Genomic DNA, 272,875 nt, shown 5'->3' with positions numbered 1-272,875 from the left:
TGGACAGCACAGCAATTTGTTGGCGTAGCAGATTGACCTCGTTCTCTCTGGTTCCTTCCTGCCTCCTGAGCTCTTCCAATTCTTCTTTGAGCCTCAGGATTTCATCAGCTTGAGCCTTGTCTTGTTCAATACGCAACACTTCTTTCACTATGTACTCCTGCCCTCCTTCTCTCTTCTCATGCTCCAGAACACGCAGCCTGATTTTAAGGGCCTCCAGCTCATCCTGGAGCACCTGGTTCTTTCGCTGCTCTTCTGCTAGGTTTTGCTGCAGTTTGTGGAAGCTCTCCTCCAGCTGGGGGTCAGGCACTTTCTTCACCAGTTCCTTCTTAACTATCGTTTCTTGGGGCTTCTGGTTTTGCAGGTGGACAATGTTGTTCTGAATGGCTTTGATCTCGGCTTCCAGCTGTTGCCGACGCTGCGTCTCATCCTCCAGCTCTTTCTTCAACTTCCAGACTTCTTCCATAGGCCTTCCAGACTTCTTGGTCTGGATAAATTCTTGTGTTACTTGAACATCTGGTTGCTGTTGTTGGGAAAAAAAGTGCGTAGTTAACATTACCAAATGATCATACTCAGTGCTTATTTTCAGTGCCTCCTGTAACAAAACCACAGGAGGATGTTAATCTGGGTTAAGGGAGGCTGCCTACTGCCAACACTGAACAGAGCACGTTGGCAAACAGGCTTCTCCTGAACTGCTCTCTGGATTTCCAGCCTGAAAAATGCTCTTGGTGATGCCAGTTGTTGTCAGAGCAAAGCTTTTAGCCATGAGGGACACAAATTCTGGCCTGGGCTGGGCAAAAAGGAAGTGTTAAAAATGACATGGAGCTTCTGAGGATGAGGGGAATATACCGGTGTGGGAACTGGAAAATGCAGAGGTCGTGTGCCCAATTCCCGGCAAACTGATTGACGAGTCTGCAGGCTAATGGGCTTTTGGGGCAGGAAATGCCAGCTACATTTGTTTCCGGTTCAACTTGTAATAGCAAAAGAACGTGCATATCATGTACACAAATATTCTTTCAGGATCACACTGCCACAGCCTGTTGCAGCTGTGTCGTATCCATCTACCAGCTGCAAGCAGAGATCCAAACTGATAGCTGCAGCACGCTGACCCTCCCGAGCCTCCCCGCGTGCAGCACGTGCTGGCGGGCCCTCAGTTACCTGCCGCAGGAGGTTCTGAGCAAATTCCAGGTTCTGCAGCCTCTGTTTATTCACAGCATTTACTTCGGTGAACTTGGCTGCCAGAACAGCTTCCTGCAAGAAAAAGATGCATTCAGCGACGCTGGAGCCAGAGGTGTTTGGTCAAGACTTGCTGAACAGAAACAATGGCCAGGCCCTAAAGCAATAACGCTGGGTGCTTTCCTAAAACCTTCCTACCAGTTTTGGGGGAGGACGGGTGGTTCTTGTGCATGCTTACAGTAATCTCACCTCCTTAGACTGCATGTTTCCTACTCAAGACTTGCAAAAAGGGATGCAACCGAGGAAGTACCAGGTGGACACTTCTGGCTGCCTGCCTCGATAGGCAGGATAGTTTGAGATGAGTTTTACACAAACAGGTCCAGTATAAATAGGTGGCTCATGGCCTGCCCTCTCCATAAGTATTTATTTCTAGGATGCTGTCTGTGGCAGTGAAATCTCACTCCCTGGCTTAAAGTCTTGAGAGGAGAAATGTTTTCAGTATTTTGGCTTGTGGGAAAAGGAAGCGCTTCCTTTCAGAAAGGAAATGCTAAGTCTGGTGTTTTCCCTCCATCATTCTGGCCATCCCATCCCCAAAAATCAATGGCCTCAGAATGATGAAAAATTCCTTCCTCCCCTAATCTTCTGCCCTCCCCTGCAGTCCCCTCTGGGGCCGAGGCTGCTGACTGTGAAATAATTGTTTGCAAAATCCCTGTTGGTCCTAGAAAGCTGTCATCTGTTTAAGCTCTCTGTAGGCTACTGCTTATTTACCTCCTCTTTTACTTTTGCGGCTGGAGACTGGAGCCTGGGCTTCTTGCTTGTGTACCCGTTCCGTCCGTTCTCTAGGTCGAGGATGGACCGTAGCTTCTCCGCTTCCAGCTCATAGTCCTGCAGGAAAAGGTTCCCAGGAGAAAGGTGAGATTACTGAGTCCCCTTCGCAAGTGGATCCCTCCTGGACCCTGACTTTCAGGACTTCCTTCCGCCTCCCGTGGCCCAGGGTTTGGGTGAGTTGCTGAGGGCGGTGGGACCTGGAGTGCTTTGGCAGAACGTCCTGGCAGGGTGTGAGGCGGGTGCTGCCTGTCCTACAGCCCAGTGACCGGAGCTGTGTGCCCAGACTTGCCAGGTACCGCACCAATAGTGGGCGTGGAGTGGAAACCCTCCTTTCACAGGCAGCAAATGCTGGCTTACGGCCATGCCGTCTCAGTGTTAGAGCACACATCACCTGGGTTTAGCTCCTCAGCTGTTTGGGCAAGGCTTCATAGCCCTTCTTTAGGCAGCTCTTTGTAGGATGTGAAGAATTCTCCTGCTGGAAGAATTGCAGATCTTACCTTCACTGCCTGCTGGTATTGCTGAGCTGTGGCGGAGACCTTCTGCACCTCCTGTTCCTTGCTTGCGATGTCACCGAGGAGCGCCTAGGATGCGTGGAGATGCATGTCAGAGGAAATGCCAAACCCAAAAGCTGTGTTCAGCCTTTGTGAGGGTTGCCATTGGAGTTACAACACTGAGAATTGCAACCTCCTAGAGCTGCTTTGCTACATACAAACAAGTCACAGATAGGAGAACAGGACCTTATAGTATAAAAATAGGTAAAGTCAGCAGGTCTGTACATTTTTCCATTTTATGTGCAGAAGCTGTCTAAATCTATTAATTATCTTTTTGTGTTCCTTTTCCTCTCCCCCATGTAGCCCAGGGCTCTTGTGAAGAATTACCACTTGGTTCTTCAGCTTCACTTCCACTTGCTGGATGTTGTCCGTCTCCTGCGGCTCGTAGTTAGGTATGTTGCAAAGGAACTGGTTGATCTTGTCATAGTTGGTGCGGTACTTGGAATAGGCACTCTTTGCTTTCTGTAGGGTCTGCGTTCTGTAGGGGAAATCAGCTGAATGTCAGTACTATCACATCTGTTGTCTTCTGCAAACACCTCTTAACCAGGCCCTGCTTCCCCTTCCCCTGTTCCCTGAAGACACTGATTTGAGCCAGTTGTTCTCCACCCCACTCTTCTGCAGGAATTGGTGCCACCAGGTTGGTATAAAAGTAAGCAGAAATCAAAGGAGAAAGGAGTCACGGGGCAAGTGCAGGGAGAATGAGGAGGATGCTGAATGCTGGGTGTAAGCCTTTAGTGGGATAAGAAGGTACAAGATGTGACGTGATCCGGGCAGAGGCAGATGTGGGTGGATGGCGGCTCGTGCACTCTTACTGTACCCACGCAGTGGCCAATGCAGTTGCTCTCGCCGAAGTCCCCATCTCTGTTGCAAGAGCACTTCATCCTAGAGGCTTCCCACACCTACCCAGCCAGTGCATGTCAGGAACCTCTATTGCTTCCTCCTTAGTCCTCCCTGGAAGCACTTCTGCAACTGCTCATTCCTAGACTGTGTTATGCCTCTTCCAGATCCTGGTCTACTGTAAATATCCCAGCTCTCTAGGCTGGTCCAGTTCTAGCTAGATGCTGTCTTGGAGTCTTACCTGTGGTCAATTTGTTTGCTGAGGTTGTTGAAGCGCTGGTTGAGTTTGTAGAGCTCTGCTTCCTGCCGCTCGATGTCAGGGCAGTGCTCTTGGAATTTACTGGCCAGGGTGTTGGAGCACGTCTTTGTCCTTAGCAAGTTCTGCTCTGCTTCATTAAGCAGGAACCTTTTGGATTGGAGCTCGGAGCCCATGGCCTGTGGAAAAAGCAGGAGAGAGAAATTCTCCAGAGCTGCACAAGTGCCAGACTTTCATCACTGCTCCCCCTTGACTCAAGCTGTTGCGCTGGAGCTGCAGATGATGCTAAGGACTGGCTGAGCTGCAGCAGTGCTGCAAGTTCTGGAGAAAAGCAAGTTAGAGCTGAACTGTAAGCAGAGCCACCTGGTAAACCAGCTGGGGAGAAGTGAGCTCTCTCTCCCTTCTCTGTTAATCTTTAGAAGTAAGCATACTGTGTGTGAAATGTTTGGTGCTCCTCCTGCAAGCCCCCCGGGTTACCCCGTGCCTGCAGGTGCAGCAGCTCCGGAAGGAGCTGTGAAAGCTCTTGCATGCCAGTCTAAACACAGGACCTTGATGAAAAAGTTGAAGAAGGATGTGAAATTGTGGCCCAGTTCTTGGCCTTCCTAGCAGAAGGATTGCCGGTTTTGGTTGGCAGGTTTTCTTTTCCAAGATAACTGTTCCCAGTATGCTGACAGGTCCAGCCCTCTTCTGTACCAGGCCTCTGCATTGCTTTTCCCAGACCACCGTATCTTTTGCTTCTCTGCTCAAATCAGAAATACTCAACTGGCATTTGCTTTCTGGTTTGGGGATGGGAATGGTTTGTGTTTAAGGTCTCTGCACAGTTTCCTCTCCTCCCATGAGAGCACCTGCTGAGCTACACCTGGCAGGAAACCCAAGGAGAGGCTGCCTCTGCTCGGCTGTGGGCATCGCTGCAGTCAGGTGAGGTCCCAGCTGGGGGAGCCTGTCCCTTCACCAGCTGCTTCACGTTTGCGACTGGAGCAGCAACTCCCACAGCTCTCCGAAGGTGTTTCTGTATGGGGAGCACATCAATAGGGTAGAAAACTGGCTGGAGATAGCACTCACCAGCAGCTCTTCATTCTTGCGATCTATCACACGCACATCCTCTGGCACAGTGTCATCTGTCACCAGCTTGTTCTCATACGTGGACAGCAGGTCTCGGCCTTGCTGGAGGCTCTTCTCGAGGTGTGTGGCCACCTCAACTCTGTATGGACACAAGAGCAAAGGTACTGAAGCACACCTGCACCCATTTCCTGCAGCACGCCAGGCTCAGGCCATGACTTACTTCTCCTGGGCGGCGCTGAGCAGCTGGACCACGCGCTCGTACTTCTTGGTGGTGTTCTCCACCTTGTTCTTGACCAAGGTGGCGCTGCCAGTGTTCGGCACTGATTCAATGAAGACCTCGCACTCCTGGATCTTCCTCATTTTCTCTGGTTCAATGCGACGGACCTCATTGGTAATGTTCTGCAGGAGGAAAATAAAATCTTTGTAGCCACTGAACCAGGACCTGGTGGCTACAGCAGAAACTGGCTGACCTGCAGCCATGTGGTGCAAGAAGGGAGGGCAGGGCTGAGGCGTGCATTTGGTGGCCGGTGCCCTTCAGCCCATGGGGAACAAGAGGATATTCTCTATCCAAGTTTGTATCCAGCTCTGTTGGGGCAAGCTCGCTAGCACTTAGGAAGTGCTGGCACAAGGAAGCTCTGGCTGGGGGGGGAGGCTGGTTCACAGCAGCTCCAGCTCTGCTGGAAACATGCTGAGCTCGTCTGGACCCCTGGGCTCTGTGCCCTGAAGGATGACTTCTCGCCTGGACATCAAAGCGCTGCAGGCAGTTGAAGCAATTTGCTTTCACTTGTGGCGGCACTTGGATTTTGACACAGCCCTTGGCAGGTGATGTAACCAGGAACCGAATTTCCTCCCTAAAACAAGGGAGGTTTGTGGCACGGAGCCTGGCCTAATTAGGGGTCAGGAGGAGAGGAAGGGAGCAGGACGTTACAGCACTGGAGCCTAGCGGGGCAGGTGCTGAGCTGCGCACAAGGAGAAGCAGTGCCCTGGAGCTTAAGTGTTTGGGTTTTGTTTCTTCCTTAGCTGCTGGTGGTGGCGGCACTGCTCCATGCCCTCATCCTCCAGGAGCTCTTACAGCACCCAGCACACTGAGGACCACCACGGAGACCCCTGGGGGGGGCCCTGGCCTTGGGAGCAGGGTCCCTGTGCAGCACCACCTGCCTGCTTCATACCTTCAGGTCCTTGGAGCGCTCGGTGCTGTCCTGCACAGCCCGACTCTGTTCCAGCGGCGGGCGGAGGTTTGCCGTGATTGCTTTCTCCAGCTTGTCCAGGTCGCTGTGTACTTTCTCCAGCCCTGCCAGGAGCTGGCGGCCCTGAACTGATGCAGCATCTGGGTGAGGAGAGGGGAGCAGGTTAGAGCCAGCTCAGTCCCACCAGTAAGGACAAAACCCCATGTCCTCCTCGGCTCCTTGCCCGCTGTGACCACAACCTGGCTGCTCGAGCCCCACACGTGTCCTAGTGCTGCCTGGGGCCCCTGAACAGGTGGGAAGCTGTCAGTGATGTCCTCTCACCACAACCAAGCAGCAGCTCAACGCTTCGGCCATGGGCGTGAACCAGCCACCAGCAAGAGCCCAAGGGAGCATGACCCAAGCCCTGGACTGAGCTGCCCCATTCCTGTGGGGTCTCCATCCCTGCAGGTATTTGGGATGTGCGGAGGGGGCACTAAGGGATATGGTTTATACATCAGACTCAGGAGGTCAGGTTCATGGTTGGACTTGGTCTTGAAGGTCTTTTCCAACCTTGATGTTGCTATAAGTCTGTGGTTCATCATCTCCTGGGTAGGGGGGGCACGTATGTCACAGCATGGTGGGGTTGTTGGTTGAGGGGACAAGGCAGAGCCACCCCCTTTTAGCGCCTGGGGAGGGACGAGCCAAAGGCTGCCCGGGCAGAGCCGCACCTCCGATGCTGTCGGCCTTCAGCCCCTCGTAGCGCTGCTGGAGGATGTTCTTGCAGTTGGCGGTCTTCTCCTTCACGCTCACGTAGCTGTCAGCAATTCTGCGAAACGGGACAGCACAGGGCCGGGGTCAGAGCCGGCCCCTTGCTCCCCAGGACCCATCCTGGCCGTGGAGGTGGGGGTGAAGCCCAGCCAGGGGGGTCTCTGCAGCCTGATGCCTGGTGGCAGGGGGGGCAGGCGAGGTGCCTGCCTGCACCCCTCGCTCCTGTGAGTACTTCCCAAAGGAACGGGCAGGCTCCCCCCCCTCTTAATGCCCCCCTGAGGAGGGGAATGTGGATGGAGGGAGGGGGAGGGCTGAGGCTGTGGTGGCAGCAGGAGGATCTGGCATGGCTGAGCTGCACGTACTGGTCTGCCAGCGCTACCGCCTCTGCGTCCGGAGGGGGGATCATGAAGCAGACACCCGGGGCGCTGATGGCATCTCCAGTGCTGTCTGTCACCTCCCAGACGTCCCCGCTGTTCTTCTGCAGGGTGTAGTGGGCTCCGCGGGTTATCTGGCCCTAGGGGACAGGAACGGGCAGCGGCCACAGGTCAGGATGTGCCTCCCGCCCCCCTCCACCTGCGGCGCCACCCAGCATCTGCCCCATGCAGAAAACTCATGCCCCGCTGCTCCCTCCCTGCAGCGCCCAGCTCTGAGCCGTGCCTCTGCTTGCACCAGGGCAGGGAGGAGGCACGGGCAGCTGAGTCAGCCCATGCTGCTCCCCAGTGCTGTGTCCCCTTGCTTCACCCCGACTGGCCCGTCTGCGGGGACAGCACCTGTGGGCGTTGGGGACGTGGATGTGCCCCGACTGCACCAGAGGGACGGGGCTGGGAGTGAATTTGGTCAGAAACATGCCTGCATGTCGTCACTGTCCCAGCGTGGGAATGTGATGGAGCTGAGCTGTCGCAATACCAGGGAGGGTGTGTGACAGGCACCGTGGCTGTGCATTCCCCAGGCCCCATCCCGCACCGCTCCTCCCCAGCTGCACAACCTGCTCGCCTTGTCCCCGCAGAGCCCGTTCCTTCGCCGGGTGTCACCTCTGTCCCCGGTACCCCCGAGGAGCCCCCGGGCCCTGGCGGGACGGTACCTGCTCGCCCTCGTACTCGCACAGAGCCTCCACGGGGACGGGCTGCGGCGGCGGCTGCCGACGGTGCCGCAGGGGTAGGACGTGCTGGCTGCGCTCCTGCAGTGACCGCACCACGGCATCGTACTTGTCCAAGGCCTTCTCCTGGTCCTGGCATGGGGGAATGACCAAAGAAACTTGGGAAGGAGCGAGAGGGACAAGCTTCTGTGCCCTCCCAGCTGGGCAAGAGCTCATACCGTGGCACAGCAACCACGGCTGCTGGGCCCTGCAGCTGCTGTGGTCCTGGGCCGAGCATGTCCCTGTCCCCCTCCCCTGCTTTTAGGGCCAGGCTGAGGACGGGGGCTGTGTTTGCATGGTCACCGTGCCATGGCACCAGCCACAGGCATCCCCTGATTGTGTAGTCCATGGATAGTCCCATCCCCAGCAATTAGCTCTAATTAGCCCCTTGGAAAGGCTGTGCAGGGGTTGCTCTGTGGCTGGCTGTGCAGGGGGGTGTCCTGCAGCAGGGCTGGGCTGGGGGGGTGGGAGGAGAAGGCAGCTCCCAGGAGGGGCTCCCGGCACCCCGGGATGTGCTGCAGCACGGACGGGTCCCGGTTGGTGACCCCACGGCCCAGCTCACCACAGCACAGCTCATCCCACCACCTCCTCCAGCAGCGGGTCTAATTATGCTCCCGCCCTTAGTGAGCACTGGCTTAATGAGAGAACAAATAAAAACCAGCCCAGCGAGCAATTACGTTGCTGTGGGAGAGGCAATCTCTAGCTCAAGGGGGAGGAAGAGCTGGGCGCAGGGAGGCAGCAGCAAGGGCTGGGTGCCTGCCCCGGCAGGGCCAGCACCCGTGGGTGCCGTAGGGATGCTCCAGCTCCCCCCAGTCCTGCCTCCACCAGTACTCACATCCAGCTCCCTGAGCAGCGACTCAAGCTGGTATCTGTCCTTGAACTCGGGGCTGTATTTTTGGTCCAGGTCTGTATCTACCTTCTTCAAGAGCTCCTGGGCGTCCTTCGCATCTTTCTGAAACTGTCGAAAGGTGAAATCCCTGGTGAAATCCCCGGAGAATCCCTCCCCTGCTGGAGCAGAGGCGCAGCCCAGTGCTGCCCACAGCAGGAACAGCCCCAGCCAGGCAGCGTGGGCAGCAAAAACCTCACAAGCGCATGGAGAAGGATGAGGCGTTGCTATCTGCGATAGCGGAGCTACGGAAAGACTGCTGCAGGGAAAAATAATCGGGCAGCCTGCTTTTTGCATTGTTCAATGCACCTTTCCCTGCCCTCCCCACCTTTCATTTGGGTTTCAGGAGGACAGGGTCGCGCTGTCCCCAGTGCCAGCGCAGAGGGGTGGGCAGAGCCCAGCCCTTCCCCACGCGAACCCCCCCCACGGGGGGCTTCTTCCAGCGGGGGCTGAGCGGGCGCCCACGAGAGGCACTGCCTGGGCTGGGCACCCCGCTTCCACCTTGGCAGGAGCCTCGTCACGTCCTCAACCCGCCCAGGCTGTGGGAGAGGAATCCGGCCCGACCTGCTCCCCGCGGAGCCTCCCCGGCTGCCAGATGCGATTTATCGGGCAGCCATCTGTCTGCAGCGCCGGGCCCTCGCGCGCGCTCCCCGCGGGCAGCGCTGCGTGCGCTGCAGGTGCAGGTCCCACCCGGAGCCCTTCCGCTCCCGGGGGGCGGCGAGGTGGCAAAAGTTGGAAATTAGGGGAAATTTCTCCTCGGAAAGGGTGGGGAGGTGTTGGGACGGGTTGCCCAGGGAGGTGGTGGAGTCACCATCCCTGGGGGTGTTAAGGAAAGGCTGGACGTGGTGCTTAGGGACGTGGTCTAGTGGGTGATGGTGGTAGGGGGGTGGTTGGACCAGATGATCTTGGAGGGCTTTTCCCACCTTAATGATCCTATGAAAAGGGGGTGGCAGGAGCCTTGCTGCAAGCCCCGACAGAGCAGAGCTGTGTGTGCACAAGGGTGCTGGCAGCAGGCAGTGGCGGTGGAGCAAGTCGCGCTTTGGCCAAGCAATTACTGCACTGGCAGTTGGGACTTGCACGTGGTGCGCTGGCATCTCTCTGGCCCGGCGGTGCCTCATGGCCCCCTTGGCTCTGGTACCTTGTGGAAGTCCTCCATGAACTTCAGGTGGCTCTCCTCGCAGATCAGGAAGTTGAGGTACTCCTTCCAGTCGGCGTGGACCGCCTCGATGTGTGCCTGTAACACCGTGCCACGTCAGTGCTGGGAGGGCGACAGCAGCCCTGTGCTGGCCAAAAGCAGCAGCACCCACCCCGAGCAACCAGACCCTGAGGGACTGTGAGCCCCCCCCCCTGCGAGGCTCCTGGCTCAGAGCTGGGGCAGCAATACCATAAAGCTAGCCCAAAGCTGGGGTGTTGTGATGGGACTGTGGGGAACGAGGCGGCAAGTCCCGTGGCCTGACGTCCACCTTGCCGTTGGAGGTGGAATGTGACAACGCAATTTGTCCCTTGAGGCTGGCCCAGGACAATCGCCAGAGGAATGGGGAGGATGGGAAGAGCTACTGGGGTTTCTCCCCACTCCCCCAGACCCCACTCACACACGTGCAGGTGACTTCCCGCTTGGCACCCTGGCCTTGGCACAAGGTCCCACACTGGAGTGCCCCAAGAGGCCGGGAGGCCGGGGTCAGCCCCAGCGCTCACCTCGATGGCGTTCTTCCCGGGGTGGTTCTGGGCCAGCAGCTGGTCTCCGTCCGCGTGCAGCTTGTTGATGGCCTCCTCCTTCTCCTCCAGCTTCCGGTGGATGAAGTTCTAGAAGGAGAGAGGCGGGGTGCCGGTTGATGCCCACACAAGCAGAAGGTTGGACGTGGTGTTTAGGGACATGGTCTAGCGGGTGATAGTGGTGGTAGGGGGGTGGTTGGACCATCTTGGAGGGCTTTTCCAACCTCAGTGATTTTATGATTCTAAGGGGACCCTGGGTGAATCCTATGGCTTGGCAGTGAGGGCCTGAACAAGACCAAAAGCACGGTGTTCCCGTACCGCAGCTTTCATTTTTTTTCAGCTTTCATTGAAGATGAGATTTTTGCCAAGCTAACAGTGAGCTGAAGGAGAGAATCATGACAACTCAGTGCTGAAATTACCAGTTCCTTCCACCCATTTTAAGTTTTGATTATGGCTTGTGTCTGACAACTTGTTTGCCTGGAGAACGATCTGCTCTGGGAGGCCAGGAAGTGTTTGTCACTAAGTGAATTCTTCTGGCAGTGCCATGATGTGCAAGAGACATCCACTCTTTTGTGTAAGAACTCATAATGCATTCCCCCATCACCCACCACAGGTGTGTAATGTATGTTCTATATCACAGAATTACTTAAATACATAAATATTTGCGTGTGCAAAATTCAGACGCGCACATGCACAGGCATTTTTGAATAGACAAATAGATGCTGTGAGTAAACACCTTAGCTAACAGAATACAGATTAGGGGATAGAATTTAATTTTCAGTATTTTCCCCTAGGAGTGACGTTAATAAGTGTTACCTCTCGTAAAGGCAGAGAAGATTTGGAGAAGAAACTAAATATTATTCAGTGAAAGGGAAAATGAGTAAGTAGGCCGTACAGTGATTACACTGCCGGGTTCCCTCTCTGCTTTATTTCTGGCAGGAGGCAAGGACCAGCATTACTGCTCTATCACCTGGAGGTCTCCAAGTGCTTCCTGATGGAGTGGGGAAACTGAGGCAGAAGGGGCTGGCGCGAGCGTGCACCCACCTCGTACTGGCGGCGCCGGCTTGGGTAGTCCAGGTTGTGGTCGCTCCAGTCGTAGTGCGTCCGGTCCTTCGCCTGCTGATCCAGCCAGTAGAGCTTGTTGGTGCAGCGCTGCATGTAGTCCTGCAGCGCGTTCAGGTCCTGCTGCCGCTGCTGCGAGCTGGCCTGGGAGGGTGAGGGGGGAGCTGAGCCCCGTGCTCCGTCCCGCTCCCCACCCCGCAGCGCGGCTGCGAGGGGCTCGTCCCCCCCCCAGCCCCCCGTCCCAGGGGTCTCCTACCAGCAGCTTCTGGTACTTGGCTTGGAGGTCGCTCGTGTATTCCTGGTAACGGGAGGAGAAAGGCGACAGTCGGGAGGGTGGTTGAGGAAGAGTGGTTGAGGGATGGGGACGGGGATTTTATGGCCTTTGCCTCCTCGTTAAGCTAGGGCTGGTGCAGGATGCTCAGCTCCGAGGTCAGGAGGAAGGCTGGGCACCCACCCAACCTGGGCCAGGTTTGGGAGCTGCCTGTCCCCCCCCTACCCCGACACGGCACGGCCGAGCTGACCTTGATGCCTTCCTTGGTGACGTGCGGGCCGATGGCCATGACCTCGTTGTGGAAGATGTTGTGCTCTTCTACCTGGCTGTTGACCAGTGGCAGGTCAGTCCCGAAGCCCTTGCCACATAGCGCGTCCTGCGGCACACAAGGGGGGGAGGAAATTAATGACAGGACAACGGGGCATGGTGGCCATGAGCTGGCAGGCTCCTCTTGGCCACCAGAGGTTGGACAGGAGTGGTGCTGGGCTCGGACAGGCTCTGCTGGCTCGTGCTGAGGGATGCAGAGGCTGGCATGGGCTGCGCTCCCCCATCCCGGCACCACAAGCTGGATTTGGGGATTTGAGAGGCGGAGGTGATGCAGCAGTGCTGCTGGGAACCACCGTGTGCCACGGACCAAAGCAGGTGGAGGCTGGGGGGTGGCAAGGCAGGGGAGAGGCCGAGCCTCCAGCATGTGGAGGAGAAGGCAGGGGGGGACCCAGCAGCAGCCTTCCCGTGACCGCAGGGCAGTTACTGAGAAGCCAGCAGCATGTGGTAGCAGGATGGGAGCCAACAGGCACACATTGGGGCAGAAGTGCAGCCTGGGTGGCAGGGGAAGCTTTTCCACAGCCGGGCGTTGGAGCACGCTGCCCAGGGACAGAGCGCAGTCTCCACCCGTGGATGGAGAACAGCAGAGGTTTGCCCAAGCTCGCCCAGAAGCGACAGCCTGGTGGGCTCCTGCGTGGCCACGCCACCCCCGGAGCTTGTCCTCGCTCGGCCCAGATGCCAGCAGTGGCACTGCCTCGAGCACCGTCCCCAGGCAGGGGCACTGGTGTCCCCCTCGGTACCTGTTTCTCCTCGATCACCGTGGACCAGTTGACCTGGGGCTCAATGTGCTGCAGGCAGAAGTTGTAGATCTGGTCGTGCTTCACGCGTAAGTTTGCCACTCGTTCCTTCAGCTGCCGGATGCTGCGGGAAGGGAAGGACGAGGTAGGATGCAGCACGTGGGCACGGACCGGACCGGCCATTAGCTGGAGGTCGTCCCCTCCCGGCCCCGGCAGAGGCAGCGCCTTGGGGACCTCGGCCATGTAACTGGGCTGGGCAGGCATTGAGCAACGAGCTGGGGAGCGAGAGGGCAAAGGCTCCGCGTGCCCGTCCCCTGCCAAGGCTCTCAGCAACACCTCCAGCTCGGGGCTGGGGGCAGATGTCGCCCCAACGTGCTTTGCCCAGCGCTTTATGCATGGCTGGTGAGCAGCGGTTCCGGCTCGATAGGTGCCTGAGGACAGCCGCAGGGTGGGCGCAGGGGGCTGCTGCCAGTCCGAGCCCCCGGAAAGGGCTGTGCTCCCTCCCGCGGTACTCACTCTTCTGTGATCATGTCCCCCTGGGGGTGCTTCATGTGCCTGGCGATGGCCGCGTCCCCGTCCAGCACGTAGAGCAGCTTGTCCGACTCGGTGAGCTTCTGAGCCGTGAGCTCCTTGTACTGAGCTAGCTGGCAGGCCTTGATCTTGTGCAAGTCCTGGGCAGGCGGAGAGGGGGGAGAAACGATCACAAAGGGGACAGCAGCAGCATCCAGCCCGCCGTGCGGTGGGTGCCAGTCACGGTCCGTCCCCCCCACTGCTGCTGGGCCGCAGCACTGGGCAGGCTGGCTGGGGGGCAGGAGGAAATTTCGGGTCCCTTCTGCCACCCCCGAGGGGGGTCCGCGTGCTTGGAGGAGCCTGTGGGCACGGGGCCGTGGCTCGTACTCACATTCTGCATTCGGGAGTCGGTCTCCACGATGTTTTTCTCCACCTGGTCAGCATTTTTCTGCAGGCGCTCTATGAGCTCGGTCAGCTCTTTGCTGGAGATGCTGGGGAGGAAGAAGAGAGGGAGAGGAGCTCGTCGCCCCGTGGGGGGCTGCTCTCGGCACGCCGTGGCCCTGCCACATGGCCGGGGGCCAGCCGAGCCCGCCCGGCACTGCAGCTGCGCGTGACTCACTGCTGCCTTTCGAACACTTTCCAAAACACTCCGAAACGCCGCCGCTCTGCCAGGAGGGGGGCGGTGGCTGGGGCCTTCCCAGCGCGGTGGCGATGGGAGCGATGCCGCTGCCAAGCCCGACCCTCCCTTGGCACGAGGTGCAGAAGGGCCGCTCGCAGCGCAGGGCTCGGCTGCGCGCCGTCCCCGCTCGCTTTGCCCCAGCACCCCCAGCCCCTGCCGCCCCCTCCGCACGGCGTTTGCCCTCCCCAGCACTCGTACGGAGCGCTCTGCCTGCAGCAGCCCTGCCTCCCTCCGGAGACATCTGCTCTGCAAAGAGGTGCACAGAATTTAGACCAAATAAAAGGGGATGGGGCGGCGCGGGCCACATGTGCGCTTGGGCACTTTGCCTCCTGCTAGGCAGGGTTTCTCCTTCCCTCCTCCGCTTGCCCAGGGTGACGGGGGTGCCAGCCTCTCCCCGGCAGGGTGCGGAGCCAGCCGCCTGCTCTGCTTCACATCAGCAAGGGATTGCACGGGGCCAGCCAACTATTCCCAGCAGGGACGGCTGAGCTGGAGCAAATGCTCCTGCTAACGCACGGAACGCCCCGTGCCACAGCGTTTGCATTGCCGTGGTTATTTTAAACATTTCATCTCCTCTGTCACTTGGGCTGCATTATCGCTGCGTGCCAAGAAGCTGCGAGGTCCCGGCTGGCTTCACACCCCGCCGGCAGAGCAATGGCACTTGGGGCCGAAGCACCGCAGCATCTCCCCCGCAGAGCTGCTGGCATCACGCCGCACGGCCCCGTGGGGCTGGGCCAGCGATCATCCCCAGCACCAGCACCGGGTTTTGTGCTCCCACGTGCTGGCGGAGCCCGCAGCTGGCTGCATCCCGGCCGTGCCCGCTTTGCTGCGTGGACCGAAGCCATCGCCGGAGCCTTGGCTCGCTCCGATCCCAATCATTTATCGAGTGGGGATAATGAGCCTTAATGACCTCATTACATGGTGGCAGAATTAATCGTTATATGGCACTTGGAAATGCTAATTGCTGTTACAGCTGCTGGTAGGCAGGCCCCGTGGCTCCTGCACAAGCTGCTCCCCGGGGGGCAGCGGGACGGGGTCCAGGCGCGAGCGGCACTATCGGCGGGTCGCAGCATCCCGGCTGCGTGGGGGCTCCTGCAGCAGCCCCTGGTCCCTCCTGGGGGCTTGGCCACCCCAGCACAGCGTGGGCAGCCAGTTCCTGGGGAGGGCTTCGTGGTGGCTTCCCCGGACACGTGCCTGTGGGAACAGCACAGGGTCCTCGGGGGCCACGCATGGTCGTGGCGGGGATACTCGGGTGCTCGCAGCTCGCTGCCCTTCCGATGTGGTGCTGGGGAAGAAGAGCTTGGCCAGCCGGGTCTGGCCAAATTTCTCCCAGCACTGGTGCTGAGTTTCGGGACAGGTGCCTGCCACACGTCCTGCCTTTTTCAATAGGAAAAAAAAAAAAAAAGCCCCAGGCTTGTTCCTCCCCACCTGAAGCCCTGCCCCTGCAGGCTGGTGGTGTTTGACAGATCCACGGAAGCTTGCGCTTCCCCGAGAAGCTCTGGTGTGGGCAGGGTTTGCGCTGATATTTCTTTTTATAGAAGCTGCATCACCAGAATGGCGCTGAGTGGGGTGGTGGCTTGTGTCTGTCACTGCTGCCTGCCAGGGCGAGCGTTGGCTTCTGCTGCCGGATCCCGGCTCGCCCCGTGCTGGCAGCTTGGCCGTGCAGTGGCTGGTACAGTCCCCGTGTCTTTGAACGAGCCCAGGGATGAATCTTTGGGGTTTGAGTGGATTGATAGTATGGATGGAAAAGCCATCCCAAACGACTGAAGAGGCTCGGAGCTTTTCTAGTTCTGGTTTTGATTGTGCTGAAGAAGCTTCCAAAATGTATGAAGGAAATAAAAGTTAAGCAAGGGCTGGCTTGGGATCCGTGGCAATGCTGCACATCAGCCGTGGCTTTCCAAGCTGCTGCTGGTGATCTGGTGACTGCAGAGCCCAGCCTTCGTGCTTGCTCGGAGGGCTCTGCATCAGCAAAGCCCATCTCCTGCATCGGGACCCAGCGAGCAGCTGTCAGCCTTCGGCTGGGCACCAGCTCCGCCAGGAGCATCCTCACGGCCCCGCTGGGACAGCTGGCATGGGGCTGATGCGTCGGGGTGAGGATGTGCCCTGTTTTCCTGTGCCAGGGCGGATGGTTTGCCCAATAATCCAGAAATTGCTGCTGAAGTATACAGGTGCAGTGCTTGAGCAGGGTTGGCAGGGAAGAGGAAACGCGGAGAGGCTCCGCAGCGCTTGCTTGCAGCGAGCAGGAACGCGCTCTGGTGCGACGCAGGCATCGCTCTGGTGGGACGCGGGCATCACTCTGCTCTCCAAGCCTCACCTGTCCTGGTGCAGGCAGCAGGAGAAGTTTGCTGTCTCCACCTTGTGCGAAAGCCTGGCAGGGCTGGCACCTGCTGGGGCTTTGGGATGAGGAAAGGTGATAGAAACCTCCCAGGGGACCTGGCCCAGGTGCCCGGGACCTGGGCATGGCAAGGAGCCTGCAGAGGAAAAGGTGAGGCAAAGCCCAAATAGTGAGGGCTTTGTTCTGAAAAAGGAGAGAAAAAAAAAAAAGAAGAAAAAAAAAAGAAAATCCCTGGACAAACTGGCTTTGCCATTTCTGAAGAACTTTAACATTTCCAAGGACTTTTCTGGTCACAAAGGAAAAAATGATAGCATTCATGAAAAGCTGTGTTTGACAAAAGCCCTGTTGCTGTTTCAGAGAGGCCGCGGGATGGCCTGGCCGGGGCGAAGGAGCGGGGATGATTCCAGGACGAGGGGAGGGTTTGCTCCGGATTTCTCGCAGCTGGGGAGCGGGGAGGAGGCAGCTGCTCCGTGCTCGAGCATCTGTTGATGAAACATATCAGCGCACGCTTTGGAGCCGTTCTCTTGCTCTTCAGGGAGAGGAGATGTTTTTGCTGTGGCTCACCAGGCTTGGGAGGATTCCAGCTTCACTGAGAGCTGCCTGGAGGTGCTCGGTGTTCCCCTGCAGTGCCAGGGGAAAGAGTCCAAAGACTCCTCTGGGGTGCGTGAGCATCCCGCGGAGCAAGGGCCCTCCCTCTCCCCAGCTTTTCAGAGCGATACGGTGATTGTTTTGAGGAGGCAAAAACTTGGCTGCTGAAAACTTCTCCCAGGGAGGCTGCATTGAGGGGAACTGGTTTCCAAGACCAGATTCTAGCCTGGACCATCACTACCCACCACCCCCTACCAACACATTCAGCCTCTCGCCCTGCCAGCACGTTCCTGAGCCTTGCAGCCCACCACGAAACACCGTCTGCATTTGCTTTTCAGGGCTGTAACTCGGCTCACCAATTCCCGGTTGTTTTAGAGGGCTCAAGGTCCGCCTGCCAAACCCCAACTGAGGTGCTCGAGCAAAAGCTCGTGCACCCGCTCAGGTCTCTGACTTGTGCCGAAATTTGCACCTCCTTCCCCTAGCAGTGATGTGACCCCTGTCGATTTTTTTCCCTCTCCACCTACCAGGCTGTGCCTTTGCTTGGAGCTGCTTGGAGCAAACCCCCCCGAGGCGCGGGGGCCTGGACGTGGGCAGGGTGACAGCTGGCCTGCTGGTCCCTTTGGCTTCTCCGAGTGTTTCCTTATTCAAACGAGGAGGGGAGCTCACCCACACCCCTAATTAAGGGTGTTCAGAAGGACATTTCGTGGAGTTTCAACTGCGCTGGGTGAACGTGGTCCGCGGGAGAGCTCCCGTTTGTGGCGACAGCTTGCCCGTAGGTCAGACACGTCCCGCTGCTTCCTGCGGCCCCTGCTCCCCTGGGGGCTCTGCTGGGAAACCCTCCCAGCCTCCGCAGCAGGCTGCAGCTGCCCCTGGCAGCCCCCCGTGTGTAGTGTCCCCTCCTCAATGCCCCTGGGCCGCTTACGGCTGCCTTGGCACGGGATCGTGGTGGAGCAGAGGACAAAGGGGCCGGGCTTCAGCTAGCGTAACTCTGGTTTGGGAGAGATTGGAATCTGGTACAAAGCTAGGAGCAGCGCGCACACGTCAGGGCATAGCTGGACAGCAGGGCTGCCAGGCTTAGCCCAGCTTGTTGCTATTATGTTTATCTTCCCTTGAATTAATGGCGATATATTATTGTAATGTGCATGGAAATTAAAGCAAAAATAGGCCAGGCGATGGCGAGGCTCGCTGCGCTATAAATACAGAGCAGCTCCCTGACTCACCGGTTGTCTATTCATTACTGCTGACTCCAGCCCTGCAAAACAGCCTCCAGAAATCGGTGTCAGCCCCGCAGCCAGGGCCTCCGCCGAGCCTCCAGCGCCGGCCCCGAGGTAGGGCCGGGCCGAGCAGGAGAGCGCTGGGTCTCCTGCACCACTGCTGGCAGCGGGTGGGATCCCTGCGGGCAGCAGGGCGAGCTCCCACAGCTGCCCCGTGTTTTGCGCTTCCCGAGCTCTTCACGAAAGAGAGGAGCCCACCTCCTGGTTTCAGAGCGTGGGAAGGGTACCGGGGAGGGTGTTTGGCAGGGTTTCCCCATACGTCTGTATCCTGCCTTCCTAGGGGCACAGGACTACCCCATCGGCACCACCGCTTGGTTAGCGCTCGGCTCCTCCGAGCACCACTTACCCAGAAAAATGCTTTTTTATCTATCTACAGAAGTAAATTACGTGCTGCACCCCCAGCCCTGCCTCTCCTGGCACATCCAGCCCCGGCAGCTGGATCTCTCACAAGGCTCCTGGGGATGGTGACCTTGCCTCCCGTCTCTTTTTGGAGGGATGGAGAGGGGATGGGGATGTTTCTGTGCAGAGACTTGGGCCCTGGTCCTGTCCACTTGTGCACTGGGAAGGCAGAACCATGGAAAATGTGGGCTGAGGAGCATCATCTGCAAACAGCCGGTGAGGGAAGGGTGCTGGGTGCTGGGAGCCGGGTGCTGGGAGCCGGGTGCTGGGGACGTGCTCCAGGAGCAGTGGGTGCTGCCGAGGCCGGGCACACCAGGGAGCCCGGCTCACCCTGCGCACCCCAAATCATCTTTGCCTCTCCGTGGCTCTGCAGGGTTTAATGCCACTTCTGCCCCTTCCACGTCCCGGCTGGGGAAGCCACGGGGCCGGGGACAGCAGCTCCTGGCCGGGGTGCAACCCGCTGCGGGAGGTGCTAGGTTAGCGCCGTGCTACCCCCGCGGTGCTTCGGGGGCTCGGTCCCTTGCCCTGGTGCTCAGCTCCCTCCCACCGCGCAGCCCCTCTCCGAAGCACGGGACGAGGCTGGACGGCGCACACGGTGTTGAAATGCCTGTTCCTGTTTGCACAGCCTGGCGTTCGGCTGCTGTTAGCAGCACTGCCTGGTTCTCCCAGCAGCACGGGCGGGCGCTGGCGGGGAGCCTGGCAGCGCCTGGAGCACAGGCCGGGGCGGCGGGAGCTGCTCCTCTCCCACTGCCTTCTCCTGCAAGTGGTTCAACCGGTCCGACGCCGGCTTCCCCATCGCGGGGATGTTTCCCCACAGCGGGGAGTGTTCCCCGGACTCCCAGGTGTTTGTAAACTCCAACGCAGGAATTAACAAATTGGGGATAATGGGCGCAGCCCCCCCCCCCCCCCCCCAGTGTGCGTGGACACGCGGGAAGCACAGTCCGGCTGCAGGGAGGGAGGTGGCCCCGGCCCCAGCACCGTGCTGCTTCCCCGGCTGGCACAATCCAGCCCTAAACACAAGGTTTCGTTCTGGCCCACAGCCTCCAGGGCGGGCGGCCTCCCGAGCCCGAACCTCCGTAGCACCCGGCCACGGGCACCGACCCCGGCTGGCAGCTGGGGACCCCAGGGCGCAGCCGCCAGCCCAGGGGTGGGGACGGTGGGGCAGGTGCCCACGTCCATCCCCTCCCGGCACCGCGACGCTGCTCAGGGTCCCAAGCCATCGGCCCAGGCACGGCGCTTCTCCCCGCCGAGCCCTCCGCTGCCAGCGCGCAGACGCAGCAGGGCGTTCGCACCTTCCTCCGGCGATGGGATCGCTGGGGCTGGGGCCACCGGGGAGGCTCGGGGCCGCCCCTCTCCTCCTGGGAGGGGGTACCTGGCAACCCCTGAGCCAGCCTGGCCCCAGAGAGGGGACCTGTGCGGTCCCCTGGGCTCCCAGGCCAGGGCAGCACCGTCCCCTCCGGGGACCCCTCCTCGGTGCGGGGAGGAACAGGGAGGCTGCTGTTCTGCACCGAACCCCAAAAACACCTTTTGTATCGATCCCAACATCAAATCGATCCCAAGAAGCTCTTTGGGAAAACGTCCCCTCCGCCCCAGCGCGCGGTGGATCGCACAGCCCGGGGGGCGGCCGTGCCTCCTCATGGGGAGGAGAGCCTCCCTTTTATTCCTTTTATTTTTTTCCCCCCATTTTAACTGCGTCCTTCCGACGGGCACGTCCAGCCCCGCTCCTTTTTATGCCCGGCACAACCGATACTTGTCCCCTCGCCAGCCCGAAGTGCTGATGGAAAGAGGAGGGCCGGAGCCATCGCCCCTCGGACGACCCAGCGGCGAACACCAACCTCGGCGCCCCGACGGCCCCGACCCCCAACCCGGGCTCTCAGCACCCCCCGGGGCCGCCCAGCTCGGCCCCGGCAGCCCGGTGGCGGGGCAGGGGAGGGGGCTCAGGGGGTCGCTCACCTCTTTTTCTGCACCGAGGGGCTGTACTTCCCTTTGTTGCGCTTCCTGAAGAGCGAGTGCATCGCGTCCCCGGCCGGCGCCGCCGCCGCCGCGCTCCGCCAGCTCTGGGCCCGCTGCCGCCGGGAGGCTCTGCGCCGGGACGGCGGCGGGAGGCGGGGCGGAGGCTGGGGGCTGGAGGCTGGAGGCTGGAGGGAGGCTGGAGGGAGGCTGGAGGCTGCCTCCTGCCCCCCCGGGGCGGCGGGCGAGGGGCACGGCCGGGGCCGGCCCGGGGCGGGGCGGGGCGGGGGCTCCCCGCCGGCAGCTCGCAGCCGTCGCCCCTCGCCCCGTCACCGCGGTCCCCTCCCCCGGGGGGCCTCCCCGGCTTTCCCCTAGCCCCCCCCCCCCCCCCCTTCCCCCCGAAGGCCTCAGGGAGGGCACCCCCGGCTCGCAGCCTCCCTTCGCGGCGGGGTTCTCCGGCCTCTGAGCATCCTCGTGGCCTCCGCGCCGTGTCCCTGTGCTGGGGGCAGGCTGCGGGTGGGGTCGCAGAGAGCGGGGCCGAGGGGCACAATCTCCCCCCTCGCCCCGCTGGCCGCCTTTCCGTCTATGCAGCCCCTGCTTCCCTCCCCACTGGTGGGCTGCGGATGGAGGCTGGGACTCACCACCCCCAGCACCGCCGCGTGCTGCGGTTCTCGGGGCGCACCGGGGCCGGCGGCTGCGCCGAGCGGGGCCGTGGGTGCCCTGGGCCAGCGCACCCTTCCCGAGGGCTGTGCCCACGCAGCGGGCACGAGGGCGGTGGGGTGGCTGCCCCCGGCCACCCAAGAGGTTTTGCTCACCCACCCGCGGGTGCACAGCAGCCAGCAATTAGGAGCGGCTCTGGCCTTTTTATCCCGGGATTTTGTGCCCATGTGGGATTAAAGGGCTGAATACGTCCTTGTAGCTTCCCCACCAGCCCCAAATCCTCTGCTGATTTTCTTTCTGGGGGCACGTCAGTGCATGCTGTGACCTGTTGATCCCGATCCCCCGCTCACATCACGTCACTCAGCTGCGGGGCCACTCGCTCTGGCAGAGCCCAGAGCCTCCGCTCGCCCTCCTGGCACACGAGGAGCCCCTGCACGGCTCTGGGTTTGCCCACCTGGGCTGGGTGTTGGCGGTGACAGCACGAGGCAAGTGCGTGAGCATGAGGCTGGGGGGCGGCCGGACTGCACTGGGGTGAGGATGGGGCAGGTGGATGCTCCCCAAATCCCTGGGGGATGGGGTTTGAGGGTGCTGGGCTGCGGTGCCTTGTGATGAGCTGCGTGGGGTCTCTGCAGGTGGGGACACCACCACTGCCCGGGCCCCTGGCGGAGTCTGGATCGTGCTGGCTGTGTCCTTCCTCCCCCTCCTCCTCCTCCTCCTCCTGGGAGAGGTGCCAGGCTGTGGGGCCGAAAACAGGCCTGGAGAAGGACCTACCTGCACCAAGGAGCAGATCAGGTTTTCCCTATTTATTTTTAATTTTTAATATTTTGGGGGGATTTGCCAAGTGCTGCCTGTGGTTCGTTCAGAGGCTGGGACCATCTCCGTGCCCAGCCAGGCAGTGCCCAGGTCCCCTGCCCCAGGTCCCACCCTGAACCAAGGGGGAGGAGAGGTGGCAGTCACCCAGTCCTCCAGCTTGTATTTAACCACATGAAGTCCTGCCTGCCTTTATTTGCTCTAGAAATGCTTTCTGGTGCTCGTGCTTTTTGACATTATGCGGCAATGCATCCACGCGGGGAGCAGTCGCTCCTCTCCCAGCTCTCCCCTGCCAGCCACGAGCCCCCCGGAGACCTCTTGGTCTTAAACCAAGGGCATCCTTAAACCACGAGGGCTCCTACACCTTCAGCAGAGCCAGGGGAAATGCCTTTGCCTACCGGAGGGTTTTTGCCCTGCGTCTCCTCCTCACCTCCTGCGCCAGCTCCGCAGCGCTAATCCTCCTAATCTCCCCACATCTCTGGCGTGGCTCATTTTTGTGTGCGAATGCCCTTGAGAGCCGCAAAATTGCAGCTGCTCGGTGAAACGGCGGGCGGCGAGAAACTCCGCCGGAGTGGAAAGCTGGGGCTTGTGTAAACTGCCCCGGTGTTTCGCCTTCATGCTGGCTCGGGATCAGAGGTGCTGCACAAAGCCGCACCGCACGGCGCGTGGGGGGGATGGGCTCCCAGCCCACTGCTCTGCCTGCCCTCTGCCTGCGCCGCTCACCTGGGCTCGGCAGAGCTGAGCTTCACGTGAGACCCGCGGTTTGGGGTGCTCGCAGCTCTAGCAATCATTTCTGATGCCTTGGACCAAGCTCTGCCAGCAGGGACACACGACGCGCCTGCTGCTTTGCCCGCTCCACGCTGCCTCCGGACGGTGCCGGGCGCAGCACGAGCTGCCCAAGCACAGCACCCCCAGTGCCGAGGTTTCATCCCCAAGAGGCTTTTCGCCCATCAAAACGCAGCGTTTGTTTTGCAAACGAGCCTTTCTGCTGCTTTGCTGATGCACTGGCCCCCGCTGAGCCCCGTGCCCCACCAGCTCCCAGTGCCAGCCCCAGTGTTAGGAGCAGGTGACACCAGTAGGACAAAACTGGAGCTGGTGATGCCAAAGGGGGGCACCGGGGATGTGCTCACACTCGGGAAGGCTTTGGTGCTCCCCGGGGTCCTGGTGAGAGCCAAAGGCAGAACAAGGAAAATCCCCCAAAGCCCCTTGAGCATCGAGGAGCTGGGGACAGGGCTTGGTCCCCGCCGCGCCGCGGGGCAGGTTGAAACGCGCAGCGAGCGCCTCGGTGGGGGCAGCGGCGTGGCGCTATTGACTTAACCGGGGTGAGAAGCTCCTGAGCCACCGCCGCGGGAGGGGAGCGGGAGAGGAGCACGTTTTGTGCAATGCGATTGCATTTTTTGGCAAGCCCTTTTCCGGAGCGGCTCCCACGCCCTGCCGAGCCCTCGCCTCTCCACCCTGCGCCGTGCCCAGCACCGCCAGCCCTGGATGAGGGTGCGGGGTGGGCACCAGCCCCCCGAAATTGGGGCTTGGTTGGGACAGGCGGCTCCTGGCTGCCTCTGTCTGGTCCCCTGCTGACACACTAGTGCCAGGGCTGCCCGTCCCACTGCATCCCACCCCATTTCATCCCGTCCTGCCCCATCCCATGCAAGCACATCCGTGGGTAATTTGGGAAAGGATTGGGTCTCAGGGGGTTCAAGCCAGCAGCGAAGCATAGTGGCAGTGTCTTCTCCCTCCCTGTGCACCCCAAAAGTCTCTGTGGCCCCAGCACGCCCTGAGGTGCTGAGGCATTTCAGGGACCCAGCTCCCCCACAGAGTTGCTCAGCCCTGGGGGGCTTTTCGGTGGTGTTTCCCAATTCAGAGTTTTCTCCGAGGCTGAAGTACTTCGCTTAGGATGAGGAGGTAGGGGCCAAAATATTTGGAAATTTCTTCCAAAGGCTGAGGCACTCGGTGGAACAAAACAAAAATTTGGACCAGCCAAAAACCTAATTTATTTTCTGGGTGGAAATTTTTGACAGCCCTGCTCGGAGGAGCCAGCCGAGCCATTTTGTGTCTTTGGGGTTGCAGGGAGTTCCCGTGCGGGGTTGCAGGGCACCGGGACACCTCCGTGCTGCTGCTTCCTCCTGCCGGCTCCCACCTGGGCAGGAATGCGGCCGGTCCCGTTCCTCACTGGCCCAGCATGGGGCGAAACCTCGCTCAGCCCCCTTGGAGGCTGCTTTTGCTCCGAAATCGCTCCCCAGCCCGGCTGCTCTGAGCCTCCCACGGGGCTCGCGGCCCCGATCTGATGTGGTGCCCGCAGGAGCAAGCTCGGGGATTTATCAAGCTGCAAGAAGCAAATAAAATGAAACAAGTGCATCGCTCCCGTGTGAAGCAAAGCTCCTGCCCTGGCAGCGTGGGTGGTGGTGGGAAGTGGCTTCTTCTGGTTTGAGCCAAAGTGTCACCACGAGAGTTAAATATTGAACAAACATGAATCAAAAGCGAACGCTATCAGCCAAGAAAAACAAAGCAGCGTGTGTAGCTGTGGCTCTGACTCATTTGGCTTGAAAATGCAGCAGGGAATAAATTACATTTGTCTCTTCCTCGCCCTCTCGGAAAGGAGCAAGGGACCCACCTTGTCACCCGAGCACTCTGGGGTGGTGGCTTTGGGTGCAGGGGGACCAGAGGGTGCTGGTGCCACCTGTGCCAGGCACCAAATGGGCTCTGAGGAGGGGTTGGGGGCTTCTGCACTGGGCTGTAGCCTGAGGGGGATGCATGAGGACAGGGGTTGGGAAATGACTCCGTGTGTGGGGACCCTCGTGTCCCCTCTGTGTGGTGCTGCAGCCCCGGACCCCAGGAGTGAGCCCTGTGCCTCTGAGCCCTGCAGAAGATGCTGGAAAGGTCAGGCCTTTGATGTAAAAGCTGGGAATTTCCGGGGTGTAATGTTTGCATCTGTGCAAATATGCACACGGGGTGCACCCACGAGCAGCTGCCTCTGATGGGCGAGGGAGGTAATGCTCAGCTTCCGCCACGGAGGAAGCGCTCGGCGGACGGGGCAGGGCAGCACCTTGCTCCCCGGCACGTTTTGGGGGGGCCGTGGGTGGGATGCATCCATGGGGCACCCCTGCGGGCACCCTGCGAGGAGGCAGGTGGAAGTGCTGCCCCGGGACACCGGGTGCCTTGGACCACTGGCACCAGGGCAGGACCTCAGTGGCGTCGCCGTCCCCACGGCCTCTGGGTGCTGCCCGTCCCGGGGGGGGTGACACTGCCTTTGACAATCCCGACGGGCGAGCTGGGGAGGCCAGCCCTGCCCCAAGCGGCCGCAGCACCCCGACACCCGCTGTGCCCGCCCGCCGAACCGCGCTCCGAGCGGTTTCGGCAAACCCTGCTGCCATCGCCCATCCCCTCCCAGCTGCAGGAACCGGTCCCGTGGAGCAGGCCCGGCACCGCCCGGCCCCGAATTGCGACAGCCCTGGGAGCGGCCGCTCGCCCCATGCCCCGCCTGGGGTCCCCGGGCTGGGGAGGTCGAGGACCTCAGGCGAACCTTGGGGTGTCCCGATGGTGGCACGGCTGTTCCCTGGGTGCCCACCGCTCCCCACACTGGTTTGTAGGGTCAGTGTCCATCTGTCTGCCCGCTGCACGTGGGGCTGTGTGAGGCTTGGAGCAAAGCCCGACTTGGCTGTGCGGCTGGTGGCAAGGGGACTGTCCCCGTGATGTCCCTGCCAGCACAAGGGGGCTGTCCCCAGGATGTCCCTGCCAGCTTGGGGAAGCGTTGCAGAGGGATGGCCCTGGGCAGGGTGGGAAATCCCAGGGCAGGTCTCAAGCATTGCCAGGCTGGGTTGGCAGTGAGCAGCCCAGAAGAAGACAATTCTTTGCACTTCTCATGGCCTGGCATGGTTTTTATTTTTTATTTTTTTTTTTACCAAAAGCTTCTCCCTCCATCTCCCGGCTGCAGGCTCTGGGCCAGTGTCAGGGTGACACCACATCCCGCTGGGGACACTGCATGCCGGGCAGAGACACAGGGCACGGGGCTCATCTCGGTGCCAGGCGTGGTGCCTCTCACCCAGAAACTTTGGGGAGGTTTCCTCTGTGGGTGTAACCCAGGGCACCCCACTGACCTCCCGCCCACGAGGGTGACGTGGTGACAAAGCCCCGGCGGTGGCGGCTGTCCTGGGCGGGGGATGCACCCTGCCAGAGCACCTGTCACTGAGCCGGGAGCTGTCAGGCAAGAAGGCTTTTGGCTCGGGCACATCCTGCACAGTCACTCGAAAAGGATGCTGAGCGGGACAAGCCTTTAATTCGCCGTCTTCTTCCGGGCTGCTTCGATAGCGCCCGAGAGCAGCACCCGCAGGCTCTCCCCAGGCGCGGGCGCATCGCAGGGACCAGCGGCTGCGTTTCCCAGCCCCGGGACTCGCCTGCTCCCGGCCCACGCTGCCCCGGGCTGGGCTGGCTGCACCTCCCTGCTGGAGGGAGAGGAGCAAAATACCTGCATGAGCATCAGGCGGCACGGGGATTCTCATTTGGGTCTTCTCTGCCTCCCTGAACGTGGTGAGGGAAGGCTGTCCGTCTGTCCTGCTGTCTGTCCGTCCGACCTGCAGCACAGCGCAGCTCCCACCTGCCCACTTCGGCTCTCTCCCAGGACTTTCCTTCCAGTCCCAGGGGGTTTGCTTCCTCAGTTACAACCTGCCAACCTTTAACAGGGGGAAAAAACATGCAACAATTGTGCCCTGAATAATATAGGTATTGTTATTTTATTTTTTTTCGGCAGTGCCTGGGAAGGAGGTGCTGGGCGCACACATCTGCGGCCCAGCCCTAATGCAGCTCAGGGATGCCTACAATCGGCTTTAAGGAGCTCGGCGCGCTGGGCACCATGTGAAACACCGGGTGCCGGCAGTGTAATTACAACGATGGCGCAGCCAAGTGTGCAGCGAAGGGGGGAGCGAACTGGGGGGGGCAGCAAAATGCATCCTGCCCGGCTTCTGCAGCGCAGGGCTCCTGGCACCCACCCTGTGCTTATGCTGCACATGGAGATGCTCGCCGTGCCATACTATGCCAAACCACGGCGTGCCATGCTAGACCATGTCAAACCATGCCGTGCCACGCTGCTCATGCCATACCATGCCATGCCATGCTGTGCCACGCCGTGCCATGCCGTGCTGTGCCATGCCGCGCTGTGCCACGCCGTGCCATGCCATGCCTTGCCGTGCCATGCCGTGCCGTGCCATACCGCGCTGTGCCACGCCGTGCCGTGCTGAGCACCTCAGACCCTGGGGAGCCTCTGGGTGGGCTCAGAGCTGCTGGGATCAGCAGCAGCTGTGGGCAGGGGAGCGGGAGGCATCAGCGGGGTTTAGCAGGGGGGAGCCGGCAGAGGGGCGATCACATGGCCGCCCGCCTGGGATTAGATGTGGCCGGCGGCAGCTGGGAGCCGTGCCGAGCGCCCGGCCGCCGGCGCTCTGAGCCCATGGCCCCGGGCAGCGGGAGCCGGCAGCGGCAGCCCTAGGGCCCCGGATGATGTCCTACCTGCAGCCCCCTGGCCGCGACCTGGAGCACTTCGATGGGCTTTCCCTCATTTACTGGTAAGCACAGGGCCGCGCTCGTTGGCTCGTTGGTCTTAGGGAGTGGCGTTAAGGCCACGCAGGGATGCGCTCCGCGACCTCGTGGCTTTTTAGGGTTTAATTCCATTTATTTTGGTGGTGGGAGCCCCTCTCCAGAGGGCAGAGGGTTGCGGGGGGACCCTGAAGCCATGGGGCTAGGGCAGGACCAGAACCTCAGCACCCAAGGGTGACGCTGCCCCTAGGCACCCAGCAGCCAGCACCAGGTGAGGCCGGCACCAGTGAGGGCGGGGAGGGGATTTATTTTGCATGCAGCAGCTGGGGGGGGAGCACCTGGGGCTGTTTGCAGATGCTGTGGATGCTCTTGCTCCTGTTGCAGCCCCAGCGCTGGGGTTTCCCATCCAGATTCTTCCTCTCTGTACCTGTGGTGCCGAGCTCGGAGGGAGCGTGTCCGTCCCGTGCTGCTCCGTGGGGCAGGTCAGCACCGGTGGCACAGGCAGGGCAGGGCTGGGGGTGGCAGCGACAGCCCCAAATGTTGGGTGGAGGGGGCAGAGCTGCAGTGCTCCCCCTCCAGCCCTCCAAGGAAAGGGGCAGGGGCGCCGGGCAGGCGGCAGGTGCAGGATCTGAGCCTGGTGCTGGGCTGGGTGCGGGGGCCGGGAGGTGGCGGCTGCAGATGTCTATGTAGGGCAGCCTGGAGCCAGCGGGAGCGCCGCCGCAGCCAGGGCCAGGGTTCAGATCGTGCGGCTTTAGCCGATTAACTGGGGGGTCAGTGGGCCGGATCCAGACCAGCAGGGACTCGCCGGGCTCTTGGGGCCACCCCGAGCTTCTGTGCAGGCTTCCCAGGCTGGTCGAGCCCAGGTGTCCCCCATGGGGATGGAGAGCCTGCAGGCACCTGGGACCGTGGATGTTTCTGGGGCACGAGCCGTCTCCTGCTGAAGGAGGTTATTGAGGTGAGGGATGAGAGGTGCTGGGGGTGCATGGGATGGCAGCACCCCGTGGGGGACGTGGGTGGGCTGGTGAGGGCAGCGCCTTGGGGTGATGGCTCCTTCTCCCCCAGGAGGCTCTGTGGGGCACTGTGCAGGAGCTGATGCTTCCCTGCTGCTTTTGGGTGTAGAAAAGGCAGAATCCGTTGCTGGTTGGAAGGTGGTAACACGGGACGGGCTTGACCTTGCAGGGCAAGTCTGGGGGAGCGCTGCCGCCTTGGTGCCACCCCTGGGTTCAGAGGGAATGGGGCTGCAGTGGGGTGGGGAGCTCGGGGCAGCACAGCTCCCCCCTCCCACAGCACCCCCGGCTCTGTGGGACATCTGGGCCCACCAAGATCAAAATTATTTTAATTTGACTTTCTACAATCAAAAGCTGTCTTTTACACAAGAAATCTGCTCGTGCATTGGGGTCTGGGTCCAAACCTTCCCCAGCTTCGTGCCCCTGGCCGTGGGGAGCTGTGCGTGGGGCCGGACCCTGCGCGCGACGGGCTCCGGCTGCGTGGGGCCGGCGCCGGGCTGTCAGGCTCTGCAGCGAGCAGATGGCGGGGAGATAACACCTCCCCAGCCCACCGATAAATATGGCCGCTGATTAAAAGATTAATTTTGCAGAGTTTGGAATAGGGATTTGATAAACATGGTGTGGCGGTGGGACGTCAGCCGGCGCGGTGACGGCCCCGGCAGCTCCTCTCTCAGCTCCCTGACCTGGTGCTGATGCTGCCGGCATCTCCCACTTGTCTTTGTTCCTCCAGGGGATGCGAGGGGCTGTAAGCGAGCCTTGCTAAAGGGTTTTTGTGCCGGATCAGGTTTTGTGTTTGACCACAGGGATGCTTGAGGATGGAGCCAAGCCCTGTGCAAGCTGCTGTTGGCAGCAGGGAGCTGCCAGGGCTGCATCTCCACCAGCGCCTGTCGCAATCCAGGTGCGGTGGCATGACCCGCACAAGGGGAATCTCTTCCCAAAGGCTTTGCTTTCCCATCTCTCAGCAGCCAGCTGCTTCCCTCCCCTCTTTATTTCTCTCTTCTTCCTTGGGGGTGCGTTGGGGTTCACTGGGGGTGTGTTGGGGTTCACTTGGGCTGGTTTCCTACCGTCCTTCCCCAATTCATTTCCCTCTCCTCCACGCCAGGGGGGCAGTGGCAGTGCTCCACCGCCTGCTCGGCCACCAGCATCCTTCCCCTGCTAATAACTTTATAACCAGCCCAATCCTGTGACCGAGGGGATTTAGCAAGGCAGGGAGGCTCGTAATCCCGTTAACCCTTTGCAGGTCCCGTTCGCCTGCTGTGGAGTGGCTGAAGGGTTCCTGCCGGCCTCCGCTTTGCCTTCCAGCTAAAGCTTGGGCAAACCTGGGGGGTGGTTCTTCCTCTGATGAAATTCAGTGCGTTGAGATGCAGCAGGGCTCGTGATTTCCCGTGAGCATGTGGGTTTGGGGCGGTGAGCCGGTCCTCAAGCACAGGCTGTGCTTTGCAGCACAAATCCCCGTGCTCCCATCCAGGCGAGCGGCCCATCCTTGTCCCGTGGGTGGTGAGGAAGAGGAAGGAAGGAAGGCAGGCTGCCACACCTGCCGCAGTGACAGCGGGGTGAGCTCGCTGGAGCCCCGCGGCATGCACCCCGCTGGCTGGCCGGTGCCTGCGGGCCGGAGCAGGTGCCGGGAGGCCCCGACACAAACATCTTCCCCAGGAAGCTTCGCCAGACCAGGCGGGACCTGGCTGCTGCCTGGAACGGCCTCTCCCTAATTGCTGCAGGACGCGGTAATTAGAGAGACCTTTTTGCCCTTCCCTCCACCGAAGCGCTTTGAAGCAGCACGGGGAGAGCTGTGTGGCCATGGGGGGAGCTCTGCCCGTGATCGAGTCCTTCTGGCCTCTCCAGGCCTGCAAACCCCCCGCCGGGTGGGAGCCCAGGGGACGTTCTCCTTGTCAGCTGGAGCCAAGCCCAGGGCCTGTCCTCCCGGCGGTGCCTGGCTGCAGCCGCACCTCGGGCAGCATCAGCGCAGGGGGCTGCCTGCGGGCACACGTGCTCGGGGAGAGGAGCGTCCCCCCGAAATGCCCAACCTGCGCTGGCTTGCTGCTTGTCTTCAGGTGGGATCAGCTCCCTCTAGAAGCCCCTGTCCATCAGGGAGAGTTCTCCGAGATGAATCCCTCGTGCTGAAAAGAAACCCACTGGCCAAGAAGGGTGCGGACGAGTGGGGTGAAGTTCAGGGGAGGGTGGCAGAAGCAGCTGAAGACCTGAGAAGCTGGGCTAGCAGGGGAGCTGCCCCTCCATCCCCCCTCGGTCTGGGGGCTGGTGCTGGCTATATTCCCCTGGGGGACAGGGGGTTTTCCTCCTTGAAGGCTGAGGCAATGCATCCTGCCTGGGCTTAAGGCTCTTCCTTCTGCAGGCAGAGGGATCAAGCAGTGAAATGTCCTCGGTTTTAGGAACTGCTTGCTTCGCCATCTCTGGACAAACAAGCAGGCTTTGATTCCGACAGGGATGGGCTTGGTGAACGGCGACCCAGCACCACTGGGCTGGGCACAGGGCTGTGATGGAAGCAGGAGCTGCCCCCAGCAGCCCCCCGGGACCACCTCCCTGCCCTGTGCCCTGGGGCAGGGGATGGAGGAGCCCTGGGGTCTGCCGGGCAATGGGATGGAGAGGTTGGTGTGAAACCTGGGCTTGGGGAGCTGTGTCACCACGCCGAGCTGGCGGCAGCCCTCTGGCATCCTCCCCGTGCTGGTGGGTGGCTGGGAGCTGTGTGGTGCCGCACGGGGGGCTGCAGGTCCCTGGGGCAGTGGGAGCTGTCACTGCCCTCCCACTGCGCTGTGGGGTCACCGCAGCCCCGGCTGGGACGTTGCATGGATGCCACCGTGTGGGTCCTGCCATTGAGGAAATCCTTCACCCTTTTGGTCGCGAGCATGTCTTTGTGGAATGCTGCAGCTCCAAAAGCACCCCCAGCTTCTTCCCAGTCTGCTGCTTTAGAGCACTGGGATTTTTAGCTGCTGGTTGGATCTCGGACTGCCTGGGGCCATGCTGGGGCACCCAGCAGGGAGGCTCCTGGTTTGGGGGGGGGGGGCACCCGGCACCGGGGGCTGCTTGCAGCTGGGGAGGTTGGGTGCTTCTCCACCAGTAACTTTGGCAGCGTGTTTCTGTTCAGGCTTGTCTGTGAACATCCCTGATTTCTTTGAGTTTGCTCGGAACAGCTCCAGGGGCAATATTTATGAAAATGGCGTGGGCGATGCTGTGACTATGGGCAGCGTGCTATTGCTTCTCAACTTTACAGCAGCTGATTATCTCCTTTTTGTTTGATTTGTTATCACCACTTTGTAGCCGATCCTGTAAGCAACACGGTTGTTGTCTAATCAGATGCAAGCTCCTCTTCAGCCCACGCTAATGTTGTTTTGTCATGAAACAAATGTTGGATCTTCATTAAGCAAGAGCCTGATAGCACCTCCTCTGGGGAGCTGCCCAAGCATCCCTCGCTCCCACGGTGGCTCCTGGGCTTGGTGGGATGCGGATCCCACCACGGGCTGCCCTCTCCCATGTCAGACCTTCTTACTGCTGCCTCCTGGAGACCAAAGCCCTTGGACTTCGCTGCTGCTGAAGGACGGCCTTCTGCCTCTCTTTAATTCCCACCTCTTTAATTCCCACCCACACAAACCTGCTTGGATCCCGTCCCTCTGCTAAGCCCTGCAGCGAGGCTCCCTGCTGGCTCGGTGACCTGTCCCCAGGTCTGGCACCTTTGTGCCCTCTCCTTGTCCTGTCCCCAGGCTGACCTGGCCGCAGGACGGGGTGGCTGCAGCCCAGGTTTGGGGTGCCACCACCCACATCCCGCTCCCTTCTGCCCCTCCTGCCACCTCGCGTCCTCCGGGTGCTCGCGCTGGGCAGGGAAGGGAGGAGGCAGAAGGGAGAAATGTAGAAGGGTCTCAGTGCCCGTGTGCTGCTTTTCCAGAAGGTCCTCAAAATGCAGAGGAGAGGTGGATAACAAATAGCAGAGGATGGCATCTGCTCATGATTTTCCAGTAGATGGAAAAGAAATTCTGACTGGTTTTGTTGCATCCCCAACCAACGCCTTCCATCTTGCAGATCCTAACGGTGCTTTCTGCAGCGACATGGCTGAAATCTGCCCTGGGCAGCAGAGGGAGACCCTCGAGGCAGCTCGTTCCCCTCTGGCAGCATGCTGCTGGGCCAGGGGCAGGGAGGGTTGCATTACTGATATTTAGGAAAAAATCCAAGGACTTTAAAACTTAAAATGTGCTGTCAAGAAAACTGAGGATGGAGAGAAGCAGAAGAGAGTGAGCATCCTTCCCATAGAGCCTGCAGGCCTTCATGAAGGGACCCAAAAGGTCTGCCTTGAAAGTCGAGGAGCTGGTGACATCAAAGCCTGGAAGCCCAGAGGTGCTGGGTCCCTGTAGGCGCTGTTCTCTTGTAGTCTGGGCAGGAGGGGCAAGGAGAGGCTTGCATGATGAGGACAAGCTGCTTCTGCTGATCATTGCGCTTGTTGCAGCGATCCTCCTCCGCTCTTTTTTTTTTTTTTTTTTTTTTTTTTTCCTGATGCCTTGGAGAAGGTGTGAGGGCTGGAGGCATTGGGGAAGGTGCAGGGCGCAGCCAGCCCCCGCTTCGTGTCCTTGTCCCCGCAGGAGGTGGCGGCACTGCCTGGGACAGGGCTCTCGCAGCTGAGGCTGTGTCCTGTGCTTCTCCCCAGCCTTCCCCATCGTCACCTGTTAGAAAAATGCATCAGGAACGTGCCTGACTTGTGCTGGGTTTTGCCCTCGGTGTTTTTTGTCTTGTGGCCCTGCTCTAAGACTTATTCTTGCTTCCACTCTGCTTCAGCCACTCCCGCTTTTACATGCAAGCATTAATTAAAGTTGATGGATATATCTTCACTCAACTTCGGATATTATTATTATTTATTTTTTTTAGCAAAAAGCTTTTATATAGCAATAATCAATGCCACCAAAACTCACTTTTTCTAGCAGGAGACTAAAATGTGGATGTTAAGCACACATTTATAGGCTGTCTGGCCCTGAGATGTTGGTTTGTACTGAATTCATGCTCCTTCCATTCAGCCGCTTATTGAGAAATGTGAATTCTTCCTGGGACCAGAAGCTTGGGCTGTTCTGGGACACTCAGCTGGGTCCGAGCTGAGGGAAGAGCTTGAGCGTGTGGTGCGTCCCCTTTGCCAGCGGGGTGTTTGCCTTCAGCACCAGTGATACGGAGCAGGATTGGGACCGTTGGGCACGCTGTACATGGCTTATAAATCTTTCCTGAATGGGAGCGAAAGTCTTAAACTAAAAAACTTCTGAAGCTATTCTGTTGTGATTTAGGGCTGACTTCTCCTCTGGATAGGGCAGACGTTAACCGGCAGGAGCAGCACCAGAGTCTGGTGATTTTCTCAGCACCAGCCTGTTTTGGAGGAAGCGAGGGCCTGAGGGTTTGGAGATAAAACCGAGCGCTGGTCTTCTCCTGGTTGGGCTGCAGCTCATTGCGGTGCCCAGCCCAGCTGGTACGGTGCTTCGGGAAGGAGGGGGGTGGCTTTGGGTGCCGCTGGTGGCACTGGGCAGGCTGGTGACGGCTGCTGAAGGATTTGGTCGTGAAGCTGCTGAGCGTCCCAGCCTCAAACACGTGCACACACAGGGGTCTGCTCAGCGCTGCAGACACTGCCCCCAGTGCTTATGGCACCCCTTTGCCTCGTCAGCATTTAGTCCAACTCAGACTGTGAGCCAAAGGGTTAATTTTGTGAATCAGTTCGTTAGAGAAGTCGCAAAAGACCTCCTAAGGCTGCACAAAACAAGGTGCACGTTGAGTTAGCGGGGTTTGGAAGCAGTCTCGTACTCAGACAGGAGGGCCACCGGCGCCCACCGTTGGTGTCACCTCAGGAGGGCGGCAGGTCTGGGGCTGCTCAGGCACCAGCTGCGCTGCCAAAAAGTCCTGCATGGGGCAGGCACCGTATTGGGGTGCTGCTGGGCCCCCAGGAGCTGTGTACTGGTGTGGGACAGCTCCCCATGGACGGGGAACGGGCCTGGATGCAGGGCGGCAGTGCTGCAAGGAGCTGAATTCCCGTGTCTGCCCTGCCACAAAACCTGGCTGTCCTAGGCCGAGTGCTTTAGGGTCAGAGACAGGCACGGAGACCTTAGTGGGATGGGTGGGCTGGTGCCTTTCTGAGCAGCAGGGTGGGAGGAGACCCCCATGGAGCCCACCCTTGGGTGCTCTGTACCCTGGGCCAGGTCTGAGGGGTGATGTGGGGGCATCGCCATGCCGCTGGGCAGCCCCGTGGGGCTCCCAGTCCCTGGCCCTAGGGCAGACTGGGAAACAGCACCGTGCTTCGGCCCCTCTGCTCCTGGTCCCTCTGGCTGAAGCCTTTACACAGGTGTGGGGTGAGCACCTTGCCCTGGAGGGGTGCCTGTGAGCAAATACGTGTTGCCAGATGTGGCTGTGTTTGGTGTCCAGTAGGCATTCTTTAGCTGCAAGAGCAGAACTTGGATAAAGAAATTAAATTTCTAGAGTGCTTCAGCAACCAAAGGCCTACTCTGAATTTTTAATGTTTCACATGAACTCCCCAAGATGGAAGTAATTTAAAAAACAAAAATAAAACAGCAGTTAAAACACAGGAAAGCCTTTCACCGTTGTCATTGTTCTGCAAGTTCACTGACCTTGCCCAGCAAGGCAGCACGCAGCCCTAGGGAGGGCTCCTGCCCATCGGATTCATCCTCGTGTGTGGGAGAAGTAACATCCAACAGCACTGGGTCCAAACAAACATTTGGCAAAGAGTCTGCAGCCCTAAACAAACACATCTGTATCGGGTCCACGGCTGAGCTGGACTGATGTGCACTGATGTTCAGTTAACGAGGTCTGGTCCAATTAACGAGGCTGGCCAGGAGCGTGCAGAGATGCTGTAGGGCAGCGTGGAGAAGACCCCATTAATGGAGGTGTGCTGTCCCAGGGGTGCGGGGTGTGTGCTGTCCCACCAGCCCTGGAACTCATGGGCCAGGAGGACACGTTCCCATGTCCCACCTTTGGGGTGACCCCGCTGTGGCTGGGGGGCACAAGAGGAAATGGGGCAGAAGAGGCTGTTTAAGGACAGGTCCTGCTTCTGACCTCCTGATGGCCAGCGGAACAGCTCAACTCGCCTCGCGTTAAGTAGGAAATGCTGTGGGCTGGAAAAGATGCAAAAGGAAAAAAAAAAACAAAAAAAAAAAACAACTAAACCCCTGAGTGCTACAGTCTGTTATTGCTTCCAAAGCTTCGCTACGGATTTTAAGTCTTTAGGGATGCCAAGGATGCGTGTCCTGCGCTGATCGCTGCCTTTCATCCCTGGAGGGAGTGTTCCCAGAAGAGGAACAATAGGATGTATCCAAACAATGATCCCATTGTTTTAATTCTGTGTGGGGAGCCCTGCTGGGGGGCTGGGGTGGCTCGCTGCCCCTGTGCTCAGGAAGGCGCTCGCAATGGGCAGCGTTGGCTCTGCTTGGCTTGCATAAGCTTTAATCTAAAGTTGGAGATGTTTTTAGCTGATCTGTGTTAATGTTGGGTGGAATTAACATGCATACGGGGCGACCACGTGACCCCTGCCCTCCCCGTTTCGCGTCGTTTTAACGGATTCCTGCCAAATCGAGGCGGCCGGGCTGGGCTGCCGCCGCCAGCAAGATGCCTGCCGTCTCCGTGCTCTACAAGGGAGCCATCATCATCAGCAGGTGACGGCACGTAGAGGGCCGGGGTGGGGACGTGGGGGGGGTCCCGGGCTTCTCCCAGCACGGGGCTGGGGCTCGTGGGACGGAGGACAAGGTTTGGTGGCACCGGTAGGCACCCGCTTCACTGCCACCTCTACCCTCGCCCTGCCTTTCAGCCCGGTTTGCGCTGTTTCTCTTTGCTCGTGGCAGAGTTTTCTTGAGATTCACGCTGAAAATCCCACAGGGTGGCTGGAGCAGGGCTGGGCTGGCTCCCTGGGAATCCCAAACACCATTTTCTGGCAGAGCAATGGGGCCGTATGTCTGTCTTGTCTCCTGAACAGGTGAAACGTGGGGATATCGAGGGGGTTGGTTTTTAACGTGGATAAAAAGCTTCCAGCCCAAGCTGCAGAGGTGGGCGTTACTGCCCATGGTTGGATGTTGTGAGTGGTGTTTTGTACGGCTGGTAAGAGCAGTCTGTGAGGTTCTGTCCCTTTTTGCTGGGCTCGGAGGAATGCGTTGTGCTCTGCTTCGTCATCCCTCCTCAGCTGCACCCGGTGAAGATCTGGGACCCGATTTTGGTTCAGAAACTCTTTTTCCTCTTGCAAATTAAATTCCAGAATGAGGAGTGTTTTCGGAGACCCCCTGTCTGTCTCCGGGCTTGTCGTGCCAAGGTCTTCTGGTCCTCCTGGGACGACCCCATGGAGGAGGAGCCTCTGGAGTGGGGCTTCCCTGAAGCTGGGTTTCATTAAACCAGATTTAAAAACCGATAGAAGGGAGTGGGGGGAGACTGGCATAGAGCAGCTGGGACGTGACTTTGTGTGGGGGAAGCGAAGGTTTGAGTTGCTCTCTTGCCCGCTTTGGGAGAAGCTCCCACCCTCAGCCTGGGGGGCAGAGACTTGGGGCCAGGCCGTAGATCCCCAGATCTCCTGGCGGGATGGAGACGTGGAAAAATGGTCCCTGCCTCCCCGTGGGCCACCCCGCATGTGTTACAGACCACTATGAGCGGATGTCACCTGGTTTTCTTCATTATGGGCTGTGTGTGTCTGTGAAACGGGTTTATTCCCGGGACATTGGTCCTAGCCCTGATCTCACTTCCACCCAGCTGGACAGCTGTCCGGCCCTGTTAATCTGGGGTAATGAATCGCAGGCAGGTCCTTCAGCTTTGCTGGGTGGGGAGGATGATGTCCAGCACCGCACATATTCTCTCGGTTATCTGTATAAACCCTGAGGGAGCAGCAGGGGGGATGCTTTTTGCCAGGGTGCGCTTAACGTGCAGCCCTGACTCTCAGCCTGAGCCTCCAGGTAGTCCTGCAGGGCCGGAGGCTGCGCTGGCACACACGTGGACAGCTCATTGTCATCACCCATTTAAGAAAGATGCCTCTCCTCTCTCCCCCAGGACACTCATGGGACCGTACGGGATGGATCGAACCATGCATTGCTTTGACTTCTACGACTGTGCCAATGGGCTGGGTGAGTCCTGAGCCCCCTGACGCCCACGTCGGGGGAAGTTCCAGCATCCCGCACATCCCCAGTATCCCTGCCCTGATTTGTCCTCTGTCTGAAGTCTGATTTCTCATGGAAATACCAGTTCTGGTGTCTGCCTGTGCTGAGCATCTGATAGCACCTTTCACAGCTGGGGGGTTCAAATAAGGTCAAAATCCCAATTAATTCCTGTTGGTGATGAGCAGCTGCAGTGCTGAGGGCTGCACAGGAACCTGGAGCTGGGGCTGAGCAGGATGGAGGGGAAGGCTTTTCGCAGCTTTCTGCAGATCTTGCTGACTTCTCCAGCTTAATAAAACAAATCCTGTACATTTCCCAAGCCCGTGCTGGTGCCCTGGCCCCCAGGAAGCCCCTGCCAGGTGCTGCAGCCTTCCTGGGGGCTGGGCTATACGAGGGCAGGTGGGATCCAATCGGAAACCCTGGCCCAGAGTAAGAGCACAAGCACCGAGTGAGTCAGCCAGCCTTCATAGGGCACCAGACATCAAAGCACAGAGAGAAGGGTCATAACCATCCGAACGTGAGAAATAGCCCTGGGCTCCTAACACTGAGCCCCAGAGGATCCCGCATGGCACCTCCTTCCACCTCTGTGCATCCAGCAGCAGGAGTGCTGGTGCTCTCTCGGTCAAGTGTTCCCCCCGGAGCTGCAGCCTGGCTCCCTGTTTGCCTGCGTTAGGATTTCTCAGCACCCACCACGCCATATCCCCCGTAAGTTTAATTTGCAAGTGGAGGCAATTGTCCTGCAGAGCAGCTGAGGGCCCCTGGGTGACCATCTGGGGGCCTGTCCCAGGAATTCCTCCTCCCCAGAGAAACAAGTTCAGCTTTCCTGGCACCACTCGTTAATTAGCGGCTGTTCCCAGCTCTTTGCTAACGGGGCTTCCTGCTGCAGTTCGCTGGCTCTCTTCTCCTGATCACCCACTCGTGAGGCTCATGGGAACTTGAGGAAGCTCCTTTGCTCGCTGAATATTTTAATCTCAGGCAGTAGTTGTGGTTGAGTTGATGGGATTTTAGCTGTGGGGTTAGATTAGCTCATTAAGGACTGGTCACAGACCCCCATGAGCTGCTCTGCTGGGTCCCCGCACAGCTCCTCTCCAGCAGCTGGTGGCTGAGGGGCTCTGCAGGGTCTCTCAGACCTCTGCTGGGTCTTGAACCATGCTGCAGGAAGGCATAATGATGTGGGTTTTATAATGCCACCAGCAGCTAGCTCCATCCTCTCTTGAGAGCCTTGAGACACCCAAGAGGAGCAGCCGTGCTCCAGCAGCACCCCTCTGCTGGACCAGCACGGAGAGTGGCTTGCAGGAGCCCTGCATCTGCTGTAGGTTTAGCTGCTCAGAACACATTTTGGAAAAGAGGCTCCTCTGTGAGCACCTGTCTGGTGCCAGCGTCTTCCACCCAGCTCCGGGTGTTTTGCAGGGCAGAATCAGTCTGCTCGGGGCCGGTGAGGCAGGTCAGCGTTTGGCCCTGGGTCTGCCGCTCCGTGGCTTGGTGTGGAAACCCACAAGTGGACCTGGGCAGGAGTTCAAAGGGGTTACCTGGTGGCTCCCAGAACAGAGCTTGGAATTAAAGAGCAGCTGTCAAAGGGAAGTGCTGATGAAGGAGTGTTTCTCAGAAACGCCAAGATCCCATTATCTTGACCTTCATCTTCTTAGGACAGGGCAGAGAGCGATTCACCTGCAATCTGTCCCTTCCTCCTGACAGAGAGAGCTGGCTGGGGCTGCGGGATCAACAGAGGGATTACGGGAAATGTAATTGAACATTGCTGGCTTAGGCGCAAAGCGGGCAGCCTCGCTGCGTGCAGACCGCTGGGACCGTGGCACCGTGCTGGGGGGGACGGCATCCCCCCACAAGGCGAATTTCAGTGTGAGGGTGGTGGAGCCGGGAGGAGGAGGGTTTGGGATCAGAGCCTGCGCTGCCTGCATGCCCGGCGCCCCGGGAGCTGTGGGGATGATGGCATTTGGGCTAAACAACCAGATTAGCCAGGAGACCCCTGACCCGTGGTGCAGAGCTGCCCGGCGAGCCGGGAGCAGGTGAGATTATAGGGCTGAGAAGTTGAGAACTGTGACACTGGCATTAGCAGGAACAGGATTAGATGTAGCAGGGAAGCTCAAGGGTCTTGGGGAAACTTACAGTATCGCTAGGAATCCAAAGAAAACTCCGTCTTGGTTGATGCAAATCGCGTTCCCACATGGAATTTCCCTGTAAACCTTTATTCTGCAAAAGAGAAATGAGTGGAGACATCAGCATCAGCACCAGGACCTCTGCCAGAAAGGAAAGATTAAAGAGAGGGATCCAAAATAGGCTAGATTATCTGGCCCTAAGTATGACTTAATAAGCATTATACCGGGACTTTGATGCTGTGATAATTAAAGAGCCGTTATTTACCTAAACTGGGTCCCAGATATAAATTCAATTGAAATAGGCATTTTTAAAATAGGAAGGCTGCCAGGAACGCTACCCGAGCTGTAGAACCCCCAGACAAAACCCCAAGGAGAAGCAGACAGCGGTGCCCAGCGGCACGCCTGCTCCGGACTGCAGCACACTGCCGGAGCCTGTACCCCCGTGGGCACCAGCAGGGGACGGGGGACAGGGCAGTGTTGTCACCCACGGTCCCACTGCCCCACACCACCTCTGCGCCTGGGGGGACTCCCGGTGCAAGCGGCAGCACCCCCCGGGATTGCCAACAGGGGAGAGAAAAAGCTCGTTGGTTTTCTCCCCCCCGTCAAAGTTTGAGTGTGGCTGGGAGTGATGCTGTGAGTAATCGCTGATTTTAATAACAAGATCGGATTTTCTCCTGACATTGTTGGGGATAAAGGAGGATTTGTAGATACTTCGGCTATATTAAGCCATTATTACAATTGATGTGCGGACACAAAAGGGAAATGAGTCATTATTCATTTGATGCCCAGGAGCCCGTCGCCGACAGACGTCACGGTGCTGTAGGGTGCTGTCCCTGCTGGGCCACCCCTGAGGTGCAGACCTTCGAGGGATGTGCCTGACCCACGCCATCACTGCCGACCCCTTCACGCACTGGGGGAGCCACTTGGGCTTTGCCTTGTGCAGTGCCTGTGCTCGTGGTGCAGGGCCCCCGGGCCCTCCCGCTGCGATCCTGCTCCCCGGGGGCTCTCCGCACCCACCTCGGTGAGTGCTGGTGTGGGTGGGTGTCACACCTGGGGGTCGGCACCTCCACCGAGGGGCTTGGTGACAGCCACCAGCTCCGCTTGTCCTCCACTTTAGCCGCAGGACTCGCTTTGAGGCAGCCCAAAGAGGGACAAGTTTGGGGCAAAATTTGAAGTTTCAGTGAATCTTTAAAAAAATGCAATGGAGATTAATGCCAGTGCTGTTTCCTGCCATGAGCTCCTGGTGCTCTCAGCTCCTCCCTGATGCACAGGGGCTGTATGTTTTAATGCATCAAGCCCAGGGAATAAACACCAGCACTCCAACAGGGCTGGGGTTTTGTGCCTGGGAGGAGCAATTGGCGTGTATGTGGCTGAAAAGAAAAAATACAACAACCCAGTATTAATTACAATTTTAACACGAGGCACCTTGAGAGATGAGGCCTTTCCCTAGGGATAGCTGAAAACCACAAGGGTCCTTAGCGCAGGGCTTAGGTTATATTGGAAAGGGAGCAGTGGATGGAGATCGTGCCACTGTCCCCAGTGGTCCTGAGCCAGGGCCAGCCCTGGGGCACGTCCCCAGTGCGGTGCCAACTGTCCTCAGCCTGCCCTCCCAGCCACAGCAGCAAAATGACCGACTGGCGGGTCCCGGGAGAGATTTGTTAATTAAAGCCAGGCTTTTTAATCCTTCTGTCTGCAGCCTGCATCCTCGAAGTGGGATTTAATGACAGCGGGCAAATAAGTCTCTCGCGCCTTTTCCCAGCCAGCTTACGCACGGCAGCAGGGACACAGCCGTGTGGTGCCAGCCCTTGGTGAAGGCACCCGCGGGGTTTGGGGAGCAGCAGGGCACCAAAGGGCATCCCTGCCTCTGAGCTGCTCAAATGGTGCTCAGAAGTGGCCGCTCCGGGGGATGCAGTGGAGCATCACCTTGCCACAACAACATCTAATGGGTCTCATCATGGCAGCTGAGGCATCCCCAGCAGAATTGCCTCGTTTCCCAGCAGGGATCGATTTAAGTGCAAACGATGATTTTTTTTTTGGTTGTGGGAAGACAGTTGCTCCTTGCCTGTGCATTCCCCAAAGCTTGTTCTCCGCCGCTGTAACACAGAATAGGTGCTATCAGATGTTTCTGGCCTCTGTGCTGCGTCAGCAGCCTCATCCTGTTTCTGCCGCGGGTGCAGCACAGGAGGTACGCAAGACCTGCCACAAAAGAGGTTTACAACAAGCCTTAGATCCAAAATCTGCCTGGTTCGTGCCTTTGTGCCACGGGCGTTTCTCCTCCCCCAGGTATTAAGGTGATCGGCGGCATCAAGGAGCTCACCGGAGAAGAATATGGAGTTTATGTCAAGAGGATCCTGCCTGGGGGTGTTGCTTATGCTGACGGTGAGTGAAATGTGGAGGGGGATCACCAGAAAAGCCGGAAGACGGGGTACTTCCATACATTGCTTTTGGGGGCACTTAGGTGTTTCCTCCCAGATTTTCCATCAGTGGGGCTGGTTTTTACTGTGATAATCACTGTAACGACGAAGGGCCGCATTGCCCCTGGGCTCCACAGCACTTAGAGGATTGCTTTGTGGCTTTAAGCCCAGCTCCATCCCTGCTACACAAAGAGCTCGCTCCGCTCTGCTGCCTGCAGCAGCCGCACGGGATCGCGTGCAGCCCCAAAGGGACTTATCAGCAGGCATTCGGCAAGGGTCCACAGAGCTCACCTTCTGGAACTGAAGCCTTTTTTTTTTTTTTTTTTTCTTCCAAATGTTACAACATCATTTTTCCACCTGATGAAGAAAAAATAAATCCAGAACAGGTGGAACCACTCGTGGTTTTTCCTACCTGACCTCAAATTGAATGAAGCAAAAGTTTTATGGCATTTCTGTGTTTACTTTCACAAATTCCTATAGCACAGGAGGCCTCTGATGTTGGCAGAGCTTGTTCAGGGACGTGGTAGATACTTCATCTATGGACATCTTGAAAAACAGGTCTGATGAGCATCTCAGAACAACCTATGCATATTTCATCCTGTCTCTGGGCAAAGGCAGGAACAGCCCAACCTCTCCAAGTCCCTCCAAGCTGTATTTTCTGCAGTTTTTATCCATTAGTTTTCTTTTCTAGGGCGCCTGCAGCCAGGAGACCAGATCCTGGAGGTCAATGGAGATTCCCTAATTGGGGTTACCAGCGAGAGGTACCGTATCCGGACGGAAATCTCGCATTCCTCTCGGTTTTGTATAATTCTGTGAAGTGGTTTGGGCTGCAGGTTGAACGGAGGATACTTGGGTGTTGCTTCGTCTGTGCTCTGGTGCAAACAAAGGGTTTCTGCATCCAGCACTGTTTGCAAGGGCCAACATGGGAATTATCGATGAGAAGTTTCTCTCTGAAAACAGAGCAGCGAACCCACCTGTATTTGTGAGAAACCTTCACTTTTAAACGTGGCGCTACGCCTTGCATCGCCACACAGTGTGCTTAGGCTGCATGGGGCCGCCCCACAGCCATCCAGCCCAGTAATGGTCCCCACCCCAAAAAAAGCCCCTTGGCTGCAGACAGGGCAGCCCCGGCTGTGGCTCACTGACCAGTATGACATGAGCTTTGGCACATGGCGGAGCCACACTGTGCCCCGGCGTTGACACGTAGTGGTCCTTGTCCTGCAGGGCCGTGGACATCCTGAGGACGGCATCAGCCACCAGCCACATGCGCCTTCTTATAGCCCGTGACGATGACGCCAGGTAAGGCTTCTCACACCGGGAAGGGTGGTGGTCGTGGTGGCACTCGTTGGCACCTCTACAACCGGACGGCGTTTGAGCTGACCGGGCTCAAAGCCCACGGTGGAGACAGACGTGGCCGAGGGTCTTTGGCCTAGGGTGGCACAGGCATGGGAAGGCTCCTTCAGCACTGCTGCGTGGTGTTGAGTTGCCTATGGCTTATCACGTCCTACATAAAGCTCTGGATGAAGATGTGCAGCGACAGCAGGATCTTCCCTTTCTTTTCCAGCTAGATGGGTGATAAGGTCTCCTTCAAGCTGCCTTATATGGCATCTTATGGATTTCTTCCTCCTAGGGAAGATGGGCGGTTGCTCCCTGTAAGGTCTTGCTTTCTTTAGAGGTGGTTGGAGGCATTGAAAGGAGACGGAAAGTGTTCAGTTTGGTCATGGCTGGAGTTAGCTGTGGGACAATGATGTTCTCACAGGAGAAGGCAGGGATGTGGAAGCTAAGGTATGGGATTAGATGCTCCCATCCCCAGGGAGGCTCGCTGCAATGTGCTGGAGCACCCCTCCTCCTTTGACTAGAAGCACACCTCTGGAAAGCTGAGGTGCACCAAGAACCACTGAAATGAGAGTGGGTGAAGCTCAGGCGCCGTGGTGGGCGGGAGGGCTGGTGGTGCGAGGCTTGGTGCTGCCGTGGGTGGCTGCAGATCGTGCGGTCACTTGCTCAATGTACCTGCATCCCGTTAGGGTCAGGGCTGATGGTTTCGTTTCTTATCCACCAACAGCTGTGGAGCGTCACTGCCTTAGCGGGCTGGTGAGAGTTCTGTAATGACAGGGATGAGGCTCATTTTAACGCAGTAACATTCTGGTGGAAGAAGTATTTGGTATTAATGATGCTTTTTACCTACCTGTATTGTGCTCTTCAAGTGGAAATTGCACCTCAAATTATTATATTAGCTGCGAGTCCCTCGGCAGCTGCCGAGAAAGTTCTGGGTGAAGCCAGCAGGTCGCCCAGCTTTGGCATGAGGAAGGACACGCAGCTCGCTGCTCGCCTGGCGTCCTGCCTTCACCCGTGTCTGCCTGCTCCAAGCTGCTCAGGCACCTCCACCTCGCCTCCCCACATTTTAAACTGCAACAGATGGTTTTTAAAATATCTGCACGCGTGCCTTTGGCTGCGGCTGTGGCTCACGTGCATCCGTCGGCAGCCCCTAGCCTCCCTGCAAGGCAGCACAGAACCTGACCGGGGACCAGCAGACCTTCCGCAATTTGCTTGGCCTCCATTTGCTTATCTGTTAAATCTGCGAAAGGTTACCTGGAGGGACAGTGGGGAAGTAATGAGTTTATTATTATTATTATTTTTAAGATTTGCAGAGATCTTACTTACACAATCTTCTCGCAGCCTTTAATACATGAATACATATTTCCAGGATGAAGGGCTGTGGAAAAAGAAGGAAGGATTTTTCTGATCCTACTTTTTTTTTTTTTTCCTTCCCTTATGTTTGTCTTTATTTTATGATGCCAGACCATCTTTCCAGTAGGTGGGTGAGCAGACAGCCCCCTGCCCAGGGGGCTGGGCACGATCCAGCCTCCTGGCAGCTGTTTGCACGCAGGTTTTCTGCACGAGCCCTGTGCGGACGAGGCACGCTGGGGGAGGAAAGGCGATGGCTCTGGGTTTGGAAGAAGATTCACCCTGCCTGCCAATTTTCCCAATGACTCAGCTGAGTAGCATTTTGTTGTGGTTGCCCTTGGGTGAATCTGACTTATAAAGGCTATTATTTGTCCCTGATGTTAATTATAGGCCCCAATTACCTGCGCTGTTAATGGAACTCAGTCCTGGCATGTATAAGATGCATGCTTTCAGCCTGGCACATCAGACATGCTGCAGAGCGCTGCAGTAATGCTAGGGCTTAAAGCAGAAAGTTCAGATTCAGAGCTGGACACGCTGGGCTTGGAAGATGGTTGGATCCGATTTCATCTGTGTTCATCTTTGGCTAATGAGGATAATTTTATTGCATACGTGTAATTATTGTTTATTCATTCTCAGCCTGAAAGTCACAATAGTGCCTTGTTTCCATGGGCTGCGCAGATATTGTCCTGGTCTTTCAGGTTTGTCGCTGTGAGAAAGCCTGCCTGCGCTGCACCTCCTCGCACTCGCAACGTATTTAGCATTTTATCACGCATCTGTGCATGGCACGCACAGTCATCTTGTCAAAACCGGGCTGTTGCATTAATCATACATCTACACGTACAATCATTGCAACATTACCAATTAATAATCCTGCACCCAAAGAAGTTAAGGAAGGTTGGCTGTGTGCAAGCACACAGCTGATATGCAGGAAGAGGCAGTTCCTGAAGCTGTTGCCCAGCCTGGTGCTAATGCAAGGCAATCCCTTCATCCTGCCAGCCAAGCAATGCTGCTGTGTCACTTCGGGTGACATCTGTGGGCCACCACAGATAGGAACCAGCTTCAGCACCTGCTTTGTTCCAGCACTGACTCCTGCAGGCCTGGTGTCCCAGGGTCTTTAGCTGCTCCTGGAGGGAAAACACGGACCCGTTCACCCCAGAGCTGTGATGCACGCATGCAGGTTGCTGCTTCCCAGGCATTTATGGCAAAGCCCGGCCCAGCAGCAGTGTTGGCGTGCACGGGAGGGATGGGCTCAGGCTCCATGCCTGCAGCCACCACTGTGGAGTGTCGCCCACCCAGGAGCTGTAAATGATGCATCTGCTGTGGGCTGGGTGTGAGAAAATCGGCCTCTGCCGCGCTTGCTGCTTGCATCAGGCTTGCAGTGCTTGGGCTTCGGGGTTCCCGCTGCCCTGCAGGCTTTGTTTATTGAGGCACACTATTAATTCATCCGGTGTCACAGGCTCCTCTCTCCCCAGCCGCGGTGCAGGGCTGAGGTTTCCAGACGCGGTGCTGTCGCATAACCTTTGATGTCAGACTTGCCCTTTGTTCTCCCCAAGAACAAAAGGGCAGGACAAAAGGTATTATGAGATAAAACAACAATATTTTGCAGGAAGATTGACCCCCTCCTACTGCTTAATCTGTAGCAAAGTCGGCCACAGCTGGCTGCTGCTGGCAAGCCCCATTATCTGACCCCACACCGCAGGGCTGAGCTCTGCTGCAGGATGCTCCAGCCCTCACATTGCTTTACTTTAATGAAAAAGAGCTGGAGAAGGGATTGTCAAGATGAACTTTCTGCCTTATACAGCCCTGTGACTTTTTCCTTTCCTTCCTTTCCTTTCCTTTCCTTTCCTTTCCTTTCCTTTCCTTTCCTTTCCTCCTTTCCTTTCCTTTCCTTTCCTTTCCTTTCCTTTCCTTTCCTTTCCTTTCCTTTCCTTTCCTTTCCTTTCCTTTCCTTTCCTTTCCTTTCCTTTCCTTTCCTTTCCTTTCCTTTCCTTTCCTTTCCTTTCCTTTCCTTTCCTTTCCTTTCCTTTCCTTTCCTTTCCTTTCCTTTCCTTTCCTTTCCTTTCCTTTCCTTTCCTTTCCCTTTCCTTTCCTTTCCTTTCCTTTCCTTTCCTTTCCTTTTCCTTTCCTTTCCTTTCCTTTCCTTTCCTTTCCTTTCCTTTCCTTTCCTCCTTTCCTTTCCCTTTCCTTTCCTTTCCTTCCTTTCCTTTCTGAAATAAAGCTGGGCATTTTAGACCTGCAGGGACCTGAGGATCCAGAATATTTTAATAAGGGACAAATTTTAAATATTAAAGGATGACTTCTGAAGTCTCTTAGCGTCCGAAAGCAGAAAGCAAAGCTTGTTAGCATTCTTCCAGTGCACTTGTTCATTAATCAGTAACGTTTGGGCATCACCTGCCCATTCGCAAATTCCTTCAAATACAACACTGAGCACAAAATTAATTCTTGGGAGATTCACACCAGAAAGTGTCTTGCTTGCTGCTGGATAAGCTTCAAGTTAGTCATGTGTTTATGTCCTCAGCAGAATTGTTGCTTGCAGTATTGACCAGCAAAGCAGGAGCCAGAAGGGCAGTGTGTGATGCAGGTCATCACCCTGTCCCTCGCCAAGCAGCCGGGGCGCGCAACAAACAATGATGAACGCCGCCTCGCTTTGTGGATGACCTTAACACTCAAAATAAACAACAACAAAGAATGCCCAAGCCTTGCCTGCCCTTGCTTGGTAGCAAAAGGTTTGACAGCATGGGTTGGTGATTGGGGGCTGCATTGTTTAGCAGGGTTAAAGAACACAGGAGCTGCTGGACTAGTTGCATTTGCATTGACTAAGAATTTTTTAGCCATTGTTTTAAGTTCATAACCTGTTCCATGCTCTGACGAATTATTATCTGTGGAAAATGTAACAATAGATGACCACAGAAACACCCAGCCCAAAACAAAAACCCAGCTGCGGATGGCTAGGTAATCACTGGAAATAACGTATTAGCTTCCAGCAAGTCAGCCCTGCCATTGTGATAGGTCATGGAGGGATAACTCCATCACCACGTGAGTTACCAGTGAAATGGGAGTCTGAATGACCTGTAGAAATTTCACTGGCAAATTGGGAAAATTCTGCTAAGAGTCATCCAAGTCTTAACCCAAGGAAACCACGGGACAGGAAACTGCATCCTATTGCTATAGGATCTTTCTAAGCTTCATTTTTTTCAGTGCTCAGACATATTTCAGTGCCTAGTGCTATGAAGCTGCCAGCTGGAATAGCTTTGTGGATGGTGGGGTTTTTGAACAAAGCTGTTGCCTTTTTTTAAGGACATAGGTTTAGTTGATAGAGACAACAATGTCAATGCAAAATATTTGGATTCACCAAGGCATTCCACTAAGTGTTGTGTGATACTTGGATTTAAAATTAGCATTAAATCGAATGAATAAGGCATACATTTGATGGCAATATTAGATAAAGCAGGCATAATTCTTTGAAGTTAGTTAATGAGCTGGTTGCAAATGGGAAGACGTAAATTACTGAGAGCACTTCCAGCAGGAACCCAAGGAGCTGATGATTCACTCATCATTTAATATTGTTGACTCTAATCTAGCCAATAACATATAACATCTGTCCCAGTAAAGTATGCAGATGACACAATGTCTGCTGGTGTGCAGTAGCAGACTCCTCAGTGAGGAAACTGCTGCGGCTGGTTTCCTGCAGGTTTGTCTTGGGCTTGACCGACTGTCAAGCGTGAGAGCTAGCCCTCGTAGCCAGGCTTTTCATGTGGCTGTGGCATCAACAGGGCACCTTCCCATGGGGATTCCCGCCTGTCTTCAAAGTGGACAGCTAATGTTGCCGCTGCCACAGAAGCAGCAATTTCAGGGTCTCTCCTGTAATGACACCTGTAAGAAATTAGTCATCCCTGGGACTTCTTTCTCTGCCCGAAGGTTGGCTTGATCTGGAAGCATTGGGTTATGAAGGGAGAGGGCTGCACATATGCAGAGGAATGGTAGCTGCGTTGCCCGAAGAGCCAGCATGGCAGGGATGGGCGCGTGAGGCCGGTGCTTGACCGTGGCATCCCTTTCCGTGCCTCCTCATCCAAACGGATGTGAGAGGCTCACAGCAGCTCAAAGAAGGATTACAGAAATGATGCAGGAGCTGGTAAACATGGCTAATGGTGGTTCTTAATGGCTTAAGAACTCAGCATGTTTCACTTGGTGAGGAAGGTCGTGAAGCAACACCTCTTGTGTGCGAGTGGTTACGGCTCAGGGAGGACTAAACACCTCTGGGTAGTTACACGGTAATCAAACTCAACCTGGGAGCAAAGCATTAATGAAAGCTCCTGAGCATCACGGCAGCTTCCAGATGTTGTGGATGTGGCTCCTTTGCCGTGAGGCAATATATGAAGCAGGGGGGTTACCTCAAGACAGAGGGATAATGCTAAATGTTTGTGGGCCACTGTTCCCACCCTCTTCTGTGCTGGCGTGGCCTCGCTTTGAGTCCTGAATGCAGGTTTGGGCACCACAATATCAGAAGTACATAAAATTGTTAGAGACTGAGCAAATGAGGGCTACAAAGATGGTGAAGAGTCTAGAGAGGAAGGCATATAAGGAGCAGCTGATGTCCCTTGGTTTGCTCAGCCCAGAGCAGAGCAGGCCGAGGGGAGGCCTCATGGCGGCCTGCAGCTCCCTCACGAGGGGAGCGGAGGGGCAGGCGCTGAGCTCTGCTCTCTGGGGACAGCGACAGGACCCGAGGGAACGGCATGGAGCTGGGACAGGGGAGGGTCAGGCTGGGTGTTAGGGAAAGGTTCTGCACCCAGAGGTGGTCGGGCACTGGGACGGGCTGCCCAGGCTGTGGTCATGGCACCAGCCATGCTGGAGTTCAAGAAGTGTTTGGACAGTGCTGTCAGCCATCGGGTCTGTTTTTTTTGGGTGGTCCTGTGTGGAGCCAGGAGTCGGACTCAATGATCCTTGTGTGTCCCTTCCAACTTGGGATATTCTGTGATTCCTCCCTGTACTTGAATTTACTAAGAAGCCCCTCTGCTCTTGGTATCTGTAAACTTAGCGTGTATCTGCTGGTTCAGCATCTTCAGCCATGAGATTGATCGTTGACCTTAAGCCTTGCACAACCTCTTGAGATTGCAGGGTTCAGGCAAGAGAAAGCTCCTGTCTGCTCCCCATTGCTGGAGGGAGCCAGTCCTACAGACTCAGTAGTAAGTCACTGCCATCAGGGCACTGCTGTCACACAGTGGGGTGGGGAATGGTTTTGAACAGCAGCTGCTGACCATCCCATGTTTTTCTTTCCAGGAGAGAGTTCTCAGAGCTGCTGGAGAAGTTTGGCTCCCAGAGCAACACTGGCTCTGCACGGAGCTCACCGGTCCTGCATGGCAGCAGTGAGTACTGGTCACTGGTGGTGGTGCTCGGGGAAAACCGAAACCCCCTTTATCCCTCTGCCAAGAGAGTGTTCTTTATCCCAGTGTTATTTTGAAGGAGTTCTGATTTGATTTGGTTCAGGTTGAAAGAAGTGATGTCCTGCTCTTTTTTGCAAGCATTGAGTGCATCCCCAGGCATGGAGCAGCCAGCACGGCTGGTAGTGCCTGAACAGAGCGAGGCAGTGAGCCAGCATCCACCTTTATTTAGAGAGAATTGAGCTGGGGCCAGAACTGACTTCCAGATACCGAGACTCCACTTTAACATGCAGGGCTGTCAGCAATACCCATCTCTGCAGATGCAGCTTTCTACAGTGCATTTCAAAGCATTTCAACTATCATTCATTTGATGATCATTATTTTCATTTGCAAAAGGGAAATGCTTAGTGAGACACAGCAAGGTTAACCTAAGCCAGATACCAGAATGTCAAAGCATGTGTGCAGGGGGAAAGACGGTGTCTCTCTGGGTTGGCATCCCAGAAAGCTGCCAGCCCTCCCCCTGTGGCAGAGATACATAGGGCTGGCAGAGGGGTGGCAATCTCATTCTGGATGTGTGCTGAGGATGCTGATGGTGTCCTCTCCACGAATTACATGCTGTTGCCTTTCCCACATGGTTTTTCCCCCAAACGCTAGGAAGCTGGTGACAGCTGTTGAAGGCAGAGCAGAGTGGGAGGATGGTGCTGGAGTGTGCATGCTCTCTGGACTGACTCTGACCTTGCTGTTCAGGTCGATACCTGGAAAGCACGTCCTCAGGCTCCTCCTCGCGCTCCCAGAGCCCGCTGCTGCTGAGCCCGGCCAGCTCCCACGGCCCCTTCATCGGCAACCCAGCGCACACGCCGCACACGCAGTACGTACAGCCGTGCCGGCCAGGCCCCCTTGTGCCGCGGTGTCGTGCCCCAGGAACTGCTGAGACCTGCCCTCAGCAGCCAGCAAGGCAAGGTGCCTGTCGCGCTTTGTCAAAGGCTTGTATCCACCGGGTTTGGTGAGCAGCTAGTAGCCAATTGTTGGGCCCTTTCTGTGCTTGGCTTCCGAATTTTTGTTCTTCATAAAGCAGGGGGTGCCCCTCTAGAATGTGTCCTCTTTAAGGTGTTTGCGTGTGCGGCAAAAAGCGAGGTGTTCCAGACCACTGGTCTGCCAGGAAGATGTCACCAAATGTCTTAACACTGTCTTAGGGAGAAAAACAGTGAATACTGGTTTGAAGGACTGCTTTGTTCATCCTTACCTCTTCTATACCACGGCATCACCACAATGGCTCACTGTTAATGTGTCCGCTCTAGAGTGTCCCCTGTGTGTCCTCATCACAGCGGCAGTTTGCATGTTCCTGGCAAACCCGCCCCCCAAGAGCTGAAATCTCCCCCTCTGGGACAGTCGGTGCGTGCGGGCGGTGGTCAGCCACGCAGCTGCTCCTCTCCCTGCCCTCTGCAACGCGGGCTTCCCACCAGCTGCAGGGACAGTGCCCCCCACCTCCACAGACCACACCACAAGCCGGGTGCCTTTGCGAGGTTACTGGTGCCACCAGAAGGTGACTCAGGAGCACGTTTCCCGTTGCCCTTTGCGTTGGTGTGAGCCGTGGCTGCCTGCAGACACCATGTCTCATGAAGTATGTGTTTTCATGTGGTCATCCAGCCCTTTCATATTTCACAGGGTCAGAGGTTTGGGCAGGCAGAGCTTGTTTTCCACAGAGTCTCGTCTCCAGGGTGCGCGGGGTTGCCCTTTGCAAGAGGGACGACGTGAAGGGTGTTAACGGCACTGGAGCTGGGACCATTCATCCCCAGGGCCCACAGCTTCTCTTCCTTTGCCAGTGTAAACAAGCCAAGTCTCTGCTAAAGAGAATCAGGCCTCACTGCAGAACCAGTAAATCCTCTTGCTAAATATCAGCTCTTTATTAGGGATTTGCAGAGGACAAATATTTGGCACCAGAGCTTTAAGCTGCTTGCACAGAGTGAGAGACCCTTACGGAGGAGAGGCCAGCTCATCTCCTTGGCAGCTGGTTTGGATAAACCAGACATCCTCGCTCCATGGTTAACCCCCTCCGGTGGGGTCCATATTTCTGTTTTTTAATAAGCCTGAGATGCACGGTGCATTAATGCGTGGCCTGTTGTCGGTGTGGCGGGCATGGGCAGCACACTGCTCTTTCACTGGGGTGCTGAGTGCTGGGGATGGCACTGCTGAGCAGCGCGGGGCGGCTCTGTGCCGGAGATGCCCAGGAATGTCTTTGTGTCTGAAGCTAACAGCCGACACACAGCGGACCAGAAACCATGGATCGCTTGGTGAGTGGCTGCTGTGGAGATAAACTGAAAAGGAGAGATGCCACCTGCACCCGGCTCATAACGAGGAAAAGGCTTAATGACCTTCAGACACAACCGAATCCTTCCCAAATGCCTCCCTGGTGCGGTGCCGCCTAGTCGCTCCCCCAGCCCGCAGGGTGTCAGTGAAATCCCTGTGCCCACAAACTCTTCCTGTAAGTGCCAGCTCTCCCTCCCTGCACAGAGTCGCGTGCCGTCGCCATCTCGGTGCCCTGCTGGGTCCTGCTCAGCAGGCAGCTCCTTGGGGCAGGCTCCGATTTCCTCGCTCTTGCCCCATTGTCAGCATGGCCTTGGCTGGGTGAGGCATTTGTGCCACTGCCATAAAAGTAGATCTCAGTGTGGTAGTTATTGTTATAAAGATGTTTACAGGGTTGATTCTCAGGGCATCTTGCAAGGTTTTGAGTCCAAACCCTGGCTGAGATGTACAGTCAGCTGTGTACCCTGAGCTTCACTTTGACTTTTGCTATTGGCTATTTAATGGTTGACCAATCTGTAAATTGCTCTCTGGTGATTTAGGCTGGGTTTGGAATGATAACTACATCAGTCCTTTTTGTGCTTTTGGTTGTAGAGACAAGGATGCCAAATATATACTAGCTAAGACTTCAGTTTCTTCTTTCTTATTTCCTAAATGAAAACAAGTATTCCCCAGCATTTGGGATTAAGCAAGCCAATTATCTTCCTAATGACAAACAATGTCTGCTACGAAACTGTAGTCCTCACCTCCTCCTTCCCAGGTTGGGTGGAAGAAGATATGCAGAGACAAAAAAGACTAGGAGAAATTAGGAAGATCATACAGGGAAGGAAAATCAAGGAGAGATTGCTCAGAGATATGGGAAAATAAACCAGGTTACCTCGAGTCACCTGCTAACATCTCTCCCTTGCAGCTACTCCACTGAATCAGGAATCCAGAGCATTTCTATAGCAAAGTCCTCTGGCTTAGGGCTGACAGTCAGTGGTGGATCCAACAGACCTGATGGTCCCATGGTTTACATTCAAGAGCTTATGCCAGACGGTGACTGTTACAAGGTAAGTCAGTGGAGAAACCCCCAGTGACTTTGCAATGGGGACTTCTCCTAGAAGTTGTAGCTCTTCCGAAGCAGCTTTTCTAATAGATGAATAATGCATTATATGGACTAATGAAGATTTTTGTTGCAGGAGAAGGTGCTGGGCAGAGGGATATTCATTTCCAGTGCTCTGACTTTCTCCCTCTTTGTTTAGGATGGTCGGCTCCGACCTGGTGACCAACTAGTTGCTATCAATAGAGATTCCCTGGTGGGCAGCACACTTGAAGAGGCCAGAAAAATCATTACAAAAGCCAAATTCAGGTAGGCGTGTAGTGTATTTCCTGTCATCATCACAGTGATGTTGAATCTTAGGCAGAAACCCTTTGTGTCATACCAAAGTTTGGCTTCAGGAAGCATGAGGCATATTAGTTTTGAATGGCGCTTTGAGATGGCTGTGATACGAGGAAATGTTGAATGCCTGGATCATCCTGAAGTGTAATGCAGACCTTCACACTGTCTTCACATACATCCCCTATCACTGCCTAGCAGAGTTCCACAAAAGAGCTGAAGTCCAAACAAGCAACCCAGCTGGTGGTGATCCAGCCATGCTGGTGCAGGTTCCATGGCCTTAAGGGAGATTGTCCTGGAGAAAGAACCGTGGACATGAACATTTTGCAAATTTAAGTTATACTTTCTTGGTTAATCAATTGTCCTGTATTTATTGTTCATTTAAGACACGAGGGAAACACAGAAGTGGCCTTTATTCCTGGACGGGGACGGTTACATCCCGGACTGTCAGTTCATAACAACATTCCATCGCCACCGCCAAAGGCTGTGGGAAATGGTCTGACTTCCTGCAGACTGAAGGTCCACGTGAGGTCCCCAGAGGTAGGCTGAAATTCATGTCTAAGACCACAGACATCAGTCTTGTGATCTTTCTTTGATCAGAAAACTCTGTTTTAGGGACCCCATAGTCTTTCTGGGCTGTGGAAAGTCTGTAGTGTTGATGAATGTAGCCTCATTTTACGGCCAGGTATTTTAAATCTGAAATACTGTTTCTTCTGTCTTGGGTTTGAGACAGCGAAGAATCGGTGGAGGTAAATGACAGGAGTTTCATCTCCAGGGCCTGCATTCAGATGTTTCAGACGTTTCAGGTTAAAAAAAAATATCTGTGGATAGCAACCTGCATCTCATTCAACACAGCCATAGGGCTGGAAGGGATCGCAGGAGTCGGTTTGATCTAGTCTCCTACCCAAAGGCAGGAATGACTCTTTGTTCTTAAAGACCTCTGATGAGGATGAATCCGCAGCATTCCTGAGCAGCCCGTGTCTGTTCCTCACCAGCCTAATGATAAGACAGGCTCATTCTTCCTGTGTAGCCTAGCTCTATGTTGTGTTTGCAGAGGCGAGGGCTTGAGCTGTGCGTGGTGAGACAGGATTTAACCACACAACTCCCACAATAATTTAGGCCTGTGATTGGGTTTCGTGCCTTTGTCATTCCTTTCCTGGATTGCTGCAATGCCTGGTGTGTGTTCTGCCCTTTTCCCCATAAGCTTCCATAAGACAAGGCTGGATGGAGTTTCCTTTTGTACAAGCACCATTCCCAAAAGGTTTTTCTTTCCAGGCCCTGTGTAGACACAGACTTGCAGGAATGGCAAGTACATGTTGCCTTTGGGTGTGCCAGGCTGCAGACACATTTATGAAAGTCAGCCTTACCCTATACATATATAGGCTACTCATATGTATGTGAGTAGTATGGAGAGATTGTTCATCATCCAGCAGAAAGGTGTGTTTGTGTAGTGCTGTGTACCTATACGAAATCACACAGCTGACTGAAATTAATTTTTTCCTTTCCTCACTTTGTTGTTGAAAAATTGAACTTCTATTGAGGTCAGGGCTCCACATCAGGGAAAGCATGTTTAGGTTCCCATGTTACCCATCCGTCTGCCCTCAGCACCAGCTCCGTACCTCTCTTTCTGAGATTCCAGCTATGGATGCACTGTCTCAGTGGGCTCAGCTTATCTACACTCTTTTCCCCTCTTACTTGTGCTTCAGCCCGTGACCTGGTACTTAAGAAAGGGTGGGCACCCATCTCTGCTTCCAGTCGTTCTCATTCTGACAATGAGGTGTTTTTCGGTAAATAACTCAACTGGCCATGGTCAGAACCAGGAACTCACTGGTGTTTTGGATACAGAGGTTTAGAGAGGGCCTCTACGGATAGAGCTCACAAAGTCAAACTCACCCGAGCTCTCAGAGTAACAGTGAACTCAGGTTTTCTGTCTGCCAGATATCTGGAGCTGGCTCAGGGACAGACCTGCACCCAGAGCTGCGGGAAGTCCCTCGAGAGCCTCTTTTGGCCTGTCCCTAAGCCAGGACGGGGACATGGGGTGCTCTTGCTTCCTGCGGGCCAGTTGGGTTGCTCTCTCCTGATCTCCTGTGCTCTGCTCTATATTTACACCAACAGTTTCTGCTTAGATTCTGTGCCCTTTTGTCTTCTTTTTCTAGAATAGACATGAAAATCATTTTCCTGTGCCTTCTTTGTCACCAGACATTTGCCCACCAGAGCTTACTGTCTCAGGTAAGAGTCTTGCTAGTGGTTCTGTCTGTGTAGGTGGCCAACACAGCTTTGGCTCCTCAGTGCTGAGGATGCTGAAATTAATTTTGATCAGTATTTATACTGCTGTAGTGGAATCTAATGGTGCGATTATGACATTCAACCCACTGGGAGAGAGGGAAGGTGGTTTACTCAGCAGCTAATAATTATGTCTATGTTGGTTTGTACATAATAGCAAAATTCTTTACTAAGGTATTTGGAGGACTGGAAATAGGAAACAGCACTTTTCCCATGCTCAGTGTGTAGTTCATTTGCAGCAGCAGCTTTGTCCACGTGCAAAGATCCGGTGAGACTCACATCCAGCAGGTCTTCTTGTGGGTAACGTTCCCGTCTGCTGGGAACGAGGGGTCCTTGGAGACACAGTATGGAAAATAGTGAGTTCCTGATAGCTGTACTGTACATGGCAGCCCCGGGCATTGTACAGGCATTAAGGTTGTTCTCAGTTGTTCAAACTGGAAAATTGTTTATAGGTGTCATTGCTTCTGCCTGGAGGATCTTCCTTACCATGTCAGCGAGTCCCCAGCGTGCCTTGGTTTCAGGGAGGCTTTTAGGTGGCCACCACCGACAGCCAGAGCTCCCAGTGATGGGCCCTGAGCCACTGAGGCAATATAGCAATGACCTAATTGCTTCCTGACTTAGCTGAGGGATTTTATTACACTTTTTTTTTGGTTGTTGTTTTAATGTGAGATGCTGGGGAGGCTTTGTGTCGGTGTTGTCATCCATGAAAGCAGACAGCCGGCTTTGAAAGAGCAGCAGCCAGGCTTGGAGCCTGGGCCAGGGACTGCCTGCTGGTGGGTGCCCAGCGGATGCCCTGGATATCCGCGTGCACAGAGCTGACAGCAGAGCCTCGTGGAGCTAATCCTGATTAGCCATGCACTGAAGGGTAACAGCTCTGCCCTTGAACGTGGGGAGCGAAGTGTTGGTGGCCAATGCAGCAGCCCCATTTATTACCTCTTCCTGCTTCCCAGCTGCTGGCATTAGCAGAGCGGATGAATGCCAGGATTAGGAGGATTACGCGTTTGCAGCACCTCGCTGCTGCTCGCCGTGCTCCTGCCCGGCAGCTGAGGAGGGTGAGAGGTGCTGGGGTGGGCCAGAGGCGGGCTCATTCAGCAGGACTGGGGTTCCCAGGCTGTAGAGCAGAACCCAGGCAGGGGAAAGGAGTTGATCCTTGGGCCAGTCCTGTGCCACTGGCACAAAGAGTTTGTGGATTGTGCTCGGCTGGTGGCTGCTGGGTGAGCAGAGCTGTCCCGTACCTCCAGAGCCAGCCCTTTTCCCAGGGCACGGCACGGATCGTTATGGACATCACTTAATTGTGGGTTTCCTCCAGGGATGGAGGAGCACAAGTGCCAGGGCATGGCACTGGGAGTTGCGCTCTGCACCGCCGAGCTCTGAGGGCAGTGACAGCAAGGAGGAGCCAGCTGTCAGCAGCTCGTTCTTCCCCTCTTGTAACAGCTTTCAGCCCATGCGGCAGCTGCCCTTCCTCCTCTCATCAAAACCCTGCAGTTGCTCTGGTTGCAGGCTCCCTCTGTGCCTCGCAGTGCACGCAGCTCCTACCCCAATAATTTGCCCCAGCGACTGGGGAGAAGGGTTCAAGGCTTTTTGCAGTCTCAGGGAGGGAAGAAGTCTTGCACCAATGTTTTTTCCACATTGCTCTTAATGCTTCAGTTCTCTATTCCACGGGTGTTGTGAAAGGCCAAGGCTGTATTTTATAAGATGTTGGTACTTGGCTTTCAGTTTTGCTCAATCAGTTAGAGTAGACAGGATAGAAGCAGATTTATGTTTTCTTTTAAATAGATCACCTTAAGTATGGACCCCAAGACCCCAAAAACCTTGTGACTGGAAATTTCTGCAGTGGCCTTTTGGCAGCCCTGGGTCCCCAGGTGAAACACCCTGTTTTAAGCCACGAGGAAGCCCAGTTTCAGCATGGGTTTGTCATTCCCCCAGTGTCCAGTCCTTTCCATGGTGGCCTGGTTTGGGCTTCCAGGAGTGGATTTTAAAAAATCCCGCTCTTTGATTTTGCTCTGCCGCACAGAAATATATTTTACGCAGATATATTCTGCCCCAAATTGTCCTTAGCAGGCACCTCTTTCCTCTATGCAAGTACTCGTCCGTTAACATTTCCTCCTGGCTTTTCAGCGCCCACTTCGGCCCCCAGCCAGGGGGTGGCTGCAGGCAGCAAGCCCAGAGTAGCGCTGGACCCCCACATCCGCCTCAAGGACGGCAAGTTGGAGCTGGTGAGTGGCCTCTTCTCCGTCCCTCCCCCAGGGTGCAGTCTCCTTGCCTTGTTTTTGCCGCGGAAGAGCTGCGGGGCCAACGAGGAAGGCCAGGAGGAGGGAACTGGGGAGCAATGCGCAGCGTGCTCACCAGATGAAGGACCTGGGCGGCTGTGCGCCAGCAGGGGTGGCTGTCTGTTGGGATGTGACAGCCCCTGCTGTGGCTGTGCCCCCACAAAGAGACTGGGACCCCCGGGGGTCTCGCTGGTGGAGCAGCACCTGCAGGCAGCCCGGGGTGCTGGGTCCCGCTGGAGGCCTGAGCCGGGAGCAGGCCGAGACCTTTCCATTTGCCCCAGCGGCTCATTGGGGTGTGGGAGGACTGCGCCAGGTATTAGCATTGGGGTCACTGGGTCACTTGCTTTCTGGAGGGATTATAAAGTGCAAAACTGAATAGAAATAGTCCAAGAGAATCAGCCCGGCTGTTCGCACAGAATAAAGCTACTGCACTTGCTCAGTGCTCTAATCTGCGCGTGGTGTCCTACGCCGAGCAGGGCCTGCTGCCGCCCAGTTCCTCGCCGCGAGGCCAGCGGGGCTGTGCTGGGGACAGCAGGAGCTCCGGCGTGCGGTGCCCTGAGCGCCGACTTCCCTCCGGGCATCACGCTGCTCACGCACTGCAGTTACTTCATCTAATCGTTGAGACAGAGGCATCGCAGCTGAGACCAAGCTGTGTTTGTTACCAAGTCTCGACTCTTCAGCTGAGTTTGCTGGAGGATGCGTCCAGCCTCAGAAACTCCGAAGGGACAACAGGGTGTAGCGAAACACCCCCACCGTGGCTCGAGGGGCGTTTGGGGGAATCACGGCTCCTCTCAGCCACCCCTGGGTGCTGCAGGCGGCTCAGAAGCCCCGGGGGCTGCACCGTGTACGTGCGGAGCTGGGGGGGGGCAGCAGCCCCCCGGCCCCCTGGGTCTGCTCTCGCTGCCGGGGGACCTCGGGCAGAGGGGAGGCCGAAGGCGGCCGCAGCGCTGGGCTCCGGGCAGGGCTTCCAGCTTGTGGAGGAAAATTCACCGCCAGGGCACCGTCCGAGGGCGGGAGCGGAGCTGCCCAGTTGCTCACCCAAAACCCCGGTGAAAGGCAGGGCGCCCGCAGGGGGCCGCGCTCCCCGCCCTGGCTGTGGGGTGCGTGGACCTCCCCCCCCCCCCCCCCGGGGTGCTGCGGGCTTTTGGGGGGCGCGGGGGAACGCCCCGGCCACGGCCCGATGCGGGGCACAGGCGGGCGGCTGCTGCCACCCTGCGGCACCTGCCGCGCTCGCCTCCTCCTCGCCAAGCAGCACACGAGCTTGCAAGTTTTCTCCTAAACCTTCCCTTCCCTTCCCTTCCCTTCCCTTCCCTTCCCTTCCCTTCCCTTCCCTTCCCTTCCCTTCCCTTCCCTTCCCTTCCCTTCCCTTCCCTTCCCTTCCCTTCCCTTCCCTTCCCTTCCCTTCCCTTCCCTTCCCTTCCCTTCCCTTCCCTTCCCTTCCCTTCCCTTCCCAATTTAAGCTTGCATTTTCTGCCACGGGTGTAAAACCAGCTCCTCTTCAGTGGGAGGAGGGTGGGCGCTCGCCATCCCCTTCTAGGGGACTCCAGCGCTGGGAGCAGGCACCACTGCGGGCCTGGGTCGGGGGCGACACGGCCGGGACGGAGGCAGGGGGACCCCTGCGAGGGGGAGCTGCGGGCTCAGCCTACGGCAGCAGGGAGAAAGAGCTCTAGCTTTAGCTTTGGCCCATTCCCAGGTTCTCTGCTGAGCCTGACGTTGTCTTTTAAAGCCTTTTCCTTGCTGCCGCTGGCACCAAGTGGCGTTTGCACAGGTTTAGCCACTTCTGTGCAGTGCCCAGGGGCTGAGCTGATAAGTATCAGAAGTCAGCGCATCATGCGTAATAAGAGAGCAAAAGGTGCAGCGAGAGACAAAATGTTTGAATGTCTCCCGTTGCCGCAGGAAATACTCCGTGAATAGCTTTTATCTCCTCAGTCCCAAGCACAGTTCCTGGGCAGAAAGCAGAGAGGCCGAGCTCCTGGCAGCTGAGCATTGCTGCAGCTCCACAGGCTTTGATAAAGCTCCTGCCCATTTGTAATAGCTGCAAATCTGTTTGCCACCTGTACAAAAAGTTCTTGGAGGGCCACGAACGTGTCCCTGGCTTCAGGAACAGGCATTTCTGTGCAGGTGTGGGAAATGAGAGCCTGGAAGTCCAGCCCAAGCCTGCTCCTCCAGGAGGTGATGCCTGGAGAGTTGCTTCCAGGAGAAAGCGTTGCTTTCTACTTCACAGAAGTGCTTTCCCAGCGGTGTTTTTCATGCAGTTATTTTTATTAAACATTCATTGTTCCTGCTGCAGGTTCTGCAGTACCTCGGTTTGGAGGTTACCGAGGAGAAGAAGAGGCAGTTGCGGCAAACTTTGACCACGGACTCGCAGGGGACGGTGGCCTATGGAGGTGAGCAGGCAGCTGCCAGCAGGCTCTTAGCTTTTGTGCAGCTTTGCTGATGGCTGAGAGAGGAGGCAGGCACCTGCTGAAAGGCAGCAGCTTGGCCAGAAGCTCCCTGCTGGGCACTGCTCACAAGCAGTTAGGAGAAGTCACAAACACCTCGATGCCTCCTCCCATCCTCGGCGCAGGCTGCGTGTGTCCCACGCGGCCCCTCGCACCGGGCTCTCCTCCACACAAAACAAATCCTGATGTTCAGACCTGCCCATTTAATACCCCCCCGCAGTGCTGAAGCCATTGATTTGGATTGTTTTGTTTGAATCAAAAACACGAGAAATGCCAGCAGGCAGGTGGGTGACATGGGTCAGAGAAATGGTGCTTGGGACTGAAATTTTAGAACTCTGAGAACCACCGTGAAAACTGCAGGTATGTGGGGGAGGGGTCGTCTTTTGGTTGTTTGTTGTTTGTTTTGTTATTTAGAAGTACAATTTTTTTCCAATTTGACATTTTTTCACTATTAAAAAAAAAAAACACAACAGTCTGGTAAAGGTTATCAGCAACTTAGCAGTAATGGCCTTAAAGTAAAAGAGGATAGATTTAGATTAGATAATTAGGAAGAAATTCTTTCCTATGAGGGTGGTGAGGCACTGGCCCAGGCTGCCCAGAAAAGCTCTGGGTGCCCCATCCCTGGCAGTGCCCAAGGCCAGGCTGGATGGGGCGTTGAGTGACCTGGTCTGGTGGGAGGGGTCCCTGCCCATGGCAGGGGGTTGGAACCAGATGGGCTTTAAGGTCCCTTCCCACCCAAACCATTCTGTGATTCTGTCATTCTATGAACTTATTTGAGTTTGCTAGGACCATCAAAGAACTGAGAGAAGATTCGTTGGTATCTCTAAACTTGCTCTGCCTGCCAGTTGGGATTTCCCTAAACCTATGACATTTTCTCCCCCAAAAGCAGTGCTTTTCTCTCCCCTCCCTGCAAAAGCCACCTCTTTCTCGCAGATCTCCTCCAAGCGCTCAGGGACGTGATGCAGGACGAGCTGGATGAGGCCGGCCTGGATTCCAGCTCTGTGCTCTTCACCCAGCATGAGGTGGCCAGTCTGCTGGACACGTCGGCGTTTCACTCCCCAGTGAGTCGGGCTGGCGCTCAGGCGGCCCTGGCTGCACCATCCCCGGGGGAAGCAGATTTTTGTGGGGCTGTGCAGGGGCGGCTGTGCAGGGTCGCTTAGAACACTACTTTTCTTGATACATAAATACATGGGATTGTAAGGGAAAAGCTGTATTCTCACGTTCTGATTGTTCTTGAGTTATACAAAGAAGGGAGAAGGATCCCTTAATCATTCTTATTATAGGAAATTATGTAAAAGAGTCCTCTGTTTTAATAAAGCAACAACACCACCTATGGGGTGATGTGAAGGAAACAGCCTATGTCACTCAGAGTGATGCAGGTGAATTAGCCATAATTAATCAATCCCAACTAATTTCACTTGGCTCAAAATGAAAATTCACTGTAGCACAGCTGTTCCAGCTATGTCAGGGATCAGAGGCAGAAATTCTGGTGGGTGAGGGGAGGGAATCCTTCAGCTGAATTATTCAGTGTGCCTTTCAATCCTAAAAACGCCAACACCTTTTCCAAGATTAATAGTTATTGGGTATGGAAAGCAGTACACCTGCGATCTAGCCCCATGGTTTTGGTAGCGCACGAGTGGTACTTAACGCTGCCTTCTGTCCTGCAGACCCTCGACTCGCTCAGCTGCAACGGCAGCGAGGAGCTGGAGCAGCTGCAGCTGGAGATGACGGACCTGCGGCAAGAAGTCCGACGGCTAAAGGTGGAGCCTGTCCTCCCAGCAGACCCCTCAACTGGTGCCTTCTGCTGGCACTCTCTGGTCGTATGGGAGGGCTGTGGGGTGGCCTGTCCTTACTGAGGGGTCTCCTCTGTACCAAGCAGGCTCCCACCCACTCCTCTCCTTACCTCCAGCTTTCTCTCAAGCTCAAATGAAAGCTTATAACTTAAAGAGTATGCAGCCACTATTTTTTTTTTACATTGAGGAAGTACATTTAAAGCTGTGACACCTTGTAATGCAAATAATTCAAGCCCATGGCTCATAGAAGCACCTTGCTGCACAGCTGCCAGCATCGTGGCTGCGTGCAGCGGGGACCCCGCGCGCATGCAGGTCGCAGCCCACCAAGTGCGGTAACAGGGCAACAGCACATATGGCTGCTGCTGTCTGTATTGCTCTGGGGATAGGAGCTAAAAGAGCAGGGCATCTTCTAGAGGATGTCCTGTTGCTTGTTGCTTCTAATCTGGTGACAATATTTTCCCTAGTCTCTCCTGAAGGAGGTGGAAAACAGTAAGAAGTCAATGGAAGATGAGCTTCAGCGGCTGAACCAGGTTAGTGGAGAGCTGGTTGCTGGATGTGTCTCATGATGTTGGTGTTACTTCAACACCCTCAGGCTGTCCCTGACCTGGGAAGGCTGAGCTGTGGGGGCTCTTCCTGCCTGCGTCCCAGCCTCCACTAGGACAGGGGCTGCCAGGGTGGGTTTGGTGCTTCGTGGCCAAGGGGGATGCAGTGCATTCACCACAACTTCTCGCTGCTTCCAGAAAGCCCTGGGCTTCCTCTCCGAGAACCGAACGCTGCACAGCAAGCTGCAGATGGCTGAGGTTGTGCAGAGACAGGCTCACAGCGCAGAGCAGGACTACGAGGAAGTGATCCACTTGCTGGAAGCCGAAATTGCAGAACTGAAGATGCAGCTGGCAGGGAAGAAAGCAAAACATGTGGCCGAAATAGAGGTAATGCAACCCCTGAGTCTGGGAATAAAAGACCAGTGGGAGGGGAAAAAGCCTACCCTGCTGACCCTTCTTCTGGGGGTTCTATCCCCTTCTCCATTTAAAGGAGAAAATGACCATAGCATATACGTTATTTGTCATATATGACAACAAGGCCAGCACAGTCTTTGGGTGTGTGTTATAATTTGTACGATTACCACCGCCATTCCAAGAGGACTGTGGTTTTCTGCTTGTAGAAAATGCCATAAGCTGATGTTGCCAAAAGCCGAGGCTGGAGTTTCATCATCTCATTTCTGTTCCTCTCTGGCCCCATCTCAGGAGGACATCCTGGAACTGAAAAGACAGTTGTCCCTGGCTGACGGCCAGTTACGGAAATCAGAAGTCTCACGGAAGCGCCTGGAGATCTGCAATAGGAAACTGCTCCTGTTTGTGCAGGTGACGTGCTCAGCTGCCTCTGGTGCTGGTGGCAGTGCTGTGGCCTCTTACCTTAACAGGGATTTTGCAAGTCCAACTAATTTCCTGGTCCCTAAGCAAGAAATTTATTTATTTTTATTCCTTCTCATTCTAACAAGGCACTGTCTGTTGGTTAGGAGAAACCGGGGAACAAGCTCATGCATGTTCCTTTACCCATCAGCCATGTAAATGGCATGGTGCAGTTTTTGCCCTGTGGCTCCGCTGTCCCCAGCACGCACCGATTCTTCCCTGCTGCTCCGGGAACTTCTCTGGACATGACAGTCGAAATCATGCATTTTGTCCTTCCCTTTGCATGGCTGGCCAGTTGCTTCTCTGCACAGCCAATGTGAACTCGAGGAGTGGTTTTGCTCTTTCAGTGCTTTCCCCCCCCTAGATTTCCTGCAAAATCACATATATAATTGCTTTAGCCTTTTAATTGTCTGTTCTTCCACTTCATTGCCTGTACAAAGCTTGTGTAGTTAAAAGTTGTGTAGCTTGTGGCCAGCATGGGAAGCACTAGGATTCTGGTATCTGCTTCAGCTACTAGTAACCTGTCCCAGGAGATCTTGAGATCAATAGAAAACAGTGGAGAGAAAGGAAGTGTAGATTCTGTGCCCCCTGCCTCAGAGAAGGAAGAATTAAAATGCCTCTAGACCTGCAGCACTAGGTGTGTACACTGGGGTGTATGCAGTCTGGGGCTGGACTTTGCAAATGGATTTGGCTAGGTCCCAGGGGCAAACATCACAGGATTTTGGCTACTGGGATAAAATGTCTTCCTTTTATACATCCCTCAGTAGTGATTGAGCATTCACTAACCATAATGAGAAATTACATGTGCAAGTACAATCCAGAAACCATGGACTTGCTGAAATGTAGCCTGCAAAACTATTCTTTGGAAGAGTATTTTTATGGTGCATTTGGTATACTTTAACATTGGTATTAAAATGCATAATTCAGATGTGTCTGTATATTTGCATAGGCTGTGAATGTTGCCTGTATTGCAAAAGGCCTTGAGATATTCACTTCAAGGGCAATGAATAAACAGAAGCTGATTACTGTCATATTAAATCTGATCAGCAGCAAAAATCCATGAGGTTTGTTCTCAGGAATTATTCATTCCTACAAGTTTGAAACCTTTTTCCCCCCCCCCCCTTTTTTTTTTCTTTTATGGCAGAACGTTCACAAGGTCTTGAGCACACCCAGTCACTTACCAGATGAGAAAAGGTAGGAGATGGCTTCTGGGAGCTGCAAACATTTCCTTTTCTGACCTTTCTCAGGGGAAGGTGATTCACACATAACCTTGCCTGGAGTTTCTAAAAATACTGTCACTTTGGGAATGAAACTGTTGGGAAAAGATGATCAGGATGCTACAGGTCCATTGGTATTTGGGAACATTTCACCTCCATTTCAGGCTTTTCTGGGGAATGAGTAGGTGAAACACTCCTTTGATTAAGCTGCTCTTGTTAGCAGAGCCCCTAAGCAAGCTGTTTCAAAGAAGCAGAGTTGTGACTCACCTGCTTTTCCGACTAGAAGTCAGTCTTTGGCTTTAGGACCATGGCCTTGTCTGTCAGCAGTTATAGAAACTAATAGTGTAAGCAAAGAACTAACATGACTCTTAACTGCATGAATGGTTACAGAAATGAAGTTAAGGATTTTGGACTCCCCTTCAAGCTATCTCCTATCACTTGAAAAAACTGTATCAGAACTCTGTTATGAGAACTCTGGTGGTATTTTGTTTGTTTTTGTAAATTTGATCAATTTGTTGAAAAGTCACAGTCTTTTTGATAATGCAATGCCTCTTCAAAAAATGCTGATTTTTAAGAATGATGGTAGCAGAAAACAATTTTTTTTAATAGTTAGGTTTCCAAGATGGTTATTTCTGTGATAATGAAGGAAAAATATTTTTGAAGAATTCTAAAAATAAATAGAAATTCTAAAAACAAACAAAAAGCTTTGATAGTACATCGTATATTTCTAACACAACAATGCAAGTGTGCCTAAAATAGACTCTTCTGTGATGCCGTGAGATCGAGATGCAGTTCTCCTCTGAATGCACAGAATTTACATAGAGTATCCCTCAGAAGAATCTGGCCAGGATTTTCAATGACCGTTCCATGATAGAAGTATTGATGGCACTTTCCATATTTATAAGAGTCAACAGTGAAACAGAAGAGGATAAAACAGACGCAGTCTCAGATACATCTCTTCCATCTTCAGATCTTGTTGACCTCTTGCTGTCAGAAGCTAAAGAACTGCTAGCACCAATCCTCTCCAACAAGGACGGTAAGCGCTAAGCTAACTAGAGAAACCTGAATCCAAGCAAGTCTGAAGGATGCTTGCTTAGTGTTATTTACAGCTTCCACCACCCTCCGTACTTGTTTGCTATAGCAGCTAAGCCTCCCATGGATATACCTGTTTCTCCCATGCTGAGATGTACCCATATGACTCGTAGTTGAATCTGACAAGTAGACTCATGGTGTAAGGAGTCAAAGCGCTAGAGGAAAGGCATTTACCCAGGAGAAACTAAGAGGAATGGTTTTAAAGAATCACAGAAATGCTATGAAAGGGACTGCTGGACAACAGTAGTCAGATCTTCTGCTCCCTGTAGGACCATCATCCGCACTAGATCAGATTGGCAGTGTTTTTCAGCCAGCTGCATCTTGAAAGCCTCCAAGGATGGAGATCCACAGCCTCTCTGGATAGTGTGTTCCCGAGCTGCATTATGCTCCATGTAGAAACAGATTTTCCTAACGTCTAGTCTGAACTGCCCAAGGTGTGATCTGTGGCTGTTGCCCCCAGTTATATTGTCTGTCACTGCCAGCAAGAGTTTGGCTCCAACGTCTTTGTAATTGCCCTTGCAGTAGGAGTGGGTGCTGCAAGACTGCCTTTCAGCCTCTCCTTTGCCAGGCTAAATAAGCCTAGCTCCCTCAGCCCTCCCCAAGCTCCCCTTGCAGGTTATGAGCCCTAGGGCTGCCTTTGCTGGCCCTCATCCAGCTTCTTAATAGCTTTGAACTGGGGATCCAAACCTGCATTCACCATCCAGGTACAAGAGCAGCAACACTGAGCAGAGGGGCATGGTAATCCCCCCGTTTCCTTGGCGTGCAAACCCATCAGCCTAGGCAGCCTCCCACGCCCATGGCTGTGGATGGGAGGAAATCGGGCACATAGCATCCATGCAAGTATGAATAACCTCCCAGCCTGGGATTCTCAGTTTATTCTGTGAGCCATAAGTATTTCTTGCAGCAGTTATTCGACCCCGCTTGTCTCTTTCTGTGCAAAAGAAGAGCTTATCTTCTCCTCCTTCTCATCATAGGGTGAGCGTACAGCCCCAAATATGTGCCCAGCCTTTACTCTTTGATGCTGTTCATCACCCAGACATACTGTCGTGGCCTTTCCTGCGCTGCAGTCCAGCGTTTCCCCTTCTCAGAGCACAAGACACAAGGAAAATAATTGTAGCCTATGAGGATTACACCTAATAGATGAATGTGTCAGCATTTCCAGTGTGCTTGCATCATTTAAATGTGTGTTATCATAATGTAGCTGTGATATTTGCACTGGGTGTGTTTTCTAACCCTTCACTTGGTTGTGTGCTTACATTTGCAGCTTCGCCATGTGACAGGGACCAGTGCCTGCCTGCTGAAGGAATCCCAAATTACAAGGAGTAGGTGTCAAAACTGTCTTGCTCTGTAATTTTGACACAATAAGAATTCCTGTTTGTTTTTTTTTTTTAATCAAATTTTTTGCTTGACAACTTTTAACCAGATAATCTAGTAGAAGCCTCCAGATGGTCATGTCAGAGAAAGAAGTCATTTCCTAGACAGCAAGAGCCTTCCTGCCCAGCACAATGAAGTACAGTGTGAATTCGTGGATCTTTGTTTTGTTTTCTAAAGTGTGATTTTTTTTTTCTTCAGGCCAGATGGGAATTTATGGTTCTGTGGCTTGTCTAACTGGCACTTTTCAAGACCACTGTGTTCTCAGCATGGGAAAAATCCTCAATGAATGTGTTAGACTTTTATGTCATGGTGTTAAGATGCCATGAGGTCCAAGCACAGGAGAGTGAGACAAACATGGCTCTGTTTGGGTCTCCAGTCTTCTAAGATTTTTTCTGAAACCTCTTAAGTGAATTGTGTTTAACAGAGCCATGCCCTGAAAATACCTGCTGAAGGAGTACTCTTTTGAGACCTGACCACTGCCTTAGCTGACCGCCTTAACTGAACCTTAGAATCTGCAAGCAGGGTTTGTTAGCTACAAAGCAGACATTTGCAAGCCTTCATTTCAAGTCAGGAAAAGCATTTTCAGGCAAAACAGATGGCCAGTACAATCAAAGAGCCATGCGAGATCCATGGCCGCCTCTTTTCTCTACTCAATGACGAGTCTTGTCTTCATGTTATCTCCTGTATCCCTCCCCCAGTTTACAAAAAGCATACGTTTTTGTTTCAGCCATCTTCATCAGAAGACCACGTGGCCCCCCCCTCCGAGCCAGAACAAGGCTGACCAGCTGCAGTCACTGAGTCCCACCAAGGAGCTGCCTGAGAAGCCGACATAAATCTCCCGTGACCTGCTCGTGCTCAGAACTGCGACCGCTCGTAACGCGGCTGCTGCGCTGGGACATGGCAAGGACACAAAATGGGTGCTTCAGCTTCCAGGCAAACCAGACAGAGAAACAAGCTTTCTAACGCAAGACTGATTCTTCCTGACTAACCGCCCAAGACTTTTTCAGCATCTTCCCCTGCGCGTCTACCTCTGAGCTATTGTACAAGGCTATTTGCTCTTGGTTTTGCAGCTTTATAGAAAAAAATATTCTCAAGAGGTTACACAGGCCTGGATTTCACTGGCAGCCTTTTAGAGCTTGGATCCTGGGTAGTAAAAGGAGCATGGACTTTACCCAAGGGACTCAGATTCCTCTTGCTATTTCGTATGACAAACCAAAGTACATTTAGTGACTGTAATCAAAGCAGCTTAATCTGTAGTGTCCTCGCTGTCTTGGGATAGGTACTTCTCTTTTCATTCTTCTTGTATAGCTTATCCCAGCTGCAATGCTTGAAATGGAAAGCACCATCCCAGCTAGCTGCTGGAGACGGCTGCGTGCTACCAGTGCCCACGTTCTGCCGAACAGCAAGCGCTCCCCGCAGCGCCGGAGAGGACATAGCGAACATACTTCAGTAACAGCCCGAGGCATCACTTGGAAATTAGATACCTACGATGCAAGCTTGTATGTGGTTAGCAAAGAATGCGGTAGAGATCTGAAGCAAACACAAGGTCTGGCAAATAAAATGATAACACTGCTCGCAAGGTGTTGGCTTTCTGAGCTGGGTTCTGATTGCAGTCATTGTGTCCAGCGCCTCTAAGCAGAATACCCATTTCTAACTCCCTCTTATTCTGGCAGCTCACAGCAAAGTGCATTTAGAAGTTCCAGGAAAATGGGATGCATTCTAGCTCTTACACAGGACTCTTTACAATTATTTCAGCTTTCCTTTGTGGGAGTTCAAGGCATGTGGGTCCTTTATAGCCTAAATAGTTAATATCTACTATACTCTTATCGCTGCACTGCTAAAACATTACCTGTGTGATGGAATCTCACAGTCACATAACTAACTAGTCTGAAATTTTGGTCAAATTTGATATAATAGCTCATGATTTATTAAATCTTTTGAAGAAATGCTTCAGAAAATAAATTATAGGACTTCTTTTAAAAGCGAACATAATTCTTTGGACCATTCACAAGAATATTCCCAGGAAGGAGATGTTTTTAAAGGATATGAATCTTTTGGGGATAGCCTGTGGTTAATAGCTTGTTCCCCAGTGTTCTTTTTCAGTGGAACGGTAGCGATTACTGGTGTTACCTGTGGGTTCAGCCCCTACGGCCTTGTTCTCATCCCGTGTTGTACAGGTAGGGCAAAGCTGCAAGAAGACAGGTAAGAGGTGCACAGAGCCAAACCCAGTCTCACCAGTTTGGTCTATCCTGTCTCTGGAAAAGCATTGCCAGTTCCCCTGGGGTTTGTGTGGCAGATACTGATCTGCTGATAGCAACGTCTTCAAAAGCTGCAAAAGTTTGGCTGGAGGCTCCACTCCAGGGCGATGTCTGCAGCCACTGCTCACCATGCTTGCCAGAGCACAGCACAAACAAGATTTTCGGAAGTAGCAGGTCTTCAGCTGTGTTGTGTCATTACATATACCCAACAGCACCTGAGAAACCTAGTGGGAAAGAAGCAAGTTATGGGAAAAACAGTTATTTAGGCCTAACCTTAGTTTTGTGGAACTCAACGGGAGTTTTGCTACTGATCCCAATGATCATGGCATTTTCTCAAAATATAAATATTGAGCTGAGGGCTGGAACAGCCCAGCCCAGTGGGAACAATCCTGTCCCAGCAGGGATCAGTTTTGTGGTCCGAAAGAGAATGTACTTGATGCTCCTTCCATAGTCAAGTGATTCATGTTTTAATCGCCCAAGAAAGAAGATTTTGTATAAAATTTTTGTGCTGGGTTGTGGCCTTGCAGAGGCAAGCCTGACCAAGCCCAAACATAATGCAGTTGATGCTCACACGTGGCAAAGATTGGGAACAGTGTGATGACTGACCCATGGCCACTGTATTTTGTATATCTTCAGCTGTCTGCGAGCAAAAGAGCTGTGAAGATATTAACCTTTTACAAAGCCCAGATAATCCTGTGTCCGCAGCTTACTGGCAATCTCTTTGGAAAAGAAGTCACCCGTGTTCCTATCGGCTACTAGAGATCCTGGCATCGAGTGTGCTTTGCAAAGCAGCCATACTGTTTAGCTGGTTTCCATTATTTTCTTTGAACTTATCACGTTCTTTTTGCCATAGCTTCAAGCACAGAAATCTTTCCAAACTCCTATTAATAGCGTTGTTGCTAATTGCTACCTTTTCAGAGAAATGTTGAAAGCTAAGATGTGACGAGAGCTGTGCTCCTGGAGGTGATGCTGATTTCGGTGACCCAGAATAACAAACCTGTGTCATGCTTTACTCCTAGGCAAGTGGGATCAGGCAGAACTCAGCAAGCAGTGGGGTGACACCTCTTCGCAGAGCTACCAAGAGGCAAAAAGGAAACGTGTAAAGGAACAAAGCACAGAAAGGGAAGTCACAGAATATGTCATTTAAACAGGATTCATCTTATTTATACAGGACTTGCCTGGTACTCTTAGAAAGCTGAATTCTTTCTTCATTTGCAATATTATAGCTTGCTTGTAAGGTTCTGCAGATCTGCTGCAGTCACAGCATGCTGTATTTGTGGAAGAGGACCCCAGTATGTCCAAACAGTGAGGAGGAGGAGGAGTATTGATAAAAATGATTCCTGCATGGTATCAGATCTTACTGAGTGGTTAAAATGTAAACTGGCAAGTATTTTATAAGCCACTAGGGGAAATGCAAGCCGTCCCTCTACATAGACATAACAGACTGCGTTCAATACACTGCAAGTGTATAAACTCATAAAGATGGACCTAAAGAATATCAGCAGCGTCAGCTGTTAACCTGGAAGCTCTGGGTGTTAAATATCCCTGATGTGATGGTTTTATTTTGCATTTTTCTTATGTTAAGCAGAAGTTCAGTTCTTACCCATGGGTGGGCCAGCGGTTGGGAGCCCTTGTTCCCTAATGAAATGGACAGTCAGATCTAGTTTGGGTTTATTTTAACAGCTGCAGGAAAAGGGGAGGTTGGGCAGCTGGCCACCTAGGCACTATCTTGAAAGGTGAATGTAGCTGAGAGCCATTAGTACACCGTTTATCTGCAGTCTGATGGGTAAGGTAACTGAATCTGCTGTAAGATGTGCTGGACTGGAGCTCATTAGATCTCCTGTTTCATCTCTGCCAGTGATCTCTGCCACCTCACTGCGTGACCTTGGGCAGCACATTTCATCTCAGTTTTGCACCAGACAAAAATGGGGCTGGCAGCATCAGCTTATGTGAGTGGCATAAGGAAGGCAAAGCCCTACGGACCCACAGAATATGGGGCTTGGCCCTGTGGCACAAAAGGATCTGGAAACTGGTGTGGTATGATGTCCTGCTGATCTGCGCTTTTAGTGAAGAAAGCCTCAAGATGTTAACTTCTGCTGACTCTGAAAACAACAGACCCAACTTCTGCTTGGTTTTTGTGAAACAGAGCTAGGCTAAGTGCTAAAAGACGTCTCTGTGGAGATGTGCTTCTCACGGCAGGGTGAAGGCTGGCCCCGAGCACCGCTGGGGAGGCTGGTGTGGTGGCGCCCAGCGCTGGAGGCTGCAGAGCCTCCTCTTTCACTCCACCCAGTGACAGGGGCTGGACAGAAGCCCAGTTCTAGAGAGGGGAGATGCACTTCCACGGTGCTTTAAATATGGCTCTAAAAAACAGGTGAACTTTGCTGCTGAATTTTTAAAGAGACACTTTAATGTTTAAACAATGCTGATTTTCTAAGGGCTGTTAAGCACATGTGAATGAGGGCTGGAAAGCGACTTAGTGCGCCAGTGCAGAAAGGGCTGGGCTGTCTGTGATATGCTACTTTTTCATGATCTTTCTCCTGCACCTAACCTGCGGTCTAAGCCAGCCCCTCCCAGACAGACCACTGCCATAAACCTCCTTTGCAGCTCCTTCAGAGATCAGCTGCTTTTGTAATAAAGTAAACAGGAATAACAATAACATGAAGAATCCCTGCAAATTCTTTTCCTCACGCAATGCACCTCCTCGTTTGAATTTCTGCTGAGTTTTTTTTTCAACTTACTCCCACAGATGAGGCAGGAAAGTTTAGAGGAAGAGAGAATTTGCAGTGAAAAGCCCTTGGTAGTGGCAGAAGTGGAGGCTGAACGGTATCTACAGACCAGACGTCCTTCCTGGGGGACATTCTTATTTCTAACCGCAGAGACTGGCAGGGCTGGGCTGCTAGAGGGTGAGAACTTCTATCTGAGCAGCTCCCATGAGAAATATTGAGGGCTGAATGCCAGCCCTTGAGGCAGACAGCCCATCCCTGCAGGTAAAAGGGTGGCAAGCTGGGATGCGGAGGCTTCGGGGCACTTAGGAATGCCAACAGAGATTTGCCTCTATGCTGGAAGAAAAGTAGCCTACCAAATCTGCAAAATGCCAAGGTGACCTTCTGGTGCCAGGAGACAAACACACGTTGGAAAAACGGAATTCTAGTTAAGGCTGCCCAGCAGGGGAGAGGGCAGGAAGTTACTCTCCAAAACCTTGACCTGTTTTTATGGCTAGAACATACATGCCATGCTATTAAGCTACGAAGTAGCAATGGGTTGGTGTGTTGTAGAAAGAGGGTGGAAATAGTAGAGTTTTTTTTGTTTGATTGCTTGGTTGTGTTTTTTTTTTCCCTCTGTTTTCTCTAAGGAAATTTGACAGTGATAGAGGTGGAAGAGGAATACCATTTCTCTGAAAATGTGACATCCTGAATGCGAAAGCATTTTATGACAGCATAAAGTGAAGGTAGATGTCACAGGTCTTGGATAACTTTATAAAGTTATCCAAGACTTTTGTGGCTTTCAATGCCCAGACCTTCTGCACAGACCCCTAGGAGATGCTGGCTGCTCTGGCTGCAGCTTTCAGAGCGTTCTGCCATTTGAGGGCTCTGCGGGATCTTTGTTTACAGAGCAGCGTCAGGCTGGTCTCCTCGGTTTGAGACAGTAGAATGCTTCAGGAAACATTACTGATCAGAAATAGGTCTGCAGCTTCCTGAAATGCCTGCCCAGATAAGGGGATGCTCTACAGCTAGAAGTGATAAGGAGGCAGGAAAAGAAACATGTGACAAGATGTTTTTAGTAACATCTGCAAAGTGTCAGCTGGTCCCTTGGGAGATCTTGAAAGGAGGTTTCTGAAGGTGCAAAGCATTCCCGGGCTGGTCTCCCACATCCTCTCCTCCACCACTTCTTGGTGCCCTGCACTCCTGCCCCAGGACCATGTGCCTGCTCAGCAGCTGCTGCTGCCACCCCAGTGTGGCACCGAGTTGGAAGGGACACACAGGGATCGAGTCCAACTCCTGGCTCCACACAGGACCACCCAAAAACCAGACCCGATGTGTGAGAGCATTGTCCAAATGCTTCTTGAACTCCAGCGGGCCTGGTGCCGTGACCATGGGCTTGGGGAGCCTGTCCCAGTGCCCGATCACGCTCTGGGTGCAGAACCTTTCCCTAACCCCCATCCTGACCCTCCCCTGTCCCAGCTCCATGCCGTCCCCTCGGGTCCTGTCGCTGTCCCCAGAGAGCAGAGCTCAGCGCCTGCCCTTCTGCTCCCCTCGTGAGGGAGCTGCAGGCCGCCATGAGGCCTCCCCTCGGCCTGCTCTGCTCTGGGCTGAGCAAACCAAGGGACATCAGCTGCCCCTCACAGGTCTTCCTCTCTAGACCCTTCACCATCTTTGTAGCCCTCCTTTGGACACTCTGTAACAGTTTTACATCCCTCTCACATCATGGTGCCCAAACCTGCATGCAGTGCTCGAGGTGAGGCTGCACCAGGCAGAGCAGAGTGGGACGAGCACCCCCTCTGCCTGCTAGCTGTGCAGTGCCTGAGGCACCCCAGTACGTGGTGCCCCTCACCGTGTGCTCTGCAGCAGGGGGAGAGCGCAGCTTCCCCAAGGTTCATGGCAAAACGTCTCCTCGTGTGCAATGACTGAGGAAAAGAAGCTCGGAGGTGGGAATGGAGCCCACGGGCACTTGGCTGACCGCCACTTAACTCAGGGCGAAACCAGCTATGGGAACGTTAGCTCTGAGCGCGTAGCCCTGCGTCGTGAGGCACGCTACAAATCCACCCCCACACAGCGCCGTGAAGTTACGGCCCGCGGCGCGCAGCCGGTGACCTCGGCTCAGGGCAGGCTCCCGTGCGCACACCCCTCCTGAGGGACCGTACAGCCCCGAGCCTTATGAGGCACGGGGGGGAAGAGAAAACCGGGGCCACCCGCCCTGTCCCCAAGCGCTCCCTCAGCGACCCCCACGGCGCCTGAGGTAACACCGCGAGGGGCGGGGCCGAACGGGCGGGGCCGAACGGGCGGGGCCGAACGGGCGGGGCCGAACGGGCGGGGCCGAACGGGCGGGGCCGAACGGGCGGGGCCGAACGGGCGGGGCCGCGCGCAGCACAATGGACAGCGCTCTGCGGCGCCGCGCGGCGGGGCGGGGCCGGGGGCCGGGCCGTGACGGGGAGGCGGGGGCTGGGGCACGGCCGCGCTCGGTCCCTCGGTTGTGGTGTCGGGGGGGGGGGCCGCCGGGCCCGGCTGCCGCTGTCTCGCGGGGAACCCGGTGCCGGCGCCGGGCAAGGAGCGGGGCCGCAGCCGCCTTCGGGTGGAAGGCAGCCCCATACCCGCCCGCCCCGCCCCGGGGCCGCCGCAAGATGCCGGCCCTGCCCCGGCCGCCTCGCGCCTCCCGCCCGGCCCGGCCCGGCCCCGCCGCCTGCCCGCCCCCCCGGGTCCCCGGAGCCGCCCCGAGGGGCGCAGCGCCGCCGCCGCGCAGCCCCGCCCGGGGCCGGGAGGCCGCCGCCAGCCGGGGCCGGTAGCGCTGCGGGCAGCGCCGGGACGCAGCCGCCGGTACCGCCGGTAAGCGGGGGTGATCCGGGGCGGCCGCTGCGCCGGAACGCGGCGGCCCGAGGGCGGGGGGAGGCTCGCGGGTGCCCCGCGAAGGGAACTTTGTTGGGCGGCCGGGGGCCGGCCTCGGGGGCGGCTGACCGGCACCCGCCCGCTGCTGGGCTGCGGGGCACGGGCGGTTCTCCGTGAGACCCGCTAGGAAGGACGCGGTGGAGGTGTGGAGGTGCTGGGCTCGAAGCTGATCTGGTGCGTGCGTGGAGGAAACGGCCAACTTCACAGCGCTCCGAGAGCAGAGTGCCTTACGCCGTTCCCTTTGCTTCTTCCCTTCCCGGCCGAAGATGCTGCTCCTTGTGCTGTGAGCAACGTGCGGATGCTCTTTGGATGCTTGCGTTGCTTGTGCTTGGCTGTAGCCCCTGAGAGGGCTCCGGGCTCCCCTGCGAGGGGCGCAGGCTGCTGGCTCGCAGCCCTCGTGCTGCTTCGCCCCGGCAGCGTGCACGCTCCTCGGGGGTGAGCGGGGGCAGGAGGGTGAGGTCCTGTCTGAGGAGGTGCCGGCTTCTAAAAGGCAGCGAAAGCGTACCGCTGCGCCGCTCCGTTTTCAGCTTCCCTGCATCAAGCTGTAAAGGACAGAGCTTATTCTTATGTGAAGGAGCTCTAATAAATATCCTGCAGCTCGGTACCGTCTTGTGTCACAGACGCTGTGATACGAGGTGCTGTGACAGCACCTACCGAAGCGAAAGGCCGTCAAGGCACAGGAGGTGTCACGCACACCTTCCTCGCAATGTTGCTCTAGAAGGTGGGGTAAAAGGCTACAGCCCCACCGAGTCCCACTTCCCTAACCGTAAATGTCAACTTAGCTGGGTGCTGCGGCTGCCTTTCACATGTCGGAATACAATTTGAGGAAGTCTGGAACCCTTGCTATTTTCAGTAGGGTTTTGTCAACGCAAACAAACAAAACCCTCAACAACAACGACAAAACCAACACAAAACAAAACAAAAAACAACCGCAACAACCCTACTCAGTTGTGCTCCTCCATCTGAAAAGAAGCCACCATGGGTGGGAGAAGTTTAATAAAGTCCCTGGCTGCCGGGTTTCACCATCCAACAGGCAGTCCTAATGTGGAAGGAGCTGAATGTGGAAGGAGGACTTCGTAGTAGCCTTGGTGGGAAGCAGGGGTCAGGGGCTTTGATTCAGGGCTTTATGTATATTTAATACATAAACGCAGTTTCTCATTTCCAACCAACCATCTGGCCATACTCTGTCAAGTATGCCTCCCCGACAAATAATAGAATAAAAGTTAAGCATATGGAAAATCCCTCAGGTGCATAGTGGATGATCCTAAATAAAGTGGAAGCACGTAGCTCATGGCACTGCCTCTCCTCCCTCAGCTGTGTGTGTTGTGGTGTGTGTTCCCCTTGGGAGCCCTCCCGGTCTTCGGGCTCAGCTAACTCGTAGCGATGGCTTTGCGTGCTATGTTAAAAACTCACCTTTTCTCCGAAATGCTGCCGCAGTTACAGCAGGGAAATGCGTGTGCAGTCAGGGGCTGTGTCCTTCCCTTCCGTGCCTTCCTTCCCCTGGTGCAGTGCCAGCTGGTGCATCTCAAGCTTATAATTAACTCGCTGCCTTCTAGGGTTTGGTTCATCTGTGAATTGCTGCATGGGCTGTAGCGAAAGGGGCATGTGGGCCAGCTGGACTCTGCGGGGAGCCCCAGGCTGTCGAGTCCCCGTGCTGCTGGCGTTGCTGTCACAGTGTCACGGGATGCTCTGTGAAGTGGGGTCACTGCCGCTGTCCTACGTGACCAGGTGTGCAATATCTGAAGGACTTGTAGTGTCTAACTGAGGTGGGTGAAGGTGGGTTAGATGTGTTGTCTCAGTGCGTTGACTGCTCCAGCCTGAGTTCTTCAAACTGTGCTGGGCTCGGCTGGCTGAGACCGTGGTCTTCCTTGGTGCTGCCCAGTGCGTGGCACAGGTCTGCCTCTAGGTGTGGACTGACGGTTAGAAGTGATGGAGCTGCGGTTCAGGGAGTCACTGCTCTTTATCCGAGCCACGTTTCCTAATAGTGCTTTTAGCCAGATGTAAATACAGAACAGGTAGCCTGGGCTGCTTGGGAGGCTGGAGTGGCAGGATGGACATTTAAGGAGCAGATGTATTCTGTAGTTGCATAGCTGCTTTTTGGCCTTCTCTACAAGGTGGTTGAACGTACCTGCTCATCATTTCAGTGAAGTACTCAAAATGACTTTTAAAACATGTCTTCCTTTCAGATCTAAAAGCTCTAGGAAGATGCATGTCTTTAGCAAGTCTGACTCAGCTACCCACTGGCAGCATCTGAAAATCTTATGTCATTTTCACTGCTAATCATCTACCTGTATCCCTGTGCACAGGGTGGCTAACTTCCACATTTTCACATTTATTTTTTTTTCCTCCAGGAGTTATAGCTAGGGTCCCTCCTGCTTTGAGAAGCAAAATGACTGTCTCACAACTCTGTATTGAGGAGAGAGGATAGGAGGTCTGCCAGTGCACCTTTCCCAAGGTATGGAAGGCTTCTAGGGCAGGCATGAGTTATCAGCTGTCTTTGTTCCATTGGTTTTTTGGGTGTAATTTTTGCTGACCCGTTTGCTCAGACCTCCCTCGGCTGGAGAAGCGTGGGGCTGTAAACCTGTGGCAGTCCGGTATTGCAGCTGCTGGCTGCTGGAGGAACAGCATGGTCCAAGCAGCATGGCTAAGGCTGTGCAAGTACAGCTTGTGCCACCCCACTGGTCCGCTGCTGGCGACTCCGCTTCCAGGCTGAGGGTGGCTCTGGGCTGTTCTGAGGCTTTCTCCTGCCCCGCTCTCTGACCCCTTCCTGCAGTGGTGCCGGAGTTCCCAGTTTAGCAGGCGAGGTCAGAACGGGGAGCGAGACGACAGCTAAATACCTGTGACAAGGCTTCTCTTGCTATATTTGCACTTACTCAGAAGGTTCCCGCACAGCGTAGGTATCGCGCTTACATAATCATATTACAGCGTTGCGTTACAAGGTGCCCCGTGCCTCTCTTGGCTCGGGTATCTGATACGTGATAGCAGCCCGGGCTTCCTGGGTGTTTGCTTGCCCCTGCTCCGCTCGCTTCAGTTGGAGGTGGATGCTCTGCTGATGCTTTCTCTCTGCATTTACTTGTTCTGCGCGGACCGGCGTTTGGTATTGGTAAGACTCCCAGAGACCCAGCGAGTCCCAGTCGTTGCTGCTTGGGTAACGCAATCCTCTGCAGAGTAACTGTCCGGTTGCGAGACCCTGCTTCTACAAACATTCCCCACTCTCAGGTACCCAAACTTTTTTAAAGCCTCTTTTCCCTTTCTCCCTTGCTTAACGCTTAGATTTTTGTGTGTAATAGCATTTTGTAGCAGTCTTACTGGAGGAGAATCTACTGTCATTTGCCTTTTAAGTCATATTTCACCTCCGTTTTTTGGCTTTAAATGTCAGGGATAAGTTGTCTTATGCTCGGACTGTCGAGTTCAGTGCCACGCTGCGTCATGTTGCCAAGGGCTGTGTCTGCTCAGCAGTGGAATTTGAGTGGGGTGGAAGCGGCACAGCGTCTCAAACCAGCTGTCCGGCCTCTTGCGTTTTGGATTTTGTAGATGGCATTAATGGGAGCAGTGGAAGGGACCCTAAAGGAGTTGCAGAAAGCAGCCTAATAGGTTATTTGTAATGGCTTATGTACTTCCTTGAGATGCTTGTTACTGATGCATATTTGAGGGTTAAAACCCCAGCAGAAGAGTATGAGGGAGGAATCCTGATGAGAACAGTGAGGGGTGGCTAGGAGAAATGAAATGCCGAGAACTGAATTGTTTCTGTGCATGCAGTTATTGCCTTGGTTCAGCTGGAAGCAGTGGGCATCCAGGCAGTGGGATGTGATTGCCAGCTTAGCGTCAGGCGTGTTCTCTAAGCATGCTGTTTCCTTTTCCTTTCTCTTAGCGGGTTAAAACAGCTGAATGCTACTTTGTGCATAAAAGCATTTAAAATGCCAAGATACGGGAAGCCGTGGAAACTTTCAACAAAAGGGATTTTGCGTAATGATATCAAACATAATGCGGGAAAGGGGGAGAAAAATTGCCATTTAAGCTTTTGAAAGGCCCTGAAGAGAGGCTTCCTTCCCCAGAGCACAACTGATCTCGGCTTTGCACCTCTGGTTTGTGCTTTAGTTATCTGGAGTTTTGTTTGCCGAAGTTGAATTCACTGCAGTAGTGCTGGGAAGCAGCAAAGGACGCTGCTGCCCATGGGACGCAGCGCTGGGGCTGCAGAGACCTGCCTTTTGTTTTTCTGTCTGCCACCGACCTGCAAAGTGAGGCTGGGCAGCCCATCTACCTAGTGTGTCTCCTCCTCCTGCTTGTAGGAGAGTTAAGGTTTCTCATACGGTCCGTTTGTGCAAGTTGCTGCAACGTGTTATGGTGTTTGATGTGAGGGATCTGAAATTTTCCCATTTTATTTGTGTTACAGGTGTGTGGTAAAAATGGTGCAGAAGTACCAGTCCCCAGTTCGAGTCTACAAATATCCTTTTGAGCTCGTCATGGCAGTGAGTAACGCTCAGCACTTTTACTTCTCCAGCTGTTACGGGCTGCAAGCTCAGGCCAGTGGGAGGTGGGGAACTGCAGTCTTGGCCAGCGTATCCTCGTGGCAACATTATGGGGGTACATTGTGGGAACAGAGGCTTAGTTCTCAGTCTTTTGTCCCTTCTTATTTTTCCATGAATAAGAATTATTTTTATAGAGATTTTTTTATATAGATTCTTATTTTTCATGAAAAAATAAGAATCTGTATCTCAGTATTTTAATAGAAACGGTTTAGTCACTGGAAAAATAAAAAATAAAAACTCAACTCTATTGTAATTACTCTTTCACACAGAAGGAAAAAGTGACGATGTTCAGGTAGACGGGGTCAGTTTGTTGCCAGATACCTTTGCATTATCACCAAATGCTATTCTGTTTAGAATCTCTCTAGTTCTGAACCCACTCAGTATCATAGGATTTATGTATCTAAGAAATCCATTCTAAATCAATGAGTTTCCTAATCTGATTTAAAAACTAGAAATCTTTGGAAAAGGTCTTCCATATTGTTCTTCCCTGTTCACCTCATTGAAATGTTGGGAGAGATCTCCAAGTTTTGTGATTTCCAGAAGGGGCTTGAGGACTGTAGTTTTCTAGTTGGTTGTACAGAAAGCTAACGTGACCATGGCAGCTTCCTTTGGTAAGATTTTAGTGACATTTAAATTTTTGGACTTTTCTACTGTTCTTTAGTTTGTGAGTCAAATATACTTCAGAAAGGTTTCTCCTTGCATTTCAAGGGCTGCACTGAGCATGGATCCCTGAGCCTTAGTATTTGACACTTTTTTTCTTCCCTGCTGAGCAAGGATACCAGTTTTCTTTGGTCTTCTAGGAATCCCGTGTTGAAGAGAGGAAGGTATAGCCTGTAGGTAGCTGAAATCATTCCCGTGAATGGAGAGGAAAGCCTGGTGTAATACACTGTGTTCCTTTTGACAGCGTTGCCTCTTTTGGGTTCCTGGGAAATAAGTGCAATAAGATTTCTTCTATCCAAAACAGTCTCTAGTCTTCAAATTCAGTAGTTAAAACTGGAAGAGAGATTCTTTGCTTGGTCCTAAGCGTGCATAACGTATCCCAAAGGCAGCAGCTGTTCCTCAGCTGGGACCAGGTGCCGTTCACCTTGATGATACCTGGTTATCAAAGTAAATGCTTCCTTTCTGACAGGTGGGCTCCCACACCACAGTTTTCCCACTTTTTTCTCTTTCCAGTCCTGTCCAAGTTTGCCGTGTCTGCTAGCAGCTCTGCCAGCCACACGCTATAGAGGTGCTGCAGCTGGGGCTGATGTTTGTGTTAGTGAAACTATTCCGGCTGTGCCTTTTGCTCTCCCAGTGCATTCTGTGTTAGAATAAGATACCAGCACTTGTTACGGAGATGCTGGTAGACTGTGCTCTGTGCATACCTCTCCGTGTACTCTGTGCATACTCTCCGTGTTCTCACTGTCCGTCTTAGTAGGATAACCCTAACACCAGATGCCCCTCAATAGATTGGCTGCTAATACAGGAGGGCTGTCTCTAGACAAATCCTTTGTAAGCTTGTTAGCAAAATGCCAGGGTTTGATGGGTTTATTTTTCAAGTGGTTTAGTTTTATTTGCTCCCAGTTTTTCAGCATGACAGAATTTAAAATTCCCTCAGATTTCAAAGCTGGGATTGTAAATGTCATCCTTGAGGAGTGCAGAAACTCTAATTCCTGTCACCTTAGCAAAGTTATTAGTTGTCTCTATAAAGATTAAGTTACTTGTCCAAGGTCACCCAAAGGACTGTGGTAGTGTAGGATACTGAGTATAGACCCCTTAGTCCCACTCTAATCTCCTGTGACAATCACGTGTCTGCAGCAGGATCTGCTTTATTATGCAGACTGGCATTATAAAGACTCTAAAGAGTGGTTAAATCTAGTGGCAGTCCACACTGGCTGAACTGGATGCAGCCTTCGTTATCGTATTAGATGTGTTTGGATGGAGTCCTCCCTTTGTGTGGAGGCAGTGCAGATTTCAGAGCTGTCAGGTGCTAGCTGTCAGTTGCTGGAAGTTTTGCAGGGAGTGTGGGCGTGCAGTGAAGCTGTTTTGCTCCTCAGCACATGGCATCGCTGTTAATCTGCCTCACCATAAATCTGACAGCAGCTTCCTCAGTGCTGGGAACCTTATATTCAGCTGCTTTCATCTTTTCCCCTCAAATGCTTCCTGCGAACCTTTGGAGTGCTGTGCTGTCATAATGTGGTTAATGGCAAGAGAGCAAAGATCGTGTGGGTAAACTCAACTCACCTCCTTATTTTATGGGTCCCCGTGCACTCTTCAGCCTGATGGTGCTTGTGCTTGATCTGTGTAAAGGAAGGGTCGTACTTCTGGTGGTCTGCACAGGGTGCGTTGTGAGTTAAGTAGTGTTTGTTAGGAAAAGCGTTCTTCCCCTAGAGCCTCTGATGTTGGGGCACCGCTGTAGTAAACAGCCTGCATGTGCTTCGTTAGTTGTGAGGCTCTGAGAAATAAGGTGGTTGTAGCCAAATGATTCATTGCATCCTGCCCTTAAAACGCATAGCATTTCCCATGCCTTTTGTTGAGCCCTGCCATCAGGAACATGATTTATCTTGCTGGGGCTTGTTCAGGGTGCACGTATGTGCAGCTCGTCCTCTAGACAGCGTGGGGCTGTGCATGACAGAAGAGCCAGTGCTTTTACTTGTTAATACCTGTGTTATTGTGTATCTCTGGATAATTGGCTATGGATTTACGGTCTGCTGGTTACTAACGCTTCTGCAGCTTGCATTTGGGCATTTGCAGGCAGCAGATTTGACACATCTCCCAAGTCCTTCAGACTGCATTCCCCTTCTTGCTATCTTTGCCAGTCTTGTGCATCTGAGAAAATAAAGAGGAATCAGCCTAGTGAGTCTCCCGGTCATTCAGGAGTTTTGAACCTTTTTTTCTTCCTCTTACTGGAAGAGTCTTCCCTTCTTAAACAAAGGATGATCCTTTCACACCTGCCCACATTCACAGAAGTCATTTTCATGTGCTTTGTTCCTAATCTGCACTTGCTTTAAAGGATCACAAGCACTGTGTTCTTCAAATTATAACCAGTGCCTGACATCTTCATCCTTTATACTTGAAAACCTTGACTCATGATATGTTTTGTTAGCTTGTCATGTTTTTCATTTCCATTTTCTCTTTTTTTTCCCCCTATTGTTTCTCATTTTAAATGGAGCTGTTCTGTCAAAAGGGCTGTCCACACGTCTTTGGACTTGATCTTGTCTTATCTTCAATTAGATCAGCAGGCTTGAATTTGCATGTTTCCCAGATTTCATTTTAGAGCCAGAAAAATCCCTAAGTGTAACACACTTTGTTTTCTTGGGGCAGTAGTTGTAATTTTAATGTTAAATATTTAATACTAGAATTTTATAAAGAGGGAAAGATCCAAAAGGAGAAGTATTTCTGCCATATAGCTCATGAGTGTTAACTTAATCTGGATGATGCAAATTGTTGTGAGCCCTCGCTGACGTGTGGAGATGAGTTTGATTTGTTTGAGCAAGTCTAAAATGCGTAGTTGTACAGGAAACAAGGCTGAGAGAGAGATTGCATTTCTCATATTATTTATTGCCAATGAATTATTAGGTCAGGTAAGGTAGTCTTAGCTTAAGACTCTGAAAACTGTATGATTTTTTTCTTATTAATTTTAATATTGCACTCAGCCCATTACACTGCTGGTTTTGAATACTTTGTAGCATACCCTAATTTTGCTTAGGATAGTTCCTAATGCTACAGATCTGAAATACCTGCCCACTCTTACGTGGTCTCTTGCACTCGATGTATAGTTTGAATTGCCACAATAGTGCTGTAAATGGCAAGCTTCACGACAGCACTTCTGTCAATTATTTGTTCCTCTTGCCTCATCTATGATGCACTTCATATTCGGGCTGTGATTTCTGCTCAGAGCGAGGGCTCTTTCTGCACAGCAGTTTGCCAAGGGAACAGTGCAAGATGCAGGTCCTGGAAAGGTAATGTTCTGTTGGCAGATTTTACAGCCTCAACCGAATCACACTTCTATCACTTCACTATCTCAGATTCTATCTTTTCTGTGAAATGAAAGCTCTGCAAAACACAGAACGCTCCTAGGTTAAAGACTGGGTTTATTTAAAAGCTAAAAGGCTGTATGTATGTATATATGTGGGTGTACGCGTGTAATCTGACATTCACGCTTAAAGAATACAGGATATCAGCTTTGTGTTTACAACCTTTGAGTAGTTTATTACTTTTACCGAAAATGTCATGGTTTTGAAAAGACGGAACGAAGATCGCGTTTGGAAGCTGGCAGTAGCATCTGCTCTCGTTGCACGTACCAGTTGTGGTCTGTGCTTAGGACCAAACTGCTCTTGAGCCCCATGGTGTGAGTCAGTGCTCCTTTCTGCATGGCCTCGTTTCTTGGGGTTGCCATGGCACGTGTGGACACATGAGCAGCTGAGAACCTGCTCTGGAAAACGTGCTCATGGACAGCAGTGGTGTGTTTATCCCGCAGGTTGAGTGGTGCTCTTCCATCTAGGGCTCATCTGCTGCTGTCTCCAACAAAGCTGCGTGCAGACAGTCTTGCTGATATTCACTGGGTCTGGCAGGGGTCCTTGCTCTTGCCCCCAAATAATCCACCAGCAGTTCAGCCTTGTCCACACTGGCTACCTGCAGGTTGGCAAAGCTGCTTTGCAGCCACTGAAGCTTTGCTCATTTGCGCCAGCTGAAGGTCCGGCCCACGGTAAAGTGCAAGAGTCAAACATCCAGTATAACTAAAAATACAATGCATCATTCTTTATTTCATTTTCTGGTATTCTTTTGTGCCAGCAGCGATGGGAGGCTTGTATACGCAGCCTAACTGAAAGCAGCTCCTTGCTATTTTAGCTGTCAGGATTAAGGGTGGGAGGGGAAACTCTGAGTGTTGTACAAGTGATCTAGCTGTTAAGGTCCTGATGGCCACAGTTCCTTTCCATACACCTTTTTGAAATTATTTTTATTTGTACCTTTTCAGTATGAACCTGCATGGTATTACAGATGCTAGATCTTTTAGTAGCTTTATGTAATGACTGCTCTCTTGTTGCATTTAGCACACTGTGTGTATAAAGAGATGGTTTAAATCCTGATACGTTGGCCATGCTCTGCTCTCTAATGCTGCAGTGTCTTAAAGGGTTCAATATTTCACTGACTGATGCTGTGATTCTCTTGCAGCAGAGCCTCTAAGCCTTTATTGTGCCAGGTAGACACCACAATGTGGCCCAAACAGCTTGCAGTACACGTTGGTTACCAGTATAACGTACAAGCAGAATGATGTCTCGCAAGAATCATGTTAGTTCTGAAGGTTTGTTTAGTGTGACAAGTTCAATGTGTGTCTTCGCAGCCCATCCGGGTCTCAGAAAGGCTGCTGCCATCTCTGCCACATCAGATGTGCAGACTGGCTGTCAACTACAGTGCAATGTCTTACAGTGCCTGCAGCGCAGATGCACCACAGAATACACTGGGATTTCCTATGTATTTAATTGTAATTACAGACTCCCCATCTGGAGCTCCAAGACACTGTCATTAATCTAGCAACACCACAGGCTGATTTAAATAAAGAAAAGTAGAATCTTAACCAAAATCTTTGATGCCAGTTCGTAGCCTCCGCTTTCAAGCGTGAACTCTGGAAAAAGAAGAGCGCTTGCTGCAGGGAGAGCAGAGTGGCTTCTGGCAGCTGGCATCCCTCTGAAGCCACGGCGATGGTGCAGCTGATCAGAGGGCTGTGCAGAGTAGCTGCAAAGATTGGAGGGGAGCTCTAGGCACAGCATCCGTGAGAGTGCCTGCAATGGCCTGCTACCCACTGTGTCCTTGGGTAGCTGCGGATAACACGTGGTAGAGCTTTGCAGTCTGTAGCCCGAGTGCCCAGTGCTCGAAGGCTCCTTTGAATCTGCTGACGTAGATAATGACGCAGATTTCAGATAGTGTTGGAAATAGTATTTCTGGCTGATGGTACCCTAGAGATCGAGAAACGTGCAAGGGGGGAAATATTTTAAAATAGTTGTTTTTCGATGCCCAGTCCCTGTCGTATATGCCATGAAAAGTCGCGACAGCCATCTGAGCAGTCAGTAAGAAATGGATACTTCCCTCTCAAGCTGAATGCACTCGCCGTAGCAGGATTGTTGGGTATATAACATCTGCCTATTGAGTGCAGGCAAAATCATCTTCAGATCTGGATGGTCCGTCTCCAACTATGGTCCATGCCAATGCTTTAAGGGAAGGCAGTTTCCCCTGTCTTTTTTTGGCTGTGTTCTGAAGGTAGGTTTGTTGTGACTGTCAGGAGTTACTGGGTTAACATTTTATGTGCTTACAGAGGATCTAGTGTTGACTCAAGACACGATGCTTCAGTGTGACTTGATGGTTTGAAGCCATGCTGTCAAGATGCACTATAAATATCCCCTCATCTTACTGCTGAGAAGCGTTTGGCAAAAGAATTCTGAAAGTAATGATTCCTGTGTCAGCTGGGACGATTCTTCACAGCTGTATTCATTTGTTCAGTCCCTGTGCCCTGCCACCACCTCCTCCTGTTATTAAGCAGGCTGAGAGTGAGCAATAGTCAGGCTGACTTAAAGAGCTGACATTTCTCTTGAGATGATGGTGTGGGACATTTCCCCTCGAGCAAGTTGTTTGTTTGGTGAATGCTGTATGCCACAGCTGCTGGAAGCGGGTGGAAGAAGAGCTTATTTGGATTTCTGGAGAGCTGCTGGCAACATCCGTGTACCCTGGCCTGCTTAGTGTGTGTTGAGGGGGTCACACAAGTCCCTTTGATAGATCTGCACTGCCAGTGCTAAGGCTCTGTTTGCTTGGTAAGGATGGCACAGGAATGGATGGTGCTGGCACCATGTGTGGGTTTGGAGAGAAGACTTAAAGTAATTCGATCATTCAAGGAATCTGTACAGGGTAGTCCCTGTTTTGTTTAATCACCTTCTCCTGCTGCAACGTGGAGGCTTATTGCCTTGAAGGAGGATGAGTAGTTTCTCAGGCTTAATTTGATGAGCGCAGTCTGTAAACTAAGCTGTAGTTCAATGGCACTGCAGCATAGCACAAGGGGACAGCACAGCTAGAGGTGTCACCACTGTCTTGTATTACAGCAGCATCAAGAAGACCCTTCTGTCTTCTACTGAATATATAAGTACAGAAGTTAAAACTCTTGAGCAGGGACTAAAATAGGTGAGAAAATTTAGAACTGTTAAATCAACTGTTAAATCCCAGCCAGCATGGATTTTTTTTAAACTGTTAAGCATGATGACCTGTCCAAGTTTGACTCTGAATTATGGCTGATATATGTAAATTCTTACAGCAGCTTCTGGCAACAACAGAGTGCCCTGCCAGCCATTAGGCATTGCTTTGCGAGCCAGCCTTTTTGATTTGGGGTGATTCACTGAGCAGCGTGCGTGTGATGTAACACTTGATTGTTCTGCTTTGCTCTTTAAGGTGTTAGTCACCCGAGATGTCTGCTTCCTTGCCTTCCTAGCTCAGTCTATCTGTCTCTTTCCACAATGGGCTATGGCAAACGTGTCCAGCCAGCTAGCAAGAATTCCTGGATAAGGCGTTGCTTCCATGGCTGTTTGTAAAGGCCAGTGCACTGTGCTCTTTGTGACTTGAAGTGCACCATCACCAACCTTCTTCCCTGGTAAGCAGAGGAGAACACTATCGCAGAATAGCAATGGGATATTGTTCCTCCTCAGACAGGAGGTTGGGCACGGTGGTAATTTCCCGAGCGAGCTTTGTGCAGCTGCAACGTGTGTCCTGGTTTCGGTAGGTTTGCCATGTCACTCGGTTGTGTCTGTATTGTAATGGACAGCTGCTGCTCCCTGAATTGTTTCTTTCAGCAAAATCTGAAGAAATGAGGCAAACTATTGGCTGTAGTCCAGGGAAACAGAACACTGGGCCAATGTTCATAGCCTGGGTAACTGTGGTCCAGTGGACTTCTGGCAAATTTCTTTCTTTCTAGCAAAATTGTTTTCTATCAGCCCCAAAAGATTTTTATGCTACTTTGCAGATGTTCTACACCTCTTTAAAGGGAAGTTCCCTTTCCCCTGACTTCAGCACATTTCTGTACCCCAAATATCCGTTTGATCCCCCCAGCTGTTTCTATGTGTTGTGGGATTTTTCTGCTGCCTGTAGCTCGCAAGAAGCATGTATCTGTTCTAGGGATTAAGAAGCAAATGGATTATTGTCTGGTGAATACATATGCAGACCCTTTGTTTTCCTTCCAGCACTTAGGCTAAGTAGTAGGACGGTTTGTTGGATGAAATGATTGCTTTTTCTACTAGAAGGCAATAATCTGAAAATACCTGAATCTGGAGAGAGATATTTATGTACCATTAGAGCTGCTCAAGAGATAGTACAAATTAGAAGTGACAAGGGGTCTTATCTTGCTCTTGGCATTTCTTTTCGAAAGGATGGTAGTCTGGACACCTGTAGATCAAAACTTGATGTTGCATCTTCTCCTCTTTCCCCATTCATGTGAACATAGATGCACATTTTCTTACTTTATCCTGGCAAACTGTACACGGCTGTAACATGATGTTAAGGAACCTCAATAATACAAATGTAAACCCTGGTCGTGAAAGTTTGAAGTGTTAGGCCTTAGTGCAAGGAGGAAATCTTTTACTTGTAACCTATTCATTTGGTATTGACTGTGGCAGGTTCTGTCTTCATCAGGTGGGTAACAGCTTAGTTCCTTCATGCATTCTATACAACATAATTTTCCCCAGTAGCTGAGGTTTTATACTCCTGAAGATCCCTCTTGAATTCAGCTTGGCCTACAAGAGTCATCCTGTGGTTTTTCCAATTCTGTGCTCTTGCCTGAATCTGAAAGATATCCCTGAAGCTGTCACTAAGGAGTCCCACCAGTATTTAAAAAAATAAAATAAAAAAGACAGCCATTTAGCCAGTTTAGAGCACCAGTTATCAAGTAGAAGATGCACATCTTCCTGCCAACTGCTGTTCCAACATAACTTGATATGTTCCTGTATGATTTTGTGGACAGCAGCGTTTAGCATGCAAGCTTTTTGCTTACTCTGCTAAAGGCTCTGCCTGCTGATAGGGAGGAACCAAACCAGTCACCTCTTTGGTGTGTATGGCTGAGAAGCCTGAACAGTCACAGCTCTTAGGGGTGCCTGGTGTGGGGGGAAAGTCAGAGCTTTGTATACACCCTGGTCCTGACTTCCTGTGTAATCCACCTCAGTTTTCTTTCGTGAACTAAGAGGATAACGTTCCCTTTGGGATATTACGGTAAGAAACCAGATCTAACAACAGCTGCGTGGTTCTGGAGCACATTGGAGCTGCTCTGGACCTAGCAGGCTCTGGGCTGGAAGAAACTAGAAGGAGCCTGTTGGTGTGCAGGAGAGCTTGTTTTCTGAGGTGTTTCGTTTCATGCAGTAATTCAGTGCTTGGACTTCCTGTTGTTTTTGATTCCTAAGGCTTCTGTTATATAATTGATTTCAAGGTCACTTGCTAAAAGGTTGTTGAAACTTGCAGAGGAGAAACAGCAGTAGCACTTATGAAAGATCTAACCCTCTGGCTATGTGCTGTAGTGCTCTGGATCACAAAGGAAACAGCAGTGATATAGCCATTGCCAATCTACTGGAGATTAAACCGGAGAGGGGAGCAGCAGCACTTGCACTGTTGATATGTCTAACACCTTGGTGCTAGGAAGGTGGAGGACCTGCTCTGGAGGAGGGGATTAGTCAAGTGAAGTCCAGAATGGAAATTTCCCCTTCTCTCTGTGGTGGTGAGGCTTTAGAATGTTGTTTTTTGGTTTTAATGCTTGTATTCACGTATAACTTGTTCGCATTTGGCATCCAGCTGACCTTCAGGGCAGTCTCTTCACAGATGCCTTTTTTTTTTTTTTGTACTGGTTATTGAGTACTTGCCCAACACTTCAGGACGCTTAAGTGCGACTTCTTTGGGTTGTCCTCAGAGATTCTCTTCTCATGACAAAAACTATGAAGGTGATTTTTGTCTGCCACATCAGTGGTCCCATAATATGAGAGTTCAAACAGATCCCAAATTCCTTTGCTGTACCAAGCTCTCTCGTGAAATTTAATGATGTGTAATTTCAGTCTGATGAAGGTGACTACAATGGTTTAAATGACACTTGTACGTTGGTTGGATTATATATATAGCCTACTACGGAAGAGCAGCGTTGCACTGTTTTTGCAACAATCCTGCAAGAAAACTGGGAGAAAACAGCTTGATTTACAGTAGGACATCAGTGGGCCTGATCCACCAGCTCTTGTGAAATGGTTGTTTCAGGGATTAGGAGAGTGCCCTAATCTGAACCTGTAAGAAAAGAATTAGTGTAAACTGGGATGTTGAGAGAGTTTGCTTGGATTACCAGGTGCGTGCTGTGCTCTGGCTTGCCTAAACACCTCCTGCAGCTGTGCTTGTGGATTTTCTTCAGTCCAGTCTGGTGTGGAGTCAACAGAAGAGAGTGATTGTGCTAGAAAAGGAGCCCAAGTCAGGATTCAGGCTGAAGTGCTGGCTTGACTGGGTGGGAGGATTTGCAGGAGGCACGCAAAATGTTCACTAGTTCTGCCTGTCAACGCTAATCCCAGAAGGATTTAGAGGGCAGGGAATGGCTTCACTGAGCCTTTTTTAATATATACATGCTGCTGTTCAAGACTTCAGTCATCAGGGTGGCTGTCTTAAAGAAATATAGTGGGCATGTACTTAGGAAAAAGTAGTGGCACAATACTGCTGTGATTCCCTCAGCAAAGAAGGGAGAGACAAGTTACAGCTTTTATATACAAGTCAGCACAGAGTTACAGCAGCAAGGAGGCAAGAGCACGCACGGGCAGCTCAGCAGCTGAGGTATTAAAGCAAGCTAATAATAAGTCTTCTGTGCCTTTCTGTCGTTCACCTCGCAGCCTGCACAACTGTGGAGGAGGAGAAAATAACGACCAGTTCTGGTACTGGCCAGAAAAAAAATTAAGATATTTCTATGTCTTTGATTTCCCTCGACTTGTCTGCTGGAGCAGAAACATGCTGTTGTGTATAGATGCTGATTTTGCTGAGAAGATGCTGGGTGCCAGAGATGGAGTGCTTTCCTGGTAGCTCGCTCTCTTCAGTGGTGAAAGATTCAGCATGTTAAGTGTAAGTTTTGTGACCGAAGCATGGTGCTTCAGCTGTCCTTCACGTGATCTCAGGCATCTTTGGCCTGTTGTATTTTTAGAGTTGTTGTTGTGCAAAGAAGATTAGGAAAGGACTTACTATCAATGTGTAAAGGGGATTCGTTCTCAAATATGGATATGGTCTACCTATGCAGGTGATGGGTTTGCACTGTTAACTTAGTTATATCACCAGGGCTTGGCATAGATGTCTGTTCCCTGACCTTTTTTCATTCTCCAGGTGTTGTTCAGCTGAGACAGTGACTGACTGCACTGTGTTAATAGTTGGTCTGATTTTGGTTTTGCTGGATTTAATGACTGTTTACTGGGAAGCTTGCCTCCAGCTGGATCAAGTGTGTACTTGGTGGAGGAAGCGACAGCTGTGTGTTGAGAATCAGTGGCCTCATCTTTGAAACAGAACCAGAGGTGCCTGGATTCAAAGGTGTTGTTTGGAGCTTCCAATTTGCCATAATGGTCTTTCAGTGGCAAGGAGGCACTCGTAGCCCTGTATTCTCGGTGAAACTGCTACAGTGAGGTCTTTGGAGGTTATCCATGCTTGGTTTGCTGTCCTAGTGGGAAAACATCTCTTGGTTCTCTGCAGACTCCTTCCCACGTGTCTGTGGCACAGCCACAGCCCTGAAAGAGGGGAGGAAGAGAAGCTGAGATCACCATACTTGAGCCTTTCTTCCAATCCAGCTGCTTTGCGTTTCTAAAATTTGTGAGAAATCTGGAGTATCTGGGGCAAGGAAACCTTGGCCAGCCTTACTACTGACCTGCAGGAATGGGTGGTGCTGGCCCAGCCTTTGTTTCTTAGGGTTATTGCCGCACCACCCCGTGGCACCCGTGTGCCCGCAGCCGCCAGCTGAGGTGGAGAGGAGCTGGGCTGCGGATGGAGGTGGTAGGCCCTGCGGACAGGAAGAGGGCTCTCCTGGGTAGCCAGACAGTCCTGAACCCTTCCCACGTCAGCTCCTGGTGCTCGAGGTGTTTTCTAGCCTCTGCACTAGCTGCTGTTCCCAAAATTATGGGGTTAACTGGGGCCGCGTCCTCATAGGCTGAGGTTTTCAGCAACGCTTCTTTAAGGGCACGCGTAAGGAGGTTTCAGTTCCAGTCACTGAAAACGAGTTGCCAAATGTTCTGGTATCCCAGTGGCCTACAAAAGCGTTTACAGCTTTCACTGTATGAATATTGAGACTCTAGTGATGAAAAATGGGTCGTCTGGGCGGCATGAAGAGACTCTCACTTTGCATGCTAGAAAAGATTAACAAGGGAAAAGAGGGTAAAGACTCTGACCTTGAGACAGCAAGTGTGTGGAGGATGGGGAGTTGGGAGAGGGCATGCAGAAGTACAAGTAGGAAGTATTAATTTGGCCTGAGCAGATCAATGTGCTGGTGACTGCGGGCACTGGGGAGCAGGTGATAAGGGGTGCGCCTTTCTGACCCATGAGGGAAGGGCAGAACACCAGGAGCAGATAGCTGGAAGCATCCTTTGGCAGGGCCCGGCATCCATCTTGTCCATCTGAATTTCCATCATAACCAGTTAAGCTCCTTAGAGCACAGGGTTTGCTTTCATTGTATGGAGCCAGTTGGACTGGTGTTGGAAACAGTCACTTGCTATGGGAAGTTTTATATTCACCTAAAGAGCTTTCATCCTTCTGGAGATCAGAAGGGAAAAGCACTGGTGGAGGTCTCACAGATGCGGGGAAAGATCTTTGGCAGATATGGCGAAGGAAGCAGAACGTTACTTGGTGTATTAGAGAGGATGTTTTAAATACATATGTACTTTGTTTATGGCCAGAACTTCAGCTAGTATTTTGCTTGTACTTTTATCATGATCGGGTAATCTGAAATAACTTCTGTTCTGTTCAGAGATCTAGGATCAGAAGACGTGGAATGTGTCCTTAAGTGCCTGAGCTATTTTAAGAGCAGGTATTATTCCCAGCACCAGGGTACATGAATGCATACTGGGGCAATCAGCCTTTCAGAGTGCTGTGGTAATAGAGAATGCAGCCACCCCAGAGTGTGCCCATTGTGTTCTCTGTGTGCTGACAACTGAGCCAACCTCAATTATTATCACATTAATGCTTTTTTCGTGTATGGTAGATAAAAATATAAATACTCATGAGAAAATTACATGCTGTATAACACAGTTGCATCTTACACAAGGTGGGAAGATGGCAGCAGTTCATAGAAGTTATTCCATCGTCTGTGGAATGATCAAAGATCTTAGGACCAAAACGATGCAGCTCTGTTGATAATGCCATGGAAAGAGACCACAGGTTCTCCTCCAGTCACAGCTGTAGCTGAATCCTGGGCTTCCTGTACAGCTTCTACCAGTATTGCTTGAATCCTACATTTAGGATAGCAGCTCAATAGGCAAGGCATTTTTCCTAAATCAAAGGAAAATGTTCCATCCTGCAAAAATCTTGCCGTGTAAGGAGATTCCCAAGCAGAGTGAAGTTGGGAAAGAGGAGGAACAATAGGTAACATTTATGCCAGTTAACTTCATTTGCCTCAAGTGCGATAGAAAAATGGATTTTTTGCTAGAGCTGTTAAAGAACCTTTGGATAAAAGGTTTCAGATGGATGTGAGTCAATTAAATCAAGGAGGGTTTCAGAACCAGGAACAGAATTACTTTGGAAATGGATAGATGAAGGCAACTGAGTAGCCCATAATTGGTGTTCTTACCCTTGGTAGTTTGGAGCTGCTAGAACCATTAAACAAAACACGTCACATTTTTAGGGCACAGGAGTATTAAATATTTTAAATAGCTTCTTCATACAGGCAATATATCTGACTTGAATTTTGTCATCTCTGGGTCTTTAACTAGCAGAAATCAGCATAGTTGGCCTTGCTTATGACAGCTGAAGATTTGGTTCCTAATGTTCAAGTTAGGATTCCCTTCCCACTACCTTTTAACAACAGGCTTTTATTTCCACTTCATTTGTGAAAGAAATGTTAAGATGTGCTTAGCTGGATGACTGACACAAGTGGGTGCCAGCTTTGTTTATACGTGTTTTGATTTAACTTCCCTCCCTTTTTCTCAGGGAAGAAAGCCGTCTGTTTGTTGGACTCTTACTGCAAGGGAATTAAGTAATTCAGAGAGAGTTAAAGTTTATCTGGCCAGGAGATGAAACTTGCACGGTTTTCACTTCCAGGCATATGAAAAGCGCTTTCCTACATGTCCAGAGATTCCAGTCTTCCTAGGGAGTGAAATCCTGCATGAATCCAGGAGTGACGATGGAGCTATACATATCATTGAACGGAGCTGCAAACTGAATGTGGATGCTCCCAGGCTGCTAAAGAAGGCAAGTTAAACATAAGGGGTGGAGATGTTGTTAGCTGGCTCAGATCATTACTGATTCCTAAGGCTGCCCTTTCTCTCCATTTTTTAAAATATATTTGGTTCTTCATCCTTCTCAGATTGCAGGCGTGGAGTATGTTTTCTTCATACAGAAGAACACCGTGAACTGGAAAGAGCGGACTCTCCGCATTGAAGCCCACAATGAGACTTTTGCCAACCGTGTTGTCGTCCTTGAGACGTGCAGCTACTCAGTAAGTGCCTTTTTTCTGTTTGCCTGTGAAGAAAGTGTTAAAAGTCATGTGCTAAGGTACAGGGTGAAGTTGTTTGAGTGAATTTGAACACTGGACTGTAACACTACAGTTAGATACTGGAAGGCTGCTGGGTTTTAGAGAGCTTCTTCCAGTGCTTTTGTGGGGCTTGAGAAACTTCATAAAATTGACTGACTCTGTGGTTGGAGTGTTAAGCTCTAGAGTGAGAGTAGAAAAGATGGCTGGTGCTTCAGAATTGACAGTGTTCCCTGAGTTTTTCGGCTTGAAATTCAGTTTGCTAAAAGCATCTGGAGCTTGGGCATATATTTAGATCTGGATGTTTAGGAGGAAACCTAAATTGCCAGAGAAGTCTGGTAATTAACTTTTTGCCAGCAAGTAAGTCAAAGTTTTAGCATCTCATCGTGATCTTCGTGCTCTAAATTTTTGGGTAAATGTCTTGAGCCTTATTTGTGGCCTGGGATGTCTTGCTTTATGGCTGTATCTTCAGCAACAGTGTGTCATTTCATCCTAATTGTGCTATTAGGGATCAGTCACCATTAAATAGCTTCACCTGTTTCTGGAAGCAATCAGATAGTGGTTTTTGTTCCCTAAACAAAAGGCCAGATCCTGTTACTTACCTGCCCTTTTGGCAACTGGGTAACAGCTCAGCTTCTTGGGAGTAAGCAAAACTTGAAAGTAGCTTGTATTTCAAGCAAGACAAATAATTTAAAAGTTATTCCCATTTTGGATGGAGGGGAAGGTCCTGAGCCAGAGATCAGTTGGTGGCCACGTGGGGTTTCCCAAAAATGACAGGAAATCAAACTTCCATCATTATGAAAGGCGCTGACAGTTCTGAAACACTGCCAGGTCAACTCAGGAATTGCTCAGACACTGTCACACTTGCTGATTTTGGCTGTGTTGCCTCCGGCTTGAGTCCCTCGGAAGGAAACGTTAACAGCTGGGCTTTGAGGGGAGTGCTTTCCTGGAACAGAGCAGGAGCTAGCTGTCTGCATCCTCAAGATGGTTCTCTGCTCTATTTTTACCAGTTCCCTTTTCCCTGCCAGAATGCACCGGAAGCAGGTTTATTCTCATCTTTCCTTTTCTGTAATGCTCTCTGAAGCAACTTGTAGAAATTTGATCCTTCTCTTGCAGCTGCTTAGTATTTTTCTCTGGAGGATTTGTCCTTTATAGAGCTCACTGTATATTTGTGAGTGGACTGGATTATTTTTTTTGTGCCAGTTTGTGAACAGCAGCATCTACAGAGAATAGAGTCCCCTCAGAAAAGGGTTAAGTTTAGAAGAGGAAGAGGTTTTGTAGGTTGTAACCATATGTAGGGTAACCCAGGGGAAGGTGGACATTGAACTGACAGTGGGAAAACTCCCAGGTCTGCCATGCATGTTTTGGGGAGGAATACTGACTTTCAGTGGCTGAGTTCCCTGTCCAAAAGCAGAAAATATAAATATTTATACATATATATAAATATATTTAGCTGTTTTAGTAGAGCTTCTGCTAGTAATGTTACTGTTCAGGTGTGCTGGTTTTTAAGCTTGTTTTCCTTGTGCGGGTGAAGACCACTTCTCTAACCACAAAAGTTCACATGTCCAGTTCATGACCCGTTTCTGTTATGCTGGAAGAATTAGTCTGACTGTTAAATGTGGGTGTGTCAGTGCCTTGTAGGAAGCTTCTTCTGCCCCCTCCCTCCGTAGCTCTGGAGATTAAACAGCTTATTCATTACCGGAGCAAGGGCCCTGCCATAATGTGAGGTACCTGCTGCCACCCAACCCTGTGTATGTCTTTGGGCTTAGGTTCACCCTGAGAATGAGGAATGGACTTGCTTTGAACAGTCTGCATCTCTCGACATCAAGTCATTTTTTGGCTTTGAAAGCACAGTGGAAAAAATTGCCATGAAACAGTACACTTCAAACATCAAGCGGGTAAGATGGGCTTCCTTTTGTGCTATTAGAAAAAAAAATCAAACGCCTGCTCTGTGTGCCTCAGTTTTCTTTTCTGTAAAATAGGCCTGCTGTAGTTTTATATCCTCGCTTATGTCTCAGAAATTGCTCAGTAGAACAAACAAAGAAAAAAACAGTGTGTGGTGAGCAAAAACAATCTGTTCACTGAAATGTTTCTGTGCAGGAGAAGGAGCAGGCTGTGCCAGAGGAGGATTGCAGTGGATGCTGTGGTGCCAGGCTCCTCAGACACTGAGGACACTGTTCTCATGCAGGAAGAGAAAGTTCTGGGTAGAAGTCAGCACCCTGCCTCTCCAGTGTCTTGTGGGAGAGGCACTTTCTTCTGGTGGCTGTTTCCCCTGGGCTGCAGAGGGGCAGTGTGGCTGGCTGATAGGTAGTAGGAAAACAGGATAAAAATGTCATAAAGGTGGTTGCATCCACAGCATTGCAATGCGCCTGGCCATTGCTGTAATTCACTGCTTGTACAGTGCTTTCGTGCTGAAATTTCTCCAACAGGTTCATGCAGGTGGGAGGAGATGACTCTTTCCATTCTGTTTAACAGCATTAGTCATCTATACTGAGGAAGACCCTGCTGCACCTTGCTGGTTTGGAGGAGATGGGGCGTTTTCCCTAATGTGAGCTTTTCCCCTTTCAGGGCAAGGAAGTGATTGAACATTACCTGAAGGAGCTGATCTCTCAAGGGGTCACATTCATCCCTCGCTGGACACCTCCTGCTGTGTGCGGACAGGCGGCTGAGCAAGCACCAGCAGTTGGACACGATGCTGATGCTGTGCCCGTCGAGGCTGGGGCTCGGGAAACTACCAAAGAGCAAACTGGCAGCTCCTGCCCTCCAGCAGAGGCTGTCAGCCCCGATGGTATGCAGTGTCCAGGCAGTAGCAGCTGCTGGCGATCTAAATGCCTCGAGCATCACTGACTAATGAGTTTATTTTTATTTTCTTGGCATGAGACTTTTCTTCTCGGTTGCTGGTGGGGAGGAGAGAAAGTTATTTCCTTTCTTCAAGAAAATAACAAACAATTGAGTTGTTTTTTTTCCCCCTCCCAGACTGAAAAGCCAAGAAAAACTATATAGGCAGTATGGGTATTTTCTGAGTTCAGAAAAAAAATCAGTTTGGTCTGATCTTGAAAACACTTTGTACTTTAAACTGGAGAAACTTAAAGATATTGTGAGTACAGTGTAAGTGAATTTATAGTTAAATACTTTGGCTGTTTCAAAATGAATGTTTTACAGGGTTGGTTTGGTTGTTTTTCTCCCCATATTAATCCAAGACAAATGCATGGAATGATATTGCGTAACGCATTTCTCACCCAAAATGTCTGAATCAAACTTTATCGCCAGATCAACACACAAAAAGATATCTTCTAGACTAAAGAAGGTTCTTCTCTGACAGAAAAAGGAGAGGCCTTTTGATTTAGATTGGTGATATTGGAAATAGTTATTTCTCAGAAGCAGACGGCACTTCTTTAGCTGAAGGTAACTCAGGGAAAAAGCTTGGCATTTGGAACCTTCCGGGGCTCTAGTCTCACTGGGCCTTCTCTTGTGACTTCTCTCTATTGGAATTCATCCGTAAACAGGATACAAATCCATAGGGAAGCTGAGTACAAGAAATGCTTCTGTGCTTTGAGATTAAAGTTAATCTAAGAGTGGCAGATCCTGTCTAGCAGAAGAGGAGCGTAGCTCTATTTCTGCTTTAATCACTTCACGAACTTGAATATACTTCCCTGGGTCTGCTCCTCAGCTTGCTAGCTCTGTGGATTCTGTGGGGGTGTAGCACTTACCAAGTATAATTTCTGTATTATCAGTCAGAAGCAGCGTATCCTGTGGGTGTCCAGTCCTTTTTCTGCACTTAATGGTATCTGCCGAAAAAAGAACAAAACCAAAAAATCCTGCATGAGGCAGAGCTAGCTCAGAGGTCCTCCTCCCAGCCCTTCTCATGTGCTTGCATGCCTCCAACACATCCACTGGCCTGTGCTGCTCCCTTTTGGGTGCCATGTTGTCCTTCCTGGCATCTGCACATACAAGCCTTGGACAGCACATCTGTGGCTATCTCTGAATGTTAGCAGGCTCAAAGCCCTTGTCCTTTGTCTCTCTGAGCTGGAGGAACCTTGAGCTGCTGGTACGCACGGGGCATCCTCGTGCCAAAAACCATCCTTGCTGTTGGAAATGTTAATATTATTCTCCCTTTCCCTCTGGTGTCCATAAGCAGAATAACATTTCAATTTTCAGATAGCTGCCTTTTAGCCTCTTGTCGTTGAAATTGTGAGTGAGATCTTTAGGACATGAGGAGATTTAAGTACCCAGGCCTTGGAGTGTTTAATGAGATGAGTGCCAGAGCTCACAATATTTCTTTAAAAGCTCCTGCTGGAGTAGTCAGGGTTGAATGAAATCAGTGTTCTGAGAGACAAGTGGAGCGATCTGGCTTTGATTCCTCACATGCTGTCTGTGTCCGTATGCCCTAATCACCATGAGACTCGCTTGCTTGCTTCCCTCAGGCAGCTAAAATGAGGGCATTCGTGCTTTTCCGGTGCAAGTCATAAGCAACCTGATGTGTAGAAATAACTGCCTATCTCCTTTCTGGCTATGCCAAGTCTCCTCTGAATTGCTCTTTTTTCTTTCTCCAGCTGACAAATTGGATGCTGATTACATTGAGCGATATCTGGGCCAGCTGACTCCAATGCAAGAGAGTTGCTTGATCCGTCTTCGTCAGTGGCTTCAAGAAACGCACAAAGGCAAGGTGGGTGGATAGTGCAGAGAGCACACCTTTGGAAGCCTGAATGCAGTTGTTCTTATAGCTTGTTTTGCCTTCAAGGCCTACAGTAAAACTCAGGGTCATGGATAATCCGTGTGTTGAGACTTGACTGTTTTGGCAAGGTTGGGTAAAAGGCCAGGGGTGGAGAACAGCCTGTGTGATCTCGCGGCAGGATCCAGCCACATCATGAACTACAGCTGCAGTGCTGTCAGTACTGGAAAGGCTGCACTGTGGTATCAGAGCACAGTGGCACAGCCGTGTATCTAGAGTAGGCATTGATCAGGGCTTGGTTGTCCAGACCGACCGGTGTGGGTGCATTGCATTTCCCAGGCCCTGCAGGGTGGGGTGGGAGATGTGGCTAGCTGCGCTGATCGTGCAGCCCCTCTCCCTTCGTCTTCAGATGCTGATCAGTGAGGCAGTCGGTAACACCTAGCTCTGTTACTGCCTCAGTAGTGTGCTCTGCGTGTTGTATCAGGCAGGTTGTATCAGCTTGTACAGCCTGGGGCTGAATTCTTCTGAGCAGAATTCGTTCTGATCTTGTTTTAATCTCCTTTATCAAAATGTACGATTTCAAAACCACACGGAATTCAGGACGCAGAGACCATCTCACCTTGTGGTGTGAGGTATGTTGTGTAAGCCTCTAAAACAGAGGAGCTGAGGTCACTGGATTGAGGTGTGTACAGCTAGAGTTGGCCAGCTAGTATAGGTGAAAACGTGTTTTTCCCGGAAAAAAGCAGCATGACTACTGTAGGCTAGATGCATCTCTGCTGCTGCTGTGATGTTCAGCAACTGCTTGGGCTCCTCTCAATCAATGGGGAGTCCCTGTATTGGGCAAGACAATAAGGGGCATGTGGCTGAGAAAAGAAAAGACCTGGAGCAGCTTAAATGTCTTTGGAGGGGTGTAACCACAGATTTACTGATGCAGAGAGATCAGGTGGTAAGGGAGAAAGGACCAAGAATAGCAACAGACAGAGTAATTGGGTGGGCAGAGTAGATAATGAGCCTATAGAAAAAGGGGAAAAGAGGAGAAAGATAGTTGGAGCAAGTGATCCCCCTTGAAAATGGAGTACAGCTAGATGAGATTTCAGTAGTAATAGCTTCCTGGCCTAGAGGATAACTACTCAGTCAGTCACACAGAATGGCTTAGGTGCCACTCTGCATTCATGGGCTTCGGAAGACTTTATTTTTTTTTTAATTGTCCTTTCCAAGAGAAGCAATTGTTTACAAGGAGCTTTGCCAGCCCTTTCTGAATGCTTTGCTGTGTCTTTCTCAAAGCAGAGAGAGCGTATCTCATCTGAGTATGGGGAATTTAAGCATGATTTTAAGGCCCTGTTATCTTTTGAAAAGACTCCTGCCTATCACCCATGTAGAAAATTAGGAAAAAAAAAAAAAAGTTGTTACTGAATCCAGTGTGCCACAAAGTCCCTTTGTGTGAGCGTGCTTATGGGTTTTGTTGGTACCTGTGAATGGAAAAACAGTTTAACCAAAAGACAGCAGACTGAAGAGAAGAACAGTTGAGGTAGGGTGTGAAAGTCTCTGACAGTCTCCAGGGACTAGCAATGCTGTTCAGTCTGTGAGAGCTGATACATTCAGAACACCAAGCACCCGTCAAATCTGTGTAAGGCCACTGGTATATGCCAACATCAACAGCAGGTTGTATAACTTGGGCCATGTCCAGGAGAGTGGTGGTTGCTATCATCAGACAAAGACTATGGGAATGAATGTATAGATATGTATGCGTATATATACACACACACAGTGGAACAAAGGACCCCTTGGAGGACTGCAACAAGCAGACACAAAACAAAGGGCAGGGATCCCCAGGCATAGCTGTGCTCTGAAATATAGGACACGTTTTTTCAGGTCTACAGTGACCTGTCTAGTAAAACAGCATGGACTTCTGTGTGATTGGTAGGAGATATCTCAGCTATTGGGTATCCAGCTGAAAATGAGCCGTAGATGGGAGCAAGACTGTGAGACTTTATCCATGCCTGTGATCTAAAAGGGTCTCGGTTTCAAATGGACGAAGCATGTTCTAAATGTTTGCCTGTTCTGTGGGTGTTTTTTTCCCCTCTTAGAGGCTGGGGAATGGAAGCTGGAAAAGGTAAAGCGACAGCATGTGAGTAAAGTGAAACAATAGCCTCTTGGGGTGCTTGGAGCACCGTGAGCTGCACAAGCTCTTGTTCCTCCTGACAGCTGCTTGTTGAGCTAGGTACCTCGGCAAGGTACAGCTGATTGCTGAGTGCTCTTTGTGACAGCCGGCAGCTGCCTGTACCCTTTGTGTAGGTTTTGTGAGCTCTGTTCCCCACAAGGTCTTGAACAAGTGGGAAGGATGCTGCTGGCTATTTATACTTAAATCCCCTTCCTGCTCACCTGTGTGCTTTTCTTAAATCACAGGTTGCCTGTCAGAATAATACAGAATCAGGAGCTCGTCCCACACCACTTGCATTTTCTCTGGAGAGGCTGTTATCATGCTGTAACATCCTGGTTTTTTAATTCGGAGCAGAGATGTCCTTAGTGCTCTACCAAAAAATCTATTTGTAGATATCCTGTTTCTTGGAACCTGTCTATTCTTATTTTTGTCCTCTTCTGTCTTTCTATTTCACTATCCGGATCCTTGTTCCTTCCAATAATCAGATTTATCATTGCTCTAAAAAAAAATCTGAGTATTTGAAGACAGTCTTCAAATGGTGTTAAAAGTGCAGTTACTTAAAGCTATTAATGAATAGCTTTGCACTATATAGATCAGTATGTGCAAATTTGCTAGTAAGTAGAACAACAGGCTGAAATTAAAACTTTGTTTTCTTGCAGGTTGGTGTTGCTGCTTTGGTTGGACAAAGATAATTAAGAGACTAATTCTATCATGAGTAGACTAAGTCCCCTCAGAGATCCCTACCTCTGGTCCATAAGTGCTGAATTTGCCTCTTACCTGTAGTTATGTGCAGTCCAGGTTTGAAAACCATTGAAAGTAAGAAACCTGTGTAACAGCCAACCCTTCTCCCTCCTCTTACAGGATATGCAGGACTGTTACAAAAGGGTTTTTGTCTGTTGTCTTTTGAGTAATGGCTTTCTCTGAACAGCAGAAATGCTAATGTCAATTATCCAAGGAAAATTCTGCTGTCTTTAGTTTTACTATGATGCAGAAAATTTGGGGGATGTTCTTCTAAATACATCTGAGATCCTATTTGGAAAAGCTGCTCTTTTCCTCTAAATGACATACAAATGCAGTTTTGCAAAGTGTTTGAAATAGAGCATTGTGTTGAACAGCATTAATCATAGAATCATTCAAATTGGAAAAGACCGCTTAAGACTGCCTAGTGCAACCTCTGACCTAGTACTGACAAGTCCACCGCTGAGCTCCCGTCTCCTCTTCAGGTGCTTCTAGGCTTGGCTCTAGGCTGCCTGAGCTCTACCCACCTTTGTACGGAATCAATTCATAGTAACCCTTGCAGCTTCATATCAGCCTTTGAAACACTGCTGGCAGCTTTGCTTTCTTCTTTGCTCTCTGTTTTCATGAGCCTGTCAGTGAACAAACAAAAGAGCTTTGACTCCTGAACGCACGCTTTTTTGTGTTACAGCAGGGCTCAGATGGCTGGCATTGTGCTAAGCACAGTACAGACGCTCCGGAGACTATTCTAGCCCTACAGAACTTAAATTTTTAATGGAAACTTGATGTAGCAAATGAGGCCAGACACTTTTGGGGGAGTTGGGGTGAAGGGACTGAGAAGAGGAATCAACAGTACATGCAACTAGAATCCAGCTGTTTTGACACCTGACAAGCTTTTAGTCCCATTTGCCAATTTTCTGAGATCCATTAGTTATTGTTATACTACCTACTACCTAGTGTTACTGCCTGGTTTTCTTTTGGTTTTCAGCTAAGGGAAAAAGATAGGGGATTTGGAAGGAGGTTGGAATAATCCCTTCTACAGCTGTGGTTTGGGAAGGGTTTTGTGCCTGTGGTGCTAGAATTACTGACCAAATGTGTTGGGATGAGTAACTGAGCGGGGGTGTACTGTGACTTTGGGTGATTTGTTTCTTTTGGTAAGAGTTAGTGCAATGGGATGGGGTGAGCCTGTGGAAGGACTCGAAAGCTTTTTTTGTTCAAACAACACCAGCAGCAAAGCAGAGGAGAGGCCTGAAATGTGGTGCTAGTGGGTGATCGCTAGGAGACTGTACAGTGGTGACCCACCTCCAAACAGCACGTGCTTAACTTGGTTATTGTGTTACCTACAAATGCTTTTCATCCTTTGCTAATTTGCCCCACAGGAAGGTAAGCTTGTAGCTGTATTACTTTCATTCAGTGTTTTGTTTGTCCTTGTGGACAGGTAGCTCAGGGAAACTTTAGCCAGCCCAGAGTTTGCTTGGGCTTCTGGCCATCAGCTCGCTTAGTGCAGGGGATTCTCACAGGCTGTGTGTGTGCATGTGCAATGCTCTGATAAATTAATAAGCCCATCTCTCTCAAAGGGACATGAATTCTATGATTCTACGAATTAGTCACTGCTTTCATGCTCCTATCACTATCTGCTGCACTGAGTTGGATTCGGGAGGGAGAAGGAAAGTATGTTTGATCTGTATCTTAAAACTGGTGCATGCTCTGCAGGCTTCTCTGCAGGCTTCATAGAGCAGTGGTACAAGTCCTGATCCTTACAATTTCTCTTTTCTCTCAGATCCCCAAAGATGAACATATCCTTCGATTTCTACGGGCTCGTGACTTCAACATTGACAAAGCTCGAGAAATGCTCTGTCAGTCGCTGTCTTGGAGAAAGCAATACCAGGTGGATTACATCCTACAGTCCTGGAGGCCCCCAGCCCTCCTAGATGAATACTACACCGGAGGATGGCATTATCAAGACAGAGGTTAGAAGCTACCACTTACACTGATTCTACAGTGTAGCTTGCATTATAAGACCTTATAAGTAGCCTGTCTGTTTTTGGAGAAGATTGTATTGATGCTTTAAACATTAATAAAGGAGTTCTAACATCTGTAAATAGCCATTCGCTATTGTTGTAGTTACCTTATTTTCTCTGCACAAATCAGGCAGACTAGAACCAGTGCAAAGCAGCATCTCCTTGATAGGATGGCCTTTGGATGTGATTTTTATCCTGTTCAAATATTTAATGTGGCATTTGTGAAAGGTACTAGAGTGACAGTCTGGGAGACTACAGTACATGGCTCTGTCTGCAGTAGAAGCTTCTCCTCCTGTGCTTGATGTGAGGGCAGATTCTAGCTCTAGACAGTCTGACTGTGTTGCTCTTTGCCTCACTAAATTAAGAATACCAAAGACCAAACAGTGTCTTATCACTCGGGACACTCTCTGCCTAGTCAATGGTCCTAGCAGCCCATTAAACAGTTTCTCTCGCAGGCACGTGACACATCCCTGCTCACAACAGGCATGTTAGGATAATCACTTGCATACCGCTTTTCTGCATGCACTGAAGAACTTTACATCTCTGGGCATTTCAAGTTCAGTTATTGTTTTTAAACCCTTACGTTTGTTTTGAAGATGGACGACCGCTTTACATCCTTCGTCTTGGCCAGATGGACACAAAGGGTTTGGTGAAAGCCCTGGGAGAAGAATCACTGTTGCGACATGTAAGATCTACATTAATTTCTCACTTGAGGAACTGTATTTCCCTTGGGGTCTCTAGAAGTCTTGCTGTAGTGCAGCAGCTATCTACCTGCTTGACAGACGTGATCACTGTGTTCTGTGGCTGACAAACCAAAGTTATACCTTTGGCTTAGTGTCTTTGGCATGGCCTAGCTTCTCCGTCTTCCTGCAGAGACAGACATGAAGTTTTTGTAATCATACAAATGGGCCAGAAGGATGTTCTCTGATAATTTGCAGTTCCACAGTAAGCTTTCCATGGCCATTTTCCATGCAGCTCAGTTAATAACATTTGATCTTGAGGCTCTTATACTTCACAGTAGATTTTCAACATCTCTACCTTGTACGTCCAGCATAACTTTTCAGTAGAGAAGCTTTTCTTTTTCTTCCAAACACAGAGACTTCCTGTTTTGCACACTGTAAGTTCTCAAACTGGTATATTTCTGGGCTGTGTATTTTTAAAGGTTTTTGGGTTTCTCCTGGTTCCTCAGTCACACTAAGGCTAATCCCAGTCTATCCTGTCTTTAATTTCAGGTTTTGTCAATTAATGAGGAAGGACAAAAGAGGTGTGAGGAAAACACCAACCTATTTGGCCGCCCCATCACGTTAGTATAGTCAGTTTTCTTGTATCCTTACTGAGTTGGAATGAACGTAGTGAGGATAATGTTATGTGAAGGTTTTAGATGATGTTCTTAGATTTAAACTGCAGAGAGCAGTGTTGTGCGTGTCTTACAGGCTGGTCTTGTTTGGGCTTTGGGGTATCTTGTATAGCAGACTTAAATGCAGATAAATTCTACAGCTTCATATGAAAACAAGTATTGCTCCTTCCTTGTTTTTTTTTTTTCTGTCCCCCTTCAGATGAAGTTAACTTTGCTATTGTAGTGCTTTTAATCCAGAACCTTAAAATATACTTTTTAATATTTATTTTTTTTTAGCAATGTGTCTCTATACCTTCACTCTCTTCCTCACTGATAGCTTTTACTCTTACCTTCAGGGTTGAACGTCTGTTTTATCTTTTTTTTTGGATCCAGTGTACTGAAAGCTCACTGGATTCAGGCTGTCTGCTGCCTGAGTAGAGATCTACTCTTTACTGGAACTGCTTGTTTCCCTCATTTAACCTATGAGGGAAATCTCAAAAAAAAGACCTCAATGGCCTTTAGATCTTGCTGCAGCCATGATGTTACTGAAAAGTTTTGTGGCTCTTAAGCTGAGCAGCCACTGTGAAAGAGAGATTCTGACTGGTCTTTTTCTTCACGTTTATTTAGATCCTGGACATGTCTGGTGGACTTGGAAGGGCTAAATATGCGGCATCTCTGGCGGCCTGGAGTTAAGGCCCTGCTTCGAATCATTGAGGTTGTAGAGGACAACTACCCCGAAACTCTGGGCAGACTCCTGATAGTGCGAGCACCCAGGGTCTTTCCTGTACTCTGGACTCTGGTGGGTGAAATCTAGACTGCAGGATCATAAGCAGTTGTACACGTACAAATAACTCAATCATCCAGTCATTGTAAGTTCTGCTTATTCAAAGGGTTAGGGAGTGAAAAGCTTCCAGGCAGCTTGTACCTGATCTTTTGAAGAGGCCACAGCTTTGCTACAGAGCAGGCTGTGTATTTGATCCTATGGTTGTCATTCTACCAGGGCAGGACTTGGGACCCAAACTGTTCATCCTGGTGCAGCAGTGGTAACCTGTGGTGGGTGGGTTTTCATGTTCATGGGAAAAGATGATTTTTTTTAATGTCATGCTGGAGGATACTGAAGAGAAAAGTCATGAATATGGTTCTTCCTAGCGCTTGCTGACAGTTATAGCAATGTAAGAATGTGCTTGATAAATTTCTTGTGAGGTTAGTGTGTTAGGTGGTGACTGCAAACTTATTTTATCTGAAGTAGAAAATGTCAGGGGATATAGCATTTTATTTGTTATCCCTTACTTTGGGAGAGCACTTCAGAGTTGCAGAGCTCTACCCTGCTGCTGGCCTGCATTCCTGCTGATGAGGTCTTCCAGTCTTCTAGTTTGTATCTCAACATTACCTCTAACTTCACTTGGTGACAGTGATGTCCTCTGTCTACTTATTCCAGGTCAGTCCCTTTATCAATGAGAACACAAGGCAGAAGTTCCTTATTTACAGTGGGAATAACTACCAGGGTCCGGGAGGGCTGGTAGATTACGTGGACAAAGAGGTGATCCCAGACTTCCTGGGAGGAGACTGCATGGTGAGTTTTCCTCAAATCCACTCCTCCTACACACACACCCCACCAGCCTCCTGCTTCCTTCTGAAAAACAGTTGAATTTCTGTTCTGGTTGGGGGTACCACTGCTCTGGTAACCACAAACCACTGTACAGGTAACTTGTGCACAGGAGTCTTCACCCTGAAATGATGATGTTGCCCTAGATAGGAGAACCATAGGTCAGCTTCTCTGAGTTTTTCAATTTCTCTAAGACTGATTAGAGAAATGGTCATAGTTCAGGAAAAACTTAGCCTTACTGTGAAACCTTATACGAAGTTAAGGTGCCTATCCTCAGTGTCCGACAGCTGGCAAGAGTTCAGATGACTCAGTACTTTACTAGTGGATTAATATGAACCCTCTTATTTGTGTCTCTCACTCTTCTAGTGTACTGTTCCAGAAGGCGGGCTTGTTCCTAAGTCACTTTATCAAACAGATGAAGAGCCAGAAAATGCAGATCACATCCGGTTATGGACAGAAACTATCTATCATTCTGCGAGCGTCCTCAGAGGAGCTCCACATGAGGTACAAACCTTTGTAGGGAAAAAGCATGTTTGTAGAGCAGGGAGGAAGATGCTGACTGCCATCTGAATGCCTGACTTTTTACAACGTGCTTGTTGTATTTCCTTTTTAGATAGTCGTGGAGATTTTGGAAGGGGAGTCTGTGATCACTTGGGACTTTGACATCCTGAAGGGAGATGTGGTGTTCAGCCTCTTTCACTCCAAACGAGCTCCTGAAACAAGTCATAAAGAAGCCGCGTTACCAAGTACCTCTACTGCTGGGGACAATGTGCAGCTCATTGATAAGACGTGGGTCCTTGGTGTGGATTACAGTCGTATGGAATCTCCACTGGTTTGTCGGGAAGGAGAGAGCATCCAGGTCAGATGTGTTTGGGCCCTGGCATGGATCTTACAATCCTAGCATGCTCCAAAACGATCTGGTGGTGGGGAGGGGAAGGAATCGATGGGATGGGAAATCATGTCTAGTTTGGAAGCAGTTGCTCTGGTAATCATTCTCTGAATTCCCTGTGAAAATGACTGCTACGGCAGTTCTAGTTTAGACTGAGCCATTGGAAGGAGATTCCATAATCTGATAAAAAGCTAATTGAAGATAACATTAAAAAAAAAAAAAAGAAAAAGAAAAAAAACACCTAAGATTACAGAGCTGTGGCTGAGGCACGTAAAATGAGTTGAATGATGTATATTTCTCCAAGCCGTCAGCTCAGTAGTTCCTTCTGACTCTTGTCAAGTCATTCAGTTATTTCATAAGATGCCTGGTAATCACTTGGGAGTACTCTTTTATTTCCAGGGATCTCATGTGACTCGCTGGCCCGGCTTTTACATTCTCCAGTGGAAAATGCATGGTCCTCTGCCCTGTTCTGGCACTAGCCTCCCTCGGGTGGATGATGTTCTTGCCTCTCTGCAAGTTTCCAGTCACAAGTGCAAGCTTATATATTACTATGAAGTGCTTGCATCCAAGGACTTCAGGTAGGTTTCCTTGTGTGTGTTACTATACAGCTTGCAATAGAGAAGCCGTATGAGAGGACTGAGTGTGACTTTAAACATGCAGATACCAATGACCTCTACAGGGTGCATATTTCATTGATAAGAAGTTAGATGGACACAAACTTGGTGGTATTATGTGGAAAGAGGAGTCTCCTTAATGCAGTGGGTAATAAGGTTTTTCTTTTGTAGCAGGTTCCTCTTTGCTGGATGTCTGGCCGCTGGCTGGATCTCCACCAGTGGAATTTGTGCTTCAGTTCTTGGTTACAGCTACCTGAAGTGAGGGAGGTGTTTGGCTGATGAACTTTTTGATGTTAGCTGGGAACATTCTGAGAAGTTACTTTTTGAGTAACTTAACTATTTCATTCATATTTCGTTTGGCATTTGACAAAGATTTCATTTGGCATTTGACAAAGATGTCTATTGTGACTTGAAGTGTGCTTTCTCAATAAGTGTGTACATCAACCTCTGCAGGATAGCCTCTAGCCTCCTTTAATGCAAAAAGTACTTCTCAAATCAGCCAGTAATTTGAATACTTCACAAGTACTTTCCTAGGAGCCAGAAAAAGGGTTAGGTAGACCAGGCTTGCAGGTGGGCAGGTGCTGACCTTGAGAATGTGGCCTGGCCAGACCCTGTTGACTCAGAGTAGCACCAAATTCCTGACTCTAGTCACTCAAACCTGTTCCTCCTTGCCCTTCCTGCATAAAATGTGTTGGAAACAGTCCGCAGTCACAGCTGTGGTGACTTGAGGCTGCGTTGGCAGGGACTGAAGACAAAGACTGAATGGTGCTGGAGCTGCGACTCTGGTGCTTAGCAGGCTGGAGGTCCCAGGTTAGCTGCAGTGGCTGCATTCACTGAGCTATGCTGTGTTTGGAACACTCTCTGGTTTTCCTTTCTGCTCAGCAACTGTGTATGCAGCCCTACGGAGAGACCAGATGCATTGTACTCCGAGGTTTACTGCAAGAGGGAAGTTGTAATACCTGTAGCTAGCAAAAAGATGTCTGTGATAACTTTTCCTTGTGACACAGAGGAAGGAACCTTGAGATTCGTACAGACCACAGTGAAAATGATGGGACAAAAAATAAAATACTTCTGTAAGCATTATAGAGAGTAGGTTGATCTCCTGTCAGATGTATAAAGTTATCCATGAAATAGCTGCCTGTTTCATGTTTCACATCTATTTTGTCCTGTCCCAGGGGATCCATGTCAAGCCTGGAATCTTGCAACAGCGGGTTTTCCCAGCTGAGTGGAGCCACGACATCTTCCAACCAGTCCCAGAGCAGCTCCCATCTTTCCAGATAGCAAGGACGAGGCTACACCACAAGGAAAAATCACTCAGGGCTTCTTGGCTGCCCCAGAGCTGCTCTGTGCACCAAACCAAAGAGCCTGCAGGGGCTGAGCCTTGAGGCAGTCGTTCGTGTGATCACAGGCAGCAGCTGCTGGACAGCGAGTGACTTCTGGGAGCTGTTCTCGACAAAGACTTAGCACTCAAATGGCAGGTGTAGTACTTCTGTATCAGATGCCTACTTCTCCAGTAGTCTTTTTCATAGATCGTGTTTTTGGATGAATGTCAGTTTGCATGAATCCATGTTACTATGAACTCTAAAGGGCTCTTTCCAATCAGTCCTTTTCCTGTGTGTGGCAGAGGAGACTGATGTTGCCTTATCTGATTGATCTGTAGGACTAGATTATTCACGTGTAGCAAAATTAATCCAGTTTTCTGGGTGCCCAGGGTAGCGCTTACCCATCAGAAAGTAAAGTGGGCATTTCAGGTGCAGGGACTTGAAGCAAACTGTAAATACCTTAATACAAATAGGATATTTTAGAAACTAGTTCCAGGTCAAACCTAAAACCTCTTCCGACCTGACAGGATGCTATTAGGAAATGTGTTGGGTTTTTTTAACCCACTGAGACACAAAAATCAAAACTGTTTTCTAGAAAGTATAGGCAGAGAACCTGCCTCAAGTAAGCAGCATCTTTCTTAAAGATAGACTATTTATCCTTCCTCCTCAGGTTTACAAGCAATAATAGGTAGATCTGACCCATCTCATCAAAGTAGATGGGAACTGAATCAAATTATAAAGGGCTAAGAAAAGCAATATTTTATTTCCTGAAGGCACAAAGTTTTATGGCAGTATTAAAGAAGTCTTTATAATGTGAGCTAACTTGAAAACTTCAGAAAAAAAGCATGTATGTATTTAAGCACTTACTGAAACATATTTATTCAAATAATAGCTTATTTTAAGTTAATTTTTAACTTATTTATAATTTGAAAAATGAGTATTTATTAAATCCAGTCACTTTTTTTTAGTGAGACAAACTCCATTTTAGAAAGGAATAACTGATTGTCTTCACTCCCAAGAATCTTTCTACTTCTAATTTTTGTGACTGCCGGATATTCTTGTGTAAAGGGCTGTATCATACATCGCACTAGGGATAAGGGCTGTGTGTCATCTTTTCCTGCAAGGTCAAGTTAGAGTCCAAAGCTTTTGGGGCTCTACATGGATGTTTCCCAGGATTAAGAAGTGATTATTACATTACATTTACGAGTTGTGAGAAGATGGTGCATCTTCATGACATTCATGACATGCCAAAACTACCGTGTTTGTCAGAAATCTCCATTGATTGTGCTAGAGAACAGACACACAGAAAAGGTGCTGGCGATTGATTTATCGGGGCAGGTAGCAGAGAAGTTGTGTTTTTGTTTAGGCAGGAAAAAAAAATAGGTGTCAAATACTGAGTTGCACTTCGGCGATATTTGCAATTAGCAGACACGCGGGACTTGTGATGCAGACCGATGTCTGCTCGAGGATCCAGCAGTGCTGTGCGGAGACCCCATTGCTACCAGCTGGAGGTGACTGCTGCACGGATCGCTCAGGCTGGCCTGAACTACATGAGTGTCCAGTTCCAACACTGGGCAACAGTGCAGATGGTTCTGGGGTTGGGGCAGGATTGAAGCACAACTTGCAGTGGAGGTGTAGTTTCTTTGCCAGCACAGCTATTCAGGTATCCATGGCCATGCTACTCAGTACAATCCTGTCTCTTTTCCCTTCTCACCAAGCTTATATTAAGGTTGATAAATGTGTGCAGGTAAGGAAAACATATATGTAAAGTAATTCCTTCTAATCCTGCTTCTTTATTTAATTGCTGATTTTGAAGCACCAGGCACTGAAAAAGGAGAAAAGCATCCCAAATAATTGGAACAAAAGATGAAGTTGACGTGCTTATGTAAGTTGCCTTTTTTTTTTTTTTTAAAAAGGAACAGAACTGAGGAAATTAGTCCCCCACCTTGTATCTCAGTGTGAGAGCAGAACAGGTAACTTAGTTATGCAGGCCCTAGGAAAGTTCTGATTTCAGGGAATTCCCCAGTTGTTCTGTAGACTTTACCATTTCTCCCAGGTGATTCAATTTTTGCTTTTTCAGTATACTTGTAGTCTAACACGAAGAGGGAGAAGTACTACCTTTGCTCTGGAAAATCAAGAGTCCTGGAATTAAAATGCATGTGTCTATCCTTAATGTAAAATCCTGCAGAAATAATTAGTTCTGGTGCTAGAAATGCAGTTTCAAACTGGTTCCTAAAGCATCATGAACAAACCCAGCCCTTCCTTCCCTGGGCTGTTCCAGGATTTCATCTTTTCATGGCTTGATTCTTACTTAATTTGGTCACATGCCATGGTGGTAACATTCCTGTTTCTGGTGTTTCCACTGGTTTCCTCTGATTAAGAATCTTTCCCATTGCACTGGGTTCTCGTAATTTTAAAACACGGCGTATGCTGTTCTCCTCCCACCAGTGAAAGGTTTGGGTGCTGAACGCTTGCCGGGGAGGCATCTGGAACTTGGTGCATTCTGGCAGGTCTCTGAATGAGCCAGGAAGAGATGAGGGGCTGGTCCTGCAGAGAGCTCCCTCCTGTGGTTCTGTGGACACAAGAAATAGCTTTTCCTCATTTGGTAGTATTGCTCCTGTCCCACAAGAAATTGCTGCACAAATCTGCTTGGGAAGCAGTTTGTGATCTCTCCCTTGTCAATTTCAAGCAAAATTGCCTGGATTATTTCACTTACCAATTTACTTAGCTAAAAAATGAAATAATCCAATATGGATTTTTTCCTTTTTTTTCCCCCTGAATGTTGACATAACATCCAGGCTGTAGTTCCCTTCCTTCTGTTATGGCTACTGTGCTGTGTTTTTGTTTTTTAAACTGGCTTTGTGAATTGCAGATACAAGAGAAGCAGAATTTTTCTAAAACTCATTTTTCTTCTAAAAAAAAGAAAGAAAGACAAAAAAAAAAAAAACAGCAGGCTTTAGAAAGTAAGACGTTCTGTTTTCTTCACAGCAGTCTCTCGTGAGTTGAGACCAAGAGGAGTTCTGGGTTCTGTTCCCAGTGGCTCCTTGTAAATCTCATGAGCCAGGACCCTGAAAGTGGGCTCCAGGTTTGGGCACTGAGCTGGAGGTGCAGCAAGGACCCCCTGCTCCTCAGCAGCACCCCTGCAGCTGTTCTTCAGTGTAGTCGGCTTGGGCTGTGCTCAGGTAATGAGGTGGGTGCTTAACAATTAACTCCTCAGTAAATGAGGGCTTTCCCCTGTTTCAGATATTCCATACACAGAACATAATGCCTACCTCAGAGAGCTCTTGCCATGCGTAACGTGTGATACAAGATCTCAAGAGAAACGGCGCTGTAGTTGATGTTGGCACGCAGTGCTGTGCCATCGTTTACAACTAAATATGGCCATATGTGAAACCTCTATTCTTAGCAATTTCTACAGGCTTGCCCTGCCCTGCTGTTTACTAGCTTCTGTCCCAGTAGGACTAAGGACAGACAGAGCACATAGATAGGCGCACACTAAAGACGGACATCATTGTTTTTCAGGGCAAAGCTGAAATACAGTGACTGAGGCATTTTGGCTAAACATTTTGGTGTGTTTCAGGTAGCTCGGTCTTGTGAAAGGACTGCGGGAGACTCTAGTCCGCAGGATGCAAAAGCAGCATTGCTGGCTTCTTTACCACTTTGTGCGTGCCAAGTGTGAGGCTGAAAACTGGCACGCCACATGCTTTTACATTGTCAGCAGGAAGGCACATAGTGCAGGTCCATGTTATTTCATGGCTTCCTGAGCCCTTGCTTTTGGGTGGCAGAGAGTAATCCTGATTGCCCCGAGGAAACTGAGTTACTGCAGTCATTTTGGCTGCACAGGTGTGTTTGCTGCAGTTTCAGACGCAGCCTTATTCATGTCAGAATTGTGGCTAGCCAGTTTGGTTGTATCACATTTTTCAATAACGGGGGAAAAATCAGCTTAATAAGAATTTATAAATCCAGATTTAACTAAATAACTGAAATACCGTTGAGTTTTGCATTCTTTGGTCAGCTCTTTATAATAAATGGTACAACCCTCTGGTTCATGGTTTGAGCTTTGGAGAAGGCCTGAATTATTTTTGACATCTTTGGTTCCTTCACTGAAGATTTTGAAAATGCCATAACCTAGTCATCTTAAATCTGTAACACTTAGAGCAGCTCAGAACTGGTAGGGACTGGTGAGCCCAACTTGACCATTCAGCTCAGGTGTGAAAGGTGTTGGGTATTGATGCAGTAGCAAATTCCAGCTTGTTAGAGGCAGAGAAATCTGGTTTCAAAATGTATTTTACTAGCTCATACTTCTGTAACATCTGAAGTGTTTCTACTGTGAGCCAAACAATGGAAGAAGCTGAGCTATTAGACTCTAAAGACTAAAATTGACATGCATTTGTCAGACTCCTGCATGCTATTAGCTTTAACATTCTTCCAGCACTCGATTGTGATGATTCTTATACCTAATTATTTCTCTTTTGGAAGGCTAAATTGGTATTGTGTGACATGCATTGGCTTTTAATGACATTGACATCCACTTCCAAGCTATTAGCTACATAGAAATTAAATGGGCATTAACATTCTTAGCAAGCAGTGTCTTCCTTTCTCTCCCCTGTACCTGTCTGTTTTTATGTACTGAGGTCCTGATTTTTCTCAGCCAACAAAGAAGCATTCTTGAAGAGCACAGTAGCAAAATGCAGAGTGCTTTGTAATGTGTTACTTGACAACAAATCTGATACTAAAAATGTACTTAGTTATCGTGTTTGTAGGTTCTGGTAGAAGCTGTACATTTCTGTATGTTGGAAATTAAAAAAAAATCTCTAAAGAACACGTCTAATTATTTGATGAAATTCAACTCTTCAAATCTGAGGTAAATTCTGAAAATTTTAGCACATGTGCTACTCTACTTAAGTACCCACAGAAACAAAGGTAAGTCTTGCTTGTATCCAGTTATTTTTAATTTTTAAATAACTAAAATGTTTTTTAGTTTTTCCTGTAGAACCACCATTTGTTGTTTATGGTTATACCACAAAGTAGGCCAGTACACATAATCCTGCAACATAGATAGATATTGAAAATGAAGAGGGCTTCATGGCTTTGCATGGCCTACTGAGATTAACTGGGAAAGGATCGTTTCTGCCTTCTGAGCTGAGCATCAAGAATTCCAGTTTCAGGCAATTATTACTAATTGACTTTATTCAAGTGGCAAATTGTCTTCTGTAAATAAAAAAATAATAGAATCTTCAGTTTACAGGTTGATTTGATGCCAGCAGTGGCACAAAAATTCATATTCTTTGCTTGAAGAGATAAAAATAGAGTGCTTAAAAACATCCAGGCTCAGACAGGCTTTAAAAACCCAATTTGCAGCATTAAAGTAGCATGTTAAAGGCTAGTTTCCCCTCACATGGAAGCAAACTCATATTAATTCAGTGTGCAATTATGTGTTCAAATAAAAACATCCAGTTTCCAGCTGAGATGTTCAGGATCTTGGGTTGCTTGAAGTACCGATCACGGTCCCAGCCCCTGCTGGCTGCCATCCCCTGAGGAGGGAAAGGCAGTTCTGGCAGCAAGAAGCAAGGCTGCTGTAGGGACTGTACCGCTGGCCCAGGGCAGCCTGGCGGTAGGAAAGCACACGCTGAACGGGCTGGAGTAGGGCGAGCCCAGTCCACAGCTCAGGAGTGTCTTGCTCGGGCTGCTGCCTCCTCTTCTTCTCCCCAGGTGAGAGCTTGAGACTGTGGTACCTCACCGGCTGGGCCATGCAGCCGAGCAGAGCACGCTGCTCCTGGGAGGTAGGAGAGAACACAGGAATGAGGCTTTTCAACCAGCATTGACTCATGTTGCTACACCATAAGAATCTACTGAAAATTCAGTGCTTGTGAAGCACCTGTTAGACTAGTCCTAGGACCAGGGATTCAGTAAGAAAACGCTCTGGCCCTGCAGTCAGCATAGGGCAGGTAAGAAAGTCAGGTGCAAGAAAGCCACAGCCCTGTCTGTGTGTCAGCCTTTGAGCCTACCACTGGGGCCAGGAAGAAGAATGCCGTGGTTTTACCATGTGCTGCACCTGTTTTAACATTTTAAAACAATTTTTCATTTTTTGATGAAAGTCTGAGCTTAGAAGGGAAGTGCAGACAGTTACAGACCAAATAAGCCTTAAGCCTATCTTTATGCTAGAGGCAACATGCATTTCATCTTGCATCTTAAAGATACTTACAGACTACATCACTCTGTGAGAAAGGACCTTTCTGAAGTACCCTTGGCTTTACTTCTGCTGCAGCTGTGGAATTGCCTTGTGTGTGTGGAGGCCAGCCTGCTGCTTGCACCCTGCATCCGCTGATGGCAGCTAGGGACCCCAAACCCCAGATGCAATCCCATTCGCTCCAGCCAGAGCGGCTGGGGAAGGGAGTTCTCAGCAGGACTGGGCGAGAAGCAAGGGTGTTCCTTAAACAAAAGCGTCTTGGGTTTGTCAGCAGTTTTACACTCTAGGTCTAGTCAGTCTGTAACAGTCAGTGCTGACTCGCAGGACGAAATGCAGAGTAACATACCTCTTCTTTTCTCATCTGGGACTCTAAAGGAGTGTCTGAATTTATTCCTGAGTATCTTCAGTCTCACAGGCAGCAGATGTGGAGGTATGACTGGCTTCTCCATTCATCTCCATCAGGGGGTGATAGAGATAATCACCACTTTTACGTTGCCTCTCTGATCTGGCCTTGAGAAAGAAGCCTATGTTTCCCATGGTGCTAATCACAAGAAGCAGAGCCAAGACAGAGGTCATGGACATCCAGGTTCTTCTATCAGATAAAAGAAAAATCCACATAAGCAACATCTCCTGACCCACCCTCACATGCTCCCCGTGTGCAAGTGATTTCTCAAGGTTTGTACTCTCTTCTCTGTCATCTCAAGCTTATGGTTGTGCTCTCAGGCAGGTGAGAACAGGCTCTGTGCAAGGCTCTGACAGGCTGCTATGGCAGCCAGAGCTGATGGGTGGTTTTGGCTTTGCCCTCAGTTAGTGCATGACCAAAGTGCCTGCAGAGGGGCTGTAGCTTCAGTAATACTACCAAAGCCGGGCTCTGGTGGTGGGTCTGTCCCGGTCCTTTTGCTGGACATACAGTGCATCAGTGGGAGAGGAAAGGTGGTGGTTTGTGCAAGCTGCTGAGGACTAGGCTCAGCTCATGACCTGTCACCGATGGTGGCTTCAGCTCAGCACTTGTCTTACAACTAGGTTTTGTCGCTTTGCCTCACATTACTCTGTGTGTATACTCGTGACCAGTATTACACACTTACTCTGACAGAGAGAATTTTTCTTTGCTCTTTCCCTTATTCTGGGAAGCCAAACACTGCCCAGCTGGAAAACAAAGAGGGAAGAAAGTTAGTGAGGGGTTAAAATTGCAGTGAACAAGGGTAAGCTTAGCTAAGATAACAGAAATTCAAGCCTGTTGACTAAGCAAACAGAATATTATGTGCCAAAGATGCTCTTCCAACTACTTAAAAAAATAATAATCCACCCCAATGCACTCAGAGGTACCTTTGTTTAGCTGGTCCTGTATTGCCAAATCGTAGGTGATGTTACAGCTGCCCGTCTCCCGGTTGCAGGGACACGCGTGTTCACATGCACAGAGCTGCTGGCAGTTTGGCCCATACCAGCCCATGGGGCATGCTAGGAAATGGATCACAAAGAAGCTGGTTATTATCAGAGCTCTGCGTGCTCAGAACTCACCCAGTCTGTCACCCTGCAGCTCCCCCTTAGCCCCCAGCTCAGTTGTGCCTGTCTCACCAGCTGAGTGCCAGGAAAGAGGGACACACTCGCAGCTGTAAGAGAGGCTCAGCCCCTGCATATAGCTGATGAGGTAGTCATGGTGCCTCTGGCACCACAGCGGGCTCCAGCATTGTTGCTTTCAATGCATTTTTCGCCCTGCCACCGTTGAGCTACTGGCCTGCTCTTTGGCTCATAAGCAAAGGTGGCGGGGGGGCAGTGGCCAATTCCTAAAGGGAAGGAGGTACTTCTGTCTGAGCACAGGCATCCAGCAGGCTCTTTAGTTGTGCTGAATAGTCAGCTTCAAAGCCCCCATGTTTCCTGCAGCCTGACAAAGCTGGTCTACCTCCCCACTCCGCATTCTCCATCAGCCTGGAAGCACTGAACTCAAAGTTAACTACTGTTATTTTGCTTACTTCTAGGAGGAGGTTTTTGTAAAATAGGGATCAGGCTAGCTGAGTGTTCTTAGGCTGAGAACAAAGCATCACTGAAGTAACTGTGCACGCAAGTTTACACCCACGCTGTAATTAACTTGTCCTGTCAGCAGAGCAGGCTGTTCAGGCAGATAGGCAGGAGCCTCCAGTACTTCAGAAAAATTGCAGTTACACAACCGAGCATGTTGCCAGCTCAGTTATCACCAGCACGTGCACAGCTGGAATTCCAAGGCCAGAAGCCAGAAGGGCCCTTTGGAGCCTTTCACAGTCACTGACTTGGATCACCCGAAGCGTGACCTGCAGGCAGGGCCTGGTGCAGCACCTTCAAGGGAAAGGCATGCGGGTATTTGTTTTCTATAGACACACAAAAAAAAAGCAACACAGCTTTTCTGGGCAGAGACTCAAGGTATCTCCAGTTTTCTAATGATAAAGAAAATGTCTCCTCTCTCCTCTCTGTTCCTTTTCTTTTTAGTCAATTCAGGTGGGACAGGCGAGCCCTTAAGAGCTGGCAGGTTATGCTCCAGCTGTGAAGCTGAGGCCTAATACTGTTCAGCAGAGCTCACACTTAAGATGCCTACATGAGGTGGCTCAAATATGACAAAAAAAGCCTCTCCCCAGCCCAGGCTGTTTTCCAGAGCAGCCCTTACCGCGCTCACAGCTGGTGCCATAGTATCCAGCTGGGCAGGAGCAGGCTCCGTGCACAGGGTCGCACGAGCCACCGTTCTGGCACTGGCATTTCTGGGTGCAAGCATCCCCGTAGAAACCGCTTGCACAAGCTGCAGGAGACAAGCAGAGATGGCATCAGGCTTTGTCACAAACACGTGCAGTCTCACCCCATGTTATACCCCAGAGCATTCACTGGCCCAGGATGTTGATGGCTGCTCAGAAAAAAGTCTGTGCCTTGACCAAGGAGCAGCATGTCTCACCCACGGACCATGACTCCAAGTGGCAGGAAAAGGGCAGTTTGCAAAGGGCTTCACACCAACCCGACCTCGAGAGTCTCAGGCTGCAGTTAAGCTCACGCTGACAAAAAAAGAGAGCATGCTGTAGCCTTGCCCTTTGCTACTCCCTCTTGGAAAAGAGTATTGGGAGACCTCCCCCCTGCTGCAGCCAGCCAGCCCACGAGGAAGCAGTTCGGGCTGTCCTCTTGATGACTACAAAGAATTAGAGTGGAGTAGAAATCAGCATTACCTTCACTGCAGTTGCTGCCAACCCAGCCAGCATCACACAGGCATCCAGCTGTGCAAATATACACAAACAGACATTAACAACAACACAGAAATGCTTAGAAATTGCAGGAACTCAAAATTAGGAGCCTCTGCTTCTTGGGGTGGCCTCTTAACTTGAGATCAGGCTGCCTCTGCCAGGGAACCCACAGACGAGGAATCCTGAACTCACAAAGAGGTCAGGTACAAAAACCCCACCCATTACACCTGCCCCACACAGCAGTTCCCAAGACACCTCCTGCTTGATTGGATTTTGAGTTATTAACTCTGGGTCAGCTATTGGCAACACCTGCACCCAGTGAGCTCTACCCGGTCATTTCACTGGTTCAAACTGGGCTGTGAGTTAAACCAGGGAGGTACAAAAGAAATGGAAAAACTGGAGTAAGCTGGTATAGAAGAGCAAAAGCTGAGGGTCGTGTGTTACAGCGGTTGCTGGTTTCAAGACCAGTTTACAGAAGAGTAGCAATTGCACTTGCAAAACCTGTGATGCGGGGTAACTAAGTAGGGGGAAAAAAGGAACCACAAAGGGAGGGGGCAGAACTCAGCTGCATTATTTGTCATGCAGTGTAATACACTGCCCTTTCCAACACCTCATTTACAAAGAAAACCAGGAGCACAAGCCTAGGGGCCAAAAAGGGAATCTGAGAGATGGAGTTTGAAGTGAAGCCCTATTACAGCTCTAGCTTCCAAATCTGAGTCCTAGCTTGGCAGTGCTGCTGTTCCCTAAGGCAGTATGTTCTGACCGCCTCCACCCCTGGAGGGAAGGGGAAGAACAGCTTCGTGCACCAGAAGGTACGACCAGGGCTGAGGCACAGAGCCCCTCCTGGCTTGCAAAGGGGGGCATCAGCACCTGCGGCACCAGAAGCCTGGGCACCAAAACACGGGCAGCCTCGGCTGGGAGGGAAGCAGCTGCTGCTGGTGGCAAATGGCATCAGCTGCAACCCTTCAGCCCACGATGGGAAAGGACTCTGGCACCGGCCAGGACCACACGCTGTGACACAGAGCGTGGTGCCTCTGCACGTGACACCTGTACTACAGCGAGCTGCACTGCTCTGACCAGGTGAGCGATTCACCCCCGTCCCCCCGAGTGCCACCCAGGGGCACCTCCTGTTGCAGCACAGTGACTCACAGTCCGTGCAGGTGCCGTGCAGGCTGCAGTTGGAAGGGCCGCAGTCCAGCACGTCACAGGCTGGGCCTCTCCAGAAGTCCCCAGCGCAGCGGCACTCCCCTTGCACGCAGTCCCCGTGACCGCTGCAGTCTGCGGGCTCACAGGTGGGCTCGTGGATGCACATGATGGTCGAGATGCTCCGAGGGCAACGCCACATGTTGTCAAAGGTGCTGGGGACAGAAAATGGGTCCCATAAGGTGTGCAAGCATTTTGCTGCTCCCAGCCCTACATTAAACCGGTTGGTAACAACCACAGATTTTCATCCCGATTCACACTGACAAAGGAGAATGTCAATAATGGAAAAATATAAAGTTAGATTTGAGTCAGCGTTTTACCGAAGTATTAACTCCTATTGGACAGGAGTCATTTCAAATACAGAATTACAAAAAAGCGACGTGCAAGCAAAGTCTCCCTGTAAGCAGTCCTTGCTTTCCTAACTTTTGTGTTCAGTATGCCTTTATTAGAACATTATTGCCTTTGATGTAAGGGACATCACTGCAGTAATAGCAACACTTGGCTTTTAGCTGCCAGACGGCAAACAGAATTTTCAATCAATCACTTCATGTTTGCAGTCAGAAACAGCTGAAAACCTAAATCTAACATAAATTATTCTTTAGGTACCCTGACTTGAGGCAGAGCAAGGTCTCCAGGTCAGTGTTTCTCTTCCATAAATAATACGCTGTTGACAGATCTCTGCAAATTTGGGTGAACATGCAACTGCGAATTCTTCAGTCAAGAGCTGCTTTCATACCCAGTTCCTACACGAGGCCACTCCATCGCCTCAAACAGCTTTGCTGCATGTCTGAAAACAGCTAAACTTTAATCCCAGATGACTAAGTGGAAAATACAGGTAGTTACTAATTGCTTTAAATTTAGAGTCACTCTCCCCGAGAACCTGCCACTTGCCTTTACGCTGTGAACTCCTAGCAATGCTAGGACTGACTCCCCAGCAGACCAGAGGGATGGGACTGAGCTCTGCACGCTAACGGGAGCTGCGCAGTTTCCTGTGCAGTCCTGGCACATGCAGCCAGCACCTACCAGTGCTCTGAAGGGTAGCTTGCGAGGGTCCCATTTAGGACCAGTGTTGCGGACCCTCCACCATCCAGGTTGATCGCATTGATGATTCCCTGCTGCTTCAGAAAGTCAGCCATTTCCCAGAGGTTGAGCCTGCAAAAGCAAACGGTTGTCACTGTTCGTTCACGCCATCCGACTTGGATGGCACTGCTGTGCCAGAAGCTCGGCCCCTCTCCTCAGCAGCTCTCCCATCCCACGTATGCTGACTCGCTGCCTGAAGGCTGCCGTAGCACCCTGTGGCTCTGCCGTTCTAGCACCACAAACCACCAGGCAGTGCCTTCAAACGACCTCTTCAATTCTGCAGGTCTCTGCCTTAGAACACGTTAGTGGCAGCTGCAGAGTCCCTCCAGCTCTAGTGACAGAATTCCAAGACTGAACTTGCACCTCCCCTGAGGGCTCACCCCAGCCCTGGCCTTACCCTCTGGATTCTGTCTGTCCATCCACGTGAACCAAGACCAGCTGCCCTTGGCTGTCGTGTCCAACTGCAGTCCTGGCTGATATCACATTGATGAACTTCTCAAAGGTTCCTGTGCGGGAGAGGAAATAATTCATCCACCAGCTGGCTGACGGGACTGGCTGTTTAGACGCATCTGCCTGCAAAACAGCTCCCAGCAAAGGGCATAGCTAAACTGAAACACAGTGAGAACAGAGCCCAGGTTCCTCTTGTTTATCCAAGCTATCTAGGAATAACATGCCTAGAAGCACTCTAGTCAGGTTTCCGTCTGGCACAGGGACAAAGGAAGGGGACACAGAAGCCCTCAGTTTTCATGTCCTACAGGAGGCACCTGCTTTGAGTTTCTCCGGACAAGCATTAACACCAAACGTGCTACCACTTCTCACAGTCCTTAGCAAATCCTCTTCGACAGCACTGAACAGGCCAGCACAGCCCCGCCTTGCAGAGTGCCGCACTCGTACCGCACCTGCCACACACTTGGGTAAAGCAGCGCAGAAAAAATGTTGCCCTCGTAAGTGAGTAGCAAATACTGCAACCAGACAACAGTTCCCCGAGCTCCCACCACCTTCCAACAGCCTCACCAGGACAATCTCTGCCCAGGCTGAAGCTTTACGGTATTTACCTGTGGATTGAGTTTCATCACACTCAGCCGTCTGACTCTGACCGACGTACACTTCCCCGTCTCTCAGGAGCCAAACCACTCCGCTCACAAGCTGAACAAAAGGGTTTGCTTGGTCCAGAACATCTTCCTCGGACAGGTAACTAGGAAAGAGAGCAGGAGGAGCTAGCCCCAGTCACGGCAGTGTCACATAAAGCTGCTTCTGCTGCTGCCAGAGGGCTCCGGAGGCAGAGAAAGGGAAAAGGCGGCTGAGTGGATGTTAGCTACGTTCAAAACGAGCAGCCAAGCAGTGCAAAGCGTCCCTTCGGCAGCTCTCTAGTGGTACAAAGCCACCGTCAGTGACCTGACTGCCCCAGGCCGCTGCGCACAACACAGCTCCTGCCACCAACGTGGTCAGCAGACCCGAGGCAGGATAACAAGGGCAGAAAGCATCCGGCAGAACACAAGGGCAGAGCCACTGGCAAGTCCCCAGGGGTCTGCGGGAGCACCCCTAACAGCTCGCTGCCTGTCGGCTTCCGTTCTGCGCTACCCTGACACCGAACAGCTTTAGAAGGGGGTTTCAGAAACAGCACCCAGCTGCCTGCAGCGGCACTGGGGGACGCTACCTGCCCCCTGCATCTGGGAAAGATTCCTTTGCTCTTCCAGGCAGCAAAACCTTCCACCGAACAGTCAGGCAGCAGGAAGGACTGCTCGGCTACCACTGCCGTGCTCAGGCAACTCGTGTCACTGGGACGCTTCCCAAGGGACAGTCTTCTCTCAAAAATTAGGGTGCTGAGCCACACCTGGTTCATCAAAATCTGACGCTGGTTGGTGTTTGCAGCCCGGGGGACAGCTGCAAAGGCTTGAGCTGAGCAGCTGTACTTTCATTGTAAGCTCCGACAGCTTTTGATTTAAAACTAATTGCTGCACATGTCCCAGACATGTCCTGTGGGAGCTGGACGCTTACCTTTTAGTGTTTCAGTGTGCATGACTGTAGCCGAATAAAGCATCCCGTTTTGTAAAAAAGTGAAACTGAAAATACCTGAATAGAAAACATGCAGAAAGAAATCCCTTCAGTGCTAGGAAGTGAATCCAAAAGGAACACAGCTGATCGAACTGCACGCCACCGCGAGCATGGGCTAGCCAACCGTCGGCTTTTAAAGCCTGCGGTTACCTAACCCCAGTCTAAGTGGTGGAGGTAACGTCTCTGCTAGGCTGGGGGTTACAGCGTGCCCAGCGCACTGTCCTGATCACAGCACGGTGTGAGAGGGTCAGGTGGGGACTACTTCCCACTGCCCTGACAGTCCAAATTACTCATACCGCAACTATCCCTAGCGTTGCATTTTGGAGACTGCGAAGACAGTGGAGCAAACAGCTCACACACACAAGCCTCACTCTCAGGAGCCACGAGATGCCGCAGCTGGTGCAGTGGGGAGCTGGAAGCTCCCTGGGAGCAGCACGCGTGGGCAGACGCAGGGACACCACAGGGTGCAGCTGCAGCACCAACCAGCCCCGGCACAGCAGCACCTGGATTCACTCTGAGCTGCGGAGGGAGAACGCAACGCTCCAGTCTCAGGCCGTGGGGACACCGGGTGCCTCTCCCTGTCCTGGCGTGGACTGGTTGAGAAGCTGTGCTGCCAGGACAAGGAGCTACACGAGGAGGTCAGCACACTGCACAGCAGCTGGGATGATAAAAGAGAGATGGACAGACAACAACCTGCAGAAACTGAAGCCTCGATGCCACTAGGAGCACCCAGAATCTGCTCACCGGGCTGGCAAACCCTGCGCTGATGAAGGCTGGAAGACTCAGCGCTGGCACAAGGAGGGAGCGAGCTCTTCCTCCTCCCACAGATCTGCACCTACGGAGCAGGGTCAGTGCCCTACAGCAGGAGAGGGGCTGGGAGCTCTGTGAAGCCAAGCCTAAGTGGTAGCACAGCTGCTACTGGCAACAGGAATGTGGCTTTTACAACAACAGAACCCTCTCTGAGCACTGACAGGCAGAGATGGCATCCACCTGACCAAGTGAGGCAACAGTTGCTTTTGTAAAGAGGCTGGCCAGCCTGGTGAGGAGAGCCTTAAACCAGGAACGATGCCGCGAGATGATAGCCCAATCAAGTGAGGAAGTGATAGATCAGGTTGGCAATGGCTGCAGTCTGACATGGACAAAAGACCTTATAAGAACAAAAAAAACAAACAAAAAAGCCTGAAGGGGATCTAAACCATATGCACACAAAGAAGGAAGTGCCCAGAGGACTCACATGGGAAGTTTTCACCCCTTTCCTGGGGAATCAGAACGGGTGCCTATGTGAAACTGCTATATGCACAAAATGGGGAATTAGAGGCCAGTGCAGCTGCAGGGCTCTAACTTCATTGGGATCATGGAGACTGTGGGATAGCGTGACTGGAACGCTGGATACCGGCTTCTCAGGATAAGACTGAACCCAGGGAAGGCAGCGGAAGTGGGGCGCAGCAACCCTTCACAGGAGAGAGCAGCAGGAACGCCTGGAGCTCTGCCTAGGCACTGAGCACAAGCTAGCAGAGACCTTAGGGTGAGACCTTACAGGTTAGGATTAGAGCACCAGCAGAGTGACAGGGGTGATGTCGTGGTGGGTGCCCGCCTCATCCTGCCCGATCAGCAAATGGTGGATGAGGCCTTCTTCAGACAACTGGGAGAAGCTTCGTGTTCACAGGCCCTGGTGCTCGTATGGGACTTTAACTACCCTGGTACCTGCAGGAAGGGCAACGCAGCGGAATACAGGCAGTCCACGAGACGTCAGGATTTCCACTGAACAATAAGACACATTTTTACTGTGAAGAGTAGTCACACACAGGAACAGGTTTGTCCCCATCATTGGAGATGTCCCAAACCCCACTGGACGCAGCCCCGAGCAAGCTGCAGGAGCTGACCCTGCTCCAAGCAGGGTGCTGGGTGCGGCACCTCCAGGGCTCCCCCCCAGCCCAGCGGTTCCATGCCGCAGCCAGGGCAGTTGCACTCTGCCGCTGTCTCCTCTGCAGGGAGGACGGAGCCCTCTCCCCTTCTGCCATAACCAAGTGTGCCAAGCTGGGAGAGGAGGTGAGGAACCCCAGGCAGCTAGAGGGCATCAGAGTGACTCACCCAGCTTATCTTAGGAGAGGAAGCCAACGGGTTCAACGGGAGCTCAGCGGGTTCCAGGTAGGACATCCCTACCTTCAGAGAGCACAGCACCATCATGATTTCCCGTTCTGTGATAACGCTCTAACCATGAGAGGCCACGGAGGCAGTGCCTGGGCAGTGCTTCCCGCCCGAGCGATCCCTACCAGCCTGCAGGCCGCCAGCCACCCCCCGTTCTCACCCGAACACCATGGTGCCGTCCTTCCGGATGCCGAACTGGGCGTTCTGCAGGCCGCGGGCGTTCCTCACCAGCCTCCCATCGCTCACGACGTTCCCCAGGCACTCGCCGGTCTCCATGTCGAAGTAGCCGCCGTTCTGGGCCACCAGGCACTTGCCCAGCCTCGCCGTCTCCTCCACGGGGGCTCTGCGGCGAGCCCGGCAGCCGCCCGCGCCGCCGGGCTCCAGCACGGAGAGGGTCCTGCGGGGGTTCCTCACGAAGGTGAAGTGGCCGTAGACCACCCTGCGGCCGTCGCCCACCGAGGGGACGTAGGAGACGAAGGTCCTGGTGGTGGCCAGGGGCAGGCCCGTGCTGCCGTCGCCGGGCCATGCCTCGTGCGTCACGTTGCCGTGCTGCAGGGGCTGGCAGTCCCGCACGTCGCGGTGGTGGTGCCGAGGGCCGTGCCGGCCGGGGGGGTACGGCTGCAGCAGGCGGGGGCCGGGGGCAGCCCTGCAACGACAGCACCGGGGCGTTACGGGGCGCACGGCCCCGGAGCCGAGGCTCCGCCGCTTCCCCCTCCTCCTCCTCCTCCTCCCGGCCCCGGAGCGCAGCGGGGCCGCCACTCACCCGGCGCCGAGCGCCGCCTGCAGCCAGCCCAGCGCCGCCAGCGCCGCCGCCGCCAGCGCCCGGCCCAGCGCCCGCCGCCGCCCGCGATCCCCGCCCGCGGCCCCCGCCGCCACGGCGGCCGCCATCTTCGGGGGGCGCTCGGCGGCAGCGCGGCCCCTGGCGGCCGGAGGCCCCGCGGCCGGCCCCGGGGACGGCGGTGCCGCGGGAGGGCGGCCGCGAGCCCCGGCTCTGCGGCGGGGTGGGAAGGGGCAGAAATGCCGCGGGAGAAGCCGAGGGAAGGTGGCGGGAGGCCCCCGCAGAGCACCCGGTGGTTGGGTCTTCGCTCCTGCGGGTCGTGCGGAGCTAACGTTTGTTCCCGGCACCGTGTGGCATCTCCTGGGTTCGTGGCCAGCACCGCGAGCCTGGCGTTAAACCCCTGAGCGTCCCCCTGCACACGGCTCTGGTGGGGCCGCACCTCGAGTGCTGTGCTCGGTTTTGGGCCCCTCACCACAAGAAGGCCTCGCAGCGTGCCCAGAGGAGGGCAGTGCGGCTGGTGCAGGGTCTGTAACACAAGTCCTGTGAGGAGCGGCTGAGGGAACTGGGGGTGTTTGGTCTGGAGAAGAGGAGGCTTGGGGTAACCTTACCGTGCTCCGCGACCACCACAAAGGAGGCTGCAGCAGGGTGGGGGTCGGTCTCTTCTCCCAAGCAGCAAGCAATAAGATAAGAGGAAATGGCCTCAAGTTTCACCAAGGGAGTTTTAGGTGGGATATTAAGAAAAAATCCTTCACCGAAAGGGTTGTGAGATTGGAACAGGCTGCACGGGGAAGTGCTTGAGTCACCATCCCTGGAAGTATTCAAAAGATACATAGATTTGGTGCTTAGGGACATGGTCTAGCAGTAGACTTGGCAGTGCTAGGTTAATGGTTGGACTTGATGACCTTGGAGGTCTTTTCAACCTAAATCCTTGGTTGGATAAATGGTTGGATTTGATGACCTTGGAGGTCTTTTCAACCTAATGCCATCCTGTGTAACATGTTCCAGGTGATCCTGCTCGGCAGGGGGTTGGAGTAGATGATCTTCACATGTCCCTTCCAACCTCAGTCATTCTGTGATTCTGTGGTTCTGTAAACGATTCTGTGATTCTGTAAACGATTCTATGATTCTGTGATTCTATGATTCTTGACACAGCTCTAACAATGATTTTTCATCTTGCCTTGGCAAGATAAAACAGCAAATGTTTCTCTCTGGAGGCTTCTGTCTGGTCTTGGCATCTGCGTTTCCATCAGAAAAGAGGGATCAGCGAACTAAAAGTAGCTGAAAATTGTTTGTAACGTACATGTGTTAGAACCCGGTGGGATGCAGATGTTGAAGGCATTTGGTGCTGTTGTGGCTTAACCCTGGTAGGCAGCTGAGCCCCACACATCCACTCGCTTGCTCTTCCCCAGTGGGATGGCAGAGAGAATCAGAAGGGTAAAAGTGAGAAAACTCATAGTTTGAGATAAAGACAGTTTAATTGGTAAAGGGAAAGCTGTGCACGCAAGCAGAGCAAATTAAGGAAATCATTCACTACTCCCCATCGGCAGGCAGATGTTTAGCCATTTCCAGGAAAGCAGGGCTCATCATGCATAACATTACTTGGGAAGACAAATCCCATAACCCCAAACGTCCGCCCCCCCCTCCCTTCCTCTTTCTTTCCCTCCAGCTTTCATTGCTGAACATGATGCCATATGGTAGGGAACATCCCTTTGGTCAGCCTGGATCAGCTGTCCTTCCTTGTCTGCATCCCCTCCCAGCTGCTTGTGCACCCCCAGCCTCCTCGCTGGCAGGGCAGTGCGGAAAGCACAGAAGTCTTTGTGTAAGCACTGCTCTGCAGCAGCTAGAGCATGGCTACGTTATCACCACTATTTTAATCAAATCCAAAACGTAGCACCATACTAGCTGCTATGAAGAAAATTATCTCGACTAAAACCAGGGCAGGTACCTGGCAGGATTGGGACTTGAGACAGCAAAGTTAGAGACGTCACAGAAATATCCAGGATATTAATTCAGATTCAGTGAAGTTGAAGATCTCCTTAAAATTCAGTAGAATTTGATCTATGGAAAAATGTGTGTATTTAATGGTAAAGCACTGCTCTCTGGGATACCTGAAAACTTAACAAGAAAACACACACAGTGGTCAACTATCCAGTGTTACCATAATTAAAAACCAGCTCCCAAGGTTTTGTATTGCAAGACAAGATTGTGATTTGAAGGGTTAATTCTATTTCACTACAAACTGAGCACCAGTACTGCTCAAGGACCGATCGCCTCGCTCTGCACGTGGCCTTCCTGTTGACGGTCTGCAGCGCGCCGTTAATGTCAGCAGCAGTAGTAGTACAGGAACCCTCCGAGCGATCCTACTGCAACAGCTGTGTAATGGGAGGAACATCCATCTGTGGAGAAAGTCGTTGAACAAGGCTACATGGCTTGCATAGGTGATGAACTGTACTGATTTTAAAACCATATACATTTGGAAGGCTACAGTAAAGCTTAGTCAGGGAAATCAAACGTCGAACTGCGAGTCAGAACTTCAGTTGGATTTTATAGCCACTTTGCCCCATGATTTGTGTGTGACCCTGTGCTCAGCGTTTGACCTCAAATAAAATACTCTGTGCTATACTGTACCCAGCTGCTGAGATAAGAGTAATCCTATTTTTCTACCTAGCAGGAATATTGTGAATCTTTACTTTGATAGACACTGAAGGAAAAAAAAAAAAAAAAACAAGAAAAAAAAACTATACTATATATAAAAGAAAATATTTTATTTCATGGTATGAATCTGTAGCACAGTAGTTGATATCCCTGTGTGCAAGACTTCTGGATTCTTTCCAAGGATCAGAAATGTGGGCAGCCAGATAGATTAATACTGGAGTTGCCACATGAAACGAAAATATGAGGATTTTAAGATTTCTGAATTTCCCGTGCACTGGGCATACTACCACAGAAATCAGGGAGACATTTGACTCATTTTGTGTATGATAATGAACACTAGCTCTCTGCCTACTTCAAGTGTTTTATTTTACAAATGCCTTATTAATTGTGCCTTTCAGGAGCCCTTTTTTTGTGCATCTGTGTGTGTAAGACTAGACGGATTCATGGTAAAATGATAATATTGGTGAACTGGTGACTGTGAAATTTAACCAACTTTGCTCACAAATTACAAAATGGCCTTGGTGTTTTTAAGTACAGGTTTGTAGGACCCTGAGTGCAGCAATAGGTCCTAGCTGTCCTGACCAGCCTTGCCAGGGGCCTTCACCCATACCCTTTACCCATGGACCTAGAAGCCTCATTTACACTCAGGTGAGACAGGGAACAAGGTAAAGGATGTTGATTTTGCAGGTTTTTGCTAACACAGCTGTATGTTGTGTATCACCCACAAGGGCAGGGCTGAGGCAGGGAGTACAAGGACAGGACGACTCTGAAGATAAGGGAAGAAAAGACTCCATGCACACAAATAATAGAACCAGCAAGAATTGGCTTGGAATGCTGAAGTCTGCAAAAGAAAGGAAGGGTCAGAAGTTTAGCAGTGAGGAAGACTTCTGGCCTTCATCAAAAGACCACCAGAGCACACTGGATGACCACCTGAGGACTCCAGTACGCAACTGAATAGGGGCGGGAACCTATGTTAATGATTCTTCTGAGACCTAATGAATATGCAAGAGACTTACGGGGGAAGTGAGATGAATATGCATATATCCCATTAATATAAGCACACTGGAAGTAACCCTTGGTGTGTAGGTTAGGCGGAACGATCCCCCGCACACGCGGCGCCATAATAAAGAATACCTGCTTAATAACTTTGGTTATTGAGTTTTCACTGCATCACAGGCCTGGCCTTCAATTATTTTCTGAACTAAGTTGCAGATGTGTGTGTTTCCAGTTGTGGTCCTATTAGTGGTCCTATTATTTACTTATTAGATTTCTTGGATTGACCTGTGCCTTGTTACCTTGCTTGTGGCTGATGATTACTGGGCTGCCAATAGGACCTGCTGCCACCACGCTGCTCTGCTCACCCAGCTAGGGTTGCTGTGGGACTGCGTGCTGTAGGTAAGACCATTGCCTGGCCTATTGCTGCTTGCCATCCCTTAGGAACAGCTGACTCTTATTCCCTGTCTTTGTAATTCAGAGTATTTTTTCCAGGCCTGTTATAGGCTCTGATTATGGTGGCTTATTCAGTACAGGCACAAATTGCAGTTTTCATTCTGTGTTCATGCTGTGATATCTGCCTACAAGCTGTCATTTAAGAGTAGGATTCTTCCCTGACAAAAATCTTGGACTACCTCAGGATAATTTTTCCTGTTAATGGAAACATCTGTAACACCTTCTTTCTGCACACATTCTTAGGGAAAAAAGAAAGTCACTTGCACATTTAAAAAAAGGGAGTTAGAGTTACCTTGGGAACAACTGCGTGTTATTGAATAGCTTGTGCACAGCTATTCAGCAGCAACTGGAACAAAGCTTTTCAAAAAATACACCTTTCTTTTAAATACCTGTAAACATCTTTTCCCGTCTCTTAACTCTCCTTAGCAGCTTCTTTTGGTCTTCTGTTCCAGCAGAGTATTCAAAATCTTTACCTGGAGAGAGAAGAGTGTGGTGTGTAAGGTTTTTTTCCTTGTTTTTTTTTTTGTTTATTTTTTAAAAGGAAATACAGGGAAATGGATTGCCCTTCAATGCTGAGAGCACTGTCATTTGCAGTGAAGAAGACTTATTAACACCTCTGTTTCTGAAGTTTCTGTTTTCGTGAAGCAGAGGCACTGGCCTTACTTTACAGCTCACCAAACAGTCTTCCACTGAGGAAACATACTACAGATAGATTAAGGTTCTGGCAAACTATATGTCCAGGCACATTCTTTGTGCTGAAGCCCATGCAGCATTTGTGAAAGATTTTGTACGTAGGAAAAACACTAATAGTTGTTCTTCTTCCAGTGGAGGTGGGGGGGAAGGGGGCACCCTTTGAGCTGTCAGTAAGACCTTAGAGAACTACTATAAGAGAGCTCTGTGATTGGCCATGCACATCTTACACACTGAGACAAGGCACCACAACACCTCACTCCTGTAGGGTAAGGCTTACTCACTGGGTTCCCCAAAGCATCCTTCCTTAGGCTTCTGCCAACTGAGAATCTTCTCCAGCCATCTGAGTTTGTAGAAGTCAGAGAAACCAGACATGCCACAGAGCAAAACTAGGGGAAATCAAATGGCACAGAAAACCACAGCTGTTTTTGTCATTACTGCTTCACATGCTTGATCTCCAGCAAGAAACATGCCCATAAAGCTTAATTAAAATCATGCCATGTTAATCCTAAAAATCGTTGTTAACAACAGAGTTAGGCAAATAAATTCCAAGTTTGGAAATAATGTCCATTAAAGTATAGTTAATGTAACTAAACTATAAACTTTACTTTATACATCTTAATTTTGGATAAAAATTTAGCTTGTAAAATTAAAGATAAATATTTGAGGCTGAAGTTTTAAATGTTTTATAACTGATTAATGTACCAAATCTTTCTTCACTTTTCTTCGATGACTCATTGCTACTGAAGAAAAAGCTTACCTTTCCTTATTTCACAATAACATTTACAACATTGTTAACTGAGAAGAGATTACGTACTGTTTTCCATGAAGAGGTCTCGAGAAGAAGACTCAAATCCATTGCTTTCGATCTGCAAGTTTATTTTCATCATGCTAGCACAGAAAATATTCTTGTAATACTGGGTCCTCAGGAACAGATGATCAGAGCATCCTTTCTAGACACAGAAAAAACTTGACTATTGCACTGCATTTTGTTTTTTTTTCCCCTCTAATTTGGATTAGGGAAGAGAGGCTCTAAGAGTTGTGAACTGCAATTGGAAATCTTATATTGGATTCAAATATTTTGTGACAACTCAGATGTTATTTTTTTAGCAGGATGCATCTTCATGGACTATAGGACCCCTACAGCATCGTGTGTCCCGCTTTGAGTGAATGTCCAGCCTTGAGTGAATGGAAAAGAATATCGTTATATGGTACCTACACAGCAAGTAGGGACCCTCATCGGCAATCTGTTTCAAGACTAATAATTTGTGAAATAGTGTTTTCAAACAGCTTGTTTGGTTATCTCTCAGTAGAGTTGTCCCAATAGACATATTGCCTGGTGGCTAAGCACAGGTTAGGTACCAGTCACCAACAGCGCGGTACTTGTAACATGTTGCATGGATAAGGTGCATGTTATCCTTTGCGGCTGGAATGTCTGTTCTGCAGATTTGTGATGAAGCACATACATGAAATATTGGTGTTAATCAGGAGGGAAAGGAGTGGCCTTACAAACAAGTTGAGAAGCTGGGGAAAACATGACCAATAAAATCATAAATATGTTCCTAGGTGTTTTAGGTACATTGCTACAGTTCAGGGTATTTGTGAGTGGAATCAAAAAAACACAGAGCCTTTGCTCTGTCTAAACTAGGTTTAGAAATTGTGTTTGGAGAAACCTGTCCTAGCCTCTCATCCCTCAGTTCTATCTTTCTTCATCTTCCTTTCAGTGCAGCCCCTGCTGCTGCTTCTTTCTCTTTTACTCCAACCTGTTTTCAGTCAGAAAAGGTCATTTCTAAGTTCTTGTTTGTCTCCTTTGATGGACACTTGGCAGAATCATAACTCTCTCTGTCACAACTTAAGTGCTTTCCCAGGATATTCAAATCCATTGGAATGATCAGTTGCCACCTAGACAAAGGGCAGCAAGCTAGTTCTTGCGGAGCCTTCCACCTTCCTCCATATTTTTTCCCAGGCACACCACTGACCAAATTTCCCTGCACCGCCTTCATTCACCCAGTTCTCACAAGATTACAGCTTTACCTCCACCAAGAATTTCTTTACCTCTCACAAGCTCCTGTACCCTTCAGGTGAATTTGATTATATTACTATAAAGAAAATATTGTCCTTTTTTGACGTACTGCCACTTCTGTCTTTCCTCTTTACTTCTAGATGAGGGCAAGTAAATAGTCTTTGAACTTTGTTTTCCTTTGAAATCCAAACCACCAGATTTGCACTCACATACTTACCTAATACAGGTATTGAGAAAGCGCCTCTAGCAAAGCTTTACTGTTCCTCCTTGTTATCTCTAACATCCCACCACACAATCTACTGTGTTATACTGCTTTCTTTTCCATGTATAATATTGACTGTCATGGTTAATAAATCTTGTATGATAAAACTTTTCACTTACCATATCAGCAAACATGAAGTAGAAAAGCTGATGGGACAAGGAGTAACCCGAGCAACCAAGTTGAGTCATTATGTTCCTACAGGCACTTGTGACAACGCAGGACTTGCCATTCTCTTTCCTGTTTAAGGATAGCAACACAGATGGAGTTGAGGAGTCTGATAAAGGAAGGCCTATTCCTGCTCTGTACAATTGCAGGGCGCAGTAACTTTCCTCTCCTGCTTGCCAGCAGACAATAGAAAAGTCTTATAAAACAGTGGCAGTAAGAAAGGATCCACCGATATCACAGAAACATACCATGTTCCTAGCAAATATGTATAGCACATGTCACTTGTTTTCTCTGTAAAACACTTGGAACTACCAAATGAAGTATAGGCCAGCAAGGTATCAGTTTGGTTCCATGAATGAGGAAAGACCCAGAAATGTGGTCCTAAAATTGGCGCAAATTCTGAAAGCAAATCAAAGAAGAAAGCCTGTAATTAGTGGTATAGTCAAGGGAGATCTCAGGCCCTGCCTGATTTCTTAAGTTTGTCTACACCCAAAGGTACCCTTGCATGCATCTGCACATTGCCTCTCTGTGGCTTTCAGAGCTGAACACCCCTACTGTGCAGACCTGCCTTTAGTGCTTTTCTCCAAACCACCCAAAAAATCAGCAGCAGAATCGTTACTTCCAAGAATTAGTATTTGTGTTTCCATTTGGGCTCACTAGCCATTCCTTTCGAAGTACTCTCAGGAGGGATACCAAACTCTAAGTAAACTCTTTCTTTTCATTAACTCTGGCATCTTTGTCGTTTCATAGGTCACTGCATAAAGGCAAAACACTGCAATATGAATACCTTGAGCTTGAATGAGAACTATTTTTCTTTAATGCCATCCATACTTCTTATTTTTACCTTTGAAATATTTGGGATCATTCTGCGCTAGAGAATATGTTGCTTTTTCAATCAGAGAAGACAACTTCTTCACAACACTTTCAACTCGGGTACGCTGAGCAAGTAATTCATGTTCTGAAGGCCACTTTTCTAGGGCTCCTTTCAAATAGCCTGCAGAAACAAAAATTCATTTTGTATACTACCATAAATTCTCAGCCCATTCTTCTTTTTTTCCCCTTCCTTTTTAAAGTAGTTTTGCTGCTTCCCCTGGTGACAGCCATTCTCCTCACAGCCACCATTTTTTAAAACAAGGTTTACCCTGGAACCTAGTAAGTAATCCAATGTACTAGACTATATTATACCTAAGTAGTGTCTCTTCTGACGTGGTTAGTAGGTATCTTACTGCAGAGCATTATGCTACTGCAATTAGAAGCCAAACTATTATTTTATATATGAAGAAACAAGGACGAAAAGAAAGCTATGAAATATGTTTAGTGTGTACTCTATAAGAGAGTATGTTAAGATGTTGCAGAGGTAGTCAGGCTTTCCTGTAGCCCTCTTTTTTTTTTTCCTTCCTTTGAAGAGTGGCTGCTAATCCAGTGATGCTCCAGCAATGTTCAAACTGTTCTGACACAGAGGGGACTGCTGAGCCCAGAGACGAGAAGGCTGGGGAGGGGGTGGCTCTTCCATGCGTACAGTTATCTGAAGGGAGGGTACACAGAGGACAGAACCAGGTTCCCGGTGACATACTCAAAAAGCCCTGGACACGGTCCTGGGCAGCCTGCTGTAGGTGGCCCTGCTTGAGCAGGGATTTGGGAAGGTGACCTCCAGAGGTCCATTCCAATCTCAACTGCTCTGTGAAATGGATAACATCCATATGGAGAAAATAAAAAATAAATAAATAAATTAAAAGACAGACTTCTCAAATGTCAAAGAAGCCCTCTATATTGCCCAAGGGTTTGCTCACACTTCTACAGGCAAAGACTGTTTAATGAGATATAAGGTGGCAGATAATTATTGTTCTTGTTACATGTGCTTACTGTCCTCTGTGCTTCTGTGAGTTTGGCAGACTGTTTACAGCGATTTGGTGGTGCATTCTCTTAGCCCTTTAATTTCTGTGGCTGTCTGGCTATGGATCTGTTTGCACTCCAAACTTACGTTTGTGATATCATGTAACTACCTTTTCTGTCTGCTTTATGAAGAAGAATATCTAATCCAAAGATCAGATCTTGACCCCTTCTGGAGGTGACTGGAATTTACGCAGAGATAAAGTAGCCACGTAGCCAGGTTACCACCTACCTCCAAGTTCCTCCAGTGCACTGGAAAATGTGGATGTGGCTTAGGGACTGCTTTGCCCTTTTGCCTTCTCTGCTGCACCCACACTTTGGGTAAGGCAGGTGTCAAAGAAGGTGGATGCTGAGAACACCAAGTTCTGATCCCAAACTAGGGAACGGCCCCTTTGGAAGAAGGCAGCATTGCTGCTGGAAGTAGTATGGAGCATGCACAAGTTGACTGCACCTTTTATTAGCCCTAAAATTTGTGTGTAGAGGCAACTCTTATCCAGATTGGTTTGGATCCCACAGGGGAATATAATATCAAGTATTAACAAATAGTTTTAAATATTCTTCTTACAGCTTATTGCATTCCTCCCAAACCAGAGATAACCCAGGAGAGTCCTCTTAAAAACAAGAAGAATCAAGGTTTCCTTCTAAGGCATACTTCTGATGCAAATAACAGCTGGATCACTACTACTGTCATTGCATTTAAGGAGCTGAATCTTTAAAACAGGGTAAAAAATGAATTTAAAAATTAATATATATATATATCATGCTACTAGCAGTCAAATCTGCCTAATGTAAAGACTGAAGTCAAGAAAGCTGGTATCAGCTTAGTTCCTAAAAAAAAAAAAAAAAAGCCAGACTGTCACAATACCTTGCAAAACATGAAATCCCAGCACTGCATCTAAATTGATGTCCTGATACCGACTCTCCATGAAGACAGTCACTTTCTCAAGGGCAGAAATGACAGAGCTCCTCACATTAGGCTCAGTTTTCAAGAAGCTGGCCTTGGAGAGAAAAATCAGCAAGAAGAAAGTATACAGCATATCTACTCTGCTCAAAGAGGTTGTGTAACTTCTAAATCAATATCCCTTGCTCACAGCAGGTCCTGCTGTGTGTGATGGAATACTTTCCCTTAACAGTTTAACCACAGGTATGCCGCTGTGTTCTCACAGAAAGCTTGATTGTCGTCTTCAATGCTAGCAAATGTCTTGTGCCTTTAAATGTCAGCCAATGCACTTGGCAGTACAACTCCGCAGATCAAATCCAGTTCTTTCATCCTTGGCTTCGGTAAAATTGTTGTAGCTGCCATCAGAAGAGGGAGCTCTTGCTCATCTGTAGAGGTAAAGGGAGGTAAAAGACCGTCCATCTGCAATTAAAAAATAGAACTTTTGAAGTGTGCACAGCGTTCTTGAAGAAAGTGCTGAGAAATCATTTATTTAGAGCACTTTTACAGCGGAGGCTGTGTGCATGTGCGCTGAACCCACTGTGGCGATCAGACTGCTGAAGGGCACGGTGAGATACAGGCTGCCTGCCATCACCTCAGCTCCCTGTGAGGGAGCGACCAGCCCACTAAGGCCGTTTCTTTGCCACTGCACCTGGGATAAGGGTGGAAAGGGGAGTCTGCGTGTCTGGAAATGAAGGGCTGCAGAGACAAAGGGCCTTACTGTATGTTACCGCCTGCTATGAGCCCTGACCAGTAAATACATTAAGTGCATTTATCACATATCTAGGGTTAATGTGTTTTGATAGACACAGCTGAAGGAAACGCTGTGCTAACTTTGTGCTGCTTCACAAGATATTACATATGTTAAATGAAGCAAATTATCCAAGTTCAGCAGGTTTCTAAGCAAAATCTGATTTTAAATTATTTTTTTGGAAAGGAATTTATTTTGGAGGGATGGTGTAAAGGGGCCATCAGAAAGCTGTGGGTGGTGTGGCCTGCAGGTAGCCGGGACCCAGGCTGCCCTCAGCAGAGCTGCAGTGCTGCCGGTTCCCCACACCTGACGAAACTGCTCCAGATGAAGGAGAAGTGTGACAGAACACACAGAGCGCTGGGACCGAAAACCGAGGAGCTGCTGCTGTTCTCATTAAATGAGGACACTTGTGGACACTGAGTGGGCACGCTTGGACGTATCACAGAATCATAAAGGTTGGAAAAGACTTCCAAGATCATCTGGTCCAACCATCCCCCTACCACCACTGTCACCGACTAAACCATGTCCCTAAGCACCACGTCCAACCTTTCCTTGAACACCCCCAGGTGACTCCCCCACCTCCCTGGGCAACCCGTCCCAATGCCTGACTGCTCTTTCTGAGCAGAAATGTCTCCTCATTTCCAACCTGAACCTCCCCTGGCACAACTTGAGGCCATTCCCTCTAGTCCTGTCACCAGTTAGTTATCTGTGAGAAGAGGCCAACCCCAGCTCCCCACACCTTCCTTTCAGGTAGTTGCAGAGAGCAATGAGGTCTCCCCTGAGTTTCCTCTTCTCCAGACCAAACACCCCCAGTTCTCTCAGCTGCTCCTCACAGGACTTGTGCTCCAGGCCCTTCACCAGCTTCGTAGCCCTTCTCTGGACACACTCCAGGGCCTCGATGTCCTTCGTGTTCTGAGGGGCCCAGAACTGAACACAGCGCTCGAGGTGCGGCCTCCCCAGAGCAGAGTACAGGGGGACGATCACGTCCCTGGCCCTGCTGGCTGCACTACTCCTGACACAAGCCAGGATAACACTGGCCTTCTTGGCCACCTGGGCACACTGCCGGCTCATGTTCAGGTGAGTGTCGACCAACACCCCCAGATCCTTCTCCTCTGCACAGCTTTCATGGCGTTGTTGTGACCAAAGTGCAGGACCCAGCGCTTAGCCGTGTTGAACCTCATCCCACTGGCCTTTGCCTCGTGCCGTGAGGCTCCGCACCCCTCTGCGCGACACGAAGCCAGCCACGAGGTGAACCCGGGCGCAAACCGCCCGCCCCACGGCTCCCTCAGCCCGCGCCCTCCGCACCGCCCGGGGGCGCGCTGCCCGCCGGCGGGGCCTCAAGATGGCGGCGGGCGGCGGGGCGCTGGGCGCTATCGGGGCCGCGCTGGTGCTGGCGGCGGCCGCGGCGCTGTGGTGGCGGCGGCGGCAGCGGCGGGCGGGCGGCGGCGAGGGCCGGGTGTGCGTGGCGGTGCTGGGCGACCTGGGCCGCAGCCCGCGGATGCAGTACCACGCGCTCTCGCTGGCCCGGCACGGCCGCGGCGTCTCGCTGCTGGGCTACCTCCGTGAGTCAGGGCGGGGGGCGGCCGGGGCCGGGGTCGGGGGGCGCTGCCGGCGGGGTCGCGGCTCTCACCGTCCGTCCTTTGCCGCAGAGACCCGGCCGCACGGCGACGTGCTGGGCAGCGGCGAGATCCGCGTCGTGCCGCTCTCGGACCTGCGGTGGCTGCGAGGTGGGTGCGGGCCGGGGGCGCGGGGGGCGCGGGGGGCGCGGGGTAAAGGGAGCGGAGCGGGGCTGCTCGGGGTGCTGGTGGTCAGGGCGCGGGGAGGAGGGGAAGGGGGGCAAAAACCGGCCCTGAGGGGCCTCCCTGCGGGCCTCGAGCCCCTGGGGGCCGGGGTAAGGCTGTGTGGTGCTGGCTTGGGTCGAGCTGGGGGTCGTGGGTTTTATGTCTTGCTCACGGTTTTGTGTGTTTGTTCATCCGCGTGTACTGCGATTTTTCTTCTAGATAAAAAGTAAAATGGGGACTTGGGGGTGTTGTGGTGTTTCTGTGACATCAGGTTTCTGTTTTTACGAAATGCCACTACTTTAAAACTTCCCGATGGCTGGCTCTGTGTGGCACGCACATTTACGTGTGCAGAGCTGGAGTGTTCTCACACGTTCTCTGTCCTTTTGCAGTTGGCCCAAAGATTTTCCAGTATGTTGTAAAAGTCATTGCTCAGGCAATACAGCTGCTGTACACAATGCTGAAAATGGATCGACCATCCTATATTCTTCTTCAGGTATGCTTTCTGTGTGTAATTAATTTTAATAGTATTACATTACAGAATGTTTTTACCAGTCTCAGACATTGCTCTAATTATTTGAGAGCTAAAATTGGCTTAATCCATGATATAAACCTATATAAAAACTGCTTATTTCATTCTAGACTTCTTTCTCTGTTAACTCACGTTTGTTCTTCCTGTTAATTTTTGAGCTTTTGAATTTCAGTGGCATGTAAAGAATAAATCTTAACAGAAATACTTGTATGTGCTTTGGATGGGAATTTTGACCCAGATCCGACAGTAAAATTTGAAGTGCCTGCCAACCTTCATAGGAGAAACTGGCAGTTCTGTAGTTGGCGAATACAAAATCGTCCCCGTTCATTAAGATCCTTTTAAACAATGTTATTTCAGTCATTTGATTTTCTTTTTCTCGTTATTGCTAAGTGTTTATCACTTGACCATAGTCTTACCCTGTTTTTACTTATTTAACAGAATCCTCCAGGTTTACCTAGTATAGCTGTTGCCTGGGTAGCGTGTCTTGTCTGGAGAAGCAAACTGATAATTGATTGGCACAACTATGGATATACCATAATGAGTCTGAATCATGGAAGAAATCACCCACTAGTACGCATTGCAAAATGGTTTGTACAGAAATTTCTCCTATTTACAAGTTATGAACCTTCCTAGAGCTCAGAAGGATGGAAAGCAGAAAGAAGAATATAATTAGCAAAGGGCTATTTCCATCAAGAAGTTACTACATTTCAGGAAGCATGTTATTTAAAATGCCTTTGTTAAACACATAGGAAGGTGGTGGTAGGTGGTATACTGTAAAATACACTAAAAATTCCGTCTAGGTAAATTTATTCTATAAAAATGATGTACGCGGTTTAAAGGAATTAGGTTGTTCTCTAAAGTAATTTGTGAGTAGCTTTTAAAAATGCTTTTATTTTCTGTTTTGTACTTTCAGTGTTAAGGTTAGGAAGTATTCTGCCTGCTGTATGTACATTATATACACAGGGCAGAGTGCAAAGGATACGCTTTGTAAGAAGCCTAGACTGTAACAAAAAAAGCAAATTTATGTTCATTTTAGGTGAAATATGGTATCCCAATGCAATGCAAACTCTCGTGCCTTTGACAAGTGAGCTACTTAGAAATAGGAGAATAAAGTAATTAGAAACCTATCTTAAAGTAGGTGTGTGAATGTTATAGGAACTAAAAGATTTTCTCACATGGTTTAAACCTGTTCCTTTTGTTCTCGTTTGAAGTAGTCAGGTTGCACATGCAAACTTTTGATCTTATTGCAGTGACTTTGTCTAGTGTTGTGGGTTTTTTTTATTCTCTAACACTACTTTACACCCCAGCTCATCTTTAAAGGTGGTTCTGTTTCTTACTCAATCTAATTGGTTACCTACAGGTAACAGCTTTAAAAGCTTTCCATTGTTGTGTTCTTAGGTCTTAGAGGATAAGGAAGTCTTGCTGTATCCCTTCTCATAAACTGTTATTGTTTCGGTATAACAGCACAAGGAGTCAATATATAATTGTTAGTTAAACTTCAGTTATTGGGTGGTGGTTGAGTTTCTCTTGGTTTTGTTTGGCTTTTAATGAGCATTGGCACTGGAGAGTGCCAGTGTATTTGGCTGTATGGGGTTGCCTTAGGTTCTAACTAAGATTTAATTTTTGTCAGGTATGAGAAGCTTTTTGGACGTTTGTCGGACTATAACTTGTGTGTCACTAACGCAATGAAAGAAGATCTCTGGGTGAATTGCAAAATAAAGTAAGTGAAATACCTCTACCATTATTAAGTGCATACTCAAAGTGAAATGAAAGCACATAATTGTGAATCTGGATTTAGAGTAATCTTAACAAAAGCAACTATGCCAGTTCATCACCACTGTAACCCATTAGTCAGTTTTGTTATAAGCTAATGGAGTGTGGGTATTGAACAGTCTTCATTAGCCTTCGTAATTAACACCTCATGGTCTAGAAGGTGGCAGTCTAGATGTTATGGAAGACTTGCTGCTGCACTGCCTATGAAATAAAAAAAACGCAAACATCACTGTATTTGCTAACAGTTAGTCAACCCTGCAGATTTTTCTTTTGCAATCACAGGGCTTTAAAATCAAAAGGAAAAGGTGTTTTTTAGGGAAAACTTAATTTATAAGTTTAAAAATCAGGACAACGATGTCTGTAGATTTTTATGGTTGTGTTACATCCCTTGAATACACATATAAGAAAGGGACCCTTTTCTTACAGTAGATCAAGCTTGGTCTATTCCAGCAAACTTCAGGAATACAGAAACTTGAGTTGAATCATCATTTTATTGTAATCCGCTTTCTGCATTATATTGTTGTAGCCTGTCACTCTTTACTGCGTGCATTTTGTTAAATCTGGTTTTTTTATTTAACTTGTGAATTTATTTCATTACAGGGCAGTAACGCTGTATGACAGGCCAGCTTCTTATTTTAAGGAAACACCATTAGAGCTTCAACATCAGTTGTACATGAAACTTGCAAAAGACTATGGACCATTTAAAGCACAGCATATGTAAGTAAAGCATGCAATTACCCCGTGTCATTCAGTCAAGAACTGGCATTTAGTCCCCAGAAATACCTTTGGATGGGATCACAAGTTTCTGAACAGCAGCAGACAGTGGTCTTTGCATGCGTTCAGCCAGTAGCAGATGCTGTGCAAGTTTGCTTAATTGTTGCTGGAGAGGCCAGAATAAGTGAAATCATTGAAGGGTGATATCATGTTGCTTGATGTTTGAAATTAGTGGGTTTTGTTTGTTTAAAGAAAAAGTTGGTGTAAATTCTGAGGAAATAAGTAATATAATACATGAAGGGTGAAAGCAGTTGTCTAGTTCCCACTGAACTGGATGACAGTGATCGGATGCTTCATTAATGGCATTAATTTAGTAATTGCTGTAATAATAAACTCCCCATTCATTTATTGTGGAGGGTTTTCAAAGTCTTGCTCTATAAATATTAAGCATTCTTCTCTGGCTGTGTGCAGGATGTTTGCTATAGTAGATAGCCCAACAGGCAGTTAGTTTACCAAACTAATGCCTGAAAGTGGAGGGGAGAATCATACTGTATGGCATTTTCTTTTTGGATCTGCGCACCATTGAATGTAAAGGTTCCAATTTTAATTGAATAAGAGCATTGTTGGCCACCATGCTTTGGATATATTTGGGACAGAGCTGGAAAGAGAGACTGTTTTCCTAACGTTTTAAGGAAAACACTGTTAGAAGATAGAAATGTGCTTATAATAGTGGTGTCATTAGGCTCATGGTAGTAATAGGAAAGATGCAAAACAGTCTTCCTTATGATCAGGTATGTCTCTGCAAATCAGTACAGTAATGGTTATTTCCAGAGAAATTGAGTAGCAAGTCTCAGAGTTTAGAAACTCACGTCAGTTAAGCATAGCATTTCCTTCTGTGTTTGTAGACTGTGTTTGTGTAGTCCATATTCAGAAAATTCTGTTTACGTAGTACAGAGTCTGTCAGTTCGAATGCTGAGAGGTCTGCCTTTACAGAAATGGATAAAAGAAACGGACATGTGGTAAAAACCAGAGGACGGCCAGCTCTTCTCATCAGCAGCACAAGCTGGACAGGTTTGTAAACAGATTATTTTTAATATTTCATTACCTCCTAACAAAAGATATAACTAGGGCTCTTTATGCTTCCCCACACTTGAAACTTGACATGTTATACAGGCATGTTTGCATCGTGAGTGGCAAATTTTTCTTCATTTGTCTGGAAGAATTTAAAGACAAGTTGTACATGATATACCTCAGTGGCTAAAAATTTAAAAAAAAAAAAAAAAAAAAAGATTTCCCACTACTTTTTTATTTTTCATTCCAGACATAGTATCTTGTTTGGTGGTGTAAAATGGATTAAAAACCTAAAATTTGTACTTCTTTAGTTCTGATAACATCTGTTATGTAATTTTCTCACTTTCCATTTTTTTTTTCTATATGAGAAAGGGAAAAGAGAGGTGAAACAAATCAATTGCTAGTAACCATGGGCAGAATTGTCTGTACCTTTGAATTAACAGAGCAATTTCTGCTTTTAAAAATTTCTGGTTTCAAAAACTAGAGAATTAATGTGGTATATAGCACATCCTCAAAAGAGAGTCCATTGGTGGCTTGTTGGCCATGTTGCCAGTAAGGAGAGCAAGTAAGTTTTGTATATGGTTGTGGACTTTTATTTATGAAAGTAATTACAGCAGATTTTTAGTAGGAAGAGCTTGTGCCATACTGAAATCATTCAAGTAAAGGTGAGGAAAATCTTCATTGTTATTTACATTTAGTAATTTGTTACCAATGCTAAAAACATGAATATCACTAATAAAGCCTTTTCTTTCAGAGGATGAAGACTTTTCAGTCCTTTTAAGAGCTTTAGAAGGTAGGTACTAAGGAATTCATCTCATCTATTCCAAGGGGAATGGTTGTATGCTGGACAGTTATGAGGGGTTTCTCTAAAGAACAGTGCCTCCCTATTCAAATGAAAATGCAGGCATATTTGATTAATTTGCAGTGCTTTAAGAGTAGGAGTTGAAATACAGAAGTGAAACATCTGGATTCAACTGGAGTAGTTGTTGGGGAGAATTATATTTCTCTTGGTAAATTGCAGTTCTATTTTCTAAGCTATGAGTACTCTCCATAGGTATCTGATAATAGGAAAGAAGGGAATATGCATTGTCTATTTAAGAACTACAGCTGCAGTTTCTAGATAAATTGAAACAACCGGTATGGTGTAGTCAAAGAAATGTTCTATGAATAGTACATTTTAAACATATCATAATTTATTTCTATAGAAATTTGTCAATTTTAATATTTGTAAATTTACTGCTATTTCACTAGGTATATGTTTATAAAGAAATTACTTGAAGTAGGAAGCTAAATGATTCATACACCATGACCGTTCTTAAATCAGTCCATTTATTTGTCAATTCTGAACAGTTTTTTATCTTTTCCAGATTATGAGCAGTATATCAATGAGGGAATCAAGCTTCCAGCTTTAGTATGTGTGATAACAGGTAATAGTTTATTCACGTTATAATTCTTTCTTTTCTGCTAATAGAGATGACTTCATTTTCACTTTTCTAGTATGCTGACTCTTCTATGATGATGAAGAGAGAGGAGGAGAATTGTTTTTGTCTGATTATAAATCAGAGCAGTTGGATTCTTATAGCAGTGTAATCATGGCACATCTTTAAAGAGGAGAAGCTCTCAGCCTGGCTGTCTAGCACAGCTCTGCGTTATGCAATGTTCAAAATAATTTAATCTCAACATTCTGAGCACTGAGATGCTGCAGCCAAAGAAACATAAAGGTGCATGTCTGGAGCCTTTCAAGCAGAAAAGTTCTCTTAAGGCAGGAGGAAACCTACTCATCAAACATCTTTTTGTAAAACAGTATGCGCAGAATGAATGCCGGTTGGTTAACTTTCTCATTAATAGCAGACTAAATCTTAGTGTGATTTTTAAAGAGCAAATTTGTATTTTTGGGTTGTCTTAGTGCTGTAAAGAAAATGCAGGTCAAGACTGGGCAACACTGACAGTAGGCTCCTTTAAATACCAAGTTAAGAGAGGAAGTGTAGGTTCACCTTGTTTTCAGTGGGACTTAATCTCTGGGGTGATCATGGTTGGTATATTCTGACATGTCTGAGGCAGCAGGACTTTGTCATCTGCACAGCAGGTTGCACAGACAGCACTTTATTTTCAATCATCCTGATAAAATCATTATTATATTTTTTTTTCTGTGTGTGTTTTAAACAGGCAAAGGGCCACTAAAAGAATACTATAATGGACTGATAAAGAAATTGCACTTCAAACATATCCAGATCTGTACACCCTGGCTTGAAGCTGAGGATTACCCTCTTTTGCTTGGTAAACAGAGGATTATGAAATAGATTTGATAATGGGTGAAAAACAATTTAGCAGAGTTGTGAATAGCTGATAGACATTATGTGCAGGAGATAGCAGAATGTAGTAAGCAAATGAACTTGCTGGTTACTGATGATATATACGTGTATACCACTCGTGTTTTTGACTTAGACAAGCAAAATTGCTAATTTCTTTAACTGCATTTTTCACTCTTATCCCAAGAAATAGGCATAATACTTGCATTGCTTTTTCAGTCTGTTATTCGTACTTTTCTTCTATGCTGAAATACAGCTTGCTTGTTTGTGTTCCAGTTTACAGGGCAGGTCAGTACCTGATACCCTAAGCTTTTGGCTGAGCACCCAAAAAAAATCTGAAATTCTAAATGAACATGTCTTGGAATAGTGTTCCCTCAGCATGTCCATTGTATTAGCATGAAGTATGAGTAAGCGTAGTACAGTAGCCAGCTACGCTTTCAAGTCGATCTACTTTTCTTCGTTTTTCAAACCTGCCAATTTATGTGGCTGTAAAACATGGTGTTTATAGGGTAATTTTTAAGTAATGAATATAATGTCTATCAAATAGCATTGCAATTTCTCTGTCTTGAAATCACTTGAATTGGAAGAAGTCACTAGTGAGCGATGCAGCATATCCTGTTTGAATTGGTAGAGTTTTCCTCTGCACTTACCCATTCTTAGCAGATTAAGAGACAGAAAGGCTGTTTTCAGGTATGTGAGGATGTAAAATTCCCTTTAATTTAATATGCACTTGCTTGGTATGTTTCTAAAGCCGGGCTAATTTTAGTAAATATATAGTTTAGTCTGTGTGTGTGTGTGTGTATATATATATATAGCGTGTGAATATATATGTGTATACACGTTTTCTGCAAGCTTGAAATTGAGTCAGTCGGATAGTATTGAAAATAGCTTATGTTTAGCTCATATCACCCAAAGAAATACATGCATAGAAGGGTTCACAATAAGACTAGAAGAGATGCTTTCAGAGAATTTAGGCTCTTGTGTGTTTCATTTGCTTTTCAGGCTCAGCAGATTTGGGTGTGTGTCTCCATAAATCATCCAGTGGTTTGGATTTACCTATGAAGGTGGTAGATATGTTTGGCTGTTGTTTACCTGTATGTGCAATATATTTTGAATGGTAAGAGCTTGCTTATTCTGATACAATTTAATAGCTCATATAAAACACTATTCTAACAAGCCAAGAGTTTACTAGCTTCTGCATGTATCAGATGAGATTCCAGTACTATGTGATAACAACTTACTTTTAATTCAATAAGACAAACTTCAGAAGTCAAGGTTGTTTTATTTAAGGTTGACTAAAAATTAACACCAGTTTTTACAATCTTTGGAGCATTTATTGCAACCAGCTGCCTCAAAAAAAATAATTGCCCTGTAATCCTTTGTTTCTGTATGCTTCATTTAAAAAAAATCATTCTGCATAGACATGTCTCTCTTCTGTGAAAGGGTGAATGTATGCAGTCCGCCTTACAATTTACAGTCCTTCAATTAAAGGTGTATTCACTGTGGAGATCTCATGTACAGATTTTCCTTGTGGGTTATAGTAGAGTGTTGCCCTGATTTGCGATGTATGCAGAGATCAGTGGCACAATGACAAAGTGAGGGACCTACTGTAACGGTAAACCTAGATAGTATGACATGGAGGGAACAATCTTTAAATTAAACTTTTATAACTGCCGTTTGTTCCATTTTGTCAGGAATGTAATGTTCATACCTAGACAGCTAGGTTCTTAATGTTTAAGGCATAGCCATGTCTCTTCAGATACACTGTGCAACTTTTTAAATGTATACGTCCCACTCACTGTTCTTTTTTTTCCTTCATGTTTTTTTTTCTATTACTTTTGTACACAGTTTACATGAACTTGTGAAACATGATGAAAATGGTCTGATATTCAGGGATTCAAATGAACTTGCAGAACAACTGAAGGTAAAGTCTTGACAGATTTTTCTTTTCCGCTAGCTTTAACCACAAAGGTGTTACCATGTAAGCTACCTTTTCGTGTGATAATCCTCTGTGTATTTTGCATTCTCAGAGGATACTTCTTTGCCTGGTGGATCTTATTGGCCATATTTCTATTTGAATACGGATATTACTGGCCACATTTCTATTTGAATACAAATCTGAAGTTGGCAAGACCATGCTAAATATTGTGATATTAAACTGTTCAGAGGGTCATGCCAGAGGGTTACCCTTGAGAAACTAGAATTAATCCAAAATATAACATGATACTTTTCTGTTTTTTTTTCTGTTTGTTTGTTTTCTTCTTAAACTAACAGATGCTTTTCCTGGAATTTCCCACACTGGAAGGCAAACTCCACGATTTCAGAAAAAACCTTTGTGCATCCAAGCAGCTGCGTTGGGATGAGAGTTGGGACCAGACTGTTCTTCCCTTGTTTATGCAGAGTGAATGACTTTTTGTGGGGAGAGGAGGGTGTCCAAAAAGCTAACACATTCCTGGAGTTGCATAGATGTGACAATCAGTGAATAAACACTCTGTATTATCTGTGGTTACAATTTTTAATTGCTTCGTCTCGGGGCCTGTTTTGATGCACCTTTTCTTTTACAATTGGAGCTTCTTGTGTAGTAAGAATAGTGCTGCAGGTGCAGTTGAGGTTATTTGTTGTCTGTAAGTCTTGGGAGAAAACGTGGTTCCCATGCTGAAGAGGTTGATCCTTGCCATCTGCCTTTTCTTCTTGTATTATTTGGGATGAATGTGGGAGGTTTAGGTGCTCTAGGAACTTCTGTAAAATCTGTTTAACTGGGCTGCTTGTAGGTTACTTTTAGCTGAAAGTACTTCAATACATATACAAATTATACCAGTTATACCTACTGTACAATAAACACTTGAGTAGGTGATTATTTTTCTGCAAGGGGGAGATATTTTTAGTTTAAATTTTTTTTTGAATTGAGGATACATTTTTTTTGTTGTTTTTTATATGATTAATGTTCTTGGATAGTCTTCCGTAGGCAAGTACTGACTATACCCTTGTATGTTTTTATGAAGATGGAAAACAACTTTGAAATTAGGTAGTTCTTTTTACAGTGTGTGCAAGAGTAAAAAGGCGCAGCCACTGGTATGTGACAGCTTTATTGAACACTTAAGAGGGAAATTCACCTTTCAGTGAATGTTGTCCTCATACATTGAAGTAAATGTATCCATTTACCTTGAGAAAGAACGTAAAATTTATCCCTAGAATAGAATAGAAAAGATATTTAAAGTATGCAATAATCTAGTAAAAGAAATGGAAGTCAAGAGAAAGCAACACATTTGATTCCGCTTCAGGACTAATACTGTCCAGTGGCAAAATGCGTAATGGATTATGAGAAGTTTCAAAGAAGGCAAGCTAAATTCTTCATGCTTGCAGCGTACCACTACAGACAGTGATTCTTTTTGTGTCTTCTAACCAATCTGAGGGGTTGACTTCTTCATAACTAACTATAAAAGTGATAGGCCCTATGTGAGAGAAATGTAAATCAAGTACTGACTTTTGTCATCACTGCAGAGTAAAGATGCACCTGATCTACAGTAGAATCGATTACCTCTTCCTGCAGCATCACATAAGCCCCTGACACTATCTGCAATTACTGTAGGTATCACTCAAACTGTTTTAAGATGACCCACATAGCAAGCATGCAAATGCATAAAAAAAAAATCAGTTACAACTGGCTTTAGTATTAAAAAACATTTATTACTTTAAGACATTGTTCTGCTCCCTTGTCAGTATGAGATACTCATCTCATGTATTTACAAATCAAAATATGTTTGAACAAATTGTTGAGCTCCAATCTACAGAATCAAAGTGCATTATGATTAGGGCTTTTTTTATTTCTACAGCTTGAGCTACACAGATACTTCTAGGAGGCATCTCCTTTCTTGCATGCATGCTGGCAACTGCAGAAAGAAATGTAGCTCACTTTGACAGCAATCTGTGCATAGAAGTGTATCCTCGGTGCGTGCCTCTCTTGTATGTTTCTGGAATTCAAGGTAGCCTTGTTGCAAGGATGAGATAGCACTTGCTGGTCTGAAAACTACTTGTGTTGTATCTACCAAATCTATATAAATAGTTGCAGAATAGTTATGTTTGACTGAGTATCATAGAGAAAAATACTGTTGCTGTGGGCTGGAATAATCTGCCATCCAATCCCAACTTTATCTGCAAAGAGAAACATCGGGAATCATATTTATGCTTAGTGAAATGAAGAGCAAAAGTTGCATGTGAAGTTCTGCAAGGAGATCTTAGCGTGCTGGTAAAGCAAGCTACAGGCAAATGCTTGAGCATGTATTTTTTAAAGTTAACAGGTATGCTTGTGCTGTGCATTCAGCATTTCGTTAATTAGCCAATGGCTGTAGGCCAGCTGTACAGCTAGTAGGCTGCAAAAGATGGACTTCTGAAGCGTATGAAGAAAAAAACATCCTTTCCCCTTTTATTTAAAGTTCTAGCTTTTTTAACCCTCAAAGAACAGTTAAGATGAAAGAATTTTAGGCTGCATCTGAAACATCATCACAGTGACAGTGCAGCATAGATGTTTTTCCTCCTTCAAGCTTAACCTTTACAATTTTTCCTATTGCCACCAAACTTGCAATTCATCTCAAGTTGACACTCCTAACAACTGAGAATTGTGATAGGATGTAGCAAGAAGCTAAAGCCTAATTTCCTGACCAAATCCATTTGGAAGGGTTATTGCTCTTGGATACAAGAATCCTGTTATTGGTCAGTACCCTTTGCAAGGAAAAAAAAAAAGTTCATCTCTACTACAGGTAAGTAATTGGGAAAGAAGCCAAAATTATTGATACAGTTGATGAAAAAGGTACCTACCTAGTTCAGCCTGGAACAGATGATACGTGTCTGGATTACGAATTGTGAAAGCAATATAGACCTCAGGAGGTTTTCCATCTGCTCTGAAAGTTGAGAGTTTTTGTAGCATACCGATAAGGCTTAAAGTTATCTCTGGATCATATACCACATCTGCAAAAAAAGGGCAATGTTCAATATTTATTAAGAATTGTTGAGCAAGAAGCAGAAATAAAGCTATAAAGTATTTACTTACGGAAGAATGCCTCTATCGAGGGATTACAAGTTTCCAAGAAGAGATTTTAGAAAACATAGTATTTTATGTGCTATGTCAAATTGCCCTCATCTCCATTATTGGTCCAAAATCACTAAAGATCATTGCTCCTTTTTGTAATGGATTGTCAGATCCTGTGTTTAAGTCTGTGTTCAGGGACACAGCAAAAAAGTTGAGCATTGGTACTGTTACAACTGTCCTTAGCAGGACAAAACCATGTTGTTAGAAGTCTGTATTTCAGAGGCTGAGTGGAAAAGTCTTGATTTCAGCTGCAGCACTTTTTATTCTGAGTAATTTCCCTCAAGTAGAAATACTGATGAAAGGTGGAAAACCTGACCATTAAGAGCTGCAAAAGATCAGCCTTCTTGGTGCTGTGAGTTTGAAAGTTGTCAGTTGTGTTCAGAACTGATATTTAGTAGGTGGCTGTTTACTACACAGTAACGTCGAGACACGTGTACCAGTTAACGCATGATGCAACATAGCAGAAGCATGTCCTGTAGTACCAGCAAATAGTAGATATGTGTAATTCACCCTCTGTTTTGAATCGCCTCGCCTTCATGAATCTAAATCAGGCTGTTCTGTGCATTCTGTCAACAGTAGGTCTGGGTTTAAGTTAACATACATGCAGTGACTTCATTTTATAGAACTCACGTATGTAATGTATCGCATGTGATGCCTTACAAAGAATTGTAATCAAGATGACAATTACCATTTCTTTACCTGAATTCTTAGGTGAGTTTTGCTTTGCAAAACCCCTAAGCTGGGGAGTAAAATCGTGTAGTTACAGCTCCAAAATTCACTATTGCTATATTTTCCATTAATAGGCTTTTATAAACTCCCTCAAGATTTGAATATAAGCAAGTTCCAAAAAAGTAGTGTGTTTTTTTTTAATATTATCCCTCATGAGAAGGATAATGCTTCCAGTTAAAATGGACGAGGGTCTCAAGGGTGGCAGATTTATGATCTGTTTCTGGATTTAAAAAATACAGAAAAGAAAAATAATTTGCTCTTCAGTATTCGGTAAACAACTGTTGAATAGCTGAAAAAGACAAAGTGGTGAAATGAACTGGGAGATGTTTCTCCAGACACAGTAACCAAAGTAGGGTTGACTGAGCCCTGCAAACAAATACCTTTGTTTCTGTTACCTATTTATTCCTGCACGATGCCATACAGTCGGGCATAATCAGAAGTGAAAAGTACCTGCTGCAATGATGACGTCTGGTTGCAGATCCAACAGTTGTTTTTCTGTAACTGAGCCCCAGTCAAGCTCTGCAACAATTAGTTTCGGTTGTTGGTAGTTCATCCCTTCTGCCTCCTGCCCTTCAGATTTTGTTTGGATAAGATCAATAGTTTCAGGCTCCACGGCAAAGCCATTCAAACGGATGTTGTCCATCAGCTGTTTGAGAACACAACGGTGGTAATCACTAAATATATATGCCTTGGGGTTGCAAGTTTTGCAGATTGCCAGTCCAGTGAAGCCAATCCCACTTCCTAATTCCAAGACTGTCCTGAAGGTTAATGGAGTAAAGTAAGTATTGATTAGGACTCTCTGAGTTATGACATCAAAACATTCTAATTATATCTAATGGTAAAATCAACTACAAATTATTTCAGTATTTTTTTGAGTAAGCCATCTATAATCTTTATTTAAAATAACTCTTAAAGATGGTAAACAAGATGCAGTTATAAGCATAAAAATAAAGCACTTGAAGTACTTCTGCTTTTCCATATGGTACAAAGTACTTCCATCACTGGGGCAAGATACGTTTCACGTGTTCCTTGACTTTTGCAGCACGGTTGTCTCCATTTAAACTGGTTTTACAGTTCTTTTAGTCAGTGGAGAGAGACAAATGATTCTGGAGCACAGTTCCTTTCTTGTGAGGTAGATACTTAAAATTAGCTTAGCTGAACCTTTCCCCAAAAGTGCTTGTTCATCTCCATTGATTATAAACAAAGTCAAGGTGATGAGATTAGCTGAGCACATCTGCACTACAAACACTTGAAGTTAGATGGGATGAATCCCGTCAAAGAGGGAAGTGCACTAATTAAAGTTACTGGTTGGGCACCAGGGTAGCTAAAATTCAACAGCAAACATACCGAGCAGGCCAGACTATGTGGTGTAATGGCTTTCATCTTGAAGCCCATCTTTATGAAGTCATCTCATGAATTAAAGTTTAACTTGCAGAACAGAAAAAAGCAACAGCTGGTAGCCCAACTCAAATATTTCAGTTATTTTGGGGGTAAATATTGTGCATTATAAAATTATAGTTGTGCATATAACTCACTTATGGTATGAATGAAAATACCTTGGCTTCTTTCCCCATCTTTCTGTCTGTGATGCTGTTTTTACCTGTTACTGAAAACTGTGGAGTTCTCCATTGCCCATTCAGCAAGATGAAGAGCAGCATCCCACGTGACGAGCCCTGTGGTTCCTTGAGAGATAATCGCCTCACTCTCAGAAAGAGTAACGGATTCTCCAGTAGGCTGGAGGACACGCACAGGAAGAGAAAGACGGATCAGCACAGACAACTGATTTTGCAGTTAACAGTCAGTATTACCGCCTAGAAAAAAAGTCAGAAACACTTTGGGTTTCTGGATGTGACATTTAAAGCCACTTTGTTGCTTAGTTTAGATGATTAAAAGTGATTCATAACACAGCAGTATTATTAGTTTTTACCAGTAAGTAGTTTTTGTAACAGCGAGTAGATTCTTCTTCATTTAAAATATCTGCTAGTGTATCGTACAATTCATCCAGGGGTTCAGCTGTTGTGGATTCGTGCTGCGTGAAAGAGAAAAGGACAGCTTCAGTTATCAAATTGTTAGTCATGGAACAGAGAACCCACACGTTAAATACCACTTTAATACACTATTGGCCGTAACATTTTACACTAAATGCTGTTTTATATTATTAAGAGTAATTCAGTTTGGCCCGCAATGGTATATTTTCAAGAAGACCCATCCCAAGATGAGCCAAAGAGTTACAAGCAACATGGAAAATAAGCGTTACCTTTTTGATGAGTTCAGTTAGAAAGCATCTTCTGTACTTGATGGAAGGGGGATACTTTACACACAGAGGGTGGAGAATGGTCTAAAATGATAAAAAAAAAAAAAAAACAACTGCAGTTGAAACCCATTACCAAGTGAAGATCGTAGGAAGGGCACAAAATGCACAGTGATTTGAGTCTGAAGCTAGAACAGTTGATGCTGAGCCAGAAAAAGAAATTTGGTGATTTCTGGTCAGTTTGTTAGGTTTCAGATCTGTGGCAACAAATGTATTTTTCACTCTTCAAAAAATAAATAGCAAAATTGAATGAAAAGTGTCCAACTAGCTCTCCTCCTCCTTTTTCTTTTCTATTCCTTTTGCTTTGCTGCCTCATTTGTGATTTCCTGTCAGCATGCAGACAGAACATGGTAAGGGATTCCTAGGGTGGCTTGGCTCACCTGCTTTTTCTTAACATCCAGGGCAGAGGGATGTGAAATCAGCTTGGCAGGTTTGCTCCTGGCATTAGGGACATCTCTGCCCAGGTGCACTGAGCTTTAATTTTGATGCTAATAAAGAACAGCTAAGTAATAGGAAGGAAAGGAAGCGACCTGTTCTGCTGGGTCTGAAGGAAGGCTGGCACAAATGTTACTGTAAGAGTCGGCCAAAGAAAATCTTTAAGACTCAATTTGGAGTTTTAGAAAGCAGGCATTCCTTAATTGCAGAGATAGAAGTGCAGGGGATCAATCCACCTAGTGTGCATGCTGAATTGTTCAAGCTATGGGGGTTATATACAATCAAAATATACATGTCAATGTATATGTGATATGTATATTTCATATATATATATCATATATATGTATACATAGTTAATGCATTCGTGCTATTTCCTGTGACTCATTAAAATACATAAATGTTTCTGACACATGCACGTTTGTTTTCACTCGGGGGCTTTTGGGGGTCTCTGGTGGTTGTCCGTAGTCTTCCTCGCTGTGTCAGGACGCAGTTCCTGTGCATGCTCAGGCCATCCCGCTCCTTCTTACCTTACTGACTCAACTGAGGCCTGCGCGCCGAGCTTGGCTGGGCACACAGCCAGGGGCGCGCACAGCACGAGCTCCTCACCTACCTGCCGGCACGTCCTCCAGGGTCCTCCTGCCCTCGCTTTGAGAAACAAGCCGGCGTTTTCTCACAGATGGCGCTGGCTAAATAACGCGAAGTTCTAAACTTATTTCTGCGTTACTAAACGGAGTAAGGTTTGACTTACCCGCTGGTAAAGCACCCCAGCCCCGACCCCTGGCTCCCCCACAGCAGGGCCGGGCGTTGCCCTTCCAGCTCGGCCCCACAGCGCTACCGCGGTGACCGCCAGCGAAGGGGCCCGGCCCTCACCTGGTGCAGGATGTCGGCCAGCAGGGAGGAATCCGGGGCGCTCCTCAGCCTCTGCTCGAGCTCCTACGGCAGAAGGGGAGGAAACCTGAGCCGGGCCGGGCCGGGCCCTCGCTCCCCCCCCGGCCCCGCGCCCTCACCGGCCAGGGGAAGGCGCGCAGCTGCCGGGCCGCCAAGAAGCGCCGCTGGAAGCGGAGCCCCAGCTCCGGCTCCGCCATGGCCGGGGAGCGGCGTCCGGGCGCGAAGCGAAGCGAAGCAGCAGCGCGCAAAGAGGAAGCGCCAAGAAAGAGCAGCGCCGCCGCCTGAACAGGGGCTCGAACCCTGGACCCTCAGATTAAAAGTCTGATGCTCTCCCCGCTGAGCTATCCAGGCCCTCGGCGGCGGCCCCCGGGGACGGCTCCACCAGCCCGCCCCTGCCGCCGCCCGATGGCGTCAGCACGGCGCGGCCCCAGCACGCCATCGCCGCGCGCCGTCGCCAAGGACACGGTGCCCGCCGGGAGCGGGGCCGGGAGCGGGAGCGGGGCCGGGAGCGGGGCCTCGCCATGGGCGGCTTCAGCGCGGACGAGAAGCTGCGGCTGCAGCAGCTCCGCGTCCTGCGGCGGCGCTGGCTGCGGGACCAGGAGCTGAGCGAGCGGGAGCCCGTCCTGCCGCGGCGGCAGCTGGGGCCCGTGGCCGCCTTCTGGGAGCGCTTCCTGCAGCCCGGCGGCCTCTGGCGGCAGCGGGTGAGGGGGGGGCGGCCCCGGGCCCTGAGCCCCGAGCTGGGCCCCGAGCCCCGAGCCCCCCGAGCCCCGGCCCCGGCCCTGACCCGCTCCGTGCCCCGCAGGTGTTCAGGACCTACCAGACCGGCGGCTTCCTGGTGGCGCAGGTGCTGATCCCCGCCTGGCTCGTCCATTACTACGTGAAGTACCATGTCATGGTGCGTGCCGGGGCCGGAGGGGGGCCGGGGGCCGGGGAGCCGCGGGGGGGCCGGCTGTGACTTCTGGGGACACGGGGCCGGGGGGGGGGGGGGGTGACCCTGCGCTGCCTGCGAAGGTGTGTGGGAGGGGTCGGGTGAGAGGGGGGCTGCGGGCACCGGCGGGAAGCTTTTATCAGCTTCCAGTATTTCATTAGGTAGTGGAAAGGACCCAGGTTAATGAGCCTGGTACGCAGTAGAGTTTGGGTTTTAGAAGGGTTGTATTCTCTTTAGAAGATCTTTTACGTTTCATCCGGGTGATGCTCCTTTCTCTCTCTCCCCCTTCACGCTTTCAGAGAACGCCGTATGGTGTCGTTTCATCAAATCCAGCGATATTCCCGGTAAGCCTGTTGACTACTTGTGTTACCTTCCAGCTCTGTAAAACAGAGGCAGAGAAAGGAAGGCATGAGGAGAAGCACAGGTTTGTGCAGTAGCTGCAAAGAGAATTTCTAGAAGGATGCACACGAGGCAGCTTGTCCTGAAGCAGCACTGCACTACATTTACGGTATTTTCGAACAGTTTTTGTCTCGTTCTTAGAGCAGACAGCTCCTGTTTCATTGGCATTTCCCTTTTGTAACTGCAGACTTCCAAGTACGTGGCTGGCAGCCTGCCCATCCTGGGCAGGAAGCACAAACGCCCCCTTATGGGGTCTGTGCCTGCAGCACGCAGACCCCGCAGGGCTCACCGCAGCCTGAAGCTTTCCTCTTCGGTTCTCGGTTTGCCCAGTGTCTGTCAGATTGTTTGGTCTTTAGTGGTTCTTGGACTGCTCTGAGCTGTTACTCGGCGATCAGTGCAGCAAGTTGGTGGGCAAATATTCTCGTATAAGTTTGGCTCTGATATTTCTGCTTCATCTAAAAATAAAAAATAATTTTAAAAGTTCCACCCCTATCAACTACATAGCAACGTACGGTCAAGCTGTGGGTCTCTGACATCAGCCCAACCACTTGAGTAAGGTCAGTTCAGCAGGCCACGGCAGTGCCTGAAGCTTTAACAAACGAAAGTCGGGCATTGGATTGATTTTTTTTTTTGAGGGATTACGCAGTTCTTCATGTGCCACAGGCCTTGAGTTTGAAGACTGCTTTGGAGACTCACTGAGGGTGGTGCTGTGTTGGAGGTGGTTATGCAGTGCTATAAATCTGGTGCAAATTTTAAAAACAATGTTCTCTTTAAATGCTTGTCTGTATTTCTGTGGCATGAAAAGAAAGGGGTAAAGCGAGTACAGATTTCGGATAACGTGGCTATGATGTTTTGCCAGCGCCCTCGGAAATGTTGAGTGAATGAGAGTGTTCTGGGTAAACTGAAGTAAGATTTTTTTTGTCTGGAAGCGGGGACAGTCACAGCTGAAGTGAAAGACTGAACTGTGTAAAGGAATAGATTGGTTGTAAGAGAAAATGCTCACCGTGCTCTCTCATCCCATTAGGGGGACAGAATTTTAGAGACGGGAGAAGTTATTCCACCCCTGAAAGACGAACCCGCTGGGCACCACTGATGGATGAAAACTGATTTCCTCTTTGAGCAAACAAGGCGAGAACTGCAGCCAGCTGCTTTTTCTCTTCTATAAAAGTCTTTATCCTGCGTTGCCTCATCTTTTCTGTTGTTAACTTCCTCCTTAGTCCAAGCTGTTCCAGCTGCTACTCATGTGGGAGTTTCTTTTGCTTTCCGTGAGTTTTATTGCTAAGCCCTTGTGATTTCCTCCCCACCTCCTTTTTTTTCTGATGCGATCTGACGGTAGGACAACATGGGCCTTGCAGTAACAGCAGAGGTGCTGCAGGTATCTGGGAACTGTGTAATAGGCTGCTCAAAGGCAGGGTGTCTTGGCAAGCTCCTGCACACCCGCACACGACAACTGTCCTCTTCCAGACAGCCTAGCAATCCCTTTGCTACCAACTGCTTTTAATAGAGACTTATTAAAAGATAATAGAGACTAATAGGTGGAAGTTAAGCTTCCACCTGCGTGGATTTCCACATCCCAGCCAGCAGAGGGTAGCAGAAGTGGCACTGTTTCCTAGTGCCCCACTGGCCTCCCCTAACCCAGCCTGTGAGTCGGCATGATGAGAATTTAGTCTGCCCAAAACTGCCTCTTCCCGAGCAAAGAATCCAGCTGGGGAGGAGAGCAGAGGTTTGTGAGCCCTCCCAAAAGGTCTGTCTGTTAGTTTGTTTTAAGGGAAGTAGGGAGGTGAGGTTTGGAAGTGCTGAGTCAAAATTCCTTATTCTTATTAAATTCTTCCTTCAAAATTCTTTATCCTTTAGCACTTATCTCTGTCTTCAGCCTCTCCTGACTCAGAGTCGTCCTGCTCTCACTGTCCCCTCACACCCGTGGCACTTTGCACTGGGGAATACTGTCCTCTGCTCAAGTATTTTGGTGGCTACTTTGGGGATAGAAATGACTAAAACAGCAATTCAAAGTGTAACTGGAGGCACCGAAGGTGAGGGGCTGGGACAGGAGCACCGTGACCTTATGGAACCGCCGATGCTTGTGATGTCACGGCTGTGGGCAGGAACCCCTGGGGTGCTGCCAGACCCCCGTAACCCCCCCGGTAGGGACGGCACCTGCACGAGCACGCTGCTCCTCGCACCTGCAGAGCCATGGCCAACGCAGGGGTGAAAACCCTCCTGCAGTCGAAGGAGCTCCTGGAGGCCATGGAGCCCCCCCTGGGCAGCCAGGCACAGCCCCCCGTCCCCTGTCCCCTGCTGGGCCCGGTGGCCCCCCAGGCCCTCGCCAGGCACGCGGCCATCTCCTCCCCTGGGTAAAAGGCAGCTCAGGGTGGGACAGCGTGGGGACGGGGACTGGGGAGTGGCTGGGGGGGCACTGGGGTCAGGGAAGGTGGCGAGGGGCAGCAGGACCCCTGCAGGTCATCGTGGGGCGGCTCGGGGGAGGAACACGGGGAACTAGAGGGTCACCAGCAGGGCTGCGGGGTCAGCAGGGGCTGCTGGGGACACAGGAAATAGAGGGTCAGGGGGGAGATTTGGGAGGTAATGGGGGTGATGAAGGGTTATCGGTGGTAATAGGGGCCGGTGGGGGTCACAGAGGGATTGGGAGGGTCCCGGGGGAGTTCCTTCCCATGGTCATGGGGGTTGTTGCCCCACGTGTCAGTCCCCCCATCGCAGAGTTCCCCAGGAACAGCACTCCCCAAAACTGCTACGGCCTGAAGAGAACCTTTGCCTGCACCAACTTGCTGCTGCTCAGCCTGGCCAGTCCTGACAGCTCTGCAGAGAGAGAGGCTTCCCTCGGCCCCCCCGTACACACGTCGTGCTCCCAGGATAAATCCGAGCCCGCCGCCCCCGCGGTGAGTGCCCGCTGGGAATGCCCAAAACATCCCTGGGAGCCCCCTGGTACCCCTGCCACACGAGTGAGGGACTGGCTGGCGTGCCCCGCATCTCCGAGGTCCCTCTGCACGCTTCTGCAGTGCTTGTGAGGGACTGGGGACCCTGACATCTCCGGGGGACATCCCCATACCTGTGAGGATGCCTGGTACCCCCAGGGCTCCCAGATCTCCCCCAGGGAAACCCTGACACCTCTCCCCCTCTAGTGAGAGATCCCACAGGACTACAGGGAGTTCACAGTACCCCAAGTCCCGTGGATGTCAGAGCTCCAGCACCCCTAGGGGGCATCAGAGCCACCCGTGATCCCCTGTGTACCTGTGAGGTGGGGCCCAGGTGGCTGTTCTAGGTCACAGACTCGGTCTCAAGTCTCAAGAACGGGTGTGTTGGGCCAACGGGCACGTGTACAGCTGGTACGTGGGCCCCGGGATCACCGCAGGGGGGGAGCAGAGACCTCTCCATAGAACAGGGAGGGATGTGACTGTCACCACCCTACCGAAAACGACTTTGCGTGACGTGGAGCATGTCCTGGCGCGGTTATGGCAGGAGAACTGATCATCACCACCTCGCCTGTCGCACTGAAGAAGGCAGAATGTGGGACTCGGTGAGCGGGACTAACCACCCACTGCAAGACGCCGCAGTGCTAACAGCGTGTTGTGTCCGTGCAATGAAGGTTCCTCTCTACAAATGCAGTGTGGCTCTTACCTTGGGGACCTTGGGGTTTGTTTGGACATCTCAGAAAAATCCTTCCGAGTCTGATTTCCCTCTTGTGCTAAATGTGGGTGATGTGTTATCTTGACCATGAAATCAAAGTAATTCTGGGTTTATACAATATCTTAAATATCCTGTGTTACACGTAAAACCCCATATACACGTGTGTGCACATACATCTACTCCATACCCATTTTTTGAGATGCCTACCTGGTAAAAGGCATTAGATCATCTCTGATCAGTGATAGGTATACATATAAAATGTATTTTTAGTTGTTACATATTCTTTGCACGCTTCTTGTTGCACAAAGCCTTCCACTACAACAGCTCAAGGACGCATAGAGGAGATCTCCCATATGGGTGATAGATCATGTGCTCTGGGCCATGACTTCCCAACAAGCCCTTCGGAGATCCATCAGGACCTGCTTGTTCCTCAGGCTGAGGCCAGGTACCAGGACAGTGTGGAAAATAGCTGCTTGCCAGTCTCAAACTAGGGTAAAACAGGAGGTAAGGGTGGAGGGAAACGCTCATTAAAAGGGTGATGTTCTGGGAGACAAGGACTGGAAGATCCTCAGCTGGTTGGACACCACAGCCTTCCTCTCTCTCACCTGATGCACCTCAAGCAGGAGCTGCTGGTTCCAGCACCTGCAAGAACTCGTAGCCAAGAAGCCTGTATGCATCCTCCGGCGTTCTTCACCACCAGGCGTGCCATCCTCGATGCTTGGTGAGCTGGGTGGGCTCCAGGTCAGCCCCCAGCTTCTACCATCCCACAGGGTATCCCTTGGAGTATTAGCTCATGATCAGTGCCTAGCAAGATCATTTACATGAGGAGGAGACACTGAAGATTTGGAGCCTTCTCAGCACTTCTGTCTACACTGACACACAGTGGAAGCCACGAGGCTTTGTATGGCATTTGCGCGTTGGATCTTGACTGTGCAAATCCATGAGAGGCTGAAGCCCAGAGTGTTGAGAGAAGCGGCTGATGTTCTTGCAAAGCTGCTTGCTACCATATTTGAAAAGTCACGTTGACAAGGGGAGAGCCTTCATGACCAGATCACATTTTCTGCTGTCATCAAAAAAGGTCCAACAGATGACCCATGCCAGCCAGCTTCGCTTCAGTCCTCAGGAAAAACCATGGAATGACTCCTTGTAGAAGACATTTTTGGCAGATGAAGAAGATGGGGATGGGGAGCAGTTGGCATGGATTTACTGTGATTTTGTGCCTGAAAAGTGTGGTTGCTTTCTGTGGTAAGATGGTCAGGTTTCATCCGGGCAGAGCAGTGGATGACATTTACCTTGACTTTAGCAAGGCTTTTCAGTGATGCTAACAGATGCTAAGGCATCTGTTTCCAGGAACATAGTTCACTGAAATATTGATGCCTCTGGTGCGTTGGCTGAACACTTGCTTCTCTTTAAATCAAAGACAGAAATAGGAACTTATCTCAGGTGCTGTAATAACTGGAATCCTCCTCTGGAATTGTCTGTCTCCATTGCTCATAGATAAAAACTTGATGGTCAGTACAATTTAAATGCCTCAGTTTAGATACCTAAAATTAGGTGATGTGCATCCCCGTTCATCTGACTTCGTAACAGAACGCGCTGGCATTCATTCAGTACTTGAAATTGCTTTGTAACTAAGTCGGTGTTATGTGTGCCTCTGAGGCCAAGCATAATTTCAGACTCATCACATCAGTGGAGCTGGATGTCAGAAGCTGGGTGTTAAGCACAAAAGGAAGTTGTGGGGAGCTGGGGTTGGCCTCTTCTCACAGGTAACCAGCGATAGGACTAGAGGGAATGGCCTCAAGTTGCTCCAGGGGAGGTTCGGGTTGGAAATGAGGAGACATTTCTTCTCAGAAAGAGCAGTCAGGCATTGGGACGGGTTGCCCAGGGAGGTGGTGGAGTCACCGTCCCTGGGGGTGTTTAAGGAAAGGTTGGATGTGGTGCTTGGGGATGTGGTTTAGTGGGTGACATTGGTGGTAGGGGGTGGTTGGACCAGATGATCTTGGAGGGCTTTTCCAACCATTATGATTCTAGGTGGATGTGGTGTTAGAACCCACTGAGTGTGTAGAGACTCCTCCCTTTCCCCTCCTTCACTCCATACTATGCAGCTGTACTTCCTCTTGCATCTCAATTAATCAAATGCATAACAAGTGACACTAAACTGGGAGGATCTGTTGACTCTCTCGTGGGTAGAGGGGCCTTGCAGATGCTGATAGACTAGAGGGCTGGGCAATCACCCACCCGCTTCATGAGATTCAACAAGATTAAGTGCCAAATTCTGCCCCTGGGAAGGGGCAACCCTGGCTGTACGTACAGACTGGGGGACGAGAGGCTGGAGAGCAGCCCCGCAGAGAGGGAGCTGGGGGTTGTGGTTGACAGCAGATTGAACCTGATCCAGCAGTGTGCCCTGGCAGCCAGGAGGGCCGACCGTGTCCTGCGGTGCACCAAGGCCAGCACTGCACTGGTCAGGGAGTGCTCATCCTGCTCTGCTCTGCCTGGTGCGGCCTCACCTCGAGCACTGCGTGCAGGTTTGGGCACCGCAGTACGAGAAGGGCGAAAAATATTGGACAGTGTCCAAAGGAGGGCTACAAAGATGGTGAAGGGCCTAGAGAGGAAGACCTATGAAGGGAGGCTGAGGTCCCTTGGTTTGCTCAGTCCAGAGCAGAGCAGGCTGAGGGGAGGCCTCGTGGCGGCCTGCAGCTCCCTCACGAGGGGAGCGGAGGGGCAGGCGCTGAGCTCTGCTCTCTGGGGACAACGACAGGACCCGGGGGAATGGCATGGAGCTGGGACAGGGGAGGGTCAGGCTGGGTGCTAGGGAAAGGTTCTGCACCCAGAGGGTGGTCGGGCACTGGGACGGGCTCCCCAGGGCCATGGTCACAGCACCAGGCCTGCTGGAGTTCAAGAAGCATTTGGACAATGCTCTCACACATCGGGTCTGGTTTTTGGGTGGTCCTGTGTGGAGCCAGGAGTTGGACTCGATGATCCTTGTGGGTCCCTTCCAACTCGGGATATTCCATGATTCTGTGAAAAGGGACTTGACTGAATTGCTCACACCTAAGAGACAGAGGGATTTTAGGTGCTATGAGGATCCTTCCTCATCTCCAGATGTATTCGATAAGGTTGAACATACCAAGGATGAAGACATCTACAACACAAGACCTACTGGATATGTGGACATCTAAGTGACATCTCCTACCTGAAATAGCCACCACCTTGTAGTCAGCGGTGCCTTTCTATGCCCAACTTCCTCCTGGGGATCCTGCCAGGTTTCACCCTGCAGGGTCAGGGCAGCCCTGCCGGCTGTTGTAGGGTGCTGCCCCTGCAAGCCCACGCGCCTGGATCCTGCCCTGTGCTGCCCTTGGGCTCAGACACAGGAGCGCTGCTTTCTGCGATTTCCCCAGTCCAGGAAACCTGCTGGTAAGTGGGGGCAGTGGGGTCTGTACTTCTCCCAGTTCATGCCCAAGGAACAACGGGAGGGCTGTTTCTGCAGCCTCAGAATAAATGTCTACAAATAACTGCATCAAAATGACCAGCAGTTCCTTCTTGTGGAGAGGTGAACAGAAGCAAAAACTATCCATTTAGCTTTTGGCCCCTGTGTTGTCTGTAGAGGAGACTGCCAGGCCCACCACGTGTGTTGCTACCACAATCCCCTCACAACTGCCTGAGCAGAAAGCCAGGAAAGGTCCAGCAGTGTGCAGATGACGTCCCCTGAATAAGAAAGTGCCCTATTTTTTCCAGCAACCATTACTTCCCCTTCTAACCGTAGCAGCACGAACAACGTTGCTTTTGCAGGAACGGCGTCCGTTTGTTTGTGCTTCCCTTTCCCACATCGCCGTGCTGTGAGGGTTTGGAGGTGCTCCACCGAGGCGTGGGCTGGGCAGGGCCGGGCCCTTTGTTTATTCGGAGCGGGGGGGGGGGTGTACAGGTGAAGCCAGGCAGGAGCAGGCCCTGGCCGCGCAGCAGCCGAGGGGCAGCGACCCCAGGCAGGGCCGCCGAGGTCCCCGCTGCGCGCTCCCCGCGGGGAGCTGAAGCCCGGCTGCCGGAGGGCCGAGGCAGCTCGGTGCCAATCTGGGGTTTGCCTCATGCGCCGCCAGGTCATTAAGGGCTGTAATTAGCAAGCCTCGGCGGCTCCCTGCGAGGCGGCCGGGCAGGCGCGGGGCCGGGAACGCCGAGCCCCGGGGCTCCATCTCCGCGCGGGGCACGCCCGGCCCGGCCCCGCTTGCTCCGGCTCCTCGCAGGCGGCGCCTTCCCCGGGGCAGCGCCCCGCCAGGGCTCGGCCCGGAGCGCCGGGGCCGGCTGCTGGGGAGCTGGGGGCTGCCGGAGCGCCCGCAGCAACCGGGCGCGCGGCTCGGCTCCGGTCCCCCGGAGCCCGGGGCGAAATCGGGCTGGGCAGCGCCGGGCGAGCACGGGGGCTGCGGGCGGGGCCCGGGGAGCTCCGTGCCGGGCAGCTCCCGCGGCAGGGCCCCGGCCCCGCTCCCGGCCCCGGCCCCGGCCCCGCCGGGCAGCTCCACGTGCCCGCAGCCGCAGGCCCGCGGCGAGCGGCAGCACCGGGCCGGGGCGGGCCGCAAGGCGCTCTGGGAGTTGTAGTCCCCGGCCTGGCGCGGGGCCCTACCCGCCGCCCTGCCCCGCTCCCGCCGGCTCCTCGCTGCCGCCCGCGGGGGTCCCGTGGCCGCTGCCCCGCCTCGGCGCCCGCCGGACTACAGCTCCCGGCGGGCCCCGCTCGCGCCCGGGCTTCCGCTTCTCCCGCGCGGCGCCCCCTGGGGCTTGTAGTCTCCCCTCGCTATTCACGACGGCCTCTGCGCCGTTTCCGCGCCGTAGCGGCCGGAGGCCGGAATGGGGCGCTACGCCACGGCGGCGGCGTAAGGGCGGGCGTGGGGACTCCGGGGCACGCCGGGCCGGCGGCGGAGCGGGAGAAAGGCGGCGGCGGAGCGGCCGGGCGCCGCGGGGGGGAGGGAGGGAGGGAGGGACGGGGCCGAGTCGCCGTGCCCGGGGGAAAGTGCGGGGCCGGCGGGCGGCGGAGCAGCGCGGCCGGCGGGCCGCACAGGTGAGCGGGGCCGGGCTGCGGGGGGGGCGCCGGGGGTGCGGGTTGGGGCCGGACCGGGCAGCGCCGCCTTCCCCCGGCCTCCCCCGGTGCCGCCGGGCGCCCGCCTGCTGCCGGGGGCCGGGGGGCTCCGTCCCGGGGCAGGGCCGGGGGCAGCCGGGGCGGCGGGGGGGAGCCGCCGGGAGGGGGGAGCCGCCGGGAGGGGCGCGCCGCAGCCCCGGGAGCGGCGACTTCGGCCGGCCCGGGGGGCTGGGGGGGACGGGGAGCCGGCTCCGGGCGGCCTCGCTCCTCGCCCCTCGCCCCTCGCCCCCCGGGGTGCCCGCGCCGCGCTCCCGTCCTTCAGGCGGGCGCTGCCCTCCGGGCCGGGCCCCCCCGGCTGGGGGCCCGCGGGGTTCCGGGCAGCCCCGGGAGCGCCGCCTCGAGCAGCGGGTGCCGTGCCCGCGGGGCCGGCTCTCCAAGGCGCCCTCGGGCTGCTCGGGCCCTGCCGCCTCCCCTTCTCGTCGTCGCCGCGCTTCAGCCCGCGGCTGCCGTGAGCGCCTCGGACCCCGGCCCCCGGGGAGGCTGTTACGGCGGGGGGGGGGCTCCGAGTGCCGGCCGGCCTCGCCATTTCCTCAGCACCTCTCCTCTCCTCGCCCCTGGCTGCGGCACGTCCCGTCCCTCCCCAGCAGCACGCGTTCCGGGACGGCGGCGTGGTGCGATGGAGCGATGGGCGGCTGTGCTCCGCGCGGCGCCTCGCTTCCCCCGAGCGCTTCTTTCCCCACATCGAAGCCTCGGCTGCTGCTCGGCGCGCCCCGGGCCTGCAGGCCGGGGATGTTGGCCGGGTGGCTTCCCGTGGCCAGGCGGGAGCTTGCACGGCCGCCAGGCTGCGTGTGAGCGGGCACAGCAGCCCACGGGGACAGCAGCCCACGGGGACAGCGTCCCGCTGCTGCGGGGTGGCCGGGAGCTGCGGGTGGCGCGTGCCCCCAGGGAGCCGAGGTGAGCTGAGCGCTGCGGGTCGCGGCCACCGACCGGTGGGGATGACCGCAGGTCCCCGCCACCGACGCCTCTTGGTCCCAGCACGGGGCTCGGTGTCGCCGTGGGTTCGCAGGGCGCCCTTTCCTTGTGCCTCAGGCTCCGAGCTGCGGTGGGAGGGCAGGGGACGGGCGTCCTGCGATGCCCCGGGGCTTCCGCGTGGCCTTTTGCTGAGACCCGCCGCGGAGCCCGCTGGCTGGTGCCTGTGGGTGAAGCAGAGCGGGCCTGAGCTCTGAGAACCGCGTTGTGGTGCTGTGTTGGGTGAGGCGGCCGGTCCTGCTGCCCTTTGTCTGTGTAAATATCACCCTAGCATGTGCCGGAGAGGCGTGATTCAAATTATCACGGCTGTGTGTACTTAGGGATGGTAACCGGTTTAAAGCTGCGTCAGCTTCTGCTTGTGTCCAGGGCTTTACCAGTTCAAGGCAGGAGGCAAGACCCAACACCGCTCCCTTCCCCAGGTGGGGTTTGAGGGCTGGAGAGGCCTTTGAAGGCTCCGGGTGGTGTTCTGTGTTTGCTGAGCCGCGTTGCTTCGTCAGGAAAGAAGAGCAGCCTGCTCGAGCCTGATGGCTTAGTGTGCGAGGGAGCCCGAGGGGCGCGCCAGGCAGAATGCCTTTTGCACTGGAATAAATGTTGAAAAGCAAAACTGCTAAAGTTGCACACACACACACATACACACACAAAAAAAAAAGGTTGGGCGTCCTGCCCAGGCGTGGAGCTGCCTGGTGTTGGCTGGAGGATGGGGTGAGCCTGCGCTGGGTTCTGTGGGAGTTTGTGGGGTTTGCGGCGGTCGCACAGGGGACCCGGGCGGTGCATCAGGGTCGCTCGCTGCCCGGCGAGGTGCAGGCGGGAGAGATGCTTTCCTTCCGTCCTCCTGCTTCATCTGGAGCCCCGCTTTTTTTTTCATTTCTGAGTTGGCGTCGGGCCTTTCTGTGATCTGTGGCCGCTTTGGGAAGCGCACGCCGGAGCCTGGAGTCCTGCAGGAGGGCTTCCTGCGGCGGCTCGCTCCCAGAGAGCAGCACTGGGAGGAAACCAGCACGGCGAGCGGGTTTGCTGGAACCCGGGGCTCCCGGAACCATCACGTGTGCTGCAGCCTTGGCAGAGCTCCCTGTATGGGGGAGTCGGGGGCTTCCTCCTGTTTTTCCACCGTAATCCTGCTCTTCGGAGTGAGCTATGCCGCCCTCCGGGAGCCTCCTGTGTCTGCCCACGTGTGGCTCAGTGCTGCTGGGTCCACGCGGCCCTTCCCAGGCCGTCGTTACCGAGCCTGGCAGGGAGGAGCAGGCTGCCCCTGAACTTCTGTTGCACTCTGGTTGCTATTTGGGGTGGTGCTGCTCGCCTGGTGTTCGGCAGTGGCAGCTGAGGAAGCCGAGGAAGGCAGAAGGGCTGTTGTCTGTGCTGGAGATAAGTTTAACTCTTGCCTTGGCAGCTCCTGCGAGCCCTCTCTGTGCGTCTCGGCTGGGCTGATAGGAAGCGAGGGTGTTGTTCCCGAAACTCGCTCACATTCGGTTGCTTAAAAGATAAGGAGGGGTTTTGTGTGCCGTTTCCCCTTGCTCTGGAAAAAATGCCGCTGCCCAGGTGCCTGGGCAGAAGAGGAAGTCCTAGAAGGAAATAAGATCTGAAGAAATGTGTCGCAAGCAGAAAGAACAATTGTTTGTCGGCATTTACATTGCGGAGCGAAGTCCTGTTCATCCAGCCGACGTTTGACAGCCGAGATAATACATTTATATTGATGCAATTAGCAGGACGTGGGGTTTGCTGAGTGGCTCGGGGGCAGCACGCTTCTCAGGCTAACTCCGGCAAATAGATCCGTGAGGACTGGAAGGCTGCCGTGGGTTGCTAGAATTGGCCCTTCGGGTTTCTGGAGGTTGAGTACATAACTGCTGATATTTCCTATTGTGCTGTACCCTGCGTAGTTGAAAAGAAAATAACTTGAGGGAACACAGGGCTATTTTTGCCAGCTTGAGATGATCAAGTTTGATTTCTAAAAACTGAAGCCGAGTCTTTCGGCTTGTGCATTAAAAGCAGTATTGGAACCACATTTCTGTTCCCCTACAAACGCGTGCCTGCGCGCTTCGCCAGCAGTGCAGACGCCAAGAAGCGTCCGTCAGGAGGAAATAGCTTTTCCTTCCCTGCAGCGCAGCCCCTCGGGTAGCAGCCCAGGGCGCCCGCTCAGCGCCCAGGGCCGGCGTTGGGGTCGGTGGTGGCGTTGTCCCCTCCGGTGGCATCACTCCGACCCATCTCTGATGTGCTTCCCCTGGGCCACCTCGTACCCAGTGCCAGCCTGGGTGACTTCGGGGCACCGAGGAGATGGCAGGCAGCCTCCCAGCCTGCCTCAGGTTGCGTTCCTCTGCCAGCAGATCGCTCTGCTCCCAAAACCAAACCGTTTGCAGAGGGGCTGAACCTTGGGCAGCTCTGCCAGGTGAGGCGGCGCCTCCCCAGCGGCCGCACGGGGCGGTGGAAGCGGGCACGGCGGTGTGCCGGGGAGACTTTGCTCTCCGGAGGTACTGTGGCACTGCTGCAGGCAACGTCCTGCTCCGCTGCTTGCCCACACCCATCCCCTGCCGGCGGGGAGCTCGGGCAGCCCACGGAGTTGCAGCACGGCCAGAAGGTTTTACGGTAAGCCCTGGGAGTTAAGCGGTTTCTCCTCCCAGCCAATGCGTCTGCGAACACGTTTCCCGCAGGAAAAGTGACGCGGTGGCACGTAGACCGACGTAGGTGTTTGTGGGGTGCTCCGTCCTCTGGTGCTTATCTCGCTGCCTCCTGAGCTCTGTAAGCCGTGAGCCGCAGGGCGCTGCAGGGGCTCGCCGCCTTGAGCGCCCAGCGGCGCCGCGGGCCAGGAGATCCCTGTGCAGCCGCTGCCGTGCAGACCCTCGGGCCGAAAGGCTCGGCGCAGGCCTTCCAAACCTCGATCTGTCCCTGAGTTATTTTTTTTCGCTGGTTCCTGAGCGGCACCTCTTGCTTGCGGTGTTGTTCGTGAGCTGCCGTGCTGTCGTTAGCAGCGCGTGCTGCGGGCCCGGGTGCTCACCGCAGGTTGCCCGCTTCCCACTGCCCGGAGGTCTCAGCAGCGCACGCGGAGAGAGAAGCTCCTCGCGAGAGCACTGCGCCCTGCCACGGCAGTGACCGCTTGCACCCGGGGCAGGCTGCGGGGAGGAGGCGAGGCGGTGGGCACAGGGCGGGCTCTGTTGGTCCTGTGTGCTTCTGCACCGCGCCCAGAGAGGCTTGGGGGGGCTCGTGTGTTCTGGCTGAAACCTCCCGTGTCTTTTTGCATCCTCCCCAGTCTGAAAAAGAGAAAGGAAAAGCGTGCCATTGAGCCAAACAGTCGTGGACAAGGATTCCTGTTGCTCTGTCTTATAAAAGCCGGTCCTGAAGGAGACAGCATTTTCACAGAGTGTGAATTTCCTTAAAACTGGTTGTTCTGGGAGCAGAGAATAGGAAGGGGCACGGGGAAATGTCCTCGGGGAGGGAGGTTTGTTGGTTTTGCTGAGGCAGGTGTTCAAACGTCATCTGAAGGTATGGGGACAGGCACGTTTGACATAATCAGAGGAATTTCTGCTTTTGAATTTCCAGTAGCTGTAACTGCTAACGATGCCCTGGCCGCGCACGGTAATTAACATCTCTTTTTTGTCTTTGAACAGCCAGGCAGCGTGCCCCTCCAGACATCCTTCCGTGCGCATGCAGATCTCCTGGGGGATCCTGCCCTGTTGCTAATTGTCGAGAGCTGTCCAGAATCCTTATCGTTAAGACCCTGCTGCGCTCGTGAGGCGCTCTGTTACCCGATACAGCCGAGCCCGGCACCGTGACGCTCAGCAGCCGCCGTGGAGCAAGGCCAGCGGAGGGAGCAGGGCCGTACAGCCACAGCCCAAGGTGCTGACAGCAGAGCGAAGAGCCCGAGCCGACCCAAAAGCGCGTGACTCCCGTCTCCAGGTGGGACCGAGCGCCGGCCCGTCGCCAGCCCGATGCCGCAGGAAGCACCGAGCCCTCTGGGAGCTGCAGTTCGGGTGGACGCCGAGTGAGCGACCCGAAATGTGAGGTTGGTTGCGCGTGCTGGTGCGATGCTGATCGGCCTGGAGTCTCGGCAGCCCTTTATTCTCACGTGCCTTCCCTCTCCGTTCAGCAGCTCGGCGCAGCTGCCGCTCCTCCTGGCAGGCGCAGCGGTGCCGGCGGTTCTGCGCAGAGACCATCTAGCATGCTCCTCCAGCCGCGCCGCTCAGCTGGCGCCAGCAGCAGCCGTTCGATCCCGGGGACGCCGGGCTGACCTCGCACCAAGCGGGCATCGCCTCTGCAGAGCAGAAGCCGGGTCGGGTGAGAGGCTTTTCTGTCTGCAGCTGGCGCTGGGCTGGGCTGGGAGGGGCTGGAAGGGAAAAGACCTGTGTTGTGTGAGTGTGGTTACCCCTGCTTCCTCTCCGCCGTGCTCTCGTCTCGTCCTGCTCTCGTTTTGGTTCCTTCTGAGTGTTCCCTTCTCCGTCTGTGTGAGGGCCGCACGCTCCTACGGGTGGGGATGCTGCTGTCCCCTGGTTTGCTCATGGTGAAGAAGAAACTGTAGGAGTGGAAAAGGAAACGAGGGCTCATCCAGGACCTTGCAACCTTAAACTGTGGAGTCTGCATGAGTGTCTGAGCATGTGTCTGAGGCAATGCAAGGGCAGGAAAATAAATTACTCTAAGGAATTGTGCGTTGCATTGCCTGCAGTGACCGCAGTGCCAGGCTGGGAAGTGCCACGGCACTGGGACGGCAGCGTGGCCGTGTTGTGCCGTACACAGCCGGGCTGCTTTTAGCCTGGTGGCTTGTGGCTGCTCTGCGGAGACAGGGCAAGGTGGTGAGCAGGGCAGCTGCTCTGAGCTGCTGCCCTCAGGACACGCTCGTGGTGTCCGCTGCAGGGCAGTGTCTGTTGGGACTGGCCTTGCGTCTGAATGAGCCGAGCTGACGTGGCCTTAGCCCAGGCGAGGGCTTTGGATTAATCAGATGGATGCTGGCGTGCTCGCCGTCGGCCGATCGGGTCTGCCCGGGTGCCTGTGGGCTAGCTGGAGTCTGTGTGACGTTGGTCTCCAGTCCGCAGGAGTCTTTTTACGGTTCGGGGTCGATAAAGCCCGGCAGACACGCTGGGATCTCCGAGTGGTGGCTGCCACCAGGCAGGTGCCAGCTGAGAGCTGTGCCGGGGCTGGGTCTCAACAGTGCGAGGGCCAGAGCAGCATCCCCGCTCTTGCAGCAGTGTAGGTGCAGCCTTGGGGTTTCTTGTGAGAGGTGCTGCAGGCGTGCAAAGCCCTTGTTCTGCTCCCTGACCTCGCTGTGCCTGGTGCTTTAGCGAGCAGAGCTCGGCGTGGGGAAGGCTGGGGGTCTGTAGCACCCCAGGAGGCCGAGATGCGTCTTGCAAGGCGTTTGGGTGACTCCTGTAACGCACAATCTCCTCTCCATCTGCCTGTTTGGGTTAAGGCAGCTCCAGGCAGCAGCTGGCGGGTGCTGGGGGAGAGGCGAGCTCCGTCGCGGTGCTGGAGGTGCGTTGGACGGCCCAGCAGCGCTGGCTTCGCGGGAGCGGAGGCAGTTGCTCACTGAAAGCATCTGCACTAGTTTATAGCCCTCTCATCTACAGCGCAGTGTTTTCCTCGTGTGATCGTTATATTTGTTCAAATAATTGCTCTCATGGGCAAATGTTGCTTAAGGGCGCGTGTGATCGAACGCATCCCCCAGTTTCAACTGTATCGATGTAGCTGGAGAGGAGCCGCCTGCCGCGCGGCCAGGAAACCAGCACAGCTGCTCCAGTGAGGGTCGGGAGCGTCGCCGTGGCGTCAGGCACTGGTGTGCCTCTGTCGCTTCACTTACCCCAGGGGTTATTCCGGTCAAATAATCTCAATGGCAGCATCGTCTCCTAACAGACATGACGGCGTGGCTCGGATGTCAGCGCGCAGAAGGATCCGCGTGTCGTTCAGGATGGCCCAGGACAGGTGAAACCTGGATGCGGAGAGAGGGGCGAGCAGTAACGTGATGCTCCCCGGCAGGTTACAGGGCTGAGCTGTGCCGGGAGACAAACTACCTTTGTGGCCTCTCTGTTTCGCTCTCCCTGTCCCGCCTGCCCGTGTTCTCCTCGTTCCCTGTGCTCGCGGGGAAGGTGGCAGCCTCCCGCACACTTCTCGGTGAGTCTCGTGCTTTTATCTCCTGGTTGCTGGTGACGGAAATGCCAAATGCCACTGGTGGCTGTCGGGCTGGCCCTACCTCCGCGCTTGCCTGAGGCACAGCCAAGAGACGTGGCTGTTTAAACGTAGGCTGGTTGGTTGGAAATCGGGATGCGATGCCCGATTAAAGCCAAGAAAGTCCAAATTACGTAAAAATGGCGGGAGGAGACACGCAGGTACTGCTGTCCTCGTGAAAGGAGGCGGTTTTAGTTCTGGACAGGGCAGCACAGTGAAGACTGGGATTTGTTTCTAGTAAGGAATGCAACTGGATGTGGCTTGGATGAATTGCATATTTGTCTTCTGTCTAATCTCTGCTGAATTCAAGCTGTGGCTGGAGTATCTTGGGACAGTGTGCTCAGGGGACATCTCCTCCTCCCTCTTCCTCTGAGACTGCTTTTCGAGTCTGTGCCCTGGGTTTTCTCTGGCTGCGAGACTCCTCTTCTTGCTGCAGCTCTCTTCCCCGCTCTTCTTCAGTGGCCAGCTCTTCATCTGCTTATCTGTCAGCTTAGCATGATCTGGAGATACAATCCCTGATGTCCTTCTGGGTATGACCTTGTGTTTGTGCTGTGCTTGGGCACCTCCGGCCCTCTGAACCCAGCTGCTGGCAGGCAGCTGAGATCTGCCTTCCTCAGTGACCAGGAAGGACCAAGTCTAGCTCAACACTGCTGACCACAGTCATCTTGTGCAGGTCACGAACCCTATCAGGAACTAGTTGTTGGAACTAGCTCTGTGCTTTTTCCCCAGCGCTACTGGAGCAGTTGGTCCAGAGATCTCCTCTTTGAAAGGTTAGCAACTCTCCGCTGACTTACAGTATCTGGTTTTCTCAGGCTGGTTTCTTGTTCGTGTGCCGTTGCAGTGTGTCATCTTGCAGATGAGAGATGACTTGCAAATTTTTTTTCCTTCCCTGGTTTGCCGTAACCTTTACGGCCTGCACTAGCCACGGCTCTCCGTACAGATTTGTCCTGAGAAATGTGAAAGCTATTTTGTTTTTCTACTGTTTCTTTCTGGGAGGTTGGCTTTGTTGGGCTCGTGTGTTTCCACGTTGTGCTTTTGAGTGTTTTAAGTGCAGGCAGAGTTCTGAGCTGCACGGTTTGTGAATGTTGGTGGATACAGAGGAACGCTTTTTGTGTTCCTGTTACTTCTGCCTGGGTTTTTTTGTTTGTCCTCGCTACTTCTGCAACGTTGCCCCTTCAGGAGGGAGAGATGTCAGAAACAGTCGAATCAAGGTGAAACTGATAAAGCAAATGTATTGAAGAGCCAGTGCCTGGCGCTTACTCATGGCTCTTACTCATGTTTATCTCGAGCTGTGAATGTGCAATAACAACAGTTCTGTTCTGCACAGGCTGGCACAGCCTCAGACAGGAAGATCTGCTGTTTACCAATCAACACTCTGCTCTGAGTGAGAAGGGGAAAAAATTGTTTTATTGCTGCTGGGTAACCCAGAGACTAGTCAAACCTATCTGGAGGAAAAAAAAAAAAAAGAGGAAACTAAGAGCACATGTGTTGCTCAAGATGCATTTTCCTGGCAAGAGGCCTGTGTGTGTGCTCTTCCTGCAAAGCATCCCTGCTTCTGCGGCTTCCTGTGAAATCTATAGCACGCTGCTAGCAGGCAAGTAAAAGCTTCCTGGTTTTCACAATGCAGCTAGCCTCAGCAGGCGGTCTGTCGAGGTGATTTTTCAGCCTGACATGTTTTGTAGCCGGGGCAGTCTGTGGGCTGAGGAGGATGACAGAGCTGTGCTGCAAGGATTATAAATGCACAGAGGAAAAGATCTGGAAATTAGATCTGCTGGTAAAGCTCCCCAAGACTGGATGCTGTGGCTTGTCTTGGTTCGTTTCTTCCTCTTGTCTTGCTCTCTGTGGTGCTACTGAGATGTTGCTAATGAGACAAACCGTGCTGGCCTGCGTGCTTTTGTTAACTCCGCGCTCAGAAACCAGCCACAATTAGCTAGTAAACTGGAAGGTACAAGTGGTCCTCTTGCACTTCATTGAAGTCATGTTAATTGACGTATTACAGCACTAGGTTTTTAGAGATGTGTGTTGTTGTTTTCTTTTTTTAATCTGTGTGTGTTCAGACCGTGCTTCAGCAGTGCCTTTGTTGCCATTTTCATGCTTATTCGGATAAGGACCTTCCTGTTCTTCGGCTGAGGACGGAGATGGGTTTTGAAGTTAACCCTTCTTTTGAAGAAACTTTCCTGACCCTCTTCTTCTCCCCATAGTTTGTAATTAAGACGTTGATTTCCACTTTCAAATCTTCATAATCCCCTCTCTCAAAGCGACCGTGGTAGATTTCCAGAAACTCACTGGATGATCTATCACTGGTTTACAGAGCGCTGTGCAAGGGAGAAGAAGAAACTTTTTTCAGACTTTGACGCTAATTGCTTTGTGGCTAAGCTGGCTCTGCAATAAATCTCCTTTTCCTATCAATCTTTTGCTTCAGGCTTTGGACACCTCTTCCTCTGCCTGCATACTTATGAAGAGTCAGTGCTGGGCACTAAGTGCAGCTCAGCCCAACCCAGCTGATGTGTATGAATTTCTTCTGTGTTAAAGTTGGGCCAGAACCAGTTTCAAGGCAGCTGAACGAAGGTAAAGATCCTCAAGCTTGCCTTTGCATGTTAATGTCTGTGGCCTGAAAGATGTGCTGCTGTTCTGGACTTTGCTGAAGTGTAGCATGAAGTATGAGGTCCTGTTCTGCCCTGCTCTAGGACTCCAGGTTAAATTATCTTGTTACCTCGTTAATAGCCCATCTGGAAATCTATTTCCAGGCAGCTAATTTCGTCTAATGATATCTCTGCAAGTAGCACACCAATCTTGTTTCTCGCTGTGATTTGGAAAACAGCTCGTTCACAGCTTCCAGTCCCTCAGATTTCATCTCGGGCCAGAAACCCAGCTGGCCTCTCCCCTCCCAGCCCTGCCCGCCCCAGAACGGAGGTTCGGCCGGGTATGTTTCCCCCTCCTCTCCGCCTCCCTGCCTTCCCTGCCCGTTTGTGGTGCTCGTGTAGTGCCTGGCATCCTCGTGCCTCGCGACATGGATGCTTCTTGGCCCTGGGAGGTATGGCAGTGCCCTGAGTCACGGGACTGTGCCCCGAGTCACCTGGGAAGCTCTGTGGCAGAGCTTGAAGGCTGGAACAGCCTCCCACGTCCCCGTCGAGCGCGCCAACCTCTGGGCCGTCCTTCCTGTTACACCTCAGTCTGTCCCTGGAGGTACCTTCCCACCTCTCCCTGCCAGCGACTTTGCAAGGAACTGGGACTGGCTGACACCTTAATTTCCTGCCAAGACTGCAGCACTCGGGCTGGCTTGCCAGGTGAGGGCAGGAAGAAAGAGCAGCAGAACTGCGTTTCTTGTCACCGAGGCACCAGCTTTGTGCAAGATGCTTCCCTGCTCAGCACGGGGCGTTCTGGTTTGCTCAGCTGCTTTGCCACGTGGGTCCTGCTGGCAGTCACGGGAGCTCTTGCTGCGTTTGAGCTCTGGAGCTCTTGTTGGGTTGGGGTTTAGCATCTTGGATTGCAGTCTGGCTTGCTTCTGTCTGATGGGGATGTCTTGTTGCTTGTCAGCTCTTTTCCTACCTTGTGGGGAAAAAAAAAAAAAAGAGCTTGTTCTCCCTTCCTCCCCTGGTGTCTCTTATCAGGGTCCTCTCAGCACAGTGAATGCAAATCGTGCTCTGCAGATCGTGTACCTGGCTTTGCAAATCCTCGGGTTTCGCCACTCTGCCCTGCGAAGCGAGGAGCCTGGCCGTGCATCACCCGCTGTGTACACAAACGCTTGAGCTGCTGCTGCGTGCTTGGCTGGTGTGACAGACCGGCAGGCCCCCGTGCTGAGTCCTTCCCTAGCTCTCCGTGCCTCACCTCCTCTGTGACCTTAGCTGGCATCTCTTCCTCTGCACGGTGTTTCAGCTGGCATGGGGCCGAGGGCCTGCCCTGCCTTTGTGGCGTATGAAGCGGGCTCCTCCAGCTTGCTGCCCCAAGCCAAGCACAGCTCCTGCAGCTGCATCTCCCACTGAACTCTCTTGTTTTTAGAGAAATGCAAATTACGTCCTGCAGTGCCCAGAGAGGAGGCTGCTCCCGCCGGGGCTGTGTGTGGGGAATGGAAGTTCAAAGCCTGCAGGAACCCTTGTTTCTCCCCGCGAGGAGCAGGTTGCATGCGAGTGAGCAGGGAGCTGCAGCTTTGCTGTTGAGGGTGATACCAGGTCCGGCCCCTCCGAGGCAGCCCGCAGGCAAGGATGCTTACACAGCTGAAGGAAGAGGAGAAGGGCTGGTACTTGCAGATTCAATCCCAGCCACAGAGCAGGAGGCTTTCATCTTCCTCTGGGCACAGCTTTGAGGATGCTTTTCCCCCAGGTACATGTAGATCAGAATTAGGCACAATAGATTTCCAGCCTCTGATGGGCTGGCTGCTGGCCTGACGCTGTGGACGGGGGGTGTAAATGTGCGAGGTGGCTGTGTTTTCATCCCCAGCTTCTACCCAGAGCGAGGCAGCAGCTCAGAGGTGACTTTATAGGGTGGAGTTATTAACAAAGGGGCAAAGTCTTGGCCTTGGGTCCGGGAGGCTGAGAACCTTGATGCTGGAAAACTCAGGCAGGAGCTGAGCAGCTGGTTTGTGCTACGTGAACAAATAAATAACAAAAGGAGTGTGTGTGTGGGGGGTATCCCATCCCAAAGAGGGGGCTTCTTCGCGTGGGACTAGCTGAGGTGAGTCCCACCCCTGGCTTTCTTCCTGGGCTGGGGCAGCCCCAGGCACCTATCTGTTCTCCCTGCTGTGTGCCCGAGGGAAGAGCTCGGGTTTGAGCCTGACAGAAGGGCTGGGTCCCAAAGGGTCAGTCCTGCTGGCTGGTGTCGAGGTGTAGCAGGGTTTAGCTGGCAGCCAGGAGACTGCTCGGCCCGCCTGGTGACGGGAGGAAGCTCCGCGGGAAAGCTCTGCTGCCCTGGCCTCGCTGTAAGTGCCTGCTGCTCGCGGTGGGGCTGTGGCAGCGTGGCGAGGGGTCTGCCTCGCATCCCTCAGATCAGGGTAAACGGGCGCGAGCGACTCGGAGGCGGAAGGACCAAATCTATTTTTGTTTTGGAAGCAATATTTTGGGAGCAGTTAAACGGTGTCAGTTGAAACCTGATAATTATTGCAGCTGCAAGGGGCAAAAAACCACAAAATCCAAACTCAGCATCTTGCTAAGGTGCTTAACTGCTAATTTCCATGAGTGAGATCCACCCTTCCCAAGACACTTCAATCTGTTTGCTTTGTTGTTTCCTGCTCTAATTAGATAGGTGGAAGCAGTGCTTTGTTTATTAGGAGGAAAATCCTGTTCCTTCGTGCCAAGGCAGAGGAGCTCTTGGCAGCTTGCTCCCCTTCTGGGCTGAAGCCTCCCGTGTTCAGCGCAGGCCGTGTGCCTGCAGGGCGCCTCCTGGGGCATCTCCCTGCCCAGTGGGAAAAGGTCCTTAAAAATAAGGCTCGATGCTTCCAGAGAGGCTTTTTTAATTGTCCCCTTCCTCTGCAAGGGTGTAGTTTTCGTTCTCACCTTTACATCTCGCCAGCTCTTCGTTTGCTTAAGGTTGGCCAAAGGCGTTTTCTGGCTCAGCGTGGCAAGCAGGTTCGTGCTTTGCATCGAGCTACGGTGATGCCGCTCCTGTTTTCCCATGGGCTTGCCTTCTCTCCTCCTGCCCATGCTCCCCTCTGAAAATTGTTCACCGGCCGCTCTCACCTGGTGCGAGGGGTGACCCTGGAGAGGAGGATTTACCGCTTTGCCCGGAGAAATCCGATTTCACGCAGCGCTCGCAGCCCGGCAGCCCACTTAGGCCAGGCAGTCTTGGAGATCACCGCGACTTAGCTGGGTTATCCTGCACCTATTTATAGATCCCTGCCTCTGCCCAGCTCCGCCCCGCGGGGGGCTTTACCGCGCCGCTTTAAAGCCGGACCCCCGGCCCCTCGCCCTCCTGCGGCGCGCTCGGGCTCCCTGCTGCAGCCCTGGCGGAGGAGGAAGGGCCGGGCCCCGAGCAGCGCGTTGGAAGGCAGCAGTGATGCAGGCAGCAGGCATGTCTCTCGCCTCTTGTGGTGAGCTAAAACTGGCGTTTCCGCGTGTGGGAGGAGGAAGCAAAGGGCTCTGCTTTTCCAGCTTGGGAGTCAGCCGAGGAAGTGCTCTCGAACCAGCCTGTGGAGCTGCTGCGTTTGGCAGTTTCGCTCTGCACGGGGGGAAGAAGGCTGCGAGCTAGCTGAGCATCCTGCCTTCTGGTTAGCTCTGCCTGTGGCGAGCTGCATGGGGCTGTGTTTCTACCCAACTTGCTTTTATTTCATATGCGTGTATTTATTTTATCATGGTAGAACCCAAGTCTCGAGGTGAGAGACGATTTGTTCTCGTAGCAGGCCTCTCGGTTGCGTCCCCCACGCCTTCGCTGCCGCGATGCAGCGCAGCTGCGGGAGCACGTGCAGCCCTGGTGGGGGCAGCGAGGGCTGCTGCAGGAGCTGCGGAGCCGCCCTAGGTGGGGGGCAACAGGTATCATCAGCTCCAGTGTGACCGGAGACGCTTGGAAATGCGCTTCCCCTCGCGTAATGGCTTTCATTTAGCCAAAAAATCGGGGTTGTTACGAACTAACTGCTTACATAGCAGGAAATGAGAGGGAAAGCACCAGGGATCCGTTTTGGCTGGACGTGCAGAAGTCAGTGAAACCCTGCTGCTGGGCAGGTAGCAGGAAGCAGAGCGTGGAGATGTTGTCTCCAGTCTGGCTGAAGCACAGCAATTACGCAGACCAATTACGGCAAGGTAATCAAGGTAGGGAAAACCGTGTTTGTGGGCTCTTTTTTTTTTTCCAGCTTCATTTTGTTAGTCCAGGCTTTGCAGGTTACAGAGAAGCCACCGTGACAAAGTAGTTAATGTTCTCCAGTTAATGGCCTAATGCAGGCACATTCCAGTATTAAGCTCGTAGCAAAACTGCACCTGCTCCTTGAGCTGCTGCATTTGAGAGCCTGTTATCTATCAAGGCCTTTCTTGATCCCTCAGAACAACCCTGGGATTGAAAAGCTGTATTTTAGGAGTCTTTGTTTCAGCCTTTTCGCTGCACAAAGTAGATTCTTCGCAAAGGTCTTTCTACAGTTCATTCATCTCTATAAACCCTGGTGCGTAATTGAATAAGCTCAGCTGTGCTAATTTTTTTCTTCTTCCTCATTTCTTCTTTTTTTTTCTGTTAAATGTTCCCTTGATCTGTTCCTCCTGACGCGCATCCAGATTGCCATGCCTTTTTCCTTTAAGGAGAGAGAGATGTATGTTTAAACTTCTTTGAATACGAGAGGACAAGAAATGTTTCTGGGGTTTAATTGTGAGGATGCTCAAAGAACAAATTCTAAAAAGTAGGAAAGAGGGTGAAAAGGCAGAACATTCAAAGCCCCAAGCCTGCTTCTGTGGGTAGGGGGATGCTCAGGATCTGCTGAAAATTGTCTTGAGCTGAAATAAAGTATTTCATTGCCCTGTGTGAAGTAGTCACAGGAACGTACTCGTGCAGATAGCCACTCAGACTGCTTTCAGTCTTACTGCGTGCTACTGGGGAAAGGAAAAGGAGGAGATCTTCTTTTACATGCAAGAAAAATAAAATCTCCTCGCTGCAGACAAATCCCGCTCCTGGTCGCTGAGGTAACTAACAACCCGGTGAGCCAGCTAGAGCCTGGAGCCTTCGGAAAACCCTTTTTGGGCGTGAGGTTCCCAAGAGCTGCTGGTGGGGGCTCTGCCTGAGGCTCGCTTGTCCCCTCTGCTACTTCAGCGTGGCGGCAGGGGCTGTGTGCTGGGCTCTGGCGTGCTTTCCTCCTGGCCGCGCTGCTTCCCCAAGCACTGCTGGTGCTTAACCGGAGGGATCCTATTCTACAGGCAGCAAAAGGTGGCTGCAGTGACGTGGCCCTGCTCGCAGCATGCATTAATAGGCTTCTAAAGCTGGAGGGGTGTTGCTTAAATCATACCTTATCTTTCTCTCTTCTCTTTCCTTTTTTTTTCCTCCCTTTCTCTTTGTTTGTTTGTTGTTTTTTTTTTTTTCAACTCTTGATCAGAACCGACCTTCCTTTCTCCAGTGTGTTGGGATCTTTGCAGCAGCTCATGCCGCAGCGCCTCGCCTATTCCACCCGAACTGCCCGCGCCGCTGGCTTGGACCTAACCTAGGCTAAATCTGCGTGTGGCCTGGGTAGGGGGCGGCCATGGGGAGCTCTGCCTCGTCGCTGGCCGCAGAGACCGAGTCGGACCATGGCTTCACTAGCCCACCCTACCCGGGGCACCCAGCCGTGGGCTGGTATAGGAGTAGTCACAGTGGTCCTGTTTGGGAAAGTGCCCTTATAACGCGGCAGCATCAGCACTTACACCACCGGGTGCGAAGGTAAGGAGGAGGGGAAGGAGCCTGCTGACCTGCTTACCTCTCAGCTTGAGCCCAGGGTGCTGCATTCGGGGAGAAATTGCCTTGGATCCTATTGAGTGTTGGGTTCTTCCATCCGGAGGCTCAGTTTTAGCCCTGGTGAAACTTAGAGCTGAATTTCCCCAGATTTGGGTGACGCCAATCTGCATCCTGTTCCAGGGCTGCCGATGTCTCCTGCACGACAGACTGCAGGGCTCATCGCAGCTCTTCCTCACTCGCCTAAGTTGCGGAGGTGGCTGCCTGGGAACGGGATCTCAGGTCCTTTAACAAGCTTGCCGTGTTCTTGCGGCGTCTCTTATGTTCCCCCTCCCAACTAACTATAAGTGTCACAGGGGGAGGACTGTGACTCCAGGTTGGGCGGGGATAAGTAGCAAGAGTTTCTGAACTTAAAAGAGCAAGAGATGCTGTTTTCATGAAAAAGAAGTGAAACGCTTTGAATACCAGATCCTGGGGAACAAAACACACCGAAACAGAATGACTGAAAAAGAAAGAGCTCGGGGTTTTGGACCCTCAGTTTCTATCCCTCGGTGAAATCAGCATCTCGGGATGTGTCCCCGAGTCATTGCCTATGCCCCTTCCCCGCCAGCCGCTCAGGAGTGAGGAGTTTTTCTTCGTACTGGAGGGCGGGTGTCCTCATTCAGTCTCTGACAGGTTGAGAGGTATGTCGAAAGCAGCTAAAAATCCTCTGCCTGGGGGCTTGGCTGTAGAGGCTGCCGCCTTTTGTGCTAACAATGTTCGAGCCTTTGCCTAATGCCTGCTCTGCGTAGATTCCAGCCTGGTCGGGTGTTTGTACTTGCTTGAGTCTGTTTGGAGCCACTAGTTTCCACTAGTTTTTTTTAGGAATAGCTGCTTGCTTCTGAGCGTCCCCGAGCTGCTGTGGCTTTCCACTGGAAGCACTTGCTGTGATGGTCACATCCCATCCGTGCTGCAGTCCTCGTTTTCTCGCCTCGTTGCTGCTGCCAGTCCCCACGAGTTCGCTTCACGGCGCCTGGTGCACGGCTCGGGGAGACCCCAGGGCACGCAGCGCCGCGCTTTGCTCCTTTGTAGCCCTGTCTTGGGTTTCCTCGTTGAGCTGTTGGCGGTGTGAAAGCAACCGGTTGTTGTCTTTGCTCTCAGCCGTGGGCCCGAGTCCCTGGCGATGCCCGAGAGGCCTTTAAAGAGGCCGTTTGGTGCAGCTCCCCACCGCCTGCGCTGTGTGGGCAGCCCGCGGGGCTGGTGGGCGGTCCGGGCGCTGTAGGTTTGTCCCCTCCAGCTCAGAGGGCTCCTGCCAGCAGAGCTGGGTCCTGCCCGCAGGATTCTTCCTTCCAGACTGCCGCTTTTCCCCGAGGAGAGGCGGGGAAGGCGTTGAAATTGCAGCAGGCTGCCCCGGCCTGCAGCCAGCATCGGGGTTCAGGAGCTCGCAGCGCAAAGCGGGCGCTGGGTGCCGAAGAGGTGCTGGTTGTGCAGCCTGCCGGGTGCCAGCCGCGACCGCCGCTCCTGGGTTGAAGTCTGGAGCCTGGGGGAGTTTGAGAAACGAGGTGAAATCCTGACACATGGAAACGAATTCCCTGCACAACCAACCCTCGTGGTGGAGCGGATGTTGGGGCAAGAACAGGAACCGCCGCTCCGCGCGCAGATAAAGGCAGTGTCCTGGTGGGACGGGGGTGGTTCTGTGGTAATTATGAATTTCCCCTGCTAAAGGAGCGAGCTCATCCCAGCTAAGTGCTGCGTGGCTCCTGAAGCCAGGAAAATAGCTGGCCGTGCTTCACCGAGCAGCGACCGCGTGGGAAGGGCGCGCTTCGGGCTCCGGTGGTGGAAGTGGCTCCAAAAGAGGCGCTGAGCTCAGGCCAAAGTGCCCGTGGCTCCCGCGGCGAGCCCGCTGGAACAACAAGGTGAAGCAGCAGCAGCTGGCTGGTTTCCAGAGAGGAACAGATAAATATATTTCCCTTGTTTAAAAAAAAAAAAAAAAGTAACTAAATAGAACAAGTCCGAGGAGGTGGGTCTGCCTCTGAATGGCCTCGTCCCCGGAGTCCCGTAGCCAGGAAGGAAGTGGAGTACTGGGGAGTCAATTTGAGGCTGGGCTGCAGTCCTGGGATAGACTTTGCTTTTCCTGCTGGTTTCCTGTCTGTGCCTGCGGCCACCTTCGGAGCCGATAATGCTTTGGCTGCTGCGGGCCAGCACGGAGCCAAGCCCGCTCGGCTCCGTCTCGCGCCTCGGGGACGGATGCGGCCTTTCCTCGGCAGGGAACCGTGGGCACACGTACTTGGTGAGCGGCTTTGGTCCGGGCTTGGTGGGGAGCGGGGGAGGCTTCCCTCGCAGGGGGGTGGCAGCAGGGGAAGAAAGCGGTGCTGTTCGGTGTCGGGGGTTGTAGGAGCTGGGAGGAGGCTGCGGTGTCTTGAGAGGTGGACCCAGGTGCCCGGCTGAGGCTGGTGCTCTGGGGAGCCCTGTGTGCTGCAGGCAGGTGGGCACGGGAGGAGAGAAAGGGCCTCAGTGGTAGGAGCAGTAGGCTTGTGACAGCCAGATTTGAGTGCCTGGTCTCTGCAGGCCGCTCAGCCTCTTTGTATGTGTTAGCACCGTGGCTTTTGGAGGAGCATCCCCCTGCCTCTCCTGGGGTACCAGCAGGGTGCAGCTACCTACGCCTAAAGCTACGGATTCACGTTAGCGAAGGCAGTCTTGTTGCTGAAATCTCTGCTTAGGGCAAAGATCTTTATTTCGAAATACATCCTCGGTAGCTGTGTGCGCGTTCCAGATAAATTCTGGCTTAGTTGCGGGTCTGCTTGGGCTCCTCCTCGGTCGGTACTCGAAGGTGTTGGCCCATGCTGGTGCTGGATGCAGGCACTGAGCGGAGCCCAGCACGGCCAGGGCTCCCCGCGTGCCGAACCCTTCGTGCAGCGGCGAGGCGCAGCGCCACGTGTCCGGGTGTCGGGAGGGGATTATGGCGCCGAGCTGACTTCCAGGGGAGATTTAGGGGAACGTTTCTGTTCACCGCGCCTCCGTTCCCCATCGCTCACAAAGAGGGGCACGGGGCCCTGTCCTGGTCGAGTTCCTGGTGGCTGCTCTGCGTCGCCGCGGAGGGACGGGGCCCTTCGCTGCCGTTTGCTGTGGGCCTTCGGGAGGTCTCTGCTGGCGCCGTGTGCGTGTCAGCACCCGGCCGGTGGGGCTGGGAGCGCTCCTGGCTCCTTCAGGTGCATGGTGGCAGGGCTCTGAGCACCAAGAGTTGCTCGGGTTTGCTCCCCTCAAGAGAGGCTTTTCAAGGAAAGCGTCGCAAGATCTGTGCGGCCAAATCTGAGCGCCTCCGCCCACCGCTTGATTTGGCCGAAGCTCTCCGAGTGCCTTCCTTTTCCAGAGAGCTAAAATTTTCTGGAGTTCCCCGCAGCATTCTGCAAAGGCTTTGTGTTTTCCTGTAAGAGCCTCTTCAGAATGAAATACCTCTGAGCCTCAACAACCGTGGAGGGAGGAACAGATTTATTTATTTATTTATTTATTTGAAACGCTGTGGAGAAATGAATCTCCCTGCTGTTTGGGGGAAGCGAGGAGACCTGCTTTTGTTGCTGGCAGCGGGCGGGGGGGGCGCTTGCTGCACCCCTCCCAGCAGCGCCGCGCTGCTCCCCGCGAGCACCGCTTAGTTCTGGGGAGAGCCCCAGCACGAGCCAGCCGGGGCCTCGGCCTTTGGGAACCACACGGCTTAAATGTGTGGAAGAGGAGGAGGTCGGCGCTACCGGGTGACTTCACACGATCCTGTCTCAGGGGCTTTGAGCCTGCCTGAGGCTGGGGCTGGGACTGTGGGTCGGGGCAGGGAGTTCCCTGCTTTTTATCAGCAGCCTGCTTGGCTTTGGATGTGCTCAGAGTTGATTTTGCACCCTGCAGGAGTGAAAGCTGCCTGCGGTTTGCTCAGGAAGAGCTTTTTCTCATCCCAAGATAGCCGTGTTTCAACCCATTAGAGGTTTCAGCTCTTATTTCCTCTCCTCCGCCTACCCTCCGAGCCTTTCTCTTCTTGGTCTCTGAGTCTTAGGAGCAGCTCAAAACCTCAGGCAAGGTCACGCGTCGAGAAGCTCGGTTGGGGATTTTAGGGCTATTCTCCAAGCTTGTGGAATCGCTCCCATACAAAGCTAACCAAATCCCACCCCACCTGCACAAGGACACTGCAGGTCCATGCAGGGACCGGCGAGCTACTCCTGAGCCGCCGGGCAAGGAACAGAGGCCTGCGTGGTTGGGGGAAAGCTGGGGATAACCAAAATCTGCTCTGACTGTATCCACAAAGGGGCGAGGAGAGAAAAAGAGACCACTCTTCCGAGCTAGGAGGGTGCTGTCGTCTGCTGCGATGCCCAGGACGTGGCTGTGGATCGCACTGAGCAGAGCTCGCGCTCCCGGGCACCGCAGTGGGGTGGCTGTGTCCCTGCGTGGGTTGTGCTCCCCTGGGAGCTGTGGTGCTGAGTTCAGCTGGGGTTTGGTAGGGTAAGGATGCCGCAGGTCGTCCTGGATACCTGCTGGGTGGGAGCACTGCCCCGTGACTGCTTGCCGGTTCTCCCCAAACACGCTGCAGCTGGAACAGTGGCTGCCCAGGAAGGCGTGCGGTGCCACGGGGCTGGCAGCACACCAGGCTGCTCCAGCCACCCGCCGCTCCCGGTCCTGCCCATCCACTTTCCATGCTGGCTGTTCCAGCTGCCCGCTCCCTCTCAAAGCCCCTTAATTGTTTAAGTTGAGGCTGTTTATAGCTGCGGAGCTGTGAAGAAGTCAGAGGATGGCATGGAGTAGTGGAAACTGAAGTTCTTCATATGAACGCAAATGGCCCCAGCAGTAAGAGGGCAAATTTCCCTTCCTCTCCCTTGCTCCCTCGTGCCCCCAGGCCACCTTCCCCACCTCTTTTTCCCACAGTACGGGTAACAGGGCGGTTCTGCTCCTTCCCCTCTACAGAGACGGCAAAAGCCAGGGCAGGAAGTCAGAGCTTGTGCCCTGAGGCCTCACCCAGCAGGGCTGGCTAAAATCCGAACCGAAATGCCTGAACCCCATGGCTGAAGCCTTGCTGTCACACTGGAAACTGCAGCAGGCTTGTCCCTTAAGCAGTGCCGTTCCTAGGAAAGGAGAGCAGCACCTTTACCCGGTTGGGTTTGTTTTCCAGACTCTGCAGTAGCTGAACTCTCTCGTTCCAGGGACGGAGGCTCAGGTCCTTCTCCCGGTGCAGGCGTTGGGTAATTTTGGTGCTCTCCGGATGCAGCTCCATGTGCGGGAGGTCGGCATCCAGCCTTGGCTGTGCCCGGATCCGTGGTCCTGGCCTCGTCGCCCCTTTTGGGAAGGGATCGTGGAGCTGCAGAGGAAGGAACCAATGTAGGAAATTGTGCGTGTGTGTGTTTCAAGGGGAAGAATTTGTTTTTCTCCTTGGGGTCGTGTGAAAGACCTAGGGTGAAAGCCCCAGGCCCCTCCACCTACTGTTGTGCAGCGTCTGTTGTGGAGGGAGATGGCCCTGCACTAACTTCACGCGTCTGTCGCGGGCTCGTGAGAGGGGCTGAGGGCCAGAGCAGCCTCCTGCTTCCTTCCCGTGGGGCGGGTGGGCACCTCCCTTCCTCCTGAGCTGGTCGGTGCTGCCAAGTGCCCTCCATCTCCTGGGTTTGTTCTGGAACTCGTTCCTTTCTCCCAGAAGTATCAGGTGCTGGGAGCTGCTGGATCTCCCCCACCAGTAACTCAATCCAGTCTGACCCCGCTGGCTCTGACCAGCGCGATTCAGGAGCGGAGAGGGGAATGCTCGTGGAGCTGCCGCCCGCCTCGCCTGCCTCCAGCCCTCGCTGCAAGCGCCTGGCCCCGAGCTTGCTGGGCACCCAGAGGCCACCGAGAGGCCACCGAGAGGCCGTGCTGGTCCCATCTGGGCTGGAGGTCGGTGCTGGTGCGTGGAGGGGACGGGAGAGCGCGTGCTGGGCAAACCCTCTGCAGGCCTTTGTTCCCTCGCGCGGAGCCGTCCCGCCGGTGCAGGGCTGCCACAAACAGAGGGGTGGTTGTTCGGGGGACAGAGAGGAAAGAGGAGTTGTGGTTCGATGCAGTTTCAGCTCGGTGAGCTGGGGCTGCATGACAAGTGGCACATCTGGCTGCTCCTGCCCAGGGATCTGCAGCCTGCCCTCGGAGCCGGGCTTTAGCAGGATCTCTCCATCCCAACAAACTGCCCTGGGCTTTTATTTGACTTGGGATCCCTCCCGTGCTCCTCACCCTGCAGTGCCTGCCCGCCCGGTGCCGGCAGTGCAGCTGCAAGCCGTGCCAGCCGCAGCGTCCCGCGGCGTCCGTGCCCGCCGAGTCCTTGCAAGGGGCAGGTGCTGAAGGTCGCGGTGAGGAGGGGTGGAGAGCTGAGCCAAAGAAAACTGCTCCTGCCTTCCAGCTGGCGTTCGTGAGGCTGCAGCAGGACGTTAAAACCAGAAGGAAACTTGAAGGGAACTGTGAACGCTGCCCTTCTGGATGGCGGTGGGACGATCGGCAGGAGGATCAGGGCAGTGTGGGGTAGGGAGGAGAGCTCGGGCTGCAGGTGCTTAAAGCTGCCAGGCTGGCAGCTCGCTGGCAGCCACAGGGGCCTCGCCCGCCCTTGGCCGGAGCACTGCAGAGCTCAGCTTTGTCTCCAGACGCCTGGGTTCAAGCCCTGCTGCTTGTGGCGCGCCGTGCCGAGCAGCGTCGCGTGCTGGGGCTCGTAGGTGCCTAGCGCTGGGCTGCTGTGCTTGGAGCACGACAGGTTCGCTGGAGGAGGCGGCGGGAGGCTCGGTGCCTGTAGGGATGGAGAGGGCAGGGTGCCTGCCCGCTGCCACTCCACAGCGCTCCTCGACTGCAGGGTGGGGAGGAGGAGGTGCAGGTGGACCCGAGCAGGGTCCTTCATCTCCCTGAAAGCCTCATTTTTAACCTGCGTACCTTGAAAAAGTGAAACTATTTGTGTGTGGATGTATTATAGATAGTTTATTCCACTGGTTCCTTGGGACGCCAAGGAGGAGACGCCTTTTCTTCTGGGCCCTGATAAGGCTGTGCCCCGTGCAGTACAACTCGACCTGTGCCACCAGCTGCAGCAAATGGATCCTCTTTGCCCTTCTGTGCCGAGGAGCTGAGGCTCGTGCTGCCTCACCCCGCATCTGTTGTGCCTGTCTGTGGAGGAGGCCAAATCCGGAAACGCTCGGTGCTTCTGAAACGTGGAAGAGATTTTGCGGGAGCCGCGAGGCTGCAGCCCGTGGCACCAATCCGGCCGATCGTCGTCGCTGTTGTCTCACCCAGCAGCTCCCGCGGCCCTTGCAGCGACGCGTGGTGGGCACGCCATCGCGTGACACGTACCCCGGGCAATCTCTTAGCAGACCAGCAAAGCTTGGCACCACGGCCTGTGTTCCTCAGGTCATCTTTTTCTCCAGCAAACGCTTAGATGCCTTCCGTGTTCTGGGTGTGCCGGTGCTGCAGCCCCCGGCTCGCAGGGCTGCTCAGTGGTGGCGCGGTGGGGAGGGCGCAGCAGCGGCCGTGCCCCATCCCTTTGGTGCCACGACGAGCCCGCTGCATGCGGTGTCCGTGCCTTATCTCCTCTCTGCCCTACGTCCACGGGTGGACGGCGATGTCCTTTGGGCTGTCCTTGGAGAGAGGGTGTGCGTGCCGAGGTCACCCGAGCGGTGCTGGGGAGAGCACGCGTGGCCCGAAGCGGTTCGGGAGCGTTGGGTAAGGACGGGAGGGGTGGGACCCCGCTGTGGGACGGGGTGCTGTGCTGGGCTGCGTGGGGGGGCAGCCGCTGCGAGGCCTCTGCTGGGTCGCTCTGGGGCTTCTCTGGGGTGGGCACGCGAGGGTTAAGCGCACGTGCACGAGCCGGGAGCATCCTCTGGATTCCAGCTGTCGCAGCGCTAACTTCAGCATGCTTCATCTTTACGAGGCAGTAAACAGTGCCATGGTCTGAATTACCGAGTCCGGAGGCCTCCAGGGTGCTGTGTAAGTCGGAGGGACTTCCCTGGTAATTACTGCCTGACTGCTGGAGCAGGGCGCGTTTCGGATGGGTTGCTGCCTCAGCTGAGGCTGAGCAACGGCTCCCGAGCGTGGGGCTTGAGCAGAAAGAGAGGGCTGCAGGAAGTGCTGTGGCTCCCCCCTAACCCCCCCGGCTCCCCCCAACCCCCCCGGCCCTTTGCTCCCAGCAGCAGGAGAAACCAAGGAGCTGCCGTTCGGCCCGCACCTGGTGGACGCGGTTGCTATCGTTCCTCCCAAAGTTCAGGCCCATGAGAAAAAGCAGGGGGTGACCTTTCTCGACCGCTGCGCGCGCGTTAGGAGATGCGCTCGTTTTAAACTCTTGGTGGTGGGACTCAGCCCGTGCCCAGGAGCCCAGCTTCTCCCATGGCCCCCACCAGGAGGAGCTGGGCCCGGGCTGCCCGGAGCACCGCAGAGGGCACCGGCACAGCACGGTGTGAGAGCTCGCTGATGCCCAGGTGTTGTGAGTCCTCGAGGCTGCCCAGGCTCCTCTGCACAGAGCAGGGGTGCTGAGGTGGCGCAGTGCCGAAGTCTCCTTGGATGTAATTTTGAATTTCTCCAGTGGTGTCAGAGTCAGGGTGCAAAGCAGCTGGCTCGGGGCAGGGTGTGTTTCCCTGACACCGACGCATCTGTTTGTAACAACTGTTAAAGTTTGTTGAGGAGGTTTTTGCTTTTGATTCTGTTGGTCATGTGTTAGCACCCAGTCCTGCGGAGCAGAATTAGGGCACCCTGACCTCCCCGGGGTTCCTCCTCCTCGGAGCAGCCAGTGGCGGCGTCGGCGGGGGAAGCCGGGGGCTCTTTGCACCTGCAGAGATACCGACCCAGCGCCACTTCAGCCTTTTGGTCCTTCTGTACGGGCAGGGGTTGAACCACTGAGAAGCGCGGGGTGATGCCGTTTTCTTTAGTTCTTTTCCTTCTGATAAGACCCAGGATGGCTTTTAGAAGCTCAGGTATCTCTCTCAAAAGTCGCTCGAGCCTTTTTCCTGCAGACCTGATGCGCAAAGCTGCCAGTCTGTGGAGCCGCAGGATGTAATTTAGCTCATCTCTGACCTCGGTGTAGGAACGGCGTCTGTGTTTAACCAGCGCTGGAAGGAGAAGGTGGAAGGCGGGGGTGGTGGTTGGGGCATCCCTTCTCCTGCCCTCAGGAGCACACAAGCCCTGGGAGCAGCCTGCAGATGCCCCGGACCTCTTGTGCCATTCGTATGGAGCCTGACTTTTCAGCTGCTGTGGAGACGGGTGGATTTCTACTTGCTGTGCTTTGCGTGTGCTCCCCACCCCTCCCCGAAGTCAGTCCGCGGATCAGCACTGCAGGAACTGGAGGCTGGGGCGCAGCAGTTGGAAATGCCAGCTGATTTATTCGATGGCGATGTGAGTGATGGGAGCAGACAGCTTCGGAGCCGCGCTGTTTCTCCTGATCCATTTCTCCTTCCTTCCTTCCTTTCATTCTCTCTTTCTGTTCTGCCACTCCTCTTTCCATTTTATTTTGGCAGCACTGTAAGTTGCGGCATAAATCTCGACTGAGCGGCAGTGCAGGCTGGTGGCCACCAGTAAATCTCCTCTTCCATCTCCCCACGCAGGAGGGAACTTACGCTGGAAGGAAGGGCTGTGGAGGAATCCTGGATGTGCCTGGCTCTTTCCAGCTGTCCCTCAGGCTGCCTAGACTATGGCAACAGGAAAATTCTTCTCCCAGCCTAGACTCCAGTGCTGAGACCTGGCCCGTTGGAAAGCCGCGTGTGTGACAGCCTCTATCATGGGATAGGAGGGAGCTGCAGTCGCTGTTCCTCACATGTGTGGCATCTGAAGTTGTTCCTTGTTCTTAAAAATTATTGAAGGTGGTCTTCATCTTCATCCTGGCAAGCGGACCCGTTCCTCCCAGACTACCCAGCGCATGCAGGTGCTTTTGTTTTCTGGTGCCGAATACACGCGTTCTCTACAGACTGCGCTGCATTGAGGCCAGGTGCTACGGGAGCAGAACAAAAGTACAGACCCTGCCTTCATCTTAGCCTCTTCTTTGCAGTCTTTGAAGCTTCAAAGGTGTTTTCTTTGTTGTGTTCTTAAAACGCCGGACACATGTTGAAAGCTGCAAGGTTATGTATGCTTGAGGTCGGCAAGGCTTGCTTCTTGGTACCCGGAGGAAACCGAGGTGCAAAGGGGAAAGGCAAAAGCTGCAGAACTGTGCTGGAAAACCCTGAGGTCCTGTGGGTCTGGAATAGCTGTGATTTTTGCAAAGGAGAAGCACGGGGCCAGCAGTCCCTGCAGTATCTAGGGTCTGCAGGGCTCTGACTCCAGACGGTTGCCTCGTCCTTGCCCTGCTGTGCTCTCCGGGGAGGGCAGGCTCTTTAGAGACAGACTGCAGACCCGCACTTAAAAAGAAATTCCTTAATTGGCTTAAAGACGGTTAAGAGAAATGAAAACAGTAAAGAGAGCTTCCTCTTCATCCAGACTTCTTTCCTCTGCAGGGGTTGCTTTTGGAGTGGTTGCTCAAATACCCCTGGAGTGCAGATGGCTACGTAGGGGGAATCGTGTCCTTGGGTCCCCAGAGTCCACCCTCCTGGCTGAAGCTGTTCCAGCTCCTCAGAGAGCAGCTTAATGACTTCAGTTGCTTGCTCCTTCCCTTGCCTCTTCCCCTCCCCGCTGGGAGCAGGTAAATCTGTACTGTGAAATGCAGCTGTGGGAATTGGCCCACCTTTGCCTTTCCTTCCAGCTTCGGAGCACTGGAGGGCTCCTTCGCGGTCTCCAGGGCCCGTTTCAACGTGGAGCCGGAGGGAGGTGTTCAAGGCTGCTGCTGGAAGGACGGCCGGGCCCGGTCCCTGAGCCCCACCAGTGGTTCTGCAGCTTCCCGTCCCCGCGCTGGGCTGCAGGGTACACCGGGAGGTGTGTGGGGCAGCCTGCCCTGCTGCGATCCTTTCCCCACCACGCAGAAGGGCTGCCCGTGCTGCAGGATAGCACTTCTCAGCTGGGCTAACCCAGCTCGTGCACAGATACTGGCACCCCTCGTGTTAATGAAACGGGGGTGAAGGAGACCCTTTTTATAAGTCCTGTTAAACCGAACCCTGAGCGTCTTCCTAGGCAGGGCCATGGAGCTCGCTGCCTGCCTCCTTGCTCGCCGGCAGTCCCTGGCATGCTCAGAGTGTCCTCGGCCAGGGCTGTGCATGGCTGTTTTGTTTTATATTTATTTATTTATACATATAAATCACCTATCACCATACTGATAAACACCCTTTGGAACCACTCAGGTCTCCTGGTTAGATCCTGTGTAACCTCATCTCTGGCTCTGGCCGCGTCCTAGAGGCTGGACCTTCACCTTGCTCGGGGCTGCCCGCTGTTCTAGAAAGCGAGTGAGGGTCCTGGTCGTCCTCCGGGCTGCTGTAAATCTTGCCAGCACGGAAGGACCAAGTGTGATGTCGGTGAGGAGCCTGAAACTCGCTCCCAGCCCTTGGTGTGGTGGTTGCAGACAGGCTGCTCTCTGCTCCCCTGTGCCAGGTGTGGGTTTTGGGGAGCTCACAGGTCCTGGTAGCTCCCCGAGTCCTGGGCTCAGAGGCGTGCTTTGTTCTCTTAAGATTCTCCCTGCGTACATGCATAAACCCCTTAATAGCTGTGATAAACCATATGCCCCCGTTCCTTAAATAAAATAAATGAAGTTGGAGAAACCTCCCAGGAGCATCTAGGACTTCCCCACCTGTGGAAAATTGACGATTAGGGGAGCTGCGTGGGGGGGAGCGGGGAGCAGAGCCCATAAAGACAGCGTCAGCGGAAAAAGAGGAGTGTCTGGAAGCCTTTCATCTTCCTCTTGGCAGTGCTCAGATGTGACTCCAGCTGCTTTCTATTCTGGGATGCCGGCAAGTGTGCGCTCCCACAGGGGCTGGGGAGAACAGGCGAGGGCTGCGCTGCCAGAGGTGGCCTGCCCAGAGCGTCAGTCGCTGCAGCACGCTCCTTTCTGCCTTCTCACGGCTTGCTCGCCAAACCCCGCGGCTTCTGGGCTGAGAACAGTTCGGTGTTCTTGACCTGCCTGATTCCCGTGGTCAGTGCTGTTTGCAGACAGCAGGACTGGATTGACCCAAAGGGTCGGAAGTCATTAAGCTAGCAAGTAGGAATGATTTAGAGGACGGTGAATAGTCACTGCTAGGACTCGAGAAATTCATGTTTGGTTTCTGGGCTTGTTGTAGACTTTGTGGTTGGGCATGACCCGTGGTCTGTCAGTGCCTTGCTCACCGTCTGGGTGACAGACCCCCATGGAAGCAGAACCCAAAAGCATCGCTGCGCTCCAGGCCCGGGGCTGCACAGATCCGTACATAGAGGTGTGTGCGGGCGTGGGGCCTTAGCTCTTTCTGGTGCTGGTGGTGTTTCTTAGGCTGGAGTGGGAAAGTCGTTCCCAGTTCTGTCTAGAACCTCCCCAGGTGCTTGGTGGAAAGGTAAGCTGGCAGACAGGCAGGCGCTGCAAGGCGAGGAGGACCCAGTCCTAGCCGTGTGTTTACTGGAGACCAGAGACTGGAGCGGCTTCAGGAGGGCTTCCGTGCTGCTCCCCGTGCTCTTCTGGCTAACCCAGCCGCCTGGCATCCCGGCCCCTTCTCATTACAGAGCCTCTACAAACTAAGGGCTTTTAGTTCCTGACCTCCCGGACCGTGAACGCTCCACAGCCAACTCGGTTCTCTCTGATGAGCTCGAGGTGCCTGCGTGAGCATCCCCCTGTGCCGTGTTGCGGGATGCCCCTTAGCTCTGTCTCACCCCAGAGGCACCTGTGCCCGAAGGTTTGATCCCTTCCGAGGCTGAAGGCTCGTGACGTGACCCCGAGGCTCACGATGTGACCCCTCTGGACAGAGGTACGTGCTGGGTCGTCCCGCTGCGTGTCCAAGCGCCGTGGCCAGCGCGTGCTGCGCTCGCCTGCCCCCAGCATCCTGGGCGGGTAGGCAGGTCTTCTGCAGCCTGGTTCTTCCGAGTTGCTGATATCTCCCTCGGTGAGTGATGCGTATATCGTTTGACTGCCCGTACCCTCCCCTCGCCGCTCCAGCACGTAAGCCTCTGTGTGGTACACCGGCTTTGACAGAAAGGGCCAACCCTGCTGCAGGCTTTCACCGTTTGTCAGAATAAATTGCTTCTCCAGCCTCTTGCGTGGAGGAGATGCCGGGTTGTTTGGCCCGAGCCTGAGCAGCACCTAAGGCAGCTTCTCCCCCCCTTGTTCTTCCTCCCCCCAAGCCTGCGAGGAGAGCAGAGCCCGCTGGCTGCAGCGCGGCGACAGGCTCCCCTCCCTCGGGGAGCTGCCCGATGCAGCAACAAATTTGGTGCCGTGTTGCGTTCATCTGCCTGCCCTGAAATAACCTGGGAAGAGGAAGAGCTGGAGAAGGTGGATCCAGGAGGGATAAAGGCTGGAGCCAGCTGTGAGGTCGGTGGGATTTACTGCTCTTTGAAGCCTTTGCTGTCCCTGCAGGGCCATGCAGCCCCATTCACCGCGCGAGCCCTTGGCCCCGCTGAGCCCCAGCGTGGCGGTGAAGGGGAGGAACGTGGCTCCAGTGCAGCAGGCTGCTCCAAGCCTCCCTGCACGTTTTTCCAGCATCTGGCAGTGAATATAAGTGCCCCTGAAAGTTGTGTCTGGAGCCAAGGACTTGAGGGGAAGAGTGAATGGGTGCATGTGTGCGTGAGCTCCGATCCCCTGTTCATTTGGGACAGTGCCCTAAGCTGCTGCTCGGTGTGCTGAGATCCTTCTCCGGGGTCAGTCGTCTTCTGAGGGGTTGCAGATGGTGTTCCCGAGGCAGCAGAGAGGATGTTCAGCTTTGGGCTCTGCCTTCTGGCCTCTTCTTGCCAAAGGAGCAGAGCTGCTCAGGCACGTTGAGAGCGGGCAGTGCTTGCTGGTTGGGGGCGTTGATGGCAAATGGCTCGGAAAGATCCACCATGCTCGCCTTCCTCCACGCTGCCAGGTGCCATTTGTAGCGTGGCTGGGGTGGCTGGATCACCGTGCCCTGATCTGACCGTGGGCTGAACTCCAGGGCTGGCGGCAGTTGCCAGCGCTCGCCTCTTTTCCCCTGTCCCTTGGCGATCTTTCTTTCTTCCCGCGGATCAGTGCGAAGCTCGTTGGCTGGGTTATTAAGTCGGAGCTGCTTTCCTGAGGCACAGGGCTGGCTTAGCTTTTCATTAAGGCCCGTTAATCACCCTAAAGGGACTCTGACAGCCACTGGCAACTGACCACGCTGCCTCACTGCCTTTCGATGTGCCAGGACGCTCGAGGTCCCGCCTGCAGTGCCCTGAGCACGGCTGGGAGCCGCGTGGGACGTGGGATGCTGCCACCGCTGAGCTCGGTGGTCTCGGGGTCCCGAGGAGTTTCCCCCTTTGCAGGAAGAGCGGCCGGCAGCAGTTCTGCGAGGGAGCCGGGACGACGGCCAGGTTACAGCCACGGGTCAGGACCTGGAGGCTCGGGGCTCTGCTTCCTGCCTCTGCAGGCTGCAGCTGGGCACTCGTTAGTCCCAGGGCGCGGGGAAACACGAGCCTTTCTCTGCACCCCTCTGCTCCAAAGGGCACCGAGCTGTTGAGTCCTGTTGTTTTGGTTTATTTGGCAAACTTTTTTGTATTGGGCAAAAAGAACCCGGTGAAAAGGATGTTCTGCAGCTTCCCTGGATGCCGTTTATTGACTACTGCTGATGCTCCGAGGCGTTAACCCGCGTTGCACTTCCTGGGACCTTCTCCTGGTTCACTGCTGTTACCAACTTTTGCGCCCTTTGTTAGATGTGAAGTGAATTGGTGTAATAGCAGTAGGAACAAGCGTAGTCTTTCCAGCTGTTCCTCCCCAGCGTGTCCTCCTAGCTCTGGCGTGGTGGTTGTAAATCCTCTCCCTGCTGTTCTTCCCCGCCCCTGATTTCTCTACACCTTGTACTAAACTTCAGTGGGGGCTTGCAGGTTTTTGCTCCTGATGGGACCACAGAGTTTCTCAGGCACCTGCATGATGTTCAGCATTAAACTGGTCACCAGCTGGGGCCGGATCAGCAGTGAGCCCTCGGGACTTCAAGAGGAGAGGCTGTCCCCAGCACGTGACTGGGCTTCTCCTTGCAGGATGCTCTGGGTGCGTTTGTCCTGGGGCTCCTTCGGGTGCAGGAGGCTGCCAGGCGCTCCTGGTATCACCCACCCCCTTCCTGGCCACGCTGAGGTTTAAAGGACCGTGCTCCATGGAAGGGTTGTGCTAGAGCTTGTCCCAGAGGCTCCGGTGTCCTTGCTGCTCCCTGATGGGTGCGTGACCGAATCGGTGCCATTCGGTCAGTCCTCACCGTGCTGCTGGTGCCAGGGCTGCGGCTGCTCTGCAACGATCTCCTCCCCTGCCGCGTTAAGGAGCCCTGGGGTCCCCAGGATGAGAGCTGAGGATGAACGCTGTAGCCAGGTCAGCAGGCAGCGCTGCTCTTCCACCAGGTCTGGAACGGTTCTGCCTTTACGCCGGTTCACCTTCATCTGCACTGCCGGCCGGGGAGGCTGTCTGCCGGGACTGACCCTTCTCAGACCCTCAGGACGTTTTCTGAGCGGCCTCAAGGCAGAGGAGGATTTATGGCCAGACAACAAATGATTCGATCAGGTTTTAGAGCCCCCGCCCTTCCTTTGAACCGTTCTTTCCTAACTAAGGGGATCTTTTCAGAGTTTGAAGTCTTTCATTTACCTTCCTTTCTGCAGAAGCACTCAGCCTTCTCCACGTGTGAGTAATTGCAGATTCCCTCCTGCTGGGGCCGTTGAAGTGAGCATTTGGAAGCGGCAGTGCACGTTTGTACCGAATTTGTTCTCAACATCAGGGAGCAAGCAGGGCTCAGGGGCATCCGCCGGCACGTGTGCGCGGCGAGCGTCTCGCTTGTGCTGCACAAAGGGGTCTGAAGGGCCAACAGCTGAGTCACGGTGGCTCTGATAACGTCTTGTCGAGGCTTTTTATAAAAGCCATCTCACAAGCAGGTAATTAGTTTATTTAGTAGCATATCTGTAAGATGCATCGTCTTCATTTGTGGGATTTACTTCAAAGAGTCTAAACCTTCCCCCGTTTCAGTTGCTCGTAAATTTTGCTGGGCAACTTTATTCTAAGTGGGAAACTTTCTGGAAGACTCTTCAGACCAAAGATGGAGTGTAAGAATTAAAAAAGCAAAACAAACAAAAAAAGGTAGCTGAACCAAGTTTTATCAGGCCTTTTTTAAAGGACAAAACTCGTGTTCCCCACGTGCATCCTTGCTCTGTGTGTTGAGGACGTTGAAGCCGCAGCACCCAGCGTGACTTGGCTCTGTCGGTCTGCTGGAGGTCGGAGCTTTCTGCTCGGTGGGCTCCCGCATTTGTGAGGGCGCTGACGATGGTGCAGCGTAAGGGCTCTTGTGCATTGCTTTGCTGATCCTTACTGATCTTTTGGAAAAGATCATTATTTTTTTTAACAATAAAAAAGTAAGTTCTTGAATTCTTGTGTTGCATTTGCTGGAGGATTTGGGTCCTTTTTGCTCTGAAAGAGCAGCTTTTGTGGGGCTGCACGCGCACTGAGGCACTCCCAAACGTTTTAGCGCTACCAGGGTATCAGTAGGGATCCCTTCTACATCCACATTAAGCCAATTTCATGAAACTGGAACAAAAAACTGTAAAACCAGTGTACCTCCTTCTGTGTATTTGCCCTTAAGTGGATTCAAATATCCACTGTATGTGGATTTTAGTCAAAGTCAGTGAGGAAATGCACTTATATAAGGCAAGGTATGGATTGAGGTCATTAATTCAGCACCACCTCAAGCAAAATCAATCTATTAAGCCGTTGTCAAACCTGTTTAAGCCATAGTGAGATGCTGGGCTGAGTTAATGGCACATAAATCTTCCTCGGGGTATAGGACTTGGATGCAATTGGATCTTAATATCGTTTGCTCTTAATCTCCTCAAATACCCCCAAAATAGGAAAATTAGGTACAGAAGAACTAAATGAAGTAGCTGAGCTGAGGAACGACGGCAGCACTAGCAGGCATGGTGAGGGTACGTACCCAGTCCCTCTTCTGAAGGTAGGGAGCCCAGGGCTTGCAAAAGCTCACAGTGTTCGATCAAAGCCAGGGCTTGGGCTTAGCCAGCCTCCTTGAAACACTCTTTCTGCCTCTTTCTTTCATATCCCCAGGGATTCTTCTTGTTGTTCGGGCAGAAATTTGGGTAACCTTTTCGTCTACAAAGGAGCCTCTGCGAATGGTCCTGTCTCTGCAGGGTGCTCTGCTGGCCAAACTGGTTTCCTTCCGAAAGATAGCATCTTCTGACACCAAAGCAATTAAGGTACACTGAAGGCTAATGATGCACGTCCTGTTTTTCTCACGAGGCAAGCCTTCCAGATTCGGATTCTACTTTGAAGATTTCGCATGGAGAATGATAAATGTCTCCAGCGCATCAGGTCAGGATGATGCTGCCTGTGTGGCTGCACCCTTAGGGGAAAGGGAGTGTGAGGCGTGCTCCTTCCAGCCGGGCTGCTTTGCGTTCTTGCAACAGCATCGGGCCAGGAGCTCCAGTGCCCACGTATTCAGATGGGCTGAAGCCTTCAAAGACTCCGCTCCTCTCCTCCTTTTCCCAGGCCAAACCAAGCCAGGGATTTCAGCCGTGAAAAGGACTCTCCGAGCGATGAAGGTCTCCTCAACTTGCATCGTTCGTTCAAGCCGGGTTTTGGTGCGCGTGCTTTCAAGGTGTTCCTGTCCCTGCTGGGCTTCTGCCTCTGCCCATTTCCCAGCCGGCTCTGAGCAGCTTTCCTGGGGCCTCCGGCACAGCCAGCGAAGGGTCGGGGAGCACCCTCTCTGTTCCACTTGCATCCTTTGCAAGCAGTTGTACTTGCAGACGTTGCCTTGGAAATCGTTTCTTCCCTGTCCTGTGGCAAACTGCCCCCTCTCACCCTTAACATCTGTCTTTTTTAAGGCAGGCAAGCCCTCTTTTCTGGGAGGTGACTGCAAAGTAAACGGCAGGGGAAGCTGCAGTTGGAGAGCAGTTTCTGTGGTTTTGTTGGCTGCTACAAAAATATACTGCTGAATAAATTCCATTTAGCTGGGGCCTGGGTGTTTTTTTTCTGTCAGGCTTCTCATTAGTTGAGTTCTGTTTTCCCCTGGGAACCTTCTTATTAAAACTTGTAGCCTCTTCTCTCCCTGGCCAGTGAAGCACATCTGAGCTGTCTGAGCACTTTGCCAGCTGTGTCCAGCGTGGGAAAAGTGTAGGATACATAGAAACTGCAAGAACCCGCAGGAGATCTGGTGCAATGGGACCAAGAAATTTCCACAAACTAGAGCGTATCATCAGCTTGGAAAACCCGTGGTGTCTGTCCGAGCCTCTTGGCGCTTTCTGGGAAGGGTTACGTGCTGTTACGGGTCTTTGATGGCCCCGTTCACCTTCAGGTGCTCACCCTTGCATGGTCTTCTGCTGTAAAATTAGATTTTTTTTTTTCTCCCTTCTACTTTGATGAGTAATCCGCCTGTGCCGCTGCTGCTTTATTACACAGAACAAATTCGGTTGTCTTGCATCAGTGCGAGTTGTTCCCAGGGGAAGATGCTGGTTTCTGCACCAATGTGATTGCCCTGTCCCAGCAATTGTCAGGAGCCCCGGCACTGCACCGGGGTGGGAGGAAGGGGCCTCCCGAAGGACGGGGAGTCCTGCCTGGAGCAGGGTGTGACAGGTGGGACGGGCTGGTCCCTCAGCTGGCTTTTGTCCCCCCCATCCAAGCTGGCTTCCTGCAAACTAGTTGAGTTTGTCCTGGAGTAACTCTATAGTGAGCGCAGGTATAAATCTATAATAAAACTCCGGAGTCCTCAAAGATTAACATGGAAGGCTCAAGAAGTCTTTATTTCGTCAACTGCTTCAGCAAAAGGATGAATTTCTGCAGCTGTGGCCACCGGGGTTCCCTTCCAGCAGACCTCAGGCCCAAGGAGAACGGTGCCGCCGGAGCTCGGACCGAGGCCCCAGCCCCGGCCTTCCCTGGAGGATCCGCCCGGCGTGGGATGGAGGCTGCGCGAGGAGGGTGCTGCCCTCGGGGCTGGTTTCTTTCCTCGTCTGACCTCGCAGCAGTGGGTGGTGGGAACACACGAAACAGCAGCTGTAGGAGGGAACAGCAGAGGGTCAGGCCGGTACGAGGAGGCAGTCACTGTGCGCTCCCAGAGAGGTCTCCGTGCTCGGGGGTCTTTGAGATCAGACTGCGGAAACCCCCATCCCGGCACGGGTTTCTGCGAGACCCAGCTTGGAGCCAGGAGGTTGGACTGGAAACCTCCAGAAGTCCCTTCTGGGCCTGAGTTACTCTGGGGCAAGTCTGGCCTCCAAAACCAACTTAGTGCTTGCTCCTGAAGTGGGCTGCTGCTTTTGCTCACGGGTGGGGGTGCCAGCAAGGGCCCCTGCTCTGTGGGCACGTGGGTGACGTTGCAGCGGCCTTCTTGGTGCGCTGCTTCCCTGCCTTGCTTTGACGTGAGCCTCCAAGAAAGCACGGCTGAGCGTGGGGGAAGGTTTTCTTTGCGGTCTCTCCTCTTGCTCAGCTGAAGAACTGCGATGGTGGAAAGCGGGAGGTGAGCGCGGAGGGACAGGTCCGTTTTGGTGTTTAAGCCCGCTTTATTTTCATGGCTCACTTTGGAGGAGTTGGAGAGACAGGACTTGGAAATACTGAAGCAACCTGCCCTGATTGTATGGTGCGAGCACTTAGTTCTGTAGCCTCGGAGGTTTCGAAGCATGAATCAGAGGCTGTTTTTCTCCACTGATGCTCCTCTAGATATCAGTAAAAATTGGGAAGTCCCTGCTGAGCTGTTTCGTGTTGCTCTGCCAGCCCATCTGCTGAAACCTCCCCCCGGCCCAGCCTGCCGGCCCTTGCCTGGCTCTGCGAGAGGGCCTTGGCTCCGCCGGCAGCGCCTCCTCGCCCAGGCTTCGCGACGTGGGGGCAGGAGCCAGCGATGCCACCTCGCCCGCACCTCGCCCGCCCTTCCACAGCTCAGCCGCAGGAGCACGGCTGCGCAGTGCCGACCTCCTGCACCCCCTTTTGCAGTGGCACGGCCGCCTCCAGCTCTGGCTGGCAGCGGGGATGTGGCGGGGCCACCCGTGGGGGTGCTCAGCTGTCCCCCCCTGCTCACAGCACGCCGTGCCGCTGGCAGGAGGCGTTAAACAGCAAACGGCTGCACGGGAGGAGCAGCGGTTTACAGCTCGCAGATACCAGAGGCAGGATTTTGTTTGCTTGGTTTGTATTTTTTTTTCCCCTCCCCAGCTTCTGGAGCTTTTTCTTGTATTTAGCAAGCAAGAGGATTTTGCTACGATATGTTCTGTATCCGAGAACTTAGGGCTTGTGCGTTGCCGGCTAGAACAAGCGATTTTTATTTATTTCATTATTGCTGGAGAGAACTGAAGCAGTAAGCTTGAAGGCTTTGGCTTCTCTGGAGGAGTTTTATTTAGAGAAGCAGCCTGATTCTGTTGCAGCGTGGGACGGTGCAGAGCACTGGGACGTGTCCCTCCGGTACCTAGGTCACCTCGAGCCATCCGTTCCGGCAGCCCAAGGCGCTCCCGGCCGGGGCTGGTGGCACCCCTTGGCCTGCAGGTGCCCGGCGCGTGGGGCTGGCCCAGCACCAGCTCCCTGCCTGCAGGATGGAGGCAAACGGCAGCTCTGGGGCGCTTCCCGGTCTCGTGCCCTGCCCTGTTCCTTCCTGTCCCGTCCTGCCCTGCCCCGGTGAGGCTCCAGAAATGCCTTTGGTCCCAGCTGACACCCGAAGGTGGTAGAGACCTGCGGCTCGTCTGATGGCTGTGTGGGAGCCAGGGCCCTGCAGCGACAGGACGAGCTCAGCAGAGCCCTGAGGGGAGGGCACTGCTGTCCTGAGGTGGGTTTGGAAGGTGACCAGCTGGTGCCTTAATCCCTTCGCTGTCTCACCCTAACAGACCTGCCCCCTTTTATTTAGAGGAGTTCCTGCACCGCGGAGGGCTGCCTTGGCTGGGCAGAGCAGTGCAAGGCGCAGCCATGCGAGGCCAGCCCCGTGCGTGCTGCTGGAGCTGTGGGGTTTGGTGGCTGTCGCCCTTTCCCTGCCGCATGCACCCAAGGAGGGGCCCCCGCGGGGCCCCGCTGGGCTGTGCCGCGTTGCAGGCCCAGTGCCCCCTGCGCAGTGCCTCGTCCCCAAGAAAAGCCCTTCCGTGGGCGGGGGGCTCTGCCGGGGGCTGTCAGGGGGGGGGAAAACCCATCTCCCGCTCGGGGCGCGGGGAGATGGCAGGTGACGTTTGTCTCGGTGGCGTTTTCTGGGGCTGGAGAGCGCGTGCGTTACCGTACAGCAGGTGGGCTTGGGGAGTAGATGGCGGGGCCGGCTGGGTTTTCTCACGCAGGCTCGTTGCCTGCCGGGAGAGGAGCCAGCCGGGCTTTGTAGGGAAAAGCGCAGAGCTCGGGCTGGCTGCGGGTGGGCTTCTCCTCCTGCCAGCCCCTTTGCGAGAGGTGAGAGGAGCCGTGGGGCAGGGGCTGCCGCCACCAAGTGCGGTCCCGGCAGGAGCAGGCTGGGGTCGGGCGCTGCCAGGCTGGGGACCGGGGGCTCGCTCGGGATCTCCCAAGGCGCCTGCCCACGTCCTCTCCCGTTTCTGTGTGTCTCCCACCAAAGCTGCGTGGCCGTGGGACGCCCCGGCAAGGTGTGACAGCCTCCCTGGGGACAAGCGGGCAGGGAAGTCCCTCCCAGAGCTTGCCGCCCTGCCGCTGCCGGGGGACTTCCAGACCCACGGGGGAGCAGCGAAAGCAGGAGCCGTCCAAAGGCAAACTTTTCTGGGAGGCTTTGGTTTTTCTGTGAGCTGCCAGTGGAGAAAGCCAAGCGGCTGGAAGTCCCAGCAGCGGGCGGATGGCACGGCTGGGCAGAGGGGACCCGGACGGGGAGAGAGCAGCAGCTCCCCGTGGCCGGGGGTAGAGCTCGGGGCAGAGAGCAGGCAGCGCAGCAGCAGGGCAGAGCACTGCAGCGTCCTGCTGCCACCTCCCTTCTGCTGCCTGGATCTCCTGCCCGGCCGAGTGAAGCTGTGCAGCCTTCCCGAGCCCGCAGCTCCCTGCTGGGTGCACGTCAGGCACACCCGGCGATGCCGCCTGGCCCGCTGTGCCCGCCGGCGGGACCCGTCTTGCCTCGGCCATCCTGGGCTTCTCCTCCTCTCTGCTGCTACGGGAAGGGGCACGGTGATTTTTCACGGTCCTGTGGCTGCGTGGCCAGAAGCCTTCGCCAGCGCGGTTCGTGCGGCAGGAGGAGCGGTGGCCGGAGGGTGCCAAGCTGCGGTAAGCGGCGCTGATGTGCTCCTAGGGGCTGGTTTTGGGGCCGGTGCTACCCTGGCGCAGCGCGCAGTGTGGGACGGCTGCGGGTGGTGCAGGTTGCTGACAGCCTTTGCTTGCTTTCTGCTGATGTCTGCGGTTCGATGAGGCTCAGCCGGCGAGATGGATGGATGTGACAGGATCACGGTGCCCTTCGTGGCCCCGTTTGTTTCCCCGCCCCTGCTGGAGCTGGGCACACGGCTCCTTCCCTTCCCCTGCCTGAAGGCTGATTTTCCTTTCAGATGTTTCTGGGCACGGTGCTGCCACAGGGAGGGGGCTGCGTAGGGGCTCACAGCCGCAGGACTTCAGGCAGAAAAATCAATGTTTGTATTTCTTTTAGCTGGGAAAGATTCTTGAAAGAACTCCAGTAAATAAATACCTTGTAAAGTTCAAACTGTGAAGGCACGGTGTGTGAATTTTCAAGCTCTCTCTTGAAATAAAATGGATTTCTTGGGTCCAGGCTTTATTTAGAGAAACATTCGATTTAAGGAGGGATTTGAAGGCTGCATCTGATCTCCTCGTGAGGGAGGGACGGTCTTCTGGAGGCGGCAGAGCCTGCTTTGGGGATGTGCTCAGATTGCTGCTGGGGTACTCCTGGGGGTGTCCCATGTCCCCAGCCCCGGAGGGGACCTTCCTCCCCCCAGGGTGGCTCCTGCTGCAGCCGCTGTCCCCGCAAGGCCCCGCTGCTGCAATGCAGTCAGCTCGGCTGCCTCGGGGAGCCGGCTGTGCAGGTGCTGCTGCCCGGGATGCTGGAGGCCAGCCAGGACCAGGTTCCCTCCGTGGGCTGCGTGGGCATCTCATAGCTTTCTGTACCCGTCCTCTGCGGCACAGAACGGTTTCTTTCCCTTTTTTGTTCCCGTTTGTGTCAGGTCGAACCTGATCCTCGAAGGGATGCTAGGAAGGGACCCAGTGGTGAGCCCCCGTGATTTAAGCCGCTGGTTCCTTGCTCTGGGGCAGCCTGAGGTTGCTGTTCCCGGGAGGAGCTGAGGGCTTGGGGGCTCCTCCTGCAGGATCGGCCCTGCCGGCGGGTCTCTGGCACATGGGGCAGGGCCTGGGGGGCCTGCGAGGGGAGCAGGGCGAGGCGCAGCTCCCTGCTTGTCTGGGGCTTTAGGCTTGGCTCTCGTGCTGTGCATTTACGTGGGGGAGAACTGTCCGGTCCTCGTGCGAAGGAGGAGGAAGCAGGAAACTCTGTTTCAGCCCCACCTTCACTGGAAGTTGCAGGAAATTACCCAGAGCGGAGGACAAACGGCAGGGCTGAGGTTCCTTCAGCCGCTCCTTAGCCTGCACGCGAGCGGGGCATCGCCTTCCTGAAGGCACCTGGGGGGGAGCTGCTCTCCCTGCGCCCAGAGGTCCCCCTCAGGAGCTGGTGCCACCGCTGCTGTTCGCTTTCCGAAAATTGAACCCGCCTAAAAACGTCAGTACCGCTTTGTGCCCTACAGCGAGGTGGCTCTGGCGTGCGTTGGACATCTTCCCACGTTAGGTCCGGGGGTTGGAATCGAGGGTTGGTGCCGACAGCTGGGCTCCGCCGCCGCTCCGCTTCCCAGAGAAGTGGGGCTGGAGCCGGGAGGCAGTGCCCCTCCGAGCCTGCTGAGCAGAGATGTCCTGCTTCTGCGGGGGGCTGGGGGGAGGCAGGAGCTGCTGAGCTGTCCCTGTGTCCCTGTGTCAGCAGTGGAGGGGTTTGTTCCCCCCACCAGAGATAACTGGGGTGTCTGCGGCGGGGAGCCGAAAGGAGAGGACAGAGGCAAGAGCAGAAAGTGCAGCAGAGGGGGGCTGGAGTGGCACTGAAAGAGGGGGAGAATTGATGCTGGGAGCAGAAAGAAGGCAAAGCAGGCTGGATATTGCCAAAGGGAGGCACGGGCGGTTCCTAGCTCTGTGTGCCCGTGTCAGCCGGGTGCCCTGCCCGCCCCACGTCCCGCAGCCGCGCTCCCACAGCTCCCTGAGCCCAGCACTGCCTCTGCCCGTGGGCCACCTTTTCTCCCGGCAGCGGCCGGAGGTTGCCTGTCTCACACAGGGGCTGCCTTGGCGAGGGCGTTATGGACAAGCCGAACGGGGACAAAACAGTTGCGGGTAGCGGCTGGGTGCAGCGGCGTTGGGCTCGCTCACCAGGGTTCATCCCCACGGACAAGAGCGGGCTCAGCGGGGCTGCGGGGCTGATTTCTGTGCCCTTTCCAAAGCGTTCGGGGTGGAAGCTGGCGCGTTGCCGTGCACTTGTGGAAATGCATTGTCAGTGCCAGAGAAACGAGTGCCTGGAGAGCAATGAGTGCGTTGCTTTTTGTTCCCTTCCTGGAAGCAAAATCCTGCCTGTGGCAGCCTGGGAAAAACCTGCTGTCCCTGCGTACCTGGTGGCCCTGTCCTCATGCTGTCTTCTGCTCTCTTCCAGCAACTCCCACTCTCCCGGCTCCATGGCTGCTGTGCGCGAGTGGTCCTGCACCCGCTGCACCTTCCTGAACCCCGTCGGCCAGCGGCAGTGCTCCATCTGCGAAGCCCCTCGCCAGAAGCCGGACCTCAACCACATCCTGCGGCTGAGCGTGGAGGAGCAGAAATGGGCCTGTGCCCGCTGCACCTTCAGGAACTTTCTGGGCAAAGAAACCTGCGAGGTGTGCGGCTTCACGCCGGAGCCGGGGCCCAGCGGCTCCCCCTTGCCTGTCATCAACGGCATCTTGCCCAAGCCCACCGTGCTTGTGGAGCCCAAGGGCACGTCCCGGGAGGAGGCCGCCAAGGTGGAAAGCAGCAGCGAGGATTCGGAGGGGAAGAGTCCTGATGAAGCAGAGCTGGAGAGTGGCTGGGCTTGCCAGCGCTGCACGCTGCACAACACGCCGGTGGCCAGCTCCTGCTCGGCCTGTGGCGGGCCACGCAAGCTCTCCCTGCCCAAGATCCCACCAGAGGCGCTGGTCGTCCCTGAAGTCATCACCCCTGCGGGCTTTCACATGGCCCCCTCCACCCCGCAGCCTTTGGTCCCCGCAGAGGTCTCTGATGGTGACGCCGTGGCCGCCCAGGGCCCGGTGGCTATGGAACAAGAGGCCCAGAAGATGCCAGCCTTCAGTCCCTTCTCCCCGGGGCTCCAGAACAACCCCGTGCCCCGAAGCCGCCGGGAGGTGCCCCCGCAGCTGCAGATGCCGGGGCCCGAAGTGCCACAGCCCGGGGCTCAGAGCGCGGCGGGGCAGAAGGGCTCCCCGCAGGGTCAGGCCCGGGCCGCCCCGGCTGCCCGCTTCCAGGAGCTGCTGTCCAACAAGCGGCTGAGCGTGCTGGAGGAGGAGATGGAGGTCAGCCCGTCCCACTGGAAGTGCAGCACCTGCTCCCTGCTCAACTCCTCCGGCACCAGCAAATGCGAGGCCTGCAGCACGCAGAAGGGCAGCGACACCATCAACTTGGTGGGGGACTTGGTGAGATTCACCCCCTGCAGCCCCTCCAGCCCCGACTTCACCACCTGGTCCTGTTCCAAGTGCACCCTCAAGAACCCCACCGTGGCCCAGAAGTGCAAAGCCTGCGGCTCCTCCAAGCTGCACGGCTTCCAGGAGCACGGCGCGCAGGGCGAGCCGTCCCCCCGCTGCCCCGAGTGCGGGGCTGGCGACAAGGGCGGCTGCTCCTCCTGCGGCAGCAAGGCCCCCTCCGCCCGCAAGGTCGCCCGCCTCTTCCCGGCCCCGCTGCCCGGAGCCCAGGACAGGCCGGGCCAGTGGGCTTGTCCCGCCTGCACCCTGCTCAACGAGCTGAAGGCCAAGCACTGCGCGGCCTGCCACACCCCGCAGCAGTACGTGGCCCAGCGCAAGGGCCTCAAGGCCCTCAAGAGGAGGGAGAGCATGCACGTGGAGAAGAGGAGGCAGACGGACGAAGGAGAGGCCAAAGCCCTGTGGGAAAACATCGTGACCTTCTGCAGGGAGGTGAGTGCGAGCTGAGCTAGGCTTGCCGCCGATCTCGCTCGGAGAAGGCCCCCGTCACGCCGCCCTGGGGCGGCGCTCTGCGCGGGCAGCCCGCCGGTGTGTCTTCGGGCCTGTGGGTTGCAGAGGAGGCGCTCGCCTGCAGCGGCTGGATGCTGGCTGTTAACCCTGAAATGGGGCATTTGAAATCCAGGGGAGGCGATCTGTAGGGTGAAGGGGCCTTCCAAGGCGACCCATCCGGCTCACTGCCTGCCCGAGGGTGGGGAAGTCTGAGCATTAACTGGCTCCTAGCAATGTTTTAAATCGGAGAGAGAAGGGAACGTTACGGGGTGATCAGCCCAGTTCCTCCCTGTCCGAGGGTGAGGAGGGCTGGGAAGGAGGGTGTGCGGGTGTGCTGCTGGCACCAGTGGGCGTGGGCAGCACCTGCGATGCGCTGGGTGCAGGAAATCAGAGGGCGCTGCAGGTGGAGGCGCAGAGCACTGCGTGTGCAGGCAAAGGACACTGCTGCCACTGCGTCTCTGCCTGGGATTTTCAAGGCTTACGAAGTCCTGCCTTTGTTTATCCGTCTTGGGGCTGCTCAGCCTGCTGGTTTTGGTGTCTGTGAGTGCACAGCTGCACTGCAAATGGCTCACCCCCGTCTGGGGAAGGACGGCTGAGGTTTAGCTGTATCCTGGCTTCAGGTGGGGGTCTCAGGAGCGTGCGCTAGCGCCCCTCCCTCCCACCGCGAAGTATCTGGCTCAGCCTGCTGGGCTTCAGTCGCCAGCAGCGCTCTGACGGCCCCGTTTTTGCCCTGAGTGGCACACGATACTCCTGCGAATGCTGCTCTTTCTCTGCCCTCCTTCTGGGGCAAGCCTCCAGCTCTTCTGGACCAGATGGGAAGGGAGCTGCAGTCCCACTCTGACGCAGCACCGAGGCTCTTCCTGCTCGGGCCGAGGAGCGCTCCCACGGCCGGGTCTGTGCTGCGCAGACCGGTGCCCGTGGGGGTGTTTGACTTGGGAAGGAAGCTGCTGAGTGATTCTGGTTTGGGACTGTTTTTTTTTTTTTTCTGATTGCTACGTGTCTACGTCTAACAGACCTGGGTGTCTTTATATCGGAGAGACCCTGATTCTGCTTAGCCCCCTCGTTTAAGCAAGTGGGCAGCCTCTTTTGTAGGCAGGGAGCATCCGTTCTGTCCAGTGGAATCGGGCCTGAAGGATGAGTTAGGAGAGATGGCCAAGCTGAATTAGCAGCTTGCCCCTGCCAAAAGGGGAAGGAGTCTTCCTTGCCCCATCCCTCCCAGCTCTCCGTCAGAGCCTTGGCGGAGCCCGCCCAGCTCGCTCACCTGGCAGCGTCCGGCCCTGAGATCAGCGGGCTGTCTCCCGAAGCTCCCGCTAAACCTAAATCACGGCTATTTTCTGACGCCGTTTACGGTAAGTCAAAGACTCTGCAGGTGTGAGGGAAGAGCTGGCAGCGGCGGTGGGACGGTGCCGCCGCCTGGCTCCGTCTTGCTCCTCTCCCTGCATGCCCGCAACCTCCCGCAGCAGCCGGGGAGTTTCTGCCCGAGCACTTGCTCCTGTTGAGGCTGGCGTGTCGGGCAGCCTCAAAGCTTGCTTCTGGCTCCTGTGTTTCATGGGAGCAGCGCTGCTCAGCCTTCCCCTGGAGGAGAGCGTCGGGCTGGCCAAATCTTCTGCCTTTTGTCTCTGTGCATCGCGGGAAGCAGCTCGCCTCGCAGCAGTGCTCCCTCCAGGGATCGCTGCCTCCTCTGCTGTCCTGGCAGCGCCTGTCCCAGTGCTTCTCAGTGCCTGGCCCCCAGTTTTGGCTTTATCCTTTCTCGTCCTTCTGGGAGGAGGGCAGGGCTGACCTCTTCCCCTTGGCGCCGGGCTGCTGCATCCTGTCTGTGCTGTCCCCCTTCTTGCTCATCCCCGTCTCGTGATTTTTCTCTCGTCCGATCCGACATCCTTCCCCTTTCTGCATACCAGCGCGTGGCAGCAGGAACGGCATGTTCTGCAGGGCCAGAAACACAGCCCAGGACTCTTGCCGTCCGTGCCTTCTCTGACGCTTCTGCCTGCAGAGCCGTCCTGTTCGCGGCTTTATCCCCTTGCAGGAGAAACAAGCAGGGCTCCTTGTCTGGCACCGCGTGTGAGCAGGCTCACTGCCACCCCGGGTGCCTGGCAAAGTGTCTGCTGAGTGTCCTGTCCAGCCGCTGCTCCCAGCTCTGGCGCAGAGGCAGGGCAGGGCGGCATTTGGAAGCGTGCACTCTGACATCCACAGGGCCCGCTGCACCCATGGGCGAGCGTGGGGCAGGCGCTCCCCTGGGGAAAGGCAGCAAAGCCTCGGGACGTGTCCTCTTTGGCCTGCATTCGGATTTGAGTGGTGACAGTTATTAGCTGAAAAACACTCTTCTGCAGAATAGGAGCCGGAAGCGCTAATTGAGGCGCTGTGTAGAAAGTGTTCGCATCAGTGAGCTGGGATTGCAGCAGAAGAGGGAGAGCGAATGCTGGCGTGGTGCGCACAAAAGCTCGTTTAAATGAGAGGGCTTTTGCTGAAAGAAGTTAATTTCGTGTAATTAACAGTAACAAAGAAATCCCAGGTCTTACTTCACCCTGTGTTAAACTGCCTGAAAAAGCCATCGTTCTCCCCTTGGGGAAGTTCGGTGCTCCCGTCCTATGTCCGTGGCTGATATTTGGGGATATTTATGGGGTTATTTGCTGTTTAGTCCACCCGACTTTATTCAGTGCTCGGTAGCGGGTGGAATCGGACTTGGGAGCAAGGGCTTCACAACTGCCAGGTTGGATTTGGGCTGAATCTGGTTGTGAAAGGCACTGCTGGCATGGTGCAGAGCTGTGCCACGGCGCGGGGCTGTGCCGGGGCTGTGCCAGCAGAGCCTGGGGCCGCCCCGGGGGTCTCGTCCCGTAGCACGGGCTCGGACCGAGGAGCGTTTGGTTGCCAGATGCTTCCTCAGAGGCTTGCTGCTCGTGTGCTTTGCCACTTGTAGAGGCGGCCAAGGTCCCGCATGGTCCAAGCTTTGGCACCAGCGTGAAGTGTGAGATGTTCCCTGCGCGGGGAGGTTCCTGGAGAACACAAAAAGGCAGATCGGAGATGCAGTCGGGAGCCCCGAGGGGCTGTACCGACTTGTGGCTTTCCAAGCCAGCCCCGTTCCCGGCGGCTCTGGGGAGCTGTGTGCCACACAGCTGCACACTGATGCCGTCCCTTGCCTTTTGCTCTCGCAGAACAAAGTCAATTTTGTAGATGACAGTTTCCACCCTGGGCCCAAGTCTGTGGGATTCCCGGAAGGTGACAGCGTGCAGCAGCGGGTGAAGCAGTGGCTGCGACCCCACGAAATCAACTGTAGCATCTTCAAAGACCGATTGTTGAAGTGGTCGGTGTTCCGGACGCCCAGGTCCTCAGATATCCTCCAGGGACTGCTGGGAAACTGCTGGTAAGGAGGCGAGAGCTGGGGTGCCACCCTCCTGCCCCTCTCCCCCGTCATCCAGACCCGGATCGTGCCCCCCAGCCTTACCCAACCCCATTGCTACGCCCCGGGCACGTGCCCACCCTCTGCCCGGCCCCTTCCCCCTGCGCTGGGTGGCCGGGCAGGGGCATCGCTGCCCACCCACACCCCGCTGAGCCCATCCGCGTCCCCCGGGCAGGTTCCTGAGCGCCCTGGCCGTGCTGGCCGAGCGGCCGGAGCTGGTGGAGAGGGTGATGATCACGCGGACGCTGTGCCCCGAGGGCGCCTACCAGGTGCGGCTGTGCAAGGACGGCACGTGGACCACGGTGCTGGTGGACGACATGCTGCCCTGCGACGAGTGCGGCTACCTCCTCTTCTCGCAGGTCAGCAGCCCCGGGGGGGACGCAGGGGGGTCGGGAGGGGGTGGGCAGAGCTCCAGGGGAAGGGGGGCTCGTCCCCAGCTAGCCCAGGAAAAGGCAGTGGGGTGGGAAGAGGCACAGCTGCGGTTCACGTGGGGCGCCTGCTGTTGTGGGCTGCATCGAGAAGGGCCGACGGGTGCGTTTTGCCGCACGCTGAGGCCAGCCGAGCTCTTTGAGGCCATCCCATAAACCTATTTCAGGCCCCTTTTGGCGTTTTCCGGGCTGCAGTGGAGAAGTTTCTTTTGCATTTTTTTTTTCCATCGCTTCTCTCTGCATTGCAGGCCAGCTCACTAGCGGGGGAAGACATCTTTATTCTGCACACAAAAGGGAACTATTTTACCTCTGTGGCTTTGCACTGAGAGGGGCTGAGCGAGAGCTGTTTCTCTCCTCTGCAGGAAGGTCTGGCAGCTCGGCTGTGCCGGGGAGGGGCCGCGGGGAGGGAGGGGACACACAACAAAGCAGCCTGTTTCGAGCCAGTGCCCGGTGGCTCTGAGCACACTCGGGTGGCATCTGCTAGGATTAAAGAAGCTCCCTGAGCCACTCCGGGACGTCACTGCGCATTCTGCCCTGCCTGCCAGGCCCAGGGGCGCTTGCTGGGATCATTTCCATGAAGGAGACTGAGAACGTCTTCATTGAAACTCAGACTGCACAAATCTGCCAAACAAACCGAAGGGCTGCCGTCGGGAGGAGAGACGGGGGCCAGGGACGACGGGCTTTGACTTTGTTCTGCAAATCCAGATCCTGTTTTAAAACACACGCAGCCCCGAGCCGAGCTGCAGAGGCAGAAGACAGGGAGCACAGGACTTTGGGGAGACGGGGCCTGGCAATGGGTACGTGGGGAACCTTGGTGCTGGTGCCGCTCGCAGAGCCCCTGCTCTGAGCGCGCCTCCCTGCAGTGTGCAAGTGGCCGAGCCTTGGGGCAGCAGCGTGGGGCAGCAGAGCCTCGGCTCAGTCCTGAGCCCTGCTTACCCCTGGCTCTGTCCACGCAGGGACAGACACGGGTCTGTGAGCAGACACGGGTACGGCGCGGCAGGTACGCTGCTAGAGGGGCTCTGGAGAGGGGAAGGAAACAGAGTCTGTGTCTGCAGTTTGCCTCGTGGTGGACAAGATGCAGTCAGACGCAGTTCTTTATTTTCAGTGTAGAATTTGCCTTTCTTGTCTTTTTTTTTTCTTTCCCGTCCACCTTCCCTCTCTTACCAATTTCAAGCTGCGGGTGTTTTTTTTTTGGAACTTGAAGGTTTTCACATGGGCTGGGCTGCCTCGCCTTTGTTTCCAGATGCATTGGAATCATCGTGAGATCTTTCTGTGGAGCGTTTAGGTATGAGAGCTGAACGTGGGGCTAAAAGAGGTAAAACAGAGTTATAAAAATGAAGGGAAATCAGGCTCTTATCAGAGCTCAGGGACTGCATCTCGGGCAGAAGTAAGCAACGTGAATTTTTGTTGAGTGGGGGATTCAAAAACAAACCCGAGAAAAGCACTTCCAAGCTTTTTTTATCCATCAGGAAGCTGCTTCACTGCCTTCCTTTCCTCTCCCAACTCTTGGCTGCCACCTGTGAGTCGCACGCGGTCACGCACGCACCGCTGCTTTTCCCCTGCTGCCCTCCGAGCGCAGGGATCATTTCCATCAGCAGCTGAGCTGGATTTGTTGGAGACATGGAGGCCACCAAATGTCCCCTTACCTTCCACGCTCGTACGTTTGCAGCTTCCACATCCCCTCCTCGCTCCCTCGTCCTCAGGAGGTGTCGCCTCCCAGGACAAGCGGTGAAGCGTCGCTGGTGACTGCGCCCCGCAGCACGCTGAGGACCCGCAGTGGTGGCTCGGACAGAGCTGGGAGGGCTGCGTGCTGAGCTGAGCCCGCGCCACGGGGCTGGTGGAGGCTCCGCAGACCTCTGGGTGCAGAAATGCAGCTCCTGCACTTCGTCCGCCCTCAGTTCGGCAATGCCAAGATCAATAGCCTGGCACTGGAGCAAAGGGACTGCAGGGAGAGTTTCCCCCTGTAAAAACACATCTTGTTGCTCTCCCTGGGATGGAACTGGGGGAGTTTTCATGTCTGCCTAGGAGGTTTTGGAGCTCACCCTTGAAGCAGCCTGCTAGTTCCATGCGTGAAATGGGAATCCCACAGCCGCGTGTGCTCTAGGCAGCCTCTTCTGCCAAAGGGGTGGTGGTTTTTACGCGCAGCGATGTGCGTGTGAGAGCTGGCGGTTCCACGTGTGCTCAGTACCCATTACTGAACTTTTTAAAATCCGGATCGATGGGAAGGAAAGGACCTGGTAGTACCAGGTAGGAACCCGCCTCTGCCAGCCCGGGTGCCCTAAGGTGCGGCTGCGTCGGCATCCAGGCACTTCCTTTACACATCAGCTCCAGGAGGTTTTCCCAAGTGAGAATTAAACCACTTGGACCAGATGCTGAACGGGCAGTGCAGGGGTCACCCGCAGCCTCGAGGGAACGAGCTCCTGGTGGCTTGGCCTTGCCGCTCCTGTCCCTCCATCTCCCGGGGGCCGGAGGGGTGGGCGAGCAGGGCTTTGCCGGCGTGCTCCCCTTGCCTTTCCGCCTTCTGCCCAGGGTGGTTCCTGACGTGTTCCCGTCTCTTTCCCCAGGCCCAGAGGAAGCAGCTGTGGGTCGCCCTCATTGAGAAGGCGCTGGCCAAGCTTCATGGTTCGTACTTTGCCCTCCAGGCGGGGCGTGCTATTGAAGGCCTGGCTACACTAACGGGTGCCCCCTGCGAGAGCCTGATGCTGCAGGTCAGCTCCACTAACCCCCGCGAGGAGCCCATTGACACTGACCTCATCTGGGCCAAAATGCTGAGTTCTAAGGAGGCTGGGTAAGACGAGGCAGGAGGGCGCCGTGGCAGGAGCAGGGATGCTCAGAGAGGGGGGCGAGGGGGGCCGCGCTCATCTGCAGAGGCTCGGAGGAAAGGGGCTGGTGCGTTAACCGGGGGGGGGTCCATCGCACCTGGCGTTTGAAGCATTGACAGAGCCCCCCTCCGAGCTCTGTGAAGTGGGGTCTCCTTTGTTTAATTTTGATACGTAAGTAAACCCCTGGTGAACTTCCCTGTGCTCGCTTACTGCTATCTCACGGAAGTTTGGAAGTGGCTGGCATCGAGCCCGCTTGCTTTGCTTCGAGTCCTGTGGATTGTGAAGTCCTGGACCCTGCACGGCTCCCACCCATACCTGGCATCTTTGCAGGCCGTACCTGGGCATTTGTTCGGGCTGTTGGAGACAAAGCAAAAGCAAAATCCTCCTGCTCATCGCCCCAGCAGGAAGAGCGGGAAGGCGGTTAGGTTCCTGGGCTCTGCACCGGGGAAGTCACTGTGGTTTTTGGGGGGATGGCCGAAGGCAGGGTTGCTGCTGTCAGTGTGCAGCGTGGGGTTACAGCTGCGACTGTGCCACGGGGGAGGCTGATGCGTCCCGGCACGTGGTGTCCCCCTGAGCCTGGCCAGTACAAACCTCCCACCCCAAACGGCCTGTCCTCACCGCTGCGGAACGGGCCCACCGTGTGCAGCACGGCAGCTGTACCGTTTGCCTCCCCGCGTGCCTGAGCCCTGCCAGCCAGCAGCAACACCCTTGGCAGGACCCCAGGGCCTGGCACAAAATGGGTAAGGTTTGGGCAAAGATCCGCTGTGCACGGACGGGGCTCCCAGCCCTGCAGGTGGGAAGGGATGGGGGGATTCAGCATGGTGAGGGCAGCCCTGCACTGTCTGTCCGGTGTTATTCGGGAGCCAGCCAAGTGCCCTGCTGCTCAGAGAAGCTCTCCGTGGAGCCTGGGCTCAGCAGAAACCCAAGGGGATGGAGGAAGCTCGCTGCTGCCCAGGCTGAGCTACGGCCAGCAGGGTCGGGGCCCTGCTGCAGAGGGGTTTGCGGTGTGGTTGCAGAGGGAATACACAGGAGCCCGCTGCGGGGAGCCTGTCCCGTGCCTCGGGCGGTGGGGACGAGCTCCCCCCGTGCCTTGCAGGACACCGAGCGTTTTGCTGTCCCCTGTGCAGGTTCCTCATGGGCGCGTCCTGCGGCGGGGGCAACATGAAAGTGGACGACGTGGCCTATGAGAGCATGGGTCTCCGTCCACGGCACGCCTACTCCATCCTGGACCTGCGGGACGTCCAAGGCTTCAGGTGAGCGCAGGGTGGAGGCTGGCAGTGCAGCAGATGTCCCGCCAGCAGGCTGAGAAGAAAGCCTCCTTACTCCTGGGCCTCTGACGCTGTTGTTCCCCGTCCCCCAGACTACTGCGGCTCCGAAACCCCTGGGGCCGCTTCTCCTGGAACGGCAGCTGGTCCGACGAGTGGCCCCACTGGCCTGCTCCCCTCCGTCATGACTTGATGCCCCATGACAACAGCGAGGGGGTCTTCTGGATGGAGTACAGCGATTTCATTAAGTACAGTAACACCCGGGAGGTGGAGGCTGTGGGGTGGGAGCAGGCAGCATGACCGGGGGGGCTGTGGGGTGAAACTGCCTCACGGGCTGCTTCGTTTAGGGTCAGGGGGACCCCTTTGCTCAGGGGATGCAAAGCCCCAAAAGCACAGGGTGGTGGGCATCAGTGGGTCCCTGGAGCTGTAACTCCCCTCCCAGTCCCTTTGCAGGAGGGATGAGAAGGCAAATGGGACGTGGGGACAAGGTGGGGCAGGCAGGGCCGGGCATCCCCGGGGGGAGGCGGGTGACGTTCCGGTGCCCGCGGCTCCTGGCTGCGTGAGCTGCAGCCTGCTGGGGCACGAGGCAGAGGACCCACTGGTGCTGAGCCCAGCTTCCCCACAGGTATTTTGACTCCGTGGATATCTGCAAGCTCCATTCAGACTGGCACGAGGTGCGTGTGCAGGGCATGTTCCCCAACAAGGCCAACGGGCCGGTGACGGTGACATCGCTGACGGTGTTGGAGCGTGCCACCCTGGAGTTTGCCCTCTTCCAGGAGGGCAGCAGGTGAGCAAGGCAACATGAGGGCTGCAGGCAGCAACCCAGCCCCGGGAGGAACGCCCGAGGTTGTCCCCATCACACCTCTTCACCCCGTGCCATCCCGTAGGGTTGCAGAACTCGGCGATGAGCCTCCGCTGGCATTTCTCTGATCCTCGTGGCTTACGTTTCAGCCAAAACCCAAACCCAGGCAGCAGTTCTTGGGGCAGCCCCCGGGGCAGGGGGAGGACTCTGGGTCTGCCATTCTGTCCGTGGCCCCCCACGCTCTGCGGGGCAGCACCCGGCTGATGTGTACCTTTCTCCCCCTTGTGGCGCAGGCGGTCGGACACGGTGGACAGCCACTTGCTGGATCTGTGCATCATGGTTTTCCGGGCCACCTTCACCAGTGGCAACAAGCTGAGCCTGGGCCGGCTGATGGCTCACAGCAAACGGGCCGTCAAGAAGTTCGTCAACTGCGACGTCATGCTGGAGCCGGGCGAGTACGCCGTCGTGTGCTGTGCCTTCAACCACTGGAGCACTGTGCTGGCCGGCCCCGCCGCCGCCCAGGGTAAGGAGCTGGGTACCCTTCCCGCGGGGGTGCTGGGGGAGGCGCTGGGGGGGCAGAGGTGATAAAGCCCTCGACCTTCACCATGGGAAGATCCTGCTGGGGGTGGAGGTTGCCCACGTGCGCAGCAACCCAGTAAGTCCCCGCTCCCGAGGGCTGGGTGCTTGGGGATGGTCTCAGTGATCTCCTCTGCGCGTTGTCCTCTCCACAGCGTCCAGTCCCACCAGCAGCCGGCCGGCCACCGATTACTCCAGCTATATCCTGGCCATCTACAGCTCGCGCCAGGTGATGGTGGAGCAGATGGAGGCGCAGCCCACCACGCTGGCAGATGCCATCATCCTGCTGACCGAGAACAAGGGCGAGCGCCACGAGGTGAGTGCAGTGGCATAGGGCAGGGGCTGACCTGCCCGTGCCTGCGGCAGGGAAGGGGACAATGGTGCCAGAGCGAGCCTGGACCCTGCCTCTGCCACGTCCTCAGTGGGCAGGGCTCAGCTGGAGGGGGAAGATGCTGGCCCAGGGGTTAAGATTTAGAGACAGGGCTGCCCGGAGGATTCGTATTCCTGACCGTGCCGTTTGCCCCAGGGCCGCGAGGGGATGACGTGCTACTACTTGACGCATGGCTGGGCAGGGCTCATCGTGGTGGTGGAGAACCGGCACCCCAAATCCTACCTGCACGTCCAGTGCGACTGCACCGACAGCTTCAACGTCGTCTCTACACGTGGCAGCCTCAAAACGCAGGACAGCGTCCCTCCCCTGCACAGGTCCGGGGTAGGCAAGGGTGGGAGGAGAGGGTCAGCATGGGGCAGGTGCGTGATGGCACCGAGGGGTGCTGGTGGAGGGCCTGGGGCAAGGCAGGGCCCAGGGAGGGGGTGGGAGATGGGGGCAGAGGGTTTGCAGTGCGTGGCCAAACGCTGAGCCCGACTCTCTCTGTAGGCAGGTGCTGGTGATCCTCTCCCAGCTGGAGGGTAACGCCGGCTTCTCCATCACCCACCGCCTGGCGCACCGCAAAGCCACCCAGGCCTTCCTCAACGACTGGATGTCGACGAAAGGCACCCACAACCCGCTGCTCACACCCGAGGTCGCCGGGCTCCACGGGCCCCGGCCCCTATGACGAAACGCTGCCCCCTCCCTGCTCCTCTCCCCTGTGATTTTCACCCAGCCTCTGGCCTGGGGCTGCCCCCGAGCTGTCGGCGCTGAGCCGCGGGGCAGAGCCTGAGCATCACGCCGAGCACTTTGCCCTCTCAGGGCCAGGACCAGCTCTGCCGGCCGCCCCCACGGCACTTTACGAGGAGCAGCTGGGGGCACGGGGCCATCTCAGGATCCCACCTGCCCCATACCCCGCTGGGGCCGGTGCCCTCGGCCAGCCCTGGGCACGCAGCATGGCAGTGGGGGGCTGCAGGAGAGGGGGGGGCTGGAGGTTGCTGTCAATGCCCTTCCCAGGCACCACGCTCAGGACTCTGCCCCCTCCTGCGGTGCCAGGGCCCTGGCGCTGCAAAAAAACAACAACAACAACAAAAAAAGAATATACCTCTAATGTCTGTCCGTCTGTGTGACCCTCCGTCTGTCCCTGGGCCCTTCCCCCTGTCTTGTCCCCCCCGTTGTCTGCTGCCAGGACCGAGTGGGCACCGAGGTACCGCAGCTGGGCCGGGGATGGCGACCCCCACCCCGTGCCGGGGCTGGGAAGGGCACTGGGTTGTCGCAGAAAGCTGTTGCTGTCGGTCGGTTTTCACCACACCTCGGGACGAAATGAAGACATGCGCTTCCCCACCTCTGCTCCGGGGTCGCGAGCAGGGCTGGGGGCGATGCTCCGTCCCCCCCACCTCATCGCAGTGTTACTATGCAAAGGCGGCCGCTGGAAGCAGCGCCTGGAGAGAAGCCATGCGGCCCCAGCGGGGCTCGGCCCCCCCGCGCTGCCCTGGGGGGTCTCCCCCCACCACCCCCTGCCCTGCGGAGGTGCGGGGCGAGGGGCAGCAGCGGTGCCACGGGGCAGCGGGGACAGAGCCGGGGTCCGGAGAGCAGCACCCAGGGGGTGGCTCTGCCCCGTGGCCCTGCCCCAGGGAGACGGGGAGTGATTGTGGGGGGGAGGAAGCAGTGGGCCCCATCCTTCGGAGGGGTGGCAGGCGGCACAAGGCGAAGGTCTGTGAGACCCTTGGGTGCTGCTGCGTCCCTGCAGGGGCTTCGTGGCGAGGCTGACCTCGTGTCCGTCGGGCTTGGCATGGGTGTGTGTCTGTGTGTTCGTCTGCTGGGGTCCACCAGTGCTGCCCCCCCGCCCCAGGCCCCACTGGGGGGCACCGTGCTGGGGGGCAGCCTGTGACGGCAGGGGCTGTGTGGGGCTGTCCGGCCTGGCCGTCTGTCCCCTCCCAGCCCTGAGGGGCTGGGGAACGCTGAGCCAAGCTGTGGCTGTGGTTATTTTTGTTCATTGCTCTGTTTTCTCTCTTCCCCGCTCCTTCCTCCTCGGGATGATTTGTCCTTCACTTTTTCTCTCTGTCTTTGTGAGCTGTGAATATTTTTAACCCTGTAAATACTGTCCAGCTCTTAAGAAACATAGGATATTTTATCAATTGTAAATCAGATCAGTACTCCCTGTACGATATGAATTATCCATGGGTGGTTTTCAAACTCAGGTTCTGACGGACCAAATAAAGTTTTGTTTTTTACTGAAGCTGCCTGGTTCTCTGGGGCCGCCGGGGCGGTGCCGGCCGCCCCCCGGGGGTGAGATTTTGGGGGCCGAGCGAGCCTGGAAGCCGCTTTCGGGGTTGGTGCCGGGGGAATCGCGGCCTCCGCGGGGTCGGGGGGAGCGAAGCCGGGGCAGGCAGCGGCCGGGAGGGGGCAGCCGCCGCCCGCGGAGGCTCCGCTCGGGCCTGGGGCCGAGGAGCGGGCGCCGCGCCCCGGCCCTGCCGCCTCCGCCCGGCTCCTCGGAGCCCACCGAGCCGCTGCCCGGAGGCCGCCGGGTCCTGCCCCCGACCCCCGGCCCCTCTCAGGGCCCCGGCCCGGAGCCGGCTCCCCGCGGTGCCAGGCCCGCGCCCGGTGCCCGCCCGGTGCCTGCCCGGGGCCGGGCTCCCCGGGCTGCCCCTCGCCGCCTCCCGGCTGCCGGGGCCCGGGGCCGAGGCAGGCGGCGGCCGCGGCGTTCCGGCTGAGCGGAGGCGGCCGGCTGCGCGCCAGGCCCCTCTCGCCTGGGGTGGGCACCTTGAGAGACCAGTAGGGAGAGACAGAAGGAGAGGCTTTCTGCCTTTCTCTGAGCGACTCGTAATAGATTTTTCCGGGCGAAACATCTTTGCATTCAGGAGGCCCTGTCACAAGCCATCAGCCTCAGCCGGGGAGAAACAGATGGAGAGTTAATTTTGGTGGGGAGGGCACTGCCTCTCTGCCTTGCTCCGCTCTCAGTCTGTTCAGGGAAGGGAAACGTGACGGCAGAGGCAGGGTTTAACCCTCGCGTCCCTCACAGCCCTCGTGGCCTTCCCCAGCCCCATCCCGCTGAGCCCCCGTGAGCTCGGGACAAATCCTGCCCTTCGCCACGGTCCTGCCCGGGAGATGGGGGCACCTGCACAGAGGGGACAGCCCCAGGGCTGGGCGGTGGCACGTGGTGGCCCAGGAGCCTTGTCCCTGCCAGGGGCTGGGTGGCTCCCCCTGCCCCAGTAACAGCCTCCGGCATCAAGCTGCAGCGATACCGAAACAGCCGGGGCGTGGGGATGTGGTGCGGGCATGGGCAGGGACACAGTATGGGCATGTGTGGTACGGGCATGGGTATGGATGTGGCAAATGGTGTGGGTACGGATGTGGTATGGGTATGGGTATGGGCGTGGATGTGGCACTTCTTCCAGGAGCAGGTGACAACTGTGACGTTACCAGAGGTCCCCAGCCACCAGGACACACGCAGAGTGGCCGAGAGGTGTGGGATGGAGGCCAACAGCTGTGGCAGGGTGGGAGGCGCCACTTGCAGTAGTTAAGAGACAGAATTAACCGTTTTATAATTGAGTGCCAAAAAGATATCATTATTACATATCAAGATATCAATTATTGCGTATAACTGCATGTGAAAAAGATACCATTATATTTGAATTACTGTTTTTGTAGCGGCGTGTTGCTTAATCAACAAGCACGGTCATGCCTTAAATCAGCCGTGTCTTCAGCCTGAGGTCCGAGGGGGAGATGGGCACTGGGCAGGGAGAGCGGGCTGCTGAGAAGGGAAGGGCGGGCAGAAGGACAGGCAGCAGGAGGGGAGAGGAAGAGCGGCGTCGGAGCCACCGGTGTGTTGGAGCGCATGCGTGACGATGCAGGCAGCAAGCAGAAGGGGCTGTCCCACGGGGCTGTGCCGTGGCATGGCTGTGGGGCCCTGACCGAGGGGCCGGGGCTACGAAGCGTTGAGTGACGGGGACACCGGGTCGTGCTTAGTGGGACAGAGAGCACCAGGGAAGCTGCAAAGGGCGCACTGTCCCCCCCCATGCTGCCGACCACCAGTGCTACCCATCGCCCTGATGGCAGCCCCGTCCTCTCCAAGCTCACGGCAGCCCCAGGCCTTGCGCTGCTCTGGCATTTGCCATCCCATCGGTGCAGTCACCCTCGGCAAGGGCGGCCGAGCCCATCCTCCCTCCACCTGCCGAGCCTGGGGGGGTCTTCCAGGTGGAAGCAAGGGTCCTTCTGCATCCCCACGTGCACCAGCGAGGTCCTGGCCGCTTGTCAGGACCTGGCACCGCCACCACTGCGACTCCCGCGGCCATGCCGGGGCTCGCAGGGTCTGTGCGGGGAGGGGGCACACCGGGGAACGTGGGCTCGAGCGCTCTCCGTGATTCACTCTGACTATAATGGGAGCTGCTGGTGAATATTTTATGGCTCCCACAGGGCAGATAGAACATATTGTGCATTTTACGCCACAAATCTCCGCCTGGAGACAAGAGGGAGGCTTAAAAAGAACATCACCAGCGCTGCACTGGGATGGAGGGGGCAGAGCGGCAGCGGCTGTGTGGGAGCAGGGCTTGTGCCGCTGCAAGGGCATCGCTGGGCATCCGCTTGGGGCCCGCAGCTGCCCGTCCCCATGCTGGGCAAGGCAGGCACTCTGCCGCCGCAGGATCGCGTTGCTGCTGATGCGCTCTGCGGTCGCTGCGGCTCTGCCTGCCCCAGGCTGGCCGGGCTGCTCTGCGGCTCTGCGGCGCAGGCAAAGTGCTTTGCCCGCGGCTGCATGCTGCAGGAGGGGCCGCTGCCCACGCTGCCTGCACCGCGGCCTGCCTTCCCCTTCGTCAATAATGCAGTCCCTGCCCCGGACCGCCCGCCGGCACTGCCCGCAATAATGGATCGGGGACGTGAGCAATCGCCCCAGCTCAGCCCAGCACCCCCAGCCCCCTCCTCATCCTCGGCTGAGGCCGATGCTCTGCCGAGAGCATCACTCCGGGCTCTGAGCCACCACGGCGGGGTTTGGAGGGAGTGGGTGCTGCTGGGACCACAGCTCTGGTCTGGTCCAAGCAGCAAGCACCGCACGTCTGAACTAATAGGGTCAGGGACTGGGGGCGGCATGGGAACCAGGTCTTCTGAGTGCCGGTAGCAGGGTACCAGGAGAAATCCCACATCTTTGCTTCCCCTGAAGTCCCCAGGTGGGCAGCAAACTCCTCCCAAATTAAATATGAAGCCTGCTGCAGGGCAGCTCAGCCCCAGCGCTGGAGCTGGGAGGTGGGTTTGGGGGCTGAGCCCCAGCAGGGCTGGCGGGAGGGGATGGGGACGCGTGGCCCTGCTGGCACCGGCACCGCAGGGGCTCCGTGCTCCAGGCCAGCCACTCAGGCCAGCGCTCCCACCCTCGCTGCCTGCAGCCACATATTTGTGGGGGTGAGCACTGTGCCGGGCACCCAGCCCTGCTGCCCTCGAGCCCACGGGCTGTCCAGCAGGCAGGAGCCATTAGAGACATCACTGGCAGCTGCCCGCACCGATGAGGTCTCAGCAGGATGCAGGAGGCATCTCGGAGCACGGCAGCAGGGAGGAAGAGGATTATGAGGACCTGCAGGTGCTGAAAACCCCTGCAACCCCTGGCTCCCCGTGCAGCCGTAATCCAGCACGGTGAGGACCCAATGCTGGGGGCAGTCGGACCCTCAGATGGGAGGACCTGGGTGCTCTGGAGCCCGGCTTTGCCTGCCCTGGGCACCCCCAACTGCCCTGGGGGTAGCCCCCAGCCCCGCATCACAGCCTGTGCCCTGTCCCCAGCCCTGCCTTGTCCCCATCACCGATGGCAGCGTGAAGCCCGCCAGCATCTCCCTCTGGCCCCTGCTACAGCAGAGCAGCACCCTGAGCGGGCTGGCGGTGGCACAAGGCTGGGTGGCTTCACGGCACGGCCACAGTGGTATCCTGGGGGCTGTGCTCTCCCTGTCATCATCCCAGTTGGGTTTCGGGACCACGAGCAATGCCCAGGCAAGCACAGCAGCATGGCCAGGCCGGGGGAAGTTTGCCAGGTTGGGAAGGAAAAGCCCCAGCCCGGCGGGGCGGCCGGGCAGCTCCTCACCACCTCCTGCCCCGCTCGGCGTGGGGACGCGCTGGGACGGGGCTGGCTGGCACAGCTGCGGCTGCGGCCGCCGCATCGCCGGGGCTGTCACGGGCTGGGCTATCGAATCTGAAAGCAATTAAAGCCATCATCAGTGCTAGCTCGGGGCTGGCTCCAGGCTGCAGGGAAGCTGCCACAACAGATCATGCGCTCGATGCTGCTGGCCCGAGGACCCGGCTCAGCCCGCGCCTGCTCCCACCCGCACCCGCGCCGTGGGGCAGCACCCCGCGAAGCGCCAGCATCGGCCACCACGGTGAGCACCCAGCGGGCGTCTGGCCCCGGGATGGAGCTGCTCCGGTCCCCACCAGTGTCCCAACCCACTGGGGACACGGCACTGCCCTGCCCTCCCAACGCCGCCCAGCTCCTGCCACCAGCCCCAGCACGGGGGCTTCTCCGCCAGGTTCAGCCACGCTCTCGCTGCAGGGCTCGGTGTGCCGGGGGGGGGGGGGGGGGGGGGGGGCGGCAGCGGGGTGGGTGCCCCAGGGGTGCTGGGGGGGGGGGCTCATCTCCCCCCAGTCTCTCCCCAGGACCCCCAGCTGCTGGGGAACAACCCCCCAGATCGTGGGACAGGAGGGGAGGTGGGGGCAGCCCTGGGGAGCTGGGGGATGCTCCCAAAGGGCAGGGCTGGGACGGAGCCCCCCCAGCTGGTCCCTGGCACCCCCAGTGCAGGGGTGCGATGGGTTCCCCCCCACCCCCCCCCCCCCACCCCGCGCCGAACAGTTAAGCAGAAGTTTGCTGGTACGGAAGTTGAACATTGTCTTGAGGCACATTTTCTGTTTTTTCACTTGTGAAATATTTCTGTCAGAACCAGTTAATGTACAAATTAGCAGCGGTGGTCTCTCTTACGTCTTCTGACTCACTAATTTGACAGGGGGTGTTGCGGTGCCGAAGCTCGCTCTTGACAGGCAAATGGGAGGTCAGGGCTGGCGGCTGCCGGGAAGGGACCCGCGGGTCGGGGAGGCACCGAGCAGCCTCCCTGCTCCTCTCCTCGCGCCCCTGCCCACCGCCCCCTGCTATTCAGCCCCAGATGGAGGAGTTTTGTCCCCAGAAATAAAACATTTTTTTCCCCACAGAAGGCTCCTGCGCTAGGTGAGGGGCTGGGGAGGGAGCCCGGGGTGGGGGCTATGCCTTTGGGGTCCTGCAGGCAAAGGGGCTGCCTGCTCCCAGCTGCCTGCCATGCACAGAGCCAGCCCGAGGTGGGGACACGGGCACAGCCGCCTCCCTCGTCCCTCCTGGGCCAGGCTGCCCCTGGGCACCCGGCTCTGCGTTCACAGGATGACCCCCACGGCAGCCCCCTTGCTCCTCCTGCTTTTCGGGGAGAAATGAATTCATCTGGGCACACATCACCTCCGCGCAGAGTTACAGGTGGGTCGCGCCGGCCCTTTTATCTCCACGCCTGAATAAGGGGTTTGTTAGGGGGCAGGATCCCACCGAGCCCCACACCGAGCAATGCTCGGGACCATGCCTTGCAGTCTGTCCCCGGGCGAGAGGCTGACACGACAGACGGGCTCTGCGCCATGCCCAGGAGCTCAGCAGCAGCTCCGAGGTGCAGGGACTGGAAGGGTGCAGGAACCCGCTGCCTTGTGCCACCCTCTGCCCGTGGCTGGGTACTGATGTGGGCTGAAGCGAGCCGGGCCGTGCTGGCCATGGGCACCTGGACCAGTGCAGCTCCAACCCCATCCTTAAAGCCTCGTGTGCGGCTTGGCTCCGAGAGGTCAGCACCAGCCCTCCTGGGTGCGAGCCCAGCCTGCCCCAGGAGGGACACGTCCCTGGAGGAGGAGAAGGAGCTCGGTGGCTGCTTTGTGACCTTGGAGGTCCAGCCCCCAGGTCAGCCCTGCTCATGCCTGCTGGCTCAGTTCCACCGCCCCGAGCCACATCACCCTTCCTTCTGCAGGACTCATCATCATCCCCAGCGTGCCCAAAACCTGGGGAGCTCACCGCACTGGGAGCTGGGAACCAGCCTTGTCCAGCCTGCAGATGAAGGCTGCTTCATCCCTGCCCCTACCCCAGCTGTGGGGCTGTGCACTGAGGGGTCCTGGCTGGCAGGGGCTGGAGACGAGCCCAGGAAGGTGACCGCCACCACGGTTTGTGCAGCTCCAGGGCATGCTGGTGCAGCCCAGGGTGTCCCCATTTCCCCTCTTTCTGCTGATGTTTCCTGAGGGCATTGCTGGCAGCTGAGCTCTCCCAGCTCACCCAGTTTACTCCTAAAGACATCAAATCTCCTGGGTGCTGGTGTTGCACCCTGTTTGTCTGCATCCACCTGCGTGTACCAGACCCCCTACGAAATCCTCGCTTTTGGAGTCAGATGGGTACCTGGGTGCTGTTTTGCAGCATGAGGGCAGTAGCCTGAAGAGTTTTGAATGGCTGCATCCTTCAAAGGCCTCAAACCAGCCAAGCTGTGTGGTCCTTGCCTCTCCAGAAATTCCACTCCAGTTTCAGACACATTGCCCGTATCCCAAAAACTTGATGCAACAGTTGAGGCCACCAGTTTCACTTCATGCTGCACGGAAGCAGCAGCTCAGCCCAGCTCGTGGTCTCCAGCACGGCCACCTTCCCCATCACCGGATGGCAAAGGCAGCCACCCTAACCCTTGTTGGCTGGTTCACGGCGGTATCGTGCATCACCCAGCACCTGCAAAGTCCCCGCTGGGAATGAGCTGGCACAGCTGATGGGAAAAGCACCCTGCTTAAAACAAGCAAAGTTGCTTCTCCATCTGCCACTACGTAGCTTGCTGTTAGCAAGAGTATTTGGGCTGGACAGATGAATGGGAGAAAGCACAGGATTAAGGCAGCAGCTTTGCTTCTCAGCCAGATCCAGGCCTCTCTGAGATGCTGCACCATGGCAGGGTGGGAGTGACGGCGAGCCCATGGTGACTTGCTGTCCCCAGCACAAAGGCTCAGCGGGGCTCTGTGTAGGTTTTGTGGTGGCTTTTACGGGCCTGGCAGGGCTCAGGACCCTGAAGATGTGGAGCAAGTCTACCTCCAGGAGGGCCTGGTGTGGTTGAAAGGCAGATCTCCCCAAACCCAAACCTTCCGCATGGATGGCTGGAAGGAGTCCTGAGGTCCTGGGCACCCCAAGGTGCACTTTCAAGGCTATGGCTGCGAATGCACCCCTCACACCACCCAGGTCCAGACACTGCCCGGTGGCCTCTCCCCACGGCATGCACACTGGGCATCGTCCAGCCCCGTGCCCACCACCTCTGCATGCAGCCCTGGGGCTCCCGGGGCTCGCAGCAGGGACAGGAGCAGGAACGGGGCTGGTGGTACCGGGTGCCAGGAGCAGGACCGGGGCTGGTGGCACCAGGTCCCCGCTGGCCACCCCGGCGCGGGGCCGCAGGAGCAGCGAGCGCCGAGCACCAGCCTCGCTGCTGCCTGGGAGGGAGCCGCCGCAGTCAGAAGCGGCCAGGGCGAAGCAGCTCAGGCAGCACAAATCGACTGTGACAGCCCCAGAAAGGCTGAGCCCGGGGGTGCGGAAAAATACAAGTTAGTTTCCTTTTCCTTACCATATGCTCCCCTTCAGCTGTGGGCGGCACGGTAATTACTGCCATCCACCATGCTGGTCTGCCTTGTCACACAGCCTGCCGGCTGCTCCGCACGCAGCCAGCGCTCGGCGTGGCTCCGTGTCCCCCCCTGCAGAGCCCGCTCACGCTGGGGAGTGGGATTTGGGTGCTCGGACCCAATTTTGGTCATTTTCGGCACGTGGGGGGCGTCAGCCTGGAGGCAGAAGGGCTGGCAGCAAGCTGCGGACCCCGCTTCCCCCAGCGGCATCTCCCAAGGGCCACGTGCCACCCTGCTGCTCACTTTGCATGGGTGCTGCTTCTTCGTCTCCAGCTGGATGGCAACACCTCTGCCCCCCTCAGCCCAGGAATCAGAGAATTGCAGGGTTTGGGTCGGAGGGGACCTTGGTGCCTACCTGGTTCTGACCCCTGCTGTGGGCACGACCCCTGCCCCAGCCCAGGCTGCCCAAGGCCCTGTCCAGCCTTGGGCACTGCCAGGTTTGGGGCAGCCACAGCTCTGCCAGGAGGCAGCTCGTGCGGGTGCAGGAGCACCGAGGGACCTGCAGTCTCCCCGCGTGCACCCCTCTGCCTGTGCTGCCCGAGCATCCAGCCCCTGCCTCAGTTTCCCCATCATATCCAATCGCTCCCATGGCCTCAGTGGCATGTGATATGGTTTAGTGGAGGACTTGTTAGTGTTAGGTCAGAGGTTGGACTAGGCGATCTTGGAGGTCTCTTCCAACCTAGATGATTCTGTGATTCTGTGATTCTGTGATCCCACCGGCCTGGGGAGGTGGAATGCGGAGGGGACAGCTGCAGCTGAACTGCTGGAAGAAGCAACAGCTGAGGAATTATCCAGATTTGGGTGACTTTCCTGGGATGTCCTCAGAGGCTGGGATGCAGAGGGGTGGGTGGGACATCCTTCCCCAGCCCTGCCGCATGGCGCACCCGTGGCAAAGCCAAACGTAGGAGATCTGCAGCCCCTCAGGCTCGGCCACAACTCGAGGAAGGAGAACGTCCCGCACGCCCAGCAAGGTCCTCGCCTCCCCTTCAGCATCTCCAAAGGGAAAACATCCCTCACCCGCGCCTCCTCCTCCTCCACCCCGCGCCTGGGGGTGCCAGCACCCGGCGGTGACCGCAGGGCCGCGGCTCTGCCCAGCCGCCCCAGTGAATCACCGGCTCCTCGAAGCCCTTGTGCAGCGCAGGGCCTTCACCGAGCCGCGGTGCGGGGCTGACGCTGATGCGATGTGACAGCCGCCCCGCGCACCTCCCCAGCCGTGGCCGCTTGGGGCCGGGCCCAGCGCCTCGCCAGTGCCACCGAGCGGGTGGGGGGCACCCACCCGTGGGGACGGGGGGTTGGGGAATCCTCCACCAGCACCCGAGTGACCCCTGACGTCACGGGAAGGCGGTTTCATGGCTGTCGATCGCACGGAAAATCGCGTGTTTGGCCCCAGAGCCCTCCTCTTCCTCCCCCCCGGCCGCCTGTCCTATTTTGAAGGGCTCATTTTCTCAGCGCTAATGAAAGCGACAGCCGTGCAGGGCTGGTATTTGGGGTTATCAGTGAGAATATTAATGGCTGGCACTCGGAGTTAACTCTTTGAGTCCAGCCAGAGGCCACAGCAGGGCTGCACCACTCAGCCGTGATGGAGCTGGGTCTCCCCAGCACCATGCCAGGGGCTGGGATGGTGGCCGCATCTCCGGGAGGTTTAATTGCCAATTTTCCACCTGGAGGGAGGCTGCTGACCCAGCTGCCTCCTGTTGAGGAGGCCAGGAAGCAGGGAGCTGGAGGCTGCAGGGTGAGTGGCGGCTGCAGCAGCCAGGCAAGGGCTGGGGCAGTGGGGGAGGACAGGACCCCCCGGGTGGGACCCCAGAGACATCAGCCAGGAAGCCTGAGCATGTTCTTGGAGTCCATGGTTGACTGGGACACAGAGATCCCCACGATGGCTTTGGGAACTTCTGTGTGCTGCTGTGGGACAACCTCCGAGTCCCTCCTACGACACCCATTTCCGTCCCTCCTTGGCTCTGCTGTTGCCATCTCATCTGGTGTCACATAGCCTGGGACACTTCGATGCACCGAGAGCAGCGTGGGCAGCAGGGCACGGAGGGGATTGTGCCCCTCTGCTCTGCTCTTGTGAGACCCCACCTGGAGCCCTGCGCTCAGCTCTGGGCCCCAACACAAGACGGACACGGACCTGTTAGAGAAAGTCCAGAGGAGGCCACGGAGATGATCGGAGGGCTGGAGCACCTCTGCTGTGGAGCCAGGCTGAGGGAGTTGGGGGTGTTCGGCCTGGAGAGGAGAAGGCTCCAGGAGACCTCCCAGCGGCCTGCCAGCGCCTGAAGGGGGATACAGGAAAGCTGGGGAGGGACTGTCAGGCGAGGTAGTGATAGGGCAAGGGGAAATGGATTTAAACTAAAAGAGGGTGGGTTTATATTAGATATGAGGAAGACATTCTTTCCTATGAGCGTGGTGAGGCACTGGCACAGGCTGCCCAGAGAGGCTGTGGATGTCCCATCCCTGGCTGTGTTCAAGGCCAGGCTGGATGGGGCTTTGAGCAACCTGGGCTGGGGGAGATGTCCTTGCCCATGGCAGGGGGTTGGAATTAAATGACTTTTAAGGTTCCTTTCAACCCAAACCACTCTGCGATTCTCTGATTCTCTAATAACGCCAATGGAGCAGCCCATGTGCAGTCAGCCAGCCACCGGTGCCAAGGGAGACATCAGTGTCCCTTCTGGTCACTGGTCCCATTGGGAACGGGCTTGTCACAGTGGTGAGAGGGGGCTTGTGGTGGTCTCCCCGCAGCGCCCAGCCTGCAGAGGACACCCACTCATGATGCCGCTCGGGGAGAGCACGTCTCCCCAGCCACGTCTCAGGGTACCCCTGCAAAAGGAGAGGGGAAGGGGAGGTGGGCTGCACCCAGAGACACCCGGCAGCACTTACAGCAGCTCCTCGGGAGACCTGGGACCGGGGTAAACAGGCTGGAGAAGACACGGGCCGCGGCTTGGTGTAGGCACCTGCCCAAGCTCTGTGTGTGCGAGCGCTCACGTGCTGGTTTCTTGGTTCTGCCACCACTTGTGCTGGTGTAGGGCAGTGACACTGCTGAACGCAAAGCAGCACAGCATCGTGCTGAAGGGAGGATCGTGTTCACCAGAGGAAGAACAAGTCACCACCAGTCTTCAGCTAGGACATGAGGCTTTTTGGCAGGGGCCCCGCGTGTTCGGGAGCTGACTGTCCGTCTCTAAAGCCCCCTCTAATTGGATGCATTTAAAGATGCCTCCCGAGCTGTCTTTGTCTCCTTGCGGCCAGCAGGACACACGTCCCTAAAATGACACCAGCTAATTAAGGCCGTGGAAGCCCAAGAACTCTTCTGTGCCTTGTTTGTTATCTGAGAGCCTGAGGCAACACTGAGGCCAACAGGACCCTGACAGGCAGCTGGGGAAACCTGGTAATGACACGGCCACCAAACCAGTCAGGAGAAAGAGGCAGAAGAATACAGAAATCAGCAACGACAATAACAACCAGCCACTCTAACGGTGCCGAGGCTCCTACCGCGCCTTGGAGAGATGGGATCAGTGAACCAGAGAGCTTCATCCCTGCTCCTCACCTTTTTCCAGGCACCTCCAGGCTAAAAGTGTTGGGGGGTGGGGGCGGGAATGGGAGGGCACTGGGGATGGAGCCTGCAGTGTGGAGGCCAGGAGATGAGTTCCTTACCGGCTCTTTTCATGCCTGTTAGGAAAACACAGCAGCACCTTTCTGGTTTGGCTGGGGACCTGTCCCGTCACCAGATGCCTGGCCTGGGAGGCTGTTCTGCCTTCAGAAGCCACAGCCCAGGGCAGGAGGTGTGTGCTTAGTACACACATATGCAAGGCTGGGCCTGGGAGAACGGTTCAGAAGAGGATATCATCTTCTTCCCCTCCCTGGAACATCTCACCCCTGCCATCTGTGATTGCCTTCTGAGAAGCTCCTCCTCCTGAAGCATCCCTGGGCCCAGTCCCCATCTGCCCCGGCCTGCACTGTCTGCCCAGCCCCAGGAGCTGCCATTGCACCTCTCAGTGTTGTGGAGCGCGCAGATAGACGCGGGTTGGCATCAGCTGCTCTTTGCAGAGCCCACACTGCTGGGGGTCCCGTGTCCACGGACAAGGAAGAAGGCATCTGAAGCCCATGGGTACCAAAGGCCGTGCCCTAGCTCCTGGCCTGCAACAACCACTGTCACCCCCGGCACCTGGTGTGCCCGCCCTGCTGGCCCTTGTTAACGCACTCTCTCCAACCCCAGCATGACGGGTTTGGGCTTTCTGAAAAGGTTTCTCAAGTTGCATCTCACAGTCAAGAGGTGCTTCTCCTGGATCTGTCCCTGGATGGTCCTGCAGAGACATCCAGGATGACGAGGGCAGGAGTGTGTCATTCCTGCTCTGATCACCTAAACTGAGCACTTCGGGTCTCATCTGAGCAGAGGTTGGATGTGGCGCTAGATGAGGTGGTGCCTGTTGCTATCACGGGTGCTGTCTGCCTGGAACAAAAGTACCTGGTGAGCTCCTTGGGTGACAAGGCAGCTTGGTGCCCAGAGGTGTGGAGGAGGGACTTTGCTGTCAGTCTTACCCGTTGCAGCAGGGGCTGAGCTCGCTTGCCAGCATTTCCCCTGTTTTCAGCCAGCGTGAGGAGCATCCTGGCACTCAGGGCTGCTTCCAAGAACTGTTTCCAGCGATGGCTTTCTGGCCTGAATTGTCATCTGAACCCGTGGAGGGGTGGAGGGGAGGGGCCGTTAGATTCAGTGCCGGCCAGGTCAAGGTGCTCGAAACGCCCAGCTCATGGGCACTCTGCAGCTGGATCAGTCCCACGGGGGTGTCACACGGGGCTGGGCTGCTCCGAGCAGTCACAGCAGGCAGCGCTCTGCAGGGCACCAGGGGCTGCAGAGACCTGATCTGCCATAGATCAGTCCATTGATTTATAATAAATAAAAAATAAAAATCAATTTTGGTTTTTAATCTTTTTTTTTTTTTTTTTTCCCTAGCAAGTGGGGTGAAAATGGTGTGCGCAGGAAAAGCAGATAATGAAGGGTCACTGCTGGAACACGGTGCTGTCCCAGCCCTGCGTGTGAGCACCGTGCTCCTGGAGATGCTCTGGGGAGAGTAGCACAGAGCCTGCAGCTCGCCGAGGGACCAGGTGACACTTTGCTTTTCTCCCTCCAGTGACTTACGATTGTCTGAGCAGCCAAAGCCTGGAGTTTACATTATATGACAGGACAAAAATGTCCTATGGGCAAGGATCTAGGAAATCACACAAATAGCAATTTACTAATTTCATGCTGCCCATAGAAATGCTGAAGGCCTGGGGGTCTGGGAATGGGACGTCAAGCTTTTCTCATTTTGGGCAATTAGTTTCAATCCAGCCTTTCTAATGGGTGAAAATCCTTCCTCGCCTGAAGGCGTTTCAGTATCCTACAGGAAAAGGGCCAGGGTATCTGTGTCATCAGGTCTATGGATCACCAAACCCATCTCTATGAGTTGGGCTGCTATGGGCCAGCTCAACAGGGTTTCACCCTTTAAGCCAGCGAAATGATTCGTGAAGATGGGGCAGGTGGACAATGGTATAGAGAAACCTCCAAAGTTTCCATGGAAATCATGGTTCTAAGTGAGATTACAAAGGATGTTCATGGGCTGCAGGGACCATACAAGCAATTTCCATCCAGGCTGGGCCAGGCACAGCCAGAAACCACAGCCCAGCCAGCAACCAAAGCGATTCACCCAAATAAATGAGGATGTTTCTGTGCCAGGCTGGTGTCCCCTGCTCTGGGGCTGGCGAGGGTTGAACATTTGCCTGAGTGAAGACACAACAAAGACTCTAGGATCCTCAGAAAACATTTGGAAGTCTTCCCAGGGGCTGTCTGACATGTGTGTGACCTGGGATTTCGGCCTGAGCTGCCAGGGAATTGTCCCCGTGTGAGGCTGAGGGCAGACCTCGGGAGAGACAGTTCTTCCTGGGGGAGCAGGGGCTTGTACGGAGGAGGGATGGGGGCACTTTCCTTCCATTGACTCAACCCCTCCTGGAGCAGCAACTCTTGTTCCTCTCCTCCAAATCCCATCAGAAAAGGCTCTATAGGGCACTCCCTGCCCCATACCCCCATCAACCAAATCCAAGAGCATTCGTGCTTCGTGGTTGCAGTTTCGCTCTGCTGGCTCCTCCAAGCATTTTTCCTGTGGCTTTTGCCAATAGGAAGGTCACGCTGCAAGGAGGCTGTGGGTGACCCTGGCAGCCCCACAGTGTCAGTGCCGCCACCCGGAGCTGCAATGTGCCGCACGGGGGTGTCCTGGCCACGGACAGCCCTGACCTGCAGCCTCCCCATCTGCCCTACTGCTCCTGTGAGCCCTGGCATCTCCTCCCAGGGCAAGGCAGGGCTCAGTGTGAGGGTTCCCCCCCACATCTCCTGTCCAAACCCAGCTCCAGCTTGCAGCTGCTCCCATCTGGTGCTTTCTCCACACATTTGCTATGGCAGCTACTGAAACAAACCCCACATTGTCACTGAGCTGAGGGCAACATCTCAGCCCCCTGTGTTTGATTTCTTTGTCTTTGCTTTGTGTGGATTACCAGCAGTCTGAGCCTTGCCTTTAGCTAATGAGTTTGGCAGCATGATTGTCTTGTTACAGCTGGAAGCGCCTTCTCTTCTGGAGCACTTGCCCTGTGCAGAGCAGGTTTGGGTGAGAAGCAAGCGAAACGGTGTGCGTGTGCCTCACGGTGGTGGGACACCTGGAGGGTTTTGCTTCAAAGGCTTCAAGGAGCCCAGCTTTCCAGAAGAGACCCAGGCAGGCTACGTGGTTCTGTGGCTGGCAGCAGCGTGGGAACACCCAGCCAAGTGACAGCCCTCGGGGTAAAACTCACCCAAACAAAATCAGAGCCCAGCCCCGGCTCTTGGGACAAAAGGCTGGTCTGACGGCCTCCTCCAGAAAGTCCCGGTGGCCTCTCCAAGCTGCACCCAGACCATTGCAGAGGACAACCCAACCCAGGTGCCCCAAAGCCCCCCCTTGCACCATCCCCATTCCTTTTCAGCAGCTCCCGTCTCGGTGCTCGTCTGCCTTCCCCACTGCTGCCCCACACTCTGCAGACATCGGGGCATCCGGGCGGCCTGAGCCCTGTCCCCGTGCGTGGCAGGGAGCCAGCGCTGTCCCCTCCGTCCCTGCCCCAGGAGCATCCTGCCTGCTCCCCGCACCACCCCATCCCCACGTCCCCGCTGGCACGGGCGCCGCCGCCGCCGTCAGCCCCGGCCGTGCTGATGGGCCCTGACAGCGCTGCTCGTTTTCGCACCGGCGGCCGGCCGCCCGCGGGAGCGGCACCGCACCGAGCAGCTGTTCCCCATCACATCGCGTTGCGCCTCGCGGAGCTGGCAGCGGGTGCACCACGTCGGAGCTGCCCTGCTCCTGTGGGATGGAGCCGCAGGAAGGCTTCCCTTCCCGGCCGGGTCCTCAACAGGAGGAAATCGGGCAGGCGGTGCAGGGCCCACAGCCCGCGGGCTGCGCAGAGGCACGGACACGCTACGCATGCTGCTTGGCTCCCTCGTTCTCGGTGCCTTCCTTCGGCAGCAGCGCTTCCCGTCCCTCACTGCAAGGGAAGGCCGGCGCTCGGTACTCCTTATCCATTTTTAAAGAGCGAGCCTCATAAATACTTTGTAAAGCACCTTCTAGCCAGCGTGGATTTTTTTGATTATTTTGTTCTTCCCCGGCTCCTTGGAAGGGATGTTCGCTCTTCTTCGCCTTTCTGGGCTGCAGCTCTCGCAGCTATCTTGCATGAGCTCTCTACTTTGAAGGCCGGCTCGCTGCCTCCAGTGCTCAAGCTGAGCTCTGTGCATGGTCGTGGGGAAAAAAACACCAAGAGCAGAGCTGGAGCTGGGGACCCAGCCCCAGGACACGGCCACAGCTCCTCTCCTGTGGTCCAGTGAAAGGGTTGGGTGCCCCAAGGGTGGGTCACTGCTCCGGTGCTCCCCAGCTGCCCCCAGACCCTGCCAAGGCCTGAGGGGACATGGGAGGGCTGAACAGGAGCATCGTCCCCCTGGCGGGTCACAGAGAAGGAGGAGAGCACAGCTCTCTGCTCCCTGCACCCTTCCCAGATGTCTTGGGGTTTGTTTCCACGACCAGTTTAAAAGGAAGATGAGTGGTGGACCAGGAGAAGACAGGCCGGGAAGATGATTCCCTGCCTGGGAGAAGTTCCCAAGCTGGGGTTTGGCTGGTTCGATGTGCAACAGGTTATTCTCCTCTTTCCCTCTTTTCTGAACCAATTTGTTGCATGGTACCAGATCGGGCACTTCCCAAGCAGCCTGCCACAGCGCTATTCCTATCACCAGCCAAACCTTCAGTCCTCTCCAAAAATGTGTCAGGTTAGCCGAAGGAAGTCTGTTCTCCCCAGATCGTGTCAACAGGCCTGGACTCATCTTCAGTTCCTTGCTGCCCAGCTCCAGCAGCCCTCGACTCCGCCAGGTTTTGGTGCCAGAGGAGCAACCCAGCAGCTCCCAGCTCCTGCTTGCCTCCCGGCCCTTCTTCCAGCTCGAACCGGGCTCCGTGGCTTCAGCTGGCTGCTGTAAAGGGGCAAAGGCCAAGTCCTCTAGCTTCCCAAGTTCTTGGTCACATTTCAACCAATTTGGACAAAATAGTCAGTCTCAAAAGCGGGAACAGGTTTTGTGAAGCTTCTTGGCTTAACCAGAGGGAAAGACCCAAAGAGCTGCCCTGCATTCCCCAAGAAATGCTGCACCGGTGTGCTGGGGGACCGCCAGCCAGCCCCCACCAAGGAGGAGGTGACGGGGACAGGGAGGTCCTGCTGAGAGCTGGGGCCAGTGGAAGGTTTGGGGCTGGAGGGAATGGGATAGAGAATCCTGGGGGCATGGAGGGAAAGCGAGGTGGGGTGGGACACGCACCCAGGGAGTGCCCCAGGAGCTTGTGCTGCAACTTTTTCCCTACATTACAGCCACCTCCACCAGCCTCTAAGCCGGGTTGCTTCTCCCTACCCCTATGGTAAAAGCCTCCCATGCAGTTTGTAGGGGCTCTTCCCGTTTCTCTGCTTCTCGTTTGTTTTTCCAATGACTTTTCAGCTGCAAGAGTCTCTCCCGCTTGCAGCCCCTTGGTCCAGCCTCACTGTGCTGGCTTGCCCCCCCCCCCCCCCCCTAGCCCCACGAGGACTTTCCCAGAAGTGAAAGGGTCGGCTCCTGCGCCTTTTCCTTGTGGCTTTCTCCCTGCCTCGGTGTTAATGGCTCTTGAAGGCAGCCCGAGCCCATAAGGCAGCGCAGAGTAACCTGTGCATCGAGCGGACACCCTTGCCCCCGGGCAGCACCCGCGTGCGTGCGGCAGCGGCTCTGCTGCTGTCACTGCGAGGCAGCGCGCGGGGCTGGCCCGGTGACACAGGCTGCTGGTGGCAGCGTCAGCCCTCCACCAGGTGAGCTGGGGAGGACGGGCTGTGCTGTGGGCACGCAGGGCTCCAGGCTGGGGCTTTCCTCCCGCCTGGCTGCCCACCTGCCGTGCCTTTCCTTGGGTTTGGGGGTGCTGGCTGCAGAGCCTGCACCCGGCCGCTGTGTGCTGGTCAGCCCCAGAAAACTGAGTGTGGGGCAAAAAAATTTAGGAGCAAGGGGAGCACACGCAAGCAGCAGGCGAAAGGAGATGCGGCAGAGCTTCCTGATCAGGCTGGAACATCTCCCTCCAGCTCTGGAAGGGGAAGTTTCCCTTCTGCTCCGTCAGGTTTGGGACTGGCGAGGAGATCCCTGGGAGAAGGGGCTGGAAATGAGCACTTGGAATAGTGCACTTGTGCGTGGCTCTAGGATCCGGCCAGGTTGTCCCCTAGGAAGGGCACTTTGAAAAGAAGAGTGGCGAGACCCCAGCTGAGTCCCTCTTTAGGAAGCTGAGCTGTGTGAGATCAACACCCCCAGTGTGGGAACCAGAGCAAAAGGAGGCTCGGTTCTGATTGAAGCCTGGGTATTCACCCCCAGGGCTAAGGACAAGCATCTTTCCCAAAAGTACGGAAAGGACCAAGAGGCAGGAGTGCATCCATGGGCACTGTGCTCGCACCCGCGGGCGCAGAGCCAGGCGGTGTGACCGAGTGTGGTGTCCCCACGGCTGGTCCCAGCCACAACAACCAGCGTGGCCAGCGTGCATGGACAACCGTATGCACAGACTGTAAGGAATCTAACTCCCACCCCCAGAAATGAAATTGGGTAACTGCCATCTTTGAAGATGTAGGAAAAATAAAGAAAGAGAGAGAGAGAGAGAGAAAGAGAGAAAGAGAGAAGGAGAGAGAAAGAGAGAGAAAGAAAGAAAGAAAAAAGAAAAGAAAGAAAGAAAGAAAGAAAGAAAGAAAGAAAGAAAGAGAGAGAGAGAAAGAAAAGAAAGAAAGAAAGAAAGAAAAAGAAAAAAAGAAAAAGAAAAATGGAAAGGGAGAAAGAAAGAAAGGGAAAGGGAAAGGGAAAGGGAAAGGGAAAGGGAAAGGGAAAGGGAAAGGGAAAGGGAAAGGGAAAGGGAAAGGGAAAGGGAAAGGGAAAGGGAAAGGGAAAGGGAAAGGGAAAGGGAAAGGGAAAGGGAAAGGGAAAGGGAAAGGGAAAGGGAAAGGGAAAGGGAAAGGGAAAGGGAAAGGGAAAGGGAAAGAGACAGGAGAGTGAGGCAGGTCCATCCTGCCTCCTGCTGACCCTGGCTCTTGGGCTGAGCTCCAGCCCCTGCCCCTTCCAGGCACTGGGGTGCCAGAGGAGTCCCTGTCCTGCAGGGACACAGGGTTGGCCCCGCGGTGTCCTGCGGGCTGAGGCTCCATCTCTCCCGGCTGCCAAGAAAATAGCCAAGCCACCCAGCAGAGACCAAAGCTCAGTCCTGGGAGAGTTTTACAGAGAAAGGAAGAACAAACAGTTAAAAGACCTGCCAAGAGGAGCGTTATTTATATGCAAGTCACGTGCCCCTGTGAAACTCTGCCAGTGAAAGACCTGTGGCAACCAGGACATCTGTGAAAGGGTTTAACAACGATGAACCAGAAGATTATGTAGGCAAAAACGCTTCAGATCTCCCTATCCAGCCCCACCTTTTGGAAGACGGTGCGGGCGGCCAGGCAGCCACGTGAGACGAGCTGGGAAGGCGCAGGGTGGCTGCGTGCGGCACCTCTCACGGCTCCCCCGCTCCTGGTGGGCTCCAAGAACTCAGCCCCTGAACAGAAATACAAACCCAGCAGTTCCTCTCTCCGAGTCACTGGGCATGCCTGCACCCACGCTGCTGACCTGCTTGCCGGGCAGGTGCCTATTCTTCGCGGCCCAGATTTGACAATGAAATAACTCTGGCCACTTGTATTGGAGGTACGTACAAGATAGAGCAGCTTCAGGCAATCAGAGTGAAGATTTCAGCTTTCAGTTTTACACTACCCAGATCATTAGCTGCACCTTCTTTGCTCAATTTTGGTGTCCAAGAGATGTTTGATTAGAGCAGCTCTCACTTCATTGATTTGAGGGGCACCCTTCCTCTTCAGTGCTGCTGCGCTGGCCTCATCCTTCCGCTCTGTTCTTCAGGTTAAGATGCCGTTCACTGCTGGTTTGGGAGTCCCTTGAAAATCTGCCCAAGTATTCTGTGACACACCTTTGGGAGCCCACTGAACAGCATCCCGCTGATTCAATCCGGCCCGACTCTCCTGTGTCTTGTCCCTAACGCGATCATTTGTACTTGTTCAAAATGAATGCGGGACGAGGACGAGGCACTCCTGCAGCTGAACGCGGGCCAAGCAGTCAGAGAAGCTGCAGTCTGAGTGGTATGGCTTGTAGGAGAGCTGGGGACCCCAAGTAAATTCAGCACAGGTCAGACAGGAGCCTTATTAATTGCACGAGCTTTCAGGCAGCATCTCCCCTCTGCTGCCCTGTTCTCTGCTCAGGGATCGCAGAGACCCAGCTCATACTGCTTCAGAACAACAACAACAAAATAAATAAAAATAATTAAAATAATCCAATGTTAATGAAGCTAGGCGTCCATCCCTGGGAGGGATGGACTCCAGACTTCCAAACTACCATGTATATGTTATCGAGGCCAGGTATTTGTCCCTGGCGGGGCAAGCACTGAGCTCCGTGACGACCCGGAGATGGCCATGGTGGAACCCGGAGCAGTGGGGCACCCGCTGTTATCTGAACTGCTCAGAAGTGAGCAGTTGGAAACTCTCACAGACTGCTTTTAGTTGAAAGCAACATTCTTTTAGTCAGAGTAAACTTCTTGCCAGACCTCTCAAATCTTAAATATTATTAATTTTACCACCTCAGGAAGAAGTCGTTTGTTTAAAGGCTGATTCCCGATGCTGTGTTTGCTTGTGACATCTTACTCTAGGACTATATTTGGTCCTGATCTCACCTTCCAACATTTCCTTGGATAATTTTTAATTCACAGCTTTCTTTAACTAATCTGCCCCGATTTCCAACTGTCCCTCGTTGACTGCTAAATAAGAAATACAGAATTAGCCTTCCTGTAGATTGTTTCGCTTTTTCAATTCATTTGTCCCCTCCATTCTTAATGAGAGACTCACGTCTGCTGGGAACCCCCTGTTCTGTAGCTCAGTCACTGAACTGACCCAGGCACCTTTTAGCGCAATTCTCCTTCCAACCAGCCCACGTGTGGGAAAACAGCTGGGAATTATCCAAGCATCTTTGCTGTGCTTTCCCTGCAGAAACCTGTTCCTCTGCCTTTGTCGGCTGACAGGCTCTTGTGTCCTAGGCAAGCGATTATAGCTACGCTGATTGCTCACTTTGGTGTTGAGCGATGTTACAAAAATAAGCAAGACCACAGGGGTTACTGTTCAGATCCACCAGGAGCGTTACGTCACTTATCCCACTATTTCAATCAACATGTAACGAGCTGCTGTGAGCTGCAGTTTTCAGCATCTTGTGCGACTTTGTGCAAACCTCTGAGCTCACCCATCCTTGGCAGTGCTCGTCCCCGAGCGCTGCCACGCGGGACCTGCCGAGTGGGAAATGTCACTGCCTGCACCTCGGGGCTTTCTCGCCAGCTCCGAGATGTAAGGGAGATGTCCAGCTCCTTCCAACTGGTGCCAGGGATTTCACGCCTCTTTAGTTGGAAAGTTTTCCTTGAAACTCCAGTGAATTTAGAGGAAAAATGCGCTTTTGTTTGCTGCAGTTCCTGGCTCCTGACGTTGAATGTCTGAAAGTGCTGGAGAGCATAGGAAGTGCCTTGTGGTCACTGGGACAACACTTGGAGCACAGGACGTCTCCCTGGATTTCCAGAAGTCTGCACCAAGTTTGGGGCCTGGGATGGGAAACTGGTGCAACTACAGCAGCAGACACAGAACCTGATCTCCTACACACCCTTCTTCTAATTCTGTCCTCCTACCTCCACCAGAAAGTGGTAGGTCTTCTGCCCCCCTACACCTAGTTTTTGTCCAGAAATGAAGACTGGCCTTTAAACTACAGGGGAGCTCATTTTGTTGCTAATCTGTAAGGCTAGGATGGTGACAAGACAGGTTTCTGCTGGGGAGGCTATGACCAGTGGCCCGGGATTTCCAGTGCCTTGGTTTCTGGGATCACACGCATAATATCCCAAGGAGCTTGCTGGTAGGAAGACATGATTTACTTGGTAGCTCTCCAAAGTTGGTACAATAATCCCAAGGTCGGTTTGTGCCCATGGTAAATTTGCGTTAGGGGATCTCAATAGGTTTTACTGAAAAAGCATCAGAGCTGCATGAGAAGTGAGCTGGGCTGATCTTCCCAGCAGCACCTACAGAGCGAAGGGTCCATAGGTGCCAAGTTTCTTCCGTTCCAAGGAATTACCTCTCCAAGAAAGACTGAACTGGATGAGTGGAGAAAGTAAAGGGAAGCTGTGACTTCTTTCTGCTAACCGTACCGTTCCTGCTCCAGAGGGACTGTGAAACAGCAGCAGTTCCCTTGCCTGTGATTTGCCAAGTTCACCCAGGATGAAAAACTCGGCTGGACAGAATGGACAAGAAGGGAAGAGAAGACAAAAGGGGACGATGCTATGTGTGGAAGGAGAAGAGGGAACAGAGTTGCTGTCTCACCATGTCCTCAGTGCCTGCCCCGTTCCTTGGCTGGGGATGACTGCATCCTCTCCCCAGACCTGCACCTTCAGCATGGTCTCAGCAAGTCCATTGTCACTGTGATACCTTTATCGCTAATACCACCTATTGAGACAGCTTTATGGCCTCGTTCACGTCTGTGGAGAGCTTTGAGGTTCTTGGATTGGGAGGGCAAAGGGCTGTTATTTACTGGGCACCTCCATGGAGCAGTGGAGGTGCCCGTTGCACAGCAGCCCCTTGCCTCTGTCTTCCAAGACCACTTGGGACCCTTGGCCTTGCTGAGCTGCACGTTGCCGGCCTTCACCCCTGTTGCTGCTGCTTTCTTCCCCTCTCCCTCGCTCTCACTCCCCCTTTCTCTCTCTCCTCCTCCTCTCCCCGGCTCCGTAGCAGTTTCCTCGGGAGTGTTCAGCTAGCTGACACATTTGCCACAGATGGATGGTGCACACGGAGACAGCTGTCACTCCCGATTTGTGGTCTGCTGCGTGACAGCGGGACTGATGCCTTCTGAAAGGCCGTCTCGCGGAGCACATGCACTCTGACATTCTTCGAGATGAGCCCTACAGACACCTCTCAGTGGACCTCGGGAGAAGCTGGCAAGCTCACCCATCCCGCTCCCCCCCCCCCGAAGCAGCCTGCAGGCTGGAAGAAAGCAAGCACGCCGGTGTGCGCGCACACGCTCGCACACACACACACACACACACGGCCAGGCTCCTCGGGTAGTTGTGTGCCACCGCTGGCCTGCCAGGTCCCAGCCCGGCTGTTTGCTCCTGGTGCTGGCGTATGAAGTGAGGCAGGCTGAGATTTGCAAGAGGGAAAGGTCACCAGCGGAGTTGCTCTGTTCCCTTTTTCCTCCTTTTTAATTGCAGGAGGGAGGGACGTGGGCTCCAGTTTTGTTCTGCCGGAGCAGCTGCCTCCAGCCTCCGGAGCTCCTCTCTCACAGCAAAAGCTGATGGATTTCACAGCACCAGCCCCTCCAGGCCTCTGGCTTCTCCATCACTCACGGTGGTTTCCATCTCTGATGATGGTCTTCATCACCAATGATGGTCTCCATCACGTATGACCCCCATGCGATGGGGTCACAGAGACATGGAAAATCCCTCCCAAAGCAGAGGATTTCCTCCCAGCTCTCCTGTGCAGGTTCATCTCACAGCTTGAAGCCAGCTGAAATGCAAGGTTTACTCAGGCAAGGCTGGTTCCCTTGGGAACTAAGCCCCCTGCCCTTAGCCAGGCTGAGGCTCATGGTTTTAGGTCCTGGCCACCCATACCTGTCCTAAGCACTGAAACGTAGAAGTCAGAGTTTGCAACACCTTGCAGAGCCTGCAACAAAGCCCTTCTGGTGGGACATTCAGTTGGACAAAGAGAAGCAGTGGAAACAGTCTTTAGCTCCAGGCAGGACAAAATCTTTCAAATGCTTTACTCAATGGGAGTGGGAACTGGTCCTGCCTTTAGTCCTCAAACAGAGAAAAACCTTCCTTCTAAGAATGGATATGAACAGCTGACCGCTGTCCAGCTGACTTTAGGGAGGTTGTGGTCAAGGGAATTGGGTTTCCCAAAAGGAAACGGAAGGCTTGAACTGCAACTGGAGAATATTGTCTAGGCTCTTCTGGAACTGAAACCGACCTGAGACGTCTCCCTCTTGTTCAGCATCTGAGCCTTACTGAACCCAGTGACTGCACAGGGTCATGCCAAAAGCCCTTCTCATATGATCCCTGGGTAGTGTTCAACAACAGAAACACAGAGAAGAGCAGAAAAGCAGAGTAAACTTCACCTTTCAAGCATCCAACCAGACATAGCCCCGAGACTTTCTGAACCAGAGATGATTTCTCTGTATTTAGTGACTCTTGGTGAAGTTCTCATCCCAGCAGTGCCTGGCTAGGTCTGCACAACCATCCCATTCCAAAGTCTTTATAAGCAAACAGCAGGCAGTGGAAGACGTACACAACTGTAAGGACACAGTTGTGTAGGAGCACGCTGAGGAAGACAGAAAGCGTGTGAGTTTGCACCAGGTCCTGGGCCTTTCAGCAGCAACAATCATGTCTCTCATCAAGCTAGCCACGAAGGCAGTGCAGCTGGTCACAGTGTATAAATGCACTTTATGGGCAGCAGGATTATGGACACAGGGGGTTTGCACTGCAGGTATGTTGGCTTTGAGCTTTAAAGCTGAATGCAGCTCTGTTATCTGGGCAAGGACACGTTGGGCTCAGTGGGAGCTCATGCCAAGCCAGCATCAGCACAGGATGGAGGCTCCTGTTGGTCCTCCTGGAGGAAAGAAGGAGCGTTCACCTAGTGAGAAAGCTGGCAGAACATCTCCCACCGTGGCAAAATATTAGGAAAAGTAAGGATAAAGCAAGGAACTTCAGCATAAGAACTGCATGTTCAGGATTGCTGAAAGAGTCATTGGAAGCCTTAAGAGGTTGAAATGGGCCCAAATGTCATCGAAACTAAGAAGAAAAAAGCATTTCCCTCATAATGAGAACTCCCCACTTTGCCTATGGAATAATTCACCTGAACCATTTCATCAAGGTGTCCCTAATACTCTAATAGCGCTGTCTGACCCAAGATGGGACCTTCCCAGTCAAAAGCTAGTAGCAGCAGCCACAAGAAAGTGGCCCGAGAAAGGTCTGTGCTCTTCTCACAGTGGCACAAAGCTATTTTTTTTTCCCCACATATTTTTCAAGGAAGTGGAATTGCAGGTGAGAAGAAGGTACAGGTTTGTGGGCAGGATCTCAGACCTTGTGAGCACATCACCAGGGCACCGGCCACGGTCCCTGTGCGCAGAGGCATGGCAGTGCAGCCGGTCCAGGCTGGGCTACTTCGGGAAAGGGGAGACAGTGAAAGAGAAGGGAGCAAAACAAACCATATATTTCATGAAAGATGCTTAGGTTTTGAGCCGTAACAAGATAAAAAAAAAAAAAAAAAGAAAAAAAAAGGAAATACCACATTCATAAGAAAAACAGGATCCAGTAATTATGGACAGAGAAATGACTCAAGGGCAGAGAAGCCACCAGCTGAAACTTGGTGGAGAATGATGTGAAACGGGGTTTTGTGCCGATGAGAAACCATTCCCAACACAACCTGGTGTGGCCCCTGGCTGCGGGGGAGGCTGGGGGTGGAACAAAGGGAGGGCACTTCTCCCTTGAGGAGAAACGTCCTCAAACCACCAGGACCACCTGGCAGGGCAGTGGGTGCAGCTGCCTCCCGTTGTCCTCAGTGGTCCCCGAGGTGCTCCCCACCTCCGGCTCGGGCGGCTGGAGGCGGCTGCCTTGGTCCCAGGGCTCCTCCCGGTGCACCAGGAGGCCCACCCAGGAGCTCGGTGGCCCTGAAGCCACAGGACCTGGGGTTGGGGAAGGATGGTTGGAAAGCCCCAGGTGCAGCCCGGTGGCCCCAGCTGTGCAGCACGCAGGGGCAATATAAATATTTTGCAGCCAGAGCGCCTGCAAGTGAGTGTGCGGCCCCTCACCTGCTCTGGCAGCGAGGCAGGCGCGGGATCAAGGCGAGCTCGCCTTCACATCTGGAGGCCTTGAAGAGCACATGAAAGGGGGCCGCTGGGAGCCACGATCACAAACGGAGAACGGGGAAAGTTCGGGTCAGGCAGGGATTTCTGGCTGGTGGGTTTTACACTGAGAAATTCTCTCTGTCTCTTTCATGCTGATGAAGATCCTTTTAATTTTCTTCCCCCTTTCTCCTCTCCGTCTCCCCTTCGGCCAGGCAGATAGCTGGGAGCCGTGCAGCATGTGATGCTGCCTCCCATATAGGGGCAGGAGCAGAGCAGGACCAACGGATGGACGCCCTAGGGCCAGACTTGCAGACAATATATAACCTACTGCACGATCTAAAACGCTTCCCACTTCCACAGAGCGAACATCAGGCGGAGCGGAGCGGCGGCCGGGAGAGCAGCCCTCGTGCAGGTGAGTCCCCGCGGCTCCTCGCCCGGAGCCCGGCTCGGGAAGGGGAAGGTGCGAGGGACTCGCGCCAGCCAGCAGCACAGCCGGCTGGCTTCTGCAGTTCGGGGTGTGATTCTGGGGGGGTTTAATCCCTTTCGGTGCCTGTGCGAGTCAGCCGAGGAGGTGAGGACCGGGTGTGCGGCAGAGCCCAGCCTCAGCCCCGCGCCCTGCAAGCGCAGATGCCGTCAGCTGCGGAGCATCCCGAGCCAGCTCTGCTCGCTCCCATTTCTTGTGCCTGGGACACCCGTGCTGCTCTGGGACATCTCTAGGCGGCGGGGCTCCCTGCACCCTGCCTTTTCCAATGGAGCAGAACAAGTGCAAACAACTTTAAAAAGCACTTTATTTTTTTTCCTTTTTTATTTTTTTTTCCTAACCCTGAATCCTTCAGTGTCTGCCTGGATGCCTTCACCTTCCTGCGCTGGAATTTCCTTTGCAAAGGAAACTGTTCCCAGCTGGGGCTGAATGGGGGATGTGGGCTGGAGATAACACGGTTAAAAGGCGAAGCAAACAAAGCACACAGTGTCTATCTGTCTGTCTGGGCGTGGGGGGGGGTCCTTACAGAGCACCTGCTGGGGCTTTCCTTGTGCCGTGTATCTGTTCTCACACGGGGGGAACAGACTTCGTGCCTGGGATAGTTTGTGCCCTGCTGAATGGCAGATATTCCTAGCAACAGCTACACAGTCTCGATGCTCGTGCAGAGTTCTTGTTGCCTTTTTTTTTTTTTTTTTTCTGCCGTTCATTGGGGTTTCGGCTGTGTCTGACCGCGGGGTGGGGGCTGAGGAGCCCAGGCTGCATTCAGGGCTGCGAAACCTCGGTGAACTTCCAGGAACTTGAGCAAGCTGCTGCGGTCCCAGGGCAGGCGGCTGTCATTGTGAACTGGTTAAAGAGGGGCAAAAAGGTTAAATCGAATATGTTTGTGGATTTCTGCTTATATGTGCTAAAATTTCTTTGAGTGGAAAAAGGGAGAGGAGGCTAGGTTGAACCCGAGAGGATGCTCCTGTGCTCATGCCTCAGTTTCCCCATCTGCCCACTTCACCTGCCTGCCCGCACTGCGCGATGCCAGCCTGTGCTGCGCAGCCCTGTGCCTGCCCAGGCAGGGACGTCATTTCTCGTTCTTTGTTGGGGAATCAGAAATAAGATCTTGATTAAAACTGCACTTTCAAGAGGGGATTCAGAGGACCCTGCTGGACAGGGACACCCAGACACTGCAGGAAACGGCACCTGCGGGGTGCTGGGGGCTCGTCGGACCTCAGCAGTCCATGCAGGGCATCCTGCGGTGCCATCAATTTGGGCCAAACTCTCCAGCGTCTCCCTGCTACCGGGAACTTTTCCTGGCCAAAGGTGGAAATCCAATTCCCTTCCATAGCTCAGCATCACCAGGGAGATGGGAGTCCTGGGGAGTCCCCTCGCCCCCTGCTCATGCTTGGACCCTGTCTGCGGGACAGCAGAGGACAGCAGCTGCGTGCAGCTGTGGGAAGGGGGGAGCTGCTGGTGTTTTCAGCTTTTAAAACCCTTCATGGTGGCAGATGCTCTCAGATTTGCCCCCCCCCCCCCTTTCTTCCGCCATGCTGGCTTCACGGCACCCTGCCAGCGGCAGCACCTTTCCCTCTGCAAAGTCAGCCAAGCAAAGCTTGGGTGACAAGCACATGCCGCACAGGGTGCCACAGCAGAGATTTTTGGGGCCCTGAACCCTGTTACACCCTTTGACAATCTGCCTGAGCAATTCCCATATCAAGCCTGCCCTGCTGTAGGAGAATTCAGGCTTTGGCAAAAGCTCCGCTTGCCCTCAGAGGGGTTAAAAACGCAGACCCGTAATGCTGATTCTTCGCTGTCCACCAAGAGGGAGAAGCATGGACATCAGTGGGTTTTTCCCATCCCGGCCCCTCGCTGCTCCCTGCCACCGGTCCCACGGGACAGATGCTGTGACCGAGGGGACCCCGTGGTGCAGACCCAGCTCCAGCTTGGGGCAGCAGGTCTGGGGGCCTGCTACGTGCAAGGAGCCGCTGACGTGCTGCAGCGGAGCAGCGTGGAGGCAGCGGGGCTGGCGGACGGGTCTCGGTCGGCACAGGAGGCAAAGCACTTGCTGTTTATTAGGTCCTCCTTACGGTGCTGGCACCGCTTGGGGAAACAGCCCCCAGATCCCACTGCTGAGCAGGGGGGGAAAGGGCCTGAGCCCCCTTCTGACGTGTGCAGGAGGGGATTTTTCCGTGGGGAGAGGCAGGCACAGCTGGGGGCCCGAAGGGGATGTCCCCCACCAAGCCCCCCCCCAGCCTTGCAGATCTGACCCGGGGGCAGCTGCAAGTGACAGGAGGAGAGAAGCCACCCGAAACGAGCCCGCCTGGGGGCTCGCAGGGGCTGCGGAGGCACTCGACTGCCCCTGGGTGCCGGCACCTCTCTGGGCCGTGGGTGCCCACCGGGGCACGAGGCCGGTCCCCAGCCCCGGCACAGCACCGAGCCGGCGGCCGGGAAGCGCCGCGGCGGCAACGGGGCTGGCACAGCTGTGTGGCTTTCAGAGCTGCTTGATCGATAGCTTCTTCCTCACGCTCCCCCATTCCCCCAATCCCCACATGCATTTTTCATGCTAACCCCTCCTGGGCAAAGGCTGTCTAAGCAGGAAACAAAACACCACAAAACAAAACAAAACACAACCAAAACCCACTTTTGTTTCTTTGGTCCCCGGAGGTTGTTTTAGTTTAAGGGCCAATCTATATAGGTTCGGGGCTGGGAATATCTTTGCTCCACGAACAAAGAGGCACGAGAAAGCTCCCCAGGGCCTCTCTTCAGCCTCTTCAGGTTGGCCCAGAGCTGTGGAAGGCTGGGCTTTGTACAGCGAGCCCAGGCCTCACAGCGCCATGCAGTCGGGGCAAGGCAGGGAAGGGAAGGCTGGGGCTGGGCTCCTCCTGGGCACCTCCTGCCGGCCCCACGGCCCCGCTGCCCCATGCCAGGCTGAGCCGGCTGGGATGGGGCAGAGCCACCCCGAGCTGCGGCCCCGAGCGCCTCTGGGGCCCCGTTGGAGCTGAGGCAGGGCTGCATGTGCCGAGCTGGGCCCCGACAGCTCCCGGGGCAGCAGCAAACCTGCGGGTCCCTGCCCAGCCGGCAGCGTCACCGACACACCGACTGCTCCCTGCAGCTGCACGAGCATCCCCCAGGAGAGACTGGAGATGAAGGTTTGGGCATTTTCCAGAATTAGGGGAAAAAAAAAAAAAAATTGCTGCATTTGGGCAAAGAGCAATTTTCAGGGAGAATCCCCTTTTCCTGCCCTGTTGTCCATGGGGAGGGGAGAGGTCCCTTTCTGCTCCCTGGTTTTGGGTGGCACCAGGAAGATGTGGGATGGTTTGTGCACCATCGCCAGCACACCCTGACTCTCTCTGCTGGCACTGGCGCCGGCCTGGCCGCTGTGGGGAGGCTGCCACGCACCTGTGCTGAAGGACAGGTCCTTGGGCGAGGGCTGGTGCAGGGCTCCCAGGGACCCCCCCCGACCTGTGCTCCTCTTTGTGTCCCCAGCACCGGGCACCCCATGGGCTCAGACCCCGTGGGACCAGAAAAGGGAACCCCAGCCACATCACCCGCATTGCTCCCAGCCCTGAGCAGGCATTCCCCAGCCCTCCCAACGCACGCCGGGGATGCGGCTGCAATGAGACGGCTCGGTCGGGTCCGGCATACGGCAGCGAAAGGGCAGGGGCCAGGATTAGCACGGGGAGGAGGACACCTTGACCTTTCCAGCAGCTGGTGACGAAGAAAAGTTTCCGGCGACCTGTAGCAAGGCACCGGGCGGGCTCTGTTATCATCTCATCAAAGGCCAGCGTGCCGGCCAGCAGCGGGCAGCCACTGCCGCTGTGCCGTGGGGCTGGGAATTAACTCACCAGTGCCCGGCTCGGCCAGGAGCTCTCGGGATGCTGAGCTGGGACAGGCAGGACGGCAGACTGCAGCCGTCCCCGTCCCCTCTGCTGGCTGGCACCCAGGCACCCCCCAAGGGGCTAAGACCCCATCAAACCACTTCCATGGTTGCAGACCCAGGGAGAAGCCCACATGGGGGCTGCCGCTGTTCCCCTCACCAGGTGCCGGCACCCTGGGGTGCGGGGAGGCAGCCGTGCCCCAGACCCACCCCAGGCTGTCCCTCTGCTCACTGGCCCGGGGTGGGGGGTGGCAGCCGGCTGTCCCCGACCTTCCCGCGCGCAGATGGCATGGGCAGCCAGCACAGGTGGCCCTGTGCCGTGGCAGATTGGGGCCGGCTGCCTGCAACGCGCCTGGGAAGGGCTGCGTCCCCGCCACGGCTCGGGGACAAGAGCGAAGGCAGGGAGTGGGGAGCTGAGGGGGCAGCTGCAGGTCCCCGCTCTGCTGTGCCCGCCGTGCGCGGTGCCAGACCCGGTACTTGGGCACTGGCACCAGAGCTCTGCTGAGCTGTATAATACTGAGCCAAGGACACAGCCCGGTGATGGAGAGCCTGTGGGTCAGCAGCGAGAGGGTATGCAGGGTCCCCTCGCTCGGCCCCAAAGAGACAAGCCAGGCCAGAGCCTTGGGCAGTTTGGGGAGGGTCGGATTTTCAGAAATTGCATTAAACTACGCACAGGGATCCCAGGGCACAAGCTCTAGGGGTGGGGATGATGGCAGGGCTGTCCCAGTACAAGGGACCCCAATGCGCTGCGCAAAGGGGACATCTCGCACCGCTGGAGGTACGGTGCACGAGGCATCAGGGCATGGGCGGCTGGCTGCAGCAGGTAAATGATTAATGCCGCAGAGAGCCAGCCTGGCACCCTGCCCATCGTGTGTCGATGGGCGAAGGTGACGCCGGGAGGGGATTTTTTGCACCCGGGGCTGCCCACGCCACCCCATGGGGGCGAGGGCTGGTGCAAGGAGCCGGCCCCGAGCTGCTCACGCACCCGGCCCCAAACCGGCGTGCCGCGCTGCCTGCCGAGCACGTTCTCCTCCAGCCCAGCTGGTTTTGCTCCCAGCCTGCTCCGTCTGCGCGCATTAAAGCTGTTTCTAGGTCTGAACTGCTTTTGGCAAGCCGGGCTCCTGTTGGCCTGTCCCTCTCCCCACCGCCCTCCCCAGCTCCGGCACGCACCCCCACGCCAGCCCCCGGCCGCTCCCCCTCCCTGGCCGCAGCTCTGCCAGGGCCATGGCAAATCAGAAAGAAGCCTGCGGGGCAAATCGGTACAAATGAGACCGAGCAAGAGGGTGGGGAGGGACAGTGAGGGAGGGGGGAATGACTCCTGGGTTCGCGCTTCTGTTCCCGAGTTTGATGTTGTCTGCAAACAGCCCTGTAAATGCTCGGGAGCAGCATCCAAAGGCACCTGCCCCGCTCCTCTCCGTCCCAGAGCAGAGCAGGGGCCCAGCCGGACGCTCAGCGCAGGCGGGGAGCGGGCTGAGCTGTAAGTCCTGCCGATTCGGTGCCCGTCGGGGCGGGAAGGGGTTGGGCAGGTGGGCGAGGGGGCCGAGGGGCAGGGGTGACCCCACGGACAGCACCCCACCGAGGACCCGGAGGGGGAAGCTTTCCCGAGGTGAAGGCTGCCATACCCCACTGGTTTGCATTGCCCCCAGAAATATGCCCAATGAAAACGGGGAGCCCAGCAGCGTGAGCTGGGGCTCAGGTGCCAGAGGAATGTGTGGGCACTGGGAAAGGGCTGAGCTAACTGTAGGAACGGGGGCACAGCGGGGAAAGACACTGCTCGGCACAGGGCTTAAATTATTTCAAAGTGATGCTCTTTGATCCAGTCACCGAAATTTTTGCAAAGTGTCGCTGCTCCATCTTATTAAAGGCGCTCGGCACCGGGAGGTCATATGGGGCCTTTCTGCTTGGATTGCTCTCCTAATGACATGTCCAATTGCCTTTGCCGGGGATTTGCTCACGCGAGTCTTTTACAATAGAAAGTTTGTGGCGGATTTTGGACGGTTTCCCCGCTGCCGTGTGGCTTGCTGCGGAGGGCTGACGTTGCTCCCGACTGGGAAGCGAAGCAGTGTGTCGGTGATCAGGCTGGGCATGCACAGGGCACGGATTCATTTTGCGTGCTCTTTCCCAAGGACTGCATTTTCCTCCCTGTGATCATAGAAAAATCAAGAGCAATGTTTTGTGTTTTTTTTGTTGTTGTTGTTTTTTAGGCTTGGAAATGTGATAAATGTTTGTAATCGCGAAAGACAAACACAAATGGAGGGAAAATATGAGATTTAGAAGTAAGACAGTATTATCCATATTACCCATGTTTTTCCCTCTAAATTCTTCCTAATGGGAGCAAAAACTAAGCTGAGCTGCTGAATTTTGAAGGTTAGTTACTGTGATGTTTAATGGTGCCGAATAGAGATATACCAGAGAATTCATACCAGAGAATGAATGTTCGCAATAATTTTGACAATTAAATCAATGGGTCATGTAATGAAGAGCATTTCACAGCACAGAGCATTCTCAGGCTCTTAAAAAAAAAAAGGTGGTAAGGAAATGAGGTGGGTAGGTCCCAAATGTGTATCAGCAGTGGCAAACCCCAGGACCGACACAGGGCAGGCTTGGGGCACTGCCCCTGGGTCTTCTCACCCTTTCTGGTGTTTCAAAGCCCAGCAATGCTTTGGTGCAACCCTGGTTTGGAGGAGGGAGGCACAAAATGGCCCCTCCGGAGCCGACATGCGGTGCTGGGCTGCCTGGGACACAAAAAAATGCAGCTTTGCAGCCGATTCCCATGGTCCCACGGCACAGAAGAGGTTAAAAAGCTGCCTTCCGAGCTTTACACCAGTTAATAACACCCAGCATACAGCCCCAGTGGCTCTGCCTCAGGCCGTTAGTCTTCCCGGTCATTACTTGGCCATACAGACCCGGCTGGGTCGCTGTTAGAGGCAGGGTCACCTCTCGGCCCCAGCGATGCCGAGGGCGCGGGGTCCGGGCTGGGAGCTGGCAGCGGGGCGGCCCCGGGGGAGCAGCACCCAGGGAGCCGCCTTCATCCGCGCTGATACAAACCCAACGTCCTCGTCGAGGAACAGAGCGGCTGCTGCTGCCTCCAGGTGAGCGAATGGCCTGCAGCGTTGCAAATGTTCCTGCCTGAGACTAAATGTGCGTTTTGGGGGAGATCTGTTCGCAAAGCGGCTGCGAGGAGCGCTGCCACCTCTCCTGCGCAGGTATTCCCCGCCGGCAACGCAGGGCCGTGTCCCCTTGTGCTCTCTGCTGACAGCCAGCACTTTCGGCATGTTATCCCCCGGGAAAAAGACTCGTTTTAATTCTGTAGAAAATTCTTTGGGGTGTCCCCCGTTTGCTGGCCCGGAGTCAGGGTGATCCCATGCTCCTGGCTGGTTCATCTCCTGCACCTCCGACGGAGTCGGTCGCACCGTCCCTCCCGGTCCACACCTTCCCTCGCTGCTCCCGCAGCCCCTTCAGACAGCAGTGCACCACTTGCCATTCCGTTATTTATTCAGCAGCTGGAGCAGATTGGGCTGGATTCTGTGGGACGTGGTCTCCAAACTGCACCGGACCCTGCCCTTGAGGCAGCACTGGTGCTGCAGTCTGTGCTGTGTGCTGCAGACCCGGAGCATCATCTCCCACACCCCTACCAGCTTTTACCTTGAATATTGCCAGCCTCCTGAATGCCGAGAGGGTGCCCGGGCACAGCCAGGGTGAATTTACCTGCTGCGAGGAGAAAAAGGGGCTGTCTGGATAGGGGAGAGATGCGATGTTTATGGGATTTTAGCAGGGTCTTCGCTGTGGTCTCCAGAAGTATTGTCACAGCCAGATGCATATGGATGAGTGAACTGCAAGGTGGGCAAACCACGGGCCGGACTCAGAGGGTTGTGCTCAGAGTGCCAGAGCTCAGCAGAGGGAAGCAGAGGGAGCAACCCCGTACCGCAGGACACGTCAGGGGCCGGCTGGCTGCAAAGCAGCTTTGCAGGCAAGGAGCACATCTGGGCACGAGGCAGCCGTGGAGCCAGGTCCATGACACGAGCAGAGCCAGAACTCTGTCACTCTGTCTGCCAGAGCTGAACCAAGTTTTTTATTTTTATTTTTATTTAATTTTTTTATTTTTTTTTTTCCCAGAGGGTGGGAAAGATCCTGAAGGGAGCAGGAAGCACCGAATGGGGACAGAAAGGCAGGGATGGGGAAAGCTGAGGGCAGTGCTTTTGGTGTCCATGCGTGGAGAGCCTCTCCTGGAGCAGAGGGAAAGGAGGTGAGGGTGCAGCAATGGACACGTGCAGGAGCAGAAGAAAGTTGGGCTGCAAGGCAGAAGGTGGGCTAGGAGCGGAGGGGTGAAGGTTTCATGCCCCAGTTCTCAAAGGAAATTGCATGGATTTGAGCTGGAATATGGTGAATTTTCTGGTTGTTAAATGGGGACTGATTCGGTGGAGCAGGATGCATGAGCAGATCATATAAGCACAGCAGGTTCTGTGTGGAGGAGAGCTGGCTGAAGCACAGGGTGTGAGAAGGGTTGTATCGAGAAGGGGACACCTCCGGGGTGCCTTAGGTGACACTGCGAGAGCTGGCCTCTGCCAGCCCAGCAAAAGCAAAGGAAGGAGATCTCCTTCGCTTCTCATCCCTCCCATTCCAAGAGCATTTAAAGAGTGTGAAATGAGTAAGGGTAAGTGGAAAGTGAAAAGGAGGAGAAAGCTCCTTAGTACTGGTGCTCAGGAACTTGATCACAGAAGTTTCAGAAGGTTGTGGGGCCTTCTGAAGGGTCCAGGGGTGATGCACTACACCCCATTATAGGACAGATCTCACTGCTTTGCAGGGGAGGTGGTGGGGTGCATTGTGTCCCCAGCCTGGGGACCCGTGCTCACGAAGGGGCTAGAGATGGACCACCAGCTCCAGAGGTGGGCCAGGTGGAAGGCTGCGAGGACATCCCCAGGGCGTGTGGTCCCAGGCTGTGGGACACCAACATGGGGCTGTCAGACCTCATATCAGGCCAGCGAGAGAAAAAGAAACCTGTAAGCAGAGAAAGAAACCTTAGAGGTCACAGAAACTGAAAGAAGTTATGGAAACCTTCCATGTATCACATCAAGCACGAAGGTGGCTCTATCAAGCAGTCTTCCAGCCCCTTGGGAACAAGCAGGGTAACTCTGTGGGGCCGTTTTGACCTCCAGGAGCCCTGCACATCACAGGCATGACACAGACTTCACCATGCAGGAGAGCTGGCCAGTGCCTTCCTCTCCAGATGCATGGGCATCTCAACCCACCCCCAGCCCTCTCCACATGGTTGTCCACCATGCCAGCCAGGGGCACCATCTTCTCTGCATGCCTTTGGGTGCCAGCCGTGCTGCTGACCCTAATGGCTTGCACACAGCCACTTTCCCCTCTACCCAGCCACACATTTTCATCTGGAGACTGATGTTGTCTTCACATCTGGAGCTCTGTGTGCAATTGAGCCACTAAATCCATGGCGGGGCGCCTGTGCTCTCCTGGGGCTCCAAGAGCAGGTAGCAGTAGAGGTGGAGGAAGAAGCAGGGAAACCCTGCGGTGCGGCCCAGACACGAGCTCGTGCGGGTGGCTGATGTAATGTGGAGAGACAGACTTACATCTCCTCACCAGGACCTGCCTCCTGCCCTGGGGGGCTGCGGCAGGAAGGGCTGCGGGAGGAAAGCCTTTTGCGGTGGAGAACGCTCGCGTCCATGGGGAGCAGCCTGGAGGCTCTCGCGGCCTCATCTCATCTCTCCAGGAGCCTGTGAGCTGTGTGTCATGGGCGGAGGGCAGCAGACAAGGCTCCAACCCCCTGTCGCTTGGTTGAACGCTCACCACCACGCTGCTTTCCGTAGGATGCCGGGGTTGCCTCAGGGGGTCTTCAGGCTAGCTGAGGCTCAGGGAGAGACGGCTGCTTTTTGGGGATGGAGGCTGGAGGCAGAGAGCTCAGGAGAGGTGAGAGACATAGAAACGCTTCTTGAACAAGAGCACAAAAGGGAGGAGAAAATTTTGACCCACAAGTAGGGAAGACTTGTGTGCACAAAGGTGCTGAGGCTCAGGCACACAGCAGGGAGCAGGTTCATCATGGGGCGTGGAGGACTCGCCGAGGCTGGGTGGGTGACCCCAGACAGCCTCGCTCCAGAAGGCAGCAGTGCTCACTGAGACGGAGCCGCCTCATGTCTGGGCTGGTGTTTGGGGTCAGACTGGCTTTGGGGCTGCAGGCGGCCCTCACCAAAAGCTCTCTGTAGACATGAGCTTTCCAAAGCAGAAACTCCGGATCCCCCAAAATGCTGGAAATCTAAAGGTTGGGAATCCAAATGCGACCAGATTTTTAGGCAATTGGGTTTGGACATTTTGCCTGTAAAGCAGTTTGGGCTGCATAAAGGTGCAAAATTTATTTAGAGATGAGCGCTGTCAGTGGAGACCAAGCAGGAGTAAGGCAAATATCCAGGTGGGCATTGTCTCAAATCTGTTGACACAGGGGCCCCAAAGGATGGCCCCATGCAGTTGTTTTATGGCACACAAGAGCAGTTCAGCACTCAGCCCCCACATGGGGTGAGGTTCAGAGAGGTTGGGAGATCCTGGGCCCCACAAGCCAGGCTTTCCCCCTCTTCCAAGTGCCTGCTGCTTTGCCATGGCCAATTGCCCTCACCCCAGCCTCTGATAAACGCTTAAAAGCTCAAATCACACAACCCCGGGCTATGAAAACAAAAAAAGGACCCGATATCCGCTAATAGCCAAGTAGCCCCTGCAGCAAAAGCATGCAGTGTAGGGAAAGTGGTTTGCATTGATCGGCGGCTCCCCGCTGCCACCCGCTCCCTGCAAAGCCTCTCTGCCTGCTCCAGGCTCGGCACTGCTGAAAATGGGATAAAATCCCCCAGGAAGCACCAGGTTGGGGGGGTTCTGGGTAATGGCAGGAAAGGGACAGTTTGTGGGGCTGGATCAGGGTAAGTGGCACATCCCATAGAAAAGCCGTCCTCCCCCTGCTGCACCGTCCTGCCGAGCACCATCATTTGGGCAGCCAGCTCCCTGCTGCAGAAAATGCTGCTGGCAAATTGCCCTGCAGGGACCACAGAGATGGCTGTGATGCCCAGCCCCTGGGGCATGAGTGGTTTGGACACCAATGTGTGGGACTGTCTTTCCCCCTGCAGTTGTCCCTGGCACACAGTTGGCACAGGGTGACAACCGTGCAGGGTGGAACCAGCTCACAAGACCACGGGAACCTCAGCGCTTCTCCCATGGCCCTTCTTCCTTGCCATGTCCTATGGGAAAGGCTGATGGCTACCAATTTCCGTGGTGGTGTGGCTCCCTGGCAGCCTACACACTGCACTGGAGGACTTCGAGGGCAAAGGGAGGACAGCAGCTTGAGAGTGGGATCCTTGCTCCAGCCAGAAAAGCTCTTAGGTGTCTGCAAAGACAGGCATCAGGGCAGGTTCACAGTGGCAGGGCTTCTCCGATGGACACGTGCTGTGAAGAAGGCCTGTCTTTGAAGCAGATCACTCCATCAGTCTTTTTGTCTCTCCCTTCCCTGAACAGGCTGCTCAGGTATGCCTATGAAAAGGGGGAGAGGGCTGCAACGGCTGGCCCTGTGTCCAGCTTCAGCCTGGAAAGCAGGTGGTGAAGCAGGGGTGTGATGGCGAGCCACAGACTCCCCCCATGTGGCCAGAGCGTGGTCAGGGACTGTGGGCGCCATCTTCTCCAGCCAAAGTGTTGGAGGGCGTCAAAGGGAACTTGTGGGAGGGACCGGCTCAGGAAGCAGTGCGGTGTGCTGGGAACTCCCCGCCGCAGGATGTTTTGGGCGCTCAACATTTGCTTGGCTTCAAGAGAAGCCCCTGTAGATTCGTGGAGGGGAGGGCCACCAGCGGGTGCTACGGAAGCACCGTGTCTGCTGTGGGGATGAGCTGCGGTGGCTGAGGTTTGGGGAAAATTGGAGCAGTACCGTAGATGGTTGCCCTACATCCTGGGAATCTGTTTCGGTTGTTATTAGAGACATGAGCCGGGTGGGCTGTTGATGCGATCCAGTCCAGCTGTCCTTAATGTTGCATGGATCGCTTATAACCCTGCAGCTCAGGCTGGGTCTGAGATTTTTAAAGTGCTGGAGCACCAGAGACTGCACATCTCTTTCCTGAGCATCTCTCCCTTCTTTGCTCCCTTTGTCTCTCCATCTCTTTCTTTTCCCCTTGCCCCTCCACTCCTTCCATCTGACCGTGCCCCCCTCCCTGCATCCTGGGGAGGAGAGCAGGGATGCTGCAATTCCCAGGCACAGGTGCACAGTCCCTGCCGCGCGCTGCCCCCAGGCACGGCCCCGCACGGCCGCAGCTGACAGCCCACTGGAAATAATGCGTTGTGGCAGAGCGAGACTCAGCAGACCACGAAGATCTGCTGGTGCGGGAACTGCTCAGCAACCAGGAGCCACAACGCCTGGCTCCCGGCTCCGCAGGGCCTGATCCAGCTCTGGGGATGCCTCCACTGCACCCGAGCCTTCCTCCCCTGGCCCCTGGCTCTCATACGGGGCATTTTCCCACCCCATCTCCATCTCTTCCTCTGCTCCCCCCTTTCCGTTCCTCTCCGCTATGCTGGGAGGTGGAGGTGGCCACGTCTCCCTGTCCCCATACAGGACTGTCTCCCTGCTGTCCCCACAGCCCCAGATACAGGGGGAATGGCTCCCGCAGCAGGGTTGGAGGAGAAGGACCAAGTGTGCAGGAATGGAACAAGCAGTTCCAGTCTCCCAGGAAAGATTTAATCTGCCTCTGGTGTATAAACAGCAAATGTTTGTTCAACTAACCTGCAAACGTGCGGCACGAGGCATGGCTCCCACTCAACTGCTCCGTGTTTCTTGCCCTCTAATGGGGAGGGGGGACAGGGCACAGCCCAGTCCAGGGCCCGTGAGGCTGCACGGAGCTTGGTGGCTGGAGCCAGGAGTGATGCTGGGGAGAAAGGGCAGGATGCGGCCAGGTGCTGTGGCTGCACGGAGGGTACCCATCCTGCATAGCCACCTCCACATCCCTTCTGCTCGCCTGGGTACCACAGCGCCCGCGCAGGGCTCTCACAGCTCCCAGCCGTGACGCACGCAGGTGGCCGAGGTCTCAAGGACAAGCCGCTCGCTCTGGGTGTGCTGGGGGGCCATTGCCCGTGGAGGTGATCCCCCAGGCAGGAGGCCCTGAGCTCTGCCTGCACATCCTGCTGAGATGGGCCAGTTCTGTACCCCGCTGCTCCCCTGTGAGCCCCAGCGCTTCAACAGGTTCCAATCAAAGTAGGGGACATGGGTTCATGGCACAGGGAAGTTTTTTTCCTATTTTCTGCAAGAGCAGCTCTCAGTGGCAGGGTCAGCTTCCAGTTCAACTGGCACGTGGGCACGCAGGGCTGTCCCCAGGCCCCGTTCCCTGTCCCCTGTCCCCATTGCAGGCAGGATGTCTGATGACAGATCTCAGTAAGAGAGTGGAAAGGGTCCTCCGCAGGTCCTCCCTGTCCTGGCCTACAAATGCTCATGCTGTGCTCCGCAGAAGAGGCGGGTGGTGATGCCACTTGGTCCTGGTGGTGAGCAGAACGTGGAGGAGCCCCCAGCACATGAGAGCATCCTCCAGCCCAGCTCACCACCTGAGTGCGGGGCTGGTGGCACTGTCCCCAGGGCTACCACTGGCACGGGGCATGAGGAGGGGCCATGAGCAGAGGGTGCCTGTGGACGCTAAGGATACCTGGGACTCTGCAACCTTGAATCAGCCCTCGGGTGCTGCAGCCAGGCTATGGCTGGGCTGGGCTGGGTGCACACCGGTCCAGTGGGGACAAGTGCCCATGGCAGCTTGGAGCGGCCGCCTGAACCTGCCCTGGCCGCTCTGGTCCTGGCGGCCCTGCCTTGGGCCTCTCTTCCCGCACGGGCTCAGACCACACTGTCCCCAATGTCCCAGCTTGTTTCCCTGAATGGCCCCAGGTGCCTGCGGCAATCTGGAGATGGTGCTGCCCATATCCAGCAGCAATGTCAGGTTAAAGTCAGTCCATCTGCCTGTCCCCAGCAGGTCTGTCTGTCTGACCATCCTCTCTGACAACGTCTGTGTACGAGCAGGGCTTGGCAAGGCTGCACAGCTCACCAGCTCCCGCATTGTCTCCTTCCAGGGCACGCAGCAGTCCCTGGGGAGGTGCAGGGAGATTCAGGTGCCGAGGCCCTCCATTCTCACCAGGAGCCGTCTCCAGGTACCCACTACCATGTCCAAGGATGATGTGGGCTGCAAGATGACCTCTGTCTACAAGCACAAGGAAAGGAAGCCAAAAAAGCCCCACTACATCCCAAGGCCATGGGGCAAGCCGTACAACTACAAGTGTTTCCAGTGCCCCTTCACCTGCATGGAGAAGTCCCACCTCTACAACCACATGAAGTACAGCCTGTGCAAGAACTCCCTCTCCCTCCTCATCGAGTCTGACTGGCCCTACAAGAAGGGCAACCTGCTCCACCCGGAGCTGCGGCTCCTGCACGCCACTGAGGCCACCCGGCTGCGTGGGCGCCGGGACGAGCCGGAGACCTGCGACTCCTCGGCCACATTGGGAGGGTCGGGTAGGATCAAGCAGACCCCTGGCAGGGATGGCCATGAGGAAAAGCAGATGCCAGGGGTGGAGATCCTGCCTGCTGAAGGGGCTGGTGAAGAAGGTGGCCCATTCCAGGAGGAGGAGGAGGATGTGGCTGGCCTCTTGAGGCAGATGGATGCGGGGGAGAAGAAGGAGAAAAACGAAGAGGCGGGTTGCCAAGGTGACCCAGCTGAACCAGAAGTGAACACTTTGGTCTTTGGCTTCAAGAACAAGCGAGACAAACCTTGCAAGGAGGTGGAGCCTGACTTCATCATCACGGATGTCTTCTCCCTCAAGAACCATGTCATGAAAAGCAGGGAAATGGCCTCCCCAGACCTAGAAGCTAAGCCAAAGCATTGCAAAGTGCCAAAGAAATGCCTGGCAAGCAGTGGGATCCTCATGGAGCAGTGGAAACTGGTGGCAAATGGGCAAAGAAGGAACACACCTGAGGTCTCCCCACCTTGTACTGACAGCAACATCATCCCTTGCTACCCCCCTCCAGCGTACAGTGACTACCACGAACCTCAGGGCCTCAACCTCTCACTGCTGGGTATTAACTATCCGCTGAACCCCAGTCTCTTCTCCTACCTGAGCCCCACCATGGCCAACAGCGCGACAACTCACCCACACTTGGCTCAGCTGCCCTTCCTGGCCTCCACGGCCCAGCTGATGCACCCGCATACCTCCCACTTCCAGCCTCTGCAGAGCCCTGAGCGCTCAGCCTTCCTCCCCCGCTTCTACTATCCCTTGCTCTTTGAGCACACCTTCAGCTCCACTGAAGGCAAAATGTCCTCCAGCAAGCCAGAGGCCCAGCAGCTGGTGGGCTCCGTCCTGCCCACACCTCCCCAGGCCAAACCCCCCAATGAGCCGACCAAAGCGGGGCTGCTGAAGGTACCGGTTCTGAAAACGAGCTTTCCTTGGCCCAAAGGCGGCAGAGAGGAGGCAGCCTCTGAGCTCAGCCACGGAGCCATGCTGGGGCAGGAAGAAGAGGAGAAGTGGCTGTCCCAAGAGAAGGAGAGCAACCCAGATTTGGGCCTCAACAACCTACGCAAAAAGCCAGCCGCTGACACGTACCAAAATCTGGTAGGGATGAAGGATGGCACTTTTGCCCCCAGCGGCGTCCGGAAGGCAGAGTTGCCGGCAGTGACCTGTCTGGAGACCAGCAGCCCTGCAGGCAACAACCTGAAGAGGAAGCTTACCTCCAGTGATCTGGATTTGATAGGACCTGAAATGCTGATGCCTGGAAAACTCAGCTACCAGAGCAGGTAAGGTGTCTGATTTCTGCCTCTTCCTTACATCCGGCTGGCCCTAAGCACCATCTTTGTACCCTGTTGTATCCCCAGTCCACCCCTTGCCTCTAGACCATGCAGTGAGTCTCCAAGGGCTCAGCACACTCCAGGCTGGTGGTCCGGCCACCAGACAGCCAGCACCCACCCACGGCAGGGCTTTCTGCCCTCCAGGACCTGAACAGCCTTCAGGCATGTCCAGGCGCCTGGGCTGTGTCACCACTTGCTGCCCCTTGCTTTCCCCCATTTCATACGGAGCCAGAAGCTAAGTGGGGTCTGTGCAGTGTGGACCTGCCCTCCCTAGGCACCAGGGAATCTCCTCTGGGGTCCCCGAGTATCCCACGGTTGCTGGAACAATTGTTGACTATTTTTAAACATCCACATTTGCATTCCTTTGATTTGCCTTCTGGTTTCAAAGCCCAGAGGGAGGGTCACGCTTCCAAATATTTCCTTTTACCCGGGGCTAGAAATGTGCACAGCTCCTTTTAACAAAATTTCAGTTCCTCCCCTGATTGTGCAAGTCCAGCTGTGGCGCCAAGAAAAATGTCACCGTCAAAACCACAGCTTTTGGCACCCAGAGGAACCTTCCCTGGAGAAGCTCTCCGTGCTTTTCTATCTCCACCTGCCTCTTGCCTGTTCTCAGGCTGGCTGCAGAGATCCCCTCCAAGTGCTCTCCCAAGTGACTGTATCCGTTTCTCCTCTGCAGTGGTTCAAGGGCCAACACCGGCCACATCCCCAGGGTCCTGGATCACTGGCACACGGATGTCCTTGCAGGCTGGCCAGAGGAACCGGAGAGGGGCAATGACTCTGAAGTCCTGCCCTTGGGGGGTGCTGGCCCAGACCACAGCCTCTGCAAGCAGAGCAGACCACAAGAGACTTCTGCCACCATGACAGACTCTGAGGCTACGACCGTGCTTATCGGGGACCTGTCCAAAACCTTAGAGGAGTACCAAGAGGTGGAGAAGAAACTGTCTGATCTGGCAAAGGAGGACACTCCCGGGCAAAAAGAGCTGAGGGACCAGCTAGTCAAAATCCGAAGGGAGCTCTACCACATCCACCAGGCACTGGAGAAAGCCACCAAAACCCACGAGGGGCCTCTGGACCTCTCGGTGAAGAGATCCTCCGAAGGCCTGGAGAAGGGCCAGCAGGCCAAGAAGGAGCCGTGCAATATGGGCCTGGCCAGTGAGAAGCTCCATGGCAAAGACCAGGGGACGCTCAACAAATGCACGGCCACGGGTGATGCTGGAGATGAGGAAGGGCTGCCGAGCTGCCTCCTCGAGGCCGAGAACAAAACCATCGACTTGCTGATCAAGATGAGCCGCTCCGAGAGCCTCCGGGCGTCCTCCTCCGAGGACCACCTGGGTGCAGTGATCAAGGCCGAGGTCCTGCCGCTCACCGTGCCGCTGGAGCTCCGGCACGTCATGGAGCCCTACTACAGCCGTACCACCAAGTGCGAGGCAGACTCCAGCGTCCTGCTCTGCTCTGACGGCAGATCCAGTGCCACCCAGGGCCCTCAGCTCCCGGTCACCACCGAGGACGGGCCCCTGGGCTGCCGGGCCATGCAGCGCTCCGTGTCCTGCGGCCTTCCCAACGAGACAGATGCCGTGTGCGTCCACAGCCCTCTGCATGCCGACCCCTAAGTCCACCTTGCTTGAAAGCTCCTGGATCTCACTAGCCACCTCATGCTTGACCTTCCTACTGTCCCTCCTCTCCGCTCCCCCTCTTCCCCACAGCTGAAAGCTTCACCACTGCCCGACCCCACAAGGCCTAAGAAAACAGCCTTGTGCCCCTCTCCCCACTGTCCTCCTGGGCTCTGCATGCTCAACAGCCTCGGCTCCCCAGTCCTGGAGCTCGCTTTGAACGGGAAGTCACTAGCAGGCAAGAAAAGAAAGCTGCTAAAAGCACCTGGCTTTCAGCAAGAGGCTTGTCTACCCTTCTCATCAGAGACACTCAGGGACTTGTGCAGCCCAGCTCCCGGACTTGCAGACAGGGGCAGGACCACGAATGGGTGTCTGCAAGGCCAAGCCTGAGTCCAGATGTGGTTGTGCTCAAACAGATTCTGGTTGTCACCCTTGTACAGAGCAAAGCCGTGGCTGCTTCCTCTCCTGGTGGCTTCAGGGTCACAGCAGGCAATCGGTTGCCCAGATGGACCGACCGAGAGGACAAATACTTTCCACGCTGTAGACACAAGAACATCTTCCCAGCCATGATGACACGAAGATGTGAGAGACACCTTGCCTCAAACCACAGCTCCACACTTGGGTGCTGAGCGCTCTGCTGAGAGGCTCCACGAGGACTTGCCATGCGTGGGGACTGCTGGGCTGTGGGGACACGTTCCTGCCCACAGCTCTTCCAGTGTCTGGCTCCTTCTCTTGCCTTTCCGCAGAAATGAGCTTCCCTCCCTCTGTCCCCTCGGCCTCTCCCCATGCAGACACGATGCATGTTCCTCCAAAAGACCCATGCCCCTTCAGGGAACCACTCCCACAAGCTCCTGCCCACTACTCCTAATTCCACAAAATGTTGCTAAATGGGACAGCAAAATGGGTGAGGCGATGCTGCCGTGAACCCCACTGCTCAAGGGACAAAGACCCTAAAAACAGCTGCAAGGGGACTTTGGGATATGGAGCTACCTGGCCTGTCCCATGCTGGAATGACCCCAAGCAGCTGCTCCCCAGCCAGGTGGGGAGCCAACCGCCCTGTCCCCTACCACCATGCTGGGCAGCGTCTGCTCTGGCCAGGAAGTCCCCATGCCTGGGCCAGGCTTTCCTGCGCTTCTTACTGGCACGGTGGGTATAACATGCTCTCTTCGGCCCTTTTTTCCCGTCCACACTGTTCAAGAGATGGAGAGTTCTCCTGCCAGCAGCCAGGGCCTCCACTGACTTGACCTGGCTGCTCATTACCACAATGAGAAGAACCCAGATGGGGGCAGGAGGAGAGCCAAAGGGGACAGAAAGCAATGCCACAAATAGGGGACCCATGCAGCGCAGCACGGGAGCTTTAGGCACTGGATCTTCTCTGGGCATGAGGAGGACATGGGTGGCTGAAGAAGGCAAGCCCCACATGCAGCCTGGGGCTCCCAAGAGCTTTGATGGACCCAAGCAACAGAAAACACTGACTCTCCTCACCAGATTGCTCTCTAAACAAAGCTTGCAACTTGTCAGTGGGGTTTACTTCTCACTTACCATGGCCCTTCTATGGCCAGCTCCACATCTTCCTGGTGGGTCATGTCCTGCTGCTTCCCAGCATGGCCCTGGCTCCATAAGTCTAGTGAAGATCAGGAGACCTGACCATAAGAAACCCCAGGGCTTGAGTGCAGGATGCTTGATCCTGGAGCCCAGGAGAGGTGGAGTTGGGTCTTTCTTTCTGGGTTTGAACAGCGCTGTGATCTTTGAATGCCATAACATCACCAGCACAGCAGCCCTCTCCATACCAAGCACCTTGCTCACACTACCCACTCCCAAAAAGCCTATCCATCTCTCTCCAGCCTCTTCTGCCACCCTGTGCCCCTCTGTCACCCTGTGCCCAACCTGCCACCCCACCCCTTCCTATGTCCTTCATCCCACAGCTCTCCCCTGCACCAGCATCTCCCCATCCCATCTCAGGGCTCCCTGCTCTCTCCCCCACACCAGCTTCTCTGTGCATTTTCCATGCCAGGTCCCTCGCCCCTGGCCTGGGGAGATGCACAGAAGCTGGAGCTCTGTTTTCCTGTGATATCCGTTCCTGCCCACTTGGCCCTTACCTCCTCTGAGAAACATCAGGACTTCTGGGTCCCTCTGCCTGCCCTGGAGCCCCATCTCCTTCCAGCCCCAAGCATCGTGTTTTATTTCCCAGCAAATTTTGGGCACCTGGGAGTGCCCAAGAGACACTGGTGGGGGAGCTGGGCTCTGTGACCATCAGCCGTGGACTTCAGCAGGAGGTCAGTGCCCAGACCACCAGACGGTGCCGCCTTTCCCCCTTTTCAGCTGATGTATTGCTTGAACACAGGTCGCCTCCCCTGCCCTCCATCCCACTGCCCCAAGCTGGGACCCACCCCGCTCAGCGGTGCCGGGGTGGCAGCCGGTGCCCGCAGCCCTTGCTGCATTGCTCACGGCCTCTCCCGCCTCCGCAGAAAGCTGGGGGACAGGCGGGAAGCAGAGGTCAATCACACTATTTATTGTTCACAGTTTTACGAATGTACAAAACAAAAACCAAACCATTAAAGGGAAAAACCTCCAAGCGGGGGCTGCTGCCGTCATATTTGTTGGTGCTGGGCACTGCAGCTCTCCATCCCACCTCCAGGTTTCGGGGGCTCAGGGTCAGCCACCGGCCGGATGGGGCCAGAAGCTGGCACTGGCTGCATGCGGTCGGTATTTATATGTGTGTAGGTTTCTTCTGCCGGATCAGCGCTGAGACCCCACCTGCTTGTCCCACCGCCTTGTCTGAAGCCAGCTGTCAGCAGGAGAAATGCCACGCAGGCCTGGTGTCTGGCTGTGCAGACGGCAAGCGTGGCTGTCCCCGTCCTCAGAGCTGGCAGCGCGGCACCAACATCTCTTGCTCCCCAGTGCTGGCACAGGAAGGAGCGGAGAGAAGAACGTGGGGTCGAATCCTGCACCCCCAGTGGCACCCTACCTTGCCCCCCATCCCTGTGGTGCAGCACCCACTGGAGAGGAGAACTCCCCTTCCATGGCCACAGGGGGCGGCCCCTGCCCAGGGGCTCCTGCTGAATGGCCCCGGGTGCCTCCAGAAGGCAGCCAGCCCACGGCACCATTCCAGCTCCAAAGGTGGAAGCATTTACCTTTGCATTTAAATAATGGATGGGAGTTGAACTACCGGGGTGCCTTATCCAGGCTGCAATCTGCACCCTGGGGGCTCTCGGCCCACTCCAGCTCGGGGCCCATTACACGGCTATTTGGTCACCCTAAAGGCATCTGATAGCTGACCATTACCCGCCCTTTAGGGTCAGCCCACCCGATAGCCATCTTCCTCGGTCACGGTTGACCAAAGTCCCCCCGGCTCACACATCCCCCCCAGTTTCCTGCAGCACCAAGGCCGGTCCCCGTCACCCACTGGGGGACCCCGCTGAGCCAGGCTGAATTGTTCCCCGTGCCTGGCGAGGCCAGCAGCCCCCTTCTGCGGGGTGGGGGGACACGGGGTCACAGCAGGTCCCCAGCACTGTGCGGAGCCCAGCAGCTCCTGGTCAATGGAGCTGCACGACTTTTATGGGTTTCTTACCCCAGGTGGGTACAGCTGCTCCTTCTCAGGTATTCCTTCTCCTCCGGGTTCAAGAGCAAAGGACGGCTCGGGGATTGGGGGGGGGGGGGGGAAGTTTCCTAATAAACAACCCTCCAGGGAAGGCTTATCTCGGGCAAGGCGGTAGGAGGAACAAGACTTCAAGGTTCCTTGTGCAAGAAGAGGTTGCTCTCCCCATCCCACTGGCACAGGGACGTGGCCCCAGGGAAGCTGGGAGCAGACGTGGGACCCTGGGGGTGGGTTTGCTGCATCCCAAACCACTTTTCCAGCCACGATGGCTTGGCTGCGCCCATCAGGGCCAGCAGCAAGAAGCAGATGGAGGCACAGCCCTGCGCCCAGGGGACGAGGGCGCTGCCACGAAAAGCCATGCTGGCAGGGTGCTTGCTATGCCTCCCAGGCTCCAGGAGAGGGTCCCGGAGCATGTTGCACGCCGAGGCACACAGCGGTCGGCAGCTGGGGGGATGTCGCAGTGAGGTGGGACCCATGCGTGGCGTGGTCAGGGTGCTGGGCGCTCACTCGTGGCGGTGGGCTCCCAGGTGGAACCAGCTGGGCACGAGAAGTGGTTCCTGCCCAGCACAACCAGTTCTCTCCTACCTCAGCGCAGGCAGGCCGGAGCTCGGAGCAGTGGAAAGTTACCGAACGTGGACTAAAGAAGGGCCAAGGTCGGCAAGGAGATTTCTGAGCAGACGTGTGAAGCTGCAGAGACGACCTGGAGCGGAGCTGCTCTGTCTTGGGCAGGAGGGGGCAACGAGCTGGCTTTGAACTGTGAGCTGAGGGCAGGCGGCCACACCGGGCTGGGAGGGCTCTGGAGCTGGGGCGACACATCATGAATTGCCCCAAAGGGTCCTGCCCCTGCCTGCCTTGTGCTTCCCACCTGGGGAAAAGGGACAGGGAAAAGCATGCAAGGTTTTTTTCTGCCAGAGGAGTGCATGCTGTGGAGTTTCTCCAGGACCTTAAGTGAGGAGAAGTGGTGTTTTCAAAGGGTCCTAGAAGGTATCAGCAGGGCCAGGAGGGACCAAAATCCTCTGTGTCCCCTCCCAGGTCTTCTCAGTCCCTGCCCTGCCTGGAAGCACCTGCACGCCAGCAGCGAGCAGGGCAGGATGCAGACCTCCCCACCTCCACCTCCCCAGGCAGAAATGTCCCCAGGGCTGGTGGCACATCAGGGAGCGACCTGCAAGCAGCGCAGATGTGCTGAGACCTGGCCAGGGGCCGATCTGCAAAGCCGTGCAGCCCAGAGGGCACCATGCACAGTGCTCCCCGCTCACCATGAATCTGCTTCTCGCAGCCCTTTGCTGCAGCTCCTGGCATCGCAATTGCCTTGGTGGCACCGCTGCCTCCAGCCCTCTTGCTGTGTCCTGGTGACTGTCCCTGAGCTCTGCTGGGACCACAACTCTTGAGCTGCTGGGATGAGAGTTGTACTCGCCATCCCCCTCCACGTGCTGTCAGAGTGGGCAAGCAGGCAGGGGGAGCCAGCCCACCTCCTCAGTTTCGTGGGAGGAATAAGAGCACACAGGGTGCAAAATTCCCCTGCTGCGTTTTTTGCCCAGCTCATCTGTTATTGCAGCTGGAGGTCTCCTTTCGCTGGTCCTGAATGCCTCCGAATGGATGAGAATGGACCATTTGTGTGTGTGCGCTCAGGGCAGAACCCTCCTGACTTTGGAGTTGGAGCAAATGCCCAGAGAGTGAAGCAGGGAGAGTATGAGTACTTCAGAGATTTATTGGGAGCGGGTGGGAGAGAGAGTCTGTCTCGGGGGGCACAGTCCCTAGGGGTGGCCAGGCAGAATAAGAGCAAGCAAGTGCCAGAGCAAGAGCAGGTCTCCCTCTGCTCCAGGGGATGCAGGAGATGCTGGGCACCAGGGCCAGGTGCCACCCTAAGAGCCACCCATGGCCCAGCACCGGGCTCCCCCAGCCCTGCGACAGATGAGGAAGGGGTGCCATGGGGAGGCTGCCTGCAGGCAGCCAGGCTCGCCCATGGGGCAGCTCCCGCAGGGAAGGAAGGGGCTTTGTGCCAGCGCCCAGCTGCTCTGCACTGCTTTTTTTGGGGGGTCAGACTCAGCAGGGAGCTCGATGTCCTGAAGAAGATTAATTTCCTAATCCTCCAGTGAGCCCCGTGAGAGCGGGAGGCTGTGCAGGAGGAACAGGGCTTTCTTATCACTCTGCCAAGGGAGCTCAGCCCTATCAGACATGAGAGAATCTCCTCCGGGGACTGCCAGCAGGGACTCTGGGGTCTCACAGGGTGGACCCATTGTCCCGGGGCCAGGGGCACGGCAGGTTTAGGACTTCCCACCCAACGCTCTCACAGCAGTCCTGGGACCCCGCTGGCTGCTGCACAGAGGCACAGGCGCGGTGCATTTGATCTTTCGGGTAATTAATGTCACTCAGCACCCTGGGTGTCCGGACAGACGGAGCCGCCTGGTGTCTGTGCAAAGACACAACAAGCTCGTGTTCTGCTCTGGCACCACGGGCAGCCGGACACCTGCCCGCCGCCCTGCTTCTGGTCTGTCCGTGAACAGTCTCAGCCAAAATCTCCCCACAGGGACAATGAGCCCTCCACAGACACCCCCCATCCATGCCCCCTTCCCTCTCCCCAGTCCCGCAGGTGTCATCTAGATGGGTTTGGTTTTTTTTCCACAACTCTACGTCTAGGTAGCAATCCCACGGCGCCAACCTCCTGGCACGTGTCTCTGGTGCCAGGTGGGTGCTGTGTCCGTCCCCTGGGCACGGGGACTGGCAGAGATCCAGGGCTTGAGCTCCCCGGTCTTTGTGCTTCCCTTGCGGACACTGAGGCCAGAGCCGATAGCCCCAAGTCAGGGGAGGAAAAACCCCGAGGGGAGAAGGCTAATGCCTGCCAGTGTCGTGCTCCAGGAGAGCCTGAATCGCACCCAAACTCTCTTCCCCCTGCTCCATCTCCAGCGCTGGCAGCCGGACCGTGCCCCTCTCTTTGAACCCTGCAGCTCCCGGTGCTGGCGTGGGCACGGGCTGTGCCATGACACAGGTGTCTCCTGAGGTCCGGGGGTGGCTTTGAAACGGGTTGTGACAGAGGCACGGTCCTGCAAAGGTGAACGGGAGCCCCAGGGCCAGGCTGTGTTTGTTTATCCTGGTGATGGAGCACACGACGGCGAAACAAAAGGTCAGGCCCTGTTGCCCTGGGAGATGGTTTTTGAAGCTTGCCTACTGTCCTCAGATGGAGTGGCCCCGGCACTTGTCATGTCAGGTTATTTTTGTAATTTTGTCTGGTCTGAAGCAGCCCCCCAGACCCTGTGAGCTTCAGGAGCACACCGATAGGACCAGAAGGGCCCCAGGCACCGAGCCAGGAGCTCCCAGCCCTGGGCTTCGGAGGCAGCTCCCCGTCCCACAGCTCCCACAGCCAGCCAAACCCAACCACCTCCATTGCCCAAGCACCCCAAAAGGTGGGGGGAGCCTGATCCAAACTTCATTATCTTTGGCCCGTCTGAGTAACAGACAGACACAAACTTCTTCAAGCCCAGGGCCACATTTAAGGCAGATGCTTTGAGCTCATCCCTGGCCAGAGTGCACCGAGCATTGTGCAAAAGCAGCGCTGCTGGTGAGGGAGGGCAGGCTCTGACCAGCACCTTGCAGGTGGGACCCAGCTGATTCTGCTTTTACTCCCCACTCCCTTTGCTTGAGCTGAACCCATAAATGCCACCTTCAACCCTGAATGTGACCTTCCCCAGCAGAGGGGAGCCAGGGTTGAGCCACGTGGAGATCAAGAGCTGGGCTCCTTCCTGAGAGATTCTCCACTGGACCTCAAACCCTGGCATTGCAAAAATCCCCCGTCTGCTTCTGTGAGCAGTGACACTGAGGCACCCAACCACACATGGCACAGGCTGGGAGCACACAGGGAGGCACGGAGAAGCAGTGAGACAAGCCAGGAGTCCTGATCCAGGGCGTGGAACTGTCCCTGTCCCACCTCCTAAAGCTGTCTCACTCAGGTGCAGCGTATCGCTCCCATTACAGCGACCTCTGCATAAAAGCCCCAAATTGCCACAGCGCTTGGGGTCACTCCTCCCTGGATCCTGGAGGAAAGGCACCTTCTCTCCGGGCATGAGACCAGCAGGGAATAAAAGCTGCGTGAATCAGCCCCTGTCTTGCTGCTTCTGGTTGTCAGTACGAGGAGCTGGCGTGTTTATCCAGACTCAAGGGCAATCGTCCGTCACTAACAACACAAGGCAGCGCAACACCCTCGGCCCCGCTGCCCCAAGCCTGGCGAGGGAGCAGGACAGAGCCAGCAGGAGGGCAGTGCCACCGGGCAAAGACGGGCAGCCCTGGGACGTCCGGACAAGAGGTATGAGCTGGGCTCCTGGCCATGCGTGCAGTCATTGAGCTGTGCCAGGGACAGGGTCAGGGCCCTCCTTCAGGCTTAGGACCATGAACGAGCAGCTCAGGACACGCCACTGGGGTCCGATGGCACCTTTGGGTGCCCAGCGTCAGGGAAGCAAGGTGGACACTTCTGGCATTGGGTGTGCTGCGGCAAGTCCACCTCGTGACTGCCCAGCTGGTGACTCAGTTTCCCCAAGCGTAAAATCCAATTTCTTGGATTTTGAACTTTGCTCGGTGCTGAAGGAAGACCCCAACATGTCCCGGCTGCAGCAGAGGTGGAGGGCTGGTGGAGGGCTTGCTTCCACCAACAGGTCCCTGCTGCCGGGGGCCTGAAGCACAGCCACTGCACCTGCACTTCAGGGAACAAGGTGGGAAAGCTGTCCCCAAGCCCCAGATCCAGAAGAAATTGGATTCCCTCCATATTCACACTCATTCCCTCTGTTGCGTAGTTGCATTTGGTATCCCTGCAAGTATTCGAGGAATGAATTTTCAGACAATTGCAATATTTGCACCTGGGAAGGACAACTTGCATCCAGGATGCCTTAGCCCAGCACAACTCTTTAGCTGTGGTTTGGGAAAGCTTTACTTTTGCAGGGACCAAAGACCCCACGCTACCAGACAATCATGGGGCACAGGATAATCAAAGTGAAGCAGTGGCTTGCAAACAACTCAGAACAGCTGAGCATGTCCATTTATAATAATAATTATGACCACATTTAAAGCAAAATTAACTTCTGTCTCTTCAGGAACTTTAATAAGGGCATGTTTTTCTTACCAGCTCCTGGCTGTATGTTAGAAGCCATACCATATCCAGCCCCTGGACAGCAGATAGCAGAGCAGGGCTGTGGTCTCTGTTTTTTTGGATGTCTCATTCCTTAGTACTTGTGTTCTTAAAACAGAGGGAGAGTGGGCAAAAAAGAAATTGTGGTTCTCGTGGTGGCTCTCACATCTGACAGAAAGCTTAACCGGTCTCTGAATTGGTTGCGTAGGCTGAAACTGGCTACCAGATCAATACCTCCCTTTTTCTTCCTGCCAAGACATTAGCTGTTTCAGGAACAACTTAATTTGTTTAGACAGGGAGGGGCTGCCTTTAGCAAAGACATGCACTGGCCAAGTGTGAAATTGTACCACATGGGAGTGGAGGAAGAGTTATCCTCAGTTTCTCAAGTGCTAGAGTGGACTGAAAATGCTTTGGGAAGATGTGGCTCACAGAAAACAGGGTCAAGAAGTGTTAAGGGCTGAGAGAAGCCACTAATCTCATGAACCAGAGAGGTGCAGATCACATCCAGCACACTCGCATGCAGGGCTCTCCCTCATGCATAAATCCTCAGGGCAGATCTGTCAGCAGCCAAACTCCCACCAAAGCCCATGGACCTTTTTGGTTGCAGATCCAGCTTTCCAGCTCTTCAATTTTTGTGCCATTGTTCCTGTTTATATTCTGAGCACATAATTAATGGGACGGGCTACGATCTTGTCTCTGTTCATCGGGGTGAATGCAGCCCAGCACTGACACCTTGGCCCAGGGCGGCCAGCAAACACCTGGGCCCAGGGCATGTCCCCAGAGACGGCAGCAGGCAGGGCCAGTAATGGTCCTATCACTTACTCCAAACAGGGACAAGAGACTTGTCATGGACTACACTCTGGAGACCAGCCAGCAGAAGGAGAAGCTTCTGAAAGCCATCTACACCCTCCAGCTGAAGTCAATCGCCACGTTTCAGACAGCCAGCCCTCTGCTGAGCAGCCAGCAGGGCATGGGCATGGTGACACACCACCACGTCCACCAGCTGGCAGACAAGACCAAAAGCTTGTGTAGAGACCTGGACGACATCAAGAACCTCCTCCACTACTGCCAGGACGACCTGGTCCGGCAGATCCCCAACCCCACAGGCAGCCGCTATGGGGGAGTAAGTGGAATCCATTGCTCCCTGGCGGGCTCCATCTACGTGACAGCCGAGGCTGCTCCCTGGGTCCATGTCCTCAGCAGCACAGGCCAAACGCTGCAGGCCCTGCCCTGCCGGCAAACAGGGATGGAAAGCGGCACTTTCCTGCCAGAGGACGTGACTGTGACTCGGACAGGAATGGTGGCTGTAGCCGATATGATAAACGGAGCTGTCTGGGTCTTCAACCCTCACACCAGCCCCTCCAAGGGGGAATGGGTAAAAATCAGAAAGGTTGGTTCCCCCAGGGGCATTGGAGTAGACTCCACGGGCAAGATCTTAGTAGCAGACTATGCCCAAGGCCAAGTCCACAGCTTTGCGCTGGACCGTGCCTTCAAGACATCGAACATCCACTCGGTCCCCAACCTGCAGGGACCTCGCTACGTCAGTCCAGCACCCAACGGAGGCTTTGTGATAAGTGAGGAGTGTGGAGACGTCAAGGTGTTCACGAGCAGCCGTCAGCTCGTCTGCTCCCTCAGCAGCAAATACGGACACCAGTTCGGCAACCCAGCAGGGGTGTGTGTTGACGTGGAAGGCAGCATTGTGGTGGCAGACGAGCAGCGCCGCACGGTCCACTTGTTCCCGGAGAGCGGGGCTCCTGTCTGCTTGGTGTCCACGGGGCTGAGGAGACCTGCCGGCGTGGCCTGCTCCTCCTTTGGGCACCTCTTTGTGGCAGACACAGGGGAGAACTGTGTCAAAGTCTTTAAGTACCATGCGAGGCCCCGCCAGCCCTTGGGCACTTTGTGACAACCCCAGCCTAACGCCCAGGCAGGGAGTGAGGCTGGTGCCACCGCAACCCTGAGGAGCTTTGGGTCCGCAAATGATGCTGCTCCCGCAGCCAGGCATCGTCCCCACACTTAACTTTGTTGCCCTCCAGCTTCTCCAGGTGGCAGAAGCAAGGACTGGAGCAATGAAGCATCATCTCTGTGCCTCTTGGATCCACCAGAGCACCTAAAGAAGGACTGAGTTACTCAAAACCGAGAGGGTGGTCATGCACTGGGACAGGCTCCCCCGGGCTATGGCACTGAGCCTGCTGGAGTTCAAGAAGTGTTTGGACAATGCTCTCAGACATATGTTTTAATTTTTAGGTAGTCCTTTGTGGACCCAGGAGTTGGACTCGATGATCTTTATGAGTCCCTTCCAACTCGCGATATGATTCTATTAAAAATGGTTGTGCGTTGGTGTCTTGGAAACTTATCACCACCCCCTTGCGTGTCTTTTCAAAGATAAAATAATTATTCCTCTTCCACACACACCCATTTTATGTGGCCACAGTTCCACCTTCCTGAAGCCAGTGGCAGGGCTCGGCTGAAGGGGTAAGGCCAGGCCAGAGCTGGGGTTGCAGCAAGCTTCAGGAGAATGGCAAATTTAAAGGTAACAAATTCCACGCTGCATTCCTGACCTCTACAGGGAAGCAGCGACTACTGCATGGAGCAGACTGCCTGTGTGCATGTGTAATGTCTACACAGCCCTGGGACTGTGCTGACCCCCCTGGGCTGGGGGTTTTGGGGTGCCACAGCCCCTGCTGCTAT

The 272,875-nt window shown here is 53.8% G+C and overlaps 11 protein-coding genes and 1 non-coding gene across 28 annotated transcripts in view; 7 read left to right on the top strand and 5 right to left on the bottom strand.

Annotated features, from left to right (window-relative positions):
• The window catches only part of PPL (periplakin), a 25,422-nt gene extending 4,710 nt beyond the window's left edge, over window positions 1-20,712 (bottom strand). The window contains exons 1-22 of the mRNA XM_048059857.2: window positions 20,505-20,712; window positions 13,671-13,770; window positions 13,286-13,440; window positions 12,773-12,893; window positions 11,959-12,084; window positions 11,694-11,735; window positions 11,420-11,581; window positions 10,358-10,465; window positions 9,801-9,896; window positions 8,612-8,734; window positions 7,723-7,869; window positions 7,004-7,155; window positions 6,602-6,699; window positions 5,877-6,034; window positions 4,928-5,106; window positions 4,708-4,846; window positions 3,631-3,824; window positions 2,880-3,030; window positions 2,499-2,582; window positions 1,942-2,058; window positions 1,156-1,248; window positions 1-520 (exon numbers count right to left, since the gene is read on the bottom strand). The exon at window positions 1-520 is cut by the window's left edge and continues 4,710 nt beyond it. Of these exons, the coding sequence (XP_047915814.1) occupies window positions 1-520; window positions 1,156-1,248; window positions 1,942-2,058; window positions 2,499-2,582; window positions 2,880-3,030; window positions 3,631-3,824; window positions 4,708-4,846; window positions 4,928-5,106; window positions 5,877-6,034; window positions 6,602-6,699; window positions 7,004-7,155; window positions 7,723-7,869; window positions 8,612-8,734; window positions 9,801-9,896; window positions 10,358-10,465; window positions 11,420-11,581; window positions 11,694-11,735; window positions 11,959-12,084; window positions 12,773-12,893; window positions 13,286-13,440; window positions 13,671-13,770; window positions 20,505-20,566 (3,127 nt within the window). The 5' untranslated portion in view covers window positions 20,567-20,712. The remainder of the gene's footprint in view (window positions 521-1,155; window positions 1,249-1,941; window positions 2,059-2,498; window positions 2,583-2,879; window positions 3,031-3,630; window positions 3,825-4,707; window positions 4,847-4,927; window positions 5,107-5,876; window positions 6,035-6,601; window positions 6,700-7,003; window positions 7,156-7,722; window positions 7,870-8,611; window positions 8,735-9,800; window positions 9,897-10,357; window positions 10,466-11,419; window positions 11,582-11,693; window positions 11,736-11,958; window positions 12,085-12,772; window positions 12,894-13,285; window positions 13,441-13,670; window positions 13,771-20,504) is intronic.
• A 7,108-nt stretch (window positions 20,713-27,820) lies between these two features.
• LOC106046349 (syntaxin-binding protein 4-like) lies at window positions 27,821-70,251 on the top strand. Of its 2 annotated transcripts, none has more exons than XM_066977726.1 (22): window positions 27,821-27,973; window positions 37,508-37,581; window positions 42,009-42,104; window positions 42,831-42,900; window positions 43,364-43,438; window positions 50,102-50,187; window positions 50,950-51,070; window positions 53,414-53,555; window positions 53,748-53,854; window positions 54,268-54,421; window positions 56,038-56,110; window positions 58,283-58,380; window positions 60,725-60,821; window positions 61,809-61,936; window positions 62,543-62,635; window positions 63,133-63,198; window positions 63,409-63,597; window positions 63,913-64,029; window positions 65,222-65,271; window positions 66,200-66,330; window positions 67,651-67,708; window positions 68,488-70,251. In XM_066977726.1, the coding sequence occupies exons 1-22, from the start codon at window positions 27,846-27,848 to the stop codon at window positions 68,591-68,593; spliced, it is 2,259 nt and encodes a 752-aa protein (XP_066833827.1). In that variant the 5' UTR covers window positions 27,821-27,845; the 3' UTR covers window positions 68,594-70,251. The 2 variants fall into 2 exon arrangements, with proteins under 2 accessions (XP_066833827.1, XP_047923288.2); XM_048067331.2 differs by lacking the exon at window positions 27,821-27,973 and adding an exon at window positions 35,654-36,135 and having other exon boundaries at window positions 68,488-70,250.
• A 4,973-nt stretch (window positions 70,252-75,224) lies between these two features.
• SEC14L5 (SEC14 like lipid binding 5) lies at window positions 75,225-114,981 on the top strand. Of its 4 annotated transcripts, XM_048063804.2 has the most exons (18): window positions 75,435-75,558; window positions 77,970-78,073; window positions 78,727-78,837; window positions 80,012-80,087; window positions 94,398-94,547; window positions 94,663-94,794; window positions 96,597-96,725; window positions 97,396-97,615; window positions 99,381-99,493; window positions 104,176-104,365; window positions 105,013-105,101; window positions 105,649-105,719; window positions 106,380-106,551; window positions 107,191-107,325; window positions 107,725-107,862; window positions 107,972-108,217; window positions 108,647-108,825; window positions 110,037-114,981. In XM_048063804.2, the coding sequence occupies exons 4-18, from the start codon at window positions 80,025-80,027 to the stop codon at window positions 110,140-110,142; spliced, it is 2,133 nt and encodes a 710-aa protein (XP_047919761.2). In that variant the 5' UTR covers window positions 75,435-75,558; window positions 77,970-78,073; window positions 78,727-78,837; window positions 80,012-80,024; the 3' UTR covers window positions 110,143-114,981. The 4 variants fall into 4 exon arrangements, with proteins under 4 accessions (XP_047919773.2, XP_047919761.2, XP_066833438.1 ...); XM_066977337.1 differs by lacking the exon at window positions 78,727-78,837; XM_048063816.2 differs by lacking the exons at window positions 77,970-78,073; window positions 78,727-78,837 and having other exon boundaries at window positions 75,225-75,558.
• Window positions 114,982-115,355: 374 nt separating this feature from the next.
• Window positions 115,356-126,973, bottom strand: NAGPA (N-acetylglucosamine-1-phosphodiester alpha-N-acetylglucosaminidase). Of its 2 annotated transcripts, XR_010825007.1 has the most exons (13): window positions 126,817-126,973; window positions 126,214-126,699; window positions 122,906-123,045; window positions 122,248-122,356; window positions 121,794-121,922; window positions 120,717-120,925; window positions 119,553-119,600; window positions 119,009-119,137; window positions 117,700-117,831; window positions 117,459-117,519; window positions 116,720-116,965; window positions 116,389-116,615; window positions 115,356-115,959 (listed from the first exon to the last, which is right to left on the bottom strand). XR_010825007.1 is itself a non-coding variant. In XM_048063836.2 (12 exons), exons 1-11 carry the CDS (start codon window positions 126,939-126,941, stop codon window positions 116,761-116,763), a joined length of 1,773 nt encoding a protein of 590 aa, XP_047919793.2. In that variant the 5' UTR covers window positions 126,942-126,973; the 3' UTR covers window positions 115,356-115,959; window positions 116,720-116,760. The 2 variants fall into 2 exon arrangements, 1 of the variants encoding a protein (XP_047919793.2); XM_048063836.2 differs by lacking the exon at window positions 116,389-116,615.
• Window positions 126,974-127,801: 828 nt separating this feature from the next.
• On the bottom strand, window positions 127,802-139,406 carry C15H16orf89 (chromosome 15 C16orf89 homolog). 2 transcript variants are annotated; one of them, XM_048066466.2, is made up of 9 exons: window positions 139,284-139,406; window positions 136,831-137,325; window positions 134,920-135,069; window positions 134,324-134,474; window positions 134,030-134,147; window positions 132,443-132,578; window positions 131,910-132,014; window positions 131,325-131,408; window positions 127,802-129,227 (listed from the first exon to the last, which is right to left on the bottom strand). In XM_048066466.2, exons 2-9 carry the CDS (start codon window positions 137,000-137,002, stop codon window positions 129,154-129,156), a joined length of 990 nt encoding a protein of 329 aa, XP_047922423.2. In that variant the 5' UTR covers window positions 137,003-137,325; window positions 139,284-139,406; the 3' UTR covers window positions 127,802-129,153. The 2 variants fall into 2 exon arrangements, with proteins under 2 accessions (XP_047922423.2, XP_047922419.2); XM_048066462.2 differs by lacking the exon at window positions 127,802-129,227 and adding an exon at window positions 130,027-130,327.
• Window positions 138,981-148,335, top strand: ALG1 (ALG1 chitobiosyldiphosphodolichol beta-mannosyltransferase). Its single transcript, XM_048066453.2, has 13 exons — window positions 138,981-139,215; window positions 139,303-139,380; window positions 139,824-139,927; window positions 140,402-140,550; window positions 141,594-141,683; window positions 142,337-142,453; window positions 143,400-143,521; window positions 144,276-144,314; window positions 144,889-144,948; window positions 145,688-145,798; window positions 146,833-146,947; window positions 147,679-147,754; window positions 148,105-148,335. The coding sequence occupies exons 1-13, from the start codon at window positions 138,996-138,998 to the stop codon at window positions 148,237-148,239; spliced, it is 1,416 nt and encodes a 471-aa protein (XP_047922410.2). The 5' UTR covers window positions 138,981-138,995; the 3' UTR covers window positions 148,240-148,335.
• A 1,161-nt stretch (window positions 148,336-149,496) lies between these two features.
• Window positions 149,497-157,631, bottom strand: EEF2KMT (eukaryotic elongation factor 2 lysine methyltransferase). Of its 2 annotated transcripts, XM_066977339.1 has the most exons (9): window positions 156,896-157,631; window positions 156,457-156,586; window positions 155,140-155,324; window positions 153,903-153,983; window positions 153,573-153,674; window positions 153,246-153,379; window positions 152,096-152,403; window positions 150,646-150,795; window positions 149,497-149,982 (listed from the first exon to the last, which is right to left on the bottom strand). In XM_066977339.1, the coding sequence occupies exons 2-9, from the start codon at window positions 156,461-156,463 to the stop codon at window positions 149,882-149,884; spliced, it is 1,068 nt and encodes a 355-aa protein (XP_066833440.1). In that variant the 5' UTR covers window positions 156,464-156,586; window positions 156,896-157,631; the 3' UTR covers window positions 149,497-149,881. The 2 variants fall into 2 exon arrangements, with proteins under 2 accessions (XP_066833440.1, XP_066833441.1); XM_066977340.1 differs by lacking the exons at window positions 156,457-156,586; window positions 156,896-157,631 and adding an exon at window positions 155,399-155,623 and having other exon boundaries at window positions 155,262-155,324.
• On the bottom strand, window positions 155,558-155,630 carry TRNAK-UUU (transfer RNA lysine (anticodon UUU)). The gene has a single exon. It is a non-coding gene; the product is annotated as a tRNA-Lys (tRNA).
• NDUFB6 (NADH:ubiquinone oxidoreductase subunit B6) lies at window positions 155,714-157,785 on the top strand. Its single transcript, XM_066977341.1, has 4 exons — window positions 155,714-155,980; window positions 156,082-156,174; window positions 156,507-156,551; window positions 157,631-157,785. Exons 1-4 carry the CDS (start codon window positions 155,801-155,803, stop codon window positions 157,697-157,699), a joined length of 387 nt encoding a protein of 128 aa, XP_066833442.1. The 5' UTR covers window positions 155,714-155,800; the 3' UTR covers window positions 157,700-157,785.
• A 7,349-nt stretch (window positions 157,786-165,134) lies between these two features.
• CAPN15 (calpain 15) lies at window positions 165,135-217,690 on the top strand. 9 transcript variants are annotated; one of them, XM_066977454.1, is made up of 16 exons: window positions 165,135-165,286; window positions 169,927-170,316; window positions 170,409-170,593; window positions 174,894-175,039; window positions 180,471-180,790; window positions 205,363-206,860; window positions 210,067-210,275; window positions 210,487-210,670; window positions 213,304-213,527; window positions 214,689-214,814; window positions 214,922-215,074; window positions 215,452-215,613; window positions 215,922-216,151; window positions 216,360-216,520; window positions 216,731-216,909; window positions 217,082-217,690. In XM_066977454.1, the coding sequence occupies exons 5-16, from the start codon at window positions 180,615-180,617 to the stop codon at window positions 217,257-217,259; spliced, it is 3,480 nt and encodes a 1,159-aa protein (XP_066833555.1). In that variant the 5' UTR covers window positions 165,135-165,286; window positions 169,927-170,316; window positions 170,409-170,593; window positions 174,894-175,039; window positions 180,471-180,614; the 3' UTR covers window positions 217,260-217,690. The 9 variants fall into 9 exon arrangements, with proteins under 9 accessions (XP_066833555.1, XP_066833554.1, XP_066833553.1 ...); XM_066977453.1 differs by having other exon boundaries at window positions 170,406-170,593; XM_066977452.1 differs by having other exon boundaries at window positions 169,927-170,321.
• Window positions 217,691-242,805: 25,115 nt separating this feature from the next.
• Window positions 242,806-262,993, top strand: PRR35 (proline rich 35). Of its 2 annotated transcripts, none has more exons than XM_048065082.2 (3): window positions 242,806-244,092; window positions 258,104-259,815; window positions 260,543-262,993. In XM_048065082.2, the coding sequence occupies exons 2-3, from the start codon at window positions 258,194-258,196 to the stop codon at window positions 261,474-261,476; spliced, it is 2,556 nt and encodes an 851-aa protein (XP_047921039.2). In that variant the 5' UTR covers window positions 242,806-244,092; window positions 258,104-258,193; the 3' UTR covers window positions 261,477-262,993. The 2 variants fall into 2 exon arrangements, with proteins under 2 accessions (XP_047921039.2, XP_066833654.1); XM_066977553.1 differs by lacking the exon at window positions 242,806-244,092 and adding an exon at window positions 249,330-249,500.
• Window positions 262,994-271,310: 8,317 nt separating this feature from the next.
• Window positions 271,311-272,536, top strand: NHLRC4 (NHL repeat containing 4). Its single transcript, XM_066977556.1, has one exon. It carries the CDS (start codon window positions 271,434-271,436, stop codon window positions 272,088-272,090), a length of 657 nt encoding a protein of 218 aa, XP_066833657.1. The 5' UTR covers window positions 271,311-271,433; the 3' UTR covers window positions 272,091-272,536.
• Window positions 272,537-272,875: the final 339 nt, after the last annotated feature.

The sequence above is a fragment of the Anser cygnoides genome, chromosome 15, assembly GCF_040182565.1.
Source record: "Anser cygnoides isolate HZ-2024a breed goose chromosome 15, Taihu_goose_T2T_genome, whole genome shotgun sequence".
NCBI lineage: Eukaryota > Metazoa > Chordata > Aves > Anseriformes > Anatidae > Anser > Anser cygnoides.
This window is presented reverse-complemented; position numbering and strand designations above follow the sequence as displayed.

What these genes read in the sequence shown, in the direction of transcription:
- LOC106046349 (XM_066977726.1), top strand. Translation starts at nt 27,846, where the DNA reads ATGCTGTGGATGCTCTTGCTCCTGTTGCAGCCCCAGCGCTGGGGTTTC. An exon ending in GCCCGTGACGATGACGCCAG is followed by an intron (nt 43,439 to 50,101) that starts GTAAGGCTTCTC and finishes TTTTCTTTCCAG; the next exon opens with GAGAGAGTTCTCAGAGCTGC. An exon ending in AACTGCTCCTGTTTGTGCAG is followed by an intron (nt 64,030 to 65,221) that starts GTGACGTGCTCA and finishes CTTTTATGGCAG; the next exon opens with AACGTTCACAAGGTCTTGAG.
- SEC14L5 (XM_048063816.2), top strand. Translation starts at nt 80,025, where the DNA reads ATGGTGCAGAAGTACCAGTCCCCAGTTCGAGTCTACAAATATCCTTTT. An exon ending in CTTTTGAGCTCGTCATGGCA is followed by an intron (nt 80,088 to 94,397) that starts GTGAGTAACGCT and finishes TTTCACTTCCAG; the next exon opens with GCATATGAAAAGCGCTTTCC. An exon ending in ATGGCATTATCAAGACAGAG is followed by an intron (nt 104,366 to 105,012) that starts GTTAGAAGCTAC and finishes TTTGTTTTGAAG; the next exon opens with ATGGACGACCGCTTTACATC.
- NAGPA (XM_048063836.2), bottom strand. Translation starts at nt 126,941, where the DNA reads ATGGCGGCCGCCGTGGCGGCGGGGGCCGCGGGCGGGGATCGCGGGCGG. An exon ending in GACGGCACCATGGTGTTCGG is followed by an intron (nt 123,046 to 126,213) that starts GTGAGAACGGGG and finishes TCTCTTTCCTAG; the next exon opens with TTACCTGTCCGAGGAAGATG. An exon ending in AGCTACCCTTCAGAGCACTG is followed by an intron (nt 120,926 to 121,793) that starts GTAGGTGCTGGC and finishes TTCTGTCCCCAG; the next exon opens with CACCTTTGACAACATGTGGC.
- C15H16orf89 (XM_048066462.2), bottom strand. Translation starts at nt 137,002, where the DNA reads ATGCTGTATACTTTCTTCTTGCTGATTTTTCTCTCCAAGGCCAGCTTC. An exon ending in GGGATTTCATGTTTTGCAAG is followed by an intron (nt 135,070 to 136,830) that starts GTATTGTGACAG and finishes TTGTTTCTGCAG; the next exon opens with GCTATTTGAAAGGAGCCCTA. An exon ending in AGACCTCTTCATGGAAAACA is followed by an intron (nt 132,015 to 132,442) that starts GTACGTAATCTC and finishes GATTTCCCCTAG; the next exon opens with TTTTGCTCTGTGGCATGTCT.
- ALG1 (XM_048066453.2), top strand. Translation starts at nt 138,996, where the DNA reads ATGGCGGCGGGCGGCGGGGCGCTGGGCGCTATCGGGGCCGCGCTGGTG. An exon ending in TGGGTGAATTGCAAAATAAA is followed by an intron (nt 141,684 to 142,336) that starts GTAAGTGAAATA and finishes ATTTCATTACAG; the next exon opens with GGCAGTAACGCTGTATGACA. An exon ending in TTTAGTATGTGTGATAACAG is followed by an intron (nt 144,949 to 145,687) that starts GTAATAGTTTAT and finishes TGTTTTAAACAG; the next exon opens with GCAAAGGGCCACTAAAAGAA.
- NDUFB6 (XM_066977341.1), top strand. Translation starts at nt 155,801, where the DNA reads ATGGGCGGCTTCAGCGCGGACGAGAAGCTGCGGCTGCAGCAGCTCCGC. An exon ending in ACGTGAAGTACCATGTCATG is followed by an intron (nt 156,175 to 156,506) that starts GTGCGTGCCGGG and finishes TCACGCTTTCAG; the next exon opens with AGAACGCCGTATGGTGTCGT. An exon ending in CAAATCCAGCGATATTCCCG is followed by an intron (nt 156,552 to 157,630) that starts GTAAGCCTGTTG and finishes TCATCCCATTAG; the next exon opens with GGGGACAGAATTTTAGAGAC.
- EEF2KMT (XM_066977339.1), bottom strand. An exon ending in AGACGTCATCATTGCAGCAG is followed by an intron (nt 150,796 to 152,095) that starts GTACTTTTCACT and finishes CTTTTTTTGCAG; the next exon opens with ATGTGGTATATGATCCAGAG. An exon ending in TCTGTTCCAGGCTGAACTAG is followed by an intron (nt 149,983 to 150,645) that starts GTAGGTACCTTT and finishes TTCTCTTTGCAG; the next exon opens with ATAAAGTTGGGATTGGATGG.
- CAPN15 (XM_066977454.1), top strand. Translation starts at nt 180,615, where the DNA reads ATGGGGAGCTCTGCCTCGTCGCTGGCCGCAGAGACCGAGTCGGACCAT. An exon ending in GGACTGCTGGGAAACTGCTG is followed by an intron (nt 210,276 to 210,486) that starts GTAAGGAGGCGA and finishes TCCCCCGGGCAG; the next exon opens with GTTCCTGAGCGCCCTGGCCG. An exon ending in CGGGACGTCCAAGGCTTCAG is followed by an intron (nt 214,815 to 214,921) that starts GTGAGCGCAGGG and finishes CCCGTCCCCCAG; the next exon opens with ACTACTGCGGCTCCGAAACC.
- PRR35 (XM_048065082.2), top strand. Translation starts at nt 258,194, where the DNA reads ATGTCCAAGGATGATGTGGGCTGCAAGATGACCTCTGTCTACAAGCAC. An exon ending in AAACTCAGCTACCAGAGCAG is followed by an intron (nt 259,816 to 260,542) that starts GTAAGGTGTCTG and finishes TCTCCTCTGCAG; the next exon opens with TGGTTCAAGGGCCAACACCG.
- NHLRC4 (XM_066977556.1), top strand. Translation starts at nt 271,434, where the DNA reads ATGGAAAGCGGCACTTTCCTGCCAGAGGACGTGACTGTGACTCGGACA.